This window comes from Anas platyrhynchos, chromosome 11 (assembly GCF_047663525.1).
Source record: "Anas platyrhynchos isolate ZD024472 breed Pekin duck chromosome 11, IASCAAS_PekinDuck_T2T, whole genome shotgun sequence".
NCBI classification, from domain to species: domain Eukaryota; kingdom Metazoa; phylum Chordata; class Aves; order Anseriformes; family Anatidae; genus Anas; species Anas platyrhynchos.
This window is the reverse complement of record NC_092597.1, coordinates 16,594,754-16,863,432: the sequence shown is the minus strand read 5'-3', so window position 1 is coordinate 16,863,432 and position 268,679 is coordinate 16,594,754. Positions and strand designations below refer to the sequence as shown.

At 43.0% G+C, this 268,679-nt stretch overlaps 5 protein-coding genes and 3 long non-coding RNA genes across 17 annotated transcripts; 4 read left to right on the top strand and 4 right to left on the bottom strand.

Annotated features, from left to right (window-relative positions):
• The first annotated feature begins 50,170 nt into the window (after positions 1–50,170).
• LOC106019399 (uncharacterized) lies at positions 50,171–66,325 on the top strand. The gene is made up of 4 exons (XR_003499874.3): positions 50,171–50,211; positions 51,512–51,596; positions 65,854–65,942; positions 66,032–66,325. It is a non-coding gene; the product is annotated as an uncharacterized lncRNA (long non-coding RNA).
• A 10,564-nt stretch (positions 66,326–76,889) lies between these two features.
• LOC140003412 (uncharacterized) lies at positions 76,890–88,444 on the bottom strand. Of its 2 annotated transcripts, XR_011811968.1 has the most exons (4): positions 87,065–88,444; positions 83,820–83,939; positions 80,430–81,144; positions 76,890–78,178 (listed from the first exon to the last, which is right to left on the bottom strand). It is a non-coding gene; the product is annotated as an uncharacterized lncRNA (long non-coding RNA). The 2 variants fall into 2 exon arrangements; XR_011811967.1 differs by lacking the exon at positions 76,890–78,178 and having other exon boundaries at positions 79,497–81,144.
• A 6,693-nt stretch (positions 88,445–95,137) lies between these two features.
• On the bottom strand, positions 95,138–118,943 carry MTHFS (methenyltetrahydrofolate synthetase). Its single transcript, XM_027466238.3, has 3 exons — positions 118,710–118,943; positions 115,050–115,314; positions 95,138–95,940 (listed from the first exon to the last, which is right to left on the bottom strand). The coding sequence occupies exons 1-3, from the start codon at positions 118,860–118,862 to the stop codon at positions 95,717–95,719; spliced, it is 642 nt and encodes a 213-aa protein (XP_027322039.1). The 5' UTR covers positions 118,863–118,943; the 3' UTR covers positions 95,138–95,716.
• Positions 118,944–121,604: 2,661 nt separating this feature from the next.
• BCL2A1 (BCL2 related protein A1) lies at positions 121,605–124,569 on the bottom strand. Its single transcript, XM_005027148.6, has 2 exons — positions 123,976–124,569; positions 121,605–122,501 (listed from the first exon to the last, which is right to left on the bottom strand). The coding sequence occupies exons 1-2, from the start codon at positions 124,393–124,395 to the stop codon at positions 122,403–122,405; spliced, it is 519 nt and encodes a 172-aa protein (XP_005027205.1). The 5' UTR covers positions 124,396–124,569; the 3' UTR covers positions 121,605–122,402.
• A 19,542-nt stretch (positions 124,570–144,111) lies between these two features.
• On the top strand, positions 144,112–187,989 carry ZFAND6 (zinc finger AN1-type containing 6). Of its 4 annotated transcripts, XM_072043568.1 has the most exons (8): positions 150,470–150,610; positions 153,052–153,146; positions 174,219–174,388; positions 175,600–175,711; positions 177,865–177,965; positions 186,319–186,432; positions 186,919–186,965; positions 187,049–187,240. In XM_072043568.1, exons 3-7 carry the CDS (start codon positions 174,238–174,240, stop codon positions 186,951–186,953), a joined length of 513 nt encoding a protein of 170 aa, XP_071899669.1. In that variant the 5' UTR covers positions 150,470–150,610; positions 153,052–153,146; positions 174,219–174,237; the 3' UTR covers positions 186,954–186,965; positions 187,049–187,240. The 4 variants fall into 4 exon arrangements, with proteins under 4 accessions (XP_071899668.1, XP_071899669.1, XP_027322525.1 ...); XM_072043567.1 differs by lacking the exons at positions 150,470–150,610; positions 186,919–186,965 and adding an exon at positions 144,112–144,380 and having other exon boundaries at positions 187,049–187,989; XM_027466724.3 differs by lacking the exon at positions 186,919–186,965 and having other exon boundaries at positions 150,472–150,610; positions 187,049–187,989.
• A 3,084-nt stretch (positions 187,990–191,073) lies between these two features.
• FAH (fumarylacetoacetate hydrolase) lies at positions 191,074–207,128 on the top strand. Its single transcript, XM_005027150.6, has 14 exons — positions 191,074–191,330; positions 193,711–193,821; positions 194,414–194,535; positions 195,064–195,113; positions 196,228–196,318; positions 196,775–196,872; positions 197,131–197,183; positions 198,056–198,155; positions 198,899–199,029; positions 199,706–199,781; positions 200,351–200,397; positions 201,187–201,288; positions 202,290–202,407; positions 206,831–207,128. Exons 1-14 carry the CDS (start codon positions 191,250–191,252, stop codon positions 206,908–206,910), a joined length of 1,260 nt encoding a protein of 419 aa, XP_005027207.2. The 5' UTR covers positions 191,074–191,249; the 3' UTR covers positions 206,911–207,128.
• A 2,039-nt stretch (positions 207,129–209,167) lies between these two features.
• LOC140003435 (uncharacterized) lies at positions 209,168–260,934 on the top strand. 2 transcript variants are annotated; one of them, XR_011812049.1, is made up of 3 exons: positions 209,175–209,747; positions 256,609–256,742; positions 258,334–260,934. It is a non-coding gene; the product is annotated as an uncharacterized lncRNA (long non-coding RNA). The 2 variants fall into 2 exon arrangements; XR_011812048.1 differs by having other exon boundaries at positions 209,168–209,747; positions 256,609–260,934.
• On the bottom strand, positions 213,327–263,439 carry CTXND1 (cortexin domain containing 1). Of its 5 annotated transcripts, none has more exons than XM_038184708.2 (4): positions 263,345–263,439; positions 248,605–248,793; positions 220,018–220,195; positions 213,327–215,410 (listed from the first exon to the last, which is right to left on the bottom strand). In XM_038184708.2, exon 4 carries the CDS (start codon positions 215,354–215,356, stop codon positions 215,177–215,179), a length of 180 nt encoding a protein of 59 aa, XP_038040636.1. In that variant the 5' UTR covers positions 215,357–215,410; positions 220,018–220,195; positions 248,605–248,793; positions 263,345–263,439; the 3' UTR covers positions 213,327–215,176. The 5 variants fall into 5 exon arrangements, with proteins under 5 accessions (XP_038040636.1, XP_038040635.1, XP_038040637.1 ...); XM_038184707.2 differs by lacking the exon at positions 263,345–263,439 and adding an exon at positions 256,428–256,598; XM_038184709.2 differs by lacking the exons at positions 248,605–248,793; positions 263,345–263,439 and adding exons at positions 218,581–218,823; positions 247,748–248,594.
• Positions 263,440–268,679: the final 5,240 nt, after the last annotated feature.

Here is a 268,679-nt window from a genome sequence, read left to right as displayed (position 1 = left end):
TTAATGTACTATGTAATAATTTTATTTTATAAAGTTACTGTACAATGTTGCCTTTTGGTTCATTTAAATATAATACCAAATAAATTTGAAAAATTACAGCGTCCCAAGTTTTAATGAAACAGTTATAATAATTTATTACTCCATTGCTTTTCCTCTTTTTCTTTTCCAGGGACATCAAGATAGCCATGGGATGTGAGTGTCTCAGTGTTAGATAACTAAGCATCCTATCTAGTTCTTGGCAGAATTGCTAATGGATTTCTTACTTGTGAAATAATAAGATTGCAGAAGATAATGAAAAATGAGTTTGTTGGGTTTCTTTTAAAATCTTCTTTGCATTACATTGTATAGGCTTCTGGAAGATTAGCTCTTGACACTAATCATAATATTTCATTTTATAGGTTATTTCATGACTGTGTTATGCCAGATCAACTGTTCTAACAAGGTCATGACTAATATTTTGGTATTTATTTCCCTTTTGTGTTTATGCAACTACAGTCACTTTTAAGTCAGTACTATAGATAACTATTTATAGTCACCTATCAGCAAGCAATTAGTTTGCTCAGGATCTCTATATGGATTTAATTTGCTTTTGACTTGTTAATTGCAAAACCAGGTTGTTTAAAATTCCAGGTGCTGCAACTGCAAGTAATCCAGCATCAGAGGCTGCAAAGAGGAGCTACAGAAAAAAAGACATAAATAATGAACAATGACAGGAAAATATAGTAGTATAAATTCCTGATTTCCTCATCTCTAGTGCACAAACACCTTTAATGCATTGCTTTAGCACTTCTGTTCAGGATGGGGTCTGCTGAAAGTTAGGCATCTGGTGTACTGGGGATGCAAGCTGGTAGAAATGTAGACACTCACCTTTCAAATGCCAGGCTGCAGACAAGGTTCCCTTGGGACCTCCCCAGATCCCCTTGGGATGGGCTCTGACCCACAGTTTAGTGTTGTCATTATTTTGGGGGACTGTAGCATGGGCTCACATCAGTTTCAGGCTTTTGCACTCATCAAATCCAAAAGCAAAAGTACCCCCTGGGTTTTTATGTTGCAGTGTGAATCCAGGAGCAGAAACTTTCATAAAAATGCAAAGTGTGATCACGCTTGTGCCAAAAAATCCAAAGGGCTCTGGCACAGCATTCCTTAGCCAAGAAGCTGTATATATAGGAAATATAGACATCATCTGGGTCATCACTGTGCTGGAAAGCCCAGGCAGCTGCCAGGTTTCTGCAGTAACTGCTGGAAGAGCCACCGAGTCTCGAGGTAGAAGAGGGATCCTATGTGCAACACTGTGTCTGCAACAAAGACACAGCCCCACTCAATCTGTGCTTCTCTGAACGTATTGCTCACAGCAATCAATTGTGCTGGTTGAATAAATTCTTTATTTCAGATATAGCTTTGATGAATGGCTCTGCCTGAAACACAAAAGAGTCACGAGCAAAATATTGGATCTCTGGGCCATACGCTGCCCTCTGAAATGCTCCTGTGACTCCATCCCATTCAATCTGAACACGGAAGAGGAGCGAGTAGCCTGTAGCCTGCCGAATTGTGTGCAGCATGGTCCTATTTAAAAGAAAGGTCAGTCGTGTTGGCATGCACTTTGGGAAAAGGCAAGCATCTGTGGGAGTAATTATAAAGATGAGATATTTCCTTTCATCTAATTTTTACTTTGTTATCTTTTCAGGAAAGAGCAATATATCTTGTAAAGTGCTGTTCTGCTAGTAATTCCTCCAGCAAGCTTCACTTCACATGACTTCAGAGACCACATACCATTCAATCTCTTGCTGTTACATAAATCTTCACAGACCACTTAGAAACTGGAGCAAAATCTTCAAAGGAGGAAGAAGTGAGCTGCCAGCAGCCAGGCTCCTCCCATAAGTAAGTTCCTTTTGGTTTTATTTATTTCTTGTTAATAGCACAAAATATGTCTACAAGAGCCACAAGGCTCTGCCAAAACCAGTACTTAATTTTGTATAGAGTTGAGGAAATGGTGGGAAAAGGGTGTCCAGAGACACGTTTGCTACTGAGGATGGAGGCTTTTAGAAATGAAGAGCAGCTTCTGCCCCATTATCCATCCCCAGGCCTGTTTCTCTCTGCCCTCCTGGATCTGTGGATTTGGGGATGTTCGTCTGATGCACTAAGCAGAAATAGTGTCCCGACACAGACTCAGATCCTATGTTTCCTCAAAGTTAACCAGATTCCCTCAGTAAACATGGGGAATTTTTTGCTGGACAGTTTTCTGGTGCTTTGGCCTCAGTTAAAAAACCCTCTGAGGGCCAAGCTCTCCTTGTCCCACTGGTGGGGCTGGCAGCCAAAGCAGATACAGAACTGCAATTTGGTGCTGCTTCTCACTGATCCCCCAAAAATCCTGAGATTCTGGGAATCCCAAAGTTATGAAGGTGACTCCTGTTCACTTTAATATTGGGCATTGTGGAAGTTGCATTTCTACACCAGTATTGAAAATTGATTTAATGTATTGAAAATACTAACAGATGGGTGAGAACCCTCAGGAAAAATGTATTTCTGATTGCTGACATTAAAAAAAATAAATACAAAACCTTGTTATTCACAATAAAATTACTGTTCTCCGTGCTTATTTTGAGCCCATGCAATGTGTGCTGCCTGCCTGTTGTCCCCATCACACCCCAGGGCTCCATCCCATGTCCACCTTGGCCACATGTAGGTGTGAGTGGAAGGGCAGAAAAGAGGGAATTGCCTATGGTGAAACAGCCCAGCTTGGGAGAGGAACAAGAGAAATGTGTATTATTCTCCCCAGTCCTGGAAATGATGAGGAGTCTGCTTGCTGCTGCATAGCTTTGCTGTAAACTCTGCTTTAGTGACAGACAAATCTCTGCCTGCACTGAAAAATTCCCAATCTGCCATCCTATTGGGCTGACACGCTGCCTGCAATAAAACAAATCTTTGTTGTTCTGAGTGTTTTTGCCCATGTAATGGTGAGGGGAGAGGGGAGGACCAAGGAGGTTGAGTCATTTTTCTTCTTGCTTTGTCTTGGTAATGAAATATTGCTGCTGAACTTTACCCTGCCTTTCCTGCTACTTTTTTTTTTTTTTTTTTTTTTTTTTCAATGGCTACCATTTAAGAGGCTCATAAAATTGCATTACCAAAATTTATGACTGTACAGCAAATGTGTGCAAGTGCATTAATTCTCTTCAAGGCCAGCGTCTTGTAGCTGCAAAATTAATGTTATGGTGTGATTTCTAGTATGGCTAATTGCTGTTCAGTAAAGCAGAACTCATGGTTTTTCTCACCTTATGGCACTGAATTCCTTGGAACAGCCTTTCTCTGAGGAGTTTGTCAGGTAAGTGTTAATGAAGGATTCATGCACAACACCCGAATATGTATTTTTATACATTTTACACGTTTTTTTTTTATACTTTTTTTTTTTTTAATGCAATTAAAGACTTGAAAACCTTGGCCTTGTGAGATTGTTTGGTTGGGTTTGAGCTCCTTTGGATGGCATTTAGTTCAAAGGTTCAAAAGCAGATATCTCTGTATGCAGGAGGATAAAAACAGGCCTCTTAACCTGGTCTGAGCTCTGGTCTGGGGAGGCTGACCTGGGTGCTGCCATCACCCTGCGAATTATACCCCAAGCTAAGGAAGCAAGTGAAAAACAACAGTTCAGTAAAAGGTTGGATTACTTGAAATTATCTACACGTAGCCTTACGTTTTCTTCCTGAGCAGAAAAAGTCACTTCCTGCTAGAAGACTGGAGCCTTACCAATTAAAAAAGGTGTGCTAATCTAGTATTCCAAGTTGAAAACAGATGTAATAAAGCAAATAACCAATGATGAGTGCTTGCTTGTGTTCTGGTCAAAGAGGACTTTGGGGGAACAGTCTCAGAGTACAGAGATGGGAATTCAAAGGGGGTCCAACACTGCTTGCTGTCTTCAAAGCTTTGTCTGACAGCCAGATGAAAGCTCTGTGCTCGTTGTCTTGGTTCAGTGGGCACGTGGGTTAAAGCACATGCAAGATCATTGCTGTTAAAAGCACAACCCTGACCACTTGGGACTCAAGGAGAAAGTACAAAGTGTCGAGCTACTGAGATGCACTGGAGCTCAAGGGCAGGGTGGTGATGTCCAAATTATGCTGTGTATGAGCCTGCTGGTCCCACAAAACGGGCTCCAATTACAATAGACCATGTGCTCATGCTAAATGATTACTGGGCAAAGAGGTCAGTGATGGCAGCCTGCAGAGATCTGATCATGGATAAAAAATATCTGCTTGGGCACTGGAGCATCCATGCTGTCTTAGCCTCCAGAAGCCTTGTCTGGGTCAGTGGCTTTGTGTTCTCTCTACTGGAGGACGCAAGCTGACAAAAGTAAGGCATCCTTGGGACAGAGAGACCAGCGGGGAGGGAAGATAATCTGATGTGAAAGCTCTTGACGCAGTACCGTATGTCTTGCATGTTTTGGAACAAGTTGCTTGATCTCTGCGTGCTTTAGTTTCGTGCCAGTTACTCCCCACGTGTCTCTTCAGGCTCCTTCTTGGAACTGAGATTTTTTTCCTCACCGTGTGTTTGTGAAGTGCCCAGGAAAACAGGGACCAGATAGAAGCTAAAATATCTCACAAGCATTGTCTTAATGCTTATAATGGCATTAGCATTATCATAAATAGTTACAGGCAAATCAGTCATCAGTGGCTCTGGTGGTAAGCAGCAATCCAGCACCTGGGGGATATCAGGCTCTGCTTGTCAAAGTGTTTTGGTAATGAATGTCACAGGGAAAGCTTTTGGGAACGTAGGGGAGAGGAGAGCAGGGGAAGCGCAGTGCTCCGCTGGGATGGCAGCACAGGGACAGCGGGATTAACGCTGCAGGAGCTGGGCAGACAGCGAGCATCTGCTCGGGGCCACCCGGATCAGAGCACAGCGGGAACGAGAAATTCTTGGACTGGTTATCAAGGAATCAGGAAACTCCAGGATACTGTACTCATGGGGGATTTTTACTACCCAGACATCTGCTGGGTAACAAATGCAGCTAATCACGGCGATAATGTACAGCACTAATTCACTATAAATTCTCTCCCATATGTTTAGAATTGTATTTACAGTAGGGAGGGAGTGATAGTTGTTCATGAATCACGGTGAACTGAGTAGCTGGTGCAGAGTTAGCTGTGTATTGTGGAAAATAATGACAGGCTGGAGCAGAAGCCCTCTGAGAGCATTTCAGGTATTTCAGGTATTCTAAGAGAAAAACGTTTCTGTAATTACTGGTTACTTTTAAATGCGCTGATGAAACTTCTAATTTCTCCAAAACCTCTGCTCACCTTGAAGCACGAGTTCACGAGGGGGAGCTGATGACGAATTACCTGTCAGACAAATATGCCTCCTCCAAATCAGTTCTGCTGATCGGGAGGTTGAGAAGGGTTAAAAATAACAAAGGAACAGAGATAATGGCTGCTCAGCTCACCAGCAGCATGTGAGAGGATGTTGTTTTGTTGATATACTTCTATGCCCTTCCTTCAGGTGCAGGCAATAATTTCACCACCTAACTCCCTGTGGCCCCAGAGAAACACGGTGAGCTCAGGTACACCTAAAATTGAGGCAGGGTGGAAGTGTCCCAGCCCTGGAGCTTGGGGTTGAGCACGGCTGGTGACTGGTGAGTTACGGTGCCTTTACTTCCCCATGGACGTTTCCCTGCTCCCTGATTCTGCTTGTCCCTGCTCTGCCTTATTGTTCGTGGGGATGTTTTGGTAAGGATGCTGTATGTGGGGCCCTGGGATTTGCATAATGGCATTACTGCTTATTCCTCAATTACAATTGTGAATATGCAAATCTGCTGACACTGGTTACTGTAATTGCCCCGGCCAAGCTCATCCCCAGCTTGGAGCCATTTGCTACTAACAAGGATTTTTCTTCTGGTTTCTCATTTCCAGCTGTGAGTAAGGGAGAAGACTCCTCAAACAGCTGCCTGAAATGAGGGGAGTGAAAAGCAAATAGAGAGGGCTGCGAAACTCTGAAAGAAGAACATCCTTTTTAAAGGATCTTGCAATACCTTTTCCGCCTGTTATTTTCCTTGCAGGAGCTCATGTTCATGCTGTTGGTGAGAGATGGATGGGTCAGATTGCTCCATCCCACCCACTGCAGCAGCATTTTGTCCTTGCCATGGCTGTCCCCCATTTCTGCCGGCCCTGCCTGCTTCCTGCTGGAAATCTGCCTTCAAAGCAGAAGGGCTGATAACAACCAACAGCTTTGAGCATGGCTGTCTGTTTGCAGGTGGTCTGGTGGGTCATTGAGAGGCAGGCAAGGAATCCAACAGAGGATTATCTCACTGGGAGGATGGGGAAAGCATCCTGAGCATGGGGAGGCTGGGGTCACCTGTCCCAAGTTGGTTGTTGTTTTGGACAAAAGAAGGATTGATGAACCGTGGAGTATTTTAACGTGTGCTGAGCTGTATATAAATGTCTAGAGCAGGAGCTCTTTTCATTAAAACATAAACTGATGAATGTTTTCCACTTCTAGTACCAATATTTTTCTAACAGTATTTTGAGTACTGTTACTTTTTTCCTGTGCCTTTTCAAATAAGTAAGAGAAAATGAGAGCAACTGCTTTATTTTCTGGAAGAAATAGGTAAAACAGAAAAATCAATGCCTTGTAATCCTTCCTGGGCAAGGTTGAAATGCTGGTGTCTGACTTCCCAGGATTTCTAAAGAGACAGTATTTCACTGAAAACACCCTACAGGACTGACATTCAGTAAGAAGAACCATCCTCAGATCCAGCTGCCTTTGAAGGCATCACACACCCCTTGACTCCCAGCAACAGCAGGACCAGGCCCTGTAGACTTGCTCCCAAGGAATTTTCTGGTCCAATTCTCATGCTCACGGTGTGAAAACACCAAAGGCTGCAGTGGGTTAGAGCCGTGTCGTCCCACCAAGACCTTGCTGTCATTTTTGCCAGAGCAGACCAGGCTCTGCAGGAACATTTCTTTCTTCATTTATCCTAATATTAAGTGAAGTATCATTTCAATTAAAACTAACACTAAAGTAGGTTTATAATCAAATGTATTATTTAAAAGCTCTGAAAGGTCATTGTACTATTTCCTTACAGATTTGCCTGCTAATGCTCTGCATTCTCACAGCACCCAGGGGCACCCATATTCTTTTTTTCCCTTCCTCCACAGACCTGCTATCACGGTTATTTTACATCCGAGTTAGTACCAGGGCTGTGAGAATGTCACAGCAATGCAGGTCAAACGTGCAAGGATGGGTATCTTGACAGATTTGAAAGCAATACTTTAGCCTCTGCATGGGGACATGTCCGATGCCATTATGTGTTAATGGATATGATTTATTTCAGAGGGAAGAAAAAAGGAGAACACCCAGGCAAGCGCAGAACCAATGATGTATGGGAAACAACAGTGTTTGGAGTATAAGTACAGACAAGCAGCGTATTTGTTGCTGATGGTGCTATGTTCCCTCAGATAATAAAACCATTTTGTAACTATTTGTCTGTGTCATGAGCTTGCACACATTTTGTCTCAAAGTTTTTCATTTCTAATGAGCCTTTCGATCCTGAATATTTTTTCTCAGATCAACAAAAATGGTTTGACATCTTTTTGTAAAAGCCTTCAGTTTAATGTATTAGTACGTCCTGTTCCCACATCAGTTTCTTCTGTTCTCTGAATCTCCTCTAGTGCTCCTTTATCAGCCAGACATAGGGGAAATACCTGGAAATAAAGATGTATGTTGTTGCTGCAGATAATGTTCCTAGTGTTCCTGAGCTCTGCGTTCATGCCATACCTGGCAAGAGCTTTTCATGTTCTTTTTCCAGAAGATTAACATGAACTGAAACACTTGGAAAGCAATTGTTCCCCACATGGTTTTGACTCTTGCAGTGACTAATCTTGTAAGAGTTGTTCACCTTACTTCCACTGCAAGAATTTTTGCTGTACCATAAAAATAATGAAAAAATAACTGGAGAATTAGATTTTCATCTTATTCTATGAATAAAGCAGTACACAAGAATTATTTTTTATTATGTACCAATGAGCTATGTCTTTTTTTAGGTGAATTGTCATCATGGAAGGGAAAGAACATTCTGGGAACTGAAGCGCAGTGGTCAGGGCAAGTAAAGGACAACAACATTGCTTGTACTATTTTCTCATCGTGTATCTCTATAATCTGTAAGAATCCCTCCAAAAACCTTTATAAATAAGGCTAATCTAGTGTGCAGTTTTATTCAGTGTTTCTTACCTTCTGGGACCAATGTGAAGAGGTGAGGTTATTATGTTGATGCTTCTCAGAAGCTGAGTTGGTATCACTAAGACTCTTCAAGCATATAAAGTGCCACAGCCACAGGAATCAATTTTTATATCTCAGAAATGGTGCAAATAAAATCTAACCACTCAGAAACACTGCAAACAAGTGACATGCTGCTGTTTTTGTGTTGTGGAGCAACACAGCAATGTGGAAGCAAGAGCAAGTCCAGTAAAAGACAGGACTTGGCAGATGTAATTTCATGACCAAAGTGTCCCACCCCGATTCAGACTCCTTGTAGTCAAAAATTATAGTTGCTGTTAGACTTTTAATATGTTCATCAAGAGTGTTTTTTTTTGTTTTTTTTTTTTTTTGTTTTTTTTTGTTTTTTTTTAATGTGAGTTTTCCCCTCATATTATGTCTATGAAGTTGTTTGGATTTCCCATCTTTTTGTTTTATTCATGTTTCCCCCAACAATACTGGGTTATCTGTTCATCCCTTATCAGTTTGCCAGAGGTCGTAACCAGTGGAAGTGAATAAAATTCTTCAGGATTAAATTCTGCTGCACTGCTCTATTTTACTTAAATACGTGATCAAAAGACAATGCGGCTTCTGAGGAACATTTTAAAACAGGAGCAAAATCTGGCAACTTGTTGCATGCCCTCAATGCCTCTAGTCTTACCCAGACACTTTGATTACAGCCTCCTTTGACTCTTTTCATGTTGCTTACAAAGTTACTCTATGTAAAAATGTAGTGTATGATTTACTTTTAGCAAGAAAACACAAATTTATGATGAAGGCGGGAGATGGCCGATCTCTGGGCTTGAGTCATGCACAGATCCTGAACAATCTCTGTGCAGCTGCTGTGGAGGGGATGTGCCAAGTGGCTGACAGCAGGGACACACCACAACACATCGCTGCACCAGTCACCAGCTATAACGAAGTGGAAAGGTGACTTTCTGCAGTCAGGTTTCATTATTTCAGACTAGGAGATGAGCTTTCCTAAAAATTGTATGGTATCCCTGGTGTCTCTGCACTAATCCTCCCACAAACCAAAAAAAAAAAAAAAAACCAAAAAAAACCACAACTGTTTTTTGAGGCACCTGGAAGCTCCTATGGACCAGGAGCCATATCCTGAAATGGGACAGGCTTCTACTGAGAAGCCATGGAGGTTACTGATGTAGTTCTGCTTTCACTGAGATTTAGTCCTAAAGAGACTGTTCCCACCACAACTGAACTGCAGGCAGTGCTGGGTTGCTCTTTTGCAACTGCAGTGTTACACTGCTATATTGCAAGAAGAAAAGTGGAGGATGACTTTTGAATTTGAAGCAGTATTGGGGGCATGAGCCAGACATCATGTAGCTACCCTGGCTGGATCAGGGCCAGGGGACAAGATCTGCATCTCCCCATCTGCACCCTGATATTCAAAGACTGCATGGAATGCACTGAAATTAAAGAAACAAACTTCCTTTCTATCTGGACATCTCCATCATGCCTGCAGCAGCCACAAATAACTCATCAATGTGGTTTACACCATGCTGCCCTTGAAGGCTCAGCTTGCCAGCTCAAAGGAAGGAGCAGCGGGAGGCGAGGAGCCGTTCCCATTCATTCAGGTGAGTTGCGAAGTAGGCCACAAAAATGCTGTTTTTCCAACACAGGCAAAATAGGCTGTTCAGATAAATAATTTCTGCCTGTGACTCTTCCTCTTACAATAGAAACCATGGCCCTAATCCAGTAGAGCACTTTAGTATGTGCTTAACTGGAAATTTGTGAGCGGCCCTGCTGATTTCAGGGGATCAGCTCTCCTGCTTAAAGTTAAATATGAGGGGTGGGAGACAGCAGGTGGGTGGATGAACGGCACGATTGCCTGGGGGCCCTGCCTTATTATCTACGATTATACGGTCTTAGCATTTGGCTGGATCCAGGCCCATTTGAACAAAGAAGCAGGATTAGCTGGCATGCAAATAGGGAGCAAAGCCAGAGGGTTCCAGCAGTGTCGAACACAACTTTGTTACTCTGACAGAATGTATAAAAGTGAATGAAAAGGCTGTATGATTGCTGTTGCCGTCCTGTTAATTAGGCTGAACTCATGGTTCATTAGTGCTATAATATGCTTCCATCTTAACAAAGCCCTGTTGGGTGTATGAAGCCACTTTACTATTAGTAAAGTGAACCCTTATCAGAAAGCCCCGTATTTCACTTCAGAAGACGTCATGACATACATTGTACTGAAATTGCACTGGAGAGACAGATTACTTGCTTAACACTTGCTTTGCCTAATGAACATCCTAAGATGTTTTCAAAACCAAGTTTTTTTATTGTATTGGGAGCTCCTTTGACCTCATGCCTAATTACATCGTATAGTCCTATAGCAGGGTTTCAAGTACTTAATAAATAACCCAAATTGAGCTGAGCTGCTTTTCCTCTTGCACATTCTCTCAGTGGCATTGTGAAAATACAGCCAAGCAATAAAATCCTTGTTTCTTGCTGTCATTGTGGGGAAGGGAGTTTTGCGTATAACCAGTGCGATATCCCTGCAGCAGGAATGCAGCAGAAGCACTGGCACAACCCACATTGCCACGTTACCTTCTTGCAGTGATCAGAAAGCAATACTGATTAAGCAGCATAGCAAAAACTTGGCATAGAAATAAGAAATAAGATGTTCTGGCTCATTCACTGCCCCCAGGGAAACACTATACTCCCCTGACACTACCCTATCATAGGTAGAAGGTGCAGTAGTGGTGGTGTTAGGATAGATGCTGAACTGGCAGTGGTTTTCCTGTGGACTCCCTGTGTAGGGAATACAGTTTGGATTAAATCAGAGCATGGGTCCACACTGACTTCAGCTGGGGAGCTGACTTTAGCCAGCCCTGCCCTACCTGATATCACCACTTCCTCAGCAATGCTGCTGGGTTTCTCTGGCTGCCTTTGAAACTAAATTTGTGCAGACTAGAGTAAGTGAGAACTAAGGTTCCTCCCAAATCCCAATGAGCTTTTGCTGACCTTAATTATTTGACCCATCCATCTAGTGTAGCATATGGTAGCACTTAACAGTGTGGTCAGCACCATAGGAGTGATTGGTTGTGGGTGGAGAGAGAAAGAGCAAATGGGAGAGAGTGTGTGTAGGGAGGAGGGACTGTAACATCTACCACCAAGCACAAAAGAAGGGAAGAAATTAGTGTCCTGCTCAAAAAGGTATGAACTTGAGGTAGAAAAATCTTTCTGAGCTGTGTAACTGATTGCTAGGGGCTGCTAGGGATATGAGGCTGCTTGCGTTTTGTGCCCCAGTGACTGCCAGAACCACAGCCAAGCTCAGCAATTCTCTCTGCTACAGGCTGAAGTTGAATGTCAGATTTTGGCTTTATTTCACTTCAACAGGAGGAGTTTTACGGTGCTTCACCATCTCTCCAGAAGATCCTCATTTGATGGCTCCCTCCCAAGAGCCCCAGTGGCAGCACTGCTGCCTGCTGCTGCCGAAAGCAGCCGTGTCTGGCAGAGTGGGTCCTGCATGGTGGAAAAAGCATCTCTGAGCTGCCCATCACCATAACCATAAGCCATCACCATAAGCCACGGCTGTTGTGTGGCCAGGTCAGTTTAACTCCAGAGCAGATCCCTTGCTGTGTTTTGCCATGCAGCTGTAGAGGTGGTTGAGCTGAAATAAAGTGAAGGGACTGGTGGCAGGACAGGACACGAATGGCTCTTTTAGTGGCAGAGCCAGCTTAATTCAGTTTAAAGCAACCACAGAAATGTGGTACAAGATAGGAAACCGCTGATGTTCTCTGCTGCTTATGCTGAAGGACACACCTACAACTGTTTGGTAATTTACCCATCTGATTTCCTAGGTTCATTTTCATACAGGTTACATATCTAAGTGAAAGGGAATAAAGAAAACTGGTGTGTCAAATAACAAGAACTTGTAACTGCCAATTTATGCTTGTGGTTTTTAGTATATATGAGCTGTAAGAGCACCTAATTCTCCATTCTCTTGTCCAGGCTTGTCAATGTGAATACAAAATAAATGGTCCATTATCAATGCATTCCCACAGAAGTGACTACAAGAGCAGTACAAGATGCAATCTACTTGCAAATGTCTAATCCATTCATACTGGGTTTCTTTGTTGTTGTTTTGTTTTGTTTTGAAGATACCAGTCCTTGTGTGAAATAAACATTTTTTTTGAAGGAGGTGGTCAAAATGTAACATGTTGAGGAGCACAGGGCCCCTTTCCCCCTTCCCTGTATTTGTGAACCATCTACAAGGATGGTGGTTGTCATGCATATATATTTTGCTTCACCTGTCACATGCCTTAATTTACTACAGTGTTTTGCATCTGGGTCAGCTGTATTTTTATCAAGCATTAACATGCATAAGGGTTTGCCAGTACTTCATAAAAATGCTCCTGAAAACTGCATTCTTCCACCTCTTTATTGAAGCGGATTATATTGTGTTTGAACTGTGTTTGAACTGAAGGTACACTCATGTGAAAACTGTTATATTCATAACCCACACCTAAGCAATAACAAAGAGCTCAGTTAATGAAAATCAGTCAAAGGAAATCACTGCCCACCCCTTCCAAGATCAATTAGAGAGATTATTCCAGCATCCCTAATGCTGCCACACCACTGTTGTACTTTACAACTCCGCTTCCCTTCTGAAGGCTGAGCCAGGGAGTCTGACAATAATGTGTGATAAACAGTGCTGGGAAAAAAAAAAAATAAAAAAAATGGTGCTATTACCACCATAAATCCCCACAGCAATGATGACACTTGGGCAGTGTAAATAGATAAGGTCTCCCTGGGAGTCACACATTCACTGGAAGGTCTGGGGCCAAGAGCTGCTGCCCCAAAATGGTTAGGAGCATTTAAATGACATATTCAGGCAAAGGCTGGCAAACTCTTTCTCGGGGGTTGTACTGTCTTTGGAGGACAATTTGGTGTGGCAAGTTGTAATACTCAATAGGTCAAGGATAAGCTGGAAGATCACTGTTCCTCCAAACAGAGAAGAAAACACCCTTTCTGGCAGCACATCAGTAAAATTGGATGCTCTATGACCACAAGAAGTGAAGTAGCCACTGGAGAAGAAATATAATGTATAGAGAGGGAATCAAACATTTTGTTCTGTGGCTATAAGCACAGCAGTGCAAGTGAACCCACAGCTGCTGGGACATGATGATGCTCCACTGGCTTCCCAAGACATACAGCAACTTATGCCAGCTGAGAGTCTGGCTTTGCTGTGGACATCCCAGTTTCCAAATGGGTCATCCTCTTCCCCTTTTTCCTCTCTTCTTACATCTCAACAGCAAGGAGTTTCTACCAGGGGGTTATTTTTCCCACTGTGTCAGAAGGTGGGCTTGAGCTTTGATGAAGCAGAGCTGAACACTGGAGTTTCTTAATAATTGGCAGAGGTCTTCAAATCTGAGACTCTAGTATTTATCGATAATGAGAAACTGTCAGAAACACTTTGAATATTTGTCTACTACTAATTGGCCTGCCAATTTTTTAACAATGTGAAAAATTAGCATTGCCAAAACATTATTTTTTGTTGCAAAAATGCACCAATCCTTGAACCAGCGTTAAAGACTATAATTCATTGACTTGCACAAATGAAAAATGTTCATAATCATTTTGGTAAATATTTCATTTAGTGTAAATACAGATCCATTTTATACTGCAAACATATGCTAAGGCATGTAAGATTTATTTCAAACAGTTCACAGCACAAAGAGCTTCTGCATTTTTCAAGTGAGTCTTCCTTCTGCCAACATCTGGAAGCTAAAGGGGAGGCGGGAGAAGAGGGCTGACCTTTTCCTCCAATGGTCATGACTAATTCACTGAATAACTACTTTTTGCTCATTACAGCCTTGTTTTAATATGCAATGTGATTCACATACAATGCTGCTAAGGGAAAAATGCCCCAACAGAAATAGCTAGGGACAGAGAATGGAAATGCTAATCTAAGTACCCCTGTGTTTAAATAAGAGGATTTGTGGAGCACAGCAGGAAGAAGCGAGGCATCAGTTCCCTTTGAGCTAAAACCTCCCTCCTTGCTCTCTCGAAGTACAATTCATCAGCATAACACATTAAGATGCATTAGTTTGGCCATGTTAATTCCTCCAAAATATGTTTCAACCCATTGTGTTTCCAAAATCACAGAACGGTTGATTTAGCTTTACGTGCTTATGCGTTGTTGGCAAGATATGACATTTCGCATTTGCCTTTGTAACATTCGCTAATCACATACTTCAATTTTCTTGTCTGAGCTGTTAATAAAAGCTTATGAACTTCTGACTTCTGATTACAATCAGGAAATGTCTTTTTTCATACACAGAAGGTGCTTGCTTTTGTCACGCCAGAAGACGGGGAAACTTCCACTAATTCCCTCCATTGATAATTTTTATCTGGGCTTTGCTTGCTGCTTACGGTTGCCTTCATCAAAGGGTGCTTGCAGAACATTAACGAGTGCTCCATGCTTTGCTGGAGTACCTACTGGAAATGGCATTTAACATCTTCATTGCTGTCCACAGCACTGGGGATCATAACTGAGCAGGATGCAGTAGTTATGGGCAGTGGGCAGTGGGACTGCCCTGTGCCAGCAGAGTGTGGCCCTCTTAACATGTTGTAGCTGTCTGCACACACTTTCTTCTCCTTCCCTAAGAGTGTGAATCTTTCTGTTCTTCTTCACAGTTACAAGGAGAGGTGGCTTGTGCTCTAAGTCATTCCTCTGATTGTACCAAGTCAGCCAACTACAGAAATAACCAAAAAAGTGTCATTTCTCATATGATAAATAGTGCATCCTGGAAAGGGGCCGGATGTGAAGACTTGCAGGTAAGGTGACCCAGGCTCACTGCCTATCAAAGTCACACTCCCTGGTAGGCTGCCCACAGATTTCAGAAATAATCTAAAAGAAGAGTGAAAGCTCAGCCTGCACCTGAGATTGTCAGAAGCACTGTTAACAGCAAAGCTGATAACTCACTTTGTCTTGGAAATTCACTGGTGATGGTTTCACATCCTGTTGGAGTCCTTCGGTCTCTCGGAGAAATAAATATAGATGTGCAGAAGAGAGCAGAATTGCTTCAGCAGAGTCTGAAACCACATGGAGCCCTCAGTGTGAGATGGTCCTCTCTGAGGTTTGTGGACTTCTGTGCATGTGATGATGGCTGCAGTGAAAGGAGAGTGCCTGGAAAGCAAGCATTGGATGTGGAGGGGTGGGTAGGGAACCACCATTCAGTGGGAAAATAATGAGCATGTGCAGCAGGAATGTTTCATTCACGGAGGGTGTTGCAGGGTTTGCTAGCCTGTGAATGGATAACTTGCTGCACTTTTATTAATCCTGGGTGTGGAAATGGCAGGGTAAATACATGGTTAATTCTCAGTAACCACTCACAGTGAAAGTCTGATATTCCAGCTGGGTCAGAAGCAGCCAAAACCAGTGAGGGAGCCACTGTGCTGGCAGGCTTCACCCTGTGCCAGGCCAGTTTCTGATGAGCCCAGCTGGACACAGCCTCCTGAAGGACCCAGCAGCATCTCCTGCAAAACTAGATGGGTAATAGGAACTGCCCAAGAGATGCCAAAACACTCAGGGATGTTAAAGACTTTAAGTTGGGGAGTCACAACAATAGATCAAACCTTATCTCTGCAGTGCCAGAAATATTGGGAAACCTGAAACTGCAGGCAACTCCCTTGGGTTTGCTCTCTCTCTTATAAATTCTGACCTTTGACTCAGCTGCCCAGACACTGTTTGGATTTTACGTTGGTTTACCTCGTAATTGGATGAAGCTCAGCAGTTTTGGCTGAGTCTCTGGGTTCAATCAAATCTTCATAGATATATGAACTCAGAAACTTAGCATGAAGCACCTACTGGGAATTCACATCACAGCCCCAAACACAATAAAGCATCTCGGGAGCGGTGTTGAACTGGCACCATGTACAGCTGCCCAGAGGGAACTTAAACATCATCTGGCACTTTGGATGTGATGCAGCTCCTGCATCCCTGTTCCTCTGTGTAGCATTTTGGCAGCCTACATCTCTGCAGCATTTGCTTCCTGCTCTGGCTGCTCTGCAAAGTTTCTTAGATGTGCTGGTGTGCGGATGGGTTATAGAGGCATTCTGCTGCCTCTTGCATCAGAACTTGCTCTCTTCAGAAGAGGTTACATGAGTAGCCTTATATTCGTGTATATAACTTATCTGTTCTCACATACTTATTTTTCTGCTGTGATATGTGCAAGAAACACAGCAGGATGTGTGACCCTCTAAAAGACTCCTGCCTCCAATTTTCTATAGCATACTTTCTGTGTCTCAGGCAAATCTGCCCTAGTTCTGCCCTGTCTTTGATTTCTGTATGGCTTACTTATGGGTGTGGGCCATCTGAAGGCTCATGGTAAAGGAAAAATATGAAAATATCATAAATTGACCAGGTCTGTAATTGAGTTTTTGAGAACCACGCCACATTTGCTGTAGTGTGTCAGTAAGCAATTGCTATAGAAGCTGCACTGTTTGTTATTTGGATGTTCCAATAGAAGCCTTTAGTCATCGCTTTTTTTTTTTTTTTTTTTTTTTTTTTTTTTTAAACAGAAATTGAAAAATATCTCTGGGTCAAATATTGCTTTCACACTTGGACTCTGTTATGGTGATAAAGCGTTTCAATATTTGCATTACTTGCTTGCAGCTAATGCTACGCCCCTGGAGGTTCTCTTGGTAGGAAGAACACTTTCTGTACAGGAGCCATATGTGTGGAAAAGATAAGATTTGCAATTGCATATTAAAAAATAAAAAAAGGGTGGGAAAAAAAACCATCACATAGGTCAACTGAGCATATGGTCTCAGTCCTGTTTCCAGTGAGCTTCCTTGTATCCAGGCTCAGCTCAGAGAGTTTATGGAAGCATGGCACTACTTATGGCACTGGTGACTGAACTGTTATTGAACAACTGTTAGGAAATAGCCTAGGTGAGAGACAGGAGGCACAGGAAAAGCATTGGAAGGTTATTTAGTACAGTGAGATTTTTTTCTGAGTTAACCTTTTCACTTGGTTTCTGTGACCAAAATAAATGATTTTGCAGCTAGTGTTCTTTTTCCTCTTTTTTTTTTTTTTTTTTTTTGGTTTTCCCTGAAGTTTTAGATGAGTCACTGGATTTTATTTTGGCAAAGTACATTAGAAAGTTGCTACGGCTCTGTTCTCATCCTTATTTTTCACGCCTGGGGCCATACAGTTTAGGAGACAAGCAATGGGCAGTGACCCAGGGAGTGCAGCTTCTCCCACGTGAGCACGGGAGGTGTTGCAGGGCTGCGACCTTGGGAAGGTGTAGGTGAGATCTCCTTGTTCTCTGGGTTTGGGATAGCTGTGCCTGCTATTTGGATGACTCTGTCCTGAAATCGCTATTTCACGTGTCATTGGTCAGGCTGCAAAGGCAATAGGGTTAATAGACTTAGTGGGGTTTTCTGTGTAGTAACTTCTGGACTTCTGAATCACCAGAGCATCCCCACGAGCTGAGCTGCAGAGCCGCAGAGGACAGAGGTGGCTGAGCTGCCCATGGATGCTCTGTTTAGCACTGCATTTTGTGATGCAAAAGCCCAATAAATACTTGAGACTGTGCGTGGTGATATGAGTTTGGCTGAAGTTTCCGATTCACCTTGCGAATTGTAATTTTCCAATTACTCATGAAAAAGGAGTGGAAAGCAGAGGTCCAGCTCTCTTAAAGGGTGTCTGAAAATTGTGACATCCAAGGTTGCTGGGGGACAGATTTATGTGTTTTCATCGTATGCCCCATTTCTCTTGTGCTGTTCCTTGGCCAGCTCATTTTCCGAGATCATTCTGATTTAGGATATGGATTGTGTCTTCCCCTCCCAGTCACTCCCCTGCTGACAGTGACATGCTTTTTGAGAGAATACCTGGGAATACAAATCCATCAGGAATTTCAATGAGAGTGGCTTGTTTGAAAACAGCAGCTCTGAGTTTTGTACATCTGCCTCCCTACAGATGCATCCCTACAGATGCAAGTTTCCCTACGGCAAAGCTTCTCTGGAAGGATGGTCCTGAGCTGCCCTGCCAGGATGCTGGCAGCCTTCAGCTTATGCAGGAGCAAAATATGGGGTATGTAAGAAATTTTCTAGCAAAAGAGTGTTTATTGAAGGTAGTTTTGAGGACAGTCACTCTGAATTCAAGCACCTAAACTCTTCCCCACTTGAACTCTCAAGCCCTTTAGTTGGTCTGACCTTCAGAATAAGAAAGGAAGAGGTGTGTGTTGAGACCCCTGCCAGACACTGTGCTCATCCTCCACGCTGACCTGAGAAACCAAGTATCTTATGGAGAACTTCTGCCCTAATTCATTTTTTGGTTAATGGGTAAAAAGAGCTGGCACAGCTTGAAAAGTGCAGTGCGTGTGGTTTAGGAAAGTCTCAAATCGCAGTGGGAAGAGTTAAACTGCGCTTAGTTAGTCTTGTTAATCTGATTTATTATAAGCAAAGACACTCCCAGCAAAACAGCAATCCCTTAGATTTTTGTAAGAGATCTGACAACTGTTTTGCAGAAGCATCTGATAACGTTTAAGAATATTAAAAAGGCATATATAATTACCTCCTAAGAGAGGCATTTGTGCAAGAGAGTAGAAAGTGGCAGATTTGATGAATAACAGTAGAGAAAAGCTGAACTCTCAGAAATGATATTATGAAAGTGATGCCTAAAGAATATTTTCACAGTGGCAAAACTTTACATAAATATTTAGGGAGTACATAACTTGTTTTCCAACTCAAAGACGGCATTTCTGCAGCAATAGATGTACAGATCTCCCCCTTGAGTAGCAAGTATTGGACCCTGACCACAAATTTCTGTGCCTTAGAATTGAATGGGCAGGTAAATAGATCAGATCTTAATATTAAAGATAAGGGAAATAGTTGGACATCGGATTTTTTTTTAAGTCTACTTTCCTGAGATTTGGCAGAAACTTAATTTGACGTTAAATAATGTTCTGCTCAGGGTACCAAAAAATGTAAGTTCTGTGTCCTTGAGGTTTAATACCTAGGAAATTTGTCTGGGATGGGAAGAAACAAAGCCTTATTGAGTATTTCCCTTGGATCCAGCTGCTGTACTCTGGCTTGCTGCAGTCTCATCCTGGGGCACTGAGCAGTGCCAGGCAGGGAGGATTTAGAAATGTTGTTGCAGAGCACTGGAGGATGTACAGCCTGCCCCAGCACAACCAAACCCAGCAAGTCATTGCCAGGTACTTTCATCCCCAAATGTCAAATTCTATTTTGACTCTTTTTTTTTTTTTTTTTTTTTTTTCATAGTTTTTTCTTTTTAAATCATGGCATGGGAGCTCTCACGCTGAGTTGGGGCAGCTGAGCAGGCTGGGGGAGTGGGGTAGCTGCCTGCACGTCAGCACACCAGCTTGTTTGTGGTGTCTCAGCCTTCCTCTCACTTAGCTTTGGCAACAGCATCAGGAAAAAGGAGAAGGAAGACAAGGGAAGCATGAGTGAGTGCCTGCCAGAAAGATATCAAGTAAGAAAGGGCAATTTTTTAATGTCACCGCTTTGCAGAGGAAAGTCACCTTTCCCAGCAGCTTTTGAGGCAGGGAGGAGAATTCATGAACGAGCTTTGGGACACAGTTTCTGGCCTTGCACCTGCTAAGGGCAACCGTGGATAAGAACAAACCTTCCTTCCCCATCTCTTTATTTTTGGAGGCATGCATAGGGTTCACCTGTGAGGTGAAGGCCAGCAGGAGGAGGCAAGGAAGTCACAGGTGGCTCGTGCAAAACATCTGCTGCCTCAGCCCATGGGGAATTTTTGCAAAAAGCCAGCATTGCACCTGTAAGGCAGCCCTGGCCTCAGGAATGCATGTGGAGAATCACAGCCATGCACACTGCATCTAGATAATTGTTTTAACTGGCCAGAGAAAAGCACTTTTAGAATGTAAGACATGTCTGAAGGGAAGCAGATGTGGAGGTCTTCTGCATTGGGTCCTGTCCCGGGATGAAGCAGTGTGAGCAGCATCTGTGGTGTTGTCTAGGTCTGCAGTGAAAGTCCCCTTTTAGCTCTGGATATCAAGGCTGCTGTTCTGGAATAATTGAATTTATAGTCTTTCCTATCATGGGACAGAAATAAATGGATGCTGGAAGGTGTCACTGTGGGCTCGCTTTATCGCTCCTGATGGCAGCAGGAGTCCTTGAGGCACTACTGTGGGGTGAACTTAGCTATTGAGGGGATCAAGCATCACCTGAAATGGGAGATGCCTGAAGCCCTTCCTCCTGTCTGTCTGTCCAAAACGAGGTTTGTGCAATATCTTCCTATACCTGACATCAGATCCTTTATTCTCCCCGACACTTAATATATGCACTTTCGCACCCATTAACTTTCAGAACCTGCTTAATGCTGTGGGTCTGGTGAACGCTAATTCTTCACAGGCCTTGAAGCTAAATAGACTACTCCGTCAGTGCCATGTGAGGCTGTTAGAAAGATGGATGCAGTAAAGCCCCATAGTACCTACACACTGTGGCTGTCGAGTCACTTTTTCAGGAGGCAGCAGGACCATGTAGGCGGAAACCCATGCACATGGAAGCCAAGAGCCCTGTGGGGCCCCTGGGGGCCATGATCATTTCCAACCTGCTCTGAGCCTGAACGACCTGGAGCTGGCTGAGATGAGGCCAGTTGCTCTTGACAGTGCTTTGAATGTCCTAAGTTTAAGAAACAAGTGAAAATAAGATTTAGTTATTGCTTTGAAGACCTATAAGGAGGGAAAAAAAAAAAAAAAAAGATGGTAAAGATAAGTTATCAAATCTTCATCTTCAGAATCCATTCTAATAACACTAACTTCTTCTGCAGCTTCCCTGATGGGTTAATATTTTTATACCAAGTTAAAACTGTGGAGTTCAGACAGTATAATCCAAAAGTCATTACAGAAGAGGATAATTTCAACTTCCAACCTTTTATTATATATTAAAAAAAAAAAAAGTCCTGCAGGGAGTTAATCATACTGAGCTAATAGTTTTCATTATCACTGATACAAGCATAAGACTTTGCAAAGTTCTCTGAAGAGCAACTCAGTGGTACGGTGCCATCAGCTTTTACAGTTCCAGTTTGCTTGTTGTAACCCGTGTGAATACGCTCTGTGTATATCTTGGCTCCTTGGGGATGCAATAGTTGCTTTATCTCTTCCTTCCTCCAGTAGCAGAGCACTCTTCCAGGAATTGCCATAATGAGGAAACCTCAGAAGATCACCCAGAGAGGGAATTTCCAGGATTCTATAAAAATTTAGCGGGGTTCCGCAGAAACGGTTTGAAAAAAACCTAGAGAATTGGGCTCTTTCTGTGGGGAGCTTTAAGCATCCAAAATATTTCTCCTGTGGCAATGTACATCTGTTGAACTCTTCTGAATGATTTCCAGAAAAGCATATTTTTTCCTGTTGAGATCCTGAAATTCTGCACTTTTCCACATAAAAGGAAACAGGAATATTTGTTTCATAATTACCTTGGCCCTTTCCGATTCAAGTTTCTCAGGGTGCTGGACTTGGTTCAGTTGGTGTGTTTTATTTCTGTAAATAGAAAGCTCCAAGAGCCACTGTACCAGAATCACTGCAGAGCACCAGTGACACATAGCACTGCTGCCTCCCAGCACTCACTACCCCAAAATGTGCTCGGAGTACTACTTAAATTATCTTTCCCGCTAAAGCCTGGAGAATTCAGACTTTGGGAAGTGGTTAATATCATGCCACCGGGTCTGCAAATCCCATAGGGGTGAGACTTGTGCAAGGAAACATGGATGCCCAGCAGCAGGAGCTCTTGGGGCTGCAGAACACAGGTGGTCCAACTGCGTCCTCACCAAGACCATCCCTGCCAGATCAGGGTTGATAGCTAAATCAGATTTTGTTTCATAAATTTGCTATAACACGTTATTCGGAACAGCAACACTAGAAATATTTAAAGGTTCTACAAAACCTGAATTTCCATACCGTGATATTGTTCTCTTTTCTTTTTTAAACCCCATTTGGGGCCAAACTCCTCACTGGTGTGCACTGCTCTGACTTTGTATAGCTGTGCTAATTGAGAGGAGCAGAGGATGCATCTCTTGTGTTATGTTTAAAATATTCATACAATTAAAAAGTGCTTTGAAGTGCTCTGGAGCTAGATGCACTCTGCTTTACTTTGGGTGGCCAGGAGATGAAAATGGAAACGTTTTAATTGGATTTGGTCCTAAGAAAGTGTGCCATGTCCTTGTTGGGATTTCCTTGTTAAGCAATACTACATCCTCTCCTTGTAGCTCAGTGCAGCTGGCCCTGTGCAGAGGGGACTGTGATAAATGGTTGATTTTAATCATCTCCACTTTGGAGTGAATTAGGAAGGAGGGGCATGTTTTTATTCACTGAGCTGTTTTACTCCACGGAGAAGGATTTGAACCAAGGAGAGAACTCAAATGCATGTTAGCTGTAGGACAGCTTTGGACTTGTCTATTTGTTTTGCTTTTTACAGTGAAAACCATTTACTCCAGCTTCTTACAGCTGCATAACAAGGTGCCATTTTCTAATAGGCAATATTTAAAGGTCACAAAGAGCCTTGCTGCCATAAATTAATGGCTCACGCTCTTGCCGTGTGCACAAGAATTTCCTCTCCCTCTCCTGCACCAAAGCATCCCAGCTCTAGGTAGGAGCTGCACGCAGAGAACAGGGCCTATGGCATACCCACTTTGTGGAAACACCTTCCAAGAAGCTGCCATCACTTGTGACATAGCGTTGAATTTTCAGATTTGTTGTACTGTTGCTGGATGGTTTTTTGACATGCTTGTCTCATTTCGGATTCATTTACAAATCTTTCAGTCTCTGTTTTTGCGAAGCTTTCACTCAGTCGTCTCATCCTCGAGCTTTGTTGGGTAACATCTTTTTGGTGATATCGCTCTGGCACAGCTAGGAAGTAACAGCAGATGAAATGAATGTTAGTTTTCTCTCTTTGACAACAGCAAACATTGATACCTTCACAACAGCTTTTTTTCCCTCCTGGAGTTGTGGAAAAAACCACGTGTGTATATTTATGTAAATACATTTACATATATTTATATTTGTGTATGCACATATATAGCATATGTGTGCATATATAAGTAAAATTACATATATACACAGAAATAAATGTGTGTGTATATACACACACACACAGAGTCAACGTATTTCTGGAAGGTTAGATGACATTGTAATCATTCAGAAGTTTACTTCCTTGCAAGTTTAAGTTGAAAAAACTGCAGGCAACATTAAATCCACTGATTTTAGTCACCAAAAGATTTTGCCCCTCAAATGTGTATTTTTGTGACACTGTCCTTCCAACGCAGATCAGTTTTCTAATTTTATTTTCCTCTTTCATCTTCCAGCTGCTTATCTGTCCTTCCAGATTCATTACCTCTCCACTCCTTTCCCCTTACTTCCTTTCTTCTCCTGCTGTGTTCCCATTTTTAATGATTTATCTTACGCTTTATTTTGTAATGTTTATATCTGCAGAATGAACTGGTTTTATAACCCCCCCAAATGAGCCCTATAATTAATTTTCCTCACAAAATTAATGCTCACTGCTGCTGAACAACTTCTCGCTGATAGTGATGCATGCCCTGATATTGATGTTGAGTGATTTCACTGCAGCTCAAGCCACAAATTCTGGCTGAGTCAGGGTTGTATCATGATGGGGAGGAGGTGACCAGGCTGGGGTAGGATTTTAAATGCTGCTCTTCTGAGTCAGACCAGTTGTCCCACTGTCCCCAGCCCCTGCTTTAGACAGTAACATGTAACAGATGCTCAAGCTAGAATACAAACTGGAGGAAAACACAAAGAGCTCCTTATGGATAGAAGTCCATAAAGGTGTGAGCATCAGTGACAGGTTGCATAAATGCTATCAAAGGTGCATAAATCAAGAAGGGAATTTTTAATTAATAGCATAACACCGCATTCATTTTCCCTGGGCGTCCTTCCGCCAGTCACCAAGCAGACGGCCAGGACCACTGGGTGTGTGCATGGTGCAGTGGGTCAAAATCACCACCTAGAGGGGCCTGGAAGGGCTCCTGGGGTCATGAAATCCTTCTGTTTGTTGGGATCACACTGGTGGAATGAGAGGGGGGGTGTCACAGGCTGAAGGTGCAATTCAGGTATTGGGAAAGCCCCACAGGAGGCTGTACATGTGGGAAGTCTGAGGGGTGCTGAAGTAGGCCCCATGCTGACTGCCCCTCATCTACCTGCTCCTGGGGGTGAGCGGAGCTGTCAGGAGGGGTTTTGTCCTTCAGTCCTGGTTGTTTTCAATATAAAATGTAAGGTGAGCATGTTAGGTGCTTTAGCAGCTCCTTTCAGGTGTCGATACCTGGCCAGTATGCTGCAACTCCTGTCCCAGACTGAGAGGAGGAATGGACCAGTCTGGAGAAAATGCTGGATGGGGGCGCCTGCCGAGGTCAGGAGGGGAACCCCAACTTCTGCTCCTGCATCCCTGGCTGCTGGCCTGGGATTTCTGGGATTTTGTTCCCAAGTGGCTGAGAATGATTTGATCCTGAAGCTGGATCCAACCACTGCCTTCAGGAACAAGATGTGATTCAGAGTGGTCTTTGTCTGGGTTTTGTCTGAAGTTAGGTGTGCCTGCCTGCCTCCCAGCCACCGTGACATTACCCAACAGCGGGGGCACAACGTGCATCTCCCATTTGATTATCCATCAACATGCAGCTCTGCTGCCAGTCGCATGAAAGAGAGACGGTGGGAAGAGCAGCGGGAGGCAAGCAGTGCACTCGCTTTCAATTTGCCCATAAAGGAGGAACAGAAAGAGAAGGATGATGAGGTGGCCTGCAGTGCTCTGTGGAAGGGAACATCTTTTTCAATTATCTTCGTCTGCATTGTGTAAAATATCAGAAGTCCTAGTACGTTCTCCCCAATATCCCTCTTCTGTCAACACAGATCAGCTTAATGCACAGAAATGATACGTGATATGAACAGCTTATTCAACGCTGTAGGTAATTGCTGGGCACTTCATCCAACCATATGCTGGGAAGCCTTAATACGTTGGCTGTGACCCTTGGGAGTGATTTTTTAAGCTTGCAACCTCTGTTATCTGCTCCTGCAGTTCAGGAATAAGAATTATTTTCAGGAGTGGTTCAGGATAAAGATCCGGCCTCTGCATCTGTGAAAAGAGTCCCAAAGAAAACACCTGAGGTGGGTGACCACCTTGGAAAGCTGGGACGATGCGGAGAAATGCCGTGTGTGACACCACGTAAAAACATTTCCATCAGAATTGCTCACCACCCGCTGCAGTCCTGGTGTGACACAAACCTACAGCTCTGTGTAAGAGAGTTTATCATTTTCCTTCTCACAAACTCCTGTGGAAATAAGCATCCTCAAACCTTTTAATATAGTGATTTTTGGCAAAGGCAAACTACATGGGGCTCTTTTTCATCCCCTCCCTCCCCCCCATGCTGCCTCTTGATTATGCTGGTAAACACTGCAAAATAAGATAGAAAGTCCTTTTAGCATCAAGGACACTATCTCCCTAGCAATCCAGTACTTGCCAGCCTGAGAAGTGAGACCAGATGTGCTTTGTTGCTCTTGAAGCACCAAAAAAAGCACTGACTAAAGGGTTATTAACTTAGGAAAGTTGTCCATCCACTAAGAACCATAAATAATCCACATCAGCCTCTCTGCCTGACTCCGCGTCCAATCCCCCCTGCTTACGCTGATTCACGGCCAGATGAGATTCTCCCCCTCGCAGCTGGCCAGCAGATTATTTTGGGCAAAGATGTGATGAACCGAGCTGGAACCACCTGCTGCCCCTTTGGTTCTCGTTAGCTCTGCGCAGCTCTCGGCGTCGCATTGATGATCCTTTCTGGGAGCAAGGAAGGACAGAGGGTCCTGATTATAGCTGGAGAGCATTGCCATCTTCCTGGGGACAGCAGCCAGAGACACGCTGGCACCAATATTTGTCTGTAGAAGAGCTCAGCACTGCAGCAGTGTGGCTTACAGGCTGGCTGTGGTTTGGGAGCTTACAGCAGAGTAAATAGCTTTAGGCACATGTGCTTTGGTGCTCTGGGAGAATTCCTGTGCCCTGGCGATTCAGATTTTGGTGATTTTGCTGCTGTGAGGTGTGATCAGTCCCTCTGGTGGGCCTGGAGGTGGGCATTGCCCTCCTGGAGCAGGAGTGCTGGTGCCATCACCGTGTCACAGCTCCGGCTCTGGTTTCTGTGTGCTGGTAACAGCTTAGAATCACAGAATCACTTAGGTTGAGATGGATGAATAATCCATACAGGAGGAAAAAAAAAAAAGAAATGAGCTATCATGGCTTGGTAAGATGCACCCACACTTAATTTCTGCTTGTCTCTGGTAAAACTGTTATGTTAGAAATAGCCTGACTCCTTCTGACTAAATTTCAGCTCAGTTTTCATGCCTGATGCTCAAACATGGCTTTGCTTGCTTACATGCTATGCGTCTGTTCAGATGGCACAAAGCCTACTTACATGTCAGCAACATGCCTGTTGCACTGGGGGAAGTGTCTCTTTCCACTTAATTAACCTCTTGGAGGAAAAAATGACAAAATGGGCAGAAAGAGCTTCAGGTCCTCAGCCTTTGCTGTGTCTCCCTAATCTCCGACTTAGCATGAATGACTTGTAAGGATGCTGTGAAGAAAATATTTCCTTTTTTGCAGTATAGAACAATGGCTTAAACTTCAGCAAGGATGATTCAGACTAAAAAGGAGGAGAACCCTTTTAATTGTAAGGATGAGGGATTCCTGGGGAGGCCATAGAGATCCCACAGCTGGAGATCTTCAAGAAGAGGTTGGATAAATATTTATCAGGAGTGCTATCTAGGCTGAGCTATCACAAAAGCTCAGCCACAGTTGAGCTTTTGTGAGGGAAGGGAGTATAGAAAATAAACTGCATTTCCAGCCCCTCAATTCCATAGGTATGAAAATGTTCATTTTAAAAAAGAAAAAGACATCTTCCACTCCTGCTGCTCCTCTAGGGCACAGAGTCACGCTATGAATTAGCTATGCCAGGAAAATGAGCTGAAGAGCACTAGGCAGTGTGCTTCCCAGCCTGTACCAGCCAGCAGCTGTGGCATTGCAAGCTGGATCAGGCACAGCTTCTGAGTTTCTTCACCAAACTCAGCAATAGGGCACTCAATAGAAATTCAGATCTCTGTGCCCATGCATATCTTTGTCTGCTGTTGCTTTAGCTTTCTGGGATGGTTAAAGCATTCTTTAGGAAATACTGTTAATGGTTACTTTCTGAATTTACCTTTTTTGCTTCTTTTTACTTCTGCAAACTCTTTGGTTGTTACAAGCCCTATCCACATTCCCTTGGTCTGCTTGCATCTTGCTTGCTGCTGCATTTTGTGTCCTGCATGCTGCTGTAGTTGCTGTGTTTGGCTAAGCTGAAATACAGACTTTCACACCATTATTTCTGTGCTTTGCCTGGCCAAAAAGCCTGAGACTTACGATGGCACTGATGCTATAATACAACTTTGTCATTACCATGCAGAATTGACTGCTGGCTGGGTAACAGGAGAGGGCAGCCTTTTGGGTTGCCTTAGAAGCAACCAGAGATGTGCTCTGTGGTGGGACATCTCAGTCTGCCTCCCCGTTCTGGGGGAGCAGCTCCTGCACCAGGCTGCAGCTGGCCCCAGCACACGTCCCCCAGCTCTCTGGGGCAGCCAGACTGTCTGCTGCACGTGGGGAAAGGAGCTGAACCTCGCCTTCGTGCAGGGCAAGCAATTACCAGAGCAGAGGGAAGATGGTTATTTCCCTCCTGAACCTGGTAGCTTATGTGTGGGTAGCAAGATAACGACGCACCCCACAGCACAGGCAGCCCAAAGTCACAGAGCACTCTTACCTATAAACACATTAGGTGGTTTATTTGCAGAAAGCCAGCACGAAAGGAGCCTGTGGAAATTCACTTAGCAATCAGCACTTGTTTTTGGCCATGGCTGTTACCGTAGCAGATGAGGTTTATATGACCCCAAGACCATCCATCTTCTTGAACAGAGGAGATGCTGTGAGCACAGGGTGAGGTAGCAGTTTTTTTCCATTACTTTGCCATGGTCCCAGCTGCTTGCCAATGGCTGTCTCTTCTGTCTCAGTTGATTTGGAGCCAACTGCTTTGCATCCAGATCTTCTATTCCCCCCCAGAGTATGGCACTTTCTAGGTAAATCTGTGTTACTGAGGCAAAGAGAGGTGCACCCTGAGGTCAGCAGGGCGCTGGCAACCTGTAGAGTTTTGCAGATTTTCCTTTAAACTGACAAACCACTCATGCAGGCCTTGTCATTGCTGTAGGTCATGAATATACCGTGTGTCTGGGTAGGTAATAGCCTGCCAGAGATACTGACTGGGGACTGAAATAACTGTAGGTTTCTGGCCATTGAGCTTGATTTTGTACCTGTGTCTAAAGAGCCCCTGAGCAGGGAAAAATATATAGCCTAAAATGGCTGGGGGCAATGAAACTGCAGCCTAAGGAGGAGAGACTGGGACTTTCCCATTTGGAGACGAGAGGGCATGGGTGGGGGGAACACAACAGAGTCTTATAAAACCACAGATCCAGTGGCTGAAGTGCACTCGGAACTGTTTTTTTTTTTAACCAAATCCCACCGTATGGGATCTGGTCAGCAGCTGACAAAAGCAGCACGGTTTGTTCTGTGTAGACATGGAAGAAATCCAGAACCCAAACCTCAAGGAGGGGAGCTTCTGAACTGTGCTGTGCTTATGTGAAAGGTGGTCCTGGGGGCCAAATGTTTATAAACAAAACTACTTCACTAGGTCTGTGCCAACATATTCATAAAGCCAGTCTCAAGTCTGCTCTTAATTCTGTGGCAGGGAGACCACTGGTATTGCTTGAGCATTTGTCAGATTAATGTGCCACCAGCATCATGGCATGGCCAGTGGATGAATTCCAAGCAGGCAACAGCACAGCTACTTCAATGGGAAAAAAAATACAGTTTTAGGGTTATGATGTGTCGTATAGTGCTCCTGCTTTAATATTCACTCCCTGAACTGCTCTCTTGGATGTGTTAATTCCACGAGCCTTTGTCTGCTGCTCTGCTTTCCTCTCACAAAGCCAGGAAAGAACAAATAGCAGTGTAATGCAACGTGCCACAGTATAAATGCCCTCCAAAGAACAACTGCTGAGAATGTTGACATGAGAGTTTGTAAGAGAAACAAAAGAAAATATGCTGATTCTGCCGGTTTGCAACCAAACCCGTGCTGTGCCTGACTAAATGTTATGTCAGAGCTCTGTAGCTCATGGTTTTTCTGATGGTTTGCTGAGGAATAAATGTCATTATTTAAGTTATGCTGCTAAATTTCGAGTTGCAGAGTAGGAGGACTCACCTCTCTTCTATCAGCTGCCTGTCTAAACACTTTTATGAAATACAGACATTAGGTGAGAAATCTGACTCTGTTGCACAATATTCCCTAATTATTAAGAGGAAGAGAGCGATACACAGACCACCCCTGACTGCAGCATAAGGGTAACACCTCCCACCTGCCTGTCGGTTCGGCTCAGCATCACCCCGTGGGTGCGAGCAGGGAAACTAAACTGCTGCCTGCTGGAGGCTGCTGGTGAGCACGTCCTCACCTGGGGGGAGCTGGCCTGGGACTGCTGCAGCCTGATTCACAGCTGGGGAAAATCTGAGGGGAGGTCAGTTGCAGAAAGTAATATAAAAGCGCTTGGCATTTCAGTGGGACTGGGCAAGGGAGATCTGTGTCATCCCTGCCACCAGCAGCAAACGTGGAAGAAGTGGAGGTGCGGGAAAGGGTCATGAAGAGGGCTGGTGATGAGGTCAAATGTGGAGCCCAGGCTTGCCAAGACAAAGCAAGGATGCTCCTTAGTTCCCAAAGTACCAAGGAGCCCACGGTCTTACAGTTGCCTCTTCTTGCCTGACCCTGTCCAGGAGTCTCCCTGGAGCCTTGTGTTACTTCATGTGGTGTTGCAGAGGAAAAGCATCAGTGCCGTGAGAGGTAAGCCCTAAGGGACCTTTGTTTAAAAGATGAAGCAGTATAAGAACACGGTATAAGAAAGCAGAAGAAATTCCCTTGCAGTTAATAACAAAGGATTAATAAAGTTGGCTGAGGCAAGGAGCTCAAGGTATTTAAAAGGGAGGAGGAGAAAGTATTTCACGAGGCCTTGCACCCCACTCCTTTCCCCAAGCATTCTCTGCTGATCCACAGGCATTTGATAATATATCTCTCGTGGGTATTTACAGCCCCAGATGGGGACTTTTTACTCCTTGCCCAGAGGGGCGTGGACCGTATTTTCAGCTCTGGTGAGCACTGCTTCTATCTCAGCCATCACACATGGGGGGCTCGGTGGAGACCTGACCCTCGAGGGACTGCAGGGAGCTGCAATGAGCAGGAGAGGTTTTTCAGGCACTGTGCCCATGGGGAAGATGAATCAAGGCCACTCCCAACAACAAAGCTTCATCCCAGGCTGAGATGTGGATCTCTGGAGCCACCTTGCCTTTTTCACCTAAGTGTTTGCTTAGGGCCCTTGGTCATTCATTACATATTTTTTGTCTTTCCAGCTAATTATCTAAGGCTCTAAAATCTGAAGCAAGGCTTAACTCGAGAGATAGTGATAATAATAACTTAGCATTTATCCAGTAGTGTCCCACGGTGGGAAGCGCTGAGCTGATCTTCAGTGCTTATTGATATTGGTTTCCCTCATGTATCAATCTGGGAACTTATCAGGGCGAAAAAGCATTCAGTCAATAATCTCCACTGAAACCGTGGGGTAGCACATTAATTGGATGCAGGCAGTCCAACTGGGAGGGCTTGGCAGAGCTAAACAGAGGGCTTAGGCTCACAACCTGTTTCCGCAGCAAAGCCTCTCTGAAGATTTATTGCAGAAAGGTGCAGAGCACTTGGCACAAGGTAGATCCTGAGCTTCCTTAGCCCAGCTCCTGAGGAAAGTAAATCCAGAAGCATTTTGTATGCCTGGATTCACCTTGACTTGCATGCACGAGGCACGTACTGTGAGCTGATCCCCTAAAGCTCCTTCCCTAGTTGTAGGCACTGCTGAGAGCTCATCACAGCACCGTACCTATGAGCAGGATGTTGCTGCTTGGAGCTGCAGGTCTCCTTGATGGGCTATGAGGCAGTGCAGGAGAAGCTGGCTTGCTTCAGAGGTTTAGTGTTAGGTGAGATGAATCCAAACCAAAATGCTTAATTATGCACTGTAAACTTGAAGCAATCCTGCAGGAAAGGCAGAACTACTGCCTGGGGTGGAATTATCACAGCTTCTGATTAGGAAAGGAAACTATTTACTGAAGTCCTTGGAGTGGCTGCTTTCTTGCCTCGAGCTGGCTGCTCTGGGCATGGTCCTTGGGGAAGAAAAGAAGCAGTCTCTGTGCTTGGAAGTGGGCTGAGATTTAATGCCTATGAGTCCAGCTAGATATTACCTTTGGATAAGAAGGTTTCTTGATCTGTTCTAAACCCGACTGATAATATCTGACCCTACACCAGGCTTCCAAAGTCTCTGTGGCAGCTGAATTAATTGCACAAAGCTACTGACAACAGCAGCACCTGCACAAGTAAAACTGACTGGCAATTCCAGTTAACAGCATCTGGCAGTTTCAATAGAAGTGTCAACAACCCATGCAAAGGTTATTGGAATTAAAGTGAATTACAGAATTGGTTCTAAAAACTTAATAAGCTCATGAACTCAGGAGACTGGATACAGGCTATGGCTTTAAAGCTGTTCTAGTGCATCCTTCTGGTAAAGGTTATCTCTTTGACCATCTGTGAACGTAGAGCACACAGAAATAAGGCTCTTGGCAATCTTTCCATTCACTATTTCTTTCCTAAAGCAATGTTATTCACAAGCTTTCTAAGAAGAGAAGCAAGTCGGCAGAGAGAAAAGGGGAGCATTGGTTATATGATATCTCTCATGCAAATGCTCAGATTGCTTCAAATCATAGGAATTTTGCCATGAATTTCAGGGACTAGACAAAAATTTTCCTTGTGAAGTCTGCATAAAGAAAAGTGCAATGCAACATCAAAAACAGGGACAGCTTTTCAATAGATTTCATTTTTAGATCAGGCACTGGACAATAAGCCTAACAACACTGAAATCAATGGGATTTTTGGATATGGTGTTAGTAGGATTTCATCTACTAACACCATGCTTGCTCTCTACCAGATTCTGCAAACTTTCCAGTAGCCAAGCTGGTTTTAGTCACAAAATTACCCCTTTTCATTCAGAGGGACAACTGACATGAGTAAGGGCTACTCAGGGATGGAGAAACTCTCTGAATCATCCTGTGTGCTTGCAAGCCAGGTTTCATCACTCATACCTCTGACCATTAAACACTCATCACGCGTACTGCAGTACCTGCGGAGAAAGTGTTGATGTTTCTAGGTCAATCAAGCAGCTGGAGATGTGCCAGCAGGGTGAATAGAAACTGTCTTCTTTCTAATGTGATGACGATGGTGAATCCTTGCATCTGAGCATCTCACCTCTAAACCAGCATTCCTGTTCCTACCAAAGGCCCTCCTGACTATCAGAAACACAGACTGAACTACGTGTGGTATTTGTAGGCTTGATGCCTCTGTAAAAAAAAGAACAACATTGTACTCAAAATCCTTAAGACAAACTGCAAACTTAATTAGAAGCTGAAGAGATGCACACTCCTTAGTGAGTTACTCCCTGATAATGGAGTGCATGCTCAGCTGCCTCCCAATAGCTCATCAATCTCCTATCTAAGGCTGGCATCATAAGTTTTTTCTATTTTTTATGTCAACCAAAGAACAGATTTATGAGTAAAGAGGCAAAAATAAGTAAAAGGAATGGAAATGAATTGCCATCCTTCATTAGGCCACTCACCTGGTCCTTTATGCAGACATGAAATACGCCAGTGCATAATCTTTGTTGCTTTATATGCTTGCTTCAGGGCATTCAGGCAACTGCAAACATTCCCTTTAGTGTTTCCCTTTGTAAACTGAATAGCTGAAACTTAAATTAGCATTTCTGACAGATGCTGCATGCAATGAAATGCCAGACTTCCTGGTGGGGGGAAGAAATGCCTCTTTCAACTGGGCAGCAGCGTGTTGGTAATTTGAAGGGAGGAGACCACTGACTGCTGCTTTCTGCCCGTGCTTTGACCCTCCCGTTCTCTGTAGCCTTGGGCATGTCACTGAACCTTCCCCTGCTGGTTTCCCTTTCTGTAAAGGCCCAGGATAAAGAGCTGCTTTCCCTGCTGCCTTCCACTGCCAGGCCCTGTCTCTCTGGGGCCTGCCTGGCTGCCAGGACACGTCCCAGCGCAGGTACCAGCACGGCTCGCTCCATGTCCTGCACCCCTGACATGCACTGCTATTTTTTGCATGCCGTTATGCTCTCTATCACAATGCTGTCACCTGAGGAAGGACCCCAGGATGACAAATAAGTCCAGTCTCTGCTGTGAGATTGATTTAGTCCCTCCTGGCCTGTCACTGCAGGATGTATGGCAAGCACGGCCCAAGCAGACAAGGCCAACCTGGATCACGAGCAGGCTTAGCCTGCCCTCAGAAGCTGTGTGCATGCAGGCTGGCTTCTCATAGTCTTCCAGAGCTCGCCTGTGCCAAAGCTCACACAAAGATGTTGGCTGAGGATGGACTTGGGGGCTCAGGGAGATGGTGGGAGCTTGGACCCAAACATGTCCTCACAGACACTCTGGATGCGATCCTACCAGAACAGACCACTGCAGCTTCAGCTCAGCAGTAATAACTAATACCAAAATGTGTCTTCTTGTACTAGCACTGAGACTGGATATCCTAAATAAATCAGTAAAGAAGCTTGTGTTATAGGGCACTGTTGTAATACAACAGCAGGGGCATTTAGATCTTAGACATAATGGGAAGAAACATGGCACTTTCTGTGTGCATTTATTTACATAACCTCTCTTACACCTCTGGTATTGCTAAAGTAATTCCCAGCTCACAAAGTAATATCTTTTTTTTTTTTTTTTCCCTCCAAATCTTTATTCTTTGGCAGTTCTATATTCTTCTGGCCACTGTCTGCTGCAGTTGGTCATGCTGGACTGTCAGCAAGCAAAGGGATGGCTTACAGAGGAAATGAAGTCGCTTTCACAGTAAAAGCTTCAGAATTTGGCTCAGATGATTTCTGTATTGCATATCATTTCTAATCTTTTCTGCACAACATTTGGAATAATCCCTGTAAGGATTACTTGGATTAACAAGATTTACATTAGTAGTAATTACAGGTTTGTAGTTCTCCCAAAGACATATTTTACATACTAAAATAAGAACATTTCAAGTGTCTGCTTGGAAGAGGCAGCCAAAATAGTGCAAGTGCCTCAGTCTTAATAATATTGCCTAAAAGACGAATACGTGTTTTTCCCAGTAGTACCTGAAACAGGGGCCCCCACTGCATTCAGAAGGTTGGAAGTGGGGAGTTACTCCAGAAGGATGAAGCTGGTCACTTTGTATTTACCTTGTACTGCTAAGAGCAAAACTGATTGCTGATGCAGTCCAGCACCTGGTACAGAAGCCCTAATGAAACCCTGTACAAAAGCCCTAGAGGGTCTACAGGGTATTATACAGCATAATAGAAATGAGTTCAATTTTTCAGAAAAATGGGTAAAAGATCCCAGCAGCATTATTCTCCTCTTAGCACTGAGTTATGTGTCCCATCAAGCGTAGCTTTGGGCAACAAGGTGAATAACGTAGTGATGTCATATTGCTTAGACACCTGATAATCGTACCATTTGTAAAGTTTACCAAGCATTAGCAGAGCCAGAGGAAGAAAAGTAAAAGCATATCCATAACTTGCTCTTTGCTGCTTTCATAGCAAACTCTTCCTAAACAAACTGAAGACCTAACTGGCCTTGCATAATGGAGAAAAAGAGAGAAACCTCCTGTTTCCCTTTGAAAATTCTGCTTCCCTCTGAAAAGTGCACGGAAAAGCCAGACATTGGAAAAATTCCTGTAATCTGCCTGTGTCCTTCCTCTCACCAGCCGGTAGTGTCAGGCAGCTGATAGGAAGAGTAGTCCACCAAGAATAAACTTTATGTGACAGTATTTTCAATGACTTTTAGAATTTTTTGAGAGTTGGGATAAAGTCATTATTGTGTAACGTTGTCAGATTCTCTGATCTCCACAAAAACACAAACTGTATCCATAACACTCGAGAACACTTTCTATTTGCAATAAAAATTTGCATTCCTAAGATGTGCCTTAAAAAAGCAGCAGGCTGCTGTTCAGAGCCAGCTGATGGGAGCGTGCAGGGCTGCCCAATGCAAGTGCATGTTCAGTAATGTTGTATTCCTGAAGAACTGAAGAACAAATAAGTAGAGAAAATAGTTCCCAGAGCTCTTTGGGGAAAGTTTCAAGGACACTGCAAAGCTAACAGCTAGCGCAGCACAGTGCCACTGGGGATGTTAGTGCTGGAGCCGTGGTCAGCAGTGGCTTTTTGCTGGGTGACCTGGAGTTCTGAATCAGCTCGGCTCAGCCCAGCAGTGACACGGGGACCCTCAGGCATCATTGTTGTCTTCTGCCCAAGAACCTCAGAAAGACTATGAGTCCTCTGTCCCCAGACTAGTGGGAGGAGACTGTTATAAGCTTGGCCAGGTGAAGAAGATTTAGGTGCTTTGCTGTGGGAGCTGCTTGTCCCTGCTCCTTTACGTAAGGGTTGAGGAACATCATGGAGAGCTTCTACTGGGTTGGTTCAGTGCATTCCTTCTGTGTTCATGTTTTGAGGCTGCTGTGATATTGGGACACTTATCTGGATTACTGCAGGGCTGCTTAACATACCTCCTGGCAAAGAATAAGATTTTCAGCTGTGCTGCTGAAAAATGTATATATATTTTTTTCTTTTTTAAAGTCAGGGCTAATAAATGCAAAGCAGACGGGGAGGTGTCCTTCTCACCTAGCAGAAGCTATTCCACCATCTGCTGAAATGCACAGTGGGTCGCAGCTTGTACAGGAAAGCCGTTGTCCTCTCACGCTGTCTGGACTTGGTGGGCAAGAAGGACAAACATCTTATTTACTCTGTGGATAGCAATTTAGGGACCAAAAAGTGAAAGGAAGTATCCGAAATGAACTTTGGCTATTTCATTCTCAAGGACAAACAAAACTAATTTTGCTTTCAGGCTCAGACTGCCTGGGTGGCTGTTTCCAGCACAGACAACAATTTTTAAAGAAATTTCTTGAAGCAAAGATTTTAATGACTTCTCAACACCATATCACATCCCTTGGATTTGCATCATTTGAACCATATTTTTGGAGGCAATTTTTCAAAGCGGTGCACAGCACTTTATCTGCATGAATGCCTTCGCTTGAGTGATTCATGCTTCTAAACTTTGGATGTACAAAAGGGGTCCAGGCGTTTGAACAAAAAACGTAACACATTTTTCTTCTGCTTCCAGTGGTTCATCTGGGAAGGGTCAGCGTGTCGTTTGGTCAGGAGAAAATCACACAGCTGCTTTCATCCTTGCTTGGGGCAAAGACCCCTTGGACCATCCCAGCCTGCACGGTGCTGTGCTCTGCAGATTGGGGGGCTGCACCCCAATGAACCCCACATCTCCCATCTGTGTAGGGAGGCTCTGGGACTGTGCAGGATGCAGTGCACTGACCTGATGGACCTACGGCTCATCACATCCTCACCCTGCCCTGGGAGCTGCCTTGGAGGCTTCATTAAATTATTGCTCTGTAGGAGGGTATTGGAGAGCCTGTGGCTGGAGATCTGCTCTTCCTTCTGCCTTCACCCCCCTTCTGGGCTATGCCAACAAACTGGCCTTTGCTCTGACAGCTCCAAACAAAAAGGAAATCTAAGATAGTACAGGGAGGTTTCATTCACCATGTAATCATGTCCTAAAAGAAAATAGCCCTCTTGTCCTGGAGATGGATAAATTAAATAACTCTCCAATGTTCTCAGTTCAGTGTTCAGCCGGAGCATTTAGAACCTTTAAAACAACCAGGGAAGCCATCTGATTTCACTGTGTCAGTAACGATGCCGCAGCTTTGAGAAATTAATTTCTCCCCCACTGCATGCTCTGTTTGAGAAATGATACCACATCGTGAGAGACTGCACCAAGCTTCGCAGATCACATTGCATAACAGGATGCTGGCTAATGATCCAAGATAATAGAAGGCAAAAGCTGAATACATTTTTAAAAATCATCACATGCTACAAACTAATGCCAGTACTTGGTACTGCGCAGGAGAAGGGAAAGTGCTCTAAATGTGCTGCCCAGATATTCCATCAGGAAGAATACATTTTAATAATCTAAATCAGAATGATCTATTCCAGCTTTTCAGTGAGGGGATCAATGAAACACCTTGGGCTGGATGCTCAATGGGTGTAAATCAGCAGTGCTCCATCGGAGGCAACGGGTCGTTATTTCTTGCTGCTGGAAGAGGAAACTCAGAGCAGACACAGTCAGCAGTTAATAAGTCCTCTAGTCCCGAGCAAGTGGGACTTGCAATGCTGGCGTCATTAACATCAAGCAGAAACCTGCCCTCACTGTAGATTAATAGCAATCTTCCCATCAAAGCTCACGAATACCTACAGCAGGGACCCTGGGTGAAATCCAGCCGGCATCAGTTAGCATTAGTTAAATCAAACCGCTGGGGCTTATTACGAAGGTTAAGCTCTGCAAGAAGGACGCCGTGGATTGTGTAAGCACTGACGCACCTCCCCTGACCTTGCTTCGCGGCTGGTGCCGCACGTTTCCGTCTGACACCACCAACCAACTTCACTGCAAATCCGAAATTATGTGGAAACCCTGTGATCTGCTTCCCAGCGTCTGGTGATGATCTCTCTTTTACAAGGCTGAACGTGTGGAAATCAAGAGTAGAGGACAAGGAGAGGAGAACAGAGGGACTGCGCTGCTCGATAAAGCAGCCCAGTCTATTTTTTGCCCTTTTGCAGTTTTGTTACTCGTGGCTTCTTAGGTGAATGGATTTTTTTCCTGTTCAGAATAATTCTCAGATTTCTTACAAAAAAAAAAATCAAACAGGAGTAGATTTGTTCAGTTTTCTCCTGGAAAAATTTCAGAGTCATTAAGAAACAGAAAGAATACATATGGCCAGCCATATAGCAGGCATAATAACCAAGAACAGCAGGGGAAGAAAGTCAGACTGTGCTGCCTGTGAGACACCCAGGCCTGTTTGGAAACCCCGTGTCCAAGCAGCATCTGGTCAATTACAAGAAATGCATCAAATGAAATTCAAACTCATTCAGAAGTGAATTAAAACAGGAGGAAAAGAGAAACATTTGCAAAGAATATCATTGCAGTGAATAATTCAGACAATACTATGGTGAGCCTTTAAAATGCTGCACAAACATTTGCTCTGATTTTACGAACACGGGGCTGCCATGGTACCTGTCCTCTGGGGCCACTGTGGGGCTTTGTGGTGACCTGATCTGAGTGGGGAACACGAGCATTTTGTGCACAGAGCCAGGCGTGTGCAGCAGGAGGTAAGGCTGCCTTGTGGCGTCATGCAGGAAAAACAATAATTCCCGTGGTCATGACCAAGGCCATGGGTGCCATAGTGTCACCTAGAGGTGCCATCGTGTCACCTAGAGGTGCCTGAGCACACACATCCCTCCTGCTCGCCTGGGGAGCTGCTCTCTGTGACAGCCCGCAGGGGTTCATCACCTGCAGTAGCCATTAGATTTGATGGGCAGCATGCAGACAGCAAATGGGGTAATTGGAGTCAGCGGAGAGGGAAAAGCCTGGATGGAAATGCTTTTTAATGAGGTCTCGAGTCATAGAACACAGCTGCTTGTGCCATTCTCCTACCCGCTCCTGCATTCCTGCGTGTCTTTGAACTCCTGCAAAGCCCAGAAGCCCACGCTGAAAACTGAGCATCTCTTTGAGCACCACCCTGCACGTGTCCTGTGCCTGCTCAGCAGGGAACAACGAGAGACCCCATCAGCACAGAGCGGGCAGACAACAGAGGCACTCAGCAAATAGGTGCTTAGTTATAATATTCCCTCCAGTGCCTATTTCTGTGTCTGGGGTCAAGTGCAGAACCACGTCTCCTGCACCGCAAGCTCATTAGCCTTATTTCATCTCTTCAAGGGCTGGACACAGATCCTGACATTTAGCGGGGAGAAGCAGATCTTCGGTCCAAGCCTGAGATTAATTGTTGGCGTTTCTCTCCCCTTCCCCCTTTGATGTGTGTGAAAATACATATATTTGTGTACGTCCATTAGGGGGAGGTGAGCAGGAGAGCAGCCCAGCGGGGGGACAGCCCGGAGCTGCAGAGCACAGACCCCAGTGCTGCCCCTGGGCACCAGCAGCCTGCTGACTGCTCCTAATGAGAGAGCAACAGCACTGGAGAGCAAGGTGAGATCCGCAAAGCCCTTCTGAGAGCAGGAAGTATCAGAAAAATCATTTCTCTCTGCTTCCCTCTGGCATATGGCTGTGACAAGGTCCATCTCGTTGCTGTGTGCATGCAGGGAGCCGACACAAGCAAGCAGCAAGTGCTGTACACAGCCTTCCTGACCTTAGGCTTTATGTTTGTTGCCTTGCTTTTGTTGCCTCTTACTATTTTCGGTGGTGCAAAAGGGAGCACTGGGGGCATTTAGGCTATTTTTGATGTTTGCAGCAGGGTGGATGAATGCTTGCATGGATTTGCAGAAGCAGGCAAGAGCCAATTGCAGCTCAAAAACCCAAAAGCAACTAAAATGGTTTCATCACTTCAGTCACCTGCATCATACTTAGGCAAACAAAGACAAGAGAAATTAATGAGCAAGCACAGCCTGAGAGCCTGGCCCTGCTGAAAGCAGTATGAAAGCAGCCCCGCTTCAATGGGTGCGGGATGTCTGTGGCAGTAAGGCCCATCTGCTTGCTTAAAAGCAGCCCCAGTTTGCAGCCCTGTGCTCGAACCCAATAACCAGTAAGTAAACAAGCCAACACACCAAACCCACCACCCCTGTGGCTCTGCCAGCCCATCCAGAAGGTCCCCCTGCCCCGGCCATCCCCTGGCTGAGTGGTACCGAAATGCCGCTGAGCTATATGCAGTCCGAGCTCTATTAAACCCTTAGCCCCAGGGACGTGGGATGCTCCACCGCCCTGCATAAGTGATGCTCTGCGGGAGGGACTTGGCAGGGATTTCCAGGGCTGAGGAGCAAGCCAGGTAGGAAACAGCACTCTGATTTTCCAAGAGGAGTTGAGAATTATACAACACAGGCTTCCCCTGAGGAGGCAGAAAGAGTAGGACATATTACTCTTTCGTAGGTCTGTAATTAAGATTTTTCCTCCTTACACATCCTGCTGGGTTCCATCCTGCTGACCGTGTCCTCCCATCCCTGATCTGCTCGTGGGTTGCTGCTGCATGGCCCTGACAGCTTGTAAGTCAAATGGTGCCTTCAAACGCAGCATCGCTCCCAGGAAAAATCCGCCTCACACAGCACAATAGTGCCAGGTGTGATCTTTCCCCGATAAAACATGGTTTATAAGGGTTTGATGCTCCCTCAAATGGAAAAATTCAAAATGTTGCTGGAGGAACTGAGCACCTAAATCTTCTAATGAGCAAAAAATTTATCAGTACTGCTACTACAGCAGGCAGGAAGACATCGTCAGACAGTAAATCTGTCGTGGTGGTTATTGCCATTTAATATTGAGTCAATATAAGTAATGTCTTGGAGTCTTTCCACACAAACTGATAAAGCAGCCAGGACATGGGCTGCTCTCCAAGCAGCAAGTAGTTTGAACTTGAGATTTCTGTAATAATTTTTCTCACTCAGCGCTGAGGAGGAAAGGGTAAGTTTCAGGGGGCAGGAATTAGCTGGAGGGCTGGGTTGAAGTCTTGGCTCTGCCTTTGGCTTCCTGTGTGACCTTGGGCGAGTCTTTGGATGGATCTGAGTTGCTTTGAAAGAGAGATTGCACTTCTGCCACCCCCAACTAAGTTATTTCGGGATAGAAATTGTCTGTTACTGTGGTTTGTATGATCTCAGCTTGATCTGAGATCTGGTGCATATCTTGGAGTAGAGCATAGGAAACATTGCGGACAATTATATATTCCATAAAATTTAATTTATGAGAATCATTTAACACAGACCCTAAGTCTTGAATTAATTCAGGAAACTCTGGTGGTGTTGCTGGTAATGCCATAGTTTTGTGCACACAGTCCTGGGAAATTGATTTGAATATTGTGGCACACTGCAACGCACATCCCCACATCCAATCTTCACTCTAGAAAACCTAACCCAGGGGGCCAAATCCCATACTATCATATGGATGGGGGGTAAGATCACCCTCCTTCCACTCTAGTTTCATGTATTCAGCTGATTTTTTCTTCTATTTTCCCAGCTGTGTTTCCCTGGAGAAGTGGAGGGAAGGCATCCAAACTTCCCTCATGCTCCCACGGGGTGCCACTGGGATGCTGTGCTCAGCCCCAGCCTGCTCCTGAAGCTTGGACTGAGCAGTGACAAGGACAGGGCTAGACTAAGATTTTTCTTTGTTTCCTTACAAAATCTTTGCACTTTCTTTTGTTCAACATGTGTTCCAGCTCGGCACAACAAAGAGCTCTAATGGGTTAAACACGGCACCCAGATAAAACTGTCCCAAAAGGAAAACAGCCTGAATTTGGCTGGTCTGAAAAAGCCTCAGTCTAAGGTTTTCACGGAGGTATTGAATTGATGTAGCAGTTTAGAATTTATTTAATATTTATATATTCATGCCTAGCATCCAAATAGGTCACGGCCCTATTGTGCCAGGGGAGACAGATGCATTCGCATGTGCAACATCTCCAGCACATTTTGAAACCATTGATGTTACCTCCAGGCTGGGACTGCAGTCGCCAGCACCCTCCTAATGGGGAAAATGGGTTTTGAGCATATTTCTTAATGCAACAAAAACCCTTGGTGGAAGAGTTTGGATTACACAGACAAATGAGTTTTCTCTGAAAGTCTGTTCTTGAAGGCTTTGTTTCAGGCAGGGAAGTCTTCAGAATTGGTGGCACTTAATTCCTGCCTAAATGTAACCCAATGCTGAATGGACCTTGGACCCAGGCACTCTGGTATTTGGGGCTGAAGCTCAACATTGCTCCGGGAACTGTGCAAAGAAGTTTGGTGAAATCTATATTTCTCCTTTCCCTTCCTCCTGCCTCTCTCTGCCTGTGAACAGAAGTGCTCAGGTTGTATTCTTGCTCCTGTACGTGGCATGTATTACAGACTCCCATGTTTGTGTGTACACCCAGATAATGCTGGGCTCTGAATATTTGGATGCTAGTATGTCTGCAGGTTAATTTAGCAGCCCAGACCTCGGCGGCCCTTGGCTTGCTGGAGGCAGAATATGCCCAAAGGGAGCTGTGAGCACGCAAAAATCCTGGCAGAGGGGAAAGGGAGGAAGAGGGAAGAGAAAACAGCTCCGTCCCCAGCCCCTCTCTGCTTGCGGCACAGCAGATGGTGGAGGGTTACGAGACAGCAGTTCCTTGAGGCTTAGCATAAGCCAAGAAACAATAAAAGAAAGAGGAGGGGGGAGAGAGAAGATAGAAATGAGAATTTAAACAGATTGTCGTGTCACCATTCTATTCCTGCCACCTCAGCGGGAAATTAATCACATAATGTCATGTAAAGCAAAGCTGGCCCTGGAGGGCCCATCCAAAAACGGCTCTGCCTCGAGGGCACGTGTGAGTCAAACCTCAGGGGAGGACAAGGACGGCAGCTGGGGGGGGACCAGGGCAGTGGTGGCTGGGCTGGGAGGTGCGAGCAGCTCATACAGACAAAAATCAGGCTTGGATCTGTCCCATCAATGCATCCGATGGCTCTGAGAAGTGGATGAAAAGAGAAAGAGCTGCAAAGCCAAGCTGGGGAGGTGCAGCTCCCCTGGGAGCTGGGCTGTTGGCTGGGGTTGCAGCGGGGCAGGCAGGGAAAGGGACCAGCCTGACAGAGCCGCGGGTTAGCAGCGCCTCGGCATCACCGAGGAGTAAATGAACCGTTCTCTTAATTGCAAATTTACGGCCAAGATGGGTACAGAGGAGTCCATATTTCTTCATAGGAGTTGGATGGCCGTGGAGAGAAGGCTCCCTGGGGACATATCTGGGATGTGGACGGACGTTACCCATAAATACAGTGAAATAAGTTTCCCATTAGACTTAAATCCAGTGAGGCAGCATGAATCACCTTAAACATGCATAACTCTCCCTTATATATCACCACTGCTGAAGCATTAATTAACCCATAACAACCATCCCCAGACACTCAAAAAGATCTCTTTCTTCATCCTATCCCAGTGTAGCTGATGGAGAAAAAAAAAAAAAAGTAAAGGTTTCTGGGTCAAACCACAGTCTGTGCGCTTGGCTCTGCAAAGAGCTGTGGTGAGGGTGCTCTGCTCTTCATCGGGGAGATAACTGAGGGCATGTGGGACTACATGGCCCGGGTAAAGGGGTGGCTTTAGGGGATCTACTCAGCTCCTTAGGGTACTTGTGCTCAAGCACTTTGCCTGGGTGGTGCTACATCTGATAGCAGAACCTGGTAAGGCAGTAAGACCTGCTTGGAATATGGGGATTTTTCTTTTTCATTGACTGGTTTTATAAAATTCTACCCCCAAAACAAAAACAAAAACAAAAACAAAAACAAACAAAAAAAAAACAACACACACACAAAGCACCTTGGCTTGCATTAGATTGCATGGATTGGTTTGAACTGGGCTTGCAGTCAGAGAGAGGCAGCTGAAAGAGCCAAGAAAAGCAAATAAAAGGTACAAAGCAAATAAAAGGGCTACTTAAGGTGGCTGCATCTCCAGTTGGAGCTCCTAGTATTTGTGTCTGTGCCAGGAGAATGAAAAGCCAAAAACAGAGAGAGAGAGAAAGAAAGAAAGGAAGGGAACAAAGTGGAAAAGAGAAATTAATCCTCAAGTAACTGAGAACAGGTGCTTCATTTGGGCACTTGGATGTGAATGTGCTGCAGTTGGATGCTCTATCGACTGGGGAATTCAATAAGCGAGGCTGGTGCACTTATGACAGAGCTCAAAGAATGAAACCCCATGTAAATTAACTGCCTTCCACCAGCCTGTGCTTTATTAAAAAGCACAAGTTGTCAAGGCACTGCCTTGAAGGTCACTGCTCCAGGAGCTTGGGCAACAGAATTAAAACCTGAAGCTCCTAAATGCCTCGTGCAGCTCAGGGGATTTGAGTTGCAACCCTGTGTTTTTCCTTCTGCTGACAGGAGGCTGGTGCCTGCCTGACTTCTGTGACGGAAACGTGCCTGCTCTGAGCCTTGGGCTGTGACAAGGGAAGGAAGAAAAAAAGAGATGGCCTCACCCAGCTGGGCTTTTTCTCTTGAACTGTGGCCTCTGTGTATTGTCCAGAGGGAGATGGAAAGAGCCTTGGTACCCCTGTGGCATGGCATGGCTGCTGTCTGCTCCTGCACAGCACAATGCTACGGCATCCCGGCTCCATTTGATGCAGGATGATGTTTCACAGAAGAGTTAAAAGCATCATGTCAAATATAATTATGAGACAATAACAGCCTATTAGTTCCAGTGCCTAATTTTAAACCTCAGACTGTCTAAAAACCGTCAGTCTGCTTTTAGAAGAGCTGTCAGTTCCTGAAGGTATAAATAAGAAGCGTAGAGAATGGATAATCTTTGCCTGCCTTAGGGCCAAATATCGTCTTCCAAAAAAGGTAAAATTCCCATTCCATCGTTTACTCATTGAGACTTTTCTTTCTTGCTAAATCTGTGAGACTCCCCCTGGGATGAGCAGCCTAACTTACGGGCTTTATCTGCTTTGCCTCAAATCCATTGTAGTTCCTTGGGAAAGGCAAAAACATCGTGGAGAGGCACCATGCAACAAGCAGCTCAGTTCATTCCTCGGTTATTCTCAATCTGACTGGTTTTTACTTCCTTTGAAGCACCCCCTCTGGCTGCTCATCACCCCGCACACTGCTGCCATTCGGGCTCCTGCACTTACCCTGACTTTTCTCTGGATTCAGGCACGGGTCAGAGCAAAACTCAGAGCAAAACATCCTGGGTAATTTGCAGGTCGAATTATCTACGGAGGAAAAACTAATTGGTCATGTGGGTATGAGCCGATACAAGGAGTTTATTGCTTGAAAATCTTTAGTTAATGTTATACGTATGCAAATAATGCCTTTAAATGTTAGGGCGCTGTTTGGGTTGCCGTTATAAATTGCTACACAAAATATCTCCCCACCCCCACCGCGTGATGCAGAGTTGATTATCGTGTGTATGAATGATGCATCAAAAGCACCTCACATACTGAGTGAGGGTATCTTCCACTAATGAAGTCCCCAAAGAAATGCACCACAGACCTTCTGAGCTGCGATATTCTGATGGCTCGGATATATCAGAGATAGCTAAAATAGCGTTAGATATAAGATCTCCCTAGCAAAATTCTCCAAAGAAGCACACGAACATCAAAGAGTCTTAACTCTTAACTCCTATAAAATATTCTTCTATTTGGATTGATAAGAAATTAGGGTAGTGCCCTAGATACATAGCTAAGAGAACTAATGTGGCTCTTGAATTGTTGTGGCGGCTTGTTTTTATAGAATTATAAACATATTGAAATAATTAATTTTTGCCTTACAAAAATACATCACTTTTTTATTTGCAAGTCTACAGCACATGGTCATAATATACTTGATTTCTCACTGCTGACCAAATACAAACACTAATAATGCTCAAGGGCTGCACATTAAATTGAATTGAAAAGTGCCTACCTTTAGCTCTCTCAAGACTTTCCTGGCTGCTTTCTATGGTTAACTATTGGCTCCACTCACATAAATGAAACAAGCAAATTCTCTATCAGATCAGACCTTATCTGTTGAAAATAGACATTGTCACAGACCATTCCACATGATGAAATAAATTCCTATCTTCACTTCTTATCATGAAATAATTAGAATATTTCAGTTCTGCACCCTGAGTCATAAACAATGATGAAAAGCTAGTAATTCAATTAGAAATCAGATTCTTTTTCTAATGAGCAGCAATATATTGTGATATCAGTATTCAAGCCTGGTGCTAAAAAGGAAATATTTGCAGGCTTGCTAACAACTTCACTGAGCTCTCTTGAAAATATGGACCTCTTGGTGCCCAGCCCTGAGAGTGACTGTAAGTCCCTGAGTTCCTGCTCTGCAAGAGACTGAGGGCTACATATGGAAGTTAAATCTGGGAACTGGAAATTGGTTATGAAAAGATGTTTCAGTAGCAACCCCCTGTCCCTGGGTGCTTTGTAAAAATTGCTCCATGTCGAAGCTGGTGCCTCCATGGGGTGCCTCCATGCCATCTCCTAGTGTGGCCACCAAGTGCCACAAAGTCAAGCCCTGTCTTCTGCTTGCCCCACGCCTTTCCTCCAAGGAACAAGGTAATTTGTGCCCACATATTGCTGCTCTGAGTATCTCCTCTCCCCAGAAACCTGCCCTGCACTGGGGTGGCATGGATGTGCCAGCTGAAACGCTGCAGGGAGTGTTTTGCTGTCTCACTGCCGCAGAGCCCCCATCGCTGTGTTTTAGCACATGGCACTTGAAAACAAAGTTATCAGAATAAACCTTTTAGCTATAAATTGCAGGTATTAAAGATCCATGTGATAATTGTCTTATCTGGCTCCAAATGTGCTTATGATGCTGAGAGAGAGCAAATTGGATTACGCTTGAAACAGGCTCTTCCATTTTCATAAATTACCTGGAAAAGCAGTGAGGGCTCAGAAATGCAGACGCCTTGTTTTTGACAGATTGTGATTTTGTTGAAGGATCTCGTGGAAGGGAACAAGCAAACAAACAAGCTGAGAAAGGTCTTTCTGGGAGGAAAGGATGGAGAGTTAAAAAAAACATGAACCAGCCCTGCAGAAATGCAGCAAAGCAACAGCAGAGGAATGTGGGGAATACTAAGTGACAGTGCACCCAACCCCAGACCTGGATAAAGTCTGGGGTAAGGTTATCAGCGAAGAACCAATATGTGTCCCTCAGCTCATCTCAGCCAGGTTCCATGGGGTCAGATTGTCCATGCTGAAATTCGTGTTTTTCTCTGGCAGTGGCACCTCCTTGCTCTGCCCTCCACAATGGGGGAGCCCACACATTCCTCTGGGTACAGCACCACGGAGACCCAAATGGCAAATTTATAAAATGCTGGTACTCATAGGGACCACGCCAGTTTTCAGCTGCCTGGGACCAGATGGGGCTGTAGCTTTTGCTCCCCATCCTCTGAAAGCCACTAGAAGCCAAATCCTTGGTGGCATAAAGGAGTTGTGCAAACCATACCTTATTTTAATGCTTAATTCTAGCTAGTTAGAGACAAATGGGAACAAAAGTGGCAGAAGATATGAATGGTGTTTTAATGCAGGGAAGCTCTTCCAAAATACAGCAAAGAATACAACATAGCTGTAATAAATATGAAAACTTTCTGGGCTCTGGTGTACATTAAATCTTGAGTGTTTGGTTAGTGATATTTACCATACTCCTGACACAGATGATTTTTTCATTTCCCCATCTTTCTTTCACTCTCACCCCTCTTTTTGGAGGAGAAAGGCTGAAATATGTATTTCAAAGCAGGTTGCTGAATTCGTAAAATATGTTTTAAGATATTTCTCCACTCTTGTCAGCTCTTTGTAAAAACTCCTTCGTAAGCTCTTTGGAGATCCTAAGTGGATTTTCCTCCTGTTGGTTTGCTCAAAATGTTTATTTTTGAAAATTACTGGTATTAAAAATAAAAAAAAAAAAAAATACAAACAAACCAAAAGCTTTTAGAAAGGTGAACTGAGAAAGGAAACTCAGACAAAGCTAGGAAGGGTTTAGCATTAAGGAATATACAGAAAAATGCAGTGAGGCTCCAGTCTCGGTCTTCAGCTGGAAAAGCAGCTCTGGGGAGCCACAGATGGGTCTGTCCTGGAGCCAGATGTTACGAGCCAAGGTCAAGAGAAGCCTTTTGCAGTGGTCTTGGGAAACTTATGACCAAGGCTACATGTTTCCAAGGAACAGTTATTGCAGCAAAATACTCTTTCTTGTGCCATATTTAGAGACATCCCTGGAGAGCCTCACCAGGTCGGGCTGGTCTCCTGGTGTCAAGCCTGCAGCAGACAGAAAGGGTGGGATGAGGGAGGACTGGGCTGATGTTTCTTTCTTCTGCTCACACTCCGACTGTGAGAAGGGGAGCCAGGCTAATATGCAGTACTGAAATTTTACTGTCTTCAAGGCTCATCCTCCTAAAGCCAACTGCCTTCATTTTAGGGCAGTAAATTGCTGGCAGCACAGAATAAAGAGACTGAACTTTCTTTATTACTCTGAATTTTCTTTATGGGTCTGCCAAAGAGCTGTTTTTTTTTTTTCTTCTTTTTTTTTTTTCCCCATTCAGTTCTGGCTCTTTCTTCATGCTCCCTCCCTATTTTCTGCTGTTTTTAATTTGCCTGTGAACACAACCAAAGACTCGCATGTGGCTTGTTTCTCCCTGTCACCTGCACACTTACTCTAGACAAAATCATTGGCACGTGGTAGCAGTGTAACTGCCTTTGAACAGCTGAGCAAATACATGAGTTATTGCTGGCTGTTAGAAGTTGGGAGGAAAGAGAACAGCAGAGCCTCATACCTTTGGTGTAACTCTGTGCATTTATTAAGAATGTATATGAAAAAGGCACATTTCCCAGAGGAAGAAACCAGAGTAAGAAGGGTCTTTTCCCACGCACAGCATCCGAACTGCCCCAGCAGTGGTCTCTGAAAGCTTCTTTCCAGGCTTTTTGGCAGCTATGCTTGGGCGTCATCTCTGTAAAATATCTACTGCTCCTCTTTTTCTCTTTCCCACACACATCTAAAGCAACCCTCCCTCATCATATTCAATAGAATCTTAGGGAAAACTCCTTTTACCACATCATTCAGGTTCACAGGTGTCTTGGTGTGTGTCCTTCTTGGAGCAGCTATTTCTGCCTGCATTTTGGGGAGGGCTCCGCAGTGACCAGTGGCTCCCAATCCAATCCAATCCAATCCAATCCAATCCAATCCAATCCAATCCAATCCAATCCAAAAACCAAAGGGAAGAGGCCAAAGAGCTGACATGAGCTCCTAAAGGAGACAAAACCAGCAAGGAGAGGGTGCACTGGTTAAATCCTTGCACGTTTGCCTCATTCATCCCCCCTAAGGCAACATCCTTATTGTGGTCTTTGCTCCTACACAAGCCCACACATCATTATAGTTGTTTACATACCATCACTAGCAATAATAATAATAGCTAAGTAATAATTCTTCATTTGAATGTGATGAACGGCTGCATCTCTCAGTAAAAATAAATACATGGGGAAAGGGAAAATACATCATTGTTACTAGCAAATGAGGCATAGTGCAAGAAATTAAAATATCTGGCTCATGGAAAAGCAGGGAAAAACAACTTTGCAAGGAAGTCTTAAACCAACAGGCATAAGGATCATTTATCGAATGTAAGAGAAATTAATAGGAAAAAGGGATAATTAAGAGAGATATAAATGTTTGCTGAAGTTCTGTATAACTGAATACCAGCAGGCATAAAATTAGAGCTCAAATAAGAACATAGATTAGAGCTGCATACTTCGGAAGACACAATCAATTTGTACAGTTTATAATTTTATTTTTTAATTTTATTTTATTTCTACATTTTTAAAGGATAAAACACATCCAGGCAAGACAGACCCCATAAGTTCCCCGACACTTAAATGCCTAGCTCAGTAATGGAGCGGATGAAGTTAAATTCCCCCTTTCTGCGCAGCGAGACACCCTGCGGCAGCCATCCACCCCAAGCACTCCTCCCTCTGCAGGCATTTTCTCTACTGCTTGTATAGTAAACGTAGAAAAGGGAGGAAAGCCACCCATCCCAGGGACTGGGACGCTAGCAGCACACTACCTGCCAGCCAGGCTTCCCCATCCCACGCAAGAGTACCCTTAGGCAACCCTGCTGAGCAGGCAAAGCCTGGGATTTCAGGGGCTGGTGCTGCCAAAGTTCAAAGGCAGTTCAGGTGAATGCTGCCAGCTGAGAGCTGTTAGGGCAAAGCCCAGCCTGCTTAAGGTGAAGGCTTTAAAAGGGAAGGAAAGGCAGGTGAGCTGGCTGTTTGCCTGCAGAGGTGATGTGGGGTGGTGAGACGTGAGGCTCAAGGTGGGTCATGCTATGCAGTGCTCCTCTTACACCTTTCAACATTTTGCCTCTGTGCTTCCAGGCTTGTCACCTCCATGCAGTGGGTGCAAGGCCAAGCTGGCAGCTCTCTGCTCTGGGCAAAGACACCTCTGCTAGACCCTGACATAGGAATGGCAGCTGCTGCTCTCACCTCTCAGGGCTTTGCTGGGCTCCTCCTTTTCCTCCTGCAGCAGTGGTTGCGCTGTACTGGGGCAGGGCATGGATGCTTGGAAGGGAAATGTTGAAACTTTGGGGCTCTTTGGTGCTCTAGGCACCTAGGAATCCAAATCATTTTTCCAGGTGGGAAGAGGCTCTTGTTTTCAGTCCTCAAAGGTGTGGATTTGTTTGGTGATGTGTCAGGATTTAGCTTGCTTTCTGAAGCTGGATGTATTGGATTCATGACTTTGATGGAGCTTTCTGTACCAGTGAAGGGAGAAAGCAAATAGATTAGAATTATTAATTTAATAGCACTCTAAAGCAGCTTGTCCACAACCTGCTGCGCATCCAGAATATGTAGCAGTGAGGAGGCATAATGTTTCAACACTTAAAAAAAAAAACCACACAAACAAACAACCAAACTTTCAGACTCATGCTGGAAAAATTATCATGCTTGTGCTCTCTAGTATAAATATGTCAATATTAAAATCATGCTTTTTTATGCTTGTAAGCACTTTTCTGTAAAGAGGCTGCAGCCTAACTCCACCAGCATCAGTCTTGAATAGCTGTGCTTGAGCGTGGCACAAAGCAGGGACCTAAGACCTGTCTCATCAAAGGCAGCCTGTATTTCTGTTCCATGCTTTTCTTCTTCTCCTGACCTGTTTACAGACGGCTGTTTATCCCCGGTCTCTGTCAACATGCTCAGACACAAAGCCTTCAAAGGTGGCCAGAAGCACTTCTTGCCTTTTGCTCTAAGTCCTTTCACCACCCCACTAGAGATGAGCTGTACTGTTTAAAAATAAAAGATCGGGAATGAGTCAGAGGCATGAATGCAAGTGATAACAATTAGGAGCTGCTGCTCAGCGTTGATTGTTTGGCATTTGGGCAGCTGCTCCAAGCCCTGCTGGCTGCAGTGTGGGGCTGGGCTGGTGGCAAGGCAGGGCATGCTGGTCTTGTTCATTCACAGCAAAGCTGGAAACTAATTTCAGGGGCTACTGAGGTGAATTTCACATAAACCTTCCAACCAGCTCACCTGTACAGACCTACATGTTTATGCAAGAAAGCTGGGGAGTTCGCTGCTTCTCGGGAGTTTGTACCACTAATTGCTGTATTATTGCTCTTACAGTGTGTGTGCGTGTATACATGCTGGAAAAAGATCAGATTTCTGTGTTATGGCTGTGTAAAAGGAGCAACATCTATATTTAATGAAGGTACATCATACGCTTATTACTCTTTTTCTGAAGTAAGGTGTTTTAGCTTCTCTTTAATATAAGAGGGTGAGAAGTCACCCGGTATGCCCGTAATTAATCATGGGCCCAGAGTACATTATTTCATTTTTGCAGGGATCCAGACTCTGAATGTTCATTAAAACTTAGTTCACCCTTTACTTTTATTTCCTAATGACTAATGTTGCCACTGGCATAGAGAACTGGGGAAAGGTCTCTTTACCCCTATAGTGATGGAAAGGCTGGGACCAGGCTGCTGTCATCCTGCTCATGTGGCATCCTGTGTTAGGATATGCTGATTTCTGACCACAGGCTTTCTACTAGGAAAATACAGAAGGTGGCCACTGTGATTTCTTGAAGTGTAGGCACTGAAGTAGAAAAGAAGCTCTTTTTGTTTAACAATGAGAAAATATAGGTTACAAGGAGTAACCTATATTTTACCTGCAGTAAAAACCAAGTATAAAGTTTAGCAGTTTTGTTTATATATATATATATATATATATATCATAGACTGACTTTCTTCTTTTATGGACTAGAAAAGACTTGTGTTATGGGGAAATTTGCTACGAGTGTTACAGAAGACAATGGGACACGCTTCCAGGTGGGAAAGCAGCGTGTTGGCTCAGTCTCTCACACACTGAGACACCAGCTGTCCCATATAATGTGGGATTTCCTGCAGTACATTCACAAATCCTGTGCCCCTCGTTAAGTTGGCATTACCTGGACAGTAGCTTCAGCAGAGGTGTTCAGAAGCAGTCCATCTGCTACACCTAGCTGGCAATAGGCACTGTTACTCCCTAAAAGCCTTACTGCTTGCAGGGTGTATAGGGCTCCCCATCATCCTGTGCCTCCTGTTTGGGATCTCTCCACTCCTTCCAGGCTCTGGTGTCCCTCTGGTCCCTCAGTCAGTGGAGATTAAGGTCCGGTGGTGGTTATCAGAGCTGGGGAGGGCAAGTGTCATGCTCATCAGTGGTCTGATCCCCATTGTAAATGCTTTAAACCTGGCAGCCCTGTTCTGACTTCGGTCAGAAAAAAGGAAATGCAGAAATCCATCATTTCTACTGCATCTTCCTTCGATCACTATCTCCAAAACATCTTGTCATTTCGCTCCCTTCCTCTCCAGGTTCACAAGGCAAAAGTTGCACTGAAATTAATGAAGACACTGAGATTCAGCCTTATGAAATAAGAAAGCTGTGCTGTATTAATTTTCTCCAAGGGCTTTATAACCTCAAATTCAAATGTTACTAATTAGCAAAGGTCACAAGGGAGAAAACCTAGGACTGAAAGGGGTTGCAATTAGGAGCATGTAACTGGAATAATTCTTCAATTTCCATGCATGATGAAATGAATCTGTCCTGGCAGAGCTAGTGTGAATAGAGGATGTGTTGTGGTACGTGTTGTGAAGTGTTTGTATTGTCTAGGAGTAAAGAAAAAGCTGTTTGTGTAGCAGCATGTTTGGCAATGCTTCCATGCTTGATCTGTTCCCTAAAAATGGTTGGGTGTGGTCGTGCCGAGCTCCAGATGGTGGATTCACATTAGGTTCAGAGGACAACAAGGTTAATTTTTGAAACAGGTTTAAAACAGCTCAGGGCTAAGCTGTATTCTACATCTGAGGGTCTTGCAGGAATCTAAACTGAGAAGAAAATGCATAGAAACTTCTGTAAAACTGCACCAGAATGGAGAGAAGTAATTCAGCTTGGAAGAAATGCAGCCCATGTCCCTTGGTTTGGATCCTGTTGGAATAACATACAAGGGAAGCATCCCAAAATGTGCAGCATAAAGGTCCTCAGCTTCAGGAATGGTGTAAAACTGTCCCCCCCTCAGGGGTGGGTGAGACCCTGAGATATTCCCATGTTCCCCCATCTTCAGCAGGATTGGAACAATCATTTTTGGGGTTTTTCCTTGTTCTAAGAGAATTGCACAGGACTGTTCTTATTTTTTTCCTTTGAATTTGAACTTTTTAATATAACTTCTGAAATATGAACACTTTCTGTTCATGGAGTCCAGGCTGTGCCTGCTTTTATCACTTCTGAGAGCTCATTCGTACTCTTGTAAGGCATTGTATCCCATTCCTTTCAGCTGAAAGATTATCTCCGGGAACAGCTTACTCTTTGCCAGTGGGTCCTAAGGCGGAGGATCAGTCATGAGCAAGAAACTGTAATAAACGGGGCACTTCTCTCACTGACCTGCTCTGTCCTCTTGATGTAGCACTCTCACGGGTTTGCGAAGGTGCTCAGAGATTAATGTAGACAGAAGGAGAGGCAGTGCAGGGCCTCTGGCTTAACCATTCATTTTGATGTAAAGAGTATGTAGCAACAGTAGTTAGGGTGACAACCTGGGATTTAGGAAAGCTGTGCTCAATTCCCTGCTTCGCCATGTGTGACGTCGCACCTCTGTGCCGCAGCTCCACATCTATATAATGGGACAACTGTATTTTCCCAATTCATGGGGCTCTTGGGAGAATAAATGCCTTTAAAACTGTAAAGTGTTCAGTTAGCCTGACTATGAGATCATATAAGTGTATTACACAGGTACGGCAGAATCCCATGAAGGTGGATTTAAAATAATATTAACATCTATCTTCTTGAGTTTAATTCTATAAGAAGAGACCGTTCTGCACCTGCATTTCAGTCTATTAATCATATTGCTGGTTATCCATCACTCAGGATGTTCCCTGGCCATGAAAACCCAAAAGTGCTTTGTCACAAAGTGCATATTAGAATAAAGATTTCTTCCATTTGATAGAATGCTGGGATATGACATTTTCTTAAGTGCCTTGTATTTTCTTCTAAACTAACAGTAGTTAATAAAACACAGTGATGATTTTTACAAGGTGTCCCGTAACTCAGAGAAATAGCTTGGAGATTTGAACTTTGCTCATCTTTCTAGGTGTCTTGCCTGGGCTCTACAGATAGGCCAATTGCAATGATTAAGGAGTTCTGTTAGCATCAGCACTATTCAGAGTTTTGGCTGCTTTATCTCTGTCTTGCATTCAGTCCCAGATGAAATCAAGAAGTAGAAAGGCAAATTGAGTGAGAGTGATTATTAATTAAAAGAAAGTTTAAAAGTTATCCAAACTTTTTCAGTCTCAAAAATAAATTCAAAAAAAAATCAGGTATGATGTCTTAAGCTCCTCGTACAAGTTGATATCTATTCCTTCTTTATCTGAGTCCATTCAAGCATACCACACAGTTGATATGGGCCCCATGTAGCTTTATCTGAATCAGTTCTCCCAAAGTCTTAAACTATATAATTAAGCTCATTTTAGTGACTGGAAAACTGCCACTAAATTTGAAATCTGTCATGGTAATTTCAAGGCTAAAGGAATTAAATTTAACATGAGATATTATTCCTAATTATTACCCTATCTTCAGCCTTTCTCTCTTGCTTAAATTCTTTTAAAGTTTTGTCTGTTCCGTAGCCACCTGATCACCAGAATTTTAATTAATGCTAATAAGGATGTCTGAACCATGACTGCCCATAGATTACTCTTTGACTTAATAGTAGGTGTTCATCTCAAAGCCTCATTGTATTTGCTACTTGGGGTGACATAGCTGTCATGGCTTCCAGCTTTAATGCAGCTTTTCCTGAAATTGTTTGAACTGAATGGACTGAATGTAATGTGTAATTTCAGAGTAGATTACCACTTTTCTGCATTATGGCAGTCTTGCAACAGGGTAAATCCTTCCTGGAACCATTTGCTGTTGCCACTGATACCATGTTAGATGCAGGCTCTGATTTTTATCCCAGGGAAGTATAGATGAACTGCTTATACAGGCCACATTTTTGTTGGTAATTTAGATTATTGACTGCAGCAAATATCTTCATTGATTCTCTCTAATTATTGGCATCATGTTTTTCAGTGGTATTTAATAAGCTCCTCTAGAGTTCTTAATAGGATGAGTATTACTACAAAAGATGAATTTACTTCCATGGAGGAGAGGAGGATCTGTCCTTCAAGGAGCAAATATCCACTGAAGGACAGTGGTTGTACAACACAGTTCTGTAAATGAAGAGGAAAGAAAAGGTTGGCTGGGAGAGGTTGTTCACCAATGTATTTGAATTTATGAAATTCTCTTTGGTTTTCCTGTGGCCACTGCTTGACTTCAGAAGCACTGATTTCTCTCTATTTTCCTCTTCATTTTCAGTAAATGATGTCATTTACAGAACATGACAATAGCTGGACTGGGTCAGACAGCTGACTGCCCCTGGAAACAGCCATGAGCGGACTCCTGAAGTACAGGACAAAGATATCATGGCAAGCTGTAGGACTTTGCCAATGTGTTCTCCCTGTTCTTGGTAGTCAGAAGGCCTGAGACTGTCTGAGCTTTCCCAGGCACCAATGTGGTGTGAATTTATATGCTGGTGGAGTTGATTCATAATGATTTTTGAAGGTGGATATAAGAAATGTGTGTTTTTTTTCCCCTCAAAATCTGTGCAGCAGGACATGATGGATGGGCCCCGATGTCACATCAGGGGGTGGTGTTCCTGGAGGCTGCAGTCGGGTACTGTGACTGCTCTTTGTTAGTGATACTCAAGCAAGCACAAAACATATTGCCAGTGCAGTAGATGATCTGAATTTGAACAAGAAAGCAATTAAAGCTTTCTTGAAAGCCAGATTTCCATTAACAGGTAGAAAAAAGCAAGCCCAAGGTTTCTTCTGCATCTTGCAACCTGATGTTCAGATAAGATGCAAACACAATATTCAGTGACTGAAGCACTGGAAATAAGGCAGTTGTGTTTGTTCTCAGGTATGGGCTTATGTACTTTCATCTAGGCACATCTTTTTGAATAGCGTGGCCTTCTGCGACACCATGGAGCATTTTTTTATGTGCAGACTTAATTGAAACAGTCTTATTTATAGCAGTGAATATTCATTCTTGTTAAAGTTGGTTCTGAGGGAGGCTAATAAATGTTCTCCTTTTCCTTTGCATCAGCTAATGATCTGGAAAACAAATATACTGCCATTCCCTGGGAAACCTATCTTGCAATGCTGGATTATACTGGATGAGAGTTGTATTTTACCTTCTGTTTATTTATTATTCACCTTTCTCCAGTGCATAAAGCTCCTATGGTGATGCATCAGGCAGACCTGGTGGGCAGCCCGTGTCCCAGAGCTGGAAACGTTAGTCTGAGACAGGAGATGAGAGACGATAGATGGAGCCAGAGAGACAAAGAAGTACAAGGAGATAATTAGACCAAATCCATCAGTGCAACTGGCCATGGTCTAGGTGCATTAACATAATGGCAGAAGAGTGTAAGGAGGCTCTCCTGAGGTGTCTGTGACACAGTGCTGAAATATTACCTTTGATACCCTACAACTAAGGAACATCATTTTAAACAATCTAATTGTAGGAGTAATTTTTGAACACTTTGGTGGTTCTTTGCTCAATTTAGCACTCTGTTAGCTCTCCATGGTTTATCAGCCTGAAGCCTGGCTTACATCTAGCATGCTTCCCCGTGGTAGAAGCAAACATTGACCTTCCAAAAAGTTGTATTGAAGGGAGACATCAGCCCTTCATGCAGCTATAGCACAACACGGAGCTGCAAGTTTTTGTGGGCAGAGGTATCGCAGTGTTGCTGTGTGAACTGTCCAATACTGTATGCTGACTGGCTCTGTCATGTAACTTTTTTCCCCTACAGTGATGATATTTTGTCACTTAAACAACCAGGACACATGGTGGCATCCTTGAATTTGGTTATTTTGCATAGCTGAATGCAGGGCTATACTGCAGTGAGAGATCTGGGGAATATGAGCCTGTCCTGAGCATTTATTCCCTCTTTTCTCAGCCAAGATTTAACCAATGATGCTGTCAGTGGCAGTCGGTGAACACAGCTTATGGGTCAGCACTCCCATGAACTGCCTGAAGCTGGATCAGGTCTGCATGGGGTGACCACTGCTCAGGGGCACTGGCTCCTGCTGGGGAAAGTCTGTAGGTAAAATGAATGACAAAGGGTGAAAAACATTCCTGGTCAGCACTCCCCTCTAATGACTCCTGGCAAGTGATCCTAGGCTGCCTCTGACTCATACTGAATCCAGTCCATTCTCAACAAAAGCCTTTTAGTGATGAACATAATTAAATCAGGAAAACTGGGATGAAATGAGATCTGGATCATAAAGCTGGGAAATGGCTGGCAATTTATAAGCTCTTTTGGGGTCCCCAATCCTGTGTGTTCTCCCATGAAACCAAGAGGGGCTGGGCTTTTACTTGGTGATGCCGACTGTGTCCTGCAGCAAGAGCCAGAGTACTGCTGCATGTATTGATTCACCTAAGCGATTTCTGACTTTTGGAAATTACATTGAGCTCTGAGAGCAGCAACTTTGGCAAGCCATGAACAGACCAACAATGGGATGAAAAGCCTCTGAACTGCAAAAACAACCTCACTCGCACCTTCTCCATTTCTTCTGTTTTTGCAGAAGTGCCTCCCTCTGTGAGCTTTTGCAATTACCTCTCATTAGCCATTGACAATAAAGGAAGAGAAGGCATAAATTAGAAGCATGAATCATGTCCCAATTTAGCCTGTCTCTTCTGCTAATAAAAAGCAAATGCTCCTCAGATACTCCTCTGCTTTAAGGCTGGGAAGGGAGGCAGCAGGAGGAATGAGGCAAAGCTGAACCATGCAGACTTTTGCAATGAAATTATTTAAGGGAAAATTGAAACAAAAGAATTATCAATTAAAATTCTATTCTGTCTCTGGTTTGTATCAGGTATGTGCCTGAACTTGCCTCTCATTCCCAAACATGTGGGAGGAAAGCTTGGTTTCTGGTGACATATCTACATCTCAGTTGACTGTGTGGCTCTGCAGATTGTGGTTAAGCAAATTTTATATAATCTGCATTTTACAGGTGAATGCCCTCATACAGATCATGGGACGGTCTGTATGAGATTATTGCAGTAGCACAAAACTCACCTGTAAAACCTGTGGGTTCCTTCTGGCCCTAACCTCCTGAGTCTGCAGGATTGACAAGAGCATTATTATTTTGGAGGGTTTTGAGCAGCGTAATGATGGAATAAGTAGGCAGAACAAATGGACTCTTAAATATCCAGTGAGAATCTAGAGATCAAAACAACATCAGCTCCATTAATTCTTTTTCTCAGAACAACAGAGGTAATGGGGATTAAGATTAGGCTGTAATGCTCAGTTGATGGTAGAAAGCCAACACTTGTGAGAATACACAGGTGTTTCAAGGAGATCACACTTAAAGAAAAAGTGATGGTATCTTAGCAGAAATAAAGCAAGCACGTGGGCACAAGAAAATAATCCAAATTATTTCCTCTGGAAGAGAGATCAAACCCCACTCTTATTTGATCGCAATCTTTCCTGTAAACTTTCTGTAGTGCTATAATACATTTATGGTGAAATGTTTTTTTCTGGATAAGATGCTTACAAGTAGCATTTGGCTGAGTTATGACAGTGCTTTCAGTTTACATAAAGTTGCAAAATTCAAACAGGTCAAACCTACATCACGGGAAGAAGCAGGGATTAGTGAAAACAAATGTGTACTAACAGAACACAGATTAAATATTGATGACTCCCAAATTTCCACATGGTAGTGAAACAACCTTTGGTACTCAGACAGAATAACAACAAGGCTACTTACTTGGAAACAACTTTGCAAGAACTCAGTGAAGATTTGTTGCAAAAAAGACTTAAAACTTCATCAGCTAGCTGTTGCACCATTATGTTATTACTTTTCAGGAGAGGAAAAAAAGCAAGGCACTACAGAGCGTGCTTGCTAAGCTGTTCTATTTCTCTTATGTTGCTGCTAATGTATCAGAAGAATTTCTCATTTGAGTATGTGCTAAAAATTTAGCCTCTGGAAACATGTCATGGCACAATTCCTTGCTTTCCAACACCCAGCAATCCCAAAGTGTGCTGAGAGATGTGGGCAGTGGTGTGTGGTGAGCAGGTGGGGGGCACAGCAGGGAGGAAAGGTGATGTGTAGAAGACTGTTATCCCCTGTTTTTCCAGCAAAGTCCAACCAAAGCCCCAGCAATGCCCTGCCTGACACGATTGCAACAAAGCAGCAGAATTTGCCCAGAATAAGCAATGAAACTTAAGCAAGAGTTTTGAGGTATAATTAGCAGCATTTTGAGAAAGTGTCCGTACCCTGCCCCCAAAGGCCAAAGCAGTTCCTCTCTTCGAAGAGAGGCAAAAATCAGGCAAACCAAGAAAAGTGGCTTTCAGATAGTGTATCTTTGCCCCCTATCTTCTATGCAGAAAATATACCAAAGCTGAAGTAACCCAAAAAAGGCAGTTTCTGGATACCAAAAGGCCAGCCCTGCCCTGGTGTTCCCCAGCTGTGCAAACACCAGCCACGCAGGCAGCTGCTGCTGAGAGGAAAGGAAGTGAAGTTGTGAAAGCTGGAGTCTTCTCTGGGGACTTTTCTCATCCAAAGACCCTTCTCTTTGCTGGAAACCTTCCCTTTGACTCCATCTGCCTCTGGATCTGGCCTTCCTGGTGTTCTGAAGGCTCCTGAGAGCCTTGGCAGGGAAACCTCACCAGGGATGAGACTTTCCTGCTGCACAGCTGGTGGAAGAGGAGCCCTGTGGTAACTGCAGGGTGATAACAAGCAGAACAATTCAGGTTAAACATCCACAAATCCACATGGCTAACACAGCCCAGGCCAGCAGCACCAGATAATGAAAGTTATTATATGAAATGCAGCCCTTATTTTAGAAGTTAATGCTCGTCTTTATCTACTCTAAGTTCTTTCTGTGAAAACTGTAAATGCTCCGTCCTTTCCAGAGCCACTTCAGGCCTGCTGCACGGAGCACATAATACGCTGATAGTTAAGATTTTGTTCAATTTTATACTTGAAAGGCTGAGTCCTCAGCTCTAATCTGCTGAAGCCTGCCGCTTCTGGGGGTGAGACCATGCAGTGAGCTCTGACGTTAGAAACCAGCAAAAGCTGCCTGGATGCTTGGGGAGCTAAGTGCTGGTGCTGAATGCCCAGGCAGATTTTTAGGAAGGGGCTAGAGAAACGTCTGTGAAGTATTTTTGGTAGCACCAGTTCTGCCATGGGGCAGTTGTTCTCTTAGGAGCCCTGTGCTCCTTTCCCTTGTTCTGCTTTCATTTCTTGTCTGGGTCCTGGGAGCCTGGTGTTTTCTGCTTCCCATCTGTGCCAGTTCTTAGAAACAAGCATCAGATCTCATGGTATCTTTGGGACCCCACATTACTGCATGAGGGCTCCTGCAACCCTTCAGACCTTGCAGACCCGTGGGTTGTCCTGCTGTGGAGAAGAAGCCATCCTTCTCAACCGAGAGGCAACAGCGTCAGCTGGGCTGTAAAACAAGCCACATGTTTCTCCCCATTCAGAAATTGTACAAGAATTCCCAAGCTAGCTTATTAACCAATAAATACTAATATCATCACCTGTCATGGGAAAAGAGGAGGAGGCTGGAAAATGATCTTCTGGGAAATACAAGAGCCTGCGCCACGTGAGTGGAGTCAGATGTGTGGATCCAGCAGGCTAATTTTATTTCCTTTGTTATGATAGTTAAAAAGCATAACAAAATCCCTGCTAAAATCAACCATTTTTGGATCCTTCAAAGTAACAGATTTCAATCTTAAATTGTGCTGGATCTTCTTTTGGAACAGGGATGGTTGTTTCTGGAAGTGCTACAGGAACTCGCCCCAGGCAGGTGCTCTCTCTTCCAGTCCTTAGTCACAGCCATAGAGCACTGCAGCTTGTTCTTGTAAAGTATGCAGGGACAAAATTTGCCAGGCTGGAAAACATCCATCCCACAGAAAAGGGAGTTTAATATTCACTGAGTGCCATTCATCAACTCTGAAGTCCCCACTTTTGGAGATTAATTGATTCATTCCTTCCGTTGCCCAGGACAAGTGCTGCGGACTCCTTGCGCTCTCTAGGCTGCACATCCCACTCAGCAGGCATTAGCATGCCAGCAGGGTTTATCTTCTTACCTTCCCCCAGTAGATAACCTTCAGCCAGTCGGGAAGAGGGCCTGGGAACAGGGGGAGCAGGAACAAGGCAGCCAGAAGCTTCCTATGGACTCTGGATGTGGCAGAGACATGGACGCTTCTCCATCATCCCTAGGAAAAAGATTTCCTATCCTATTTCTATCTATGTTCATATAAAAGAAGGGCACAAACCCCAAATGTCTGCAAATAAGCAAGGTTAAGCTCAATATAAAATTAGGGAGGATTAAAAAAAGAAAAAGTAATAATGACTTGGATACTGGCATCGGCATCCACACACGTACTGAGAGAAGGATGTTTTGTCTGTGCATACCCCTGGGGCTATTCATCTGCTGGGAAACATTTTCTCCTGCAAGCTGGAAATGGTTTGAAATGCCTTCAGGATCGCAGCCAGCTCCCCAGCTTCTGCTCCCCCTCCTTGCTGTCCCTCTGGGCTGTCCTTCCAGAGGAGAAATGCAGAGGGAGGGGAAGCTGCTCCTGCTGCCTCCCATGGCCACGGCCCCCAGGTGTTAGCTCTGGCTCCCTGGGACAGTTGCTGGGTGCACCAGTGGCATCTCCTGCTCGCTGTACCCATTAGCAAGAAGTTCGTGTGGCTGTTAGCACTTCTGGGGGAAAATGTTAATATTTGCATGCTCTACCAGGCTGATCAAGCCTCTAACGCTCAGCAGGTGGGAGAAGAAATGAGAGGAGACAGGAAAAAATGATTCGGAGACCTCAGAACAGTGAATCTTCCCATCAGTGGTCTCTGGACCAGAGATTCTTTGTAGCTGGCCTGGCACAGAGACTTGAAACCAGCCAGCTGGGGATCATAACCATCTCTACAGCACCAGGACGGCAGCTCTGCTCATGTTTTGGAGGGGATGCACACAGAGATGCAGAAAACATGGCACCATAAGGCTCCTTAGCAGCTTTTACAAACTGAGGGCATTTAAAGCAGTCTGAGGTTTGCTTTGTTTTGTACTGGTGGCAGATTTGGCCTTTAGCCTGTGCCAGAATCAGGAAGAGTGGAAAAAAAGTCTCTGGTTTGTCTTTGCCTTCCTACGATACCTCCACCGAACAGCTCTTTACTCCGTTAAATCCAATTTCCTCAGTACTATTTCTGGTATAAAAGTAAAGGGTCATTGAAGTTACACTGATTGCAAAACCAGTGTAAAAGTGAGGAAAATTAAGCCTGTTCATCTCTTAGCCGGTGTGTAATTTTTAGCCGGAGCGAGCATATTGCCACAAACTTGTCAGCAAACAAAATGAACAGCGATCAGAAATACCTGGGGAGAATGTGCTTACTGGCGTGTGAAATGCCTCGGCCGTCACTCAAGCAATCCTTGCAGCTCCAAGGACAAACGAGCAGCGGCTGTGCGGTTGCATTTCAGGACACGAGCCCATGTTGAGCTGTTCCTTCAGCTGCTTTTTCATCTTGCTGATGGCATGTGTGAGCGGTCTGCACCTCCCCAGGGGTGCCGGGGGGATGTTCTCCCCCTTCGCCCAGCACAGCCTCAGGCCAAGTAAATCTCAAGCCACTGGGAACGCGACTGCGGTTGCTGTAAACCAAGGTTAGATGTTTCACGCTGTAATCAGAGCTGGCAACTTCCAGGGAGCCTTTCTACTACTTAAAGGCAAAATTGATTGTATGGTAGCAGAGCTGAGATCATGAAAGAGCAATTTCTCTTGCACAGACTCATCTGGGCTAGTTAGCTGACCTGCTCTGCAAACTCTAATTTTAAAACAGTCGGGTAGACACTTAGGCTTATGGCTAAACCTTGAAGGAATCTCTAGGATCCTCCTGAGCCCCCCCAGCACAGATTAAAAGTCCCACCACTCGTTGACTTCTGGATGTGTGATTCTGGCACTCGGAGCTTTGCCTGTTCAGTTAGCAGATGTTGTCGTCGTTTGCAGTCTGCCTTCATCTGTCTCTACTTCTTTCTGCTCATCCATAATCAAGTTTTTGAGCTACAAATGAGCTCCTCAACAGCCCACAGCCTTATGTTCCTATCATAACCCATTAACTCTGGGCATGCATTGGAGGAAGTTTCTATTTCTAGAAGAGTGGGGAGAGGGTTAATAGAAGTTGCCTGGACACAAACGTCTTGTGTTAAAGCTGGTAGGAATCACATCACTCAAGGTGTTATTGGTAGCAATCAGCCATGGTCACAGGCAGCATATTGACCTGTCGGACTGTATAACAATCCATAACATTTGATTATCCATTTGTTGAATTAACTATTAATTGTTCATTAGCCTGTTATAAACTATTCATATATTCATCTTTCATGTAAGGCATGACTGCAATGCTAAAGTCTAGTATTTGACCTCTAGATTCAAACAACCCAAAAATAAGTAAGAAATGAGTTTTAGGAGCATTCACATCTCTTTGGCTGTAGGACTTGCATATCAGCACCTAGTCCCAGCTTTTGTTGGGTGGGGGGAATTCATCTTCCCTGATTTTCCCTGTGTCTTGCTGAGGTTGTTCATCAGTGTTCACTACCTCTCCTATTAATGGAGAGACCATGGCATTATCAGAGCAAAATAGATTGAACCCACATATTTCAGATCCCAGGTTCAGGATGGGTTGAATCACTCTGACTTTGGAGATGGCCAACCTGGAGAAACCAAAGAACTGAGGTGCAGTGAGACCACTGCCCACCACTCCGTGCTCTGATCCAGCAAAGTCCTTCAGGAAATCCTTCAACCAAAGGGCTGGAGGCTCTAATGAGCTGTAGCGTTTATCTAGGGCAGAGAAAATGAACCATATCATGTAATGGTGTCTTCTTAAGGGAATGGTGTGCTTTACAGGGCACCTAGGCTGGTTGAGAGCATTTAGATGTCCACACAGGGCATGAGGAGCTTACATGCCAGCATAGGACACTCATTTTATCACATCATGAGGTCAAAGAAACCTTGAAATTTCAGCAGGGCATTCAATTCATGGGCACATCTATTGAAAGGCCTTTTATCTTTGGCTGCACAACTTTCTCATTCTCTCCAGCTCTTAAGACTAATAACAGCAAAGCTAGCTGATGCTTATGAAAATATTTTGTCCAGCTTCCAAGCTGGGCACTGCACTCTTTCTGGTGTGTTTAGGCTCCAGTCATCCTCCTTCATCATCTCCATGTCCTACATCATCAGGCAGCAATGTGTCACAAGATTACACACCGCGAATTAAGCCTCACAACAAAGTGTTCTGAGCCAGCAACGTACGAGAAGTAAATTTTGGCAAATTATACGAGGAGCAGAGGAGAACAGCAGATGTTTCCAATAGGCAAATGTTCCCAGTTTGGCCTTCAGTCTGTACTCTGGGCCACTCTCTGGCACAACGCTGGAGGATGTTATCTAAAGGGAACAATAGTGGCTTAGAAATCATTTTTGCTCATCTTTTGATCCCAGTGCTGTGCTGGTATCTGCAAACTCTGGGAGAGCTGACACAAATCCCTTCCAACCTCAGCCTCATCCAAAGACACCAAGAATTTCTTTATTCTCTGTCCCTGACTCTCCATGGCAATCATCCAACACCTGCATTTGAGCCACTAGAGGCAAAGATCCAAAATATTCACCAGGGGAATGGAGCGGCAAGAAGGCAAAAAACATGATACAAGGTGGGTAATTCCCTTTCAGTGTCTGAGCAAACACCCAGGCACCGTGGCAGCGAGCCTGACAGATGGCTAAAGCAGAGCGATGGGCTTGGAGTCACTGAGGCATGGCCACCTTCTATCTTTGAAAGGAAGATGTAGCCTGGATGGTAGTTGTCTGCTCCTTTGGGACCAAGCTGGTGGGATGGATGCTCACCTGGGGTGTGCTAAAACCAGGCAGGCTCCTCACCAGTTCTTTCGCATCCAAAAAACATCAGTCCGTGTGTCCGTCCTGCCTGTTTCTGGCCCACCAGCCCTTTCGGTGTTGGCACATGGAGCTGGGCGCTCGGGCCAAGGGCAGCTCAGGTGCCAAGTCCTCAGCTGCTGCTGCTCAGCACGGCCCCGCTGCGTGACTGCGGCTTGGCACGGGCGGCAACGGATCCGATGTCCCCTCTGGGGATGCCTTCGCTCTCCTTGGATCCTGTCCACAGCTCCTGGTTTGGCAGTGAGAGAGCAGCCAGCAGCGGCGTGGCCTCCAGGCAAGGACCCCTGGAGGGGACACTGCCAGGGATGGGGAAGAGGGCTGAATTTCTCACTGAATTTCTCCCCATTGCTGGGTGCAGCCTGGGGCAGCTACCCAGGGACAGGCTTGTGTGAGGCTGGCAGCTCTGCCGCAGGGAGGGAAAATACTTTAAATGCTCTCTTTCACTTCTTTCCTCTTTTGTTTCATCAAGCTCTCTGCTCGGCAGCCTACCTCCAATGTCGCCTTTCAAGTGATTTCCCTTGCTGCTTTCACTACCACAAGTTTATCCCTCCTGGAGAGGTGAGCTGGGGATGTGTTGAATGCAAAAAGAGAAAGGCGAGGTAATCAAACACCTGCTCCCACTAAAACAAAGCGTTCCCTCTTCACAGGCTATTGAGCACTGATGGGGAGAGGCGAAGGCGAGCACCAGCCCTCACCCAGCGCAAGGTCCAGCCATCAGAGTGGGCAAATCAGGGCCATAAAAGCACAAAAATCAGCCACGCTTTGTGCATGGGTTTCAGCCACTTTGCCCGGTCTGGGAACATTTTGCAGACATTTCAATAGAAAGCTACTGGTGCTTTTATTGCTGCCTGTTCCTATTGCCAGGCATGGAAAGAACAAGTATGGAGTGGATCAAAAAAAAAAAAAAAAGAAAACACAAACTTTTGTCATTCTCATCAGAAGGCAGAGCCACAGAGCTCTCCACAGAGGGACCATTGTGCCTCTGAGCATCCCACCAACGTTGGCTAGATCTGGCCAATACTCTAATACTCTATCAGGTGTCCCAGGCTAGCCTGGCAAAAGGTGGCAGAGCCCTCACAAATGCCAACCTGAACATCCTCAGTCAGAACACGGGTTGCAAGAAATTCCAGAGGGCTTCTCCTTGCCCCTGGTGGCTGACTTGCAATAATTTCAGGGGGAGCGGTGCACGATGCCCATCAGCAGAACCATCCATGTAGGAGGGTCATTTTCCCTTTCATTTCCCTGGGAATGAAAGCCTCTGGTCGGTCCTTTGGCTGTTGCTGCCATCAATCCCACATCTCAAAAGAATTTTCTCCATATCAAGCACTTGTTAGAGCCAGCTTTTTGAGAAATAAGCCTATATATCTTGTGCAGTGCAGTGGCATCAACCCTGAAGATCTCTCTCCCAGATCAGACACCTAAAAAAATCCCATCTGATCCTGACTGCTCTGAAACAATAGAGATGCCGAGGTGTATATTTTAGACAAGCAAGCCCCAAGGCAAATCTGTGCAAGTCTCTACAGACTGTACTAGTGCTTGAATTGTAACCAAAGGGAAATAGTCTGCCAAAACATAGCAGGGCTCAGAGATGTTTTACACATCGCTATTTTATAGACTCACCTGCATGGCGAGCATTTTGCACCACCTATTGTACGCTCTCCTTCGTGCCCATATTTCATTATAGGCTTGCAATTTCTCGACGTGTAAAAATAGGATGTGCTGGCATGGTTTAAATGGTGCTAAGAGCACCGTGGAGAGGCACAGCGATAGCTGTGAGGGAAAGGAGAGAAGAGAAGAATTCTCCTGAGCAAAGAGCAATATCAAGCAAATGCTGAACCGACAACCTCTGCTGCTGGGACCAAAATGCTCTGGCAAAAAGCCACCACCACGTACACCCGTACAGCAACCAGCAGCCCCTCAGAGGAGAGCACATCAGGAATGCATTCAGCACATAAAGTCTCAGCTGAATGAGATAGTGCAGACAAGATAATCCCGCTGTTTTATCTATCCGAGGGAAGTCAGGTTTGGATTTGAAGGGCAATTTTCCAGGACTTTCCACCTTGTAAATTCAAAAGCAAGTGGCTGTACGCGGGTGCCAGTCTCACACCTCCCTCGTGTCAAGGATGATTCAAGATAAGTGAGAGGGAGGTCTCCAGGGCTGGTTTTCTGAACAGGCTGTTTTCACTCCACTGCAGCATGGCGCAGTGCTCGGAGCTATCCAGGTCACTGAATTTTCAGCACTGATACATCCCGTGCGTGCTGTGCTCCTGGTGGGCTTCCATTTGGTGCTGGGGCTGGTCAAACGGACCTCATGGTGGTGGAGTTTGGGGGGCCATCAACTCTCTGTTAGTGCTCTGATGGAATAAAGACTGTGTGTGGCTGGAGGAAAGGAAAATAAGGAGAAAGTGGGCTGGAGGTGATATTGGAGACTTGTTTGCCAGGATTTAATACATTTTGGATAACTGACAGCTGGCTTTCCACAGCCACATTTTTTCTCTCAATTCTTTTTATTTCCTCAGGCAACATTTATTTCTGCTTTTTAAACAAAATACAGGCAGAGCCAAAATATCACAGTGCAGACTGACTGACTGCTTTCAGACAGCTCTCCGAACCTCCTAAACACGATAAACCACCCTTCCGAGCAGCAGGAATAAGGATGTGGCTCTACCAGGAAGCATTAGCGAAAACATTATCATTCATAAGAGCCGCTCAGTATTTCTGGGCTGAAATTATCCACAACAATATTTTTATAATTTTGTTTTTAATTTCTAGTAGTGGGAGGAAGAGTTGCTGTTCCAGCTGCAGAGAGAGCTTTTCTCACCATCTAACATGGTAATGTTTTTTTCCCCAATGTTGAGAAACAGCAAATGAATCAAGGGAGGCTGAGGCCATCACCAGATCTTCGCATCACAAAAAACACATTACTGGGGTGGGGCTGGGACATGGTCAGCGAGTCACTGGCTGTACAGACCTGGAGCTTGGTTTTCAGCAGCTGCACATGCTGGATTTATCAGCCCGTATGAGATATGGCACCGCAGAAATTGGTCTGAGACCGCTGGACTATTTACTACCACTATACCAGAATAATTCATATGCTTATTCCCTGCTCTGAATACATCCAAAACTAAACCTCCCAGGTAAAGTTGCACTGATTTAAAGCTAGCCATAAATCTGTTGACCCTTGCTGAGCCAAGATTTTCTTTTTTTTTTTTTTTATTTTTTGAAGCAGGGTATGAGTCTCTTTTGTGTAGAAAAAAAAAAAAAAGGCAACTGCAAAAAGCAACTGCAAACTCTGCAGTGAGAGAGAAAAATGCTTTTGCATATTTGTCCTTCGTCCATAGGCATCAAGCAAATCTTCCTACCCTTTACACTGCATTGTCCCCTTGTGTTACTCTGTTTGCTGTTTGTTTTTATCTCCCAAAGCTTTCCACAGTCTCTCCTGCAGTCCCCTAAATTTTCTCCCTGGCCTCTTGCAGAGGGATGGAAACAAGCTCAGATTGCTTGTCCCTGCCTAAGCAGGGAGAGCAAACAACCCAAAGCAAAGTCCCTGTGCAGCCCTCTTATCAAAATGTTCCATCAGCTCACTTGGATTCAGCGCCCGCCCCGTGCACAGTCCCTGATCCGCAGCCCACGGGGGGAGGCAGCCCCAGGGGAGCCTGAGACATCTCCCCTTTGCCTGCACCCTGCTGTATGTGGGGGGATGCTTTTCAGCACAGGGGGAGCATGGCTGATGCAGGATCGCTCACCTCTCGTGTCCCTGAGCCGGTGCACTGAGAGCAGATAGCCCATGTTTTTATTACCGAGCAGGTATTTTTCCCCTTTGGGAAACAGAGCTGGTTTTAGGGAGGGAAAATGCTTCACCAGCATGCTGATGGCCAGATTTTGGAAATACTCCTTATTCAGGACAGCATGAGTCATTTTAGGTTTGCTTTCAACTCCCACTGTTTAACCATTAAGCTTTTTTGTAATTCTCTTCCACGAATAGGTGCCTGTGTCATACAGCATCTCGCTTCTCTTTCTTTTTCTTCTTTTCTTAGCCTTTGGACAAGAAAAAGAACAGGTCTTTGGTAATCAGAATATGTAGAAATCTCGAAGTTCATTTGCTGCTTTATTGCAATGGAAAATAGATTTTCTTACTGTAAAGGCATTAATATATTCTGATTAGCCTTGAACAGTGGTAGGAGGAAATAAGATAAGGTCTCAACATACTTCAAAAGTAAACAGCAATGTGTAAAATTGTTTTAACAGCTTTAGGATGAGTTTAAATGAGGCAATTTTTATTTTTTTTAAATGACATCTAGAAAAAAATAGCCCTTCAGTTCTTTAATAGCACATTCACTTATATCACTTAATGTTCCATGCTGTTACTTCAACAGGCATGGCAGTGCGAAGTGCCAGCATTGCTGCAATCCAAATTAGCCAACTACTTCCTTAGCCATTCTGCTGGTTAGCTAATTTTAAGGGTGCAGATTTTCCTCATGAAATTCTCAGCTGGACACCACATCAACAAGGATCTTTGTGCATGGCGGCCCTTGACCACGGCCTCCAACATCAGTTTCTCAAGCTAAACCATTTGGGGATGTTGGAATCCCTTCAAACTCCAAAAGCACTCACCCTGCATATTCTCCAGGGCTTTGGAGAATCCCAGTGGACAGAAGAAAAAGGGATTTTGTCTATTTTGTCCACTTCTTCCAGTTATCATTCTCTCTTCTACTTAATTCTCCCTTACCAGGGCTAGGCGAGCATTTCTGCAAACCTACTGGGAAATTTGGCTCAGAGGGCTAAGGGATGGGATGGGACTTGGGTTTCTCCATGCCTATTGCCTCGCAAGGGTCCTGGGCCTGGCGAAGAGGTGTTGGCAGGGGGCAGCTCCAGCAGCAGCCGGAGCAGGCTGAGCCCCACGCCCAAGGACGCCTCGCCCACGTCCTCCGGGTTCTGCGGTGTGCAATAAACAAAAGGAACCCCCAAAACCACAGACCGACTGGGTTGGAAATGTTGTCCCCAGTGTGAGGGAGTATTTGTAGGGTTCTGAGAATTGCCAAGATTACAAAATCCAGATCTCATTGAGAGATACGTAGTGTGAAGCTTCTCCTCCACCATAGTTGTTGGTATTTTTAAGGAACACTGAAGTCAGGGAAAATGAATGTCTTTATTTATTTATTTGTTTGTTTGTTTACTTTTCTGGCTTATAGATTGATTAAAAAGCAATTGGATAAATAACCACTTTCTACATTTTCCCCTGTTTTCTCTTAAATGCCCATATGAAGATGGGAGTTTTTTTCCATGCCTTTTAGGAGACTATTTCACAGAGATTTTGTCCTGTTACTGAGCTCAGACTTCTGCTTCTGCCTTTTCTATCGTGCTCCCCTTAGCATCACATTTTTGTACACACACAACAATTCTTTTCTGTATGCCTGAACATAGTAACCATAACCCTAGTCATTACTCAGTGAAGCTATATATATTTAGTTCATCATCTTTCCTCATAAATCAATCTTTTCAACTCCAAAATCATTTTAGCTGCTCTTTGAATTGTCTCCGGCTTCTCTATTTTTGCCTGGTAATGATGTGCCCAGGACTGAATGCTGCATTCAAGGTAAGCTGCCACCAAAGTAATGGGCACCAGGATGATTTCCATTATCTGCTGCTTGACACAAAACTTCACGTGAATACATTGCAAGAAGAGGTCTGTTCTCGTAAATGTAATGGCTCTGAAAACAAATCTGTGGCTGATTCTCCTCCGTGTTCCCTCCAGCTGTCCTGAGCTGGTGCTGAGCCCCACCAGGGCTTTTGCTGCAGGGACAGTGGGGCCAGAGGGATGTGGTGTAGTACATCCCATGGGTTTTCCTCAGCACAGACCCTGCTTGCTCCAGGACAGCTCACATGCAAACATTGCTACCAGAGGGGTACCACCCTGATCCTTGATCAAGCATTGAACAGTTACCAATTAGTTAAAAGTGAATGTCTTTTGATCTGGTAGGCCAAATTCAATACTAAGCAGCATCCCACAGAAGGTACCATGGCTTTCTTTTGGTTGATCTAGCCAGCAAACATCCCAGTGAGCACAAATTGGTACAAAAGGCAGCACAGATTTCTCTGTAATTCAGCTTCCCATAGAAGAGAGATTCCAAGGGCCAAATTCAGACCCTGCAGCCATGTGGCAGGGGTGAACCTATCCCTGTTCTGCACTCTGCATTAGCATGGTGTTGTCACTGTTTGCAAAGCTGAAAAAAAGTGTTTGGTACCAGTTAGGGGCAGGACTCAGGGTTGCAACACTTTCCTGGAAAGGTCAAGGTCTGTTTTTGTATTTCTGGCCTGGCTTTCCTCTAGATACACATGCTGGGGTGGCGAGAGCCCATGGGGTGCTGCGTCCTCCTCCTGGCACAGACGGCAGGGGTGGCTGCAATCACAACTTCTGTGATGGTAGCTCTGGTAATGACTGCCAGGGTCTGGCTGTTTATACCCTCTGTACCCCAAATCCCACCTCGTGGCAGGTCACGGCCTCCTTGGCTGCACTGGGACATCCAGGCTGGGAGTGAGCTGCTCCAGCTCAGCAGTTGGGCACAGGTCAGCTCTGTTGCTGAAAAGCTCTGCAGGTACAACTCCACCTTAAGGATGCTCCTTTAGGACTGACTCGCTTCCTGGAAGGATGAAGCCATGCTTGATTTTCTGCAGTGAGTTCTCAGTAAGGCAGAAGAGAAGTTGCAATGTGGAGATGAAAGCCACTGCAACATGTCAAACTCACCTCAGGCCCCTTTGCAGAAGGAAGGCTGAGACTTCCAGGTCCTTATCCAGCAGCCTCCTTCCTCCTCAGCTTCCTGAAAATGCATCTCTCAGGCTCCAAAATCCCTCCTCAGCTCCAGTTCATATCAGGCGATAGGGCTGAGCTCTCTGCTTGAAGCATTTACTGATCCTTTTTTATGGTGCCGCCGTCACATAAATACAGCACCAAGTTCTCCTTATGGCCACCTGGGGACTTGGTAGCCAGTCTAACATCCCTGTTATTTTGATGTTAAATAGAGCAGTAAGAGCAGAGCAAAAACAAAATCAGAATCCGAGCAAAACAAGTTTCCCCCCACCATTAACAGGATTTCTGGGAATTATTTCCTTCCCTCAGCCAGTCGGCTTGCAAAGGGCGCTCCCCCTCCTCGCATCGGTAATGGGAAAAAGCGAAAATCAATAGCAGGGAGGGAGGATCAATGCGAGCAGAAATGGCAAGTTTTGTTTTAAAAGATTTTGGCAGAGGGGTTTTAAAAAACGATGCCATCTGTGGTATTTCTCTACATCGACAGCACGGGCTGTGGATAACGCCGGTCCCACATCAATAACATCTGCTAATGCCGCTTTCTGAGCGGCACAATCAATCCTGCCCAGCGGGCCCCAGGGTAGAGAAGTGAGCTCACAAACTGTGCCTGCCATCTGCAGCCCACTCCCCGCACCCGAAATCTGGCATCCTCACCCAGAGCGCCTGATGGGGCCGTAGCTCGCGGCACGGGCCCTTTTGGTGCTCGACAGAATGAGTCGGAGCAGGGGTTCCCCGCGGCGGTGCCAAAAGCCATCAGATGCTTTGGTTTGTGGCTTTTCGGTCTTGAATGCGAGCAGTTCCCCACTAGCAGCTCTGCGTGTCTGTGCCCAATTGGGGCAATGTCCCTGGTGTGCCACTGCAAGCCCTGTGTGCCACCACGGGGACCCTGATGGGTTCTGGGCACAGATTTGGGCTGTCACTGGTGTTTGGGCTAGCAGCCCCGCAGCCATTGGAGCATCCACAAGCATTTGTCATTGTGCAAAGGAAATAAACCAAAATAAAAAATAATAATAAAAAGGAAAATGAAAAAAAGGGGGTGAAAATATGACAGAATCACAATATATGCAGTATATGGAGGAACTGCTTTCCTTGCTAGTCTCATTTGACATCCTTCTTTTAAAGAAACACCTTGCTGAGGTGCTGGGGAAGGGTGAAGCTGCAAAGCCCTCAGGTGGAAGGGGATGTTTCACCCTGGTTGAAGGAAACATTTTTTTCCCCCAATGCTGAAATGCATTTGACAAAAAGCATAATTTTTTTTAAAGGTTTTACATTTTGTGGATGAAGCAAAATAGGGATTTCACTTTGACATCCATTTTTAGACAGATTGTGATCTCTTATTGCTTTTTCTCTACGTACTGATAAAGCAAATGCTCCCTTCAGAGTTGTTTACCTTCAGCTGCACACAGCCAAGCAGTTGTTTTAATTAGAAGGTTTTCTGTAGACAAGGGCATTTCCCTAATGCTGTTCTTGCTTCAAAACTGAACAGAACAGGAATGCAGTGCAAAAAAATGACTGTGAGTCATCTGTGAAAACAAAACCAGCCCCATATAAACAGAAACCTGGCCGGTACCTGACCCAAGCCCAGTCATCCTACCACTGCTGCTCGTCAGTAGCTGCAAATGGAAACCTCTGTCCTTCCAGCCAGCAAGAAAGTGTTCGCAACCTCGCTGAGCCACTCTGCACAGCTCTGGTTGCAGCACTAGCAACTGGTAAATCAGGTACATGTCCATGTCAGAAAAATATGCATGGCCCTAACAATTCTGCTACCGCAGGCAGCACTGTTTGGGCTCCTGAGGGACTTTGGGAAAGGGGAGAAAAAGTGAGAAGGAGAACGATGTGGTAAAGTCAGTTAGATAAAGTTCCATTTGTCAAAGAAGAGTTGAGGAAAAAAGGCTGATGCATTCCAGCCTGTTGTATAGTGTATTACAAAAGCAATCTATTTTTGTTCCGCTATTATGCCATGGAGAATTCATCTCTCTGCAACAGTAGAAGTGATAAAGGAAAAATTGGCCCTTTTCCTGTAAATCAACTCCAGTGCTTTGGGGGAGGCTGGACTTGCTTTCCTTGGAGCTGAGCGCAGGCTCGTACTTTCCCGAAGGAGCCCAGCAGTGGAAGCCAAGGTGCTCTTGAAGATCAAGTGCAAAACTCAGTGACCTGGGACGAGAGAACAGGTCTCGAAAATAATCAGCCTGAGCTGGCATCTGGACCCCGAAGTAAATCAAGCACTTGGAGCTTTCAAAAGTTCAAAAGGCTTTAAGAAAGATAAAATCACTTGCCACTGAGCTTCTTATTTAGAGCCTTGATTTTTTAGTTTTAATACAAAGCAATATTTCCAGAGAGCTCTTCCCATCAGCTGAGTATGCTGCAATGTCATCACTTGGAGCAAGAGAGGCCAAAACTCTCCACGAGAGGAGGACTCAACCTCCAGATACCGGCAGACACGAAGCCTCTGATGAGAGCCCAGACAAAAGCATCTGATGCATCCCACATCAGCAACATTGCCGTGCACATGGACCTCAGCCCTGGGCATGGGCCTCACTGTTGAATGCAGAGTATCGGGGTGGCCAGGGTGCTTTACCCTGAAAGACACCGTCCTGCTTCACCTTCTGGTGGCCAGCAGCTTCAAGATGCACTACCTGGGCATCAGGGAGACTTAAGGACTGGCTCTTTGCAAGAAGCTCAAGGACAGGCCAGGACTATGCTGGGTTTGCAGAGGTTTCTCGTCCTCACTGCTGGGAATGACTTTTCTGGTGGTCACAAGCAGCTCAGGCCTCGCTCTCCTACGTGCTGCTAGAGAACAAAAACACATCGCCTCTCCCCTGGGAGAAGACAAGTAGCAGCAGGTCAGTGTGGACAGACAGGCGGGGAAACTGAAAGAAATAATAAGGTTTTGGTAAGGGTGCAAACCAGCGATATCAACACCCCGGCTGTTCAACCATCTCAGGCTGCTGTAGGTGTGCAAGGCAGTATCTAAACAACAGAGCCCCAGCAGCCTCCAGAAGGTCAGCCAGAAACCACATTTCTGCTGCCTCTCGGGCTGCCAGCAGCAAGGAGGTGTCTGGGGATGGCCAAGCCAGGCGATGGGCACTGTCCATCCTGGGCTCTCGCTGCCTGGAGGCAGAGGGGCACTGCTCTGATGACACCGGGTTAGATATCACCATGGATTTTCTCGGTGGTTGTTCAGCTCGCTGCAGAGCAGGAGAGCTTGCTTGAGGGGGGAATGTTGATTTCTGCTTGGGAAAGGCTGCAGATGATGGGTGGGGAAGGTGCAGCAGGCTGCAGGGCTGCTCGGAGCAGATGGCACAGCCAGGCCACAAAGCAAAGGAAGAGGCAAGGAAAGGAGCAGGGCTCAGGAGCAGGCAGCAGGCAGACCTGCTGGTCTTACCGGGCCTCTGCTCATCCCTGAGGCACCAAAAAAAGCCACTGCCTTGGTCATGCAGGGGTTACGGTGGTATCTTGTGCAGGGAGCATCCTGTGTGGAAAAGGATGCCTCTGTTTACATGATGTACAGTGAGATAAGATGGTTTATAACAGTGAATAATGAATTCCTACGCATTAACCGGAGCTGCAGCACAAACCTGACACCCTCTAAGAGCAAAGTGTTTCCTTCAACCCCATCTTCCCACATATACCTTTCCCCAGCATTACCCTGTGCACTCTTAATATCTATACTGGGCAGGGCACTGGGGTCCTGAGGCTGGCATGAGCCTCGTGTCCTCCCACTAGCCCCACCATAATGATGGTGATGATGGTGGAGATGGGCAAGGCTGAGATGAAAGTCACGAGTCAGGCGGACAGGGGGAAACTGCCCTCAGACACATGTGGGCTGTTTGTTTATTGATTGCTGATAATTCAGTTCTTGTGGGGATAAAGGGCAAAAACAATGAAGAAGGGTTTGTAAGAGCCCCACGTTCTCAAGTTCTGGTCTGGCAGCCTGGGAGGTGGTTTGGGTGGTAGCTTCTGAAAGCTGAGTCTGTTTCTTAAATCTCAGGATGTATTTTCAGATTTTATTCCCAGATGGCCAGGTTGTAGCATCCCGATTTACACTGCAGACATTTGCACTTCTGCTCTGTTTTCCATTTTTTGCTTACAAACATTGTGAGGAATGAAAAGAGGCATTTTTCGGCCAAACTAATTTTAATCTAATTTCAGACAGCTTGGTAAGGTAAGGTCAGAGTTCTGTCAATGACAAATGTAATGAAAATAAAGGTCCAGACACCAAAATGTTATGGAAGTGGATAAGGCTTTTTGACTGCTGTCATTACAATTGATAGTTCTATTCAGTCACTTTAAATTTTATTGATTTTTTTTTTTCAAGCACTCCACCTTAAACTTATTTTTCATTTCAAGAAATCAATACTATGGATCCTTTGACACAAGGCATGCAGCATTCTGCCACAGTATGTATTTCATGATGGAAGGAGCAACAATTTTTTTTTTTTTTTTTCCCTGCTCAGTTCTTTTGTCTTGAAAATAAACTGAAATTCTCAGTTACTTACAAAAATACAAATCTGGGGATGACTTCCTGCCCTTGATTCTCTGCACTATATCACCTGTGCTGCTGGCTGCTATGGAGATTTTTTTCCTGAAGCCCTGCTGCTGGTGAACAACAGAGTTATGAATGTGCTTTGAGGTTCATCTAATAGCTCTGACAAGTGGATTTTTTTTTTCTTCTCCTTCTTCTGTCTGTTTCCTTCCTTCCTTCCTTCCTTCCTTCCTTCCTTCCTTCCTTCCTTCCTTCCTTCCTTCCTTCCTTCCTTCCTTCCTTCCTTCCTTCCTTCCTTTTTTCTCCACACGGGTGAAGTTGTATTGTTGTATTTCTGGGCAAAACACGAGTGACTGCAGACAGTGCTGCCCTTCACAAGCATCTCTGATGGGCACCTTTGCTCTTCCCATTTGATGTATGAGGAACAGATATCTGGTTCCTAGGTTTCAAATCATGTCTCCATACTGTATTTTTTTCTAGCAAATGCATAATTTTCAAAGCCTGGGCTTGAATAATGCCAAACACTTTCCTCTGTCTGGAAAGCTCAAGGGAGTAGAAAGAGCAAGGTCAAATCCCTGCTCTGCCCAAAGGAGATGACCCTTCTGGGCAGCTCAGGTCTTCAGAAGCACCCTGGCACTATGGCTCCCACAATCTTTCTGGCTGATAAATAATTTAGCTCTGGGTATTATGAATCCCCAGCTTTTTATGAGTATAGAAATTTATTACAAGTACAGAAAGTCTCACCTTTATAAATAATTAAACTTAGTTACACACAATGACTGTAGTGAATGATGTGAAACTGAAGCCGAAGGATGGAGTATTTGTCCCTCATTTTCAAAAAAAAAAAAAAAAGAAGAGAGGCAAGGGAGTGATAATAACGTATGAGTATACAGGAGGGGTGAGTGGACTACATCTTTCTTCCAAGTATCTCCCTGACCCGGTGGGTTTACAACTACAGATCTGTAATTTTGAGGTAAATGAATTCAGCTCAGACAGAAGCAGGAGAGGAGGAGGGAAGCCTGCAGTCAGCATCTGTATGTGTGCAACAGGTACAAAAAGACAATATTCAGCATCCGTATCTCATTACAACCACCACTAAAACAGAATGCTATTAGCAGTCGTGGCACAACAGAGAATGGGAGGGTAGATAAAGAAAGAAAAAAAAAATATCAGGATTGATGTTCTCCTCCTGTATTTGTTATCTTACAGAAAACAGCAGCAGAATACAAATCAACCCATCCCATGTACAGACAAGTGGGATCCTTTGAGACTCTTGTTTTATGGATGAAATAAATTCAGTCATTGGGGGATGAAAGGCTCTATAAGTGTAAAGAAAACCTAACCTTTTGCATATTTTTTTTTCTTCAGTCAAGAGCTTTCAGAACAGAGTCATGCAAAGGGAAATGCTAACAGCAGCTTGCCTGTGGACGGTCACAGTTTTCCCTTTAGCAGAAGAAATGCACAGACAAATTCCTTCCACTCGTGGCAACTCCTTGCTCCTTCCTGGAGATGACAGTAAAATGGCACATAAGAAACTGTTACTCATTTGGAAAAAAAAAATAAAAAAGAAAAGGAAAAGAATGTCTTTTAAAAGGGAAATGAGCTGGCTAGGGAAAAGTATGTGGGCAAAAGTGGAAAAAACATACGTTCTGCAAGTTTCGGCAGAGACAGCAGCAGCAACTGCCAGTGCTCTGCTTTCTAGCCTGCAGTTCTCCTCCTGAAGACACAGGTTTGTATGCGCTGCACACAAAGCCAACATCTGTTACTCTTCTGAAGGAATCTGTGTCTTCATGAGAACGTGAAAACACAGCAAGCACCAGACTGGAGAAGCAGGCTCACGTCCCCATCACCATCTCCTCTTCTGCACTGGAGGCACTGCAAAGTTATTCCTCACTCTATAATGCACCTTGCGAAGAAGAGATTTCACAGCCATCTATAGGCTGGATACAGCAGCAAGAGCTGAAATTTGACTGTAAAGATACCTGAAATATTCCCTTTTTCATGTCTCTTGCAGATTAGCGTATTAGGTGGACAACTTTTCATGCTAGTGCCCTTTGCTAGAATATATTGACTTGCAAGGTGGAGTCAAGAAATCAGTCATTATAACGATATCACCCATAAACCCCCAGTCCTTTAAATTCCCATCATATCAAATATCCCAGAGCAGCTGGGATTCTTGGGGTTTCCAAGTTCATTGTGTCCAGAAGGTGATTTCTTCATGAAATCAAGCCCCAGTACAAACTGAAGGGCACTTTTCAGTCTGGTGATGAAATTCTTAATTATGCAGCATCAAACGCAGCAGTTCTAGGGAGAAGCAAATTCACTTACAAATTATGCACATACATCAAAACCACCCTCTGTTTCGGAGACAAATGCCCAATCAATCCGATCTATTTTGCCATCTACAGCAGACGCTGCATCAGGCTATTTTATAAGTATAAATTTTAATATGTCTCTCCACGCTATATTCAGTCAACTCATGATTATCCAGACCCGGGAGAGGGAGCGGAACTAACTCAAATAAAGTAAAGCACAGTTGAACAAAACCAGAGTTAAATCAGATTGTGAAAATAAGTGTTTTATTTTCTATATTAATCTTAGTATAAACTGGAGTTATGATGTAGAAAAAGGTCAAAGACAGGAATAAAAATGCTTTATTTTTGGTGTAGCACAGTCCATTTGAATCTGGATAATCTGCCTACACTTAATTAAAAGTTGACAGTGTATTGCGCACTAGGTGAGAGATTCAGGGGAAAAGCAAAGCTGATTTTGTCTCAGTGTTTGCTAGGACTCTCCTGCTTGGTCCAGGTGATGGATTAAGACAGAACTGGAATGCAATTTACAGCCCCGTCCCCTGGGCAGCACTTCAGGAGGAAGGAGAGCAGAGACAGAGCAAGCATAATCCTGGTGTGCTGGCAAAAGGCAACTTGCTTCCAAAACACGTGGGGCAGGGCCACAGGCAGGGGGGTTAAACGAGACCAGGCTGGGAGAACAAAACCACTTGCTAAGCTTGAGGCGATGCTGAAGCCCTCTGAGACTGGGCAGGCAGTGCCCAGCTGGCCGGGGAGCACACACCGAAGGCAACGCTCCCATCACCAGCACCGCATCGCCCCGGCTCCTCTGGTGCTCCGAGCATGTGAAGGAGGGGCAGATAACAGCTAGAAGAAATTCTGTGTGTTCAGTAATCATCCTTAAAGGGATTTGATTCTTTATTACATTGTCCTGAATTATATTAGAGGTAGCACGCAGAATAAAGATTGGGCTCCCTCGCCCTTTTATGCCTCCAAACGCAGCTGGAATGCTAGAAAACAATAAAGCTCCTTTTTTTTTTTTTGTTTTTGTTTTTGTTTTTCTCTCTTCACTTAAAGGAAAAGGTGCTTAACAGTAGTTTTAAGATTAGGAAGGAAATGGGTATTTAAAAAAGAAACATATTCCTCTTGGGTCACTGCAAAAAGCTGTTTCGTTATTGCTAGAACCAATGGAAATAAAGCCAGCATGTCATCAGATTCTTAATACAGCACCAGATCTAATTGAATCTTTTGCATCTATTTTTAATGAGCAGCTCGTTTGTTTAATGTGATGGCTACATAATTATGAGTATGAGTTTGTTCTCTGCTTGGGACATATTGGTACTAATGCAGTGATATTTAATTACTGTCTCTCAAGGAATTATGAGAAACAAGCTGCCAAGCCTGAAAACACAGTGATTTATTCCTTGTTGAACAGCCTGCAAAGTGGCACGGGCCCCATTTACCTGGGTGGTGTTGCTGAGAGGATCAAGCCTTTCCTCCCCACTTTCTTCCTCAGCATCTAGCACTGCAGGTCTGTATGGAAACCAGCCCGACACCTCCTCATGCGATGCACTACTGGGTGCGACTGTCTATAAGGAGAATTAAAAACCTTAAATTAAATGTGCAAGAGCTCGGCGCAGCTAATTTCGGAACATTAGTGAGCAGTAAGAATGAGGATGCAATCCAGCTGTTGAGGCAGAAACCATGCAACACCCCAGCCATACACATCTGATTTCAGAGGAGCAGCATCATCTGTCCCCGTCACAGCCTTGTGGCCCTATTTTTGTCTGTTAATAGGTAGGGGAGGCTCCAGCACCCAGCAGTGGCTGTAAGAAGCTGCCGAGGTTCCTGCTGGGAGCTCCCTGTCCCAGTTTCTGTCCCCAGGGCTTGGGACTTGACATGTGTTCGTGCCACATGGCACCGCTCAGCCTCTCCCTGCTCGGCTCCGGTGGCTGGTTGCTGCAGAGGGAGCTGACAGCAGCGGCAGGGAGGGAATTACTGCTGCTAATAACTCTGCAGCACATCCAGCCTCTGCCTTCTTTCCACGCTTTTACCAGGATGAAGGGATCAATCACTGTAAGTTTCCCCCCCACCAGGCTGAAGGGCAGCTCCTGACATCCGCATGCCTTTGTTGTGGGCGCTGGGTTTTTCCCATTAGCAGTCACGTTCATCTGATCCCTGAAAAAAAATATAATAAAACCCCTTAAAGAAGCACATAATAAATCTTCACTTTCTACCCAGCCCTTCTGGTAAGGAACAGCCTATGCACCTTGCCTTCCCTTGTCCATTCTAACATAGGTATTTTTATTTTTTGATAAGACTTGGGAAGACTTCTCCAGCATTTTCAGTGCCTGATTTCTGCAGCCAGGCCTGAGCAAGGAAGGGTGATGGCTGGAGGCCATCCACACACCAGGGCTGGATGCAGATCATTGTTCACCTGGCCAATTTACAGCTCTTTCTCTGTACACCACCACTTCTCCCTTTGGGGTAAGGCTCCCATTCATGCAACCCCATCAATAACACTGAGCTTTGTCCTGAAAAATACTTCTGGATCCTCCCTGCTACCACCTGCTTCATCTCTTCCTTAAGCAGAGAGACTCTTCGGGGGCTGGTGGCCATAAGGAAGACCTTCAGAAGTGCGCTGATTGCTTTAACAACATATCCTACCTGCTCCATTCCTGGGCTGTAGCAGTGGCACAAGCTAACTGCAGAGCAATTGGGGAATAACATCATTTCACTGATGTAAATTACTGGAGAATTACCATTATTTCCAGCAGAGCTACAGTGTAGCCTCCACACAAATAAGTAACTTACATAAACCCTGTTATTGTCCTTCAGCTGTTTTCTAGGTGCCAGGAGCCACGGCTGTTGGGGATTCCATACGTGTGCATTAACAAAATTAGAGATTTATAGTTTAGCCAAAGCCAGAAATCCCCCTGGCATTACTGAATCAAACCTCGCTACTTTGTTTGCACAAGGCAAGCCCAATATAACTCAAAGCAACTTTCTAGGGGGAAACAGGATGAACAAAATCCACTATAATCATTTCCATTCTTTGCTCCAGCTTAGAATGAGACTGGAAGGGAGTATTTTTGTTTTAAAGGTGCATATTCTGTCCTTCCCCTTGCCAGTACAGCGTGTTACAGGAGGAGGAGCAGGGTCAGCGCACACTAAAACACTAGCTTGGGCTGGCAGCAAAATATCACGCTCAGATGCTTGAATAGTGAAGGGAAGATTAGACAAATGAACGATAAAACTGACTGCTCCAGCTTGTCCTCAATGGATAGGAAAGTAATGAAAATCTCATGAAAGATAAATGGTAAAGTTAGTTTAAAATGGATTTAATGAAAGTAAAAGAGGATGAGTGTTCATTCCAGGCTGCTGATTTATATTTTCTATATTTTAGCCCTCATAACCAAGTCCTGTCTCGTTAGCCATTAGAAGTTTAATACAGGGTTACACGTTCCATCAAAACCCAAGCAGCTTTTAATACTTTGAAGGAGCACAATGCTGCATTTTGAAAGATTAGCAAGGGCGTCCTTGGCTGGATTCTTGCATATTAAAAAGTGATCTTCAAACCCAAGTTTTACTTGTGGGATAGGGGGATGGGGAATAATTCAAACCATCTCTCCCTTTCTTTCTATCATTGAACTTGGCATAATGTAAAATGATACCAAACTTGCAACAAAAGGAATAACGGTTTATAAAGAATTAGCTATGAAATGAGAGGATCTTGTGAAGATGAAACGTTCCAAAATTAGCTGAGCTTTTTTTTTTTTTTTTAATTCTATATTCTTTGTCTTTCAGCTGCTCTCAGATTCTAGAAAGAATGAGCTAAGTTTTTCCTACTTCTTCGTCTCAGTGTTTTCCACAGCATAAATAATACATAATAACAATAACAATATTGGTTTTATTTGAAAATAAATAAATAAATAAATAAGTAAATGGAGTCTGCCTTGGAGTCAGATCCAGGCTGGAAGAAGCCCCAATGAGCATGAGGGTGATGTACCGTGACGAAGCCCTCATGTTACCCAGCGAGGACCATGAACCAGCCACCCCATCCTTGGCTGGATGTGCAGGAGAAACATCAGCAAATGGAGGCCTATGGATGCATGACCTTTTAGACGGGCAAAAAATAAGCTAAAGTCCTTTGTCAAACAGGAGGCACAGCACAAACGCAGCCCCAGGCTGCCCACACCGCCTTGCCAGTGACTCAGCACCGAAACTGAGCCTTTGGGACCAGATAGCTCAGTCTCCTGTGACTCATCCCCAAAACAACAGCACGGCTGCCAAAACGCAGCGGGGTGTTGTGACAAAGTTTCTAGGCAGTGGTGTGGAGCGTGAGGCCAACGCACCCGCTCTGTAGGGGGAAAGGCAACGATTTTAGGTCACCACTGCTGACCTGGGCTTCATAGGTAGGGACCTAGGAAGGAGCAGGTTTGGCCAGCCTGGGGCTAATTGCAGCTAGGGAGGAATTTAGAGCACTGGAGCACCTGGCTGTAGTGACAGCGTGTGAATCCAGAGCCCTGCAGTCCTCAATCTTTTTAGCTGTATAAATAAGTAAACAAATAGCATGTAATTTCCTCCAGAATCAAAAAGGCATTTTCAACACATGGTCAAGGAGCAGCTCCCCCTTCCAGGTTCCTTCCCACCCACATCCCCAGGACTCCCAGGCAATGCAGGGCCCTGCTCGTGTCTCTGCTTCTCCTCTCCCAGCGTCCGTTGCCATAAAGCAGCTGGGAGCGCTAAGTGACTTTCTGCACCAGTGCCCATCTCGTTGCCTCCCCTCAGCAGCTGGAGATGTGGGGCCTGACTTCAGTCAATTGATTTTGATGGGGATCGCATCCACTTACCCAGGGCAGAATTGGATGCACCAGGAGCGTCTCAGCCCGTGAATGAACAATTGTACCAGCAGCAAGAACGCAAAGGCAACAGATTTCAGGCTCTCGCAGGCAGCAGTAACAGTCAATCACCTGCATAGAGTGATTGTGTTACAGTAAATCCTCCTGTGCCGTGGAGTGAAACTATCCCATTCCTGGCCTCTTTGGATTCAAAGCAGCAACTTGTTTCCTGATGAAACTCAGCTGCTCTTTATTTTCCCATGGGAACCTGTTGCACGGTAGCTTCGTAATCCGTGATCAAAATAAGGGAATGCAACCTTGGCAAAGGGAGAGCTTTGAGATGCAAATCCCCCCAGAGCCCACTCGCTACCCTGCGCTCTTATGTATGAGCATTTAAAAACCACAGACTGATTTTGGTGGTCAGTAGTGCCTCGAAGTCTCATCCCAGACCTCAGTCCCATTGCAAAATGCCAGCTGAGGAGCTCCCAGAAAACAGCCCCAGAAACGGGTCCCGTGCCATGGAGGTGACCCCTGTCCTGTGATTTTTGTGCCATGCCATGAAGGGGCTGTCTGGGGACAGCTGCATCACAGATGATCAGCAGATGTGGAGAAGTTTTTGTGTGTGTCCTGCTGCCCTGTGATGGGTTTTTTGCCCCTTTTCACCCTAAAAGCTCAGTGGGTGCAACCAGCAGGGTCTCAAACATCATGAGCAGGGCAGGACAGGGCAGATGGGTGCCCTACCACAGCCCCCGAAAGTGCTGGGGGTTGTTGCCCCTGATGCAGGAGAAGCAAATACATTACCCACTGTGGTCAATGCCAGACAAACACAGGCAGTTTTCAGGCCTGGCTGAGTAGGGCACATATCTCCCCAGAGAATAATCTCCCAGAAATCGACACATAACATTGAAAGACAAATGAGAATGAAAAGGCCTCTCAAATTTAATAGCCTCCATGAATTACACTGCCTTTCGTCTACATGGACTGTCACTCTTTCCATTAAAGAGTCACTGTCATCAGTAATCCATTTTAAGATTTATAGATGTGAAGATTTATAGACTTACTGTTCTTATCTACTTTTTTTTTTTTTTTCTATGCATCTCCATAGGCTCCCAAAAGATGGGATTCTATCCTAAATCTCCCCCCTGCATCTGACAAACTAAAACAGTGATGGGGTGGCAGGCCTTTGAGCTGGAGGCCAACAAAACCAATTATGCTGATAAGGATAGCAAGAACGATAGTATGGAGGTGGGGGGAAGAGCTAGAAAGAAAGGGTAAATGATGAGCAGGAGAAAACAAGAGAAGTAGAATCCAGGTTTTCATTTATTTTTCACAGATTCTCACTCTATAAGTTCCATAAGTTCTTAAAAAAACTAATAATTAGGTTATTTTTCTTATTTGGTCATTTTTATCTTAAGATAAAAAGCCCTGCATCCTTGAAGTGAATATATTCAGATCCAGCTCTCGCATATGAGAAGGCCACTTTATTATGCTCACAACAAAAAATATACTCAGGTGGGAGTATACTGACATTACAAAGTCTCTTCAAACAGCTAAAAGAATTGTAGTATAAATGAGCCTCAAGCTACCTGCTTTGCATATTTTTATCTGATTCTAGTGCAGTTGAACAGTTTGCTCTGATAGTAATTGAATGCCCGTATGTGGATTAATACCTCCAGCACAGAAGAATTTTGAGTATGTTCGTGCTGCTTGAAACTCGTCTGTTTGCATGTGCAACTTGATACTGGGTAAAATTGCAAATACTTACATGACTTAGAAATCAAAGTACTATTCAAAAGCTTCAACTCATTCTGAATCTAGTTTTGGAATGTGTGTGTGAGAAACAGATTTACTTATCCTCACTTCATTATTCTGCATATTACGTTGCCAGCAGGTAGCCTTTGAGAGAACTCTGAAAAAGTAGTATTGGACAAAATTCCTTAGGTTACCTCTAAAATCTTTGTTCCTGCTAAATATTGCTTGATATTTTTGTACGTGCTTGTCTATAAGGAGAACTAGGACAAAGCTTTTTCTGAGTTTTGTTGCTGTGCTAAAGAAAGCTGCTATATGTGGTGAGATACTGCAGAGAATGCTTTGGTACAAATGGATCCGGTGTAGCACAATAGACATCTGCAGGCAACACTGTCCATGTATATTAAAAATAAGGCTCTCTTTCCAAATGCAAATTTTCTTAAGGAACAGTGAACTGTAGGGACTGTCTGTGTAATGCATTCTAATTAGCTTCCTCCTAGTAGTAGCTATTACCACAGGCTATCGTCACATTGGAAACTGCGTCTGTGCTGATCCTTTACAACACGCACATGTGATGGCTGTCAAAGTAATTATCAGCACAAATGTGTATTTTCTAGTTTGAGACAGAGAGAAACTTCAGTGGTGTATTAATTTTCCTGTGCTCTTGGGGAAAAGCAGAAGAGTGCTAGGACTCATTTCAAATTGATCCTCCTCAAGCTCTTCAGCAGATAAGGTTATGACCTGTGAATTCAAGAGCTGGCTTCCTGCACTCTCATGTATTACGCAGGAAGGAAGCCATGAATCCAAACCTGTTAGACTCTCCTCCTTGAATAAATAGTTTCCCAAATAAGTGCCCTAGTCTCATTGCCTTTGATAACCCTTTGGTTGAATGTCATTAATGTGCTTGTATTTTTCTCCCAACAGCATTGTGCTCCTGCTAAACAGTTTCTTTTCTGTCTCTTCTGCTGTCTTATGTTTAACACTTTTTGCATGGCAGAACAGCTATTTGAGATATAAAATTCAGCTGGTCAGAACTGTAAATGATGGAAGTTCAGTGCTCTTACACTCATTTTATCCTATGTTTTCTGGAAGCTGATGTTGAACACAGGTTGTTTCATGGAGAAATGGTGTTGGGGAGACCCTCAAAGAGGTGAGGTGCTTGGACACAAACAAATTCTTCCTCTCTGGGAAGTGTATTACAGAATCACAGAATGTTGGGGATTGGAAGGGACCTTGAAAGATCATCTAGTCCACACCCAGTCTAGTGTTACTGCACCTGGAGCGTCTGGGGGATGTTTGTGTTGTCCTGTGGCCTAAGGAGCAGGAAAATGAGAAAATGGTGTAGGCCTCGCCCACATGCACCAACACCCTTCTTGCATCATGAGGGCTGTCTGTGGTCGCCTTCCTCCACCTGAAGGCCGGTGTTTCTGAAAGTGTAAGAGCTGGCAATTAGGGCATCCTGCAAACCTGTGGATCTTGCAGGTCTGTGACAAAAGGAGGCTTCTTACCTGGGAGCAGAGAAGTTGCCTGTAGCTGCTCCTGGGGCTCTTCCAAGCCACCCAGCTCCTGCAGGACCAGCTGTAGCTCGGCACAGGATGGACAGTAGGACACTGCAGTTGTTCACTGTTCAATGACTCCCACCTGGAACCACTGCAGAAGGGGCCAGAGTTTGGCAGATGGCCTCTTTCTTCATCTCCCTTGCTCCAAATGCCCTAAGTCACGGCTAGGGTCAGTTGTGCTGGAGAGCCAGGCCAGAGGGAGGCACGCAGGAGGCAGCAGCCTCTGTGTCTTCATGAGAGCTTGTGGAAGGTGACCAGTTATTAAATATATCTGCAAACAAAGCAGATGATGGAAAACACCATTTCGCAGCCTTCTGGCAGCAGTCGCCACGCTGACAGGGAGCAACACGGTATCAGACGGTGGCAGAGCCCGAAACTCATTTTTTACACACACATCCCCCCTATTTTAGGTAGTGATTTAGAGATCAGAGGAAAGGCTTGACAGTTTAATATTTAAACAATTTGTTTCATGTTTAGACCATCATGTTAATGATCTGTGTGTCACAACAATAATCAAGTGGGGTGGAAACTCACTTGCAATTAGCCATGTCTCCTGTCACAGCCTACACAGAACATCAGGCCCATGGGCGCTAATTTTAGCTAAATGCTTACTTCAAAATTTAATTTGCATTCTATTTCTCACCACAGTCCACAAATGCTTGCATTCTCCAGGGCTCTGCCTGTAAAGTCTCCCTGCTCTTGACTCACAGGGGATGAATCCGGGATAGCCCCAGCTGCAGAGCTGGTCCCCTTCCTGCTCCGCTGCTGTGCACTTTCAGATCCTCATTCCCCATCCTCCATGCCCAGATGGATTCAATCTTCTACCTGAGGTCTAGCGAGAAAAACATTTCAATTTCTAGGTGCCAACATGAGCAAGACACCTGCCGTGCCCCTCAGAGTCTGCCCATGGGCCTCAGAGCATCCTGCACTCACACAGGGAGAACACAGTTATTCCAGAAATTTGGGTAGCCATCAGGGAAAACTACAATGCTCTAAAATTATTTATCTAGGTTGTTTTGAACTATCAAAGCGGTGAGAAAATAGCCTGATTGATCCACAGACCTTACTCAAAACCAGATTTAATCCTCTTGCACTAAAATACCCTCCTCTCACCTCTTTATTCTCCCTCTTTAATAATCTGCATTGTGCTGGCATTAATGCTAGCCAGAGGCCTGTCATGCTGAAGACTGTGTGCACAAAGCCAAGGCCAGTGATCTAAACAGCTGAAAACTTCGCTTCAATTTTGGTGCAAATAATGCAAAACAGTCTTCACAGCACTGTTCAACAAGCTGCGGAATTTTCTGAGGAATTTGCAGTATGTTGAAAAATCAAGCTGGACACTTTTTCTTTTTTTTTTTTTAACATAAAAATGAAACAATAACCTTGCTGCCACCAGCAGCTTTTACCGAGAGCAACCTGGCTCATTTGACGATAGCGGAGAGGTTTTGACTGATTGTCTCGCTGCGTATCAAACCCCAGCTCTGCTGTGGTGGAGACCCGAGTAACAATATCCCCAGCAACACGCTGCTGTGCCTCTCCAACATCTTTATTAACGATGTACAGCAGAGCCCCTGCTGCTCGCTGGCGCTTACCACCAGATTTATGGCTAACTTCCACGGCCTTTCCCACTAGTCTTAATTTATTATAACAACACTGTTCATACATGAGCTTTTCCTGTTAGGGAGACAGCGGCGTGTCCACTGCAGCAGATGAAGTTTATTAAAGCGCCACCAGTTTAAGCAGCAGAAGTCCCAGGGCAAGGCATCTCTCCCAGCTCACAAGCTGCAAAGTCGCCTTTTTAGCCCTTGCAAAGTGGAGAGAATTTATCACGCTCATAAAAAAAAGAGCAGTTTGCATCTGGCCACTTGCTCAGGAGGGGATCTCCAAAACCCTCGTTTGCTAAATCTGAGCTAAGCCCTTTCTCCTCCCAGCGGGCCACCTACCACAGCTCAGCTCACCAAGAGTGACCTGTTTTTCTGTTTTTCCAGCATGACGTGATTTTCCCTAAGCCTCCCCAAATTCCCACCTCCCCTGAGTTACTGAGGACAGACCAGGAGAGAAACCCTGGATGATCTGCCTGCAGAGATGCCTCACGCCAGCAGAATTTCTGCAGAAAGGTGCAGAACTGGAGTGGCAGGAGAATGCAAAGGGGCACCTTCTCCAGGGTGCTGGTGAGCCATCCTGACCTACACATCCAGGGAAAGCAAGCCAGACAGCTGGCTCTGGTGGGACCACTTCAGCATGAAACCCACAGATGACCTGGAGGGTCTCTGGGGCTACCTCACTCCAGACAAGATTTGCATGTGCCTTGTGTTCCAGCTGGGTTGGTCTGGGGCAGCTCCTGGCCCCACTCGAGGCACGCCACGTGTAGGAAGGCAGTGATGGAGAGCTGCCCAGGGGCACTCATTTCAGGCACAGCAACATCAGCCAGGGCCCTTCGAGGTTTATCTGTAACTACATTTTCCAGCTGTATGCAGAAGGAAAAAGTCATACACGCTTTTATATGGTCCAATAATAATCACTCTATGAATCTACACTATTTAATAGCAAATGATCCTTTCCAGTAATTTTTTAGTCATTCTAATGGAATTTCTTTATTAATAAATTTTTATTAAATTTGACACAGCGATAACAAAAAGCTATAGAAAAATATTCAATTTTATTATGGTCTATAGTACCTTTCCGTAAAGGTTAATATGGACTCACCACTCCTAATAATTAAATGGCAATACTCCTGCTGAGGATAGTCAAACCTCACAGTTCTGCCCTTTCAAGAAGAGTCCTTCATTTTACATTTAAACTCCACTTTTCTTCTATGGTTTTCCCCAGGAATAAGCTAGATTTGCAGAAATTTAGTGGTCTTCTCTTTCCTCCCCAGGTACTACTGGATACTATAGTAAAATACAAAATAAAATCTACTGATCAAGACAATTCTAAAGCTGTCAACATATTTTGTTCCCTAACTATACATCCAAATCATCTCGAAGGTATTGTAGTCGTCTCCTGGAGTTGATAAGCCATTTAATGTATTATTCTGGTGACAGGCAAGATGGCATTTGCTACAAGCATTTTATGATTCAGTAGTTTTCAGAGAGACTAGAAAACTAAGCAGCAGATTTACACTATAACAAAATAAAAGCTGAGATCTCATCAGCCTGATGAATGACTAAAGCAGCTTTCATCTACAGATTTTCAGCTAGTTTGCCTGAAGGTGGAGAACTTATTGTTTAGGACATTATAGCAGGACCTCGAGGCTATAACCAAATGGCATGTGGTGAAGGCTCTGCACATGCAGGGGGTAGAAATACTGCTAACTCTGGGGCAGTTTCCATCTAAGCAAGACATGTAAGTGCAATAAATTGAAAGAAAAAGGAAACATGAGGAAAAGAGAAATTCTATATGCATGTACATGTGCTAACGTACCAGAAACCCTGCCTGGCAGGCTGCTCTGCTCAGCCAGTTGGCTGTTTGCGAAGGGTGCCACAGCGGATTATTTATTTATTTATTTATTTATTTATTTATTTATTTATTTATTTATTTTCAGAAAGAGATAAATGCAAGGAGAAAAGCAGCTTAGAAGGGCCATTACATACATAAGGTTTGGCATCGGCAGGCAGGCAGATATAGTATTACTGGCTGCCTTATTCCTTAGCAAACCGATATTAGATAATGCCTCCTTCTCTGCCAAGCAATGAGTCAGGGGCTGAGCTGAGAGGAGAGCTCTGGCCTCTTGACTCCCCCTCTCCACATCTGACCAGAGATCACTCCAGCTGCCTTCCAGCAAGCAAGTCAGATTTCAGCCAGGCCTTTGAAAAGGAGACAGCTGTCAATGGTATGGGTTAATGGTACCGGTGCCTGCGGCTCAGCACCAAGGGCCACATTCAGACCACCTGCCACCAAGGGTTAACCAGGCTGGTTTGAGCTAAAGTGCCACAGGAGGCATGAGAGCAATGGAAAACTCATTATGTCTCAGCACCTTCTGACTGTGCCTCTCCATCACCTCTAATCCTTCATCCCCCTCCGTTTGGACGTCATCTGCACCTTCCCAAAGGCTCACAAATGTCAGGTCCTCCTCTCACAAAGCAAATGGCTGTGAGGACATGAAGCACCGTCAGACCTGAGCTCCTGTAGTACATACAAAGGCCAGTGGAAATCCTGGACAAACCCACCGACTGCATTTCCATGCATGTACATTTTGGTGCTTTCCATCTGACTTTTAAACCACGAACAATGCCGGCTTCTGAAAATTTGTCCTATATTTGAACCTTACTCACAGTCTTCCACTTGCTTAGCCGTGAACATGATTTTAACAAATCCATTTCAACCTCTTAGTTAATTTGTTTCCGAGGCCTTTCTCTTTCAGAGTGTGTAATTAAACTAAAAGAGCCTGGAAAAGCCCCTTACAGTAAATAATTTACAAGTTCCTCCCTGGGGACATTTTTTAATTATAACTCCACTGGTCAGATCTTCCTGAATACTCTGAGATAGCATTCCCTGCTGGGATCCTGAAATATAATTACCTTATTCCTTTGGTAATGGTATTTTTCCTTAAACTACCCATTTCTTATGCAGGGCAGGCAGATTTGTTTATAAACAAAGTAAAGCCTGATAGGCGCTTTGTCATGAGAAGAGCAATAATGACATTCACTGCAACAGACAGGGGCACATCCATTTGGGGAAGGATGATACCGTTTCGAAGCAATTTTTATAAATCCTACCCTGACAATCCAGCATTGATACGAGGGAGCATACAGACAGCCCAGGCTCCTCTCCTTCTTGGCAGCCTGCCTTGCTCCCCAAGTGCCATTTTATGCATAGCAAACGTAAATAATTCTGACGCACCTACCAGCCCCCTAACCTTTGTGCTTCAGAAACACTGTTATATACCATCAAACTGACAGTGATTTCATGTTATGTGGCAAACAGAAAAACCCAGAGCGACAGCGGCGAGTTTTAGGTGTCAAATGAAAGCTGTCACATTTATTTAGCTCTGTGATTCTCGAGACTATATACATAAATATTGGTTTACTGTCCCCACCAGCTAAATGTTAAGGGCTGTCTGGATCAGCTGGGGCCCTGTGGCTCCCCAGGCCTGTGCTGATCTCCTTCTGACCCAGGAGGGGCTGGTAAGGAACACAATGCCTGCTTCTCTCGTTCCTAGTGTCATGGTGCATTAAATGCCTCCCTCACAGCCGTAGCCAAAAGGGCGGTTGGGAGCATGAATGGCAGAGATCGGCTTTGTAGTGCCCAGTGATGTGATCTGTGAGATAAGAAAGCCTTCAAAGTATGCTTTCTTTTTCTGTACCAATTATTTCCAGCTAGCCCACAAAGAAGTGGCTTGGCACCTACCTGCAGCTGTGCTGGACAGGAGCTCCTAGTTTGCAGCCAAATTCTTGCTTTTCCCTTTTGCTCCATTTTAAACTCCCCCACACCAAAATGAATGACCAAGCCTTCAGTTCTCTCTAGTTTCTGTACAGCTGTTAGTGCTGGCCCTGAAGTCTCTGCATCATTTGCTAGCCTTGTTGTACACAGCTGCTCACCTGTTATCACCCGCAGAGAAATATGTGTGTCAAACCAAGGTCTGTTCTGGTGAACACACCAAAGCTCAGCCAGAAGGATTAAAAGCTAATCCAAAAGGCCCATAAAGTGTGACTAACCTCATATCTAACTGGTCAAATAATAGTAAGAATAATAAAATAAAATAAAGTAATAACAGTAATAATAATAATAAAATACCTTCTTATGTAAAGAATGCCTAAGAAAAGCAAAGCCACAAGACAGAGGATTTGGGTAATAAGGAGGCTTTCTTGGTAGCTATCTGATTTATGTAATATAAAGCGTTCTAATAAAATGCAGTCAAAAAAAAATATTCAGCCTCAAAACCACACATCATGGCTTCCCCTCTGCTTGAAATGTAACAGCGAGAGGTCATTAGTGCCTGATTATATTCTGTTATGCTGCCATGGGCTCTCAATTTGTGCCTAAAGTAGGATTGGAGTGGCGTTGACGCAGTCATGCTTAGTGTCACACTAACCAAAAGCACAGAAACACATCTCAGGAGCCCAGCTATGCTGCCAGGGTTAAACTTTGAGGCAGGACGCTCCTATAAGCACCCCAGTTTGGATGGGATGGAAGGACGTAGCTGTTTGAATAGGGCTGGACGTAGTATACACATTTAAAACATTTATCAGGATTGGGATCCAGATTTCCGCTGTGAAAAATACTGGCTTCAGCACAGCTTTGTTGATGTCCATGGCAGGCAGTGCCATCTGGCATAGGTCTCATCCTAATGTGACCAGTGAACTCTAGCAGCCTTGCAGACAAACCTGCTACACACGAAGCCTGCCCTGTCTTTTCCTTTTTGCTCTCCATATGCCAACAGAAGTTCAGAAATGAAGAAGGGATTAAAACACTGCCAGGATATGAAAAAAAAGTCCAATTTTCTCATCACATTTATTCCCTGAAGGTTTTGAATCTTAAGAGTCTGCCTTCGTCCTGTACAGCAGAACAGCTGACAGCACTGCAGAGCTGAGAGAAGCATGAGAATGCTCTGCTGCATGCACCAACACCATCATCTCACCTTCTGCTTGCACAACGCTGTATGACACCTGAACACAACTTATTCTGCATAGTTTGCAACACACCAAGTGAGAAAATGCATCTTTCATTTGGCGGAAGGATTCAGTTTGATAAAGAACTGACAGGCAGCCAAGTCTGAGCACCATCGCTTTACTAAATAGCCCGAGCTGCAAACTGCTTCCAGCTGTCTTGTTCAGGCTGCAGCTTTGCTGTGCACGCTGGTGGGAAGGCCAGCAGGCCAACATCGAAGGTGCATCTTCACCCCAGGCAGACAGACTTTCAGTAGCATGGGGTAAAGAAACACCAGGGTGCACGGGCCAGAGAGACCTGATAATGAAGCTCAGTTAACCCCAGAACAAGAGGGTTTTAATTAATTACTCTATTGGCAAAATGGGAATAAAATTGAATACAAGCTTTCTGAGATGAAAGGTTCATACATTCACAGGTAGGCATGGTTTTGTTCACAAGGACAGTTACCATGGACAAAGTCTTAAGGGCATTCTGGTCTGCATCTGGTCCTTGAGAATTCATGGAATTTTTAATGATGACATGCAGTAGTTTGGTTAAAATAAATGCACTGACTTATTGATTGAGGGATTAAACATGTATAGGAAAAGTGAAGTCATGTTGAAGAAGGCAGGTAGGATTATTAATAGCACAGGAAGGGGAGAAACTGAGCATTTTGCCACCCTTCTTATCACCTATTATTGGCCTTTAATTCCCAAACCTCTAAAACCTAGCATCCTCCCTCTGAGTGGGCACCACACTTCTCCTGGGCACAGACATTTTAGATGCTGTGCAGACCCCAAGACAGAGTCATGCTTTAGTTTGCTCTAGTTCCAGTTCACACGTGCAGCACACACACAGCAATGCACGATTACATGGCAAAAACTCTGTAAGGCTTTTGGACCACTGGGTATGGAAACAGAATTTTGACTGTGATTGATCCAGAGTCAAAAATATCGTGTCCTGTTACCATGAGGACAGCTTGCAGAGGAAGACTGATTGTCCTCCTGATGACTTCCAGGATGGTCTGGAGGATTGATAATCTCTGCCACATCCACCTAACTAATGGGTGTCCATCTTCCTCCAATCTGCCCCTCGACATCATTACACTTAAAGCGTAATTACATACATATTGTTTTTAATCTGCCTGGGGCAAATAATAACCTCCCACCCAAAACCTTAGTCAATCCATAAAAACTGTTCTCTGCAATTCTTGTTGTCTCATACTTCCCATACTTCGTACAACATTTGGGGATATTAAGAATGGCTCATGCACAAAATTTTAGAGGTTGAATTAATTCTGAATGTTATTTTACAAAAAAAGAAAAAAATAAGTTGTTCTCCAGATCAAGAACTCCCTGCCCACATTTGAGACCACATGACATTTTTATATTCAGATAAAAGAAACAAACACGTATGAAAGTCATAGACATGAAACTTGTTCTTAACAGATACTCTTTTTATTATGAGATCACAGAGCCAAATAAACAATCAACATTACTTGCATACACTAAAATCAATTAAAACTTATTTTGAATCACCAGTTTTTACCCAGCTTACTCTACGACTTATCTGGTGGTTTCTTGTTTTGCTCACAGATGCACATAATATTTCAGTACTAAGAACATTTACCATAACAAATATCAGAATGGATAAAGAAATGTCATCAGTAGACAGTTCACTCTGAAACTGGAATAATAAAACTGTTAGGTATCAAGTAGCTTGTTCATCATGAGTATGATGAGAATAAATGATTCTTACTGCAATAAACAGTCACATATTCTTATTTCTACTGATTCTAGAATAAGAATTCACTCCAGATATTTGCTAATTAGAAGCAAATCAATGCAATCTGCATTACTATTACCACATATACATTGTGTTTTTTTTCTTGTTTGAATACAAATAATGTATTTTATTGCTCCCAACATCATATATGACTATTAAAAAGTTGTGGTTAATGGATCTGAAGTCTTTGGTCGGTCACTCTGAAGGCAGGTTGGTATCAAGATGCTTTTAGCAGTCTTCATAAAGAATTTCATCTACTGGGACATCATTTTCTGCCACGGGCACAGCTTCACAAATCTGTTCCTTAAACGCCAAGGCAATCGTGTAAGGCTTTCCACTGGGATGTTTCATACATCTTTCAAGATAGGTATCATAATATCCTTTCCCTCTTCCCAATCTGTTGCCTTTTTTATCAAACCCAAGGCCTGGCATGAAGATAAGGTCAAGACCCCCTGTAGAAAAATGAAATAAACATTAGTGGATGCACTGTGGATTTCCTGATGGCTGGACTACATCCACATAATTTCATACACAGCAAAACTGCTAGCTTTGTGTTTTGCAAAATGCTTCCATCTCTTTGATCAGATGAAAAATACCTTGAATACTAAACCTGCGAATTTACATTTTCATCTTACCAATTGCATACTAGATCAGCTGTAAAATAATTAGACCCTGAAAAGCTAGAAAGAAAAAAAAATCTACCTTATAACAAATTTATTATATCATTTTAGCCTCACACTTCCAAATACTAATGATTATGACTCTAAATCTAGACAGAGATTGAACTCAGAGAAATTAAATGCAGGAAGAATCAGAAAATCAAATGAACTTCTACATCAGGCACAATAATAGAAAGGAAAAAAAGAATGAGAAGAAGATGTGTAAGACAGAGAGTACCTTCTTGACACAACCGTAAGATGCTATGACTCAAAGAGGCTTGAATACAAAGTATTCTGAAAGTGGTTATCTGCCCTCTTACATTGTGAAGAAGTTTTGAAGAGCTGTCTCTTCATGAGGTTCCTCTCCTAAAGGACTGTCCTGCTGGGTCTCCGGCAATTTGTGTTACTCCGGCAGCACACCCAGCTGTTCTGCCTGCCTTCACCAAATCTCTCTCCTTCCAGAGAGATTACAAACAGTATGGATTCTCTGAGACCCTTCTGAGATTGTACAACTGGAACTCAGAATCAGTTAAAAAAATTAAGCAAGCTGCTTAAGTGGCCAGTTATCTGGGCAAAAGAGATCCGAGCAGCTGGGGAAACCCTGCCTACAGATCCCACCCGCCAGCTCCAGACAGAAGAGATGGGATCAGGTAAGCCCTTTACACTCGCTTTGCTCATACTCTGTCACCAGATGTGGAGCAGCATCATGCCAGGCGCATCAATGCTCCAATTTACAGGCTGCTGCCCACTTGTTTCAGGAGCTGATCACACCTCTGCCATCAGGCAAAGGGCACGGGCTGCCCCGCTGAGCACCCACCAGGCGCACAGCAGCCAGCGCGCTGCTTCCATCCGTTATGCGAGGCTTGTTCTGCTGGTGTTAGAAGTCTTGCAAGGACATCCTCTAAACAAATGAGCTTGGCTGGCCTGGTACTGACCGCTGAACCCAGGAACACACCACTTACTAGTTTCACAATGCAAATAAAGTCTTTCATTACTTGCTGCTGTAGCAGACAGACACTTAAGAAGAGGAAAGCAGGAGTGGCAGGGGAAAACTAGCACAGACTAAACACAGATCAGATGAGTTTAGAAAGAAAGCAAATACTGCATCTCAGTCCACTGCTTCCTCCTTATAGCAACAGTACTGCCTTAAGAAGCAGTTTTATAATTACCTTCTGCTCCTTCACCAGAGCTAGCATGCGGCAGTACTTTTCCAAACCAACTCTCTACTGACACTTTGAACTGCACAGCTCTCACCACATCTAGCTGAGGGACAACACTCAGCTTTCAAGGAGATACACGGGAGCATGGACTGAAAGAACCAGAGCTAAGCAGAGTTTTTCAGGTTGCAGGAAACCCTGTGTGAGACCAAGCATCAGCTCTGAACTCAGCTTGGAAGAGCATGCTGAAAGAGCACACAAGACTAACTCATTTGCACATCCTTCTCAGGCTCCAGGAGATCACCTTCCACTGCTCATCCTTCAGGAAGAGTCACTGATGTGAACACCCATCCATCATGACCTGACCGAACTAGAACACGGACATAAAATATGCAAGGCAATGCATATGCGATGCTTGGAAAAGATTAATCTTGTAAATCTGGCATCATACAGTTAAGAAGTATGCTTTTTTAAAAGAGGTCAAGGAAATATGAGGAGGGAATTAGCCAACGGGGAGGCTACAGAATATTACTGGTTGAATTACAAGGGAGCCTCAGTAATTTACCACACTGCAGTCAACTTTTGTTTCCTAAGACAGACAAATGGTGAATAGCAAACAGAAAAAAAGAGGCAAGAAAGCAGAAATATGGTCTCACTTGGATAGGGATGACATTTTTATGGTGTCACTGTGTACACCATGTTGGACATACCTTGTCAAATCTCTTGAGTGTTCAAATAAAAACAGATATTTGCCAATTGTCAGGCCTATAGACTAGGACCTGGAAACCAGTTGGCCTTCTCCCCATTAGCATGGTTGCTAATGGAGATTCTGCAGGTTGAATCCTCTCCTGTTAACCCTGTGCTCATTCTTTGTTCTCTCCATGACTTGCCTCACATTGGCTTTGTACAGGCATACAGGTGGCCCAGGAACCAGTGCAGACCAAGCACCAATCATGTTTAAAAAGAAACACACTCTGGCGTACACATTTTTTAGTTGTTTTCTCTCCGTGTGACTCATGGAAAAAAGCAGAAAACATTTGCTGCCACTACTGTTGGCAGGTAGGAATGTACACAAGGGGCAAATCTGCTGAGGAAAAAGGTGCAATTTCTTTTTACATTTATATTACAGACAGGAAGGAGACAAGCTGGGGAAGCACTAAGGAAAGAGGGAATTGGCAGGAACAGTACAGGGAAGAAATATATTTTCTGTGTCGTTTAACTGATAGCACAGGGCACACTCGAGTGAATTCAGATGTATTAAAGCACTGTGTTTTCTTCTGGGTTCTCTGGAGAAATTGAGTCTGCTTTAATGAGTTAGCTCCGCTATAATCATGGATTTTTTATGCCGAGTAACTCAAACAAGCTTGTGCAAATCTCAATATAAAAAACAATGCTGTAAATACTGTAATAGTTACTGTTATATTTTTTTTTCCACTAGAGCAGTGTGACACCGAATGCCTTTGCTCTGACTCACAACACACTGATAGCCACGCAACTCACGCCGCATAAGATTTAAGTAAAATACCAAGCAAGACTTTCAGTAGAAAAATGACACAGCTACCCTGCAAGGAGCCCGAAGGCAGTTCAAGCTGTATTAGCCCCAAATCCTGCCCTGGGAGCTAGAAGGAATGGCAGAAAGCTGCATGGAGAAAACACTTTCCCTCCACATAACTTGGGGAGCAACAAAACCTCCTGCGGTGCCTGCGGCAGCGCGGGGGAAGAGCTGTTGCTGGATGAGAGTGACACACAGATGAGACCAAGATTGCAGACATATAAGATTACTATCAGCAGTGAGCATACATCAACAGGATGGCAGGTGAGGGGAAGGACGTCTTGCCCCTCCAGGCATGCGACCCTCCTCATGCTCACCAGCCCTTCCAGCCCTGTAGGACCACGAGTTGCCACTCAGGATGCCCTGAAGGCCTGTTCCTTTCCCAAATCCCTGTCCCTGAGAAGAAAGAGGAGGTTCTTGAGCATCAAACACCAGTCAGTTTTTACTGCCTTGTAAAATGGTATCAATGAGGCCTCCTGATGGCCACCAGCTTCTGTCCCTGTCCTTGTAATGCCTTCTGTCCCTCACACGCCTGCAGTCATTAACTGCTGGCTCAGGGATCCCTGAGCCTCCTGTGACAACAGGCCAGGAGCCCAGGACACAAAACCAAGAAAAGCACAGCCACTGTCGAGAGGGCTTTTGCTGTGGTTAATCGGCACTTCTCTCAGAGTACTTCTCTCAGGTGGTCTGCAAAATGCTGAGGGCTGAAAACACACAAGCAGCAATACATTGCACCAGCCCAGGTCTTCTGTGAAGAGAATACCAATGCTTCTTATAAACTTTAATTAAGCTACAGGATATCCATGTAAGGTTGGCAATTATGATGACAGTCACCTAATACTCACTCTACCCATGACATGAGCTCTTGTGGCTACAGCTCCTTCAACTGTGTACCACCATGTGTGAAATAATACACCCTGACTTACCAATGTGGGCATGCAGCCGTGCTGACACGGCCACATAGGTTTCATTTATACAGCTAAATAAAGCAGGACCAGAAAGCAAACTCATTTACAGGATCCCAGGTGGTCCACACTGTTTTTCTGTTAGTACTCTGCCGGGCTCTGCCAGTACCCATGAGCAGCAAAGACAGAAGTGTGCAGGTCTGGCCCCTTTCACCCCGCACGATCCTCCTACACCATCCAAACTGGGGTTGTTCCTCCAGACACAGGCTTTCCTGCCTCATGTCAGTTTATGCCACACAAATCTTTGGATTTTTGCTACAAAAATACTGCCATGATGGTCTGCCACAAGGCCTCATGCTGGGAGGCAAGCCAAGTCCTGTGTGGTGGGGACAGGACCAGTCTGTGCTACTAGGCCTCACTATATTTAGCAGTATCAAGTCACAGCTTCAGAACCTGCCATGTGGGTGTGCAGGCATGCTTTGTCTGCACTGACATGCAACATCTATGTCTACACACCTTATGTCTACACAGAGAAGTGAAATGACTGGCCCGAGGACTCAGGAAATGTGTGGCAAAAGTACATGCAAAAGGCAGGTGTGCATGCTGCGCGTCCCCTGACTTACCCAGCAGACCGAAACATTAGCATCCTCTCTCTGCTGTTTTAAATAGGAATACACAGTTTCGCTTCCTCTAGGCAGCTGCGGTGAATTTCCTCAGTTCGGCAGTGCATTTCTCATTACTCTTTATGATAATATCAAGTTTGATTTGATCCCCAGGGAAGGATTTTCTCCTTGCACCTCATTACCTCTCTTCTCCTTAATCTGATGTTCCTATTTGAAATGCCAACCGGTGTTTTCTGAAGTGTTCTTGACAATAGTTAATTATAGAAGAGTCCAGCATGGTGCACCAGACACAGGTCATGGAAAGACTGCTGGGGCCTTGGCCTGCCCTCAGATGGAGCAGCCGGCGTAGCCTCTCTCCTCCCTGATGTGAAGGGGTCCCAGCCCACTGCCACCCCACTGTGAGGGACATTTATTCCACAGTTTATCTTGGGGGACATATCTCCCCCAAGCCCAGCTGCCTGTGCTTGGCTTGCCGTGTCCCCACAAAATGCCTGGGCTCTCCCAGCACGGTGCCTGCAGCACCAGCGAGCTCTTGAGCAGTTGCTTTTTTTTTCTTTTTTTTTCCAAGCACAGCTCATTCCGCAGTGGTCATTAGGGACTCCCTCTGCTTTGCTCAGATATAAAAGGTTACATAAGGTGCAGGGCCATGAAGAACGGGGCCAAGAACAATTTTCTGTTTAAAGAAAAGGAAAGCCTTTCTGCACAATGCTCACCATAAGCAGTGTTAGATCAGTCTATGCACAGCCTCTGCAGAGCTGACAAGTACTTGAAAGCCGTTCATTTACAAGGAATGAAAGCTGACTTTGGTGCTTTCATGATCTACCAAAGACCACAGTGGAGGAAAAGCAAACCCTTACGCAGGAAAACTTTACTTTTCAGAACTAAAAGGACACGGTAACTGCCTGCTGCCTCTGTATCTACTGCCCCGGCAGAGAAGAAAACATTAACTCAATCCATTTGATCCTAATATTGAAGTATCAGTCTTGGTGACATGCAGGGTATGGGCCAATGAGTTGGAATAACTGAGAAAGTTCTAATTAATGGCAGAATCATTACTATAACTTTAATTACTGTCAGCATCAGCACAGTTAGGCCTCTTGGGTAAGTGTTAGCTTCTTAACATATATTCTGCAGGACTCAGATCGTCATCTTGCTCTTTCCACAGCACCTACCACAGTGTGCTCTCGGTTAATCACCAGACCTTGGGGAAAACAACTCCACAGAAGTAAATATTTCAATTATGCTGCAGATGAACAGTACTCAGCTTTCCCCCTGGAATGCCCTGGGTGCCCCTTGCACCACTACTGAGGTTGCTAACCGCCCAGTACTTCCTTCCAGATGCAAATTTTCTGCCCTCTGGAAAAAACCTGCTCTTGGTTTCAAGCATAGCATCTCTGCTATTACACACCTGCCACGGTAGAAGTTCGGAAGGGGAAGTGACAAATCTGTTCAGTACAGGCCTAATCCTGAACCCACCGGTGTGTGTGCTTCCCAGAGCTGGGATCACTTCCAGAGGAAACCAGCTCATTATCCTAAGCCCAGGAGAGGGTAAGGAACACTATACAGCACCCTGCTCCGACGGCAGGACCTGGAGCCAGCCGTGATCCCGCAGCTCCTGGCCTCTGGGGCTCATGTCCTTCAGGACCCACTCCTGCCACCAGCAAAAGGCTGTGCTCTGGCTGCCCTGTGGCGTTATCATCCCAATCTAATGAGCAAGGAGACAGAAGCATTACCCTTTGCTGCAATTGATAAGCATTTGAAAAAAAAGCCATTCATCCAGAACCAATTATGGCGAGTTTTTCCAGTAGCACAAGTGATCACAGCCATAAACAAGTGCGTTGTTTAACTTTGCCCCAGACAGGCTGCTAAAATGCAAATACAATCCCTGAAAAAGAAATATTGGTAAGAGTTTCATTTCTGATTTGCTCACATGACATAGTCTTTGAAAATCAATATCAGAAGCTCAGCATGAATCTTCATTTCCTTTGAAACCTAAGTTACAACACAAAAGGATCAGATCCTCAGTTACTGTAAATCAGCATTGCCCCACTGAGTCCCCTCTGCACTGACCTTGAGAACTACATAGGAAGTATCATGAATTACTGACACATGTTTGAGGAAAATCAATTCTTTTCTCTTGTAGGTATTTGTTGTTTGCTCATAAACAGCTCTCCTCTAAAGCTTTCCTAGAGTGCTCACTCTGTAGTCTCCTTGTGATCCCAAACACAGTTATCTAACAGGACTAAAAGTTGTGTTTCGTATTAGATTAAAAATACAGCTCATTTTAAAGTGCAGACATGAGCTCTTCCTCCAGGTGTTTCCATTACATGAACAACTTTAATTGTGCAGTACCACAGCACTTTGGCAGGACCTCCTTTCTTCTAACTATTCATGGCCAGTCTTTCCCCTAAGAAGGAAAGCCAGAGAGATGCTTGCACTGGCCAGGCACAGAAATCAAAAAACAGACCATTGCAGAGCGTGACTGCCTGCAGACCCATGCCAAGGGCTAGCTGAGCCCCTCAGCACCCAGAGAGTGGAGGACAGCCTCCACGGGTACCTCTGCACACCAGGTCCCACTGGCTGTGCCCACACTTTAGGTACGGGGTACACCGTGAGGTTCCCAAGGCTCAACTCATCCGGGGGCACTCACTTGCTTCATTTGTATTCCTGTTTGTTTAAGGGCACTGCAGGCACCAGGAAGGTTTTTGTGTCCTTTTGTCTTCTGGCAAACAACATTTTATCCACATCCACACATACACGTAGCCCACCAATCTCTTTTACACACATATATATGTCAAGTAGACTATCTCCTCTGCCATCCATGTGCCACAGGTAATTGGTCCACTATAGAATGACTGAGACAGCTTTGGTTATTGCTTCAATAAAATATTTTGCAGAAAATAGAACCATCAGCAGAATCTACAAACAAGCATGGAGCAACTCAGCACTTATCTGTCTGCTCATCCATGTCTGTGCTTTGTGTCAGCATGAAACATTGGTCTCCACAGTTCACACTTGCCCTCCTGAACTACGGCACAATAAAATATTTATACTTCTCTCTGAGAAGCTACATGATAGCCATCAGTCATACAGGTTTAAAACAACGGAGTGTCAGTCCCTCTCCTGTTATCAAACCTGCAAAACCCACTAATAATGCCTTTTGATCAGCTGCTGTGCTACTGAACTTCAGAAAAGTAAACATCCTCCTCCTAATTTGAATTTACTTAAAACAAAATTTAGTGCCAAAGCATTTGAGAGGTTAAGGGCACTGCACAGCTTCAGATGTGGTACTTCAGCCCTGCACAAACAACCCTGTCCTGCCGCACGAATAAATATCCTTTCATGTGTCATCGGTATAAGGCCAAGACTTGTTCAAATTCTGGCTGGTTTCACCATGTGGGAAGGCTGTGTGAGGTTATAACCATCACACTCATTTCCCCTGAGGTTTAAGTTATTGTCAGCTGAGGTCTAGTGTCTCATTTTCAGAATCTGCCAAATGTCTACCTAAGAGAAAATTTGAACTAGTTCTTTTCTATTTCGCTATTATTCATCGAGTTGGCAAAGGCACAGTAAATAAACCATAATCACTCCATGCCACCTACAAAAACGTCTGCTTTTGCAAATTCAAAGTAAAGGAAATCATTGCTTAGAAATGCTTTAGCAACCCGTCTGTGAAAAATGACTTACCTACTTCTGCTATTCAGACGTTGGAGCAGTTAGAACAATTTGATTGGGAAAACTTGGGCAATGGAAGATTTTTGGTTCTAATGGTTGCACCTGCGTTCTCCTGTGATTTTAAACCACCAAAATACTCTGAAACAAGATGTGCAAAGGAACAACTCCGAAGGGAGAACAAACTGCATTACAACCACTTTAGATCACATCAACACATCCTGTTAAATCAGTAAATGCTGACTGCTGAGTTTCTCCTTCAGAGAAACTAACAAGGCACAGGAGCTTGAGCTGTTGATGCTGGGATTGTCATAACTCTGCTACAACCTAAAACACAAGGATCTTTGTGCATCTTTCTGTGTGCCTGTGTGAGATTCATTAAGATTTTATCAGCTACATTTCCCATAGTGTTTATCTAAGCACTTATTTAAAATACTTCCACTTGATACATGCGTATGTGCACTTCATTTCTCTACTCTTGGTCTTCTTTTGCTTGCTGCTGTCTGGATATTTTTAAATCAAAATATGACACAAGTGAATCATCTGGGGATTTTTTCAACACATCATGTATCGCTATCAGTATTTCCAACACCCCTTGACTCAGTCAGCAGATAGCCTATCATAAAATACAGAGAATCGCTTGTGAAATATCATCAACTTCTTTGTCAGCACATAAACCTGACTCCTGTAAGGAGCTACACCACTTGATAGAAACATTAGGCATCCTTCCAGGCAGGGTTTGCTGAACATGTAGTCAGCTGGTTTGTAGGTGACAGCACCTTACCTGTTAGTGTCAAACATGTTAACATCACAACAGCTGAGTAATCCAGCTTCTTCCATCACAAGGTTTTATATTTAAAACTTGCACAGCTTAAAATAAACAAAACCCAAACCAACCAAAAAAAAAAAAACCAAACAAAAAAACGCCACCATCCCTCCACCTCCCTCCAGCTCTCTGTGTGTTTGACAATGCCTGGATGAGACTTAAATTATAGGAAAACTGCCTAAATGACACCAGTGCTCCATAGCAAATCTATGGAATACTGACACCTGCCGGCAAAGGGCTTCACATCACTCCTGGACAGTAATTTGCCCTCCATCTACACCCAAAAACTGATTCCCGTCCCATACACACAAAAGGCATCACAAGCAAGAACCGCATCCAGTTATGAGCCATCATTACACTGTGGAACAGCAGCATGTGAATCCTGCCCTCTGAAAGCCAGCAGCTCCCTGCCAGTTTCAAGGGATTTCCCACTGTATAGGGGAAACGACAGTATTTTGAATCTCAGCAAAGAGAGCAGGGATTACCTGTGCCAGGAAGACAAATTTTTTGTAGCTGGAAAAGTGCTGACCTGATTTAATAGCCCACTAATCTGGCAGAAAGCCAATCTTAGGAGAAGAAAAAAAAAGTAAAAAAAAAAAAGTAATTTTCTGCCAGATTCTTGAGCTAAATCTGCTCACCAGAGATGACATCAGCATTGTTGTGAGGACAAGGGGAGAACAGAGCTGGAAGCAAAGAAAAGGCAGCAGGACTGCTCCTCCTGGCACCAGCTGCAGGGTTCAGCTGTCTCACCAAACTACATCTTCAATCCACATCACCATACACAGGTGAACACCAGGTAAAGGCGTCCTCTCCTGTCCTCCAGATTATCCAGATTATGTGAGCAAAGGCACAGAGAAAAATTCAGTGCCACCTCTTCCCATCCAAAAAGGAAAATAAAGGGAGACAAAAATCTGTGGATTAGTTAATGCAGCCAAAGATGCATGTTTGCATTTCCCCTGTACTAGTTTGGTATACAGACCCATGCCACACTCCACAGAATAACCTAACCTCTTATTTGGTTTTGAAAAACTCCTGTACCTAGGAAACAGTGTAAAGAAAATGACAATACCACTATTCACACTAGCAAAATAGCTCTCTGAAACAAAACACTTCAGAGTCACTTGCAGTGAATTTAAAGCCTGCGCCTATGTTGTTTTCACTTCTCTTTCAACATTAGTTGATGACAGAAGAAGTAATCTTTTTTGTTGTTTTGCTGAGTGCAGGGAGAATGTTTTCTGCAAGAAGGCAAATATGGATGTTAATCTTAGGATGATTACAAAGAAAAGCACTTTTAAAGCCTTAATGACCTTAACAAAAGCAAAAAACCAGAGTATTCCAGAGCTCTCAGACCTCCAGGTTCACTGCAGGATACCTCTGCATAGATAGTATTAAAATTAAACCACAGTGTTCATGGTTTAGTCTGCACCAAAGAAATTCAGGACTAAAGCATACCAAAAGGACATTACAAAGTGATACCACAGAAACACATCAACTTTCGCATTCAACGTTTTTTTTTTATCCGAAAGTCTTTCAAAGAAGAGATTCTGTGTAATCATAGCAAGAATGTCTCTAAACAGAAGTACTGGGAGAAGCCCACCTAAAAGTATGAGTATTCGCCCAGCAAATTGGGTGCTGATTGTTATTAGGCTGCTCCAGAGCTGTGGAAGGTGGTGCAGACTGCAGGGCAGGCATGGGGACGGAGTCGTGCAACTTGCAACTGAAGGCAGGAATGCAGAAAAACCTTGGGGGAAGCAGCTGCTGCCACAGCTGGGTCCAAAACCTGAACTATTTTATTTCCAAGCAAGTATTTTCCTAGCATTTCATGTTAGGGAACACCCTATACAGAATAATTAAAGATTATCTCGTCTGTTTTATGGATCAGGAATACTGGAACAGACATTTTTGTAATGACTTGTAGCTGTGGGATACCTGTGTGGAACCCAGTAAAAAAAGCCTGCCCAGCAAGCTCGTTTGAAAGCAGTGTTATGGCATATACAGAAAGAATTAACTTGTACACTGTCGTTACATATATTTCACAATATTTCTTCACCTGAGCATAAAACATTTTCTCAGGCATATTTTCTCCAAAATTGCAAAGGCTGACAGGTCAATGGGTGGAACTGCTGCAGATCTAGAAAACTTCCATATGAGAATAAGAAAACAGAAAATGTTTAGTAAAGAAAAAAAGGGTACAATTGATATAATACAGGTTTAACTAAGCAATGAATAATAAAAAGAAAGTAAATCAAACATCCTTATTTACTTCTTATCGTAGAAGAATGAGGTATCACTTGAACTGAAAGCAGCAAATTCAAAATGAATACAAGGAACATAATATTTCACATAGCATAGGAACATAATGTAATATTAATGTAACAAGGAACACAATATTTCACATTACAACTAACTGACTACAACTCACTGCTGTCAGAATGTTGCAGAACCAAGGGCTTAATAGAAATAAAAATAGTTGCTTATAGGAATGACCAGAATGCCCACAGGTAACGAAAAACCAGAACCTGTGTGTAAGGGGATAAGCCAGGAGCTGTATCTGCAGTGGTAGGAAGAAATTTCAGCTATTGCAACATAGCTACAAGTTGTGAGGTCTCCTACATCTTGTAAAACTCACGATGCTGGACTGAATGGCCAGTGCTGTGACCCTGCACTTCGTGGGGGCAGCATCCTCCCTCCACAAGTAGACTCACCACCAGAATGTTAACGCCTCACTTGCACTGAATTTGCTCTCCTCATGCGTATCACAATACTATGGCTCATTGTCTCCAAGCAGAAGTTCATTCCAAACTTCTGATCATATCATTAAAAAATAAATTATATTAAGAGCTAAGCCTCAATTTTCAATTTTGTTTCATCCCATGGTCTCAGATTTTCTTTTTTATGACCAGTGTAAAAAGATTTTAAATTGTAATCTACCCCTTGACATATATTGTACTGTAAGTTTTAATCAAGACTCCCAGAGGAAAAGAAAATCTAATACTACCCTCAATCACTTCACTTTTTTTTTAACTAAGCAGTAATATTTAACGTCTGCTTTCCACAAACCTGTATTTCATTTATTCCAGATACTTTCCAATCTGTGTATATCACTTAAATATGTCACAGTTACCCGCGAGTATTATTTACCACAAGTGTTTTTTCAGAATGATTAACACCATTTTGTATGTTCCCATTATGCCTCCATGTACAACTCTACAACCTCCAATGGGTTTGAAGTAGCTTATTAGACCTTCCCTGTGCTTCAAGACACTGCTTTTCTTTGTACTGCTTTTTATTTCTAAGCTTTCATGAGCCTTATATTTCAAAATCTTCCAATTTCTGGTGCATTTTTGAGGGGGGCAGGAGAGGAAGTGGGTTCTAACCCATTATCTTTTTTTTTACATCCTATTTTACTTTGCAGCTGTAAATTAATCTCTTCCTCTTGAGACTGTGTTGCCACAACCTCAGCCATACTTCTGAAGAACTTTGCTAAAATTTGGAATGACAGAATAGCAATGTCATCAAAAGGCCATCACTCCTGGCAGCACATGCAGACTCTTCGAATGTGCAACAAAATTGTGGGACTTTAATGACAGGTGAAACAGAGCTTTCACAGACTAAAACATTTCTGTAGGGCAGATCCCAATGGCAAAGTCTAAAATGGGGTTAATCGTCATTCTGGAAAAAAGACTACTTGGATTTGCTTGGAATTGTAGTCTAGAAGTAGACAGCATTTTGCTTGCAAGAGGCTCACACTTCCCAGTGTAAATAGCTCTTATAAACCAAATACGATCCACACAGGTAAACTGGCCCTGTCCATTCCTGCTATCAGCATATTGTTGTCATTTATGTCACAGCAAGGCTCAAAGTATTCTGCAGGTTGTAAGGACAGAAAAATATAACTGCTCTAACCTCAAAAGTTAATGTACAAAGGGCTATGTGAAAATGAAGCAGCAGTAAGTCACTGATAGACAGACATATGTTAGCATTTCCTCACTTTGACCTTTGGATTTTTCCTTAATAAATATTCTGGTATTTATATCACGGATTATCTAGTTAGCATCTCACTAATTAATTTGAAGACAACACAAATATTGTGATCAGTAGGCCACTACTGTTTCCAACACTAAAAATTCTGGAAGTCTCCAAATGAAATTACAAAATACGAGTCCAGTTCTTAATGCATTCATTTCTGGAAGCAAAAATACATTATTCTCCAGGAGAGTAGTACCAGATTATTCAGCATTCGCCATTATATATAAGATGCTATATTTCCAAGTGCTTATATTTTTCAGTCTGGGCATTTACGACAAACCAAGCTTTTTATGTTCTTTTTTATTCAAGGCAAAATGGTTCACTGGTTTCTAAGAACAATGCTAGCAAAAAATGACCAGGAAACCTCTATTGCTCCATGTTTTGGGGCAAGTAGAAAACTTGATCAGAGTAGCCTCTGCGTCAACGATCTGGCTTTAGCCACTCGAATCCATTTGAGTTGGTCTTATAAAATATTGTAAATGTTTGAAAATCTGCCATTTGCACATCTTAGGGAAGATTTATTAGGGTTAATGCTGGGCTTCTCTGAGGATGCCACCTTCTCTACCACTGCTGGAGCTGCAAGCACACAGATAGCCCCACAGCTCACGAGCAACTAGTGCCAGTTTATAAGGGACATCGTCTCCATCCTGGCTACTCAATCCCATCCCACCCACCCTGCATCAAGAAGGTCATGTGGCAAACTGGATGTATTCACTTATTTGGGTTACAAAATTCCCAACCAAAACAGGCAGAGAGGAAGAAAATGTTTTTTCATCCATGCTCACTGATCCGGTTTGCCACAGAGAGGCCGGGGTGGGAATACGCTGAAATTGCAAGGAGGGAGAACTCCCTAGGCCAGCAGCGAGGCAAAGAAGGACACATGGAGCTGCAGGCTCAGACTCAGAAGGACTCAGAAGGACTTTTATTGCAGGGGTTGCCCTAGTCCCTCTAACTGGCCGAGACTGGGAACTGAAACATGGAAGGAAATGAGGGCTGGAGTTTCACTGACATTTCTTCTAGTCACCAGTTTATGCAACCCCTCATCACCAGTTTCCTGCCAAGCCTTTAGTTGCACCAGTCCAAATTGGCAGAGGGTTTCCCCGTGCCAGTGGGGCCACACGGATAACAGTACCAGCACCACAGCAGAGGGCTGGGACAAACAGAAGACAAGAAGAGAGGGCAGCAGCTGATTTAATCCAGCAGTGCCCACAAGAAAGGATCACAAAACTCTGCATGAGAATCACAGAATCACAGAATGCTTTGAGTTGGAAGGGATCTCAAAGATCATCTAATTTCAAGCCCCTGCCATGGCAGGGACACCTCACACCAGATCAGGTTGTCCAGGCCCCATCCAACCCAGCCTTGAACACTTCCAGGGGCAGGGCTTCTCTGGACAACCTGTTCCAGTGCCTCACCACCCTCATAGTACAGAATTTCTTCCAAATATCTAATCTAAATCTTCCTTTTTTTGTTTAAAATGAAGTTACTACACTTCTTGACACAGAATCCCTCCCCAGCTCTCCTGTAGGCCTACTTTAGGCACTGGCAGGCCTCTGTGATGTCTCCCTAGAGCCTTCTCCAAATTTCTTCTGTGTCCTTCTCTTGTGCTGGTGGTCCCAGACCTGAACTCCAGAATCAATTTTATGCTGTTTAGTACAAGTGCTGTTTTACAGAAAAGTTTCTTTTTTTTTTTTTTTCTTCTTTTTTTTTTTTTCTAAGGCAATGAGAAAGAAGCCACACCAGTGAGGAAGGAAATGAGAAAACTGGGACAAGGAATCATGTATGTCTGGACTCAGACAAGTGAAAGAAAACACATGATCTCCTTCCTTTGGGCTGTGGCAAGCTATTTATGTTGGCCCAGTTGCCTAGGAAGTGACAGCCTATGACTGGGAGGAAGAGGAAATGGGCAGTCTGGTAAGAAAGGCCAAGAAGGACACAGGGAGGGAGACACAGACGCTGGGCAAAGAGCAGGAGGAATGGAGGCAGGCATTCTGCTGGCAGAGAAATTAAAACTTGGAAAAGGGGGGTCCAGCCCAAGCATGAGACAAGCCTGGGAAGCAATCACTTTGGAGGGAACACAGAAGAAGCCATGTTGTTTGGAAAGACAGGCAAAAGAGTCTGTGTTCACTGGGGGCAACTCTTCCCAACAGCACAGCCTGGAACCCAGCATCCTGAGCCTCTGCTGGTCCTCAGCAACTGCCAGGCAGTATTCTTAAGTCATTGAACATCACAGTGATAAAGAGCCCATACAGAAATTACGACTTGTGTCATACCATAGTTGGAATAATGTACAGCAAAAAAGGCCTGCCGCTCTAACTTGAACAAAAGGGAGAAAACAAATGACTGAATGCATACTTATTAGCAGCATTCATTAACAGCGTTGATCCTTTGCATCTTTTAAAGAGTCTAGATCATTGCATTGGGGTTCATCTTGAATGACCCCAGATCTAATGGGCAAGGACTATGTAATGGCCTACTTGATGACTGAGGCAGAATATACACAGATAAAGAGGCTGAACTAAGTTTGTACATGTAATGCTGCTTCTTGCATTTCTTCAGAGAGTACCTCACAACCCACTAGAGTAAGCAGATTTAGAGCCACAATTTCTAATATCTATTTCAGCCAAAACAAAGTATCTAGGCCAAAAATCCTCTCCCCATCACCCAGGTGAATGTTTTAAAAGTTGACTATAATTTATTGTACATCTTCAACTACCAGTCTACAATTTGCTTATGGACATTTAATTTTAATATGCACTGGATGCAAGATTTCCAGCTAGATCCCTGAGGCCAAAGTTGGTCACGACTCCCTTCAAAAAAGTCACCTCCAAGAATTTTACCACAGGGACATATTCAACCCAATCAATTTTTTCAAGTCCCAGTAAGAATAATTGTTTTTTAGGAGGAACAACTTAGCTGTTCACCCATAGCACTCAGAGTAGATTCAAGTAATAATAAATAACATTATAAATGAGGAAACCCATGTCCAGCCTGCTGAATCACACCGCCTCCCTAAACCACACTGAAATGAGAGCTGCTGGGAAGGTGTCCTTTAAATTTCTGTAGGAGTCGTGATAAGAAGCAAACAGGGAGCATGGTTTTATCTGATTAACTCTTTCCATGGTTGTGTAAGGTGTTTACGCTCGTGTAAACAATTGCTGCAACCTGCCTAAAGTTTCATCAAAAGTATTACCTTGGGCAACAAACTATACCGGTGCATATTTATATTTCTGATGGGAAAGGATATAAGCATGTGAATTCAGACCTATTGAGAAAATGTACCACTGGCTTGTTCCAAAAGTTGTCTAAAACTTTCAGTGAGCATACCTGGAAAGTCATGCACTTACATACACCCCTACTCCAAGTAAAATATCTGAGCTTCTTCCAGCTTTGTTCTTTCTGTTCCTATGTCCACTTAGCCTGAAGAAAGGAGTATTTCATATTAAAATAGTTATCCATGTATGGTAGCGAAGACAACAGACTTTCTACTACAGAAACTACACTGATCTTTGTTTATGACAACAAGGTGCTGTGCTGTCAAGATGAAAACAGGTAAATCCTGATCCAACAGGAAAAGGACCATCTCCCAGAGGAGGGGCTCATGTCTAGTAAACACAGCCTGCATGTACTACCAAAGATTGGGAAACCATGCAAAAATTATACCTAGTTTTACATTTGAGCTGTTCTTCACAGTAACTCTGCCTTAAAAAGAGGAAAGAAGTTTTAAGGACAGTCTGAATTTAAGCTTTTTGTCATGCAAAATGAATACACTCAGTAGTGACATGACTTATTTATGTACCTGCAGGGTATTCCTTGGAAATTACATAGCAACTTATGCAAGCAATGGGAACATTACTAGTATAACACCATGTCATCTCTTTATAACAATGTAAATGCCTCAGATCACCACAGTATTTGATAACATCACAAAGATAAATGTTTCATCCGTGCATAATTCCAACAATGAAGGACAAATGTAGTAGCAAGGCAATTTGCATTCCTGCAAATGTACCAAAGTTCAAAAGATATAAGTGACACAAAAATATTGCTGAAGTATTTTAAAGATGCACTGAGATACGGTGTCTGTTTCTGTGGGGACAAATTGGAGTGTATCTGTCCAATTATGTAATAGTGCAAAAAAAAAACCTAAACTTACTCTCTAATCTTCAAAAGCTTTCCAAGGAAAAAGGACCAGAATCTGACTTCCTATCCACAACAAAGTATTCCTGCATTATAGAGTAAAAACAGACTAAACTAAAGCTTCAGACGGGACAAGACTGACATGGCCTTATATCAATTGTTACAACTGCTGATCAGAGAAACAGAACCATTTCAGAAATTACATCAAAACCCAAGTATGAGTAATTTTGAGCAAATGCACTCTCATCATTCTGTGCTCCTCAAAACACAACACATGAGATCTCCGTGAAATGCCTCTTACAACTCTTCCCCTGACCTCTCACTGCAGTCAGCAGCCTAAATATAGGACTCACAGGACCACTGTAGCTCTCTTGGCGTTGCTCTCTGCCCATAAGCATACCCTGGTGCCGAGAATGAAACAGCAGCTCCAGGGCTAGCCAGGTACCACAGGTCCATCCCAGTGCACTCTGTACCTGGTAGTCCCTGCTCCCATTACACCTAAAATTGTATGTTTCCCTTGTGATCTCTGCAACAGACTTGTTAAATTCAACAGCAGCTCGTTAGTAGTGCAAAAGTTTGTCCCAAGTATCTAACTAGACTTAATCAACAGAACCCTGGACACTTTAAGGGTTACCTTCAAAAGCCACTTGATACCACCGATATATAGAAATTTACAGGGGAAAAAAAAGGATAACAAATAACAGTATTAAATATTAAATGGAAAGAAGACAGATGTATGAAGCAGTTAAATCCCTTGCTGCCTGAATTGTGGACATGGAAAAGATTCTGAATTAAGAGAGAGGTAGTGATCCAAAAAAAACAAAGAGAAACAAACACAGTGAAAATGCTGATAAATGAAGACTACGTACTAGAGCTAATGTTTCCAGCAGAATTGTCTATAGGGCAGTGTTCTGGGAAAGCACATTGGCATCCCAAAACAAACACAAAACCCAGTTCAACCAAACAGATTCATATAAATTTTATGTTCCTGTACTGAGCATTAAAAAGCTGGTGAGTCTGTGAGGTGTGGAAGCTGTCTGCATGGTAAATTTCCATCTAGAGAAAACTTCCCCAGCCTGAGGTTTCAAGCCTGATCCACTAAACATTTCTGCAGATGTTTCAGGAAGACGCTAATGTGTTTACAAAAAGAATGAAAATAATTAATGCAGACACAGAAAAAGTAAGTTTGTTTACAATTCTGTAAAAGCTGAGGAATTTTAGGTTAGGAGAGAGATTCTTCTGGGACCAAACCACATGTCATAGATAGACCTAAATGAACTTGTAACTTTCCAACTCTGTAAAGAATCCAGTGTCTGAGACAGCATTTTAAGATCAAAATGAAAAAGACAATGATCGAAAAGAGTTTGCAATGTTTACCCAAGCCTGCAATAAAGTTCTTTTTTATTTTCAGTCTAAGGTCTCAGTCCAGAAAGCTGTTCTGCATGGGCAGGCTCCACATCAGCACTGTGATTCATCCATGCAATACAATTTGCAGGATCAAAGATTTCAGAAAATCCTCTTGTCAGCCTACAGGCATCACCTGAAAAGTTCTGTACCTCTCAGGCAGTGGAAACTAAAGTTCTCAGAGTGTGTCTGAAAATATCTGCGAATCCCCATGACTTTCAGTGGCAGCCCAAGAATCTTCTAGCAAGCTCCTGCCTCCATGAGGCCCTATGCTGTGCTTGCCAAGATTGCATTGAGCCTGTCCGTGGAAGGGGACCAGGGAGCAAATTTATCTGGGGGGAGGGCTACTTTCAGTTGGATCAACTATGCAATATTTTTCTTGCCAGCTCTTCTGGCATATCACAGGGGTGGCACAGGTTAGAGAAAAACAGGCAAGAGAAAGTAGCACCTGCTGACATCGACTTCAGCATCTCTACCACAACACATTAGACCATAGCATAACATTTCATTTAATTCTCACTATCTGATTACTTCTTACCAGCATCCTGACTACTCCTGATCAACAACCCTGCAATGTAGGAGGAAAATACTCACCACCAGCAAGAGCTTCTTCTCTTGCACTGTCATCGTCACTAGGCTGAAGAATATTCCAGGATGTCAAAGTAAGTGAAGAAATGTCTTCAGCTGATGATAACTTTAGCATGTCCATGTGATTGCTGTCAGGTTTGTAACGTGGGATGAAACACTCCTTGCCTTGCTTAAAAATGTCCTTAATGATTTCTTCTGTCTGGATTTCATCTGGCATGCTCAGAAAGATTGCAATTCTTTTGGATTCTTGGTACCTTGAATGCCCAATCACCTATACAGGAAATTGCTGTAATGAGCTTATGAAAAGTTTACTAAACAACAGACTTTAATAAAAAACACAACTGGAGGAAAATACCCATTGGAAAGAGCAGAGATACAAACTACCATGAATCACAAAGAGAATAAAATAAACTGACTTTGTTTCCTACTCCCTACCATGAGCAAAATGAAAATGGGCAAATTTTTGCTGCAAGTGAACAAAACATTGTAACACAGGTTTGGGCCATCAAAAAACTGTTTTAGAGACAGTCCAGATCCTTTAAATATTTGTGCCATATAGTGCAGGCATCCTCAAACACCAAACATCACTTGAGAAAAATACAGCAGGTCAGAACTGCCAGCTTATACAAGACATGAGGATTTTGCATTCCTTATTTTCCATCCTTTTTACATGCTGCATTTCACAACTGGGCCTAGACAGGATGAGAAGTGCATCAATGAAATTTCTCAAAAGAAAATTAGCATCAAAGCAGTTGACTATAGAGCTCAAAGTCTTGCAAGATCAGGCCCTTTTTTTTTTTTTTTAAATCTGAAATGCCTTACATCCAGCAAATTTAGATATATGACTACAAACATCACCTGCTTCTGATCTTATTACTGCACATTTTTCAGAGCTTGAAGGAAAGATGGCCTTGCCATTTTTTTTTATTTTCATGAGGTCGTCTGTGCTGGACTTATGAAAGATCGAATGTAGGAAGGAAAATAAAAAATGCTTATATGGTGAAAGAGTGCTAACAGATTCATACCTTACTATGTCTCTGCCCAATTCCAGATTAAATTCCACATTAAAATTTGTGAGTTTTTTTTTTAAGGCTTGTCTTCTCTCTTTAGTATCTTATATATTTTGTTACTTACATCAAGACAAGACAAATACAAATGTGTCCCTTCTGACTTAAATGTGATTTATGCTTATTCTACACATTTGCAAAAAGCTGTCAGAAATATCAGACAATTGAGAAACTGTGCTTACACCAAATCCTCTGTTCTGTGTTTGCGTAACTGCAGGGTAACTGCTCTCCTGAGCTTTACCCCTTGCCCTTTCCCTGTTTTGAGAGATATATGCCCGTATCTGAGGGGAGAATTGGTTCTCATTCCTTTTTTTTTTTTCTTTCTAGCACACCAGCTAAAAGCCCAGGTGAAATATTCAAAAGATGGATATATTTTGTAAGGCAAGATATAATGAAACACGCTGGCCCAAATTATGGTAATGTGTTGCTTGGCCATAGAAGTGCCTAACAATTCAAAAGCGTACTTTACTTCTTTTTGTAATTTGTTCAACCTTACACATGGATTTTTCCAACTAAGTGATTAAGCTCTTAAACAACAGAATTTCCATGGCAGCCTTTGTTTGAAAGAACCAACTATTTAGTCAAATTGCAGACTCCAGACAATGCCTGTGATTCATGTTACTGAGGGGCTCCTGAGCTGAACCTTTTCATGGGTTGACAGCATAGAGAAACCGAAACACAAAACTCTCCTCTGTCAAAGAGGTGCTGTGGGCACCACACAGGCCAAATCTGTTCTGACATGTCCAACAACACAAATGATTATGCAGTACAGAAAGAAGTGAGGTTGGAGATGTAAAACCACAAGCTATCAGAAAGGCATGACTTCAAATGTTTTCAGAAATGTGAAGATGAAGCTGCCAAGACTCTGAGCAGTTTCTGAGAAGAGTGAGAAAATTTCCACACTTACAAGTATTGTGTGCCCTTTGTTGATGGCTGTTGCTGCAGAATTAGAGCATGCAAACAGCATGACTTTAATCATGAATAGACATGTTAAAAAAGAACAGTCATCCAGAAGCTAAGCAATTTTGGTTTGAATTTAAAGATAATTTTGAGATGAGATTTTACTACTAAACATGCTGTTCAGGTGCTATAAAAGAACATACTCACTTTTATTAGCTACACTTATTGATATACACTATAGAGCTACACTTTCAGCCTCATATTGTTCCAAGTATTTTCTCATCATGTTCAAGAATTTCATGTCAGCTGCATTCCCTTCCCTTAAGGAAGCTGACTCTCTTCTGTCAGCTGTGCAATGCCATTGTGTCTGAAAAAAGCTCATGATTTTCAACTTGTGTCATAATATTAAAATGGCATGATATCATCAACTTATGTCATATTTCCCAATGCTTTCTTTTAAGGAAAATAAAGCTTTATATTTTGTATGTCCTCACCCACAGAGACAAGTGTCCTGTTGCTGAGTTTTATCGGCTGCAGTTAGACCAAGACTGAGAGCTCCATAAAGTTCTGTATATGGCCCGGGTGCTTATAAAGTTGGCAGAGGACTGTGACAGGATGTTATAAAAACTGTGATTTAAGTCTGTGGTATGAGATTATTAAAATATACTTGCATTGTAGTAGGATGTAATGCATATATATATATTTATATAATATATATTTTATATATATATTTGTATATATATAAAAGCAATGAAAAAAAGTTTATGTGAGTTCCAACTGAACCTATGACCTAAAGTGTCTGTGCTGCCATGTCACATTCATGAAGTGGCTACACATTAGTACTAAGCAAAGTTTATAAAAAGATTTAAGATCCTTTGGCAGGAAAATAACAATGTAAACATAGATCATCTAGAAGTACACTCTGGTGCTGCAAAAAAAAGGATGACTGTTCTATTACATGCAGTGACTGAAAAATAAAATTTTATTGTGTTTATTAAAATGACAAAATACATCTATATAAAAACTTTGCAATCCAAATGCGAACAGGACATTTCAAAAGAACACATTGGTACCACTCTGTGCTACGACACCAGTAAGGTAAAACCCCTCTCGATACCTTTTAAAGTATAAAAATCACATTAGAAATCATATTGCAGGGAAGAAATACCCCGAAGGACACGGAAGGGCAATTACAGCCAGTTAAGTGAAAGGCCAGGATGAGCCAGTCGCTAAGTTTTGACACGGGGCTGGCTGTAAAGCCAGGCCGACGCGAACATTTTAGGATAAGCAGCCACCCCACAGCCACGTGAAGCCCCCCCGCGCCGGGCTGCACCGCAGAGCACGTCCCCACTCCACCATGCCCCTCGCCCGCAGCAGCCACCCCAAAGCCCTGAAATCGCAGCCCCGTCCTCTTCCAGCGCCCTGCTCCGGCCTGATCACGGCCGGGGAGCGCAGCAGCCGCTTTAGGAAGGGGCACGGCAATGGCCAAGCCGCCCCCGCTGCTCCAGGAGGGATCCGAGGAGCTGGCGGCGGCCCCGAGTCCCCTCCTGGGCTCCCGGCGGGGCTCGGAAACCCCCCGGCGGGCTTCCCCGCGGAGAGCCGGGGCCGGGCCCGCTTCCTTCATCCTCCCCGCCCGCCCCCGGTGCTCCGCTCTTCCTGGAAGCCTCCGGGTGACGGCAGGGCCCCGGCTCGCACCCACCTTGCGGCTGAGCAGGCGGGATTGCCGCTGCTTCTCCGCCGTGCCCATTGCCCGCAGCCGCTGCCGCAGCTCGGCTCGCAGCGCCCGCTTGGCGGCCCGCAGCGCCGCCGCCATTTCGGGGACGCCGCCGCCGCCCTCCCGCGGCGGCTCCATGAGCCCCGGGGAACCGGGCAGCAGCGCCTCGGGGTAGCGTTGTGGAGCTGCTGGGCTCGGTTCCCTCGTGGCTTGCAGCCAGCTGAGGTCCCAGCACAGCCCCGCTGTCCGGGGAGGGGATTGTTGGGCACTGTGCCCCAGCCAGGGTCAGGGGAACGTGGGTGCTTCCATCCCTGCTTGGGGCAGCCACCTCCTCTGTCCCTCACAGCCATGGGGTCAGCGTTCCCTGCAGGGTGATCCCCAGCAAAAAGTCGTGGCTCTGAGGCCTGGTGTGCTCTGCCCACGGTCTCCACTCCACACCAAACACCTGTCAGGGTGAGCCCTGTGCCATGCAGAACCATTTTCAAGCTAGCATGGATTGCAAAGAATTTCCCCTTTCCTAATTTTGCTATAGAAAGGGAAATTACACTTCAGCAGGATATTTGACCACTGCCTGACAGATGGTTTCACATCCCTACAAGCTCTGGTGGTGGCTGGTGGGCCTGGAATGCAGGGGAGATTTTGTGCCCTGAGAGGAACTGAAAGCGCTGCGCTGGCACCGGCCCATGGCAGCCTCACGCCCCCTCACACCACGGGTGCTGGCTTGGTGATGGGGGCATCGAAATGGAGATGCTGAAATGTCTTTTGGTTTCTCCCTTGGTAGGAATTCGGGAACAGTCACTTTCATACATCCTCTCTAGGTGTTACTGGGAGACATCTCAATCTAATGGCTGTGTTTATTGACGCTACCAGCTATCCCACATGCGGCTTGTTGGCCACATCTTTTGCTCTGGAAAGAGTATTGTGTTCTCCAACATATTGCCTGGCAGCTGTGAAACAGCACTGCCCCAGAACCTGAGGCAATACATGTCAAACAGTGTCATACATAAACCCATGACGGTTAACAAAGTATATCTATAGTACTTTAGAAGACTTAGCTAGTAGCACTGCTGTTTTAAGACAAACTGTTTAGATTCTAGACAGTATATCGTAGAATCATAGAATCATTAAGGATGGAAAAAACCTTCAAGATCTGGTCCAACCATCCCCCTACCACCAATGTCACCTACTAACCCATGTCCCCAAGCACCATGTCCAACCTTTCCTTGAACACCCCCAGTGACGGTGACTCCACCACCTCCCTGGGCAACCTGTCCCAACGCCTGACTGCTCTTTCTGAGAAGAAATGTCTCATTACTCCAACCTAAACCTCCGCTGGCGCAACTTGAGGCCATTCCTTCTAGTTCTGTTGCTAGTTATCTTCAAGAAGAGGCTGACCACAGCTCCCCACACCTTCCTTTAAGGGAGTTGTAGAGAGCAATAAGGTCTCTCTGAGCCTTCTCTTCTCTAGCCTAAAAAAAAAAACAAGAGTTCCCTCAGCCGCTCCTCACAGGACTTGTGCTCCAGGCCCTTCAACAGCTTCGTAGCCCTTCTCTGGACATGCTCCAGGGCCTCAATGTCCTTCTTGTAGTGAGGAGCCCAAAACTGAACACAGAACTCAAGGTGCGGCCTCTCAGCCCAGCTTTTCTTGCTCTTAAATGCAGAGCAAACACATTATTTATGTCCTAGTGAAGATAATCTAGAGCTTAAGGAACTATCAGTGGTCTAGGTTTCTTTTATTTAAACCCAGGCCTTATCCATGAAAGGCCAGTTATCAAATCATTACAACATCTAGACTTTTTAAAGGGTCAGATAGTCTTTTATATTTAATTCAAAAATTGTACTCCCCAGTATAAAATAAGGTACTATATTAGTATAAAAGGAAGTGAATATAGCGTTAAAAGGCTGGTATTAGCCATAACACAGTAAGAGCTTTAAATGGCATAAGAAAGGGAACTGAATAAGAATTACTGCCCTTATCCTGAAGACTGAGACTATAAATAAATAAATATGACAAAATACATTTAAAATATCACTCCTGACAGAAACTTCCATAGCTGTCCTGAAGGGGATGTTTTCCTTTAGCTGCCATATGCCCTCAGGAAGCTGCCATCTCTTCTTCAACAGCAACAAAATTAATCTCAGAAATCCTGGTATACATGCTAAATCATCTTTATTGCTTTCATTGGAGAGGAAGAGGGAGTGGTACTGTTTCTTGTGAATGTTAACGCATGCATGTGTTCTCTAGTTAAACCCAGCAAGTTGGAGAGAGAGCCCAATACTAGGAGGAAGCTGGTTCATTCTGCTGGTGTCATAAAGCCTTCATGGTATAGAGGATTTGTCTCGGGGAATACTGCTGTTGTGTGCCACAGGCCCACTGGTGACTTGGTTCGGTTCACCTCCCACCATGTCTACAAAAGAAGACTATTTAGACCTAGTCTTAGTCCCCAAATGTAGTGCAGTCACTACAGCTAAAGAAAACCCTTCTAAAATAAATTCTTGAGAAAGAACAGTTTAAAGTTTGAACGCAAATGGAACTTGAGTCAAAACAATAGTTATCCCAGACTATAAAATTCTGGAAGTCTGTTAGGAACTACCTCTGAATTTTCTGACTAGGCCGTGTATCCCAAAACACCAGTTACTGTCATTGAAGCTGATCCAGTTCATTAATTTTGCAAAAAGCTATCCATTTCTTGTATAAACTGCCATATAACACTTAAGAGTACTACAGAAAATTAAAGTATTGACATCCCTGGGCTTCAGCTCAAACCCATGTATTACTTAGATTCTTTAGTAGCTCTGAAACAGCTTTTCTGAGAGTTATCTTACCCCGGTAGATCTTTCCCCTTCCTCCAGTTTTTCTGAAAGAGATGAGGCCAATCATAAGACTTTAAAATATATATTTTAATGTATTTTTCAAAAATATTAGTGTATTTACACAAATTTCTTGCTTTAAAAATAATTTGTATTTCTCTATTTTAAAAAATCTAGTTTAAAAATGTTCAGGTGACTACATTACAAAATTTTGAAGGAACAGTCACTGTAGATATGAGCAATTAAAAATACAACAAAGAAACACATACCATTGCATTAACAGTGAGTGAGTGTACAAGTCTAAGTTGATAGATTCCACAATTTGTTCTATGAAGATTGCTTTGTGTCAGTAATTTGTACCCACTTTTACATTGGAATTTGCGTTTCCTTTTTCTTCAGAGGAATCCCCTCCTTTTACTTATACAAATATTGCAATAAAAATGCATTACAATAGTATTCATTTACAAAACAAATGAGATTAAAGTTTGTTTCCTAACCCATTGGATTGTATTTGAGTAAAACAATGTCCTTTCATGGAGGTGCAACAGAGATTCCAAGAACTGTCTGGATGTAGGGGACGATCTCTCTCTCTCTTGAAGCAGTCCTGCCTGGAAAGGTTGGCTTGCATAGCTGCATGTTGCTGTGTCAATTCCTCTCCAGAGGGGTCTTTTCTTTAGGTTTGTCAATTAGGAGAGCATGTTAAACTTTGCATTTAGTCAAAATAAATACAAATAAATTACAAAAAAAAAAAAAAAAAAAAAAAGAGTAAAATTATTTTCTAGTTGATACTGCTTGGAGGAAAGCTTAGCAATGAAGCTTGTGGCAATATCTAAATTGTGCGTGAATGGCAGGTCCATTATTTCAGTACTACTCTCTGAACAAGGAAAAAACAGCCACGAATAAGTCTGTAATTTTGGAGAAAGACAGTAGTGATCTTCTTTCAAACTTTGTTAGGAAGCCATTTTCCTGTGGAAAAGAATGTGCACAGTTAGGGACAGCTTAGGAGCAACATGTATAGGGAAAATGTACCACATTGTGCTAGTATCAGATTAACAAAGTGCTACACCATTGTGCATAGGGAGGCAGCTCTTTGGAGCTCTACCTGAAAAAGATGAATAGGGCTTTAAAATGAGTAGGTGAAAATAGCTGCACCTTGCTCAATGTTTGTTTTATCTCCAAGTCAAGACCATGCCCTCCCTGTGTAAATAGAAAATGAATGTGAATTATATCATCTGAGCCCACATCTTAAAGGAAGACACAAGTACCGTGTTTCTGATATAATAATATGATTATAAATATCTTCCTTCAAGCCTCCTTCTTCTACTATGATGGGCCACATGTTATGACAGAAAGCTGCCTGGAGTTGATACTTCTCTAAAATAAAAATCACTCTATTTGCAAGAGATGAAGAGAGAAGCCTCTACAATAAATCTGATGCATCAAGGGTCCGTGACTCATTATCACCTTTTTTTAACTGTTACCAGCCAGAGAAGGATTAAAACAGGCAAAAGGAGAATAAAGGAAAAGAAAAGCACTAGAAGAAAACTGAGGGAAAAAAAAAAAAAAAAAAAAAAAAAAAAAAAAAAAAGTAATAGCAAATAGGAAATGTAAGGGAAGTGGGACTAGAAAGGGATGGAAAGAGAAAGTAACATTTACAAATAGGTAAAGAAAAAAAAAGTACCAGGGAAATAACTAACTCTGATGTCACCGTTACTCAGCTTCCCCTAACTGCAATAGAAAAAGGTATTGGTGGGATGAAACTATGCAAAGCAAAAGGGACCTCCCCTCCACTAGCAGAAGGGAAATTCAGCAGCTTGACAAAGTAATCCACATATTGACAAATGCTTTTCTCAGCTTTCGCCATTGATATATGGAACTTCTAGGATTATCTTAGCCCAAGCAAACAGAAGAGATTTGTCTCCAGTTGTTCTTACCTCTAGATGTCTTTAAGTCAACTGATTTGGGGGATTAAATAATGGCTTCGTGAAATCCACAGCAGAAGTACTGACTTAACTGTAAGGATGAGACCCTTACCTTGAACTTCAGTATTGTTGGACCAACTCCTCTGTGAAAGTGTAATTGCTACACTAACTGTAGGATGCATTCAATTTTAGATTTAATAGTGGAAAGCTCTGATGGAACGCTTTGTTTAACCTGCTTGGAGCAGGAGGTTGCACTAGATGATTTCCTAATGTCTCTCTAAACCTGAATTATCGTACAATCCTATGATTAACTGTAGGGTTTTGACTGTTAACAGGAAGTGCCTTTTTCAAAAGAAGGATGTCTTTTAGTATTTTCCCTTTTAAAGCAGAAGCAAAGCTTTCTCTGTAAGTCTCAAGCAGACGTTACAGACATCATAAACTAAGCCACCACTTAATTAAGAAAAATCTCTGACTCTATATTTTGGGGAAAAATTAGAAGATTCTGAACTGCAACTTACCCAGCCACCATTTGCATCTATCCATTCGGCTTTGTTGTTTATGATGTACTCTGTGATGAAATAAGAGATCTGCTCCTTCTTCTCTCCAGTGAGCTGAACTCCATGTTCTTGAAGCTTCTTAGTGAGAAGACCCCCAAAAGTAAATATGGTCGTAATTCTTCCCCAATTAGTATTTCCATCAGCAAATTTTTCATCCATGACACCATTGAAAATTCTCTTGGCAACATCTACAGAACTGATATCAATCCTGTCCAGGAAGGGTCTGAGAGCCTCCTCTGTTTGATCTTGCAGCGAAGATGCAATGTTTCGCAAGACATGAGCAACTCTGGTTTGCGCTGGTCCAAGATGTGATTCCTGAAGCACATATTGCAGATAATCTTGAGCTAAATAATAAACGTAATAGAACTCAGCAGTTTCCATTTAGTATGAAGCTCAGAGAGCAGTGCACCGCTCTTAATCAGGGTCAATAATGAGCAGCCACAAGACATGCACACAGCTTTGTATCTTCGGTTTTAGATGGAATTTTTTTTATTTTACCACGGAAGTTCCTGTAAAAGTGTAGTCAATTATCGTGTGGGTTGTGGAATATGTCAAAGCGGAAGTGAAAGAAAAAAAAGTCTGCTCGGGGGAGGAAACAAATCTTGAGTGATTTATTATTTTTATAAATAGTACGATTCTACAACTAAAAACACCACTTACCACATTTCTTAAGCAGTGTAAATTGTCAATTCCTAGGGACTTTTGCTATGTAACACTTGCAAAGATCTGGCATTTAAGAGAGGTGTTTGCTAGCAAAGGTTAAGCATTTAGCTGGAAAAAAAAAAAAAAAAAAAAGCCTGAAAAGCTGCATGCTGTAGGAACTTGCAGGCTGCTCTAATCCCCAGCTTCCCTCACCTCAATCTTCAGAGCCAGTGGCTAAAGCTGCAATCTGTATTGCAGGTTTATGGGTTACCTCTGCTTCACAAATTTTGGAAGAAACTGGTGGGAGTTTCCAAGAGTATGGAAAAATGGATAGACCTTTTTTCATCATGCAGGGAGATTTATATAACAGCTAGAAGTGGGAACACAACAGTGGTGCATGTATGGATGGGAAAAGGGGAAAGCCAGCTTTGTAGCATTATTCCCTGGTCCGAAGTTTCCCACACTCTCCCTGTGAGTGCTCTTCAAGGTCCTTCTTTGAAGATTTGAGTGAATGGCTTCAAGGATTTGCTTCCCCCACAGGGAGTTCTGGTGTGAAAAACAATATTAGTATAAAAGACAATGCTAATGCAGTCAGCATGTCAGAACACGAGGCTGAAAATATGGGGCCAAGCTAGTGATGTGTAATACCATCTGATCCTTTCGTGACAGATAACAAAAAAGCATCACGATGCCTACAATGGTTGCTCTGCAATCCAAATTTCTGGTCAAGCAGTTGTTTTCGGGGAGAAGAAGCAGAGGTCTCCAGCCCTCCCTTTTCCTGACAAATCCACTTCTCCTGAGGCAACCTGATCTTCCTGGAGCATCAGGCAAATCTCAAACTGCAACACAACCATGCTGTCAGTGTATTGCTAGCCCTACTTAGCCCCCTCAAATTGCGTATGCTGCTGCTCTGACATCAGAGTTTTGCAGAAACCCATTAATTACAAAAGCGTACTTTCCACTTCCTTCGCAGGGTTTTTCTTCCGTATGAGGTGAACCAGGTTCAGAGTGACACAGTCATCTTCCACACACAGCGGGGTTCGAAACCTCAAGGTATCACCAGCGTAGCACAGACATTAGTCCCTTTAGTTAGTGGGAAACTCCATTACCATTTGCCTCGCTTTCTGTTGGAAGCCAAGAAGGAGGTGTCTGGTGCCACATTCACCCTTGGGTGAGAATGAATTTAGGAGGGTGGTATGAGCTGGAAGAGCTCATGTTTTAGATGCTCCCCCCAGGGCAGCATGAAATTCTAGGGCTGGGAATGGGCTGGGGTGGGAAGCTAGCTCTCCCCTCCACATGCACGCCTTCTTACCGAAGCTCATTTTGGAAGTTCAGAGGTGTCCTCTATCCAATACCTGCAGCTGCTGCTCTGGCAGAGCTATTAGGCTGTCTTTGCCTTTGTTATGTTCGGTGATTTCAGCAAACTGCCAACATTTTTATGAGGAATGCAAATGAAAATAAAATGAGAAAAGGAAAAAAAAAAAAAAAAAGAAGAAAAGAAGAGAAGGATGTGACAGCTCTCACCTCTTCCCAACTCAGCTAACTCTGGACAGAAATTTCTGGGAGAAAGGAGTGAAAATGCTGTACCCAGACAGCTTCCCTCCTGTCAAGTGCCTGCTGCAAACAGGGCTAACATCGGTACTCAAGGAAAAATCCCAAGAACCCTTTTTACATAGCACCATCTATTAAGTTATAACTCACTCCTGACTCTCTTAATAATTGATTAATGAAAAGCTGTTTGTATTCATTGTGAATGTAAGTAATAGTTGAATATGGGAACAGTGAACAATACCTACAGAGACAGGTTTTGCTTTCTTCACCACCTGCAGCATCAGAGCAGAGGCAGAGGCAGATATTTCTTCATTAGTGGAGCATTTAGGATTCTGAGGAGGCTGATGAAATAAGGCTATGAATATGTCGCCATTATAGAAAGAAATCAGTGTTAATATCTTGGTGGTTTTGGTACAAACACTGCCACTTCCAGCCCATTGATCTCCTACAGGGCTGAAAGGTGAAGCTCATGCTCAGCTCTCAGGAGCGGGGTGGCAGCTCGGAGCAGACATCTCGAACAGCAGCTGTGACACTGGTGACCAGAACTGGGGATGGAGCTGCTGAAGGTGCCCCTGCTCCATCAGCCTCAGTGTTAGATGTATTTGCAACAGTGTGTGGTGGCGGGTGTGATTCTAAGTGCAGGATGTTTAGTAGCCCTGACAGGTTAAATATATATGTATGTGTATATGTGTGTGTATACATATATATAAGGTGTTTATATATATATACATATATATATATAAAAGGTCAGACCAGAGCAGTCTTCTCCAGCTCTCCTGTTCAGCTCTGAGCAAAACAAGAAGTCAACTTTAGGATCTCTTGCCTGCATCGTGCCACTGTAATGCTCCGATTCTCATTTTGTACATGAGGCTGTGCCTTCCTTTCTCCTGCCAGATTTTATTCACATTTTGTAGTTTTAAGTGAATACCTCAAACTTAATGAATCTCTGCTCTTCTTCCTACCTGCTGTTTCTCCACAGTGCTGCCTGCAGTGAGCTCTCATACAGAGCACTACTTCTTTCTTCTTTTCCTCTTATCTGTATGTACTCTCTCTTTTATATAGGATAATTTTTGATAATAGGTTTGAAATAGAAACCAGCTTGACATGGAAACTCAAATGCAAACCCTCTCCTTGCTACCTGGCATAGGAAGGTGCTTCAAATACTTTAATTTAAATCTGTGCTCTGCAGAGCTAGCTCCACATCCTCCCCTAACCTGAAAAGGCTTATTTTCTAGAACAGATGGGAACTGAGTTGACAGATTTTCATAAAATGGACTCGTATGAGATAATGTTGTCTCATCTTATTTCAGACCAAATTAAGCCAAAATGGCAAAATGGCAATAGCTCAGCTTCACTGAGCTATTTGTGCTGCATCTGCCTTGCCAGAGTTGTTCAAGTCCCAGGTAAATTTGGGAACAGTGAACTCTCTAAGGCAGACAGGCTTTGTCTGGAGGAACAGTTTGAGGCCTTGAGAAAGTCCTTGCAGAATTTTTCAGTTTTTCTTCAGTTTCTCATGTCCAAACCCGGACAATTTTCATGCAGCATTGGATTTCATCGCTCGGTTCACTTGTAACTTTCCAGCTGTCCCGCACAGCCCTGATACAAGAATTCGGGAGGCTTTGATGACTTTTATTTACCCTCCATTCCCCTACAGTTTGGAATATGCAAGCCGGCTTTCTGTGAGCTGCGGTTTGTTGGGATAATCCCTGGGCTGCTTTGCCCAGTGGAGTGCTGCCACCTAGTCGCAGCCGGCTTGGCTGCAGGCACAAGGCTCGGGCACTCGGGTGTCTCCAGCACCAGCTCGCGGTGCTTTAGATCCTGTGTGCAGCAAAGAGCTGAAATACTGCAGCACTGGGACTCATCACGGGTAATGATCTAAATTAATCAATGATGCTAGGTCGCCTGACTCGTTATCAGCCAAGATCTTTAGCCCAGAGCTTGGGAAGCTTATCTCCGTAAGAAGTTTGGGGAGCAGTTCATCGTATAAAGCTCCTTCCCATCTCCTAATGTTTCTGGGATAGAAATGTGATAGGGAATATCTGTAGCAGGATCCTGGCTCTCAAATTCTGTGGCAACTGAAAGAGAGATTTAGAGCCAGCTTATATCCTGTGTGCCTCAGGAGGTGCTGATGTAGCACAGAAGACAAGCTCCAGGAAGGATTGGAGGGGGCAGCTATTTTTTTTTGCATCCTCTGGGCCAACTGAGAGATTCAGAACCAGTTGGAAAGCTAAAACAAGTAGCTCCAACTGCTTTCTGTTGAGCTGTAGTGCAGTCCTGAATGGCAGAGGGCTGAGCAATATGTCACGGGCTCTCTCCTGCTCTCAAAGTACCATGCAGTATATTTGGGAGGATCTTTCAGGTGAAGATGCACACTGCGGCTCTCCATTGACTAAGCATGAGAAGAATTCTCTGAGAGGCCGTCCTGACCCCTGGAGTGATGTGAGGGGAGTACAGCGAGGGGCAGGATGGCTGTGCTATTCGGGGCCAGCCACTGCCTCACCACTTCCTCTGGTAACAGCTCACAACTTGCCTTGATCCAACCTCTCTCAACATCATGAGTCAAGGGGGCAGCCGAGCACGTTGCTCCACGATGCATGTGCCATTTGTCATCATGTGCATGTGTGTGGACACATGTTTTGTTCTCACATGCCTTTCCAAATGTTTATCCAGGATTAGGATAATTTGAACAAGTCATCGGCGCTTGTCAGCAGTGAGCCATGGAAAAGTCAGGCTCCCTAAGCCTCCAGGACAATGGAGCACGAACAACTCTAGGTAGAAACTTAGCAAGATCTTGCAGATCCCAGCAGGAGCACTTCAGGCTGAAGCCAACTTCATTGCTGAAAATACTTGCTCCCAGAAGCTAAATAAAAGGGCTGCTTGGGAATATTCATGAAATAATAAGTCAAAGGTTCATGCCTCAATAGGATAACCAAAACGTTATGTGTCCCACATTCCCACAAGGCAAGAGTGCTCTTGGCTTTTGGTTCACTGTTATAGCAGGTGCAACATGAGCATGTGCAAAGTCCATTTGTGTATTGATCCGCAGCTTTGGTTTAAACCTGTGTCTTGGGACGTAATGGGATCAGGGGAGACAGGCATTCAACATCAGCCGCGTCGATGCTTTAAAGATACTTTAAATCGTGGTGACATTTAAAATGTGGTTGCACAGCACTTCAGTCACATAGCCAAGCCTTACATAGCATACAGAGAGCCCCAGTGGTTGCGGTTTTCAAAACACAAACAAGATTGAAGTAAAAAGTTGTTGCTGGGCGTAAAGAGGATATATGTGCCTGGTTCCTTTAGGTGCCTTCCAAAAAAAATGTAGCTGCTCAAAAAGGTGATTAACAGATTAAAGGAGTCAAGAGTGCTCTTAAATTATTTTCTATGTGGTTTTACAAAAGAAGTTTACGTATCTCATGTTTTTAAAATAAATTGCTTTAAAATTCAAGTTCACTTCACCAGGTGCAAGCTACCTGGATGTCTCAGACCCTTGCAGTCCTCTGCATCAGCTCTCCCAGGAGCACGTTTGCTTCCCCACTTCTCCCTCCTTCAAATCAAGCCTGCATCTGCTCCTGTTAATACCAGAAACCTTTGCACTGGGTCAAGTATTAGTGATTCATAGGTTAAATATCTCTCCTGTAGAAGATAATGTACCCTTCTAATAAATCATTTTAGTCCACCTTTTATGATATCCCCTCTGTTCATGACCCTATAAAAGAAGGCTGTAGCAACACTAGTATTTCAGCTATAAATCATTCTTCATGGAGGTTTGTAACTCGTCCTTATTTTGTTTTATATACAGGGTCCAGTAAGGGAGTGCATTTATTTTTATTCCCTTTGCAAATTGCCTTGAATTATTTCAAGTTATAAAAATGAACTGAAATACATCTTTACAGTATGCAGATATTTTCCTCTTTTATAATCAATCCAGATCTGCTTTGAACGAAATTATGTTTAATGACATGAATGTGTAATGTGATTTTAGCAAGCCTCATATGCTCAAAATAAATATTTATATTAAAATATGTTTCTGAACCCTAATTCAGTATTTCTACCAAAATTTTATTACTTCTTCAAATATGTATTTGCATGAAAACGTTGTGGTGCTAGTGCCTGCTGTTTTCAGCTTTATTTTTTTTAAAAAAAGCCTTTCACCTAACGTACCAGGAAGACAGACTACATTGCAATCTGGTAGGACTTTTCTGGAGTGTGAAAGCATTTGGTATGAAATTCATTCCATCCACCTATAGCGTAAGGAGTTAGACTGTATATAGTAGAATAAAAATGTCCTGCATAAGCCAAGTGCTGGGGAGAACTCACAAACCTAACGTCCCATACAACTATTCTAGGGGGGCTTTTAATCCAAAGTGTCTTTCTCATGCTGATCTGCACCATGTCAGCACACACTCTGCTGTTGGCATTGTGCAGTATTTTCAAACCCACAATGATTACGTGTAAATTGCTGCAAATTGTAGCAAGAAATTAGCTGTAGCTCCCATGGTATATTTTTATCCCCATGTTTGTTATGATTTTGTGATCCTCCAAAAAAGGCCTGCTGAGATGGCATTTTTGTGCTCCTCGGAGGAGACTGTGAGCAGAAATAGCTGGCTAATCTGTCTCTCCAGGTATTTATACCACATTCATTACCGTGCTGTCTGAGCATGTATTACTAGCCCCTCAATCTTTTTAAGTGAAATGACGACCTATTAAATAACTGTGAAGGAAGCTGATGCTACCATGACTAGTTATCCAGACCTGCTGCCATCCTTTGACCACAGCAGAAGGAATTTTGCTTTTGAGCTCATTTTTTAATCATATATCTTCACAGCATTCAGTACTTTGAACCACATTTGTGCATCAGTTCATTGTAATGTCTGTGTATAAAGCCTTTGGTTCACCCAAAGCCTGCACAGAATTAAGCCTACACAGAAACTAGAAGCATGTCAGTAATGATGCTAACACCGATGATTGCTCAGACCCCAAAATGCTCTGCCTTTCAGAAAGCTGAGCTCTTCTACACCCTTTCAAACAATCAATAGTTTGTGCTGATTGTTATAGACGGTAAAGCAACACCTGGATGCCCCAGACAGGACATGGATTGCTTGCTGCTGGCTCTTTCACCTGTTAAACCCACAAGGAGTCTCCTGTCCCTGTTCATGAGCATGGGGAGAAGTGTTGAGCCTGCCCAAAGCTCACTGACTTCATGAAGCAGTGGGAGCAGGACCATGATAGTACTTCATTATGACTGCATTTCGTTGGCAAGGCACTTTAATGGCTATCAGTAGCAACAACAACTAAACTCCGCACCAGCAGTTCAGCATACGTCATTTTGAGTTTTCACAACAAAACCCCAGAGCGCCCATTCATCCTTCGCAGACTTGCCTTTGTATCAATTTGGGACTAGATTCTTGGCGTGCCAGGGAATTATGCATCATAATGACTTAATCAAAGGCTTTCATAGTTTATTCTAGCGCCGAGAAACCTTTTTAAACCCAAATGCAGATGGAAGCTTGGACCCAGCAGCGAGTGCTTTGCTCATGAAGTCAGAGGAGCTCTGCACAGGCTGACCCCCCTGCCTCCGCAAAGCTCTATTGATTTTGGTAACTTCATCTGTGCGGGGACATGAATCTATCTACAGGGAGCTAAATGAAGCCCAAAGTTATTGATTTTCAAGGGAAAAGAACTTTAGTTAAAAGACCTCTTATGTTTTCTTAATGATTCCTGATTTTGAAATATGACATCACAGCAGATGAATGATACTAAGGAGTGACGGTAAATAGCCAGTTTCATGTGATTTAGTGCAGCAAAACTAAAGAGAGAATAGGCTGACTGAGTTAGACAAGGTTTTTATTTGCTCCATGTGCTAGATAACTGTTAATCACCTAATGAGAAATGCATATCCAGTGACCAGTGCTCAAGCAACGTAAATAATAGCAACATCCTTGGCTCTCCTTTGCCCTTAATCTCCTTCTGGAGGCTTGACAATAAGCAGCCATTCCCAATCTATTTTGCAACTTACGACTCAGCTCCAAAAAGGCCCCTTCAGAAGTAATTAGTTTGCTTTACATCCAGCCTTTATATTCTCGAGCTAATAAATGGCCAGTGCAGCTCCAAAAGGAGTTCGTTTCTCTGGCTGCCTACGGGGACTGGGGGAGTTGCTGTCTCCGGGCAGCACAACTCCATCGGCAGCTGAATGTCTTGGCAGGGACCAGGGCTCTCTACAAAAGGTGGCAAGCCACAAAATCTAAAGTCTTTATACCCTGTATAAAAGTCAGCATTCACATGGTCTGGCAGAAACCTTCGGGTCTCCAAGTTTCAGTTTCCCCGTCTGCGGGAAGGGCTTCTCCAAAAGATTTGTTGATTCAGCAAACATTTGCATCTCATGCCAAAGCTTTCCTGCATGACCTTGACAGAGCTTCTGGCCTCTCTGTGACTCACTTCCCCACTTCTAAAATAGAGGAAATTAGAGCATTACAGTCAGGTGTCTGTCTTTTGCCTTCCCAAGGAGGCTTGCCAGGAGAACTGCCACTTACGGTGCCACTCATGGTGCCACTCAGCTGGTTTGGGGCACACTAGGATGCCAAGGCCTGGGCTGTTGGTGGCAATGAGTCCACGGCCACGTGCCCAGCAGAGATGGAGCAGGTAAGAGCTGACTCAGATGAACATCACTTCAGCCATTTGCCAGCTGCATGTGAGTCAGAGCTCTAGTATTTGTTTTCTTCTATTTTTTTTTTTGGTCAGAAGTCAGTGGTGCTGTTTGTTTGTCCTGCACTGGGGCATTGATCTCTGCCAGGCCTATGTGCTATTTTTAATAGGGTAGCCTAATTCAGCTATAGGGTGAGATATTGGTTTGGGCACTTGTGTGTGTTTGTTTATTGGGTCCTGTTTTTCTCCTATACGGCCCTGGGGATCAGAAGGAGATCTGCCCTAGAGATGACAAAGCTGTAGGACTCATGATTCTTCAGACGTGTGTTTTGGTGAAGTCCCCAAAGACTGAGTACTTGTGAGGCAATCTGAAAGACTGTTCTATCAAGTCTGTCTCTTCAAATCACTTCTTTTTCACAGTAAGCCTTGCTGGCTGTAAAATTATTCTATTAAACTGTGTTACTGCACTTTGAGGTGATTCATTTTCCCGTGCATCGATCTTTGCTCCAAGGGGCTTTCTTCTGAAAATATTCTTCCTTTTTAACCATCAGATAGAGGCTACTCTTCATATAATTTGGAAATTGGTGTAGAACTTCTTTAGTTTGTCCTCTGTCATTTCCTAATGACTTCTGGAGAGCCAGCTTGTGAGTGGATTCCTCTTCTGTCGTGGCCAGATTCTTTGCAGCGTTTAGTATACTAAATTAACTTGTGTAGTTCTCCAAAGGAGTTTAAAATGGTAGATTTTATAAAAGGCTAAAATCTTTTTGTAAATGAAGAAATAGTTCTGTCAGTATGTAATGTTTTGCAGATGGAAAATTGGATGTAATTGTAACAGCAATAAACTACCTTTATAGTTAATTAACTTGTAATCTAATAGAAACTAATCTCTCTTAGAAGGTAAAACACAACACACTCGCATGATGTAGTCAGGTTTTCTGTTAGTGGTATCCAGCTGGATGCTCAACAAAGGAAAGACTGGGATTTTATTGTATTAATGCCTTGCCAAATAAGGCTCTACGTTAACCACGGCCTCTGGTGAAATCAGTAGGAGTTTTGGGTACATTAGGGTTCGCTGGCTATTATGTCTCTCTGAGACATTGTTTTCTTCCAAAAACATCCACACAATCACATTTCTTCCTTCCTGCAGATTCAAGACCTGGTCCTGTGGCCCCATGTATGTGTTTCACTGTCAGTGCATCCTCCTGAGTGGAAAAAGGCAGCACCCCGCTGCAGGACCTGGCCTGTAAATGCAGGACCAGGCCTGTAAAGGGGCTTCCTCCACCCTAAGGAGTTGTGAGCACTTCTGTCACCTTCCGAGGGAACGGAGCTGGATGACAAAGTGTGATCTAGAAGCTTGCCCTGTGGCATAGAGCTCAGCGTTAGCAAACCTCTTCCCTGACTCGTGGCAATGTTAACGAGATAGGAGTGCTGAGACAAATGTTTACAGCCCCAATAATACACTGCAAGTGGTGTTCTGCTGTGAAAAGTGACTCAGTAAAAACGCCACTTGCAAGCTGCAGGATTACTGGCTCTCAGTGAGACCAAATGTGCTCACTTTATAAGCAAAAACACTTTTTTTTTTTCCTCCCCCTTAGCAAACAGCCATAAAAAGGGGTTATGCTCCAGCTCTGCTGCCCTATACCATGTGTAGTCATCTTCCCCAGACAGTGTTACAGTCATGGCTTGGTAGTGTTTTGTCTCTATGTCTGTTACCTGGGTCACACCTTAGTGTGAGTAAGATCAAAATAGGTTCCTTCCGATAAATATTTAAATAAAGAAGAGTGCTTATTTGAATCAGATCATCTAGTGTGCCATATTTATTAACACAAACCTTATCATTTCTATTAGGGCATCCTTATGTATAGCTCATAACTCCCGGCTAAGTCAGGCTCTGCTAGCTGGATGAATCCCCCACAGCTTTATCATTTCATTTCTTGTAATGGTTTTGCAGAGATCAACAATTCAGAATGGGGGCTCTCAGTCACCCTTGCTGATGACTGGCCTTGCAACAGCCGCTGTGGCTCCTTCTCCCAGAAATCATTCCCTCCCTTCTTCTGTCCTGCTCCTACTGCAAGGGCAGCTCATGAAGCAGAATCTGAACTGGCCTCAATGGATCAAGGAGGACAAGCAACATTTTAAATCCTCTGCAATACCCCAGGTATAGACAACTTGTGTGCTTTTATTTTTAGCTGTCGGAGTGATGCTGCAATAGGACTCAAGGCAGGAATATTGTAAAGCATCTTTCCACCCCGAGGTACCTGTTTGGCTTTCAGTGAAAGCTTGTCCTCTACCACTGATACCAGGGTATATTTTGCAGCAGGTTCAGTGGTTAAACAATCAAAATGATAGGTGAGGAGTTCTCTGCCAAAGCCAAGTAACTTCACTGGTGTTGTCTTTCTGGCAACGTCTCTGTACCTGTATGAGTCAGGATATGGTGACAAGATAACTGTAATCTCTTACTCTAGCAGTGCTGATATCACTGCCATCTCCGCCCCTTACTGAAGTTTGGGATTTGGGTACCTGTTGACATTTAGGTTAGTAAGAATACTGAATCAGCACAGGCTCACCCTTGTTATCGTGGGTGAATGACTGCATTGGTCACTGACTCTTAAGGAATGTGTAGAAATTTATTTCAAGGAGAGCAGTTGAGTTATCAGCTTACAAAGGACCGATCGATACCAATCAGTCTCAGCTATTACAGTGCTTTTAATTTGGTGCATTCCTCTTCTGTCATACAACATCACAGGGTTTCTTCTCATTTGAGGAACCTGAAGAGAGTATTGACTCTTGACTGATTAAAAAATCTGTGAAGTTTTACCTTCAATTTGTCTACAGCATCTCTGTATAGACAAAGCAAACTATTTAGAAGTTGAAAAGATGAAAGCAATTCTGTGCAGAGATTTAGCCATGGATGTCTGGCTGTATTAATGGGAATCCCACTGCTAAATCCCTGTGCACCCTGCTACATAATTTGCCTAATGATTTTGGTTAAGCACAGAAAACAAGCACCATCTGAAACAGTGTTTGATGTACTATGCCTGATGTGTGGGAGCCAGAGAGAAAAGACAGCACTGCAGTGTGGATGCCTTGTTCTCAGTATTGGGAGTGAGAGGGGGAGACTGGCCTGGAGATAGTGATGTCCCAGGACATCAGTGACCTCTCTGACAAATCCTGAGCCTATAGCATGAATCTTCCCTTTAACCTGCTTTTAGGGATGTGCCTTTCTTACCTCAGGTCTCCGGGCCCAGGCCTTTACCAAGGGGAAGTCTCAAGCTCCTTGCTCAGCAATAGTGTTTGGGGCAGGTCCTCTAGTTTGCAAATTAATTTGGTCTTGATCCAGTTTGGACAGAAAGCTCTCTTCATATAGTGATTCTTTCCTGTGACTTCCCATTACTTAGACCTCAGTGTTGGTGTATACTGCTTTGGTGCTTCCTATCTGCCTCTGGTAACATTTTTTTCTTAAATGATGGTCTGATCAGTGCTCTTCCCTTGCACTACAGCTTTATTCAGACAGTGGTGGGTTATACAGGCAATGTGATATGGACAGTCTGTCAAGAACTATCTGCTATTTCAGACAAATCTTTCCATAACTACATATAGCTACAGAGTGAATGCAGAAAATAACAAAACAGAGGAATTTCTCACTTTCTCTGTATTCAACTCTGATCTTCCCATCCTTCAAGTAAGTGTCAGAGCCAGCCCCGACGCAGAAGTTAGAGCAGGCCGTGGGGATGCATTAATGATGCAGCTCTAAGTCCAGTAGAAAGCTATATATCCTCCTACCACCTTTAGGGAAGATTCACTGTGAATTAAACAGCACGGCATTATCTGCATTACAGCTCAGACATCAGCAAGGCGCCTACACGTCCCTGGCTGAAGGCTGCCTGTCACGCACCTTCCCACACCCCGGCGCGTGTCTGGACTGCGGTGAGTAAAGCTCTTTGTGCAAAAATTCTCCTAAAACAAGGGGAGCTGGGCTTCACAAGTCGCCGGGCTGCTTAGGAAGCTTTCTAGAGAGACTTGTGTGCTGTTAGGAATGAAGTTTTCACTTCTGAAGGCACAGTCGTGTCCCTGAGTTCTCCTGGAAATGGTGTGTAAATTGTGAGGATGGAGAACCTGATGCTGGTGGAGCAGCCATCGCTCTCAGGTGATGAAACCTGGCCCACCAACACTTTGGGGCATATTTCCACCACCAGCGGCATATCAGCTCTCATGTCCTCATCAAATTCCAACTGAAGTAATTAGCTTGTAATTCCAAATGGTAATATCCATTGCTTCGTTACCTCCTGTACTCCTAACGCTGTGCAGGATGGTCACCTCCTCTCCAGCTCAGCAGCAATTATCTTCCAGCAAAGAGAAAAGCAAACAAACAAGCAACACTATCAGCCTCCACAGCACCTTGGTTCTCTTCAGGATGAATGGCGTAATATAAATGTGGAGGATTATTTAAAAACCCATTGTGAACACTTCTGGCACATTAGCCATAATATTAGTCTGAGTGTTTTATTTGGCCATAATCCAGTTCTTTTGTCGAGATACACTACCTGGTGCGTGCGCTCGCAGATGAACCGATTGGCTCATAAAATAGCAGGATGGCAAAATTATCAGGAAAAACAATGTGTTTTTATGTTGCTGTAAGTCATGGATATGTAATAAAAGGGGGACAAGAAGTTCCTGAGCCAGTGAGCATAAAGGTGAGGGTTTTATTGCAGCCGTAAGTTCTGAAGTGTGCATTTAATACAGAGTGATATTTAGCTGCCCAGCCTGATTTTTGTGTACTGGAGTAATGACAATAAATGCGAACTAGGTAATTTAGGAATTAAGAAGTCTAGCAAGGCAATGTTTTCTCTGAGATCACTGAAGAAAGGAAAACAATGTGAAATGTTTCCAATCAGAAATAAAAAAGTAAGGGCCTCCATAAGAGCACTAATGAGACACTGGCCCGAATTCATTCCACATGTAGTTTATTTGAAATCTGAGGAGGTATCAAGAGTTCACTTCTGGTATTTGAACAACATAGCCACGATCCCACAGTTACAATAGAGCTTAGTTTCTATGAAACTTACTTTCTACGTGCAGTCCTTATTAACAGGTCTGCGACCACTCCACACAGGATGCCTCCAAGGTGGAACGGAGGCATGGCACAGTGACGTTGCTGACAAAATCATGTATATTGTACTAATTGCCATCCCTAAACAATGCATATTGATGTTGATAACACTCATCAGTACCAGCCAAACTTCCTGAACAACTGATTTTCAGTGGTCTGTGCAACTGGTTGAATTTTAAAACTGTGTTTTGAATCAAGCACTTGTCTGAACACAAAAAAAAAACTCCCTGGAAGTGTTCAGTGAGTAGTGCTCTCGTACTGTCAGTAACTGCCACCACATCTGGGGATTTGTAAGCTGTGTGCACTCACGGCAGAGCTTCCACAACCAGGGGCTTTATGCTAGGCCTCAAGCTCAGCTTGTGTCTTAGACTCAAGTACAAGGATTTTCAGAAGCATCTCCAGGAAGATATTGTGGGCTCTTCACCTTCTCTGCTGCTTCAGGGTTAAGTACAGAAGAGGAGCTCCGTGATCCTGTCACCTTCCCGCAGCTGCAGTGGGCTCTCGAACTGAGCAAACCTCAACTCCAAAATCTCCCCTGCTCCTGCTCCTTTGCTCCCACCCAAAGGCCTGTAGAGCAGAAGAATAATAACTGATCTCTGTATCTCCATGTGGCTGAGCTAATTAAGAGATGCATTAACCACGGGCCTAACTAGTGAAGCCTCAGAGCATCTCTTGTGCTGCCGGTACATCGTATAATCTCCTCACATCCACAGTGGGCCTCAGTCATTCATGTTCTGGCATCTGTGCAGTTTCTTGCTTCACAAAGAGTGTCACCAGGGAAGAAAGTGTTACTCAACACAAGTAAATGTGACAGCATCTGAGTCTATAGTTAAGTCTAAACTACTCTGAAGTGAGAACTGAAGAAGCCTAACCCTGCCAGATGAGTCACTGGCAGAATCAGGACAAGAACAAGAATCCCTCATTACCAGCTCTGCGATATAAACACATGCCTTCCCTCTCTGTTTCCCCAACCTTTCATTAACACAGCGGTAGCACTTAGAGATTTGGTCTATTTTTCTCAGGATCAACTTTCACCCATTTTCGAGTCAGGAAGGAATTCTTCCTCGCCTCTCCTTGCTCTTCATTAACTTTCCCTGCTCCTGTAAAGCACCATCAACGTAAGGCTCCTCCTGGCTGCCAACTGGCCAGTGTGAACATGAAGCAGAGATTGCTGGCATGGGCAGGATGTTTCATACTTGCTGGGCTGCCCCTAGCCTCTCACCTGGGTAGGCATCCCCCTACAGCTCTTCCCGTTGCTTTTCATTCTTTGTGGGATGCTGCAGCCCAATGCGAACTTATTAAAATGCTGTGAGTCAGGCCTCCTCGAAAAGTCATGCATGACTTAAAATCACAAGGATGATCAAAAACAATAAATTGCATATTTTCTACTTGCCTTTGGGTTTTCTGAAGTTAAGGCACACCCGTTCCAGGTCTGCAAGCTTGTCTTTGCAACCGTGAAGGCTAGAAACTTGGGGCACCCATTTTTCATGAGCTACACACAATATTTTTTTTCTTTTTCTTCCCCCCCCCCCCTTTTTTTATAAAGAAAACTCAGTGAATAATGTAAGACCTGCAGTAAAATGACCAGAATTAGCAACACCGGTGCTACCACTGAATGTACTCGGTGAAACCAAATGAGGGATTTTCCTTTTCCATCTAAAATGAGGGGTCTGATTTTCACAACAACACAATGACTTAGGGTTTGGATATATAAAACTACCGTAGGAAAATACAGGTAGCTTTTGCTGAGATTTTTTTTTTTTTTAATTGTGTCAGTGGATTGGTGTTAGATGACGGGACGGTCACAATGGGGCTGATTGTCCCAAGACTGCACCTTCAACTTATGATTGAGTGCGCCACTGGTTTGGCTTGGGCTTGGCATATGTATTTCTTCTTGTCGCCTTCATGTGGCTTGGTGTGGTTAAGCCAAATCTTCCAAGCTTTCTCTCATTTTTCCTCTTCTCTAAATAAATTTCAAGCCTTAAAGCAAGATGCTGGCAAGGCTGCGCTTGGCATATCCAGCCGCTCAGACTGAGCACCTCGCTGGTAGTCATGCCCCTCAGATAAGTGGGATGCTGAAAAATGACTGTGCAGCCTGTCCAGGCTGGGGATAGCTCCATCCGTGAGTAAGCCCTGCATTTTTGGGGGGCTCACTGCTGTCACAAACATCACCACCTCCTGCTTCCTGTGCTAGCTGCAGTTCCTCGAGCTTAGCGCTCTCCTTGTATCCAGGAACGCGACAGAAACTGCCAAGAGACGCGGTCCTTCCCTCGAAAAGCAAAAAAAGAAAAAAAAAAAAGGCTGAGAAAACAAACTACATATGATGGATGTTAGTCACGTTGCTTATTGCACTGCTGGCACACTCTCCACCCGGGGCGCCTATACTTACATCCAGGATTTGGGGATGAGTCAGGCATCCCGCATATGTACTTCTGGGTGATTTGAGCATATGCAGAACATGGTGGGGACTTCTTGATATACCAACATGTTTTTTTATTTCCCTCTGTGTCTGTAAATCCTAGGCAGAGAGTCCTCTTTCTCTGACATGGGTTTGCTGGGTGGAAAAACCTAGTGTGCCAGTTAGTCTGCTGGAATTGAACAGACGAATTTTGCCAAAACTCACAATTTTACTGCAGGACACAGGGCCTGGCTGTGGTTCTCTCAAATCTCTCTATTCCAGAGTCATGTTATTACTCAAGAATCCTTGTCAAAAAGTAGTTTACAGCCTCCCCGTTTACAAAATGAAGCTGGTTTCATGTGATTTTCCAGCATATCAAGAAGTGAAGACAAATAAGAACAAACTGAACCTGTATTTTGGAAACCAACACTCTATAAGGCAATTGTGTGGCTTTGGGGAGAGGGGGGGAGGCTGACAGTTTATTTCTGAACAGTTTGTGTTGGCAACTCTGTAATTTTCCTTTAATAGCTATGTCTATGCTTGTGCAGTTTGGCTTACAACACCTTCTGCAATAAAGCTATCAATGTTCTTTTGTATATATTAAACTTTGTTTTATTTTTCCTTCTAGTTCCCGAGTCACTAACAGGAGAGATAATGTTATATGTAAGGCAATAATTCAGGCATTTCAAGACTAAAAGATGGAATATATTTCCCTGGGAAGTAAAGTTTTTAGACTTTTCCATTTATTTAAAGGGGGTGGAAGCTTAAACACTGCCTGTTCTGGTTCCTTGTTTGTAGAAAAATAATTTTATTTCTTTCTTCCTGTTGTGAAAGCAGGAAGATTGATTAAAAAAAAAAAAAAAAAAAAAGGATTCAGAATAGGAAAGGCAAAAAAGCCTCTGAGCTCAAGTAACACATCGATGGGAAAATGTTTGCTAGCCCTTTGCTGTAGCATCTTGCTTCCATGAGGCTGCTTTACTGCAGGCAAAACGCAACAACATTGCAATGAATAAAATATTAAATACTGCTGAGGCTTTTATAAGGACATTTTTATAGTTCTGCCAGGTGCAGTGGCATCCTTTTAATTACCTGGACATGACAAAGAGTGCTGCAAAGCTGAAGTGTTGATCCTCTGTGTACATAAGGCTGTAAAAGTAGCAGCCGGGCATGGGATCAACTGCAGGTGAAAGGTTCTCTTCTGTGCACAGCAAAGGTCAGTGTCTGTTTGTTTGGATCTGTCTGTAGTTATTACCCTGCTAATGGTCGGAAATCATTTGTAAGTGTGTAAAACCCATTCATAAGAAAAATCACTTGATTTAGCCAATAAATGAATTCAAAGTATTGGTGTCTTCCCACCAGGTCTTATTGAATCTAATAAATGCAGTGCTGTAAGGAGCAACGTGCCCAGCCACCTGCTAACGCTGCCTGCCTTCTATCTTCATAGCTATGTGCCCAGACCTTCACACCGAGATCCCCTGTCCTTGCACAGCCCCTGCACGTCTGATAACTGCTCTGCTTTGCCAAACAAGTTGGCTTGCGTACTCTTGTTCCTCGTCCTCCCATCTTTCATGGGACCTGACCCCTTAGAAATTTCACTCCGATATTTCCCCAGACGTTAGCAGGAACTCATTCCTCGGGAGCAGAATCGATCCTGACCCCACTGAAATACTTCCTACACGTGGTGCCAATGAGAAATCAATCTTTCTTTTAGCAAACAATCGATTTGCCCACTGAGTATTAAGAGCACAACTACTTACCCCTAAGCTAAACCAGCTCCCAGCATGCTGGTTAGGGAAAGGTTTCCTTATCACGAAGCTGAGTCTGAAAACTGCTGAGCATCTGCCAAGACCCCAGCTCCCACTGACTTGGGGGACTCCTGAAGTCATCCCATTTCTATCCACCTTTTACAGGATTTGATATAATCCTAGCTAAAAAGTATTCTTTGAAATTCAGCAGCTCACAACACAAGCTACAGGGTAGGGAAGCACTACCTAACTCCACAGCAGAGAGAAATTATGCATCTTGCCCAATTTCATGTGGAAAATCTCTTGAAGCACTGGAGAAAAAAAAATCCAGAATGTTTAGATTCTGGCTAAGTGTAAGAAGTTAATTTCCTTATTCCAATGGAAAGGGTCTGATACACACTGCAGGGAGCTTACACCTCTTGTGTCCTGTGGGACCATTTATTCATACGCTGTCTGGAAAGAGGTAACTTTTTGTTAGATATGGACTAATACATCAGTCTTCGATGTTTATGACTTTCTCTATTTTGCTTATTGCTTTGCTTTCTCTGATTTACTTACGGCTCAGTATTGATTTTGGACTTCACTGGGATGTTTTGTTAGCAGACAGCCTTCTGTTTCATGGTCTGTAATTCTCACAATTCCTTTCTTCCAAGAGCAAGGGCCCTGGCAGATCAGCTCCAGCATATTTAGCAGTGGTGTTTGCAACCAGCCGTGCTTCTCCTGGTATTTTCTGCTGGACTTTATTGACACCGGCATAAAAGCAGCACAAGAGGCTGTGTGTCTTATACCGCAGTTCATAGTCCAGCATCCTAGCACCAACTCATCCCCACCAGCACTTTAAGCTGGCTAATTATTACAGGACTGTAATATTTATGGAGTTATTCTGGTTGGTTTTACAGGCCATGTGGCTCAGCAATGGCTAAGCTGGTAGCAGTACCCGAGCTTCATTTAAAGGTAGTTTGGGTAAATCTGTGTTACTTAACAGCCACATCAATGACTGTCAGGTAGACATAACTTAATGCTTGACATATTCAACTGCATAATTAGGTATGTCAGCAAATTAACAGCAGTGTATTAAGCACAATTCTTAGCAAGACCTGGTGAGCTTGGTGTGGTGTCTATAAATATTATTTTGTACTAGTAACGACAAGAAAATAGGTAACACGAATAGTCCCAAGCAGATTCCAGAAAACATTACATAAGAGAGCAAAGCACAACTTGAAATAGATTTTATAAAGCAATATTTCTGAAAATTTTGAATTACTCGCACATTCCAATTCTCTCATGTCGGAGCTTTGTACTGGGGTGCCTTGCTCTCTTTCTGCAGAACTTGTTGTTTATTGTGGCAACTCCGATAATTAACAGTTTCCCAAAGGAGGGAAAAATTTTGCAAGCCTGTAAAATGTCAGAATATTGTCAATTGACCACTACTGCGAAAATAAAATGCTAACATGCATTAATTTTAAAGAGTGAAGGGCTGAGGAAGCACAAAGATATGACACAAAAATGTCACAAGTTTTAGAGATGCTTAAAGGGATAAAATCACACACACATCCTGTATTTTTAAAGAGAAAATTAATAGATGTAGATGAGGCACAACCAATGCAAGAAGCATTATATCACACAAATCTGTGTGTGCAAAGCTGATGTGAGCAAACCAAGTGACTGCCTGCACAGTTCACACCAACATGCAGAGATGCATTTTGTCAGTGTGTGACGTGTATTTTGACCAACACATCCACTGGATGCCGAGGAGAGAATGCAAACGAGGCAGAGGTAATGCCAGAAGAGAAGATAATGCCAGAATGGTAATGCCATTCTTTCTAATGGCCCAATTTTCCTCTGTCTTTTAGGAGAGGAGAAGCAGAAAAGGCAGAAAGAAGCAGAGAGAAGAAAGCTGGAAGGGGTGGGATGGAGTGCTCTGATGTCATAATCTTCTGGATTATCAGATATGTCATAATCCCACTGCTCAGCAGGAACACTTTGTAGGGCAGCAGGAGAGCAGAAAGCGAGCAGCAGAGAGGGAGAAAGATGAAGAGGGGGAAGGATGATGGGGAAGGAAGCAGGAATCACAGGCGGCTGAAGTTCCCCGTTGACTGATGCACATAAAGAAACATTTGCTAAGCAGTTTACAGGCAACGTGAATTTTCCTCCAAGTGTGACGTTAAGACAAAGCCTCTCTTCAACTTTAGACTCATCAGTGATCCAAATCCTCAACCTTGCTCTGTGTGCACTTCTGCCCAGGAAGCCCGTCGGGGCATTTTCTGTGTAACTGGTAAGTTGCTCGTGTGTGTTTTTAATACATTCTGTACAGTGCAGAAGATATTAAAATGTAGTAAAGGGCACCAAGACTTTCTTCAGATCAAAGTAAATTAAACTTCACAGGAGCTGGACCAGATCTAGTTTTATAAAATGTAGCAGGGACAGGATGGGAACGAGGATGGACAGGCCTCTGGTGTTCCTGGGTTCTCTGTCACTGTGGTCCTCACACAGGCAATTTTCTAAGTCTGTTGGCTTCTTTCCTAAATTAGAATACCAGCCATCCCGCTTCAGCTTTGGTGTCCCCCACCAAAGCCTGAGAAAGCTCAAAGCTGATCATGACAAATTACTCGGCTATTATGGGACAAAATGTGTGTTCTAGGTGTATTAAGACTTTCAGCTCCAAATTTCCTAAGGAAAATAGACAAATCCCAAATGCATTCTAAACATCTGTGAGTCTATGGAAATGTCCTGTTTTATTACTCTCTCCAGTAAAACAATGTTATTGTTTTCAAATCCGGCAAAATCTGATGACATTTTGACGGAGAAGATTAATTGTCTCACTTAGGGAAACACTGATCAGATCTGCTCTGCTGTAAAACTTTTTATTGGTTGCAAATTTGAAGTCATTCCAGCTATCCAAGTCTGCTTTAGAAAAAAGACTCGAGACGTTATAATTTTACAAGAAGTGAATAACTTCTCGGAGATCTTTGCAAAACAGCCAATTTCGTTCTGAGCAATCAAAGCAAAGTTTCAGTTTCTCTAACGAGGTGGTTGTATCGAGAAGCTGGAGAACACTGACACTGGATATTCCCTCTGTTGTTGCAGCAGATTCCTCTGGCATTGACAAATAGCCTGTCTGAAATAGCAAGGTCAGATGGACAGTAACAGAACAAACAAGAGTGTCAAACCTGTCGTAGGCTGATGCTCTTGGCATTCCTAAGCAGGCAGGTAGATGGATGAACAGACATTTTTGTCATTTGTACCGTTTGTATCTAGATCCTTGACAGCCACGTCAAGTGTGTTGTTTGCTTTCTAGACGCCGGGATGTGTGGCCAGGCACCAAGATTATTTACACAGAGCAGGCCAGACCTTTCTTTGTCTCTAAATCCCAAAGTCCAGTGACACAAGATTAACTAGGAGCTCCGCTACATGTAACGGAGGCAACCGAAAATTGCAAAAGCAAAAAATTGGCCTCAGGGACGTGCTCAATCCTGCTGGCTTGCAATGCCTCCGCAGGAGCTCTGCTGGGAAGGGATCACCCCACAGTGCTGCACTGGTGGCAGCAACTTTGCTTCCCTCGACTTGCGAGGACCAGAACAGAGCCACATAGGGCCAGATGGTGTGCACAGAGACTTTTGGTTCCTGGTGGCTGAAGGAATTCTGATGTCCTGTTGGAGCATCTCTGGTCCCTTTGTGCTCACAGCCTAGCAGTTAGTAGCCTATGGGCTTTCTGTACAGTGACCTATTTGTGCAAGGGTTTACACAAGCATGGTAGAGGGATATTTTAATGTTGCAGAATATAGGGCTCCAGATTTGGGGTTTAAACAGTAATTAATAATAAACCCCTGTTTCAGCAGCAGGGTGATTGTCAAGCATATACAGAGGCCCTCGTGTTAAGATGCTGCTGTTGAGGGTAGGACTGAGGAGCACAGAGGCTCTCAGTGAGGCTGGCATTCGCTGTGTTAATGACTAAACATGCAGAGCATGAGCCTCTCCCTTCTTCAAAGCCTCCACTATCTACATAGACAAAGCAGATGCAGGAGGAAAAAAAAAAAAAAAAAAAAAAAAAAAGCACAGAGGTACCAAATAATTTCTGCGCCTGAAGTTACTCATTGGCCAAGAATGGCACACTGTTCTCCTGAATACCAGGCCATACTCAATGATCTATTTAACGTGGATATTAAAAGCTTAAGTAGGGAGTTGTTAAGGTTTTAAAATGCCCCAGCCTGGATTTCTAAACAAGGCCTGTCTAGAAGGAGGCTCCCAGATTTGTAATTGTACAGCCAAACAATCTGCTTCATTTTGGACAATGCTGAGCAGACGGGGCTCTGCTGCATGGAGGACCTTCATCATCCACTCCTTCCTACTCAAGAAAGATGCTCAGCAGCTAGATTGCTCCAAGGTCCCTTCCCTAGCTCCAGCGCTATCAAGGAGCTGTGGCTCTGAGAGTGGTGCTGTGACTCTGGGCAGGGCAGCACAGACCTGGCTCTACTGCCTGCCTGGATGCTCTCAGGCAGCAGCAAGCACCATCAGACGTGCTTTGCCTGCCGTCCCACCTACCTGTTTTTGCAGTCAATCTCTACTTTGTTTTTTCCTGTTGTCCCTTGTGATCATTCAGCTTTCCCTAGAGCTCTTTCTCTGCTCCCACCCCTTGAGAGGCAGAAAGAGATGAAGTGTTTTTTCAGGGAGGGACTCTGACTGGGAAACATGTGCATAGAGACGAAAAGCAAAGTATCAACCTTTTTGTGCGTTAATAAATATTTATTATTATTATTATAACTATTTAAAAACAGACTTAATGAGCAAGACTCCAGAATTTCATAAATAAATGCCAAGAAATGGGATTTTTCATTTCTGCATTTTTCTGGTGAGAAAGAGTTTCTGGGTTGTTTTGGAAAATGAATGCTGAAAGCTGGAAATCCTAATGGTAATCAGTGTGTTTTCATTTCCATGTGTGCATCTTTCTTGCAAACTATATAACATCAGCACAGTAGATACCCTTTATATAATTTAAAAGTAAAATGCAGCGTGAAGCATGCTGTTAGTTCTTGATGATAACATCGTATAAACAGACGCATGAGGGATTCTAAAAAGATCTTGTGCCAATTTCTGCTCTTGGCTAAAATCCTACAACCCCCTTGAAGTCAGTGGCATTCTGGGCTTGCAAATACAAGCAGGATTTGGATTCTAATTCTACAATTTTCTGAATGTGGACATTGAAAGAGAGAGCTGGCATTGCTGCTCATTAAGGGGAACTGCCAAAGGACTGCTAGGCCAAATTTCCAGTAGGTCTGGATCACTGAAACTCCAACTCATCTTGCTGTTGTAAGGTGTGGAACAGAGGTCAGAGTGACCGTGGAAAAAAATCCAGAGAGGTTCAGAATGAAATCAATCTCATTGAAGCCTCAGCTGTTGACGAAAATCTTGTGCTTATTTCTTTTGGATTTATACAGGCTGTCTCTCAGGAAGTAGGGGCCAATTCCTCTCTCATTAAAGCCTATGGTGAAATTCTCAGCAGTCTCAGGAGCTGCACGCTGGGCCCCAAACAACTAGGTTATAAGAACTGAAATGATGTTAGCACTAAACACCTGATCCAAAGCCCACTGAAGTGAAGAAGAGACTTTCTATTTATTGCCTCTGAAGATAAATCTACCTCAAAATGAATACATTACTAAGATTCCTCAGGTGATTTCTAAAGCTTTAGCAAAAGAAGAAATAACAACCTTCTATAGCTGAAGGAAGCATAAAAGGAACCAAAGAAAAAAGTCCTCTGTGCAGGCACATTGGTTAAATAGCATTGGGAGAAGGGGGTAAAAATTAGAAGAGGAAACTTGTTTCAGATTTTTTTGCCAATGTTTTCTAAAGAGGCAGATGGCCCTTAAGAATATGAAAATAAATTGTGCTGAGATATCAAGGTGATGGGAAACTTAAAGTACAACAAACATCTAAATAATGCAGGTCAAGGAGATTAAACACTTTCAATTGTGACATTATAAGTTGTGAAGTAGTAATGTTCATGGGTTGTTCCATCTTGCCATACGTCATCAAATCACCAGCATACCTGTGAAATCTTTCACCCCTCTCTGGGGTGTTTCAGCTTGTACCAAGGGTCATCTTCTTAAAAGTCTGGAACTTCTTTTTGACTACTCTGTCAAAGAAAAATCATGCCTGGTAGAATTAAGTTGGGATGTTCATCTCCATGCATTGCCTATCAAGCTGTACATGCTTCTAGTCATCCTATGTCCTGCTCAACACTTGTGTATTCTTAAAAATCAAAACTATTCCTATCCTCTTTAGCTGATTTCTGGCCCTTTCTGAGTCAAGGAGGCCCTTCTTTGGGTGCTAACAGTCATTTCTCTGATTAGACACTTCTCTCTCCCCATGCCCTATGTGAATTAAGCAAGGTTTTTTAGACTGTTGATCTTAAGATCCTCAACTGAGAAAACTGAATGCTATTTCTTTATCTTCCATTCACAGTTGTTGAAGATGTACATTCATTTTTTAACCTCCACACTTCATTCTACACCAAAAATAAACATGGTCATCTTTTTCATGATTTTTTTCTCCCTCAGAGACAGTTTGACTACAGGCTCTTCTTCTACAGATGACATGCGGCTTTGCATTCCCCATTTCCCAGCTGTTTGGGTCTTGAGTTGTGGTGGCTTCTGACCATTCCAAACATGCTGATTTTGAATGCTTCAAGAAATCCACTTACTCCAGCATCACTGTAACTAAGCTTTCTCATTTTGGCACATCAGAAAATTGACGAGCTTCAAACACAATCAAGGAAGATTACATCTGAACGTGCTGCTGTCCCCCCCTTGACATTTGATGCCGTAAGTTAACATTTGTTCCACCATGTGTTGCTGCTCAGTAACTCCTGGCAGGAGGTGTCCATCTTGTTCACTGTCTGAATTTCCCTTTTTATTCCCGCTGCTGTCCTGCCAGCTGTTGTGTTGGTTGCTCACAACTGCAAAAGAATCAGCTGGCCTTTTCCTAAAGAGACACTGTGAATGGTCTACCCTTCTACTAAGCATCTATATTTCTAATGATCACAGAATGAAATGATGAGATGAAACCTGGCACAAATAAAGTAGTCTAAGATGAAACAAAAGGAATTAAGTATTTTTTAAAAGAAAATATATAGAAGAGATGACCATAGACAGGCTTGGAGGAATGTGATCATCACTCCCCACAGCTCCTTGTGATTACTGCCAAGACCATGAAAGCACTCCAAATAATGTTGTGGGGAATGCTGTGATACCCACATGCAATGCAGGTCATCTTCTGTTCGTGCAACCTGGCATTTGGAGGACTTATTGCATCAGCAAAGACAGCCAAGTGTGAATAACCCCTACCAAAATAGCCGTGAAACTATGTTAGCATTTCCACGCTGGTTGCACCAGCATTTTCTGGTGTTGATCCAAGCTGAGATATTCTTAACAAAAATAATGGGGGACTTCTTGCTATTCAGCCCTTTTGCCAGGTTTATGGATTTGTCTGCTGGGTTCACAACGTTGGCATCGGTGAGATCTTCCCAACAGGCCATCTCCACTTGGACTTGATCTTTGCTGAAATCCTTACGTGTCCTCTTGCAATCATGGCCCCCTACCCTGCGCTATCCACAGATAAATTCTGCTCTCATTTGCTTTGTTTCATCTCTCTGGAGTCCCATCCTCCCCCCTGTCTGCTAGGAGCCCCCATCGCCCTTAAATTTCACCTCACACCCTTCCCTGACAGGGAAATTACGCCAGATTGCTGTGCGACATAAAAACATTCTGTGTAAAAATAAGCTGTGGCACACATCTCAGCACCCCTAATTTTAATAAAAGCAGCACAAAGAAGGCCGGGCCAAGTGACATTTTAACATTTTGGGGATCAGGAGGAGAGCTGGAACCCACAGCTGACTCCCCCGGTGGGGGGGGGGGGGCACGAAGCACTGACAGGGCCGGGGGAGGCGCAGGCCCCCCTGGGAGGCCAGCCCCATCAGGGGGGTTTGATTCCAGCGAGCGTTGATCCTTCGCGAATGTAAAACACGGGACAAAACATTTTATTTTATTTATTTTATTTTATTTATGAGGGGGCGGCCTCTCAGCCTCCTCTCAGCCAGGCCGCGGCCCGGCCTGAAGGGAGCAGCCCGGAGCTGGGGGGGCCCCGGCCGTGTCCGTCCCCCCCCCCCCCCACCCCCAGCCCCGAGCTCGCCTCAGGGCCCCGCGGTTTTGGGGGGGTGGGGGGGGTTAACGGGGACCGGTGCCGTGACGCAAGGGGGGGGGGACACCCTGGGTGCCGGGCCGCTGCCCCTTTAAATCCCATCCTGCGTTTCACGTCGCCGCCGTCTCCTCGCCGTACACAACCCGCTGAGGCGCCGCCCCCCCCCCTAAACCCCCCCTTCTACCACCGCCTCCCTTCCGCGGCGCCGCCAATCCGCGCCCGCCCGCGTCACTCCGAGGGAGAGGGCAGGCGGAGAGGAAAAAAAAAAAAAAAAAAGAAAGTTTGGTGAGGAGCGAGCGGGGCCGCGGGCAGGTGAGGGGAGCGCGGCGGGGCGGGGGGCTACTTCGGGACCGTTTTTTTTCCTTATTTTTATCTTTTTTTCCCTCGCGGGGCCGCCGGGCTGCGTGCGCAGGAGCCCTCCCGGGGCAGAGGTGTCCTTGTGAGGGGGCTGCGGGCCCGCCCGGCTGCCTGAGGGCCGGTGCTGGGGGGGTGCTGGGGGGGGGGGGGCGGTGGTCGGGGGGATTTGGGGGGGTCGTGAGGCGTTTGGGAGCCCCCCCGATGGGGTGAGGGCTGCCCCCGGCCGCCAGGGCCTTCCCCGCGGGGCAGGGCGCTGCCAGCCCCTCGGGGAGTCCTCGCCGTTAGAGGCAGGGGCCGTCTCGTCAGCGTTTTTGGTGTTTTTAAGAGGAAAAAAAGTTCGTTTTCGGCGTCCCTGTGGCGCTCGGCGAGGAGCACGGCTGGGTTTAACCGAGCTGAACTCGCTCTGGGCTCTGAAAAAAAAAAAACAATAAATAAAAAGGCTGGAGCGAGAGATAAGGGCTGCGGGCATCCACGGCCCCCGAAGGACTGTGTGTGTGGGGGTGTGTGCGTGTGTGTGTGGGGGGGGGTGTCTTGTGAAATAAAAACCCAATATTTGTCTCCTTGCTGCTACCGGCGAAGCCTCCACCAAATGTGCTGACGTAAGGTGGAGGCGTTCAGCAAAACCAAGGGCAGCTCCTTCGCCCCCTCCGCGGACCGACGTGGAGCTCACAGTTGTGCTCTGAAGTCCATTCCCTGGATGTTTGTTCAGGCTTGCCCTATAATGGGTGTCATTGCATAAGAGTTGCAGGCAGCGTGCTGGCTTTCTTTCCTTCTCCGAAGGGTCCCTGCCCTCCTCTTCGCTGGGCCAGGCTGGCTGTGTGCGTCGCAGAAGGAAGGGTGCAGCTTTGTGAGCTGCCCTATGAACTCCAGGGGAAAAAAAAAAATAAATAAAGCAGCTCCTCTCTTCCTCCTGCTTCTAAGCAAATGATTTTGTCTGATGTCATCGTAAATAATTCCTTTCGCAGAGCGCTAATCCTCTTCTGAACCGTGGATGATGGTAACTCAGCGACTGAGGAAGCAAATATGTCAATTCCTTAGTCTCTTTCCTGTGTCTCCTTTAACTTTTCTAGCATTGCTCTTTGAATTTGGCCTGATTAGTTAGTGCTGGGGTGCCTACACCTGTTCTTCATATTAATTATCCCTTGGCCTAGAACAAGGGGCCTGGCTCTTGCCTCGTATGTATTTGTTCTGGCCAAAATAACAGTGTGTTCTGGGGGAATTTTTGTTCCTCATGATAGTGAGTATCAAATCCTTGACACGTCAGTGGCATAATTCCTTGATTGTACTGCTTTCCAGATAGTGTCTTCAGTAGCGAAGAACTTCTTCTATGTATGTATTTCTGAGGATCCTCTTAAAATAACTTTTGTCTTAGAAAAGTATGAATCATATTAAAATAACAACAGATTAAAATAAACTTACCTCTTGACTAATCATGAGTTGTTGACAAATACAAAAAACTTGCATGTTACAGACCACTTTTGAGAGTGTAAGAATGTAAGTTTACCTTTCAGGTTTTTGTTACTTTAGGATGTCAGATGGCACATACAAAACCTTGTACAAATAGCTTGAAAGAGATAATGGCAAGTTATCAGGAGGGGAGTAGCATTGACACAAACTAGTGAAAAGCTGCTGTGGTTACAGATAAAGGTAATCCTTGTTTCTGCAAAGGTGTGTCCTTCTGTAATAGCTGTATAAATTAGTTTGATTTCTGAGAGAATTGTAAGTGCACAAACTTCCAGCTCTGTTTTCTTGGCAGTTAGTAGTTGTACAGCTACCTTTTTCTTTTAATTAAGTACTGAATAGACTTTGACTTGCGTTCAAGATACTTGATTTAAACTACAAAGAGTATTACAGATTATATATAGATGTTCTTGGAGCATGCTAAATTCAGTGGAAATCAGCATTTTTTTCTACCCAAGAGATACCTGATGACAAGGAAAAGTCTTTCAAAATGTCTGGATCCCTTCTCAAGTGCTCTGAAGAGAGTGATGCGTGGCATCTGGCACTGGAGTCCTCAGCTGTGTAGCTGAACAACATGTCATTCCCTATTCCAATCTTAAAAATACATATATTAAAAAAAAAAAAGTCATAATAGCAATATGGTGACTGCTGAGTGATTAAGACTCATTACGGCTTTGCAGCTTTATAAGCCAGGAGATAAGAGTGGAACAAAAAGGAGGGGGGGGAGGAAATGAAAGTTATTTTCTTAATGGCTTATTCTCTGTGCAGAAGGAAGCAGTTGGAATTTAACATGCTAACCTTTGGGTGATTTGAGATAGTTGCCTGAACTTCCAGGGGAATGTTGGGTGCGTAAATACGGTTATCCAGGCAACTAACCAGCCCTCTCTGATGAAGACCTGATATTTACCACATGTACCTTTTTCTGTTATTTCCAGATTTGATTATCACAGTGCGGTAATACATCTTGGATTCAAAGCAGCAAGAGAAATCTCAGGAAGTTCTTCAAGCTTACTGAAATCTCATCAGTCTGGTATGTTGCACTCTCTAGACTCTTGGAGTAGCAAGCTGAATTCTTTGTATGCAAGGGCCTCCTTAGTTGCTGCTAAGGATACTGAAGTTTCTAGGACTTTGGCTTGCTACCAGCAACTTTATTCTCACGAAGTAATATGCTACCACAAGTATGGAGCTTTGTTTTGCTGGGGTAGTGTAGAAGATTGCTTTTGGTAGTGGTATTTGTACGAGGGCAACAAACCTGTACTTCAGAACCTTCAGTCAACACATACTGAGACCTTGTTTTCATCTTGCCTGTCCTGCCTTGAAATTCCAGGTACTTTTTGCAGACTCTTTAAAGTAAAAGCAGGCTGGAAAGAGGCTACCACTAAGTGACTTTCAAGAAACTGCACACTGATATATTGAAGAATGTGTAAGAATACAAAAGGGAATGTTTATTTTATCATGCAGAGGTTTTCCTTCTGTATGTAGGCAGTTTGTTCAGGTTTGATTAAAAAAAAAAAAAAAAGATTGCCAACTTCTCAGAGCTGTTTCTTAAATGGCAAAGTTATGAAATTCCTATGCTTATGTGCTTCTAAATTTCTATACTTGCAAAAAATCTTATACAGCAAGTTCATGGGAACTGGAGTTTATAAACAGGTATTGCAACATCTGAGGATACAAAAACAATAAGAAGCTAAATATTCAACTTAAAGCTATCTCTAATAATAATAAATAATCTAAAAGACAGAGCTGTAATTGTTTAAAGAAAAATCAGCACGTGCTGTAATGCTGACACAATTGACAAGGAGAGGGTGAAGTCCTTTTCTACAATACAAGTTCAGTGTGTGAAAGCACCAGTTCTGTTACTGTGCTACTTATTAACGTGTACAAAATCCAGAAGTGCTGTTGTATTCAAGACGGTGAAAAACAGGTGCAAATTGTGAGGAAAGCTGGTGTGCTTCACAGTGATCTTTTGGGAACTGGAGAGCCAGTAGCCATCTCTTTATCTAATCCCCGAACAGCCATCACATGTAGCTTTTGATCGCTACTATTCTGGTCTCTGTTTGAACTGGTGACTTAAAGATGAAAGGCTCTGTTCTTGATCTCTTGAGCTGTCAAGTCCTCCAAACTTGCTGTCTGCTGTATATGTAAGATTGCAGAACAAATGGGCTTTTAGCTGCTCCATGATTACAATAGTCAAATGAGAGTCAGGTGCTCTCTCTTGTTGTCGTCCTCAGAGCAAAGTTCAGTGGCAGCAAACCGAATCTTTTTTATGCTGCTGTCAAAGCTTCCCTGTTTAGTGTACTCGCAGCTGCAATCTGCTGTTTCATGTTTTTGTGTGTTACTAAAGATATTGTAAGATATTGGCCTAACTTGAGCCCAGACCTAAAAATGATGCCTCTGCACTTCCTCCCAAATGTGCCTGTGTTTTCAGGGAAAATAGGTTACTTGTGTGCAGAAACTGAGCTTATAAATTGGGCTTTTTAGTGTTCAGTTCCACTAGGTCGTCTTCAGCATGGGATAACAACTTGAGTAGCTTTTTTATATATATTTAGATTTCCAACATGTAAATGTAGATGTGTGTACCCAGGAATTCTGGTTCAATGAGGCAGGGCTAACTGTGAACGTAGTTTTGATCCCCTATTTAACAGATTTTTGGGTTCTATTACTTCTGCGAGGGTAGCAAATTACTCCTGGAGCATTCTTAGTAAGACAGTGGTGTGTGTTTTTTTTTTTAGGAGGGACTAAGAAATCTAGGAGGTCAGTCTTGAACAGAGCAGAATCTGCTTTGCCATTTCCTGGATGCTCTGGGTGAGCCATGCTCTTGCTTATCAGAAGCTGGCCAAGCTCCTGCCAGATCAGTGAGTCAGAGGGGCATGGAAGGGGCTGATGAGCACCAGAGCTGTAGTAAGGCAGTAGGCCAGGCTGTATGGCTGGGAGGGGAAAGATGGGGAGAAAGAGGAATGAAACTTCTCCCTTTTAGTGATAAGGAGCTGCTAGCTGCCTGTTTAACAGAAGTATGAGTTGCGTTGTTCAATGATAAAAGTTATTTTTCATCACTGTTGCAGTTGCCAGGTGGTTAGACTTCTTTAATAGCACACAGAGCCAGACAGTTGCAGGTTAATACATAGTTGTTTTTTTTTTGTTGTTTTTCCTTTTGAAAGTACCCAAACAACAGGGATGACTTTAGGGTTGTCATGTCCTCTGCCATTACTGGGCAGCTCTGGTGATAAGATTGGTGACTTCTGACATTGTTTTTATGGGCCTAAAGTTAATGTGCGCTGCACTGAAGCTTTCCAAGATTGGTCACTGAGATTCTTGGAGGACGCTTTCCTGGTGGGTTTTATTTGCATGAACCATGTGCTTGCATTTGATTGCTTTGATAGCGTTTGGTCAGCAATGTCCTGCAAGCGGCCCCACAGTTCTCCTCAGGGGGCCGGCTGACTTCCTAAAGCACTGTTGAAGTCCTGGCTCACGTACAGCGCAGGATTCAAGTGTAAGGGTTAACGTCTGGTTCTTTCAGCTCGTTTTAGGTTCTGCGGGGGAAGTTATGTAAATCTTGTTAAAGTTAACTCCAGTCTTGCAATGCTTTGTGCTCATTAACCTAACAGCTGTACGAACTGCTGCTTTCCAGTTCTGTTTGGCTCTGCGGGGCGATAGATCGCCCTACAAGAGAAGGCAGCACGGGACAGGTGACGTGCCTGCTCTGGAGGAATCAGCTGTCCTTCTTGATGGTGTTTTTTGTTCTTTTCGGTGGGAACCACTGCGTGCTAAGCTGTTTGAGCTTGACTAACCAGCGTTGGGAAAGCGAGGGGCTGTATGGCAGCACAGCCAGCTGCCCTAGCCAGAGCAGGGGCTGGCATCTCCAGCGTGTCCCTGGAGGCAAGAACTGTCCTGTGAAGGACTTCTCCTCTCCCCCTCGCTCAGCACAAACCCAGCACGTCCCTGCACACCAGCGCCTGTGCTTCACCCTCCTGACCCTCTCCAGCCCCACGGGCGTGCTTTAGAAGCCGACGATCGCTCGGAGCGTGGCGCCGGGAGCCTCGCAGCTCCCCCGCCGCCCCCTCGGGCCTCAGCGACCCCCCCCCAAGTTTCCAGCAGCGCCCGCAGCCGCTGCCCCCGAGGCGCCGCCCGCCTCTGGCCGTGCTGACTCACGCTTCGCAGCGCCGGGAGCCTCCTGCCAGCGGCCGCCGAGCCTATTTTTAGCCGGGCCGGCCCTTCCCAGGCCGGGGGCGGCGGAGGGGCCGCGGAGGTGCCGCTGCTCCCCGGGGAGGGACCCCCGGAATTGGGGGACGCGGCTCCCGGCGCTGCTTCCCGTGCAGGGCGGCGGAGGGGTGCGGCCCCTTTAAGAGCCACCCCCCCACACACAGCACCGGGGGGGGGGGGGGTGCTCGAAGCGCTGCCTCAACCGAACCTGCTAGCGAGGAAAAAGTTCTTTAAGTAACAGACGCGCCGCTCCGCCAATCGCAGCGCGGAGCCGGGCCGGCGGGGCGGTGCCTTCCTTTCATTCCACCAATCACCATGGGGGCGGCGCGCGCAGGCTGGGTTGCGCCGGGAGAGCTCTTCCCCCCCCCCCCCCCTCCTCCTCCCCCCCCGCGGGAGCAAGAAGTGAAGTTGAGCCGGGGTCGGAGCGGGGAGCCGGGCGGCGGTAGGCACCTTCCCCTCGCGGCCGGGTCCTAGCGCCCCCCCGCCGGCCGGCAAGCAGAACAAAAGGGGCTCGGCGGGCAGCAGCCCGGCTGCCGGGGGGGCTCGGCGGGAGCGGGGAGGGGATGGGGGGGTGGGGGGGGGCCTCGGGCACGGCCGGGAGCCCCGGGGGGAGCCGCAGCGGCTCCAGCTCCGGCCCCCGGGGTCGTGCCCGGCTGCGGGGCAGCTCGCCGTGACAGCCGCTGCGGGGCCGGCCCGCGGCAGCGCTTGCTGCGGGCGGTGTTGTCTCAAATGGCCCATTGTTGTGCCGCCGAGCCCCGCTCCGCTGTTGTTGTCTCGGGCTCTGCTCTCTCTCTCTTTGCTCGCAGGAACGCCTGGCAGGTCCTCGGCGTGCAGAACAAAGATCGCTGCGAACTGCGAGCACGGAGCGCGGCTCGCCGCCTCCTTTCTCCTCGGCTTCGGGGCTGTGCTCACGGACACGGGCAGGGGAATTGTGGTGGTGCCCCCAGGGCAGCTGCTGCCCCTCCAGCCGGCTGGGGGGGAGCGGGTTTGGCTCTCGGGAATCCTCTGTTGTCCGACCGTAGCGGGTGTCTGCTCCGAGGGGAGATTATTTTTAGTTTCTGCGCCAGGTGTGTCATCTAAGGCCTTCCCTGCACTATTTTTAGCGATCCTTGGTGCCTCTGGAAGACCTTTGGGAAGAGGACAAGTGTGATTTGCCACGGGTGGCATGGGATGAGGGCGAGAGGGAGGAGAGCAGGAAGTGGCGAGTCAGGAAGTCGGGGCTTTTAACGAGAATGAAGACTTTTTTGTTTTAATCGTCATCCTTTTGGTATCTTTGACAAGTATGTTAGACGAGGCCACATACAGAACAATGCTTTCAGAGCGATGATTATATTTTCTTGCTTCCCTAAATATTTCCTGTTGTTTATTTAAAAAAAATAATAATAATAGAACAAACATTGTGTCTCTACACGGCTGCTCCTGGGAACTGGAAAGAAATACTCGTGGCCCTAATACTTGTTGAGGCTAAGTCAGGAGTTTGACGGGATTTGTATGATTAGTGGAGATGACAGAAGAATGGCTGTGAAAACTGAGCAGCAGTCTTCCAAGCGGCAAAGGAAAGCTATTGTTTAAACCTGTAGCGAACATAAACAAAAGTCTGGCTATTAAAGTATACCCCATGCTTTCAGTTTTGTACTGAGCCGTTTTGCTTACTCTAAAAATGCTGGCTACGGATTACTTCTTAAAAAATATGTCAAAGCACCTTGACATGCTGGCATCTTGCCATACTTCAGTGGTTCATAGGTCTGAATTACTAATTTGCTTTTGCTTTCTGTTTACAGCATTTCTTTTTGTTGTAGATTATATTTAAACCTTGAATATGCTTCTGTAGAACGAGCAGTGACTGTGCACAGTCCTTTAGGCGAGAGGTGAGCCAGATCTCTTGCATAAGGGGATATATACGTTTAAATCCCCAGGGTTTGATTCATTTCTTAACTTTACAACTGATGCTAGGCCGAGACTGAGTGTCTAGGTTTTATGTCTCGGGTGAGGGCAAGAAGAATAGAATAGTTTGCTTTCATTCCTCTAAATGCGTGGTATGAGTACGTGCATTAGACTTGCTCAAACAAACTGGAGCAAACTTAGGTATTTGTGTGCTGTTGAATACTGTGTTTGGCCAAAAGCTGGTTTTGCTTAAAACAGAAGAAAAGCTGCATGCATCAGGCAATTTGAATCGTACTGCTTGGTGTATGCGTAGCAGTTCTTCCCTGGTCCCCTCTGCCCCCCAACTTAGTTAGGAAAGAGCTTATATGGGGCCAATTTTACTGATGTGTTCAATGCAGAATTGAAGTGCTCAACTCTCTCACCACATGTATACAATTCTAACGCAGGCTGTTTGTAGAAAGCAAATCTGCCCTAAAGGATAAACATACCACTTTGCTGGCACAGCTGTACAACTTCTGTATTCAGGCTACAGCAAATGTTTCTTGCCTGCATTGAGAGCCGTCACTGGCAGGACGCGTGTTGTCCCCACGCGCCGATTGGTTGTTCCAGCACTCCTTGTTCAGAAAAACCTCCTGCACATGCTCCATCTGCGAGCCTTAAATGCTGTGAATGTGTTGTGTGCTGTGGGATTTACAGGTCTGCTTCTTGCGCCAGGATGGGATATACATCTCTGATGTGAATAAGAGATTTGTACAGGGATTGTCAGCCTGGGTACAGAGTGCAGGGCCGGACCTTGTCTCCCCTGTTGGTGAGGCGGAGAGGACCTGTGCTCTCTCCTCTGCTGGCACCTCTTCCTGATGCTGTGACGTGGGTGGCTCTCTGCTCGCTGGGATGGTCACCCCACACTCTGCTTCCATTTAATGCTTCCTGGAGAAGGCTGTGCACCTCCCCTGGGGCAGTCGTTGTAGAACGTGCCAGTAGCCTTAGGGAGGGCAGCTGTCCACCCTGCAAACAGCCAGGTGGGCTCCAGGGCCCTGCTTGTTGCCGAGTGCCTTTTGCTCTGTGTGGTGCCTCCTGCTGCTCTCCCAGCGCAGTGGGTCCTGTGGGCGCTGGGGGCGAAGCCAACTAGGCTCGCTTAAATTGTTTTAAATTAGTGGCTCGAGCCAACCCAACTGGCTCTTTTCCCTTACTCTTCCTCCCCGTATTCCCCAAGTGCTTCAGGGATCATTTCTGCTAATTGCTTCATGCCCAAGGCAGAAGGGAGGGAAGTGGGTGAATAATGTCATCTCAGAGACCTTCAGCCCTACCAAAAAGGGACATCTCTCCATGGTTTTAGACGTGGGTTATGCCTGCTAACAGGTTTCATTGCAGTTTCTAGGAGAGACACAGTAAAGGGGTGAGTAGCTGGTGATCGTTGCAGCCGTGCTGGTGCAGAGAAGGTTGGTACTGGAGGTGTGGCCCTGGTGGACAGATACAAGGCTCCTCGAGGAGATGGCTGCTGTCCTCTGGTGTGGAGCCTGGTCTGGGTGGGGCGGATGATCAGGCCAGTGATGTTTACGTTGTAGTAAGGTTTTGTGAAAATAAGCAGTTAATTACACATGACCAACAAAGGAATAAAACCAGCTAAGGCAAGGGACTGTCCTTGCTATAAAATCCATTTAACAGAGGCATGAAAGGTTTAAGTTTTTTTTAAACCTGCCTTTTTTTTTACCTTTAGAAATATCAGGAACATTAAGTCTTTCTTCCCTATTCTTGTTGGATGTCTCAGATGTGTCATAAGCTTCTCAGCCCTTAATTGAAGGGGTGGGGTGATATATTTTTAACAGATCCCTTCCAACTGTGTTTATAGGGCTTTTGAGTTAAATAGAGATTAGCAAAAACAAAGCCTTGACAGTGTAAAAATTGTTTCTCCTCAATCAAGTTGTATTTGCTTGTGCATTCTGCGGTTGTTGACAGAAACTCAGGTTTTGTGCATCAGAAAAGTAACTTTTCTAGCTATTACATTATACATTGAGATAAACCACGTTAAATCCTAACTTCATCCATCTTCTGTTCCATTTAGATCAACTTAAGAAAATGTTTTGAGTATTACTTAAACAAATGAACTCTTGCATTTGAGTATTTCCTAAAAATAGTTCCTTTTTAAGCAACAGTTTCATTAAATGTATGGCTCTTCCTTTAACTTAATGCTTCAGCAATCTTACAGAAGCCGAAACTCTGGTCTCCAAGCTGAAGACCACCCCTGCTCAGCCGTTCTGCCCTGTCAGGATATATTTGTGTCACAGCACTCTAACCTTCAGGGTATGGTATTTGTCAGTCTGAAATGTAATAATCCTGTATCTGTAGAACGAAACTATAAACAGTGCGGCTGACTTGGCAGGCCCTGACAACCACCTGAACGTTTAACTAGCCCAGGGTTTAAGACAACACTGCGCTGGTGCGTCCTGTGATTCACAGGGCTAATGCATTTTTATCCATGTGAAGGATTAGGGAAACAAATATAAACTTCATTATCAAATTAATGTGGAAGCTTAATAGCAGGATTTTTGAGGACAGAAGTGAGGTGCTCTCGGCTTGTTTAAATGTTTTGCGTTGGGCGTGTTTTGTTTTTTTCAAACAATGACTTGACTTCTCACCATTAGCTTGGACAAGGCAGAAGGCTAAACAGCGTATGCCACTGAATATATGCACAAAATCAGGCTGATGGAAATACTGCACGGGGAAGACAGTTGCTTTAGCTGCTGACACTGAAGGCTTCAAATTTAGGGAGGTGAGAGGCAAAAGAGCATCACTGCTTTTACAGGCAAAACTACAGAGCTTCTGTAAGTAAATTGGGCAGTTTCATGCCTTTTTATACACAAGTCTTATCTTTGGGTTAGAGTGTCAGAAGAAAACATTTAAGCAGTTGTTGATCATGCTGTTTCTTGAGGGCAGGACAGATGAGGCTGCAAAGAAGGATGAAATTGTCTCTGCTATCTCCTGTGTGAATTTAAGCTTTTTTTTTTTTTTTTTTAATAATAGGGAATCAGCATCTTTAGTGCAATGTAACTTTACCATGTAGTAGAACACTTTCTGTGCAACAGAATGGTCTTGCATTAGAGCCTTATCAAGGCAGGGGCAAAGGAAGTGCCTGTGTTGTGTCTAGAAACTGAAACACTTGCAGGTTGTTCTTCCTGCCTAGTTAGTTTCCTCAGTGAAATTTACAAGACTTCTGGTGCTGGGCCTCCACCATCCAAATATCATGTTAGTATGGTGTACTGTTGGGTATTGGTGTTCAGTCCTTGAATAAGTGATTTTGTAGGAACTAATTAGAATTAGCTATCAACCAAATGTTATTATCTTGGGAAAAAGTAACCAGAAAAATAATTATTTTAGGGCTTATGATATCAAAACCATTTGATTTCATACCTGAAAAAACAGTGTCAACATGGGTGGACTTACCTAGAAAATTTGTTAGGGAAGAGACTTTAGAATTGCTCAACTGGGTTGTTTTGAATATCAGTATGTTTTCATGGGCTTTGTTTAAAGTATCCTGGAAGAGCAGGAAGGAGGCATTAGTAACGATAGGTCAAGGTAAGTGTGTCATTAGTTACATAATAAACACTGTCAGCTGAGTGTGACAAACTGTGCTGAGGCTGAGACCAATACTCAGATCAAGGAGTATTTGATTTGTTGTGGACTGGCCCAGCAGCAGTGCATGAATATTTTGCCTTCCTAATAAGTCTAGTCAAACTTGGCGTAGGGCTTTGATTTCAATTGAAAATTCTTGAGCATAGCAGTGGAGTAATTGACTAGCTTTTAAACTCTTTTTTTTTTTTTTTTTTTTTTTTGAGGCAGGAGGAGGGTCAACAAACAAACACAACAAAAACAAACTAGCCCAAAACTTAAGTCTAATTTCACACTTCAGTCACTTAGTTGATTGTTGCCGTCTTGCATTTGCTTTTCTCTAACCTAGTGTCTGTGAAACTTTTTGGCTGTTTTGATCTGTCTTTTTGATCCTATTGCAAGAGTTAGCTTGTTGTTCTTCAAAGTCACAATGTGACCCGTGGTCTTAAGTTTATACCTAGTCATTCTGTATCTAAATAAATCCCTGATTAGTTGTTACCTACTTATCCTTCTGTCTTTTACCACAGATCCCCCATGGCACAGGCAAAATGCTTGAAATATCAGTCTGTTCTGTTGAGGAATATTTCTGTCCTTGATGCAGCTATGACACCTTAATTTCTCAAACTGTCAAGGCCTGAGATGAAGAGTTTGCTGAAACTTCGTTGTATGAGCTGATAGCTCTATCTGGTGAACTTGTGCAGGGTGGCACATACAAAGTAAGAGGCATGTTGTGGTATTGCTGGGTTTTCTTAGGCAGCATCTGTGCTATTTATTAAAATAGGAGGAAGTCTTCTCTTAAAATCCAGGGTTATGAGTGAAATTAGTGATTTTTATGCAAGGGATACAAATATTCTTCAACAATGGTAATTTGTGTGTGTGTGTGTTCCCATCAGAAAAGGAGTGTGAGACATGTTTCTGGGAGACAATGCCAGTGCATTGCCACAGCTTGAAAAACAAATGGTACTCACGGAATTAGCCTAATGTAATGTAGCAGCTGAAGCTGCGATGCATGTGAATGTGTCTGTAGGGCTTACTGAAGGGCTCTGGTCTTGCTGATCTCCCATGTATTTCTGACCTTATGCCTTAATAAATGGGGTATATTGTGTCCTGTTTTCCAGTGCTTCGTGATAGAAGTCCTGTTGGCCAGTATTTATGAATGAAAGGGAATGAGTGCTGTGATAGAAAGCCATGCAGTTGCACAAAATGAGGTTTGATGTCTTCTGAGCAGGTTCTGTATCACACATTAGAATAGATGAAGAGGTCTTAGTATGCCAGGCAAAGTAATTGAAGTGAGATCTGGCTTTTGTTTTCTGTGATTTTGTACTTCTCCTTTAGATCATGAATTTTCCTTTCTCTGAAGGTGTTGTTACTCTGTCATGTGTCGATCTGTTCTCTGGCAGAATACAATCACTATGGCAAGAGAAGAAGTTAGATGTATTTAAAGAATTATTGTTCAAAATGCAAATTTCTTCTCATATGGGTGGATGAAAAAGGGGGAATCCCAAAGCACTGCTTAACAGCTCAGTCCTTTGGATACAAGTCCCTCCCTTAAAGCTATTTATGGCTGTATTTTTCTTTGTAGAATTGTAAAAAGAACTCTGTACAAAGGTACCATCATATTAAATGGGAGACAGTGGCATCCAGCCATGCTATTTTTAGGCTATTGTGCTCTTAACTTGCTGATCTGAGTGTTCTGGACAGTGAGCGGGGGAGACCTCGTACTAGAAATGCCTGCTCATGGAGTTGAATCTAGTCTGAAAACAGAACGAATAGCAAACGTGGCTGTCAGAAAAGCAGGTCAGAGTTGTACCTGAAGTGACTATTACTAAGTAAAAAGTGTGAATAAAGCACAATGCCTGCAACATAGACTTTTACTCAAAAGCTGGCAGTTAGCTCTGGCTTTTGTCCTGCTCAGGTTGAGTAACTGAAATCTATGCGGTCTGTTCTGTATGGGCTAAGAAAAGAAGGAGAAAAAAACTGATTGTCTGTTCCGTGATGGCAATGGGAAAAATGCCAGTTGTCCTCAGTTAAGTTTCTTCCAATAGTTCTTAAGCTTTTCCGAAATGCTGTGACAACCCCTCCATCTGAGCAAGTGGTATAGTTTTAGGAACCTTCAGAAAGGAAATTGCCTTATACTTGGTGGATTTTGGATTATTTAACTCATCTATTAATCTGATACTACCTCAGATAGTAAAGGCTGCAATAAGGCATCTCGTATGTAATTTTCACCCTGGCCTCTTTGTGCCATATGCAGCTTTCATCTTTTCTTGGCTTCCACTATGACTGGAGCTGTGGCTAGAGTTGAATTCCAGTACTACTTCAGTACTTCCACCTATCTGCGGCAGAGCAATGCCACCTTGACTCTGCTATCACAGAACTGTAGAGCTGCACCACGAACCAGATGCAGGAACCACTCTAGGCTCTGGAAGAACAAAGTCCTCGAGGTAAATCAGTTCCTGGTGTGCTGACATTAAGCCCAAGTTACCCGTACCATGAAACCACTGCACTGGTTACGTGGAAGTACAAATTGGATGCACGTTTGTTGGTTGCACTTGGTTGCTGGCTTGTTGCAGTGTTTCAGGCAGTGTAAGTGACAGCTGAAAGGAAACTAAGGAAAGGCACACAGCTTCATGGTTAGTGTGACCAGTTAGCTGATACAGCCCTATATTTGGTGCAACGTGGCAGTAAATGTTAGGGGATGGGTAAATATCAGTTGCCCAATGCGGTGACTGCTGCTCAGCTGTGTAATATTTTTGTATGTTTGGTGCAGGGTAGTTGGTTTTACTATTTAGACAATTCAGTAACTTCTTTGGGATCGTGTAAGCTGGCTTCCCTCCTGATTGAAAAGACACAACAACAGAACTGGAATCGCATTGGGGTTAAAACAAAGTAGCACCTTTGAATCCTTGGCTAAATTTAAGTGCATTGCAGAAGACCAGGAATGCAGCTTTGCCACAGGGAACATTATACTTATACCTCTTTTGCCGAAAACTTGTCCCTAAATACCCTGTTTGTTTGGACAGGCTTTAGCTTTAGGTTAAATTCCCCATCAAACCACAGTAAGGGTATTGTGTAATTTTGAACACTTAAATTAGACATGGTGCATCATTCTAAATAGAACAACACATCATCCATGATAATCACAATGTTCTTGGAAGTTAAGTTGAATTCAAGATGCCCTAACCAGAAGTGATGATGATGATCCTTTTATTTATTAACATCTAGGAACCCTAATATTAGAGCAGGACCTCCCTGAGCATTAGGCCTATGCAGAACTGTAGCATTATGAGCTAATTAAAATTCTACATGGTGCTGTTTACAAAAACAAATTATAACGTGTTTTGTGCTTACTGTCAGTTCTCAGCAACAGGTGTTTTGTTAGCAAGAAGCTGTCTATTTTGGGAACTCGTGTTAAAGCGGCTTTTATCTCTTCTGGGTTTGATATGCTTAAAATAAGTGAAACTTATGCTGTATTGTGAGCAGATTACTTATTCACTGAATATCAAAAGAAGCGATTACTGAATCTGTTTCTATTCTTTTAGTAATTATATGGGTAATCTTGTAAGTGTTTGAATCTTTCCTACGTATTATTTTTATCAGTTTGTAAATCCAAACCTGTTTTGAAACGGCATGAAAGAGAGTTTATGGAGTTGCCCTCCACGTAGGGCCCTTAAACTTGGGTCTGGTATCGTAAAGGAATGTAGGGAATTTTAGGATCTTCTAATTTTACCCAACCCCTGATTTCTGAAATGGCTGACTGCGCTGTGTGGTGCCAAGGCAAGCCAAATGTGGCTTTGTCTTGCCTGTTTCAGAGTAGCTGTCTTGTCATTTCTGGAGCACTTTGAGAATTTATTTGAAACCTGACAGATTACTGACATGCCTTCTTTTAATTTATAGAGCTGTGATAGAAATATGGAGAGTAACTTGAGGGTTCCTGCAGGATTCTTTGGCTCCAGGCACCTTAATGCCAAAGCAGAGCTATGAGATAGCACTCTCTAGAGTTTGTGCCGGGGAAGAAGAGGGCTCAGCAAGCAGTGCCTGCAGCTCCTGCAGCTTGACACCGGTTCTGCTATGCATGGTGGAAACTGGTTTGTGCGAGCTGAGGTGGCGGGCTGCTGGAAAGCAATTACTGAGATGGTTTGGTTTTCTAATGGGTGTAACTTCTCAATTGTTGTTCCTCCTGAGCCGGCGCCTGAGCAGCACTGCCCAAAACTTGTGCTCTTTTGTTCATGTTTATGTATTCTATCACCAAAATAACTTCACGTAAGGTTTCTGTGGCAGTCCAGTCACAGAGACAGCCATCTTCCAAAAATGAACCCGCTACGTCTAGTCTCAAATCATAGGTGAACTGGGTAGGCTAAGCTAAGCAAGTGCACCTTCACGTTTTGGGAGAAAGAAGCCTTTGTGTCTCCTTTGGCTTGTGTGCTGACTGAGGGTGGTTTGGGTAGGACAGCGTGACCAGTGGGGTGCTGGCCGGTGTCCTCCCTGCGTTCCTCAGATATGCCTCTTGGACTTCTCCCAGAGATAGCGATACAAAAGCAGCTTCCAGAAACATGACCTGCTCTTTTCTCTTGCTTACTTTTCTTGGTCTGTAATTCATTCAAAAGTTGTCTTTTGCTCTGTACAAAATAACTGTAGTTACTGTGTTGCTCTTGGTGCTTTCAATGTTTAACTAGTTATCTTTATTGAAGGTCCCTGTCCTGTGTTACTGTAAACAAGTGTGTCCTGCTCCAAGGGCTGCTTGCTATTTTTTTCTCTTGAATGGGAGAAGTGATTTTTGTTCTCTGCATTTTTTTAATTTTTTATTTTTAACTTGCATGTAGGTTGACCTCTCCGAAAAGGCAGCTTTGTCGGATTAGATTTTCTAACAGTCATCACTGAAGAGGCCAAAGCTTTGAGCTAGTGGTGGTGCTTCTGAAAGCTGCTAGGTACTTCTCTGCGCTGGAGTTTCCTGTGTTACCTGGGACTGTCTTCAAGGTTATTGTGCTGCTAGGGGATAAGAATTAAAGAAGCAGCTGTTGGGTTTTCTGCCAGACTGGTGTCTCTTTGAATTTCACAAAGTTTGGATCATGCCATATGCAAGGGCCTAAAGCTAATAAAGCTGTGGTGTTAATCTTGACGAAATAAGAAATCTAAACATTATTTTTAGTACATCTAAACATAAACTTGGTATCTTGAGTTGTATTTTGCTGCTTTAGTCTTTGTGTGAAATACATCCAAGATAGGAAGATTCTTGAAGTTTTTAAATGCAGTACTCTGTATAGTCTTGTAAGGTGCTGCTGGGGTAACATCTGGTACCAAAGGCCTGTAGCTCCCTGTGGCAGCTTTCTGGAATTCCAACACTCATGAAACAACTTTTGTCTGTGCTCTACCTCTTAGAAATGCTGTGTAAATGGCATGTGATTCCTTGTACTAGTCAGTAAACCACACCTCTTACCATTCTCATTATTTTTAGGATTGAGCTTTCAGTAGAGTTGTGAACATCACGGGATTGCCACTTTATTTGGTATGGTGAAGGTAGTAAAAGGTTTGGAAACAAGAACAACTTGTTTCTGTTGTCCACTTGTAGACTTACTTAGTGGTCACTGGAAGTAACTTGATGTGTTTGTGTGAGGGGAATGAGTTTCTAAAGTATCTTGTTTTACAGAAGCTAATCTTTGGTTCTCGTAATCCGTACTTTGCAAGGGTTGAACGTGGCCACAAGTAAACAAAGTAACGTCTATTAATAGTGTATGCAGACAAGCATGGAAAGCTGAATCCTTATCAACAATCTTCTTGAGACCAGTATTGAATCTGCACCTTTATTCTTCCCTACTAAGAGCAAAGAGGTGGTCCTGAAATGTTTTCTTGTTCCTCGTGTAACCTTGAGTACGACAGCAGGCAGCTGAAGCTAACAAAGTAAACTCCTTAACACTGGAGGCTTTGTCTATACCCAGTGTTCCTGGGTTGTGCAATGATGTAACGCTGTTAGTAGGGTACTCTGCCTCAGAGCAGTTATGAAAGTTGCTGATGTTCCTTCCCTTCGTAAGACCTGTGCTTTGTGCTTTCTGTCCACCTTCTGTCTCTGAGACTGCACTTTGTTGTGGCTTCTTCTGCCAGTGTGATTCTGAGCTGTGTGAGTAAACAGTCTTGCTCCCGTCTTAAATCTGGGATTTATGCTGTAGGGTGAGCGTAGCTTTCTCGAGGGTCCAGACTTCACTTTTAATTATAATTTTTGTATTGAAAGATCTGAACTAGCTAGCTACTTGGAATTAGAATTGGAGAAAAGACTTCCTGTAACTCTTTCCATTTTTTTGGTAAAGTTTCTGCAGGGAGTGTCTAATATAAGTGCTTGTTTTTATCCTAAAATAAGTCTATGCATGAAACAAAAATAAAAAGCTGTTCAACAGGAATAGACTGGAACACAAGTAGATATTAGATGACTTGTCAAGTGAGTTGCAAGAACACGTTACGCAAGTCTTTGGTCACTAGTTTGAATATTATGTTTTCAATATTAAGCCATTACATAAAATCTGCTTCAGTAGCTCAAGTTGCAATTTAAAGCTGCCTTCAGTTCTGAGCAGAAGGGGGACTCAGGGCCTACTGGAGTCAACTGAAAGCTTTAAAACGCAGGGATTCTCTGGGTGTTGAAGTTAGATAACTCCCGTGTTTTGAAAAATGCAGCAGCTGTGTGTTCTGCTGCTACATGAACAAAGAGGTCACTGCCCTTACAGATCTGCTTGCACAGTTGGTCCTTAACCATATTCACTTTTTTTTAACCCAGAGCGTTCTGATGAAACTGGGTCAGAGTGTAACTCTGTGTGCAGCTACGCTGGCAAATCTGAACCAGCTGGAGTGTTTTAGCCAGGGTGAGCTGTAGATGAAATGACATGTCTGACTGCAACCAGAAAGCTGGGCTGAGCCTTAATGACTGAGGCCCCTATTCAAATCTGCCAGTTCTTCTTGGCTCCCTAGCAAGTTGCTGGGACATGGCAATGCCTTAAAGCAGCTACAAGTATCTGCTCTGTGAATGTAAATTGCAGCCTTTTGGGAGAGAGCAGAAGAGTAAAGAGAACGCAGGACTATTTTGTAACTCTCTATTGATTCACGCTTCTAGGGCTTTATACCCTGAGCAGCTTCCTGCTTTCAGCGTGACACCTGAGCAGCCATTCCCTGTTTCTGTGGGTTCTGCAGGGGACTGGTATCCTCTAACACAGCCCTTTGGAAATTTCTGCAGCAAGATTCGACAGAGCTCTTTGCTTAGGCCTTTATTTGCCATTTGTTTTGATATTCCTGTGGAGGAATGCATTTCCTATTTATTACTTTTCGTACTAACACGCCTTTTTCCTATGGTGATACAGGTGGCATTAGGTAAGCGTGCCAGCATGTGCTATAGAAGTAAATGCATTTTTAGTCTACCCAGCTTCATATCTCACTTTTGTTTGGGCCTGGGATGAAGGTTTGTAGGTTTAAGCAGCACAATTTCCATTTTTATAGTTACATCCTCGCTTCGTTGGAACAAGGGGAAGATGACCATTAGCACTGGTGCTTGTTAAATCAGCGTTGAACCGTTCCATTATCAAGGTGATTATGATAGAGGAGGGAATATTCTAATCACTTGTTTAAGAATTGGACTCATCCTTTAAGTGATTTGAGATGAGTGTCAGTTGAAATCTGTCAGTGCACTGATCCATCGTCCTTGACAGTGAGGAGAGGAGCCTGAACTAAATGCTCTGCTTTCTCTTTGAGGAGTATTTTTGAAGCTGGCATCGAAGTGCTTCAGACTGCGTTTGGGTTTGCTACCGCAGCCAAAGCAGCCGAGTGCTGCTGGGTGGTCTCCTTAGCTTCAGCGTTGGCATTTGGGAGGGATCCTTCTCAGACCAGTAATGGATTTTAGGAGTGTACTTCAGGGGTGGTTGATGGGGCAGGGATGGCAAACACGAGCTCGCAACTTAAAGTGCCAGTGGTGGAGTAGGAATTGCCTGTGCACTGTGCACCTCCTGGAGATTTTCCTCAGTGTAGACAGTGTTGAACAGGACAACAAAAATTGTAATTAGAAAAGGTTTAGAAGGGAAACAGAACAAGTGCCATTCAATTGGACATCCCAGAATGGAAAGGGAGTTTAAGGAGGACTTGAATTTGGGATCTTTTCCTTAGGGGAAGACAGATAAAGAGAGAGCTGACTGCAGAGGTAGGATTTTTTCTCTTCTTGTTGAGAGGAAGGGGGGAAAAAAAGAGAGATTATTTCTAAACCGTGTGTGTTTAATCCTACTAAATGCTGCTCTCTGATCTTACTGATTAACGATTCAAGCCTGTAAAGCTAGAGTATTGGTTATTTGAAACTCGTATCATATAAACATTTTAATTAAAAAAAAAAAAAAAAAGCCGAGTATCATGGTGCTCGCTCCTTGGGGAAAGGACGTGCGTAAGTATTTTATTACTTGCTTTGTGGAGTATTGGAAGAGGCATCTCTCCTCACAGCGAGCCTGACGTCCAGCAGATTTAACCAGCTCTCACGTTTCCACAGCCTCAGCTCTGTATATGTTATATGATTATAATCACTAATGTCCTTTATATGGTTCCTTGTGGTTGCTGCTTGGTATGCAGAGTAATTGACCCTCTGTGGACGTGTGCTGGGGAGGAGGGAATGGTGGGACCTGTGTCAGCAGGCTAGTGTGGGATTTCAGTGAGTCAGGCCTCACAGATACAGGAAGGTATCTGTATATGGCAAGGCTAACAGAAACGGGCAGATTTTAGTCTGAGTTGGTAGGAAGAGAAGGATTTAGGATGGTAGAAGGATGCTAGCACACAGTGCTGCAGACTTACAGCGGCAGCAAAGAGTATTTTTGAATTGAGCAGTAATAAAAATTACCAGCGGTAATCTCAGCTTTAGTTTAGCAATTTCTAGCTAATGCGAAAAGAGGCCGTCTCCTCCATAATCTTCAGCAAAGTGGATGTTCTGGGGTTGTGTTGGGGGAAGATTGTGTAAGGCTCTTGGCCTTCCCTCTAGTACACTTCCCTCGCATTAGTGCTCGTATGACTGGTTATACAGCTATACCATAAAGCACAGCAGGGAACATGTTTAAAATATTGTAAAAGGTGTTGTTTTTTTAAAGATGAATCAATTCTACATTCAGAGTATCAGGGTGACCCTACGAGTATTGTGCTAGCACAGCTTGCAGGGAACAGGCAGAGCCTGGAAACCTCTCCAGCAGTGTTAAAAGCTCCACGCTTGTTCTGTGACACCTCCGAGTGGGACATATACCCGGCCACGTTGGTCCCAAGACCTTACTGTCACTGCAGCTATGGAGTTACTTCCAGTTTTGTACTCAAGCCAAGCTGGGAGACCAGACTTGAAAGTACAGCTAGGGTATGTGCTTGGCATGTGTTGTACAGCAGCTTAATCCCCAGTGATGGCCTGCTGCCACTCGAAGGGGCCGTCCTGTTTTTAACCTTGTCACTTCCTTTGCGCCCTGTGTTGGTTCTCGAGTTGGTCATCTGTCAGATCTGCAGGCTCTCCGGTCCAGCAGCATAAACATTGCTGTTTTTCCATCGGATGAACGAGCTGCTCTGACTCACCTCGTGATTGCCGGCTCCAGTGCAGAGGAAGGGGTGGGAAGGCGCAGCGGGGGCTGGGGTTGTGCAGGCAGGATTACCCCTTTCACAGCCCTGCTAAGGTGCAATTTCCCTGACAGCCCCCCATTACACGTGATGGTTGGGCTCGGCAATGTCGTGGGTCTTCCTGCATGAGGAATTAGAGACAGTTTTGAAGCACATCTTCTGAAGTTGAGCCTGGAGCTGGAGGGGGGAGGTCTTTGCTCCCCCCAAACATCTGTTCAGGGATCAGTTCAGTGGCTGCTCCCAGTGGCTGCTGTCTGACTCTTGCCCTGCCCGAGTTGTGGGGCAGGAATGCCACCGAGGCATGGCACTTGGATCTCAACTCCCTCGTGTTCTGAACGCCTGCTTTTGGCCGATGGTTTTCCTGAGGCTTTCAGCCTGCTCAGTTGCTGGAACAAGTGGTTCCCTGTGTGCCTTCAGCTGCTGTCTCCCACCCTAACCCCTCTCTTATGCCCAGCAAGCATGACAGATACAACTCGTTTGAGTGGCTGGTTTGCTAAGGTTGATCACTTTGATCCGTTTCAGTGCCTGTTTGCACTGAAAGGGAGGGAACAGCATGGGAGAGGAAGTGAGAAGCTCAGCAACAAGAGCTTATTGTGCTGGTTTGGCGTTCTGTGGCTTTAGGGTTTAGGTAGATCAGATCAAGCATCTCACCCAGGAGCTCACAGGCTGCTAAAAGGGGTGGTCCCCGTGTGGCATCCCGCCTGTTTGCATGCCATCCTTCACATCCCTTCCCAAGTTTTTCCCCTGAGCGTGGTGCTTGTTTATGTTGGTTTGTGTGCATGGACTGATTGAGCTCACTGACCTGCCAGAAGACTTGTGATGGCTTTCCTTTTCTTCCTGGCTTGGGGATCTTGTTGGTGGGTCAGTGCGGGCCCTGGTGAGCAGCAGAGCTGGTGGGGGCAGTTTATGTGATGGCCCTCTTCTGAATGCCACAAGCTATTGTAGAAGTTCAACCCCGTTCTCATTCAACTTCCTAACATTGCATCAGTTCAATACTCTTTTCTCCATTTTTATCCCCAAAATATTAGCAACCAATATAGGATCTTCCGTTTCCTGTGGCTTTCCTTAGAACTCTTCAGAAGAATCCCTGGCACTTCCCTTGGAGATCTGAGTGTTCTGGAGCTTCCTGCCATTGGTTTGTGCTTTGCCTGGTGGCTGGATCCACTGCTTAATGAACTCGGGAGCTGGCTGAGCTGGAACTCATTCCAGCTTTTCTTGTTCTTCTTCTGGGCATCCTTGTGCACCTTTCACAATTTGTTTATTGAATTGGGGCAGGCTCTAAGTCCATATTAGAAATTGTTATTGTGTGATTGCTTTAGCACCTGGTCCCTTCAGCAAGAGTTGTGTTGGGGAATAAGAAAATAAGCAGTAACTGGTGCTGTTACTGAGTTCCTGCACGCTGCTTGAAGCTAACTGTTGAGCAGGAACCATGGTAAATTTTGAAAGTCAGTATGGTAGAGTTTTTTAATCTGCTGCTGTCTAAAATTAAAAGGTGTAATACTTGCCTTGTGACACCGAATCTCTATTAGCCGTTGAAATACTCTGTCCAAAATGTTTTTTAATTAGTTGTTCAGTCTTAAATGTACTATGCCAGGAGTGACTTGTGTAAGGTTTCACCTTTAAAGTGGTTTGAGTTACCAAAGCAGAGAAAACCCGTGTTAATTTCAGCTAAGCCATTTGAGTGAAGTGTAATGTTGGGCTCAGCCAGCATAAGAATTGAATTCCCACATGCGTTACTTGCAGCTTTGTTCGAAAGGGTTATCTGGAGAAAGGCAGGCATGAAAGTGCTCTTTTAGCCACAAGTATAATACTTCAGCAAAATCAAATTTAGCTGCAATTTGAGGTCAATGGGGGCTTTGTGTGTCAAAAATCAAATGCTTTTGTATCGGGGTGGGAGAGTGCAGTCAAACAGATGAAATAAGCTTCAACCTGCAATTAAGGTTAATAAAATACCGAGATTTTTTTGTCTTCCTGCCTGTACATCTCCCTTGTCTTATATGTAGTTTATGGTTCTTGGAGCAGAGCACCTTACTGGCTTGGTTCTGTGTTGCTCCTAGCTTTGCAACCCAGAGATTTACTTCTGAGGTATCAATTTCCTATGCTTTTGGGAAATAACAACAAAATGCAATGGTTGTGGGTGTGAGAGGAGCTGAGGATATTTGTCTAAAAACAAAATAATGGGAAACTTGTTAGCATTTGGCTTCAAATGCATCTTATGTAAAAGGAAATGTTTTTACCCTGGTGTACTTCTGACTGTGGTTTAATTTAGTTTTATAACTTGGCAACTGGTAAAATATGCAAATATCTTGAAACCTCTTTCCCTCTGGATTTTCTTATCTCTGCTTTTGATACATATATATACTGATATTACTTGAAGCATTGATTAGCAGTGATACTGGTAATTTATCTTTGTTTTGACTTGCAAGGATTAAAGTCGTCTATGCTTCAATCTAATTTTTAATTGGGAGTGTTAAATGGTAGACCTAAATTGATCTTGAATGGAATAATTAATATGTTGAGATACTTAGTTCCTTAATGAGAAACTTTTTTCTTTCACAACTGGTAAAAAATAAATAAATCTCAGCGAGTGACAGATGTCAATAACTCATCTACAAGTTGGTATTTGAACCTCCTGTTCTCTAATGGTCCATTGAAGAGGGGTGTTTGCGGTAATTCTGTTAAGAAGGTTTAAGGTTATCCGTAAATGTCTTTTCTAGAAGATCTTGATGAGCCTTAGGGAAATCCAGATTTCCAAACACGAACTGTAAAAGTTTTTTTCCTGAGGCCTCTAAACGAAATTTCTCAATTTCAGGTGTGTAGAAGAAGGGAAAATGGCTCAAGAAACCAACCGTAGCCAAGTGCCTATGCTTTGTTCCACTGGTTGCGGATTTTATGGGAACCCTCGTACAAATGGCATGTGTTCAGTGTGCTACAAAGAACATCTTCAAAGGCAGAACAGTAATGGTAGAATTAGTCCTCCTGGTAAGTAATGCTATTGTAGTGCTGTTTGAAATTTGAAATGGAAAGTTAGGCTGTAGCTTGATTTTTGACCATGTCCAGATACTAAATATGCTTGAAAGAATAGGAGCATTAGAGCAAACCACTCTATCCTATTCAAGTATTTTACCTGCTAGATTAAACTTGGGTGAAATGTTCACAGTGCAGTTGTGCTGTGATTAATCTGCTTAGAAGTTGCTAATATACTTTGTTTTAATATATGTATGTTATGTTGTTTCCAATGTCATGATAAAAATGCAGGAAAGCAGTACATCAACACATTTCCTGAAACTACTGACAATAGAGAGAACATCTAGCTTGGGGAATGTTTGTGAAAAACATTTAAAATACAGGCATCTAGGTTTGTAGCCTGATGCTAAAAGATTAACTTCCCCTTCTTTTGAAAAGTTTCTCCTAATGTCATAGTTTGTTATCCTTGTTTGGCCCAATATACTTTGGTACAAAGCAGATTGTGTTTATTTCTGTGGGTTGGGGAACTCTTCCTATACTGCTCTCCAGGAGTAAGCTAGGAGATCTCTTTCCCCCTTAAAATTCATGGCAGTTCTCTCAGAAAGAGGAACCCTGTCTCTATTTTACCTTCACTATGATGTTTCTGCTTGGGGAAGAAGAGAGAGGAAGTGCTTCCCTTTGGAACCTGACATGTCTCTTCTGGCTCGGCTGGATACTGACACCAAGAATCTTATGTTGTGTTCCTCAAGACTTCCTTAACTTTTAATATTGACTTCTAATATTTAACCAATAGATTTCATTGCTTGAAATCTGGGGTTCTAGGTTCTACAACTTCAGAATGGATCCTAAAGTGATGTTAGGATTCAATAATACTGTTTCTCACAGATCCATCTTGTTTTATTTAATAAAACTTATGTCAGAAAAATGGAGTTGATCCTGAGAAGGCTGTTTGTAGACACTTGAGGTAGCAGAAAATAGTAACTATTTTAAAGCTCCAGCTCTACGGTTTTGTGTTGTGGAACTTGTGGGGGCCTGGGGCTTGGAACATGTTCAAAACATGGCCAAGCATAATTACTTCTTGTAAAATTATTTTTCATTATGGTATTGACTGAGATTCAGTCACTTTCCTGGCTCATGTCACAGAGGTCGAAGAATAATTGCACTGTGTAATTTATGTAATCCTGGGAAGTAGTGTACCACATTTTACATTAGTGTCTTCCTTCCAGCAACTTCTGTCAGTAGTATAACTGAGTCCTTACCAGTTCAATGCACAGAAGGCAGTGCCCAAGAAACTCAGTCAACTTTAGATTCTACATCAACTCCATCTATGCAGCCAAGGTAAGTGGTTTCTGTTATTTTTTTGTACATAAAAATGTTTTAATCAGCATGATGAAATTAACTATGCTCTGACTCTGCATAATTAAATGCCAAGACCTGGATTAGAAAAACATGCAAGATTTAACTGAGAAATTTAAAGCATGGGATCTCAGTAAATAGTGGCCGATCTGTTAGCTACATCTTGCATTCAAATGCAAATTTGCCTTTAGAATTTAGCCTCAAATAGGAGTATTGCCAGCTTCATGCTGTTCTACAAAGACTTGTCTGGCTAGTCTTCCGGCTCTGCAATGTGCAGTTGGTTGTATATTTACCAAAGGAGAGCTCTTTCCATCCCAGAAATTTGAGGGTTGTGTAAAATGGCAGAAAGCTATTGACTAGTACTCTCATAAATAAACGTACGATAATGTGTTAAGGAATAGTTGTTTCACAAAAAGTGGAACATACAGAGGAAAAGATGTCTGACTCTTAGTACAAGTGGTACCGCTGAACTGATGTCTTATTAAACAACTAATTTCCAACCTGATTACTCAAGGAGAGGTAACAGCCTGTTGTAAATCCCTCAGACTTAAAGTGCTTTCCATTTGTGAAAGCTAAATATTTATTTGGTAGCTGCATTTCAGTTTAGGAAGACAAAACCAACAGCAACTTTTTTTTAAAGTGCTTTGGAAATTTTTGCAGTGAAAAACATTAGTTACACTATGGAAGCTAAATGAAAGTATGTAATAAGGGACAGGCCAAGGTTAAGCAGGATCTGATTTCGTCTGTTATTGTTGACTGATTCTGTTCAGACTGTTTTCTGCTCCTTAGCTTTTTATAGGAGGTGTTATCTCATGCTTGGGTCCTGAGTATGAACTGAGTGCTAGGTGCCATGCTTGATGCTATATTTGATCTTTCTATTCTGGGATTTCTAATTGAGGTAGAAAGTATATATCTTACCCTGCTATAACACTTAATCTGTATTTAAAAAGACACACCTGTTATATATATATTTATACATAGAGAATTGTATATATACATATATAAAATCATCTAGGTCAACACACAGAGCTGAACCAATTACAGTGCCTTGGGTTTGTTTTCCCACCTAGCCTTTACAGTATTCACTTTTTAAAAAAAGTATTTTTTTGATCACTAGCTCAGTTACAGAAGAAAAGATGGATGGCGGCTCTGAGACTTGCATTTTAAAAAATCAGTATCGCTTGTTCTTTTTTCCAAAGTAAAAGTAGGGGCTCTGGTTGTACTTCAGAGTTATGATACACTGAGGAAATGTCTGCTAAATTGAAAATGGACTTTTGTAGGTGACCTAGTCTGCAGTTCAAGACCTCTACGTAACACTTGGCAATTAAAATTACAGCTCTGGTGCCCTGGTTGCATCATGGACTACTAGTAGGGCTTTGTTGGTTCATAGACTGCTGGGTAATCTGATTTCTTGGATTCAGAGTGAATCCCTGAGAGGAAGGTGAGAAATAAATTGGACAGGTGGATCATTTTACCCCTCACTTGGGCCTTGTCCCACAGCACAAGTGCTGCTGAGCAGTTTGTCTGCAACTGCTAGAATTAAATCTGTCTCCCATAACTGTCCAGGGTATTCACCTCTGAGTTTTCAGACACACTGATTTTAGCAGTGCGGCTGACAGGGTTGAGAAATCTGGCCATCACTACTTTTCACTGCAAAAATATAAGGGTTCTACATACAACTGCGGATTCTTTATTGCTGGAAACATTGACATGCTGCAATTTTCTTGTTCACTGGAATCACTGGAATACCAGAAGTAGCTCCTCTACAATTATCTTGATGGCGTATGTTAGAAATCTTTGCGAATGTTGCATTGTTGCTTCTGTGTGGAAGGATAGCATGCCAAACTACAAAAAAAGGGGGGGGGGGGAGAAGAGAGAAACGTTTTCTGGTAGTGAACTGACTTACTATATTCACTATGAATGCAGTGAATGCAAAAATGTTCAATTTTTCATCAGCTCAGCTTGTCTGGTATTCTTAGCGTAACACTTTTTTTTTTTTTTAGTGGTTACTAAAGCAACTTCAGAGTGAAAAGTTTTGGCATGCTCTCTTGTCAAGTCTTAAAGTATTTCTTTAATGAATGCTCTTAGGGTATGGATGTGCCTTCTTTAAAAATAACTTTTTTTTTCCTCTCTAGCCCTGTGTCAAGTCAGTCACTTTTAACAGAATCTGTAGCATCATCCCAACCGGATAGTACGGCTGTGGACAAAACAGTACCTGAGACAGAAGACTTGCAAGGTTGGTGCCTAGTTTTCAGAGATGGATCTTATGAATAATGTTTTTAAATCTGTGTTCATAATACACTCCTGTTGGAATGATGGCTCATTCTCAAAACCAAATGTTCTGTGAAATCAGATGGCAAAATAAGCATTTTTTAATATATGAGCCTTAAACTGGAAATTTCTAACTTTAATTGTGGATTTCAGTATCTGTTGCAGCAGGTTTATTAATTGGGGTTGGAAATGCACATCATAAATGAACCTATTGTTAGGTCTTTATGCTACAGCTGCTGCATGCAGATAGAGCTCTGACTATATATTACTTCCCAAAATAGTCATTTTCAAGTAGGGCAAATATCACAGAAGTTTAAGCATATTTGTTAAAGAGGATGCTATGTCATAGCTAAGAACAGTGTTATTCTCTAGTATAGACATGAAATGCCTACAAAAGAGCCTTTTACCTAAGAATTTTATTGGCTCTGGTGCAATATTTTAAACCACTGAAATTAATGTTATCAAAGATAAAATTACGGATCTATGCACTCTGGTTGCTTGAAGGAAAATAACTGAGTAGATCACTTCAACTATATAGGCCTAAAATCCTTATTGTTCTTACAACGTAAAGTGTTTTTTTCCTCATTGATTCTTATGTACAGGCTTGCAGAGCTTAAAGCTATAGTGTTTGATAGCATTTATTAGCAAAATGCAAAAATAACAGTATACCAAGTCTGCTCAGGCCTGTAATCTACAGACGTTATAAAAGTTATTTAAAGGTAAGTCAGTAAGTATTCTGCTTTTTCTTTTGCTGACACAGCTGAAGCTTCAGTGAGTAGAGCTCTGTTTCTATGGACTTGTCTTTAAATAGTTGTTTGGGTTTTCCCATAAATAGAACATACAATTACACTTAAAGTTGATAAATATGATTTTTGTTGAACTTCCAGTATTGCAGATATTATACTGAACATGAATTCTCCCTTTTTATAAAGCAAAATAGTAAAGTCATTGTTTGTGACTGTTAGTTACCTCCTCGGTGCTGAGTAAAGGCCACATCACTGGTCACACAAACAGTAGCTGTGAAACTCAGAGAAAAGGTTGTAATGCTAATGCCATTTTGTACTAGCCTTTGAGAAGTCAGTTATTGGACAAATGCTTGTTTAGTCTTGAAGATGTATTCTGGACGTATGTTCTAATAGCTGTTACTTAGTTTTCTGGAGCTGAAAGCTTTTGTTGCCTCAGCTTTCACAATGCACACAAGGCATGCTCTTAATACGTAGATCAATGACATCTGACCCTACCTGGTTTGACAGAAGAGCAAGGGCTGAAAAGGCTTATGCTTCTAAAGTCATATATATTTGCCCAGTGGAGGTAGATTTGCAAGGTAGGCTTTCAGCTGATACAGCACTTAGTAATAAAAATAGTTTTACTTTCAGCTTAGCACTATAGAGAAACTGGGATGTGCTGCGTATCAACTGTAACCTAGCTCCTATGCAGGTATGTCCCTTGCAGGGGACCTCAGAAGTAGAACAAGCACTGCAGATACACAGATCTGCCACTACAGGTTTATTCTGGTATTGACATAACGTGTATCAGGCAATGTAAAGTCAATTTTTGTAAGCTGTTTTTCCTTTGACTGTCATGTTTTTTTCTCCCTCACCACTTCAAAAGTTTCCACAACCTGTTAGTCTCATGATCTTCATTTTCCATCCAGTGCCTGAATTAATGCCTCTGTTTACATATGTATCTTGCTTGCTTGGCTTAGCTGTAAATCAGAACTCTGGGTTTGTAGCATGTACTGCTTTTTCACTTGGAGGCAGAAGGAAGAGTACTTTATTTTAAAATATAGTCTTTGGTTCTGGTACTGTGTGGTGACTTGGGCCAGTGAAAAGACTTTCCCCAGCAAATTTCCAGAAAAATGTCTCTCTTCTTAGCCATTTGGATAAATGTTTGCTCCTTCTAATTCTCTTTAGGAGAAGATGGTTTCATAGCTAGAAGCTTTGATTTCAAGGGTATATTCCTATTTTACAGTATGCATTTCAAGGGTCAACCAATGTCTGGTGTTTAGAGTACTTCAGCTGTGTCCTTTTCTTTGTACCTTAATGATTTCTAAACTAAGAACATCAGCACGTAATTGCAGTTCTAAATTACAATCTCTATTTATAACTCATGGTGGCAGGGTCAGCCCCATTTTCTGAAGAGTGCTTCTGTGCTGTCCCTTAACTGAAAATCATAGGAAATGTAGTGTTTCCAGTTTTAATATTCTACTTTAAAAAGTGTAAGTTTGAAAGAAAGCAACTTATAATGGATGCTAAGTGGACTTAATTGAATTGTCACAATTCTGCATCCTAAAGACTTTTTTTTTCTCACATCGTTCAGAATTTGAATTTTAGGCTGTTGACAAGAATGTAATAGAAATGTGTGAACCAATTATTTAGCATTGTCTAGCTATGTAATATTTAAAAAAAAAGTCTCAGTATTGTGGGAATTGGTCTCAGACAGAAGACCTTATAATTCTACTCATGTTGGTGCGGGGGAGGAACAAAAAATAAAATTGTCTGATTCAATCACTTGTTCAGCATTTATTATTCTGAAAAATATTGCTTCATTAGAATACTTGTCTGAAGCAAATTGTTTTGTACTACTATAATAAGTTAATCTACTGCAGTTGTTTGGTCGAAGTCCCATTACTTAACATTTATTAGAACTTAGTAGTATATAAAATCAATGAAAGATTAGCTGAATGCTTGGTTTCCTAGATCATTTTAAAGCAGACATAAATGGACTTGAGCTGTGTGCACACAGTCCTTGCTGTTTGCAGAGAAACTAAAACCACAAAGCTAAAATCCCAAAGAGCAGTTGAGATTTTTCTCTTCATTAAATTTGTTTCAAAGGAAATAAAGGAAAATTACAGAATACGTTAATAAATCTGGTCTTTACATTTAGTGATTGCCATAATGCTCGTAGGTACTGAACACCACAAAAAACCCAGGTGCTAAATAGTGGCTAATAGATATTTTTATTTTGATTTTAATGTTCTTATGAACATGTCATTAAAGGTGACCTAAAATGAAACGTTATAGTAGGTACAATCGAGCTTCTCTAGCAGCTTTCTTCTGTTTGGAGCATTTCTTGAGTTCAGTTGAAGAAATGTCTCATAGATGCTGTACCTCTCACTCATTACAGCACTGTTATAATTAGCCGGTCAGGATTCCTTATTTGTTAGCCAGTGGGTTAATGGGGCTGCCTCCTGGCAAGCCTGCAAGCGAATAAAGAGGCATTTCACTGCTCTAGGATTAACAGTCTTAAAAACATCCAGGTTAGGATGTGTACTCTGTATTTCAGGGATGCTTTTAAAGGTAAATGAAACTTGTCCTGGGAAGCAGGATTATTCCAACATGTACTTAGTGGAGATCTTGCAGCTCAAGAGCATTGGGATCGAAGTACAAGCTATATTAATGGGTGAGCTCTCAGCCTCTGAGGCTGAAAACTACAGAATGCCAAGAGAAACAATTTGTTTTTTGAGCACGTTGTGAATTAGGAAGGTCCATTTATTAGCACTGCAAAACTCAATCAATAATGTAATATGGCACTATTAGTATTTTGAAAAATCAAGCTTAACCAACTTGAATAACTAGCTAAAAGGTGCATTTTTGTTCTTCTCAGTGAAATCACCTGGCTTGGCATTGCTCTAATTTTTGAGAGGTAAAACATTTTAGTAATTATCATTGCTGACTAAATAAAAAAGCTTAATATTAAAACCAATGAGTAGCTACAGAATTTTATGTAGAGATAACTTGGACTTAATGTGAATTCTAGTGAACTAACGGCATCTACTGCAGTGGGCCTTATCAGGGCTGTTTAAGTAAACAGTACTGGAAAGGAATTGATGGATACTTCAGGTTTTTGTGACAGTACCAGGGATTTATATGTAGAGTATAATTTTGATACAGATGCAGAAAATTATGTAGGATAGCCTGGGATACCAGCTGAATGATCCAGGGAGAGATGAAATGTTTATGATAGAGGTTTCAACTAAGTTCTGTGGGTAAGTGTGCTTTTATTTAAATGTTCTGTTATCTTAAGTAAACTTTTACTTAGTGCTTCCGTACTCAAACTGCATACAAGCTCTCTTATGTACGTAGTAAAATATATTTTTTTAACTTCTGCTTTTCTGCTAAGGCTACTCGTGTAGCTCAGTGATGTGTTTTTTTTCTGGTGAACCTTGCTTTCCAGTTCACATTTGTAAGAAATAGCTCATGTTTGTAGTCCATGATTTTAGTAAATGATTTATTTAAAAAAAAAAAAAAGCAAATAAATACTGTAGCTTTAATACATTTTTTTCCTTTGCATATTTTTTCTTTTCATATACTAGTTTTGTTCTTACCAGTCTTTCATTTTTATCTTCCTCTCCAGGTTTCTATGGGAGTAACTGATCTTTCGTGTTTTACCTCTTGTCACAAAACATTTATCACTTTTAGCCTCACTTTCTATTATTAATAGAGAGTTTCTCCTGTAGAATATCAGTGAAAACTTGGCGTACCCCACATCTTTCAAATGTAAAATTCTACACACAGTTTTATTCCATAAAAAAAAAAAAAAAAAAAAACAACAGGGGAAACCCCAGCCTTATGATGGAATATAAATGTAGCTTTCAGTTTTGGAAGTAAGGTTTGCTTTCCCAGTTTGCATAAGATCTGTAAGATCTGGAGCAGTTCAGAGGCAGTTGGGGGTCAGATAAAGGAAGCTTGGGTTCTCTGATAGTTTCTCAGATGCTTTGACATCTGAAGAGTTTCACCTCAAGGAAAAGCTGGATCTACCAGCTATCAGTCCTTGGCTGAAAGAACTGAATTTGAATCCAGTCTTTTTTCATTTCCATAATATCTGCTGGACTTTATCTTTCTCGTCTTCGCTTGTAGGTTCAAGATGAAAAGTATGGGATGAGGAGGGGAAACTCTTTTCCCTACATTGTAAGTTGTAACAGGTTGTTTGGTAACAGTTTGAGAAGTTAGAGGATGCTGGATGCTTTTTTCAGCTGCTAGTTTTAGTTTAACTGCAATAATGGAAATTTTAAGGGGGAGTGAAGTAGTTCAAAAGAGTGTAGGTGAAAGGTTCCTAAGGAAAACTAGGGGAATGTGCTTGCATTTTTTACACAGCTTTCAAAGAAGTATTTTGTCTGTGCTAGTGAAATGTTGGTCTGATCCAAGTGGATATAATTTAGGAAGCAAGCCTTTCTAAACTGCATAGAAACTTAGCGTGAAGTGCAAGTGGTGTAGAAGTTGATTTCTCCTTTTGTCCCGTCTTTAATCTGAGACTGAAACAATCCCTCTGCACTGTTTAGCTCACGTGGGTGGAAAAATGCAAACAAAAAACCCACCACAAAACTGGAATGCACCAATATCCTACTGTTATCTTTTTGTAGGTGCAGCGTATTTTAGGTTGATTACTTCAGTTTGTTGTCAAAATGTTAGTAGTGATCTTCTGGTTAGGGTTAACCTTAAGTATTGCATTCATTTGGAGGAGACTATGTTCTTCTTTCTAGGTTTGATTAAATGCACTTAAAAGGTAAATATAGCTGTTAGTCCCCTTCCTGTGGGAATGACCTTTTTCTTTCAGAAACTCTGCCTGGTAATAGAGAGGCAACAAACATAAAGCATCCAGAGCAGGGGGAGAGAAGAGAACAGAAGAAATGTCAGGAGCTTTGCAACAAATGTGCTCGGTTCTGTGTTGAGCCTGCAGGGATACAAGGACTGAAGCGTGCTTCATCTCCTAGGTGCTGTTTTCATGGTCAGTCAGAGTATGTTGAAGTTCAAGCAAGCTTGGCACAAGCAAAGCAGTAGCAAAAGCTTCTGCCTCTAGGAGGAAATCCAGGCTCTGGTTGTTTTGATCAGCTAGGAACATGTTCTGTAAAACAAGGAACGTCTAGCAGGCAGGCCAACTTGTCACCTGCAGAAAAATGAGTGTTTCTTCATGCTTTATTCTTTTTCGGTTAGTTGGCAGCTTGTACTGGTACTGCCAGTGCTTCTGTTCTCTAGCTAAAGGCAGAGCTGGGGCTGGGGGAAGGGAGGGAACCGGTTCAAGCAACACAGGCAGCAGCATCCTGGAATCCAGACAAAGTACAGCAGCTGGGAGTGGTTGCAACATATTTCCTGCGAGCTCCAAGCAGGGTGGTATTGCACTTTACCTGGCTTTTTTTTCTATTGTGTTCATCGTGTTTAGTTTATAGATGGAGCACTAAGCACTGGTGCCTTGTTATCTAAAGGTGGTTTAGTAGCCAGGACATCTATAATTATCAAAGAGGATTTTGAGTTAAATCTCTGGCTTCCATGGAAAAGCAAACAGATCTAAAATTTATGGTTACTACAGTAGGTACAAAATGACTCGTGGCAGCAGTAGAAAAATCTTCCCACTCGGTTCCACAGAAAGCAGCAGCCCTTAAATATTTTTAAACCTTTTTTAGTGTGAGATTTCATATGCACAAAGAAGATCTATGTATGTATTAGAGCCTTGTTATGCAGGGAACAGTGCCAGTTTTTCCTAAATCTGGCTAACAGTTAAAGGCTTTCTGTAAAACTTATATTGAAATAACTGGATCTTGCTGCAAGAGGAAATGCAAGCCTGAGAGTTTTAGCTCCTAAATGCCAATTTATGGCATAAAGCTTTCTTAACAAATTAATGAACATAGGAATGTCTGTTCCATATAATATGGCAAGAGTTCATTTCAGTAACTCTTACTTCTTCTGATACTTACCTCACATCTTTTGATCCTTAATGCATTTATACTTATATTGCAAACCTTTTAATGTTATCTGTCCACTCACATATTTGCCCTTTAACAGCCATGTAAAGTCACTTGCAAACTATTATTTTATAAATTTCAGGAAAAGAAAGCTGCTGCTTGCAACATAGATGGTGATTTTAAAATGGTTTGTCTGTCCTTGCCATCTTAACATTTGAAATATGCTACTCACTTGTGCAAAGTCTCTGCTATTCAGATATTTTTCTAGCTGTTGTTGTCTCTACCATGTTTTGGTACAATACAAAAAAGACAAAGTGCTACTTCCTTAACCACCCTCTAACCCGCAAAAAAAAGAAATAGTAGCACGAGGAGAGGGGAGAGCAAAAACCACCTGGATTATGGAGCAGAGTCACTGTCAACTGGCACAGAACTAGCAAGGTCCTCGATGCATCTGACAGCCTGTGTCTAACAAAAGTCCAGCTGCACAGAGATGCCTGCAGCTATTTCCTGACAAATGTCTGGGCTTGCTGCTGTATTTTATTCTTTACCACAGTGGTTCTAGTTCTGCTCCCACTGATGCTCCTCTGAGCTGGAGCTTGCTTTTGTTCTTTCCCTCTTTTGCTGCAAATACTCCTAGCTTGTGTGTACCTTACTAGAAACTTGTCCTGCTGTCATACAGCAATAGCTGCTTGGCAGAGCTCGGATCTTAGCACTTCTTGGAATTAAGTGTTGTTTTTTTTTTTCTGGTTTCTATTTCTGTTTTGTAATGTAAGGAATGTGCAAATACTTGAGGAAAACCAGCCAATATCTATTTTTACCTAGGTAAGGCAAATACTACAATTACTTGTTTATAATCTTCCATGTAAGCTGTCCCTTTCAGACATGGCAAAATATAAAGGTAGTCTGAAGGTTGTCCCAGCAAATCTCTTTAAAATGAGATAGGCGTTTACATACCTCCTGAGTTTCAGGGTAGTGTACTTCCCCTTATATTTCTGTGCATCTTTGGCTATTAGTATTTTATCTGTAGTAAGTGACGAGCCCCTGTGTAGGCTTTCTCCAGGTGTACATGAGCAGCAGCATCACAGTAGTAGAGACTGTTCTGAAACACTGCACATTGTATGGCTTCAGTATTGCAGCCTTCAGCAAAAAATAACGTTGCTTCAGCATTTGGAAGGGAATGTTTTTCTGAACCAATCCTAATAATATGCAAAGCTTCTTATACTTTTTATAAGCAGATCTTAAGAAACAGACCAGTAGCACACATAGGAAACACTTGGTGTTGGATGTTCATTATCTTCCAAAATTTGGTAACACTGAATCTCAAATCTAATTTTTATTTATTCTGATGTATAAAGGGATGGACATCAATTTTTTTCCTTTATGGTATTGTACTGTGGGTTTTGTATGAGTGTTCAGTGAATTCTCTCCATGAATTAGGTTGAAGGTTCAGAGGGAAGGAGTTCCAGTACCAGTGCTGTGAGTACGTTATACTTCAGACATGGAAGTTGCAGCAAAATTGCTAACCCCAGAGCCTAAATTTACAATGTGGGATTTAGTTTTATCATATGACTTAAAGAGGGGGTAGGGAGAGAGAGAGAGAGATGCTTTTCCACTGTTCTCATCAACTTTTTAATATTAGCTTCAGTGTCAGAGAACGCAGAGCCTACACCTGAAGAACAAGACAAGTCACTTGACAAACCAAAACAGAAAAAGAATCGCTGTTTCATGTGCAGGAAGAAGGTTGGACTTACTGGTAAGAAATACCAATTTTACTTCTCTTTCTGAAAAGGAGATGTAGGCTTTGGACCTTTGAAAGGGTCTTCTCCTAGGGTAAAAATGGGGCTTGGACATCTCTTGATGCTGTAAATTTGAAATAAAAATTGGGCAAAGGTGTTTTCAGCTGGCTTGCACTAGGTTTAGTCTTTCATATATGCATTTTGTTTTTCAGCTTCCTTTTTTTTCCCTAGTGAAATTTATAATTCCAAATATTGCCCCTTTGAAGTCTGCATAGCTGAGGAATTGGCTGATGTTTGCTGCCCTTTGCTAACTACCTTTTGCAGTGGTTCAGTGAAAGGGCCCGAGGAGCTTGAGTTCTTTGGGGTGAAGATTAGCAAATTAAATGAGCAGGAGGTCTCCAAAAGTGTTTTGTACTAGTATATCATGATAGGAGGGGATGGTCAAGTCAAATCTTACTGTAATTGCTTAAATATATTGTTTGTGATTCTTATGCTTTCTGCAGCAGAGGCTCTTTGGCTGATTGACACTGGTGACTGAGATTTATTGATAGTGAGTGAACACATTCAGGATTTAAAAACAAGCCAGTCTAATTAAGAATGTTGAAATGTCTAAACTAATATTTGTGTCCACAGGGTTCGAGTGTCGGTGTGGAAACGTTTACTGTGGTATGCACCGCTATTCAGATGTACACAGTTGCTCTTACAATTATAAAGCTGATGCTGCTGAGAAAATCAGAAAAGAGAATCCTGTAGTTGTTGGGGAAAAGATCCAGAAGATCTGAACTGCTGCTTCTGCTGGAATACAAAATCCTTTGACCATCTGCAGATTAAATTGACTTGAGCTTTTTTCCTTAGTCATCAGGAATGTAGAGCAGTGTATCTTGCCTAGACCTTTTAATCATGCATGTCATCAGATGAATAGATTTTGTTTTTGTTTCTGTTTTTTTTTGAAAATGACTGAACATTTATTTTCATTGCAGTTTTCTGTGGCTAAAGACTTAAGTAAAACTTTACAAGTATTATCCTTTAAGATCATTTTAATTTTAGTTGAGTGCAGAGGGCTTTTATAACAAACATGGAGAAAATATTGGAGGGCTGTGCTTTTCCAGGTTAAAACATGCATGCGTTAACTTTGCAGTTTATTTTCTTGTTGTATATAGCTTTTCTCTGCAGCACAATTTCCTTTTTTTGATAATGCCTTGTATGGCACAACTAGTTATCAGTAACTGAATGTATTTTAATCATTATGGCTGCTTCTGTTTTTTTCCCCATTAACGAGAGGTTATACATGTTCGCATATTAGCTTGTTTGCACCCTCTACCTATTTATGTATGAATCATTTGTAATGAGAGCGTGTGCTGAGATTGTCTGTGTGTTTTTTTAAATTGGTTTTTGTTTTTGTGTGTATGGGGGGAAGGCTGTATGCACATCACTGACTGCAGGTTTCATTGGGATTACATCCATCAGTCTGTCTGTACACAAATATGAAGAATGATCTGAAGTACCTGTGCTGTATTTATGTTTATCCACGTCTTAACTTTGATTAAATAAAATTAAAAAAAAAAAAAAATTGAGCCCCTGTGGCTGTCACTAGCATCTGTCATCTGGATTTTTCCTGCTTTATTTTCATGGGACCTTCCACTGGTGTTTCCTTTACTTACAATGCATTGATCCATAGGCTGTACCTAATCCAATGCCAGCTAAGTTCTGGTTTATATATATAGAGAGAACTTTTTACCTATTCACTTGTAACTACAGGTAAGACTCTGATTTCCAGAAGCTTTCTATCTTGTACACTTTGGTATGCAGTGCTATTCAGATGTACGCAGTTGCTTCTACCTTGTATATTGATCCATACTGCACAGGGAGTTCTTTGCGCTTCCTTTGCAGTGTCACTCATGTCTGACAATGAACTTTAGCTGGGGACGTGCCTACAAGAGCAAAAGTCTCCAGCTTTAAGTCAGTGATTAGGCTGTGGATCCATGCATGTGTGACTATCGTCCTAAGTGATATTGCTGTGGGGTTTGTGATCCACTGTCTGACGAAGCACTGCCCAAACTTCCTTGAAGATGAAGATGGGTGAGAGAATGAATGGTTCCTGAGACAGTTTCTCTGGTGAGCTGTTCTTTTGAGGTTTGAAATCTGTAGGTTTCAACACTGAACACTGCACAATCACTGTCCCTACGCTCCTTAGTGGATCTACAGGCTTGTAAGTAATCCTCTTGGGGGGGGGTAGAGGGTATTTTTTTTATGATTTTGTCAGGGGTATTCATTAATTTCCTTTTAGTTACAACTGCCTGTTTTCTCAGATCAGAGTCAGTGCCTCAACTATTCATCCATCCTGGTCATCCATATGACAAAGGTTGAGTGGTTTGTGTAGTAGCACAGTAAATTCAGCCAGGGTTGCTTATCACAGAACATAACAGTACGCTAAAGTAAAACCAATTCCTCTCCAGATGGTACTGATCCCAAGTTGAAACTTCACTTTGGTGACTTGCCTGCTGCTTTTGAGCATTTGTGAAATAAATGAGATTGCATGGCTTTATTTAAAATGTTAAATTTTTAATCAAAGCTGACTGCATCCTTTAAAATTCTGAATGCTCTTTAAAAGCTATGGCTGGCAATTAGTAGATAAAGCACTACATTCAGCATATAAACACTACGCAGCAGAAGGAGCTTTCTCTATCAGATAGCTATGGAAAGTGATTTGCAGGACCCAATAATAATGAACTATCTTGAGCTTGCAAAAATGGTTTAATCACAATTTATGGAACACATGTGTGGGTGTTTTTAATAGTAAAGGAGGGTATAAATAACTCCAGCAAGTTTCAGTAATGGTCTGCTCCTATGGGTCAAAGATCTTACAGTTCCTCACAGCATTTGCTAAATTTTCTCTGACCTAGCACAGACAAGGGAAGAGCAGCAGCATCTTCTTTCATGGCTGTCTCTGCTTTCCTTCTCAGTTTGATTTCTTCTCTATTCACTGTTTCTGGTCTGTCTTCCTAAAAGTGTCTTTTTCATACATGCCCCTCTAGTCTGCCTTTCATCTGACAGTGACACTTCTGGGCTAAGCAGAGAAGATGCTGTAGGTTTAACAGTGGAGGAAAAAGAATTGAGCTTTGTAAGTTCTGCTATCTGAGAGACTAGAAGAAGGAAGGGTAGGAAAGCGGCTGCCCTTGGAATTCACATAATCTCTTTACCACTGCCTGCTGTGAAGCAACAACTCTTCTGGCCCTTGATTGTATGGTAGGAAATGTGACTGTGCCAAGAGGAAACTTGACTTGCTGTGTGGTGGCAGTACTCGGCCTAGGTCAGTATTAGGCAATTCTGTTTCTACACATCATTCTCAAAGCAACCTAAAAACCTTTGTGGCCTGGTTTATGCAGATAGGAGTTAAGAATATATATCAGGACCATATCTTTCAATAAGCTTGCATTTGGACTGGAAATCCTTCTTTCCCTAACAATAAGAGTTGTGTCATCTTTGTTTGCTTTGGCATTAGCTCCACGTTATCATGGTGGTTGATCTGCCTCTCAATCTGGATAACCAGTAATGCTTTATATTTTGTCATCAGCTTGAGGTTAGCAGATGAACACTTTAATTAATACCAGCGTATTCACAGCACCACAAAACACTTGAATAAATCTGTTTTTTTCAAGATGCACGCAGTGTTTGATACATACTTCCAAGGTCTTGTTTGGAGTAAGGTTATATGCACAGTTCCTATAAGCTTGGCACAAAACCTCTTCATTGTGTTAAACATTTTAAACAATCATTGGAATGGAGTTGCACCTAAGATACTGAATTTGCCTACAGGAAATTTTACAGGAGTCGGTGCTAGGAATTGTATTGTTTTAAATAAGACCCCATGCCAGACAGCACCATGTGAGCTTTCTTCTCCACGAGGGAAGAGCTGTCACAGATGGGTGGTTGTCAATGGTGTTGTGTCATCTTACACTGAATATCTGGCTCTACAGCTTGCTGTGTTTCTTCTAATGAGTCTTCTCTGCCAAAAAATAAAAAAAAATTAAAAAGTTGAGCAGCGACTCAGTTCTTTGGTTTGGCAGTCACAAGCCATCTAACTTTTTATTGAAAAGGGGTGGTCTTTGCTATTTAGTTTTAATTCCACAGATATTTCCTCATTGGTTACTACTTTTCCTGAATATGGATGTCCTGTGGGTAGGAAAAAGCTGGGGCTGGGAGCAGAAAAAGGCAAAAATCTCCCTGTTCTTTCTTTGTTGTTTGTACGTGTTTTTAAGCAATTGGGGCTATCTGGGGAAAATAGGGCTTGGGTACTGCATTACAAAACTGCTACGCACGTGAAGTGCGGTTTCAGGTGCAAGTTGTGCAACTTTCTCAGGGTTGCAGTGCTCCTGGGAGAAGACCTGCTCCATCTGACGTGGGCATCATCATCTCGCCGTCGCCCTGGCAGGTACGCAACCCACGGGAAGCAAACCAGCAGCGTGGCCCTGCTCTGACCACGCCGGCTGGAGCCATCTGCTGGGATTCGGCCACCCGCAAGGATGCAGCCAGTAAAAGGCGGCCCTGGTTTCACGGAAGGGTTTATCAAGCAGGAAGAGCCTGTTTCTCGCCAGGAACAGTTACCAGCTGCTGACTCACGCAAACCTCTGGCACTAATTAACTGCGGCGGCTGCCAGCAGGAGCAGGCAGAGGGGTGGGATGGAGACGGGGCTGCGATTGGTTTGGGGCCGAGGACGGAGGGTGGGATTTGGTGCTTCTGTGCTCCCCTTGGCGACATCTGGAGAGGTTCTTCCTTCCAGGTAGGAGCACAGCAGCCTGGCAGGTTCGTAAGCAGGGACTGCTGGCACTCAGCATGTCTTTCATCCAGGTAGACAAGGACTCAGATTTTCCTCTCCAAAATCTCCCTTATGGTGTTTTCTCCACGAAGGAGGAGGTGAGTAACAGCATGCGTTGCACTGGGCTGTTGTAATTGTTCGGAGCCTATGAATAAGAGGAGAAATTCCCAGCAGCGTGGGATAAGGAAAAACTTCACAGGCTGGGACATGGGTGCAGGCTTCCTGGTTTGAGAGCAGTAGCTGGCACGTTGTCTTTTTGCTTAATGTGGTTATTTTTATGACAGCTTCCTTGAAACTATGGAAAAGAAAGGGAAAGTGTTAGTACTCCCGACGAGTATTTTAGCTAATACATCCTAGAGTTTTTATGTGGTTTTGACTGTTGGGGTTTTGTTTGTTTTTGTAAAATCATTAAATCTGATCCTTTCACATCACTGTTTGCACTGACTTTTTTTGAACTCAATTCCTCATTCTCTTTGTGACTGGGTATAATTACACCTTCACCCTCAAGAAGCCACATTAAATACCGATTTCATCTGCCGTTAACTCTGTAGCATCCAGTCCTGTTTGCACAATATGAACTAGCATAGGGGGAAAATGAATTCTGTCCTGAAATAGCTGTATTTTCAAGTGAGTGCCTTGTTCTGTTTTATTTTAAGTGCTTGCTCTTCATCAGTTTGGTAGAGCTGGGTGCAGAAGCATTAAGCAGGGCACAAACTGTGTCATTTCCATCTCTGCAGCTGACCAGTTGTGGTTTATTGGGCGTAAGCACTGCAGCAATGTGTTAAATGTGCTAAAGTCCTAACTGCTATGCCCAAAGGCTACATCTTGAGCCAGATTCAGGCCTTGTATTTTATCCATCACGTAAGAAAACGTGGCTCAGCCTTTTCCAAAGAAGGTGGCTCCCAGTTCCTACGTGCTGAGCCCAGTTAGGCTGACTGCTGACCTCAGACCTGCAGACACCCGACCTGCCAGAGCCACTGAAATGTGCCCTGGAGAAGAGAGTGATTTCTGGGAAGGAAAAGCTAGAGGATTGTGAACTGAAACTTTGTTATTATCTCCTGCTTGCTGCTGTCTCCACTTATCAATACAGGTTCAAAAAGGAATTTAAGCCCAAAGATTGTGTTTTCTGATCTGGTATTTTCCCAAGATAAAACGAGATGGTTCATTTAATCTCTTCCTAGATGCGTGTGTTGTTATCTAACAAGTTTGGATTATTTTTCCACTTTCGCCAGTGACTGTTTGCTGAAGAAAACATCTTTGCCAAGATCTTATTAAAAGGCAGAAATTATTTGGGAAAATAACGTTTTAAAAGTGGCACAATGTTCCAGTGATTTCAAGTTAAAGCAGTCGATGTAATTCCTGTCTATCCCAGTTACAAATTAACCTGATGTGACCTCTAGAGTTTTCTGCAGGAATGTTTGCTGAATAAATACTTATTATCACATTTGGAAACTTGCTTAGAAATTAAAGACTAACAAACAGGTTTAATAGCATGGATTTTCATCGATGATTTTCCCATTTCGTTAATCTACTTTTCATAATGACTGTGACCAGTTAGTCTCTACTTGCTTAAAGGCATGAATAATTGAAATTTTGTCTTTGAACGCAGCAGTGTTTCTATAATTTCCACCCAGCTGTGGCAGAGCTGCAGTGGGACAGTCTGCACTGCTCCGGCACCGCAGGCTCAGCACGCGCCTGGCGCGGGCCCTTCGAGGACTGCAGCAAATGAACGCGGTCTTTGTTTGTCTGCGTGCATCTGGCAGGCAAATGCATCCACAGCAATCTCCCGTATGCACGGGAAGCTCTTCCTACACCAGGATCTACACCAGGGTTTGCCTTCAGGTGGTGGACTGCTGGCGTGCTATGAGGTTGCTCCAGGCAGAGTAACCTCCTTCGACCTTATGCAGGGATAACGTGGCCGAGCAAGATGCACAGCAGTGGAGCACAGAGCACCTTTCCTCAGCTCAGGGGGAGCTGGAGTGTAGAAACACCAATTTCTTTCTAATAATACACACACAGGGATGAGATCAATCCTTTGTGCCCATTGTGCATCTATGCTGCAGGTCCCCACCTGAAGGAGAAATAGCATCTTCCCACCTCACAACCTATTTCAAATACGTGAACTCATTCTGAAACATTTGTCATTAATGGGGAACGGGCAAATACTTCTGGAGCAGGGAAAGAAACCTCTTCATTTTCCTCTCCTTTCCCCAAAAGGCCGGGATGAGGGGAACGTGCTCTTCCATCCCTGTGAGTCTGGGAGGAGTCTGTGAGGATGCTCTGCCTCCAAGTTTTAATGTTTTTCATCAGTCAGCCTTTTCTGCTAGCTGTCAGTAGTAAACGGCTGTGACATTGAGCTCCTGGCCCTGATGGATCCAGCTCCCTGTGACCACTGCATTCCCCCACGCCCTCTTTGGAGGATTTTTGGGTACAAGCATAAATTCTTCTTCTCTTCCCCCTGCTCTCACCGCTTTGTAGCCTCGGCACAGGATTGGGGTAGCGATTGGAGACCAGATTTTGGATCTCAGCGTCATTAAGCATCTGTTCAATGGACCAGCTCTTGCCAAACACCAGCATGTCTTTGAGCAGGTATTTATCAGTTTCTTGTTTGGCTTTTTGCATGTGTTTTAGATATATTCATGAGAGTTGTTAGCAATGAGCGATGAGATGTATGCCATGAACTGGACATGGTGGCTTTTACTCAGCACTGAAGCTCTTGTTGGGCCAGTTTTAGCCTGGTGTAAATGTCAAAGAGCAGCACGATGAAGCAATGCTGCCTAAGTTTTGGGTGACATGGAGGGGTGAGAAAGAAACATCCAAAATTAGCAAAATATTTCAGACCACCTTAAGGCCTTTTCCATCGGGTTGGTTAGCACAGCACATAGTGGCACTAGCAGCTTCCCTTTTGAAACTTTGGATTTGAGTCCAAAGCAGAAACAGGAATCCAAATTTCCCAGGGTTTGGTGCTGGGGGGCATGCCTCTGTGGCAGAGCCCAAATTTCGGGCAAATTTCCCCTCACAGGGAACATGGGCTTGTGCCATCAGTTGTGCTCTGCTCTGAGGGAGAACCCATCGCTGTGGAGGCAGCCAGGGCAGCAGGGGGTTTGGGACCCAAAGGGTGTTTTTATGAAGCGAGGCACAGTCTGCTATCTGCCTCCCCCTCCTCTCTGTCACCCCACAGCCCACCCTCAACGCCTTCATGGGGCTGGGCCCCGCGGCCTGGAGGGAAGCCCGCGCCCTGCTGCAGACGCTGCTGTCGGCCACCGAGCCAACGCTGCGGGACAACGCGGGCCTGAGGAAACGGTGAGCAAGCACCAGGCCCGAGGTGGCCACACACCATCTGAGGGGGATTTAACCCAGTGTTGGGGTCTGCCGAGAGCTGCCCACTCCTCGTTATGTTGCTGGTTAATCCTCTCACCGCCTGCAGATCCGGGGCGTCAACCCCTGTTTGGGAACATGGAGATTACACCCTGGGGTGTGCCTGGATCTGCTGTATCCCTACAGAGGGACGAGCTGGGCTCTGGGGACACCTGGGGCTCCACACACAGCGTGGCAACCATGGCCTCCACGCGGGAGGTAGCCTCGAAGCCTCTGGTCCGTGCCTCCCCCACCTGCCCTGCTTCTGGTCATAACCCTCTCAGCAGCAGCAGCCTGTGCAGTCTAAATTTTCCTGCATACCCCAAACTAGAAAGGAATCACTGCAAGGTTTGGCAAAGCAAATTAAAGATTGCGCTGCTCGAGAGAAACGCTCAGTCCCTTACGTGCTTGTAAACCACTTCAGGGTGAGAGCCTCAACTTGCAGAGAGCTGAAGTCTTTGTCTTTCATTTCAGAGCATTTGTACCTCAGGCTTCTGCTACCATGCACCTGCCAGCACACATTGGTAAGCCTCCCGGAGCCGCCGGCTGCTCGGTGCTGCCCTTTGCCCTTGCCCAGAGGAGCTGCTTTATGTCCATATTGCTCAGACAGATCCTAGCTGCAACAGGGAGTGGGCTTTGTAGGAGCCAGAAGTAGAATATTGTATGCAATGAATGGTAGGTGCTGTCTGCGACACAGGAATAGAAAAGCCCAGAGAAGCTCACCAGCAGCCAGAAAATTCCTGGATTTTCACTAAATCAGGGTTGTCTCGTGCCACAAAACTATTGTCATCAGATTTGCATCACCAAAGGCCTTTATAGGCCTTCAAATTTATATATGTATCAAAACCAGCTCAACCAAAATCACTGGAGAGATGTGACCAGCCCAGGATTGCGTGAACTTGCCCATTCCCCTACCAAGCACTGCTCCACGATCCTTTTGGCTCACGCGGGGCACAGCGGGGCTGTGGGACAGCCAGCCTTCCCCTGCAGGAACCGTGACACCTTCTGCAAAAAGTGCCGGGCTGAATAGGCCCATGTTTCCCCAGCAGACAGCTCGGTGAAGGATTGCAGACCCCATGCATGCTGCTAGTGAGAGCACGACCCTGGCAATATCCCCCTGCCAGCACCTTGCAGCTGCGCGTTATTTAGCTTCCCGCAGCGTTTATGTCCTTGTGCTCCAGTCCTGCTTGTACGGAGAGCAAGCACTGCCTGTATCCCCTGCTGGGGCTGCGAGATAACACACCGAGGCTGCAAAATAATGCAACGAGGCTGCAAATTAACACAGCGAGGCTGCAAACGAGCGCCAGGCCGCCGAGCTGCTCGCAGCGGCGGCAGCAGAGGGCAGCAGCCGCCCGCCCCGCGCCAGCCCCTGGGTTGTCTTCGCCGCGGGGGGCTGGAAACCAAAAAACCAGCCGGTTTTGTCATCGTTTTCCAGGCGAACCACATTAATCACCACCCTTACGCTATTCCTCACAGCCCCGTAGTAATCATGTGAAATGCTGAATGGCTCCGCTTCACTCTCTGCATCCCCTCCTGCTCTTTGGATCATGTATCTTGCGCTTTAGCCCCTGCAGATGATGGGCTTTCCCACTGCTGATCCACATTTGTGTTTGTTTGTTTGTTTGTTTTTCCATTCAGGAGATTACACCGACTTCTACTCCTCACGACAGCACGCCACCAATGTCGGGATCATGTTCCGGGGCAAGGAGAACGCGCTGATGCCCAACTGGTGGGTCACACAGGTGGTTCCCTGGGGCACCTTGTTTTACACAATCTTCTGTCGGTATATGTACATTTTTAAAAGTCTGGGTATTTTAGCAAAATACTGATTTCACAGTGGACAAGAAACTGTGAACTTTGTGAGTGTGTCAAGAGCTCAAAAAGAGAACCAAAAGCCCCGTTTCCCCAGCCTGTGCTGGTGCACCAATAGCAATGCACACCTCTGGTTCAAGGGCAGATTCACCTAAGAAATTGTTTTGCCACACGTCAAGAAACCGGGGTTTAAGCTCTGAGGAATTTAGGGGAGCAGTGGCACAAGAGAAGCACAGCTCCATGGCTGCAGGACGGTATTTTGTTCCCATCTTTACCTCAGAGCAGGGAAGGTGCAATTGTTTGTGCCCATCCATCAGAGCTCAGACCTCAAACTTCACAAACTAACCCATGCTCCATGATGCTCTTTCACAAGGCTGCACTTACCTGTGGGTTATCATGGCCGGGCATCTTCTGTCGTGGTGTCTGGGACACCCATCCGGAGACCTGTGGGACAAATGAAACCTGACAACGGTGAGTCCATGGCAGGCTTTAAATGTGGCTTCTTACTCCTTATTTAACTTTTATTTTCCCCCCACGTCATCCAGTAGTAGGCAGCAAGTGTCTGGGATGCCCAGGCTGGGTGAGGGCAGAGAGCAAAGGAAAGCCCAGAGCTAAATCCATCTTATGTCTGCATGCCAGGCAGCATCAGCTGCTTCGTTTTTTTCTGCATGATGCTTTCATTGCCCTGTCTGCTTCCCTCTCATAAAGCACTCTTCTTTCTGCCCACAGATAAACCTCCAGTGTTTGGTGCTTGCAAGCGTCTGGATATTGAGTTAGAAATGGTAAGACAGGCTATTTGCCTTGCCATTGTAATAGAGAAATATTAAAGAAAGGAAAGAAAAAGTAAATTCAGCTGCTTCTAAAATTAATGTCTTGAGGTCCATTCATTCATTTCATCTGATACCTCTGTGTAGCAGGCAACGAAGAGTTCTGTCATGGAAATCTTCCTGCCTGATGGCTGGAGGGTGTTTTAGCTCATTCAGTGCTTTGCTAATTGAGCTTTCAGGCTGGAAACAGCTTGTCTGGCCAGACCCGAGCAACCTGGAAGCATGCGGCATGTTCTTCATATCAGGCACCACCGCCTGCTATCTGGCCAGCAGTTGCCTTTGCCCTGCAGCCAGGATCCTTTAGCAGACAGGGGGATTTTAGAAGTCCAGACCACCCGTGCTGTGAATCCAGAACTGGAGAAGCCGGGAATTGCTGCGAGTGCCATCCAAGCACCTCGCCCTGGCTAGGAAGAGAAAACCTGTGCTGTGTGTGTTGGAACAAAACATCTGTGGGAGGTGCATTTTGTGGCTTAGCCTGGTCCTAAAGGATTATTTTGTAGTTTTGTAGGATTGTTGTTTGAAATTTATACGATATATATCATCTGGATTGTGATTAGGGAAGACCATTTTACTCCCATGTTTTGGTGCAGTCAGGCACTTGTTTAATGGCTGGCTCTTGGCAACACAACGCTCCCAAGCACTTCAGAGCTGCCAGCCTTAAGGAGGGGGTGAGAGAGGGAGTAGGCCACGTTCCTTGTCTAATTGTGTCTGGGAAATGATGCAGAATCACGTCCTGCCCAGCCTTGGTTGTTCACGCATGTAACCCTCTGTATGGTAAAGATTTCTGACTTCAGAAACTTAATCAACACTTTGCTTTTTAACTTCAGGCATTCTTTGTGGGACCTGGAAACAAGTACGGGGAGCCAATCCCTATCAGCAGAGCCCACGAGCACATCTTTGGGATGGTCCTTATGAACGACTGGAGCGGTAACCAGCACTGCGGGCATCTGCCTGGAGGGGGGGATCACAGCACCGTGGGAAACCCTAGATATGGATAAAGGATGTCTTTTAATAACAGATTAGGGGGCATTGAAATCACTGGGTATAGTTGAAAGGGATCAAAATGAAACACTACCTGCATTTCTCAAGCTCTTTCTAAACCTGTCTTTGATCAATCAGTAGAACCAGTGATTGCTGCCTAATGAAGATTTATTTACTTATGAAGGAGCTAATATCCATCTAGTTTCTTCTGAGCAGGGATGGAGCAGCCCTAAGGACGGCGATTTCATCAGAGGATTGATTTCAGTGTCAGGATTAGGGAAAGGATTTGACAATCACAAATCCCTCTCTCTGTTCAGAGATTTAAGCAGACAAAAGCATTGTTATCAAGGTGAAATTAGCCCTATGACTGGCATGGACCCCTGGCAGGGTGTCAAAGCATTAACTAAACTGGGGAGGAAAATGTGGTTATCTGAGGATGGCCTGGCTTACTTTAATTATCCCTGCCTTTTCTTCCTAATCTAGCCTGTCTGAGAAATTTGGTTTGAGGGTTGGAAAGGGATGGATTTAAATCAGGGTTTGGGCACAATGTCTGGAAATGGGTGGCGGTGACATTTCCAAGTCCATGCAGCTGGTTCAGTAGCTGTGCAGAGGTCTGTGTCTTCAACCAGTGTGAAAGCTCACAACAATTACTGTGTTAAATGGCATTGCTTTCAATTTTTCCTTCCTAGCTCGCGACATCCAGAAATGGGAATATGTTCCTCTGGGCCCATTCCTGAGCAAGAGCTTTGGCACAACCATCTCACCTTGGGTTGTCACCATGGAAGCTCTCATGCCATTTGTGCTGCCCAATCCTGTCCAGGTTAGCAAGGGGAAGACTTGAAACTTCGGAGAGTTTACAAGCATGATCCTGCATCCACACACATGGAGAAACCTTGAGCTCTTTGAGTCAAATGCTGATTGATGTCACTGGCATGGCCACATGGCACCCTGACTGCCTTCCTGCCTACTTGAGCAGGGCATAAAAATTGTCTCCTTCAAAATATCTTGAAAATAAACTGATCAGAGAGCTTCTTGGTAGTGCTTAGCATTCAAGAAGCAGTAGAGAGAGAGTGGACTCATTCCAAAACACTTTGTTCAAGCATTTCCAGTTGTCTGTGTTATGTAGGCGTTTCGTTAAAATGGAAAAAGATAATGAAGGTCTCACAGAGAATTTGCCATCTTCTCTGTGCAGGCAGAGAACAAAGTTGTGCTAGCACCATATTTGTTTTGGATTAACATCCACACCAGAGTGATGGAGAGGGATTTTGGAGCCCAAGTGCAAAAAAAAGGGAATTTGGATCTGTGGATATCACATCAGCTCAGAAAGGTCTTTAAAAACATGTGCATGAGAGCAAGAAAAGCAATAATCTGAACAGTAATAGTGGTAAAGTAAATGGGGCGTGCAGCACAGCCTGCATAAACAAAGTCACCGGGACGGCTCATGGAATTTTTCCTTTCTGCTTGTTTAGACTGACATGCCTTTTATATGTTATTAGGATCCCAAGCCACTGCCCTACCTTCGGGATGAAGAACCCTACAACTTCGACATCAATCTCTTTGTTGCCATTAAAGGTATGGCAAAGCTGAGCAAGTTATAAAGCTGAAATTGCCAATTAACGACTGCAGGACCCACCGGGTACACCAGACAATTTGCTCTTGGCTCTGCAGTGCTCCTTTTTGCCTCTGTCAGGGAAAGAAGGAAGCTCCTCGTGCTCCCTGTTGGCCATGCAGCAATGCACCAAGGAGGGAATGCTGCCCACCCGGGGCTTGCAGATGAGCAGCTCATGAGGAGGAGGGTCCCTGCGGGGGCTGCCTGCAGGGCACGGAATGAGCAGCTGTCCACGACTGTCAGATTTAAGCCCAGCACAGCCCCCAGCTAATGGCCCTGCTGAGCAGGAGGTCCAGTTGCTGCTCCTGTAGTAGAGGAAATGGGTAGCTTGATGTTACCCTGGTGCCAGCCACACGCTTGTTTTCTGTGAAATGCTGGCCTTCATAAGGGAATGGAAAATGTTATTGCTTCTTTGCTGCAAGGGATCGCAATGATAAAAGGAGTCATCCATCTGTAAAATGAAAAGACTCAAGCATCAGTCATCCAACACAAACGAGTTGTTTTCCTGTTTCTTATTTTTTATTTTCCTCAGGAGAAGGAATGAGCACGCCAACTACTATATGCAGATCCAATTTCAAGGTAAGACCTCAGTCTCTTGCCTCTGCTGGAAATCTTGCTGATGCCATCAGCTCCACTTTGGTGCCGGAGCACCGAACAAGGGAGCAGCTCCTCCTGCTGCTCAGCTTAGGATTCAGGCAAAGGCAATTGCCTCTTGCTGTGCCAAGGTGGAAGAGATGTGCCAAGGTGGAAGAGAGCTGTGCAGTCACAGCTGGTAATTTCCACGTGTTCACAGCTGCAAACCCAGGGCTATCCTGGGTGCTGCATGGGCAGGGTGGTGGCTGTGGCAGCATGGGCTGATGGGGACATGGTAAGCCAGGGGGCGTGTGGACCAGCTGCAGCACGTCTCAGGCAATTTTGTATTCACATGTAGTTCTGTGCATCTACAGCAATTACCTTAATCAGTAAATCAGTAGTCAGCAAATCAACAATTAGGAGATTTTTCTGTGAACCTACTGGGCCTGACCGTTGATCCTGTGTTAGCAGTGCTGGCCTTAAAGAGAAAGAAAAGGAGAATTGACATCTAACTGAAAGAGATTTTAAGGGACTAAATTGCAAGTTAAAGTCTGAATTTTATATGCACATAACAGCTCCTTGTCATCATTTAGAAAGCAATCAGCTGGGCCACAGTAACTATTAAAAATATAGCACCGAGTAGCTGTGGATGTTATTTTTAGGCTGCTGAAGGTTAAATAAGGGAATTTCTTTAGTGACAGTCTGACCAGCATCATCCAGAGAATGCAATACCTCGTGCATAGGCATGCAAGAGGTTTGCCTTTCATTGCTTTAGCCTCCTCCTCCCTCTTGCAGCACATGTACTGGACGATGAAGCAGCAGCTGGCTCACCATTCGATCAACGGGTGCAACCTCAGGCCTGGCGACCTCCTGGCATCAGGAACCATCAGTGGGCCCGTGAGTGTTCAAATACTGATAGCCACAGCTACCTGGTCAGTAGCCCAAAACCGACTGAGCAGGGCTTTGGGTCAAAGTCCTATTTGGTTTGAGCAGCCATGAAAATGCCTGCAGTTGCTTCCTAGGCATTTTGTGCTAATGGTTTGGCAACCCCAAAATCACACTGAGAGGTTTTTTAATCATTTGTTGTTGTTTTTAATCTCTCCCGTGTTCCTTTCCCTAAGAACTATTTAACTCTAGATGCAAATTAATTTGTGTATAAGCATCCACACAAGCCTATTTTTGCTTTTTAAATTATTATTATTTATTATTTGTGAAATTATTATTATTATTATTTGTGAAGAAAATATTAAAGGTGCATGAGTATAATTTGTAGATTTTCTAATACAACATATATGGACCTAACTTCACAAGCTATTATTCTCCTTGTACAGACAGTTGTTGCAATATCTGAGTAAGGTATTGGCACTTGCTGAAACATCAAAGATAAATGCTCTTCACACTGTCTGGAAGACAGCTTCAGGGAAAGTGGTTTCCAGACAGGGTTACCTGTACTTCCATTCTGAGCACTTCTGAAGTGTTTTCTGCTTCCTCTAACTCATTGCACTGCAAATTGACATTGAAGATGTACAAACCTTTGCCAGCTTTGCTCTTCTGAAGAACAAAATGTAAATAAAACTGTGAAACACAGGCTACATGAAAGCACTGGATTTGCAGGAGTGCCCTATATTTGTTTCCCTTCTTTCTGTAGTAGGCTCAAACTTAAAGGATTTAGGACTATTTTAAACAGAGCAGATAAAGGCTGGAAGGCATGGCTGCTCACAGTGAGCAAGGAAATAAAATGTGGAGGCAAAACAATAAGACAGTATCAATGAAAAAAATCAACAGCAGCAGCCCATTCTATATTTTTATTTATTTGTGAATCTACCTCCAGTGGCAAGTAGCTTAGCAGTGGGACAGGTGCTAAAGAGCTGTTTATTTGTTGATAACTTTTGCTGCAGGAACCTGAGAGCTTTGGCTCCATGCTGGAGCTGTCTTGGAATGGGACAAAAGAAATCCCCATTGGCAGTGGACAGTCTCGCAAATTCCTGCAGGATGGAGATGAAATCATTTTAACAGGTAATGGCCGAGCTCCTGCTCTTACACTGTACCTAAGAGATGTTTCCAGATGTTGATGTCAGTGGCACAAGCCCCTGACCAGGACACAAGCTGTGCTCCATGTGCCTGCTGTGCAGTCCCAGCTGTTTCCATCCCACCTACCACCAGGTAAAAAGAGGCAGATAGAAATTTCCCTGTAATAAATGCTTTCTGGGTTAGTTTATTTGTTTTGTTAAATGAGTGAATGACCTCGCTATGTCTGTGTGTGAGTGTTAGTGGGATGTTGGGGTAGGTTTGCTTTTATGGGTGAAAATACCCTGGGACTAGCATTAGCTGATGTATTGTTGCCACCATGGTCCAAGTTTACAAGGCTTGGCAAGTCTTGAAAAAAGTCATTTTGCAAATAATATTTCATTGGCGACGTATGCATATCCAATTTAATGGGTTGCAAATTCAGTATGTGGGAAGTAGCATGAAGCCTGCTAGAACAGCTGACCAGGTCCCCTCAGAAAAGGGCTGCACTTGAGAACTCTTTCATACTGGGCCATGGTTTTAATTTTCATTTTGAGAAACTAAGGATTTTATGCATTGAAATCTAACGTGGCCTTTTGTGATCCAAATCCAACTCCCTCCTCTTTTTAATCCACAGTCCAGTGCAAGACAAATCTATTTTTCTTTTCCTCTCATCTTGTCAACCCCGTTACGGCTTCGAGGTGGCAAAGAGTTGACAAGAACAGTCATGTGAAACTTATTCAAACGTCTTGCTATGTTGTCTACTGAATTTTTAGAGAATTTTGGTGGGATTTTGTGCACCAGCAGCTCCCACTCTGAGACCCAGCCAGTAACACGCCTGGCTCTGAAGTGACAAGAAAACATTTACAAATGTGATGTAGGCCAGAGAAAATGTGAGTGAATAACGTCTATGCAGTAACTGGAAGGATGTGAAAGTGTGATGTAGTGTGTGTCCACAGGTCTTCACCTACTTAATCCAGCCCACACGGTAATAAGAAAAGATGGGATTTGTCCATAGAGGCATTGCCATATGCCTGCATCTCCTAGTGCTGGTGTTTGTGAAAGCATGGGCTACTTGTTTTCTTTCTGCACTACGAGGCATTTACTTCACACCCCTTAGGATCTTCATTTAAGCTTTTTAACTCCCCAGGCAGTGATCCAGATGCCAACACTAAGCCTCACAGCAGGATGCAAGTGGCGAAATAAGATTGTGGCATGTGCTGCAAGCTATCATTGCCTGGTCTAGTTAATGCAGGTAAAATCAAAGGTCCTTCACCTAGCTGTGTTTCTACCACAGAGGTGTTTAACTGGAGAAAGCCCAACATGGTAAAGCAGAAGCACATCTAAGCAAAACATGAACCTGAAGTTATGCAGGACACATGTTGGAGCAGCGTTCATGGCAATGCTGAAATGGATGAAGTGACAAAAACCAGCAGCATGCACGTAGGTGCACATCACAGTCAGGTCAGCCCTCCAGACACACCTCTGGATCTGCAGCACTTCCCCTCTTAAGATATTCAGCATGAGGAAAAAGAGGGTTTGCACGCAGGAATTGCCACTGGGCTTGCCCATCTACGTATATATGCTGGATGAATGTCTAGGGTTTTGTTTGTTTGTTTGTTTTAGGGTGAAATATCAGAGTTATGTTGTGCTAAACTTTTGGAAGAGCACTGCCCCACTGTTCTAGCTCTTTGCCAGGGCTTGGCTGGCTCTGATGACCCTCCATTGAGGCAGGAGGTGATAGGAAACAGGAACACTGCAAACCAGCTGGGGGTAAATGGCTGCCAGACACAATCTGGATTTAGCTTTTAGAAACTAGTCAAAATGCACAAAACTTTCCCACACAACTCCTTGCTGGAAAACAGCTTTTTTTTTTGTGCTGTAGTTATCACTCAACATGGATCTGAGTGGTGGTTATGGGCTATTCTTGGCCAAGACTTTCAGGAATTTTGCCAAAGCAGTCTAAAAATTCTTGTTCTTTCAGAAACATTTTTAACAAAAAGCAAGGACCTTTCTGTGGAGAAAAATAAGTAGGGCTGCATTCCAGTCTGCCAGTGATGGCTGTGTGAGCTGTCCCAGTGGGGCTGCAGCCCCAGTGCCTCCTGTTTGGCAGCCCCTATACCGGGTTTGAGTTTCTGTGAGGTGCTGCCAGCTTTGCAAAGCAAGGTGCTGAGACAGCTGGAGACTGAGATGTACTGGAGGGAGATGGAGATGGAGGTACCAGGGAGTCCCTGGTACCTCTGACGTACTTCAGCCCTCAAACAAGCCTTTGTATATTCATGCTGCAGTGTGTAGATGTCTGATGCTGCTGTCCATTGCCCTCTAGAGGTGCAGGTCTCTCTCAAGTAACTATACCAGCAATCCTAAATTAGGGAGCAGGTGTATGAATGTCTCTTTGGAGTTCCATGCTGACATCCTGATCTGCAATGAGCACCTTGCAGTTTGGGAGCTGTGGGCATGTGGTGTCCAGCTGGGGGACAATGAGACTAGACTGTGACCCATGCTGACCTTTGTGCCCAGAGCAAGAATCCCGAATGCCTTTTTGTATGATGACGTTGCTGTTAACCTGGGTGAAGGCACCGCTGCCCCAGGAGGATGGTCTCACGTCAAGCAGCCTGCTGTGCTGTTTCAAACCAGCTGCGGTTTGTGGTGATGGGGGCATCGCGCCATTCACGAGAGCCACGTGCTGCTGGGACTGCCTGCGGGGACAGCTGGGGATGTGCTCCTATTTAGTGATGTATGGCAGATCCAGCACCTTAGGGCACCCCTGAGGCAGGGCTGCTGCTATTGCATCCTCTCCCCAGGCAGCACCACTAGCTCTTGCCAAGTGCCCAGCCCATAATTCCTAGTCTCCCATTTCAACTTAGTGTTTTTGCTCACTTTCATCTCTTCTCCCCTCGTGGGAACCATTTCAGTGCCCTACTGCACAAAATGAGAGAAATACTCTGTTCCAAAAAGTACATCCCGGGGAGGGAGCCCTGTTAGCGGTGGCTCGCTGAGGGTGTGCAGCAGCCGGCTGCACAAACCTCGCCGCAGCTCCTTGGCACGCTGCTCTGGCCGACACTGCCGGCAGCACAGAGCTGGCTTTGTGAAATGTGCCGCTCCTTGGTGCTGCTCTAAATCACAGTCGACAGCAGGGATAACTAAACTGGACTGAAATAATAAGCCAGTGCTCAAAGGAAAGCTGGCAATGGAGCCTGATGAGAAAAATGGAAAGTGAGCTGAGCCTCAAAGCAAGCGTCTTACTCTGGTAATGTTGAGGATTGAGGATGGCCTAGCAGGTACTGGGAGGATGTCTGTGGGATGGATGTTATACAGGTACTTACAGACACTGCTGTCCTAGGGAAAACTTCATCTCTGCCTGGCCGTGACAGCAGCGCTGGTGGGCTGGTGCTGGCAGGGTCTGTCCTGCTGCAGCCTGAGCCCACCCCATTCTCCTCTTCCTCCCCTGACCCCCTTGTGGGTGGGGATCGGGGGTTGAGCTCTGTTGTGTTCACGTCCCTCCCAGCTTCTCAAAGGCATCTGGCTTTTATCACAGGCGGGGAAGCTGATGTATTCCATTATTTTAGGAAACCCATCTCTAACTATGAAATCAGCACAGCATGTGCCACTTGTGTCCTTCCTTTGATCAGCTGTTGCTAGCGGAGAGCTACAGTAGGTCTCCTCGGCTGCTTCTTCCCAAAATAGTCTTCCCAGATGGGCTCGGAGCCCCTCGCTGTGTCCGTGCTCTTCCTTCCCCTGCAGCTGAGCTGTGGATGCTGGGTTGACCCATGGCAGCGAGGGCTGCAGTGGCACCTGTGTCACCGTGTCACCTCTCCCATCGGTCTGCGCCCTCCTGCAGTGGGACATGTCGTCACAGACCAGTAGCTTCAGCAGCAGCCAGCACACTTGCGGTGTCTGTCTGCACAAGAGGATAATCAGATATTTTGTGTTAGTTACTGAGTTTCTTGTGGAATTATGCTGCTTAATTTAGGTCTTGTTGTTTGGGGGCTTTTAATGACTGTCCCTCTGGTTCTAAGCACCCCGATGGCCTAATGCTGGAGAGAGAGAACCCAAGTTTATTTTAGTAATTGCAAGGCTGAGCCAGCCACAAATCAGCTTAGATTGATGATGCTGCAGGTTGGGTTTGAAAACAGGAATATTGCACATCTTGTTTGTTCTTTGATCATATTCACTGAACTTGTATACTGCTGTTTCACTTTTTTTTTTTTTTTTTTTTTTAAACAATCTATTTGAACTTTTTTCCACCATTGCATTTCTGAAAGTTTTTATTTCTCAGTCAAACTTTAAGAATGCTGTACTCTTAACCTCAAATATCCACCTGAGGATACTTACACTCATTTTTGGTCTCTCTGTGTCTTTATACATGTGTATTCTTGGTAAAACCCTGCTGTCCTCACAGCACAACCTCTCCCTTCTTTTCTGGCACCAGGTTACTGCCAGGGCAGTGGCTACCGTGTGGGGTTTGGCCAGTGCTCAGGAAAAATCCTTCCAGCCGTGTCAGGTCCATGATGACTGCAGTAAGGTGGTGTCTGAGGAGGAAGAGAAGAAGGAGGCGAAGGAGGACCAACCCCCCCCACCTCTAACAGACGTGAAGAGAAGAAGGAGGAGAAGGAGGACCAACCCCCCCCACCTCTAACAGACGTGCTGCTTAACTCAGATTTATTATTTTTATATGAGTGATTGGAATCTTACTGTTTTTAATTATCAATAAATATCTTCAAGATGAATGTGGCTCTGTGGTGTGGTAAGAAAAGGTTTTCAATGCTAGCTTAATGTTCTTGGAATGAGAATAGGGTGATTTAAAGAGAAAGTGAGATTTTTATCTCTTCTGTATTAATATTTTTATCGCAGCTATAAAAAGGACTTCAAATAAACTTAAATATTCAGAGCACTGGGTTGATAATACCAGCAGAGATCGAATGCTGACTTCTGGTTTCTCCAGTGTTCATCTTCTGATGAAGGTGAGTTTCAGATGGATGCTAAAAACTTGTGAACCCCCCCGAACAGAAGAGCTACAGGAGCATGCCCTCAACTAACACATAACAAAGCAATTGGGAAATGTGATCATCGATGCAACTGAAAGCACAAGAAGGCAAAACAAAGAGGCACTAAACAACCTTTTAAACAGAGTGAAAAGAAATTGTGCTGTACCAAAGGCTGTGCACCAGCTTCCCTGGTGTTAGGGAGGGAAGCTGGTGCTGTCCCCAGGCACCCAGCAGTGGCTGTCCCACCTTGTCACCCCCCAGGGGCCATGACATGGAGGAGGCTGCCCCCCTCCTTTGTGCCACCCAGTGCCATGGCAGCTCCTTGCAGCAGGCAGCAAACAAAGCCACACAACACTTGTCTCAAGTGTAAAGGGCATCTGCCACGTCCTGCTGGCCTACAAATCAATTTAACTCCGTGGCCGAGTGCCAGATCACATCAATTAGAGGGTATTACTGACTGAAGGAGCTCGGGAGACCAGATAATGAACTCTGGTACGGTGCAAGGGAAACTCGCTAAATATTTGCTTGTTCCTCAAAGTGAAGGGGCTGATGAGGCTGCTGGCTTCATGCAGGGACAATAGGATGAGCTGTTTTCCATGGCTGCCCGGTTGCTCCTATTGAGGCCTGCGGGTAATTTTGGGCAATGTGCCCACACAGCATCGTCACCTATAGCTGCAGCTGCATCCCAAGAGCCAGAAGCCCCTTGTGCTGGAGTTGGTGGGCAGCAGGAGGGTTGCTATATGGAGCTTTTGAGTTCAAAAGTCTTGTTTGTGGAGCTCCCTGTAGGAGAGGGTATGGGCCCATCCGCTTCAAAGCCTAGGCAATATGGCATCAAGCCATGCCGATATTTAATGTCATCCAGGGGGAGCATCCAGTACTCATCAGGAATGTGACCCCTTGGCGAGGCAGGAGAGAAAAGCGAATTTGGAATGAAGATTAATGAAAAAATGTGACAGAGTGGATAAATCATTGCAACGGGGTGTGTTTGCTGAAACGGGCTCTTTTCCAGGCAGCCTCAGTGTGCAATAATAATGGTCCTTTCCAAGCATGATACTGGGAGGATCACCCCTAAATCCACTTAAAATTTTAGCCAAAGACATTCCACTGTTACCAGAAGGGATGGCCTGGCCAGGAAAACAGTGGCTATTTGTTTATCAAGAAAAAGTATTTTTTTTCTTCCAGCTCTTGTGGATTCCCTGAATTGGACTACTAGATAGATATTTAATTTATTGTACTCTGACTCGGTTGTCAGTTGATAGGATGCTTTATGCTCTCTTTTGACCCCAAAGGACAACCACAAATTGACACCTTCCCTCTTGGATGTAGAAATAACTCATGCTGTCCTTGATGCAAAGCTGTGGCTGCCCCACGTTGTGGCTTTGTTATGATGCCACAGTCCCACAGAAGCTAAAAAAGAAGAGAAATGTTTTTTATGCCCAAGGTGACGTTTCACCTTCAGGAGAAAGAGATGAGCCTGGTTTTGGTGCGCACTGTGGGGCCGGGGAGCAGGCCCAGCAAGCCTAGGCCGCCCACAGTACCAATACCCCCCCGTCCCCCCCCCCGCCAGGGCATCCTGCCTGAGGTGAGGGTATATCTGCATGGCAACGTCCCAAAAATTGCATTGTTTTCACTTGCTAAGGAACCAGCAATGCTACAGGCACCATAGTACCACAAAGAAAGCTCTGGAAAACACCCAGGTGCTCTGGGCACCTAGTGAGGACTTGGCCTCATCCAGGGCAGCTGTGTCCACTTTGTGGGCTCAGCCTTTAAAAGCTGAGGGTGCTGGAAGCCTCCTTTCTTTTTAGGGAAGGCATCTGCAGGAGTGGAAGGAAGTTGAGGCTTCAATGTGAGGCCCTTGGAGCATGAGGGTGCTTGGGGACTCTCAGCAAAGTGTGCAGGCCTGGTGCTGAGAGGAGTTTATTTTTTAAAGGGACATTTGAAATGGCTTGTCCCTCTCTGCAGAGAGCTTCCTCTGTGCTTCTGGAAGCTGTTGCTTAGATTAGATTTGAGCATGGCTCTCTTTGCTTCCAGAGTTTATTACTTTTAATTCAATATAAGTCTGTTTTCATTAGGTTTCTTGTATACTGGCTTCTAACAATGAAAGGAAAAAAGTCAAACCCAGAGCTCCTGCTCCTCTGCTGTGTCATAACACCACGTTTATGACCTGGATGTAGGAGAAGAAATTCCTCCTTGTGTCTTCAGAGGCCTGGAGGAAAAGTAGAACCCATCCAGGCAGCCTTGTTTGGAGCTTTACAATATTGCATGAGAAGGGAGCTGCTGCTTCCCTGGGCAGAGGAGAGGGAAAAGCACAGCTGATGGAAACCTCAGCTTCAATGCTTGCCTGGAGCTCCCTCCATGCTGGTGAGTGTTTCGTGGGAGTTCCCCACTGCCATCCTGGGGGTGAGTAGTGGGGACACCTTGGATGGAAGGGCATAGGGGTGCCTTGGGATCATGCTGCCTTATAATGACACAGTGAATCACATTCCTGTACCTTAATCCATCTGGTTTTATTTTGCTGTTAAAAAAAGCTAAGGGCAGCTTCTGGTTGATACTGTTTAAGATGCATCTTTTTCTAGATCAAAGTGTCAGCTGGTTGGTGTGTAATGAAAGAGCTGGGTATAATTTATGATAGCGCTGTGGTATAATTGAGTGCCAAAAGAAAAGAGCAGAATAAAACCCTAAAGCATAGTTCTGAATTTAAACAAAACACTGGATTTCCAGTGTGAAATACTGGCCTTTTTCACCAAAAATATTTTTCTGCAGAGGTTCTAATTAGAAATTGATGCGATATGATGAGAAAAACATCAGTGTTGATGAAAGCAGTTAGGTCAGCAATACTCTTAATTCCTTTATTAACCAGGCAGTAATTATTCAAAGTATAATGCTTTTTCAGTGGCTGTTCAGGGTCAAGGTAGTGACTTTGCTAAAATGGGCACTGCTGATAATGATATTCACATAGGTTTGGCCTTAAGCAGGAATATGGGAGGCCATTTTTCAGGGTTGATTGCAGCTTCTGTCCAGGATGCTCACATGGTCACTGCTTAGTGAGAGAGATGGAGAGTGTTTCTGGAACCTTAAAATTGATTTAAAGCTTTGGAAGTCTTTGGAAGTATGCGAAGAACATGCTGAAGCACTGGCCCCATCTTGCCCTATACAAACTTACTATGAGTAGCATGGCTGCTGCTTGAAAAATCCATTTACTTTTAAATATAAAATAAATTTTAATGAAGTTCTCTTTCATTATGGATTCAGCATGTTTAATGTGTTTTTTAATGTATTTTTACTGTTTTCTGATTTTCTTCTGAGTTGCCTGGCCAAGTCCCAGTCATTAACACAGAGTTTTGCAACTAACATTTCCTAATACTGCTGTGAACTGACTGAGTTGAACCCTCAGCATAAATGCATCTAGGGGTTTTAAGCTGTGCATTGTTTTAAAAATGTATGTGTGATCACTGTTTTTCTCCTGGTTAGCAAAAAAGAATGCTGGCCAGAGGGTATTAACTGTTTTTAAAGAAAATATATTTAAGTGCAAATGCAAAGTAATGTAGATTGAAATCAAGAATTCCCATGGCTGCATTAAGACATGGTTAAAATTCAGGATTTAATATCCTTTATTTAAATCAATTCACCCGAGATGTAAAACCACAGGACAGCTAAGACAAGTGGTTTGAAGGCTGGCAAATCTGGGCTGACAGGGTCAGAGACAGCGATGGGAGGCAGGGGAAAAGAGGAATTTAAATTGTCCAGCCTGCATTAGGCAGCACTTTCACAGCATGAGCAGCTCAGCTGAAGCTGTTGTGATGGTGCTGAATGCACTGAATATGGCCCGAATGTACTAATGGGATTGTGTGCAGATAATGCAAGGGGCCAGCATCAGTCTGGTTCTGGGGAAGTTGAATTTGTGGCTGTCTGGAAAAGGCACTGCCTTCATCTCATGCTCCCCTTTTCTCTTCTGGGGCACCAGTGATGGCTGATAAAGTGAGGCTGGTCAATAGGCAGGGTTTCTGTGCTCACCTCCCCAGGCGTGCTGTGGAGACTGCTGGAGTCTGAGCACGGTGTTTTCTCCCTCCAAGTCCCGCTTCTGAGCTCTAGCTGTGTGGACTGAAGTTACCCTTTGAGACCCTCAAGTGCCCAGTGAGCTGGGGACACCTTTGTATGCTGCAGCAGTGTTTGTGTGGTTCTTGGTTGGCACTGGTCCCTGTTTCTTTCAAAAAAAAAAAAGTTTTATGCTCACTGTTTTCTGGGGTGTCTGCCCAAATTCAGCCACTGTTGGCTTCAGTTCAGGTCTGATCTTTTACTTGCCCTAGTAGCTGCTCTGAAAGCAGCATGGGGGCTCCAGTCTGTTTTTGACTAGGACATGGTTAATGATTTATCAGTGGGTTTATCTCTGTGGCAAGCTGGGTTGTGGGCACAAAGATCCCTCTGCCAGAGAACTTGCTGCAGGGGTCAGCTTTGAGGCAGCTGAGTCCTTTCACGAGGTGAGAGAAATAGCAGTTTCCCTCTCCATCTTTCTCAAGAGGAGTGCCCTGGGTGCCTTTCACTCAGCATGCCCCTTGTTCTGTGCCTTCTTCAGAGAGACCCCACAGATGCTCCGTGCTCTCCATGCATGAGATCCTGGCAAGCAGCACAAACCACAACTGATGCAGTCTTTCAGTGTAGAAGCTGTTTATTGCATTAGGTAAATACATTTGCAGTAAATTTGCATTATTTCCTCTGAGTGCAATTGCTGGTGGTATGGCATAATGATTAAAAATAAAACTAGCAGAGGCACTTGTTACATGCAGCCAAAATTACTGCCAAGCCCAGTGATGCAGCCCCCTGCTAACACAAAGCTTCCTCTGGCTGGGAACACAGCTTTGCCAACCGGGCTCACAGGCTCAGGTTTGGCAGGAGCTGGAGTAATGAACATGTCTTGGGTGGGCAGCTCCCAACTCAAAGGCAAGCAGGATGAAACTTCTGCTTTTGCCATGATGTTCCATATTGCTTTAAGTTAGAGTGGTGAGATTGTGTTTGTAATCATTGGTGGAAGGCAGAAATTAGGATAGGGTTATGTTATCTTTATAAAAACAACCCTGTTGGTGTTTAGACAGTCATGAACAGGACTTGATAGGTGATATCAGAAAGATAAGTGCCTTTTTAGAAAATTGAGCTACCCAGGGGGATCCTTCCTCTAAAATATTTTTTTTTTGGGGGGGGGGGGGGGGGGGGGGAAATTGGCTTGCATTAGCTGGAAATAGAAATAACAGCAAATACTTCTGTGAAGCTAACTTGTTAATTTGCCTCCCTAGCATTTGTCACGGTTTGTTCTCATACAGGCTTTGTTCCTACGAGGGCTGTGCATTACTGTCCCTGCCCAGCCATGGACATGGCGAGTGGCTGATCCTTGTCACTGGGTAGTCAGGTGGCCAGCTCGGGCTTCAACTTAAGTGTGTGTATAAGCCCTTAGCTGAACAGGGGCTTATTGGTGATGCACAGCAAACCATGCGGGTACTCCTCAAGTAGCCAGGTTACCTGAAAAAATGAAAGCGTCTCTAACCTGGAAACAGGTTTCTTTTGTGTTTTGTTTATTCTGTACCCCTACTGGCATCAAAGTGGGATAGTGACAAAAAATGGATTCTAAACTTTAGCCCAGAGGACAGAAACAATCTCCTTTGAACTAGGGCATCAGTTCCTATCCTATAGATAAGCACGCTCATGAATAAGAGGTGACCATATTTTCCCAAATTATGGTGAACGTTAGCATTCACACTTGTGAAAATATTCAATTACTGGTGGTTAATTGGCTATCAGAAACTGAGGCTGAATAACAGCCTGATGAGCAACCTGCAGGGGGTAACTGAAGCAGCGGAGGTCTCTTGTTAGAGAATAGCAGGATAAAAGCTGATCCTCAAATCTCCTGCCTCCTGAATGGGATCTCCTAGAACAGAGATAACCAGAAATTGTGCGATTGAGCCTAGTGCAGAAGATGCATGCAAAATTTTCCACGTACCTCACCACCCGCTATTCTTTAATCATTGCTGAGCACCTTTCCTCCAGTGTCCTCAGAAATCATTGGAATAGGCAATAAAGCCAGGTGCCATTGACATGACCAGGGATATTCCAGTCTCAATGAGAGTGAATGGAGGGCTGGACAAGTTCTGTGCCTGGGGAGAACTTTACTTGCTGTATACTGAGATTTGGACCTTCTCCCCCTTTAGTTTTACAGGGAAGACCTGTAAATCAATATCTTATTTTCATGTCCAAGGCTGTCCAAATGCTTTTTATGGTGGTACGATACAGACAAAAGTGAGACAAGTTACTGTTATTGTACTGATTTTACAAGTGAGAAGACAGAGGCACAGAAAAACTTGTGTATGGTGGCCAAACAAATCTGTCAGAGCTGAGAGCAGTAACCTACGAAGTTTATATCCTAATCCTTTGCTCTGACCTTTGTTTCTGCCTTTCTCAACCACTGTACCTTATCTTATGGCAAAAATCTAGAAGTCATTGAGGATGGTAAAGAAGTGAAATGCCCTTCTTACAAACTTGTGCTTTCAGGTCTTGTCTATGCATGACAATTGTAGTTATAGTACCTGTTCCTTATTGCTTCAGCAACTGTTTACAATCTATTAGGCCCAACATGTACTCAGTAGAGGTGGCTGTTGTCAAACCTTAGAACTTGAGGAATATCCGACACAGGAATCCCTCAAACACCACTCTTCAAAAGGTAAATAATACATTTCCAAAGCTCCCTTGTTTGTTTATGCCTTCTTTCATAATGGCATTCTTAATGAAGTGAGAGAAGGAAATGTACAGATAATCAACCTACAAATTTGTGGAAAAACTCTTTTAAAGGTGCTGAAGTTGTTCGAGGTAGAATGCGTATTATTGTATGCTACTGTACCTGTTATGCTAAAGAATCTGACAAAGCTAGGAGCCATGTCTTTGCTTATTGTCTTTAATCTGTGTGTGATCCCATTGAATTGTGCCTGAAAGGAAAGATCAATGAAGTATCATGTGGAATTGCTCTTTGAAAATCAGGGCACGCTCTATGTAGTTGAAGCCAGTGGTGTCCAAGTTCTGCTCAATGAATTTCTGATGTCTATCAAGATCATTGCAAGTGGTCTAGTACTTCTGGTTAATCCATAGACCTATGGCAGGTGACAAAACATCTAGTGTTTTCCAGGAGCAGGATAGAGCAAGGGGAGGCTGCAGGGTCAACCATACTCCATGACCTCTTAGGAACTGTAGTTTGAGTACTTCTGTACTCTGATCACTGGAAATGTGACTGCTTGTATGGAGTGTATGCCAACAACCAAGTTATCTGAGAATAAATCTGATCATAGCACCCTCCTTAGCTATGGTGTTTTAGTGCTTCTACTCTGGGATACAAAACCTGTCCCTTTTTTGAAACAAATATAATGACTTAGGAAGTTATTTGAAGCAAACATTCAGGGAAGATAAAATATTCTTGTTGCTTTTCCAAATTCTGTTTTCTGAACAAAGCCCTGGATTTGTGGGAGATATTGAGAGGGCAAACTTTGCTACAGCAGAAGTCTGGAGAGTCTTGTGCTACTTGAGATACAATGATCGCTGTTTTCATTAAAATGTGTTGCTGCATAGTATTAACTGTGCTGTGAGAATGGCTTGCCAATATCCTGATCTGTTGAGCAAGAATCATCTGATCTACGTGCTCTTAAAGATACTGCAGTTGCCCTGCATGTCTGAAAATGGCTATTTGTGCTTGCCTTCCAGGTAGGGAAAGGCCTCCTGGATTGCAGCATTTTATGGCTCAGTCTAGTGAAGTCCTTTCAGTCATCCAGATGCTGCTCCTCCCAGGTAGACGTAGGGATGGCGCTGTACGGGTCCATGATGACTTTTGCACAGCGAATGATCATCACAATCAAGAAAAGGCAGAGGAAGACGAAACATGCTAGTGTCAGTCCCTTGTCCACATCAACGTACACGGGTTCTGGGGTTGGTCCTTCCATTGCTTTTGCCGCTCCTCATCTGGGTTTATATTTGCTGCTAACATCATCGACCACCTGCAAAACAGTGTTAGACACTGGTGAGTGCTGCCCTGAGCATGAGGAACCTTGGGTACAACTGGAAACACTATCTAGAATATCTGATGTATTCTTGGAGGGAAATAAACCTGCTGGGGATGTCATGGCTTGGCTAGCATAGCTGTGAGCAGGAGAACCCTAATCTCCATCTTCATCTAGCCCATGAATGTTTCTTGCTAAGATGCTAGACAATAGAAACAGGTGTTAAAAAGGAACATTGGTGAATGAACGCTATCCACTTGAAATATCTCTTAAGAGGTCCAGACACTGTTCTCATCTCAGTTATTTCCTAGTCATAAAAATATTTCCTCTCCTCTGTTAATGTGGAAGACCAGACAAATGGCAGAACAGACTGTTTCTATCCCAATTTTTCCCTCTGTCCAAACACTTCCTGTCTCTCACTGGCACAAAGCAAAGTGAAAATTATGCGTACTTATTTTCCATAATGTTTAATCTCTGCTACTCATAGGTTCTTTTGGCAATCCATTACTTTTAGGAGCAATATCCTTTTAAGAGTGTGTTTTATCACCCAGAGAGCTATGGGTGATTATGTGATTCCTACATGGGTTATTTTATTTAATGCAGATGTGTGCATTGCTGAAGGTCTCTTCTGACCTCATCTGAATCTATAAGCAGAATCGATTCAGCGGAGGCACCTTTCTGCAGGGATGCTGCTGGGTAGTGTGTGAGCTGGTACCCCAGATTGCTTCAGTATGATGATGATGGGGAGAGGAATTGAGCTGACTCACAGAAAGAATGAGTCACTGCCCAGGGATGGGGAAACTCTTCCTGACATCCACCCCTGGTCAAGTTGGGGGGTAGAATTGTTGAGGGTTTCTACTGTAAAAGAGTAAGAACATGGAATGCCTCTTTAAAATAAACCACCATGTCTGTCACATCAAAGCAAATAACCAATCTGAGAACCGATCCATGTTTAATTTAGAGAAGAGAGATGGGAAGAGAAGATATTAAACCACAGGGGGAATTGGGTGGAACTTGGGTATCGGATGGTGTAGTTGCTTTCTATAGCTGCATTAATGCAGTGAGGAAATCCCAGGCACAGGCTCGGTCTACACAGCCAAGTTTGCCCTGCTCCATTTCCAGGGATGTGATGCTGCTGGCAGGGCTGTTCCAGTAGCAACTCACATCTGGCTGTAGCACTGTGTTCTTGTACCATCTTGCTGTGCCAGCTGTGGGTGTCCCAGCAGCTACCGAACTCTTATGCCCTGAGAATTTTTCCCAGGGTGAACTGAGGACCTTCTGTTTAAAAAAAAAATAAATAAAATAAAAATCACAGACTTGCTCTCATAATTTACTTCCTTTCAAGTTGTTTTCCAGTCTCGCCAACTCCCAGCTCCTACAAACAAGTATAATTCAGCTGGGCTCTCTAGTCTATTTAAAGCACAAGGATGGCAGATTTCTATTTCCTGAAAGCACAGAAATTACTGCAACAGCCAGTCCTGCAGCAGGGAGTTGAAAGATGCTGATGAGACAAAAGTGCATGAAACCAAGCAGATATTTTTGTGTATTTAGTGATCCGACCCTTAGGACAGACCAGGTTTAGGCTTACAAAGAAGTTTCTGGGGAGTGGGGTAAGATTTGTGATGCTCACCTGGCCTGACTAGAGGTCTTTAATAACAGAGAGGACTCTTACTGGTGTTGCTGGCATGAGTTGCCATAGGAGAAGATCCTGCTGCTGCTCCAGAAGACCTTGGAAGCCAAATTGGGTTGAAATCTATTGCAGGAGTCACCACCATTGGATATTAGCAGTTATTGTGATTCTGGGCTGTGTTTGAGGAAGAGTGGATTCAAGGAATGGATAAAAAAAATTCACAGATTTTCATTGAGGTTTGGGGGCTTCGAGGAATTTTGGTCACCGGTTGGTTAGGAGACTTCATAGTTTCCAGCAGAGTCTCCAGTGCTGAGAAAATAGCACTGATAATGAGAAAACAATTCTGCAGAGTCTTTTAGACCTATTTTGCTAACCAAGAGACCTTACATTATAACTTAAAACTTAATTAGTTAATTAGTAAAAGTAAAGACTTTTTCAGCAAGGCTGAGTATTAAGTGTGGATGCTTTTTCTTGTGGAGCAGAAGAAAAAATTTGTTAAACTACTAATGCAGTCTTGTCCTTTTCAGTACTCTTGTGAAGGTCCCACAGGAATGGATCTGATTCTTCCCTCTGACTTTCTGCCTGTTGTACCACGTGCTGTTATTTCACACTAAGTTAACTCAGAACTACCCGGAAATTTCCATCAGTAATAATCTTTGAAAAGTTACATTTTCAATTAAATGTACCTTAAAAAAAAAAAACTTGGTGTTCTGAGTTCTCATTGGGAGATCCAACCCTCTGAATACCTTTTCAAAGGGCATCACAGTCTCATGGGAGATGTGGTTCAAGTGCTCCTTTCCTCATAGGACTGTCTGGACGTTTCCTATGAAACACCTGAGCTATCATGCAGCCCCCTCTCCTACTGAAAGGAAAGGACATGCCAGGCAGAAAGCTTTTAGAGATCAGAGTGAAAGCATATGGCATCTGACTTGTAGTTTACGCATGAAATTAGTGACAGCTTGAGTCTGATTTTTTTCAGGCTTAAGTTAATATATTTTGTCAAAATGTCAACATTTTCAGTGTTGTAAACTTGTGGTTAGACAAATTGTACGTCGTCTTTCTGCTCTCCCCGTAAACGTAAGGCTTCTATGATGTGGCTATTGTTCTGCATTAAGTCAATAGAGATGGAAAACATATTTCTTGGGGCTGGCCAGAAGGGCCTGGCTTTGGGTTAATCTCACTCACAGCTTGGCTGCTCACCTGGATCTGTCTGTGCAGCAGCACTGTGGGAGGGGAGGGCTTCCCCTGCAGACCCAGCCTGTCAGAGCAGTGCCAGTGTAATGCCCGTGCTCGAGTCGCATGGCAGATCAGTTGTCAGAAGGCATTTGGTGGTGTTCTGCACTGTTAGTTTCTGCAATCCCATTTCAGCATGCTTGGCAGTGTAGGGACAGCCATTAGCACTGAGCAGGTCTAGGTATTGGCATGAGGTTGTGTCTGGGGCAGTTTGCTGTTTCTAAATTCACTTATTGCTGCTGGAACATAATGCTGCTCTAGATCAGGCCTCTGGGGATCAGACCAGCAAGAGAGGGACACTTACAAAGCAGTTATTTGCTCAGATGTCTTCACACCTTCACCAGGAATGGTTATCTTGAAACTGAGTCAGGCCCTGCCCGCACATCCCACTAGTGCTCTCAGCCACGGGGGATGTGCTGGGTGCATTAGCAGACCAGTTTTGCATGTGAAATCCATCAGGCCAGCATAGTTCTACTGGAAACAGTTCTTTTTCCTGCTGTAGACTAGTAGGCTGGATGCTTTGCTCTTATCAGTACTACTGGTGATGCTGACAGCATATGTGTGGGGAGGGGAAAAGAAAAAAGATTAGCAGAAACAATTATTAATGTTCACACTTGACTGATCAAATTTTCTCTGAAGAGCTGAATTTTAGAAAATGACTTTTTTCCAGGTTGTGAGTACCCAGCTGTAGAATAATATTTTTAATTTCTTCAGATTTGTTGAAAACCATTTGGTTTAATAAAAGCCATCAGATGACGAGCAACCCCAGACTCAAATTTATTAAGCAGGTTAGCAGTCTTTCAAGTGTCTGCACCTCTGTAGATCCCGAGGTGTTTTGATATAATCTCTCTAACAATAGATGGGCATCACAGATAACCACTTACTGAACTACTTTCTTGCATCTAGACAAGACCACCTATAAACTCTGGTGGCCTGATCCCAGCCCAAAGCCTTTGTTTGCAGTGACTCATGTAAGAAATTTCTGTCCCTGCAGCTGAAGCACCCCAGGGATGGAGCTGTGCCAGCTTGTTGCAGTGGTCAGGGTAATTCAGTACCAAAAGTGCCCGTGTGCACCTGGCTCCATGTGGATTTCCTGGCCAGGACCAGGCACCTTTATATCTCTTCAGAGGGGTTGGCATCATCTGGTGTGGTGGCTCTCGCTCCCCCTGCTTCTTGTCTGACCACTGCTGCAGTCAGGAAATCCTGTGGTCCATGAGTTGTGTGGCATAACAGGCAGGGACTGTGGCCTGGGGATGAAGAACTCATGCAACTTAATGGAGAATCTGTCCCAAGCATTTGGTCTTCGCCTTTGTTTCCTAGCACTTTTTACATGGACTGCCACAGATGGGAGGATATATTCATTTATTTTTTTTAATGTTGGCATCCTCTTTTGTATGTCAGCTGTGTTACACCTTCTATATAATGCTTGTGCTGATTGGTGTGGCTGAATTTCATGTTCATTCATACCAAGGTAAAGTACTTTCAAAGATGTGTTCTTTTCCCCAGACCTGAAAATCTTGGCACTGTCACTTTAAACACAAGCTAATAATGTACCATGTAGTGCAGAGCGCTTGTCTAAACCGTACCAGTTTTTACACTGGTTAATTATATTTCCACTCATCTCAACCCATAGAATACATTTCAAAACACTTCTTTAATATCCTCTGCTCTTTTCCCAAAACAATAAATGTGCAGAGGGAAGGGAAGCTATATAATTTCATACATGCAAGCAGATTCTTACCTTCCAGACCTGGGTAGAAAGCCTGTCACATCCCGGCATGGCAGCATTGTGGAGTTAAAATCCTTACTGTAGTCATATTTTAAAAGTTTTGTTAGTCAGTGTGGTTTCAGCTGCATTCAGGCTCCACTCAGGTTCATGTCCATCCAGACCTGGAAGCAGTTCTTGTCACCGGTGTGTTCTGGAAAAAAAAAAAAATCACAGTTGCACATCACGCAGGATGTGGGCGTTAGAGTCATTAAGCAGTAGGGACTCACTTCAGTGACAGCCTGAGGCAATCATACAGTCAGATGCGAGATGGGGCTTTCTGGCAAAAATCACCGAACATTTATGATGTATAGAGAGCAATGTTTGAGCCCAAAGTTACATTATTTCTTAAGCAACACCCATGCTTTTAATCCATAGTGAAAGATGAACCAGATCTGAATTGATGCTGCTAATTGAGTCTGCCTCTTTAGTTGTTTTTCTTTAAAAATGGTCAGAATCTAAGTGAAACATTTCAGTAACTTAATATGGTTGATCTGAGCTGATACAGCAACACTTTAAGAACAATGAATTTGATCTTTCAGTCTGATTGGGGATGGTATTTTTTACACACAATAATTTCAATCAAAAAAAAAAAAGTTGTTGGGTGACAAACACATTTCCCCACCCAGTTTTGCTAACTGAAGTTTCTGGTACTATTTGGAGCAGACAGTTGTAGGACAAGACATCTGTGCATGCTGTAAGAGAGGAGGTAGTGGTAATTAAAACTGAAGCAGTAACAGTGCCTGATTGTCTTCAGGATGCCTACAGAGATGGTGAGACTGAGATGCTGGTGTGGAAAAACTGAGAGTTAGGATGTGAAGGCTGGAGAGAAGAACGAGCCAAAAATGACCCCAAATCCCAGGTGAAGGAAGCTGAAATGCTGTTTCAGGGATGTATTTTGTGTGTGTCAAATGAACTTGCTTTCGGTTTGAAGTTCAAATCCATAAAAGAGGAGTCTGGACACTTAATCATACTCTAATGTTCTTAACAATCTAGTTTCGATTAAAAACTCACTGCCTCTGAGCACAAAGTGAAATGCTGTAGATTGATATAGACAGATGGGCTTCTTTCTATATCCAGAGAGCAATAAGATAACCACTACCTTCATTTAAAAATTAATTGTCCTTTTATGCTTATAGTTCTTTCAGCAGAAAATCAATACTTTATTTCAGTAACTCTGGCTTCTATGAGCATGACTTCTTCAATGTACCTGTAGCACACAGGTTTAAACTATTTTTTAACCCACTATTTGTTGGGTTTAAAACATTTCTTTTTTTTTATTTATTGTTTTAAGTACTGACTTCAAATCTTTACACTCAGCTTAGTTTATGCAAGCTCATTCAATCTAGCCACCTTGGTTATGGTCAGGCAATAAATAATCTTCCCTCAATAAACTTGCTTTTAGCCAGTCATAAATTACTCGATGTCAGTACACCCTCTGAAGACTAAAGACATCATTTACGGGTGCCCAAAAAGTTGAAAACAAATAAACACATAAATCAATCCGAAGAAAGTGTTAAAAATTGCTGTTGCACAAATGTTTCCTCCTGGCATAACCCCGTGGTAAGTGTAACATTAATCTTCATTGAGAAGAAGATGCAACATACACTTAAAATAACTGTGGGCTGCTTATAATTTCAGAGCATCCTAAATCAAATAATGATTTCTCACTCGAGGAGCATGTGGTATTGTTAGCCAAAGAAGAAGAGAAATACTTGGGAGGGAGTTGCTTCTTAGGGCTATCGAGCTAAATGATGGAGAGTTGGCCTCTGGAGAGAAAAGCTTCTCAAGTCTTCTAAAGTTCAGTTGGTGTGGATAATCCTTGATTAAACTTTGCCGAAGTGAGATCCTGAGAACATTTAGGAAGCTTTATAAGACTGGAACTCTTAGTTCAGAGGTAAAAGCAGGGCAGAATCAAGGGTGCACCTTAGGGATTGTTGGCTACTGAGCACATTGGTAGGAAGAGCTAGGACTTGAGCGATGTACACTAGCTAAACTAAGGCAGGTAAGCCATGGCTGATGTTATAAAGTGTTTTTCTATTAGCTGTTATACAATCCATGAGAGAGCACTGGATCCCCAGTTCAGAGGATTGTTTTTTTGTTTTGGTTGTTGTTTTTTTTTTATATCTCACTAGTACTGTCTTCAGCTGGCCAGGCTCTGAGTGATGTGTGAGCCAAGAGTCCAGCTATTTTCTAAAAGGAAAGCAGAAAGTCCTGTGCACAGGATCCTTTCTTTGGTTCCCCATTTGTGTTTCTGCAGTGGGTGTGGGAGAGCTGCTTTGATTTTGCAACACGGTTTGCCACATCCTTGTTCTTGAAGTACTCAGTTCCACCCAGGAGGGCTGTTGGGAGCATTCATCAGGCATTGAAAATCCTTTAGTAGATGATTCGAAGCAATGCCTATGACATGTAAAGTTTAGATGGGCTCAAAAAGCAATGCCTGTCTGCAGCAAGTCCATCCTTCATTCAGCATGTGTTTTGATAAGGAGTCTGAGGCTGCTTTTCTCATCACTCAGTGGTATGATGCACAGTGTGTGCATCCTCTCTAATCATGGTGAGTGGCAAACAGAGGAGTTGTAGAGAAACAAATGGCTTTGGCCTTTAAGCCAAGGCTTGTAAGGTCTGAATAGATATTATGTGAACACAGTTTCATGGACTATATGCTGTTTAAACATCATGCTGTTTAAATCGTATGGACAGAGACAAACGTGCCTGTTGTTCTTGTCAGTTATTTTATAAATTAAACTGTGCTTGTTCCCCAGGAGAATCATAAGAATAGCCATGTGGATATTTTTCATTGCAGCAAAGCTGACAGGGAGGGAAAAGGAGAAGCATTGCTTTTTTCCACTCTTGATCTGATGATATTTTCACAAACACATAAGCTGCACTTTGAGGTGGAATAGCAGCTCCTTTTCTGCTTGAATGTTCATTTACCTTGTGGTGGAGATGTCCAGTGTTCTCTAACTTGCAGAATATTTCTCAGATATCTTTTGACCTTTCATCTTCAGAAGCAACATGCCTGGCTCAGACTGAGGCAGCATAAATATTTTGATATGAGGAAAAGTACTGTGGATGAAAGCTTACAAAAATAACTCGGTTACATATGTATAACTGCCACTGACATTGGCATGAAGGAATCACGTAGCCCTGCTTCTTTGCTGAACAGCTTATTTAATGTGAAAAGCTAAATTCCCACTGATGACAGAAACTCCTGGTTCAGGAAGGCATTCATTTAACAATACACACTCAAAACTGAGTTATAGCTATCTTTGCTATGGGAAAAGATAGAAGTTCTGTGTATGCAAGTACTCATCAGTCCAAATATATGATGTCTGTATTAAAAGGATTCTGAATCAGTTTTCTCAGATACTTAGAAATTTGAGGGGATATGATTAAAAAATAAACATAGGAATGAACAGAGCTTAAAGTCTAGAGTTCTGTGTTCTGGTTGAAAACAAAACAAAATTATAGAGCTTTGCACTGGGCTCCCATGAAAGATACTGCTCTTATCTGTTCCTTTTTAGAACTGCTTAAGTCCACAGAAGACAAATTACTGTGATATTTCTGGTTTTGTGGTGATATCAGAGGCACAATGCCAGCTGAAATACATATTATCTTAAACTGGAGGAAAAAAAAGAAGAAAAAGGTTTTGCGAAGGGAACTTAAAGAGTGAAGGAATAAGCTATGGAACTTAGAGATGCTCCTGATAGTAATACAGATCTGACTGCAAATTAGGAAATGTTGTTATATATTTTTCAGCATGTGTTGCCAGGTCACTGAACAAAAATTGACCTACAGAAGAAACTGTCCAGAAGCCAGTAATTTCTTGAGTAAGGAGAAAATATCTCTAAGGAGAAACCTTGGAAAACATTGGCAAAAACAGCCCTCCTTAAACAGATTTATCTCTTTTCACTGGTATGAGGAATCGGAGAAAACAATCCCAGCATCTGAAACAAGAAGGTAGGGCCCCAGGTGTTCTGAGGAGAGTTTTGGGTTAGGGCTGGTTCAGGAGCAGAGCTCAGTGCTATGGGAGGCATCAGGAAGCTCAGTGCTACTCACCCTCTCCAGCTGGAAAGGCAGACTTGTTGCAGCATGTCAGCCAATTCTTGTTATAATTTGCCAACAGGAAAATTAGTAATATTACTAGTTTTTCCCTGTTTTCTCTTCTCAAGGGAACTTTTTTTAAATACTGGGAGATTGAGTATTGGCCCATTTTTGGAGGTGCTGAGTGCCTGGAGCACCCTCTGGAATCAGTGCGAGCAAACAGTTCAACATCCCAATCTCCCACTTTTCAGCCCCCTTTTTTGTACAGTTCAGTCTGTGAACACTGCACAAAAGCTTTCTGATGAGGATCCAGTTGGCATCCGGATAGATTATTTTTTCAACTGTCTCCCAGTGGGGATGGATTGCCTTTTCCTTCAGAGAGGCCAGATGATTTTTATTACAAATGAACCAAAACCTTGAGGCAGGACATGCATTACATTTCCATGGCAGCGCTGGCAGGAGTGAAAGATCCTGATAAGAGTTTAAGGATAATTGAACTCTAGTCTCCAGCAGGTACATGACAAATATAGCAGCTTCCAAATTCTGTGCGTCACTGAGCGAGGCTGGGTTAGAGGATAAATGGGCTATTGCTTAGGAGAGCGAGGATCAGTCAGGGTCCTGAGCCTGTCCCAGCTGTTTATGGTCTCTGTCTGTTGTCCTTCATGGGACGTGTGGGCTGTATCTGTGCTAGTAAATCAAATGTGCCCAAAACTGTTTTTCAGCATTGAGGCTGGCTGGCAAAGGGCAGATCATGCAAATATTGTTAAAGTTACTTGACTTCTGAGACAGGTCATTATGTTAATGGGGTTACACAGCAAAAGGAAAACAAACTTCTACACTTTCAGTTATCTTTTAGTTGCAGAGCATGTTTGAGTTGTGCCAGGTGGATGGGAATAGCATACAGTTTGTATTAAATCAAAGACAGAGCAGTCAAAAATGATCTCTGAGAATGGTAAAGCAATTAGGCATTTTCTGAATGGCCTTTGGTGGCGTGAGGTGGGCGGAATACTGATTTAGTGCCCACCAGAACAGAACAAATGGACACTGAAGAGTGGCTGGGTGGTGTGAAGCTACACAATGAGTCTGCTGTTCATGCCTGTTTCTGGGACATGCTCCATTGATCACCTCAAAGCCCACAGCCCTCAAGCACTCAAGTCCCTGTGGGCTGCTGCAAGCTAGGCAGGGATGTAGTTTCCCTGAAGCTGTTCTGACCTCTGCTAGTGATGGCTTTGGCCACAGCTTTGTGCTTGGTGTTGTTGGGGATGGTTAATGCCAACTCCCTGCTTCCCTCTCATCCAAACCTATACTGGTGGCATTACCAAGTGCAGCCCATGGCCTGAGTGTTATCCTGTGTTTCTGCTTTCCTTTTCCTGATTACACTCTCTCCAAATACACGTGCAGCCATTTCATCAAATCGAGAAAGATCCTTTCCTCAGCTGGAAGCTCATTGACTATTCTGTAAGACTTGTAGTCAGAGGCACTCTTTAATTAAGATTGTACCAAAGGAGCTTTGATTCGAGCCATGTATTACAGCCTGATGTTGTTTTCTTTGTCACTTCAGTAGGTTATTGGAAATGTAGTCCTTGATTAAAAAGATTGTGTGCAATTACATTCCATCTCCACATCTTCAGCTACATCAGTAGCTTGTCAGTGGGTCATTGGGAATCAGATTGCCAGAACCTTTGTACCTGTTCAATTTATAACAGGCTGGTTTTCTGGCACAGCATCTGACAGTGCTATACAGCCAATACCTTATTAATGCGCCATTAGCCACAAGGAACACTTTCAAAGCGAACCTAATGTACAGCGAGCAACAAGGGCTTGCCTGAACTGACTCAGCAGTTTGAAGGTCTTTTTGCAGGGCTCACACTAACTTCTGAATGTGCTTGAATATCTCAAAACTAATGCTGGTGAAAACTTGCTTCCATCCACCTTCCTTATTTTGGTTTCTGGTGGACTGAGATCATAATTTGAAAGCAAGTTAGTGGGCTAAGGAATAAACACCTTCCATCAAGGACTTCTCTTTAAACACTTAAAATGGTCAAAGGGATTATCAGCTGCTTTGCAAGTCCCTGGAGTTTGCAAGTTGGTTAATTGCAAGTGCAGGCAGTAGGGGCTAGTTGCAGAACATGACTTTTGGACAGAAACAACTGTGTATCTAACTGATAGACATTACATCCCCAAATCAGTACGTCCTGAGAAAGATGCAATTACCTTTCTCTGATTCCCATCTCTCCAGGCATGGAATTCAGTACAGAACATCCAGCCAAGGATCTTTTAAATGCTGCAGGGACCAAGTTTTGATGATACCATTAGGATTAACTAAATTTTCCTGCCTTGTTTGGTGTACTTCCATGCTAAGATCCGTGCTAGGGTAGGAGCCAACTGGACTGCAGTCATTTCTCATTTACAAAACTAGCTTTTTTCTAAGGCAAATTTTAATATACGTGCAAATACAGATCTGAAATTGGTTTTGGATGAGCTGTTCTTTCCTTCCCCTTGGATCGTTTTCCCTGCAAGGTTTTCTAGATGATCCCAGCACTGTGCATTTTGGTAAGGAATGACTCCAGATCTCCCACAGTTTCAATATGCACCAGCTGAGTCCAGGAGCATCTGGAAGGACAGCAAACTGGCCCAAAAACAGTGCCAGCTTTTCAGTTGTTCAGCTGCAGTTCTGCTTGGTGTTATTCTATCAGTGCCGAATTCAGAAGTGACTCCTATTCTTGTGTCAGGCACACTCAGTGTTCCTAAAATGGGGTTTTGACTGAGGAGGGGCAAGAGTCAAGTGCAGGAAAGAGCCTTCATAACTCCATCATAGTTCAACATAAGTCTTCTCTTAGGAGGTGAACAAGGGCAACTGGTTCTTATCAGTTTTGCAGTATTTCTGACAGTACCTGCTTTATAAAAATAATAAAATTCATGATCTTCTCCCGTCACTGCAGATTAATGTTAAGAATTATCAGATCCCAATGTCTGGGGGAAAAAATATTTTATCTTTACTAAAAAGGTGTGATTTTTATCTACTTTTGTTCTGCGTCAATAAAAAATGAGACCCCTGCAAATGATGTTGAAGAACAGGGGTGAGAATAGGCAGACCTCAGACTATCTGTAAGGGGTGAATAGGTGTAATAAGAACACTCTGAGAACGTGTCTATGTTCACAATTACCATCCAAAGGCAACTATTAATAACTAAAGCTAATATATTAAGCAAGATACAAGGAAGCTCCCTGAATATCAGAAACTTCCACCTCTGCACAATGGTTTTTAATTCAATGCTGTGCTTTCTATTTAAGCCTGCTCTGCAAACTGAACTTTGCAAACTGAGATTTAGCCAAACCTTCTCTATTTATGTGACTACCCAAACTGCACCCATGGCTTTTCAGGGACTATGGGGAGACAGCAATGGAAAATAGCCTCAGACTGCCATAAAAATTAGTTTTTGTATACACCAAGCCTCGGAGTAGGAAAGATATATGTTGGCTTCTTGCTCAAGAAGACTGAGCATGCGAAGGAGGGTAGAGAACCTGCTCATAAGCATTCTGATACATGTAAAGTTACCAAGGTCAGTCATCCTGTACTGATATGCTCGGTAAATAATGGGACTCATATGTTAAAGCTGCTCAGGGCATCTTTCCTGGGTTGAATGAACATTGTAACTGCAAACCTTTCAAAAGCAGAGAGACGTACAGCACTAAGCTAGAAAATAAGACTTTATGGGCATGCTAAAATATAATCTGCACATCGCACCCTTCTTTGAATGACTCTTCCCTAGCAGAGAATAATGTTTGGCTTGCATTTACTTGACTGTGAGCACCCTTGAATTATATTAGTTCTGTAAACACTGGCCTAGTAGCGGGCAGGTTGATTTCTAGAGAAATTCTCTTTCTAATAAAATGCCTCATAAAAACTGTATTGAGTTCAGACAGATTGTGGGCAGATAGAAACTTCTTATTGCTTCACTTTAACTTAGTATTTTTGGACTTACCTGTGCTTGACAAATAGCATCTTTCTGTCAAGTGTCACTCACAAGCAGGAAAATTAAGGGCAATTATTTTCTGAGGCATATGGCAGTGATCAGGTATTACTCACATGGACACCTGGTCAGTGAGGTTTGAGGAAAGGGAGGCTCAATGTGATATTCAGCGTGACTAAAGCCCATGTCTCCAAGATGCTTATCTGAAATCAGTGGGCCATAAAGGCTGACAGCCTACACTTGGCATTTCCCATATTATGCAGTGATATGACAAGCACCATTTCCAAAGCCTCCATAAAACCTAAGGTGGGTCTGAAAGCTAAGCAGTTTCAGTAAACACTGCTGAACTTTGTCTTTGAGGAAAGCCTTTCTGCCAGAAAGGATGCTCTAACTGGAACACTGCATTCCCAAAACAAATTCCCCTTGGTATCACCTCCCCTCACCTGCCAACTAATAAAACTCTCTTTTCCTTGAAAATGAAGTCCAAGCGGAGTTTTGACTTTGCAAAAAGAAGTGTCAGTAATCATCTGAGAGCCAGTCCTACTGATATGCAGTTTTTAGTAGGAAGTGTTGGCAGGCTACAGTAACAGCATAAAACCCTAAGGTAGGTAGCAACTTTGACAACAAAGAACGATGTTCAGACTGTCCCCTCAGCATCTACTGGAAGAGTAGTTTGAAGTGACAACTCTTCACAGTGGCCTCAAGTCCCAGTAGGCTGTTTTTTCCCAACTTACAAGCCTAGGGAGTAGCCTACTGAATGCCACTCTCTTTGTTTTTGGTTGTTTTTTTTTTTTTTTTCTTTTTTCTTAGTGACCTACTACAGTGGATAGCAATTAAAGCATTTGCCAAGTTCCTAATGAATATAACCTTGAAGCTATATTAGCAATCTAATGATGAAATATAGCTGGCCTATCTGTATATCTCCATCAAATGACAATACAAGTGTACTGTTCAGGAACAAATACAGATCTGCTTGTAAGAAATCTGGGACATCCTTACTACATACCACTCTGGTACATGTATCAGCCGGCTTATCAGCAGGGAATCCCCTCACCTTTCTGCCTGAGGTCTACTGACATCACTAATTATGATAGCAAGCTCCTTGCATTACTGTCATGTAGTTAGCTTTTGTTTGCTGTTTTGTCCTAAATTTCAGATGTGGCTTGTTGGTTGCTGAAACTATGTACGGAGACATTTCAGTCGCTGAGGTGATCTTAGAGCATAAATTGCTCCTCCTGCAAATTTGCTTCTTGCAGTGAAAGTGTGATCATTTGTTATTTATTTATGTTTAGAAAAATTCCTTCACAGTGCACTTCTATGTTCACCTTTGTAGCTCTCTCCCCAGTCTGTTGGATAGCTCACAATTTCAAGAATCTGCTCTGCTATAGGAAGTGACTCTAAAAGCTGGTTTCCTTCCCCCTCCCTCTCCCCCATTTATTTATTTTTTTTAATGTTAATATATACTTTTTAAGCTTCAGAAGCTTTTTTAGCCCTGCAAAGCTTAGCCTGGGAACTGGAATAGGTTCTTTTCTACCTCATGAATCACCACCCTGAGAATGAACTTGGAACAGGCTGAGAATTCAAGAGCCAGGAGCCATTCCCACTCCCACCACACACCCTGGCCTTACAGACGGCAGTGCTGCACTGCTACGGGATACAAAAAGCTTACTGCTCATCAGTGAGCAGCTGGGACTTTGAATGCAGATGAGAAGTAGGCTCAATCCACTTGAGTATAAAGATAAAGGGGTCAGTAGAGAATGAACATTATTTTCCTGTCCATAATTGAATTTTAAATGCATAATAAGACTACAGTAACTAGACACGAAAGGGTCCAACTGTTCTTAATTGATTAAAATAGATTCTGAAAACAGTTTCTATTAAGGACTTAGCACAATGCTGTAGCATGGAATCAGGATGGGTTTGCAGTTAGCTGGCTCTCTTCACCGGGTCAAGCAGTATGGAACAGAAGTGTTTTTTCACAAGTCAGGTATTGTCACTCAGTACTGACAGTCACCTGCCTCTGCCCTGATAAACTCAACCATGGGGCAACAGCAACATATCCAGGGCCTTTAGAATCAAAACCCAGCTTTTTCCCCTGTGAGCAGAAGGAATGTTTTCCAGTGCTTGTATAAAGTTAAACTGCTAGAAAGAGGTACAGGGTAGAGGTCAGATGTGAGTTGAGAGTACTTGTACCCTGCTGCTTTTCCTTTTTCTTTTCCCTCTACTACAATGTCAAATCTCTGGTACAAAAGTCAGTGTTGTTTCTCCTCAGTCAGAAAGGTTAAAAAACTCCCCCCATAATAGCCCAGGGCAGGTTTGGTAGTGACCACAAGGGCAATTATATTGGCAAACTTCAGGGGGCCTGGTGGAAAGAGAAAAATGACAGATAGTATTAGAAGGACAGGTGGAAAAATCATTTATACTAAGTCAGTAGTATGAGAAAGGCTAAATCCAAATGTATCATCATAAGCAGTTCATTGCATTACAGAAGCACGTAGACAGGAATTGAGATTTTCTTCTGTGAGATCTTCAAACCTGGGACTCCAGCTGTTCTGATAAAAGGTTGGCTTATATGTCATTTGTCAGATATGGCCAAAAAAAGAAGTTAATATCTCACCCGTAAGATGAGACGGTAAAATCAAGACTGTTTTCTCTGCCTACGCATGGAAAATTCTAGGAAAAGTAGTTTTCTGTAGGCTCCTAGAATGAAAATATTATTTATCTTACTCTTGTCTAGAATGAAGGCTTTTGTTCTCTAGCCAAAGAATAAGAAGTGTACTTCTGAAGTACCTTGAAATTGGCTGTAGTACAGGTAGCTCAGCATTAATAAATGAAAAAAATAATATTACAATAATTTCTGCAACACCAGCTTGGTGTTTTATCTCATCACCTTTAAGCAGACTAAATAAAGCATTGCCTTAATAATTTTCCATGAAGTAGCATGGCAACTGCTCCAGTTCACTGGCATTCATGCAGACAACAGAATCCTGGCAAAATTTTAACATACACATTTGAAAGGCAGCAACTCTGGGTTTTGTCTTTTAATTGCAGAGCATTAAATCATACAATCTGTCTAGCTCTAGGCTCTCTGTCTGGGCCATGTCTTATGTTAACCTGTTGTCAAAATAAATTTGATTTGTAACCATACAAAAGTCAGGGTGAGAGTTTAATTTTAGGTGGTTTCTCTGAACTATTTGAAACAATTTTTTCATGTAAGGGCTTCAGTAAATGCATAACAATAATATGCACTTATGGCAGCCCTGAGAAGTGAAGCACAAGGCCAACATACCTAATTGCACTTAGGTTCTTAAATCCTAAATTCTCATTGACTTTAATGAGAACAGAGGTGCTCAGGCACAATTTAGGAGCCAATCTATTCCTGTGCCTTTGACTTTTACCTAAGTCCAAATAATACTGTCAGACTTAAATGCAGCCTCTAAGTATTTGCTTGTTTTACTGGATGACACCTAGACTAGTCTGTACGCTGCAGTCTTTGTACTGGATCCAGTACTTCTCTTTCCAATCTCCACCTCCACCGTTGAATGGCAAAGCAGAAAATTGAAGCATTGCAGGAAACTTCCAACTTTAAAAATTAATACGTTTATCTGAAGTCTTCTCTGGAATTCAAATGACTTCCTCATATCTCAAGAAACAGTAGCTATCTTTCCTGCAGGTCAGTGTGTACACGTTAATTTAAATCCATGTGACAAGGGATATCAGATTGAGCTGAAAATATATAAATCATAAATTCATGCTGACAAGGCACTTTTGAAAAAAAAAACTAGAAATAGATGCTTAGTAAATTTATACAAAGCCTTTGACATCATAAGTGCTTTAGAATAACATTCAAACAGCTGGTAAAATGGAAGTTTGTCATCCTTTGTATTACATGGAAGGAAGGTCAGACTAATTAATTAAGCAAATATAGAGAAAGCCTGATCTAGCAGTCATTAGAAACTAAAATCAATGGGAATTTGTCTTGCAGAACAAAAACATTACTGCTTACAAAACCATTAAAGAACTCTGGACTTGGCCCAAGTAGGTAGAAATCTTTTTGGAAGGCTTTTCTTCCCAGAACAGGAATTTTTCCTAACTCTTTTAAAGAGCATTTCATTTACAAATATTGGACTTTTCCATTTTGTAACTGAAGAGTAAATCCTACCGCACACTTACTGAGACTGCAGCCTCACTTAGCCATTTAAGTAGTATTTGCCCCAAACAACAGCTATTTTTTCAGTGCCTTATCACATGTCTATGAAAGCAAAATTTTATGTATTAAAATGAAACCTCTAACCTGTTCTAACAAGTAGATTCATGTTCCATTTTAAGTTTCTAAGTGTAGTAACATTAATAAATGACAAAAACAGCCTTAGCTCTTAGGATCAGCCTAAATTCTTGAATGGCAGACCTGTCATTGTCAAGACCCGGCAGACAGTATAAGCAGACCCCTGGGAATCATCCTTTAAAAACCTGGAGTTCCATAATCATATTTTGAAGGTATACAGTAAGTAAAAACAATAACAGTGGATTTGCGTATTGATTGTCAGCCTTATTCTGTATCTCTGACATGTAACTTCCAGTTTCAATCTTGTAGGATCTTGTCTATAGTGCCTCTGAACTGCTTTCAAGAATGGTAGCAGTCATCTCCATGCTGCTGTGAGAGTACCGCATCTCTGTTACTGTTCATCGTATTGCATCCTGCTTTTAAATCAGTGAAGGATCCTTCTCATTTTACTTACCAGGACACAATATTGTTAGCTGTTGTTGGATGGTTTGAGTTCTCCTCTTTTAAGAAGAGAAAGTATTTAGTTCTCAAATTCATTTGTTTATACGCTAAAATTTGCGGGACTATTTTTAGATAGTGTGCCAAATGCTGCACAGATAATACAATAACAGATACAGTCTAGGAGTGTTCCAGTGGAAGCACTGGATATTAACTGGAAGTAAAAACATGGTAGATCCTCATGGCTTCCAGTACTGATGTGGTTTGGCCACAGAGAAATTCACCTTCCACAGCACTATGTGTTTTGGTATGTTTCCTATGCATTCTGCTTCAATAGTTCATTTTCTGTTATTCTGATTTTATGCAAGCATAAAACTATGGTAACATGGCATTATACAGACTTCATAACCTCAAGGAATTATTTGGGACACAGTGAACTAGGCATAATTCTGTTCTCATCTATCCCCGTAAACAGCAAGGTCCATAAATCATCTTCCATCTAGTTTGACATACAGTGGCAGTCAGGAAAATGTTATGCAGAGCTCTCCATCTTGCAAATGTAGGCTGTGGTGCCAGTTAATACAGCAATGCTAAGGCTTGCTTCCAGGCAGCAAGCAGGGAAGTCACAAGAGTAAACACTCTTGACTCCTCTTTCCTTTCCTATTTTTTTCTCTATACAAAACAAACAACAACAACAAAACAATGCCAGCACATATCACAAAGAGTATGCATCTATGGATTGACCTTTACTTTAGAAATGTCCTTTTCCACATCTCTCACGCTCTGAGCTTGGTGAATTTTATTAAATCCTGTTTTAAAATATGTTAAAACTGAGCTCTGTAGGACTAAATATTTTCACTTTTAAAAAGAAAGTTCCTCTTTATGGGTTTGACTTTTACCTAACTGATTCTCCATTCTGCCTGGAAATATTTACTGGTGTACAAAGCGTCTAAAAATGTAGTGTTCTGACCTTGTAAGGATTTATGATTACTTTACGCACACGTAGATGGCAAGCTGAGAGCTGGCAAACAGGGACTTTGACGGGCTCTGTAGATAAACCCATAGACTGAAATCTTCAGTGATGTCCTTAAATTTCTTACCTTACACTTAGCAGGTCAGTCTGTGGTGTCTCTGCAGAGAGACGTATCTGCTCTGGTCCTTGGTCCCGTGCTTCAGCAGCACAAGCTTTTGCTCTCCTGCTACCATGAGCTCGCCCATCGTATCTCATTTGCAATGCACAGTGAAACAAATTGCCTCCCCTTCCAACACTCAAACTTTAAACCACAAACTATAATGTTTAGCTGTTAATAAGGCAAATGAGGTGAGAAGTGTTGTGTATCGTTGCAATGTGGATGTCATTCAGAAATGCTGATGCATATTAATGTACACTGATGTCATTTAATGAATAATAGATGTATTTGTTATTGCTATGCCACTCAAGCAGGGAAAACAACATCAGCCTGCAAGGAAATATGTCAGGAACCACTATTGGACAACCAAAAAATGTTTATACATATTTCCTCATGCTGTATAAAAATGCAGATGGTGTAGAAGAGGAGAGGGAAGCTGACAATTTAGTGTGGCCAAGTACACAGGACCTGGCACCAGAGCTATTTCCAGCCCGATTTGCTGAGGGGCACCTTGGCTTCATGTCGGTTTTGTGGGGCCTCGGGTAGGCCAACCTGTTTGCCACAGTGTGCCTGTACCCATGGCCCCCAGCCGGCCAGGAGCTTTTATCTGATCCCTAAAGCCTGGAGAGCCCTGAGGGAGCCCAAATTCCCCAGGGTCCTGCCTTGTCAGGGGGTGGGTGGCCTGATGGCAGCCACAGCCTGCTCAGGCCTGCAAGGCAAAGCCCCGTGTCGCCATGAGGCATGGTGCCAGCAGGCAGGCCTGGCCTTGCTGCAGCCTGCTAAGCCTGATTTAAAACCTCTTTTTTTTTTTTTTTTTTTTTAAATTGGAAACTATTTCTTCTTCCTACTTTTTTTTGTAATCTGGTGAAAAAAAGTGCTTTTATTCCTTCACAAACTCATTTTCTAAACAGTAACCAGCAAGGATTTATGGACCAGTGATTTTCACAGCACCCTCTCAGAGTCATAGCAGTTATTATGCTGTATAAGTACATGCAGCATATTTGAGAATAATTGCAAGAAAAGGACCCCCAGATAATATTTTCTGTTCTGTACTCACACTAATCTCACATTTTTTTAAAATAATAGCTTCTCAGAAAGTTACTGAGAACTAGAAATCTAAAAAAAGAAATTTGTAGAATTATCTTTGCTATTTTGAAGACATGGTAATTATTCAAACATGACGTAGCTTTCTTACTTGCCAAATTTGTTTTTTACAAGACCTTTACTGGTTATTGAATAACTTATGTGCCAATTTTTTCATGTGCTCATTGAATGATACATGATTCAAGTACAAATTTATATTAGGCAGAGTTGTATGGAAAAGAGAAAATGCTAAAACAACCAGAAAAGACTATAAGAAATCAGTTTTGCCCAGGAACTCTGTGCAGACCATTCTTTTTTATTCAGATCATGAAATCCTAGCGGGAGCTCATGAAGATAATCTTACACAGAGGCCAAGTGGAAAAAAGAAGCAATCGTTATCCCACGTATCCTATGAGAAAAGCCAAAAAATTGTACAACTTTGACTATCCAAGCACTACCTTCATTTTCCTCTGACAAAAGTTTGTAGTTAGAGATTTTTATTTAATGATAATACAAATATGGGAAAGAACATCTTGATCCTAATATCACAACGAAGAGAGCCTAATTTTGATTTCATTTCTCCTAGTGAGTATTGGATCATATCTGGTTTTCCTCACCCTTACCTTTTTGGCCTCATAATTTTATTCATTGTTTTAAAATTCTCTTTGATTTGGCTTTCAAGGCGGGAATATGCTTAATAGCAGTGACATGACATTGCACTGGGGAGAACTAGCACAGCCATCTGAAGCCTTGCTTGCAAGTGCTCCTGCTTTCTTATCTCTCACAGAAGCATTTTGCAAAAATCCATTATTGTTGAGAGAAATGCATCAATAATGGAGGAAAACAAAAGTTTACAGTAAAAAGATGTTGTTTGCCACTATCAAGTAAGGGGGGTGATTAAATAATAGATCGTGTGTTTGAAAGATTGAAAATGAGTCTAATAACTCAATAATTTTTGAAGGAACAGGTATTCTTCTTTTTTTTTTTTTTTCCTCTGATGCTATTAGTCTATTTTATGGCTTAAACTGCTCGAAAAATGCTGACTTTCTCTGTGTAGTAGAATCAGATATTTCAGGAAAGTAAAATTGGGCAATTGGATAATAAAATTAATGTCTGCTTGCAATCACATATCCCATTGCTGTTCGAAGATCCTGTTCTCTCAGCAAACCCAGTGAATTTAGTAGAGCTCTTGGATAAACTTTTATTTTCCTGATCAAACTTATATTTTCCAAACGTTTGGTGGGTGAGACACTGTGTTGTATCCTATAATAAAGAGGGGGAAAAGACAGAGATATGGGAGAGCGCAGAGATATGGGAGAGTGGGGTACGTGCAGCTCTAGTTTGCTTCTTCAGAAGAATTCCTTCCACTGCAGCCTCTTCCTCTCTGAGGTCACTTTGGTGGTGCAACCCTAGCTTCTGGTTGAGGCACAATCTCATGAAATTGGGTCAGGTTGAATTTTGCTCTGCTAGAATGAGACTCACTGTACTGGTGGGACAAGAAGTTTTCAAATCTGTTAAAATTTTCAGTACAAAATCTATCTACACTTGCAGATAGAGATAGGACAAGGGGGAAGGGTTTTAAACTAAAAGAGGAGGGATTTAGGTTAGATGTTAGAAAGAAATTCTTTACTCTGAGGGTGGTGAGGCACTGAAACAGATTATCCAGAAGTTGTGGGTTGTTCTTTTAATGGAAAAAAAGGCAAAATAACAAATGTTTTTAACCTTTTTGAAAAAGAGATTGTTTATCACAAGATTATTTTTAGATACAAAGTTTTTTTTCTTTTTTTTTTTTTTTTCCCCAGAAAACAGATTTGAAACACTAATTGTAGCGGTTATTGTCTGTGATCTTTGACCAGGGAAACAGTGATAGCAAAATCCTTTCAGAGGTTTTCAGTTCTCTACATTGCCCAGTTTTTCATGAAGAATCATTGACTGAAATTCCCTGTAGCTGAAACAAATTTCCTGTAGTTATTCCTTCCTCCAATAGCTGTCCAGCTGCCTATGCCGACAGGTGAGCTCATGGCAAGAACTACTCCTTTCTGAGCATCTCCATGTGCCCAGAATATCCCGGCTGGTCAGTGTTTCAGAGAAGCCAGTGCTGATAGTTGCAGTTACATCTGTCTGACTCAATATGGAAATTTCCTACTGTGGTAAATGGTGTCCCTACTTCTGAGGAGTTACCTAGAGCTACCTGTTGTGTGATTTCTCAGATAAGGTTTTGTGACACCATCTGCTGTGCACTGAAAAAGACGCTTTCTGTTGATGCTGAGCCATTTGGAGGAATCCTGCATGCTCTGAAACAGGGCAGGGGCCTCTCTCAGATCTTTCCCTTGGTCCTTCCTGGATGTGCCTGGACTCTGACCATCCTCCAGTCATGCAGTTATGTGCTCACCACTGTAAAGTAACAAGGATCTCTTCAAAACAGAAATGGTTGTTGAGCAAACTGTTTGGCATATCAGCAACTCAGTATAAACAGATGTAACTTGCAAGGGAACAGAGAAAGAAGACATAATAAGAAATAGTGTGTTGTTTTTTGTTTTTTTTTTTTTTAAAGGAATGAGGTAGTAAGTGAGGTAGTACAGATTTGCCATTGTTTATTGTTTTTCTTTGTTTGTGTGGTGGCTTGCTACGCTGCATTCTGTATGGTTTACTTACAGATAACTTAAATTGTCAGTTAAGTGACCTCTCAATTGAGCCCTAGGTTTTAATGTAGGAGCATAAGGAGATCACAGGAATGAATTTTCAGGAGAAAAGCAAGCTGAAGACAGTCATTCTGATCCCTACATAAATAAGGAAACAAGACTTTGTTTATACAGAGCATCCCATTCTTACCAAATCCAATAGATAAAATTTTGCTTAGAGTAGCAGTGTTATTTCCTCCTCTGCTATTAATTTTAAAAAGTGCTGTAGGCATTCATGTTTTGCAGATGCTTGCTTAAGCTGCAAATACATGTCCACAAGTAAATAAGAAAACGTTTAAAGCTGAAGTAACATTTTTCTTGCTGTGGGATGAAAAATCACTTGGAAAATTCTCCTGTGCTGCATCCAAAATATCAGCAAAGCATTTGTGTGCTTCATTGTCCCAAGGCAATGTTCTGAGCATGATGCCAACCACTGTTGATTTCTATTTCCCAAAGATTCCTCTAAAAAGTGTTTCAGTTTGAATAACCTGAAGCAGGCATAATTATTCCCTTTCTCTACATTCCCATGCTAATTCTCTGACAACTGTCCATATAAAAGCTTTATCTTTGGTTGGTGGGTAGTGGGGAGTGCAGAAAAGCATGGGTTCATGGAAAATGATATTTTTTTTTGCACCTGTTTTCTGATGGTCTCTACCACTCAATTACCCACAGAGACCGTGGCCTAAGCTACACAGACCATACATCTGAGGAAGGGGTCCTTCAAGACCACTACAAACTGAGCTGGTTTACAGAGTTGGAAGATCTGGGATTGCCCCTTTCTGATGTAAAATGTCAATAAAATATGCACAAGCCTTGCCAAATCTTTCTCTGTCCCCTGCTTAGAAAGTGTTGACTCTACTCTCTCTATAGATGCCAAATTCATTTCTTTGAATTCTTGAGCTGGAGTCAGCTTCCAAATGGATCCTACAGCAGTTTCCTGTAGGGTCTGTTTCCAGTTGGCCAAGGCTTTGGAGTGCACTAGAAAGACTTTCCTGGACATAGGAAGATTAAAACTTTCAAGCATAAGCTCTTCATTCACCTGAATAAGTAGCTTACAAAGCTGTGTTAGAGCTGTTTCTAGCAAACTTCATGTTGATATCTTTCAGCTGTTACTATCCCATAATACATATCATGGCAATAACTGCAGGTATGGTAGGGAACTTTTTATAGTCTAATACTTGTAATATGGTAGGGTTATGTTTTCAAGGCAGCCAGCAATGGGGGTAATGAATCTTTAGAAGTTACCTTCTGTCAGCTGAGACAAAGTAATGGACTGCCTGGGTGCTCTTAGCCCATATGAGAAAACCAAGTAAGTCTTAACCAGTAAATCAGACTCCCTAAAAAATAAATATATAAATAATTTTTAAAAAGCTCAACCTAGGCTGACTGCACCTGCATTTCCTTTACAAAGTCTTGCAAATTTAGTTTTAAACTGTAACTTCTGTGAATTTTAGCTAAGAAAATTCAGTGAGGTTTTCTGTTATCAAGCTGCCCAGTGATGCCACTGGAGCATATATAAATGGTCTTGAGAGCAGTGTATTTGTACACGCATTTTAATTTTGAATCCATGGGACAAGATTGCTATGACAGCAATGGTGCTATTGTGCACATTTATTGTACGTAAATGGGAAGACAATCCTTCCTATCTGGAAGCAAAGCACAGGCTGATAGGTTTCAGCTACTACATATACAACAAGTCCACATATTTGAAACAGAGGAAAGTATCACAGATGCTTTAAAAGCTGTGTTTTTCATTAATCTGACTGTAAACAGCATGCAAATCTCAGAGAGGAGCAGGTAAGGGAAGAGCTGAGCCAGGAATTTTATGGGAAGGAAGACAGATGATAGCAGGGTTTAACCCTGTGCAGCAGTCCAGTCTCTTCACCTGCCAGGAAATATTCGTTCCTGTCTATGCCTGATCCCTCACTTCGGATGGCCAAAACAGTTATGAGGCCACACACCAAACTGGGTGGATCAGGGTATGGATCTGGGATAAAGCAAACCATATTTTGTCAGCTTAGTTTTAACCCAGATCTGTCCCCCAACCTGGTCACCAGCCCAGTTGTGACCATTTCATGCGGATACAGAGAAGCACCCGTTGCAGGGTGGACTCTGGAGCAGGAATGACTGCTATTTAAATACCGAACTGTCCATGAAACCACAAGTCCTTCCCATGAGGCTGGAGAATGACAAAGGAGCATATTGCTTACAGGAATGACAACTTTCTATATAAATAGCAGCAGAGGGAGGGAAAAGGGAGCCTTGCCAAGGAGGAAAAGCATGAGAGAATTACAATGTCAATGCCATTGTTTTGTGTAGATCTGACAAAAACTGACGGTGCCGTCTGCATCAGTGATCTCTCAGGTGCAAAGGACAAGAGGTAGCAAGAAGATCTGTGCCTGCAGTGATGAAGAAGTCTTTCTCCTCACCTGCTCTGCTGGGGTTTTTTAAAAGTGCTTTGATGAGAGCTCAGTGACTTTAAGTAAGGGGAGCAATTTGCCCTCCTACAACTGGGAGATGAGGCAGTGCAGGTGCGAAGTGTCTGTTCTGTGCTTGGTATGTTTATACTTCACTAGCCAAAAAAGAAAAAGCCTAGCAGACAGTTCAGGTGTTTTCTAATGAACAAGTGACTATTTAAATATCACCTGAAAACACAACATCACTTTTGGAGCAAGACCCTAGCTGTGGGGCAATCAAAAGAAAGCTGTTCTGTTGACTCGAATCATGCTTTGTTCAGTTCAGTCTCTGCTGAATTTAATCTCACCTGTGGCAGGGGTGGGAGCGGTGCCTATAAGGTACTGCTCCTCCAGTCCTACAGCAGCTCAAGGAAAAATGCTCAGAGATGCCACATCTGTAGCCAAGTGTTAAAAAGGGACAATAGAAAAGCTTTGAGTGTTCTTTGGTTCATAAGAAACTTAGTGTATGCCTACCATACTGTGGATAAGAGCTAGAAAAATCATGTTGCTTGTGATCTCCAGTGGTTCTCAAGTCCTTCTTAGCAGTGATTTTAATGGGTGGCTGGTGGAAAGGACCAAGGATGAACCCTAGGGTTTACATTTTTGTTTGTGTGTACATGTGCATACTTAGATATAAAGTGCTCCAGCCGTATGTTACTGACATTTAACCTCTTGCAGTTATGGACAATGAAGTATCTGCGTGGGCTGTGCTTCCTAACAACTAGGCAGCATCCTTTTGAATTGGTCACAGCATCCCCTTAGCTGCTGTTGAAATGGTTAGCTGCTTTCATCAGGAGATGGGTATAGCCAGGTGGGGAACCATTTGGGTGGCACATTAATTTTTTTCTTACAGGTTTGCTTTTTTTCTTACAGATTAAAGATAATAAATGCCTTAGTACTAAATAGTGTTTAAGGAAACTTATGGAATATCTGCTGCTTTCATTTTTTTTTCCAGACCTTGATTTATTGCTTTTTTTATGTGTGTTGTTTCTTTTAAAGACTGCTTCATTTTTATGCACTTACTGTTTCTTAAAAAATACCAGTTTTATGAAGATTATATGAAATAAATGCTAGAAAAAAAAGAGATCCCTTTGCTGGCTTGTTCCAGCAGCCTACATTCTGAGAACCAAGGGTGTCTAAAGGGCAGCTGATATCAAGTCCCAGGCTGGGGAGTACTGATACAAAGCATTATTGAGGCATGGTATTTCTTCATGAGAAAAGCTATTCCATCTACTTAAATTCCAGGTGTAACCAAAGTTTTTGTGGTTGCATTATGTTTTCATTTCTCTTTTAATATATTATTTCCTTAGTTTCCCACAATTTAAATCAAACCACTATTAGAAAACACCAGGGTGACACATAACTTCATTGTCTGTAATGGCTGTTATAAATTTTTAATACATGTGCAAGGACTTAGGCAAATAAAACCACTGATGAAAGCCTGGCTATTTACGAAAGAGAGAACTGCTCACAAAGGTGAGTGTTTGCAAGGTCAGGATCTTTTTGTACTATTTTTTTTCCTCATTTTTTAACTTTTTCTGTGCTACGACCAGGATTTTGCAAATGTGAGTAGCTGTTGGTTATTAAAATATTCTCAAGCTACCTTTATTAGAAGTCTGTTATGTTCTGATCCAAATGAGTCTCCTCATTGCTGCCTGCTGATTTGGGATCAAAACCCAAAGCAAAAGACTGGTGAAGGAAAACTCCTTTACAGGTGCAATTATGGGTTCATTTTTTTTTTTTTCCACTTGCTCGAATGTGATTACCAACCTGTTCCTGTTCTTCAGGCAACTCTTAAAAGAGATTGCTACTTATGTATGGCAGCAGGAAAATGTTATGAAGTGAGAGCAGGTGTTTTCTGAACAGGAGAGTTTGCTTCTTTCCAGAATATACCCATGGTGAATGCGAAGATGAGAATTGTAAATGCTGTAGTGGTGTGACAGTCTGAATGGTGAGAGAATATAATGCTAGTCATCTTCAATGTGCTGATCAAATACAGCATGTGAGAAGAGAATGGAGAGGTTTGTTGGAATAGAGGTTTGTTGCAACTGAACAAGAGCTGCATCAGTATGTGTTAATGAATATTTCCTTTCTTGCTGCCTTTTGCTTACAACTTGCAAAATTCAGTGATGATAGAGTGAACTCAGTAGCAGAATGTGATCAAGAAAACAGCATTTTCTGGTGATTTGCAGACGCAGGCATTAGAAAATCCTTCACTTTCTTTCCCTAGGAAACTTCCATTGGCTGCAAGACACAAAGATGGGGATGTAAAATGGTAAGGACAGAAATAAAAGAAAATGTTTTGTGAATTTGTGCTGCTAAATGTAGAGATTACCTAACTTTGAAGTTGTATGATTTTTATTTGAGATGATGCTTTTGAAGCTGTGATCTTCTTGTGTGAAAATCTCTCATGTGCTTGTAGGTGAACATTTTGAAGCATGAATCGTAAAATATTCCAGAAAATGGAAGACAAAAAGAATGCAGTTTTTTTTTTTTTTTTCAGAGTTCAGTCTTTTTATTTTGGATTACTCAAAGTCATGAAACTTGGATAATTATGTTTTGTCTTTATTTGGACTTCTTATAATTGGCAATACTTTCCTGACAAGTTGTCAGCTGGGAATGACCTCCCTTCCCAACCTAGTTCCAGTTCTTCCTGAACTTCTCTGGAAATCAAACAGGAAATGGGTCACTTGGTACATGTGTATAAGCTCACCTTTGCTCTAATTCCATGGCACCTCTCCATTATAGACAATTCCTTCTGTTACAGTCATTGTGTTATTTTGATATTCCACATTGATATAAGATGTTGTTTTCCCTGATTTTCCATATTAAAAAAAAAGTCACAAAATGACTTGGGCAGAGCAACTGACAACAAACATGCTCCATTTTTAGAGTGGAGGTCAAGGAATCAATATGGCAAAGCTAAGTATGACAAATACTTAGTGCCTCCACAGAAGGTAGGAAAAAAAAAAAAGGGTCTATTATTATATCTCTTAGTTGGATTATGCTCAGACTGAGGGCTGAATTTTAAACTAGGCTGATGAAAATCCAGAATAGTTCTGCAATGTACGGTGTGATATGGTTATCTGGTAAGAAGTTGTAGGTAGGTTGGTGATGTTGGCAAAGGCCATGGGAGCTTGAATATGAACACAGGAAAAAAATAATACTGAATGGGTGACATCAGCTTACTTTGGACCAGATACAGGCTAAAGGTATAAGGCAGCAAATGCTTCCAAAAATCATGAAATCAATTAGAAGGGGCAGGAGCAGAAAGGGGAAGAAAGGCTTTTCCACCAGATAGTTTATATTTACTTGAGCATGTGCTTCTTTATTGCCGTTGGCCCTGACTGAAAGTCTAAAGCATAACATTAAGAGAGAACCTGTGATTTATCATAAAATGAAATAAATTTTTGTTCTGTTTCTAGCGGAAGAAATGTGAGCATCTGTGTTTTCAGCAGCCTTCTGTCTTGTTTCCTCATCTTTCCCTCTGAACAAAGTACTGACTGACACACTGGGAATATGATGTTTTTCCTGTCTAGGAATCTTTCCCCCGCTGACTGCTGTGGATTCGGAGTATCTGTGGATAGGACCCCCAGAGGCTTAGTCTTGCCAGGGCTAGGTGAAATGGTTTTGAAATTTAAATGCTTAAATAATGTTGGGAAAGTGTACTTATCTCTGTGGCTATTGTTCAAGCAAACCCTTGTCCAGTTGACGTGCTCTTTCCTTTCTGTTTATGTTCAAAAGGGATGAAAAGATCGTTAAAGATTCCATGAACTAACTCATAAAGATTCAAAACTGAGCATACAGCATTTAATTTTCCTCCAGATGTTTCTGTGCAAATCAGATGTCTGATTTGCAGCCTGTCACTGATCATCTAGTTTATTAGGATATGCACTTTCACAGCCTTGTTTTAAAGTTCATTCTCTTGAACTATCCTCCAAAAAGACAGATGCCAGAATTCTTTCCTAAAGCTCTAGCGAACATGTGCAAGAGGTGGAGGAATCGTTGTACCAGTTCTTCTGTATCTTCTGAAGGTCAAACTGCCTTCTAGGTACGCTTTGAAGGTACTTTGCAAAATGTAGAGCATGGTCTTTCTAATTTCGGGTGTATTTTGGATGAATATCTGTTTCTTTTGCACAGCATTTGGACGAGGCAGGTACATTATTTTTGCTCTTGCTTAAAACAACAGCTCAGGCAGCAGAATTTAGGAGGTACTTGATCTTAGTCCTTTAATCCTCCTTGAACACTACTGCACTGCTGCTTTATGCACAGGAGCTTCTGTGGACTTGTGTGGGTGTGGAAAGTACAGATAGTCACCCTGGCAAGGAAAGTATTCTGAATTGTAACTATTGCAGAGCATTAAACAATTGCCTTTGGTAAGAAATGCCAGCAAGTAATACTTAGCATATTAGTTTTGTTGTTGAAAATGGATTGTCTATGCATATATCTGAAAATCCCAATTAAATTCAATCTTGATGCTCGCAGCAGATAAGTATAACAAAGATTCTAAGTAATTTGCTTTCATACATATGAATAAAATAATTATTATGCAGCATATCTAAGTAGTTAGACACCATCAGAAAGTCTACCCTTGAATAACAGAAAGGGAAGAAAGTGTCCTTTCTTTTGTAGTCAGAAACAAAGTATTGACTATATATGGCACATTTTGGATTTTACTAGCTGTAAGATATTTTTCTTTATAAACATGACAGCTCTACTAAGCATGGTAGAAAAATTCACTGCTCTTGCTCAAATATCTTTAAGTTTTTCTTTATGAGAATGTGCTGAATGTTGTGTCTTTTAATTTAACATTGTCTGCACCATTGGTTCCTGTTGCAACTGACTCATTTTCACTGTGTGTTGAAATTAAGGAGCGTGTTCATCTGCCTATGGTATATTCTTCATTGCAGCTTTGTACTGGAAGCTTTGTCTCTGATGCTTAGATGTCAAGATGGTGCAGTCATATTTCATACTGTAAAGAATTGTCGGTGCTTCTACAAGTGAAAAAGTGGTAGCAATATAGTGACATGAATTACTCTGAACGTTAATTAAATTGGGTTGCAATTGATTACTGACAGTGTAAGTTAAAATTAGTAAACTTTTCTTTGTGTGCGCCTCTCTAAGGTTTCAGTGCAATGAAGTGAACTTGACTTATGAGGCAAGGCTCTTGCCAGGATAACTTAAAAGGCAGGATGAAGAAGTGAAAGCATTTGTTTACTAATATACTTATTCTAGACGGCTGAGATATTAGATTACATGCTTAATGTTTTCCCATTTTAATTTTGACATGAACAATAATATCTGGGAAATAACTGTAAGTTTCCAGTTCAGGGAACACATTTTGATTAGGGACTCAGAATTGCATGAAGGCATAAAAACAGCTATAATCTTTCTTTTCCTCTTGTGATTATTATTATGAATCCAACATCAACTCCTATTTGCATTTTCTTTCCTCCTCATTTGTATATTTTTTCCTGTGAGAAAATCATTTGAAAACAGTGACTTGTTAAATTATCAGGATTAGTTTACCTGAAAATGTCTGATGATAATATCATCTAAACCACATGTTCTGCGTACATCCTGATTACAGGTAAAATCCCTGCTATTTCCTTATGATAATCAACACCAGGTTTATACATCTCATTCAGAACTATCTTATAATAAATCCTCATATGTTCCAAATTCCTTATTGGCTTAGCTAGATATCTGGATGAAGAAAGACAGAGGTAGATGACACGCTGATCATGGACCTGCTACTGGAAAAAAAGCACAGATCATGGGTTAAGGTCCTGAATTGTAAGCAGCTCTAACACCTACCAAATGCTTGCATGCAGAAAGGAAATGGGAAAAGTTGAGATAGGAGAAAGGGAAGAGGCGAGCAGATCAGAGTCAGACACAATTCACCTTCCTTGTAGATTTGTCCATCTCCAAAATTGTACAAATAGGGCAGAATATTTATCACTTACTAACTGTTCATTATTTTAATGATTACAACTTAATAGCACCATAAGTCACAAAGGTTGTCTTAGGCAGAAAGGAGAAAATTCTTGACTGCATTGTCAGGGGAAATAGCCATGATCAGCACCTGTGTCCCTCTCTCTTCAGGAGTAAAGTCTTTAAGACATGCATGTTGCATATGAGTAGAAAGGTGTAGTAACTCGTAGCTGTAATTCCTGGGTATTAATTCCTCAGTGTCTTTAGCTGTGCCTGGGACTAAATATTACACGTCTTTAGCAGCATCCCTGCAAAAACTCTGTTAGCAGAAACTGAGCTTCAGTTGTCTTATTTAGGAGAAGTATCCCTTCTAATAACATGACACACCAAATTTTGTGCAAAACTTAATTGACAAGGATATATCAAGATGGATTTTCTTCAAAATGTGAGCGCTTCCTGTATATTTCCTAGTAGTTTACAGTAACTAAATGAGCTTCAATTTTTAGACAAAAACTGAGTTGCAGAATTAAAGACTGCTTTCATGAGCGCCCTTTTCAAGAGATCGATAACTATTTAATATTGACATTTGACTTAACAGTGAAAAAGAATACCTAATTTTTGGGACTTGCATGTACTGCCCTTTGAAATAGTAGAGAATGCTTTACCTAAAGGAGTTAAATGTGTCTGAAGCTGAAAATGGCACTTAATCTCAAAACAGGCAGTTCGTCTAAACAAGTCTTGTAAGTCACTGAAAGAGCTGTATTAAGAAACCAGATGAGCATAGCTTAATGTTCATCTGGTTTCTTTTCTTGCTCTGTCCCAAAATTAACAGAGTGAAAACTGCACAGTCAAATTTGATTTAAATGTTCTATGTTTTCTTCCAAAGGCCTGCAATTATTTCCCAAACTCTTATTTTACAAACACTTTCAAGCTATGTAAAAACCGTTCTTCTAATAAACCAAACTTTAAATCATGCCTTCTCTTTACTACACGTTACAAAGACAAAGCTGTGCTACTGCAGGGTACAGAAACACAACGCTTGAATCTGTAGAAACCCACAGCTATGCTATGATAAAGTACTGCTTATAAACATTTATCTAAAAAAAAAAAAAAGCATCTGCAGTTTCAAACCACACTGAAGTATTTACCTCAAACTAGAAGTTAGCTGTATCTGATGAAGTAAAATTAAAGTATTTTCACCAAGGCACTCACTCACATAGTTGCAATCTCTGATTTTTCATTATTCGGTGACAGTCTCTGCAAATCTAGCATAATAGTACAGAAAATAGTTTGCACCCAAGCACAGGAATCATGCTGTATAGTTAAAGAACACAGAAACACACACTGACAATAAGTTATTAAGCAGCATCCCTGTTTAAATGCTGTCAAACATGACTATAGAAAAAGCCACGAACCTAGCAGTGCTACTTCGGCACAGGACCGTACAGCAAGCACTCCCCTGCAATACACACACATGCACACAATGCAAAATTATTCGCTTAGTGTCACTGCACATCGGCTCGATTTCTTTACTCAATTTAGAAACAACAGCAACAAAAACCGTGCGGCTCTGACACTGGTCCTGGACCGGAGGTTGTCTCTCGCACAGCAAAAGCTGCAAGGCTTCGGCTCCTTATTAACCTCGGGAACCAGTGCCTGCTGCAATATCAGAGTCACTTACTGCATTGCTTCTCAGCGGAGCGAAAGTGGCTGCTCTTCCCAGCCACACATGGCTCTGCCAGCTGGAGGGGTTCTCTATTCAGCACGATTCAGCTCCACGGTCTCTGCGTGCGGAGGGTAATTGCCTCTGCTCCGTGCTGGGGTTTTCTGGCTGCAGTGACTGCTCACCCTATCCATTGCCTCTGGTGTATGCTAAGTAAGCAATCCCCTGGGTCTTCATAACGAAAGGATGAAGAGTCACAGCTCTCGAGAGCAGATAAGGTGTTCTGCCGAAAGCCACTGCTTCCAGGGCATTTTAAAGGCAAAGGGGCTGGGGATGCCTTCATCTCGTGCTGTAGTTGGTTATAGTGCAAGTTCTTCTGTTCAGTAACTTGCAGTTGAATTCGCAGCTGAGCGCTATTTTTATGTTTCAGAGAGATATGAATTTCTGTTACGAATTCAAGCTAATGCATTTTTCAATGTTGAGGAACGAACTCTTTCAGCCGAGCTTAATCTTCTGGTTTTCAGAAGTAGAAGTGAAAGGGGGGCAGGGGGTGTCCCAGCTCTGAAATGGAGTTTACCAGCTGTGCTTACAGAAAGGATACGGTCAGAAAGTAGCTCCCTAAAGCTTCATGGATTAACATTTCAGATTTAACACACCCCAAGAACTGTTCTACTCACCCATGGCAGTTGTCTGTAGGGTGTCTGTTAGGGGGAAAAATGTAGGGACTGGCCCTACAGCGTGCTGATGTGGCAGAAATAACAAACAGTAATAATAAAGAGCCAGAGAGAGGAAGAGCTGCAGCAAGAAATTCCTCATCAGAGATCCTACAGTAACATATTTGGCCATTGGGGAAGCTACGGGAGAATTGCACTCACTTTCCTCGTATCCAGCTCGAGGGAGGTGTACGGATGGGCAGTTTTGTGAGGCCTCTCTGCTGCCCACTCCAACGCTGACCTTCAGAGGGACTCTCAGGAGAAAAGACCCATTTCGGTGCTGTGCTTGCTTGTTACCCAGGCCTCCTGTGACCTGCTGGTGCTAATTGTGCCTAACCATGTGTGGCGAATCTGTGAAAAGAAACACATAACAGCCCTGAAGGTAAAAATGTGATGTTTTCTCCACCTAGGTGCCCTAATATGTAACACGGCAATCATTAATTAAGATTTCCTAAAATGAGACATTGTGTAAGATGTTGATTTAATCATCCCACTAAGACTCTTGGGCAGGGGAGATTTTGTGTACATAATAAACTTTGTAGGAAGATTAACTGGACCGTTTAGGAAAAGGGCAGGCAAGGACAGGCATCTGGAAAGTGCATGTCACATTTTTTTCCTACAGAAAGTGTTTTATTAGCTGGACTTCATTTTTTTTTTTTTTTTTTTTTTTTTTTTTTTTTCTGGTGTTACTGTATTAATGCAACTTTCTACAATACCCCTCAGCATCATTAATGCTGTTGGTATATCATTTTCAGGGCAGTACATTTCTGCTTGTAAAAATGCCAAAGATGCTCAGTCTTTCTAGCCCACAGATGTTGCTGGAAGGGTGGTGGTTTGCACTTTCACAAAAATAGCATCTTGGAGGAGAGGGGAAACCTACACACAGTATATTGGTGTCAGCATCAGTGGGTTCCTACAAAATGGGAAGACAGTCCTATAACAGAAAAACTGACCTTTTTTTTTTTTTTTTTTCTTTTTCTCTTGTGCTCATAGCTGTGTTCAGCACCTCAAATTTGTTGAGTCATAGAAAAGGCACCAACAAAGGTGCCTTGAATGTTAAGTTTATTGTACATAGTATTTATGTACTGGGTGCTTCTGGTTTAACTCTTAAAATGTAGAGAAGTATCAGTCTGTGTCCCAAGCACTTACGCAGTTAAAATCAGACAAAAGTATTCAGACCTCTAACAAACAGGATTGCCAGATGACAGCCTTGTTGCAAGAAGATCAGGAAAACCTGACTGGGTTTGTGAGCTGCAGCATTGGTAGCAGAAATAATTAACTCATCGTCGGGCCTCTCAGCTTTTATAAGACCCTATAGAAAGGCCCTCAATTTCTCCTCTTTATTTCTCTCTCACACTTTTGGAGCATATTCATCCTTCCAATAAGTCCATTTACTTCCCTTGGTTGGGGGATAAGTTATAATGAATTTCTTTGAAGTTGGAGTTGGACAAAAAGAATTGAGTCAGCACAGTAATTAGGAGTGAACCTTTTTAACATTCCAGTAGACACCAGAACTGGCCATGGGTAGATAAGTGGTTATTCTAACAAGCAGAATAATCTCATGCTATGGAGCTGTGGTGAGGGCAGAAGGAAGGATTATAGATTTCAGTGGATCATTTTCATCTGGTTTTCTGGGCTCCTTGCCTCAGCTCAATAACACAGCAAGCTCTGCTGTGCTAACACATCACTTTACTTTCTGTTAGTAGCAGTATTTTAAGCCCTGAAAACAAAAAGAATCAAGCAACTGATTTACTGGGGAGAGGCACAAAGGACAGCATTTACCATCTTTAAGAGACATTTTAAATCTAAAAGCACGGTTGCATGCTTTCCCTCCACCCTCCTCCCAGTTAAAAAAAAAAAAAAAAAAAAAAAAAAGTTGTAAAATAACTATTATATTTAAGGAACAGACCAATAAATACCCTGGAAGTGCAGGGCTGTCAGTTTGTTGTTGAATAGGAAAGTACCAGCACCTAAGAAGCAGTGTTGCACAAGATGATTTAACTAAAAAGCTTTTCCAAGCCAGCTGGAAAGTATATTATATTTGCAAACTGCAATAAAAGAGAATTGAATTTTAACCTTCCTGCTAGGGAAACATAAAAGGTTTATAATTGACTCTGGCTATACAATGGTGAAGAGAGCCAGAGAGTGCCTGTCTATGAGGAAAGTAAACTAGTTCACGTATGGATTTGTTTATCGTACCCATCACTCTCTCTCTCTCTAAATATATATATCTCATAAATACATCAGGATTTATATAGTAGCAACATAGTTGTGTCAAAAAAAGACTCCATAAGCTTAAAAGAATTTGGGAGCAGACTGGATATCCCTTCATTCAATTCCTCAGCGTGACAGTACAGGGCACGTTTGTTGTGGCTGCATTTAACAGCCCTACCAGTAGTTGGAGATAACTTGTGCTAGGTATTGTAGGGCAGAGAGAAGGTCATGGGCAGCTGAACTGGAGGCCAGTGTTTGCAGGAAGGTAATCTTGTCCCTCCCATTTCAGGTAGGGAATAGAAAAATGGGGAGGAAGAGACAGAAAAGCCTGTTCAAGTCACTTTGAACCTTCAGAGGATGAGGCTCTTCTGTGCCTTCTTCCAAACAGTAAAGCAAAACATCATCCATTTTCCTTTTTTAAGTAAATGATGTATATCCAATTTGAAATCTTCGCTCTCTTCATTATCTTTCAGCTGGCTTGGCAGTCAGCTGCTAACTGTGACCCAGAGAAATGGAGCACTCTACAAAGACTTCCTTACTACACATCATCTTCTGATAGTAACTGGGGGAAAATCAGCCTTGTATTATGTCCCAGAAGAAAAGTGGTTATAAAAAATAGATATTTGCATATTAAGAGTGAGGACATTAATACTTTGATGCGTGAGATCAGATTTGCATACATGCTAATGAAACAGTTATCATAACTAAACTGTGTTTAAAATTGCGGGGTGCACGCCCATGTGTAACTATAATGCTGATAATCAGTTTGCTATTATTCTGAAATTGTTTAAACTGAATAAAGAACACCTTAATTTTCAACAATAGTGTATAACTACAAGCTAAACAGGAATGCAATTTTTAGGAATCTGCTTTAAGTATGCAGCTTTAGTATTTTCAGATGAATTTCTAGAATACATCTTCATAGGAAGACCCTTTAAAAGTGAATGCACATGAGTCGTTGCTGTCACATCTAGAAGGACATTCTCAAGTCTTTCTCAAATTGATTTAATCCTGTTCCATTGGAGATACTACAGCTTGTGGAGATGAGCAAATGGAACCAAATACTCCATCACTGAAGAATCGTATTTGAATTAGGGACATGTTTTCTAATTTCATGGGAAAATTAACTGTAGGGATCATTATCTTAATTAGCTTGTATTTTTTTCTTAAATTAGCAGATTGTGTAGTGTACTATATTCTGTTTCTGCTTTTTTTTTTCTTTTGTTCTCTCAGAGCTGATACTCTTATTGACTTGCTACAAAACATATACATATTTAGTCTACAAATTTTTGTCCAGAACATTTTCTTTGTAAAGCCCTGAGTTCAGCTTTTACTTTACTTTGTCACTCTTCATGAATAATCATCTCTTTCAAGTCAAGAATGAGGGGGAAATCTTCCTGGAAAAATCTAGTTATGTCCCCAGTAAAACTGAGATAGGGATCATAGAACTTGAATTGGGTCTAGCTTAAAATGTTTAAGACCATTTTACAAAAATTGTAGTTCTTGTGACCAAAAATATATTTGGCACTTTGCAGGTGACGAAAAGGCAGCACTAGTCCTAATGAGCCTTTAGTTTGGCAAAGGCATGCATAGAGAGGATATACTACAGAGATGTGGGAAGCTATGGTTTTATATTTCAGCATGGGAGAAAGAAAAGCACAGAGTGTTACTGAGGAAAGAAGATGATGTGAACAGAAAGGTATGCAGACAGCCCTGATTGTCTATGAGATCAGAGAATGTCTTTTCTCCAAACACATTTTGGATTTGGATCTTGCTGTTTGTTTTTTGGGGGCAAGTGGTTGACTTCAAGCTCTGAAGGCTTATGTATTCAGTTTGAAGGTATTTTTGACTTGAGGACCAGAGCTAATCATAGCCTGAATGATAATTTAAGTAGAGTTGTTTGGATTTTGGCAGCATGGGGATGAGAACTTGAGGTGGTCAAGTTCAGCAAGAGATAGGAGCTACTTGGAGGCCTGAAGAAGAACAGAGGAGAGTGGCATTTGAGAATAGTGTTTTAGCTGCATCTTGGATTGGTTGAAGGAAGAAGGGAAGTGATACCTGGAGGCTGCGAATGAACCATAGCCACAGCTATCACATACTGGACACATACCATCACATACTCTTTCCAGCCTGGACAGGTTGTGGGATGACGCTAGAACAAGTGTCCAGTCCCTTACTGGGCTTCTGTTACAGTTATTTATTGCACAGTAGTGGGAGATAATAAAGTTCATTTCCCATGTGAATAGAGTTAATTTTACCTATCGGGTTTCCTTTGGTATGGAAAATTCAAAAGTGTAAGACAATTTATTTTTATGTAGCCAGTTCCCAAAAGCATCCAGGGGAACAAAAATGGCATGATCTTTTCTGAGAAATATTTCCTTCTCTTTCTCCTGTGTCTTTGGGAAAATGTACAATCTGATGAGCTCCTTATCTGTGCATCATTACTCTTATTCTCTTTAGAGTTGATGTCACACACTCAACAGTCTGGGTCAAAAGAAGTGCAATAGCAGAGAAAGCAATCTGGCTGCAAATGCAGCCAGAAGAAAGACAAATGCAGTGCTGCTGCGCTCGTGCTGTCCCATTAGCATTCTTCTGACCTAATCTAGAACAGTAGGGATGAGAGAGGATTCAGTTCTGAGGGTTCATAATTTTCTTCAAGGCTGGCTGGCACTGGTAGTGGTGGTTTCATGCAAGCAATTTGTTAAAGAATCTAGTATCAAATGATAAAAAGGAACACCTGCGAGTTATCTTGGTAGCTCAGTCTTTCTCCTCAAAAAGAATTGGATTGCTCCTTTCAATATCTCAGAGCTGAGAGCATTGAGCAGAGAGCTAAGTGAGCACTCGTGTAAGCAAATACATCTTGCTGCTTTGCGGAAACTGATGTTCTCATTTTTTTTAGTGGAAGTGAGACTAAATGGCTGTGGTTCATTTTGTGGTTGCTCTGGGAAGGTTGGTGAGCCCAGGATTTACTTCAAGTAACAGTGAGGGGAAAGAGTCTTCCGTTCATTTCAGCTGGCCTCTGAGGGCAGCCACAGACTACTATAACTTGTTGCAACACATGAATTTTGGCTTATTAGCTAATGTCTGGATACATCAAGTGGTTAATATTGGGTGCAAATCTGTTCTTAACACTTTATGTTAAGCAGCACCTAAAATATATGTATTAATATGCCTAGAAAACAAAATTTAATCAAGAAACAATTATAAGAAATTAGATTTTCTTAAGATATGGAGAACAACTCAAACCAAAAATAGGTCATTACAGGATAGATCATAAGACTTGCGGGTAGTAGGATCATACGTTACCCCAGGGTCCCTTCAAAAACTTGCCCACATGTGTATCCCTTGGAACAGTATGCAGGTAAAAAATGCATAATATGTGGAATGTGTAAGTCATAGATTGAGGAATAACAGCTATGAGCGAGCTCATTCATCTGTGCATAATTTTCAGATTATGTTGTTGTTACTCAGTATCACAAGATGTTTCTGACTGCAAGAACCAAAAAGCAAATATGGACTTGGAACATGAATTGGTTCGTCATGCCAAGTGGAAGGTTTTTCTTCTAGAGGTCAAATCATGTCTTTCTGCCATATATGCTTTGGGGTTTCTGTGCATGAGGCAGACATCTTGCTGTAGTTCAGAGAATTGCAGGAAAAATGTCTTAAAAGAACATAAACCTTCCACTCTTTGCCATTGTCAAAAGGAATAGATACAGGCTGTTGGGTTGAAGAGTAGTCTGAATGCATTTCCAAAAGTGAACTAAAAGTCAGGCTGTTGTTCTGTTTAGCTGAGCATAAAGAAAGGTAGAAAAGATGATTGGTTGGATATGAGTTAAGAAAAGATAGAAATGTCTGAGGGAAGTTATGATTCTCTTTTGTACAAAGACAACTTCATATTGCACGAGTAGTGATGGGAATAGGAAATCAGTCATATTAACTGATGTCTACTGGAGAATACTCTTATTCTGTCTCCATTCAAACTTACTTTGAAAAAAAAGAATTATTTTCAGTGGGAAAATGGCATGGTTTTTACATACTTTGCCTTTAGCAGAAACAGGAGAAGGAGGTTCCACCTGCACACCGTTTCCTGCTGAGCTTTTGATTTGTGCTTAGAAGCAAACCACTGTATAAATGATAATCAGGCCTCAAGTCCCTAGATTTCCTTTGCTGTTGTAAAAAGCACAGCTGGGATTCAAAAAAAATCATATATCCCAATCATGGAAAAAATCATATACCCCAAACTCACGGGTTGTTTTGCAGTGCACTTCAGTGGGGCTGATGCTCCTCTGGAAGTGAGGTTAAGCTAAGAACTGGCCTTTGGTTAGTGAGCCAGTAGGTGATGGGCTTTGGGAGGTTCACGTCTTTAGCTGCCGCGGTGCTTTTCTTTCAACAGAGCATTTTTTGGTTGTATAAAAAGCAGCACTTCTATGCCATGTTTTTTTCATTAGACAAAGTCATTTTCCAGGCTTATCCTCTGTGATTTCCAATGGGTGCTGTAAAACAGCATGCCAAGCCCAATTTAGACAAGAACGATTATCTCTGAGGTTTTCTATCTGATGTACTGGGTAAGATGGTATTTAAATTGCACCTGTGGGCTGATTATCCAGCCACACCACAAACCTCACTATGGTCCCGAGATCAAGCTGCGTAAATAAGACTTTTATTCTGCCTCTGTATCTGTAATGTATTGGTCTGTGCTGTAAGTGGGTTCTTGATTTGGTAAAATGAGCAGCTCTGATGAGAAAGATAGTTGTAAAGGTTAAGAGCAGAGATGTCTGTATCTTGATTTACCTGCTACCTGTAGTTCCTAATAAAACATTATAGTCCCAAAAATTAACAGGCATGGGAGGGAAAGACTGCATTCAGATGGGGAGTTTTCTGAGATAGAACAGTGCATTAGGATTTCTTTCATTGCACTGCCATAGCAAAAGATGCAAGATAAGTTTCAGTTACTAGTTCCAATAAAATCAGCTCAGTTTGGAGAGAAAATAAATCAACCTCGGGCACAACTAACGACAATTTCACCTGAGACCTCCATTTCTTTATGATGAAACTGTCAGACATTCTGAGCAGATCATGAGCACAATTTTTCTGTAAACAAAGAAGGCTTCATTATAATATCCACCATCTGATCTTCTCTGCCCGGTATATATTAACAATGAAAATAAAATGCCTTTCCTTGAAAGAGAAACTATAAAATAAAAGCAACAGAATTTCATTTTTCATTTTCCAAAGAGAAGGACATGGTTATACCACATGCATGTTTATTCTGCTGCAAGCATAGTTTTAAATCAGAATATCTCAATTTCTCAGCTGCTTAAGAAAAAAGCTCTGCTCCAATAAAGTTGAGCTCAATTATAAAACTTTATTACAGCAAACAAAACTCTCAGCTCCCTAGAGAGGAATAACATTAAGAATGACGAGTTGTTTGTTGTTTTATGACCAAGTGTCTGTGAAAGGTCCAGTGCTGAACTAATTTCTCTTAATTTTTTCTCATATGAGGATTATTTTTCCTTTACTAAAATAGTTTTAAAATCTCTGCCACAAATTGAAAGCCCAGAAAAAAAATTCCCCCTAGACTTCAGCCTTGTTATTGTAATATAATGGGTTTTAGGGTTTTGAGCTTTCAATATTTTTAGTAACCTGCAATTTCTTTTCTCATTTTAAAAAATAAATGAGGTTTGCTATTTATTTAACACTGCTAGACATTTTAGTATAATGAAAACGCAGAAAAAAATCTAGATAAGATAAGAATGAGGGAGTAACCATACCAGTGTGACTGATGGAAATCTTCCATTTCATGGGAATCCCTTTGCAGACTTTCTTATTAATGGCTCAACTAAGAAGGGAGGTTGTCCTGTTCTTTTATAAGAAGCCTTATGCATGGATAACAACTCTTACTTCTTTTTGCTACTCAGACCATGCTGATGGATCTTTTCCTTTCTTGCTAAGGAGAAGATCATGGCTTCCTACAAGGAGTCCCCTTGTCTAGAAGAATCTGAAGACTAGGACAGACTTCTCAAGGCCATCTCACAATCTGTTTCCACATCCTACTCCAAGAGCAGCTCAACAGAAAGCCTTCAAAGGTGGGAAAAGCGCTTTCTTCCTGCCATAGTGTCAGTGCACAGATACGGTCCATGATGCAACGGAAGCTACTCCTGATGTGCTACATTCCCATCTCTCTCTTTCTTATCTTCATCTCTCAAGATAGTGCAGCTTGTGAAATGCACAAGGCTTAAGACCATGCTGGTGCCAGGAGGCTGGAGGACCCAGCTGGGGCAGGAGGTGAGCAAGCCCTGGCAGCTGGCTGAGGCAAGAGCCGCACTTCATTTCTTCTAGCACGGCTCCTGCCAGGCACCCTGCGCGGCTGTGCTCACACGTTCACACTGTCTCTCGCACTCACCCACTCACTCTTCAGTGGATTAACATTGACATTCTTCTTGGAAAGAATGTGTTCTTCAGAAGCTCATGACTGCAATACGTGGCTATTTATAAATACCAGCAAGTTGAATAGTTTTCCTGCATTGCAAAGGAACATTTCCTAATTCTGCAGTGAGATAGTGCATTTTATAGAACAGTTGGATGTTTTGTCTGGGTGGATTTGGCAATGGCTCCAACAGTTTCTTATAAAGTACCATAAAAATCCTGCATTTGCTATTCCAGCTGTTTCAGTTCTACCTTGGTGCTGAATTAGGAGAAAATGGTTGAGATTGGCACTGAGTGAAAAGAGAGTGCTGGGCATTAACAAAATAAGTTTATTCTAGTTCATACAAGGATCCAGTTGACTTTAGGAAGGCTTTTATGCTTTCCCCTCACTGCTTCTGTTGAAGTGTGCCACCTTCTTAGCAGTGACTGAGGACAGAGCCATATTTGTGTCATCAAAAGACACAAAAGATTTTAATATAGTATTACATAGACCCAATCAGGATAAAGTTAATAACAGCAGTTGTTGCAGCCCTATCTTCTCTTTCATTCTCATGATTTTAATTTAAAGAAATTATAAAAAAAAAAAAAAGTAAGAAACCTCAGAATTTCTTGGGAAAATATTCTTGGTATAAAATGGTTTGTAAAAAGAAACATTATGAGAATATTATCTGTTTGGGAGGGGTGTGGGAAGAAAGACGGAGAAACAAGTGCTGGAAAACTAGAAAATGCTGAACAAAGGGGAAATCTGGCAGGTGAATTTCCAAAGTATGAAGGCTCTGAGTGCTATGATTTTTTTTAAAGAAGTTATCCACCTAGGCAATACCCCAGGTGATGACTTGCCTACCCCTCACTCCTTTTTTCATACGAATAACAGAGAGCAGAGAAGACCGACAAAGGAAAGCAAATTCAAGAGTCAGAGAGCCTGCAGGACAAAAGTCTTTTCCACCAGTGATCTAACCTATAAATCTGGGAATCGTTAGCATAGTGTTCTAGATAGCTAATCTTAATTGCTGTGGTTTGGAGAACCGGGGGAATTAAGTATACCGCTTTCATGAAGAGCCTATATGCATCAGTCTGTGCGTGTGAAGATTATTTATAGAATTAAGTACAAGAAAGCTGTTTAGTCTGGGTGAAGATGGAAACCAATGGGCAACAAAAGAGCAGCTGAGACATGATACCTGGGGTAAACAACTTCAAGGGAGTTAAAATAACAAAAACTCAATAATCAGTTGGGAAAATGCTATTTTTCAGGCCCAAGGCAGTTGCACAGCTGGCTTGCCAAGTCTAAGAGCCCAGAGATCAAAAAGAATATGAATCTTAAAAGGACCTCGTTGGAACAAGAAAGGAAGGAGTGGGTTGTGAGCAGCTGTCTGGGGATGAGTGGAAGAGCCTGAAAAAGGAAGGGAATGCAGCTGAGCCCGAAGATGGAGAAAACTGAACAGACTGCAGAAATGTAGGCTGAAGCTCACTGCTGCACAGTGCTTATTTCAGCAGCAGGTGGAAGTAAATCCTAGTGCACCTGGGAATATGGTAACTTGAAATATCTGATTACTGTAAAGACTTGCACTGATACCCAGGCTTTTGACAGGGCTTAATTTTTAGTGATCAAGGAAGAAGGCAAAATCTGAAACTGGATTTTGGTGCTGAAATTCCCTTACAGTTTGAGATTCAGCTTTGTTGTTGTTGTTCTAATATTTCCCTGAATTAGTCCCACTGTATTTTCTATGCAGTAGAAAAATTTGTTGTCAGCTTTACTCAGAAGGATCAGTAAAGTGCTAATGCCTTTGTCCAGTAATGTCCATGCTATTAATTATGGTGCAGTGCAGTTGTAGGGCAAGGAATGGTTGTTTTTAAGCAGGAATTGGTTCTTGGTGATGCCTATTCAAGAAAGCAAAGCTGACTGTTACTCACTTGGAAGGAACTAAAACCTATAGTGAACTAAGCTAAGCGACCAGTCATTTTGCAGGTGATGCACTGTTTGTATACCTAATAAAGAAACAACTTAATGTCAGTTGTAGGAAGCTTCTGATTTCCTCCTCTGAATGAAAATTAAATGTTTGGAAACTAATGAACATCCACTTATGCGCTCTGAGTCAATGCCTTAGTCTCATGAATATAAGGCATTTAGGATTTAACAGTATTCTTTTAGCTTATTTTTTCCAGAATTAAGATAAGATATCAAAGCAACAAATGTTTGAATAACTGACAAGGAACTCTGCTCACGGCAGTGTGCACAATTTCTTAAATTTTCATTTGCTGTAGGTTTGGCTCACTCAGACATCAGTGTAATACCATAACATGCTTGTGCTTTAACACCATCTGACTTAACATTCCCAATAGCGACTACTGGCTCTAATTCCTCATCTGTTCTTTGCTCCTTTTATTTATTTTCTGTTGTTACAGCTATAAACTCAAATTTTGACAAGGGCTTAAAAACCACAGAATTTGGGAATTGGTCATCCCTTCTGTCTTCATTGCAAAATGTTTTCTGTTTCTCTCATTGCCTTTACATTGTAGACCTGGTAGGTGTGGTTTAGGTCTCCCATCTACCAGAAACTAGAAATGGATGTGAAAGTACAAAATATGCACTTGTCTTTCTCAGGAGACCTTTAGCACCATGGAAAATGGAGTACCTGCGTTTTCTGTCTCCATTAATATTTTTCCTTAATAAAAGATAAAACATAATAATAATAAAAAAGACAAGCAAAAAGCTTTGGCAATTGTGTTGTAATTTTCCCCTTGTGAAGTTAATCGAAGTACAACAAAACCTCTTAATGAGCCTGCTGCTATTATTAGTAATGATCAGTAGGATCTGGGCTTTGAACCAGTGAGCCAGGAGGCTCTGAAGCTTAGATTTCAGGATGGATATAAACTACATTTTAGCAGGTAATTGGGATATTAGGGAAGAATTGCTCCTTGTGTTGGAAGCTCATGATTATTTTTTTTCAGCTTAACAGAAATAAAAGCACTAACAGCATCCCTGTAGTGATAAATTTGTGTGAATAGACAGAGAAATAATTAGCAAAGCCAGCTGAGCAAATATCATGGATTTGCATAAAGAAAAACTTGGTCTTTTACAGTTAGCGATATAAAAGCCACACACAACTGTGAGTTAAGGATAGAGAAACTTGTAGGGAGTGTTTGGATCCTACATAGATGAATAATTCAAACAGTACAAACAGTGTAACTGGAAAGGGAAAAAATATGCTAAATAGAAATAAAAAAAAATATCACATAAAGCTATTTCTTTAGAGTCCAAGAAGTTTAGGAATACATTACAAATGCAAAAAAAAAAAAAAAAAAAGTGAAACTGAAGGCTCAGGTTTCCAAAGAGAGTTATCAGAGGTAACAAGCTCCTGTTGGCTGATCTGCACTATCTGCTGGTGTTTCTGTCAATTATTGGCGAGTGGAAAAATCCTTCAAGGTTTGCTTAAAATCTCTGTAAAAGAAAGTATTGTATTGAAATTGTCTGGAAAGTATGTCTCTTAAGGTCGAACTCCTCTCAAAAATACCTTGATGGTGAACATAACGGTGAAGTTATTTTTCCTTTTTTCTTTGACTCTGACCCTAAGCCATACAGGCTAGGACAAGCCATACTCAGCCTTTTGGTAAATTAATTATGATCTTCTACGTGCATCCCTTCTCTGCTGTCAACATCATGTCTGCTAACTCAACTCCTGGCAACTACATTCAAATGCAATAAGGTTTTCTGCTGGAAACAAAAGCTCGCTGAGACAACAGCATGTAAGTGCAAGTATTGTCTGTGTGGGACGAGAGTTTAGGTTTGGAATGATTCTTTTATCTTTGAAGCTTTGAAAACCATAATAAATATTTGGGAAGCAGATTCCCTGACTGGGGTTTCTTTGAGATTTTTTGGAGTCCCATCGTGCCTGCCTCCCACCTCATCCCACAGATTTGTCTCATCTCTGTGCTGTGGCTTGTCAGTGGAGCTTCAGGCTCCATGGAGCAAGGACCGTTGTTTCCCTCACATCTCAGTGAGCTGGCTGCTGTGTGCTGTAAACATTTGCTGCAAAATAATAACAGCCTTACCAAGTGGGATTTGGTTAAACATCCAGTTATTGCTTTTGCATTTGGAATTTCTTCTTCAAATCTTCAGGAAAATATTGGGTTTTCTGAGAGGAAATCCCTCTGCAGCCTAAAAGCCAAAGCCCACAGCAGAAATGGGATCATTTAGCAGTGACCTCCACGCTGGAGTCTGTGCAGTTGGAACACAAAGCTCTAAATGTGCTGCCAACCTGTGGCAAAAGATCACCATTTTGGATTCAATCTTTGGTAGATATTGAGATAAATACTGTATTTTATGGGTGCTTAGAATTCTCCCAGTGGACCTGAACAGCAAATCAGTTTGCTGAGCAGTTGCTAACAGACCCTTCTCGTGTAGCTGAGTCCATTCCCTCACTTTTTCAGTAAAATGAATGTATGCCAATTTTATTATAGGCACACATCTGCCCCAGCTCATGTCAGCGTGGGCTCAGATGTCCAGGTCCACCCACAGATTAATGTTAGCAGGGAGTAGCAAGCAATGCAACAGCTCATTTTTTTTCCATCTCTGTAGAGAACTGGCCTGATGTTTCCACTGGACATAAAACTATGCTACCTCATGCAGCAGAGGATTATAAAGTCGATCAGAAATACCGTGCCACGGAGTTTTCAGAGTGACGTATATCCTCGTTCATCTGCCTCTCCAAAATTATTGTCCACCTAAGCAACTTTTCTGCATCTTGGTTAAGCGCCAAGCATGTTCTCAGCACCAGGCAGGAAAAAGGAAGGCTCAGTCCTGCTCCTCAGAAACCACCATCACAAATCAGGCATTGGCAGCCTTGTGAAACCCATGGGAGAGCCAGGTCTTAAATCGTCACACATTTGCAGTTCTGAATCGTTACTCAGTAGCATCCTTGCTGGCAATGGTCTGTGGACACGGAAAAAGTGAAGCCTGAAGGGCGATTTGAAAAAAGATAAGACATCGATGGCTCTGGCTCTGCACAAAACTCACTGGGCCTGCTTTGACATCCTGCTGGGTATGTTTGGTGACTAGGTAGGGCTGCAGAGTTAGTTGTGATGGCATTTTGCTCCTCAGATGCTCTGAACCAGTGGTTGTTCCCATCAGCAGGGTGAGAACTAGGAACAGCCCATGCTGTTTCAGGGAAATTCATTGTATTCCATCAGTGGTGATTTCCACGATTCCTGCTGCATTTTTGCCTTGGCTCCATCTGCAGCTCTTGACCCTTTCCCATGAATTCTCCTGCTTCTTTCCACTCCCATTCAGCATAACAGCACCAAGCATTCTGTTTGGTTTTGAAATGTAACAAGTTGTTTGAACTCACCACCAACAAAAACCTTTTCCTTGGGAAAAAAAATGCTTACAAATAAATAATGAAAAGTTTAAGGATCAAAAGCACTGAGCATCTCTGACTGATGTCAGCTGAAGTCTTCTCATTGACACTAACATCATTTATAGCTACATAAAGGCCAGGAAGATATGCACAGGAATTACACACACACACACACACACACACACACACACACACACACACACACACACACATATATTAAAGCTGTTCTTTGTTGAAAAATGACAAAGCATCTGGGAAATTGAGATGAGGGTTAAATAAATAGCAGATTAGATAGATTAATGATGATATACTTAAATAGGTAGGATAGGTTATCAATAACTTCATAACAGCTTTCTGGAGGTATTTAAGGCTGTCTGTTCACTCCACATAAATTTCATTTTCTGTTTGACAACAGGAACAGCGTATTGTCTATTGCCAGGAAAAAGTGCATGGGCAGGGCTGGGAGGGCTAGGTTTCATGTTTCTTCCACAGTACCTCATTGAACATAGCACCTTGATTTGTATGGAAAAAAAATCTTAATTTTGATTTATGATTTTTACTGTTTGATAGAGGGATGTCTGTCTTAGCTCTAATAAAATTGCAAAATATCTTTTTAAGCATTTATCCAATACTACTAATACTCACTGAACAGTGCAATAAAAATGTATTTGCAAAAAAAATGTATTTGCTGTCTTCCAACACCCATTCTCACAGAATGTACTCCACAAAAGGAAGTCCCTTTCATGCTCTTACAGCTCCTATTTATTCTTCCAATTTGTTCTAAGGTGATCCAAAATGTAGAACTGCAATGTCTTTGTATGCCCATGCATTTTCTCCTTCCAGCATGTATTCCAGCAGTAATCTTGTGTCATAAGTAAGTAAATAAAACCAACAACATATATTATTACCTCTTGCTGCTCTGTGTCTGCTGTCCAACATTACTTCATAACCCACTGAGTTTATTAGGGGGATTTTTGTAGGACGTTTCTGGAAATGCTGGTCAGATGTAATTCCACTGGAGTGAAAGAAATATTTTTTGACTTTGTGCTTTTGTATGTCGAAGCCAAGTTTATGTCTGGGTAGATGTTTTCTGTTGTTTTTTTTTTTGTTTTTGTTTTTTTTTTCCAGATAAGGCAGTAATACAACAAGACCACTGTCTCTGCATTCCTCATATTTAGGGTTTATCAAGCTTTTATTAAAAAGCTGTTTTTTTTTTTTTTTTTTTTTTTCTCTCAGAAATGTACCAGAGATGACATAACTGATGCCAGAATTTAGTTCTGTAGACCCTAAACTCATTTTCATTACATATTTAAGTTAGGGAGATAGTGATTAGCCAGAAATCTTTGCACCCATACTGTATTTACCTTTGCATCTTAGATCTTTTATTTATTTTGCACTCGTTCTTTGCACCAGTGCTGTGTTTGCCTCAACATCTCAGATCTTTTCTGTCCATACAACTGATGGCTTTCCTTGAATGAATTGTCTTTGCGCTCTTCTGTAGATCCATAGCTAAACTTATTTATGTAGGTGGAAATTAATTATGCCTCATCTTCTTAGGGAAACTGGATTCATGAATTGAATCTATTGAAGTATTATTGCTGATAAAATGATCTGTGTTTCATTTCTGGCCATATATTAAACTGCTGAAAGAGTTTAATAGATAGAAAAGAGAACAAGACAATCTTTTACTCATCAATGGAGCAGACTTAGAATAAAATGAATTATATTGTGCTGCATGTACCTGCTATAAACAGGCGTGATGTTCCCTGATTAACTTAGAGGCAAGGTGGGCAAATCACTCCATCCCTCTCTCCTGTTTCTGCCTCTGGGATCTTTGTTCAGGAGCCTGGCCAAGAGCTGAGCCATGAATTAGAGCTCCCTTTTCCCACATGTCCCCCTGTGCCCCAGCTGTCTGACCTTGCTGCCTCCTACACGTGGATGTAAAATAATATTCAGTGGAGGAGGCCAGCTGTGTAATTCATATTAATGCAAGAAATCGCACTGAGACAGACGGGATTCTTTGTGAAACTAAGGGTTACTTGTGTGACTCAGAGACCGAATGTTTTTCTAGGTGCAAGCAGTGTCATTAACGGAAACGAGGAATTCAACTAAGTAAGTCTTGATAGCTGGAATACCTCAATGCCACACAGTCAACAGCCAAATATACTGTGTGCTAAGAGTGTGGGAACAGAGAAACAAAAATATGGAAGTGAATAAGGAAGAGATCCTAATAGTTTAGTAAAGTTATTATTTTTTTAATTTTTTTTTGGTACAGCTTTAGTGCTTTTTTTCTGTGTCTCGCAAGTCTGTTGCACTAGCTAGTGTTGCTGTCTTTGTGATTTAAATTAAATTCAGTACCTCAGTCTCATTTACTGTTCATTTTACTCATTCTTTACAATGAGAAGGTCTTGCATCAGTATATGGCTTTAAACCACACACTAATGAGCACTTGCTCATTAGGCAAGGATTGCAGAATTTCACGTAATACTAGTGTGAAGCAGAGAAGATACTTTAAGAAATGCAATCTGAAATTCTCAGCATTGTAAACCTATCTTTTTTATAAGGCAAATTCAAATGACGTTTGTTTTGTTCAATTGGTTTGTTTTTTAGATTGTGCAATTGGTTATCCCCTCTATGCTGGACATGTATCTGTCCTTTTAACATCCACATATTGAAAATCCTGGAAATCCTGAAACAAAGAAAGCGGAACTTCAATTTTCTGGAAAAGTTTTCATCTTGCTGTGATCTACTTGGCCACTGGGCAATGTGCAGACAATTTAATACATTTGCTACTGTCTGGGTACTTAGGCTCATTCTATTCGTATTCTATGCATCATGTAATTCTGTGTTTCCACGTTATTTATCCAAGACATCAACCTAAATTATCTTTCATGTTTGCCAAGCATTGGCCTTACCTGCTGAGAGGCAAGGGTAGATCAAACCTCTGTCAGCACAAAACCTCACTGAAAGGGGTGAGATGAACAAACTCTTGGCCTCATTGAAGACGATGGAATTTTGCCATTGACTTTGTTGGATTCAAATTCTTTCATATGAACTCCAGCACTTTGCTTCAGGAGCAATGAACTACTGGCTTTGTGAACAGGCAGAGCACCATTCAGTGCGGTGTATGCAGCTCTCCGAGCCCTGTAAAGCTCTGCTGAGCTGTGTCATGGGCTGGCCTTTGCAATAAACTCCTACTTTCTATGAAAGTGAAAAAGGAAATTATTTGTTTTTGCCCCAAATTGTTTATTCATGAGAACAATCCCACGCAATCAAAAGAATTACTCAGATCAAACCGTTGTATAGCTGCAAGTCTCATGGAAAGTGACAGCCATACAATATTTACTTCTTTATGATGTTGCCAGAAGATCGTATCCAGGCAGAAATGTTAAGATGCCTGTTTTCCTTGTAGTTCTCTTTCCAGCCTTAAAACTCTAAGCATGAGAAGTAAGCAAAAAAGTTCCCTTACCTTGACTGTTGTTTCTTTTTTGTTTTAAAGCTTTGCAAGTAATAGAGCATGGTGTTGGCAGTAAGGAATTTCTGTCCTATGATTTGTGAGACAATTTGATTTTCTCAAAGCTGCTGGAGGTCCAAAGGAACAGCCTTGTAGACCTGCTTGTTCATATGAGTGAGGGACTTGGATTCCAGCACTTGTGGCTATTAACTCTGTTTCCAGCGTGATACAGCTTACACTGTGAACTCTGGGAGAGATATAGCCCAAGCTGGAATGCTACAGCTTGGCATTTTGTCCTTACCTTTTCTTTTTAATGAAAGTGTTTCATGGCATGTTACCCTATAAGCACTTGCATCATCCTGCCATAAAACTGCTCTATGAGTCTTCTTACTTAGCCCCTTAGCATGAAATACCCTAGAGAATTTCTGGGACCTGACACTTCTACTGATGAAGTTAAACCTTGTGTTTGGAGTAATGTCCTTGATTCCAGCAGCTCAGCTGACAGATTAATGCACGGTACAACCTGTGCAATGAAATCAGAATCTGGGCATCCATTTACATCGGGCATGACATTTGTGTAATTTAAATAACCTCCCATGGCCCTTGTGTGAATGTTATTGGTCGTGTAATTACAGACAGAAATGATCGTGCCCATAAATCAGGTGAACTGTGTATAAGTCCTTGATATTAGGGAGTAGGATCTTGAAATGTAAGTTATAGGCAGAAGGAGTGTAACATGCAGAAGAAATTGCTCTTGCCAGAAAAAAAAAATAATAAAATAAAGTTGATTCACAGAGCTCTATATAATTTTTAATTTATAATAAACTTCCTTTATCTTAGTTTTTGTACCTTCTGTTAAAATATTAAATAACTTTATATCAAATGTATCCCCTGTGGGATTGGAAAGGAAATGGAAAGCTTAGCCACACATTAATTACATTCCAGGATGTGGTATATAGCTTAATAAGTTTAATTTAAAGAACCTTAGAACAGAGACATTTACGTTTTAACTAGAGCAAACAAAAGTTGTGCTGCACACTTTTAGACAAACTATTGTTCCTGTCAAGCTAGGCTTTTCTGACAAGGTGCGCTTCCCTGCAGCGTGTCAGTCTTGTTACACAGGCTAAATTGACTTTCTGGAGTTGGCTGTTGGGGAAAGGAAAGGACAGAACCGGACCAGACCAGACCCAACAACCACCAATAACAACAACAACAAAAAACACCAATAAAAAGCATTATGAGAACCAAGCTGAGAGTGTAGGCAGCTTTAAAGCAAAACTTTGTAAAAAACAGATTGGACTTTCCCAGGAAAATGAAGTCATTTATTTCTGTTTGAGGAGAAGATATTAAAAGGACCAGATATCTTCCAAAACCAACAATAAGTGTTTAAGATGATAAATGTTATTTTAATGATCCCTTTCTACTCTGGTATCCTAATATCAGCACATATGTCTGAAACAGGAAACATCAAAATTTGCAAAGAAACAATTGACATGAGACAAAGATCCCATGCAAAATCAGAGACAGATTAATAGATCTAATTTACTTAAAAGATATTCACAAACTGTTATAAAAAAACAGATTGGTCATAAGACTTAAAGTTGCTACCATATGCATCTCACAGATTCTGTTATGTTCCTTATGCTGGCAAACTGACTAATGATTTCAAGATTGCTCTCCAGACAAGAACACGACAATTCTTGTGTTGTGCATTAAAGCTCTTCATGCTCTGCAGCAGAGTGAAACATAAATTTTGCAGAATTTAGATGTTCTTTCACAATCTGGTCTGGGAAAAAGGAAATTGTATAGCAGCTCAATATATATTTAAAACAGAGACACTTAGGGTAGTTGAATGAGGTAGTAGGTATACTGCCTTTATATTTAATTTTACTTTTTCTTTTTCTTTCTTTTTTTTTAATATATATTTTTGTCCACAATTTCAGTATTTCATTATTTGGTGGATTTTTATATTGATAACTTCTGCAGACTATTTTGTTGTTTTCTTAGGTGTGTCTGTTTTTCTTGTGAATAGACAGTTTGGAGGCATGTGGAACTGTAGGACAAGCAGCACAGACAGGCAGTACTGAAAAGCACAGCAATTCAACTGTGTACTCTGAAACCTAATGGTGCAATTAAAAATGTCAATACTGTCAGTAATCCAATAACATTATCAATGCTAAGCACAGGTATTTGGAAACATATCCAATATATGTCATTAAAAAATCTGATTATAAAATAAAAATACCATTTCTTAGGGAACTCTGGGGGGACTGAAGTCTCAAAAATGCATTCAAGTCAAGAAAGGTTCAGATTCTGGAAAAAAATGGTTCCATTCAGAAAACGTCAACAGCCTCTTTATTGGGGTTCATTTGGGCAGTTTAGAGAATATGAAAACTAACACTTTTTTTTTTTTTTTTTTTTTTTTTTTTTTTTTCTCTCCTTATAATCTTTGAAGGACTAGCACTACTTTTTTAAAAGGGAATTTCATTTTGGAAAACACTTGGACTGTGGAACCGTAGGATGTATGTGGGTCAGCCCAAGTGCTTGGTGTTAGCTGTTAATTGGAACTCAAACTCTTACTCCTTTTTGCAGGCATGTATGCCTGGAAGGTGATAAAACCAGAGCAGTTCTATGCAGCATCGTATGCTACAGAAGTTCCTTAAAACCGTTCCTACAAACTGCCCCATCTCACTAGCAATAGGTCTATTTACAAATCCTGGTAGACCAGGAACTTAGACTTCATTTATCTTAGACAGTTAAAGTCCTAAATATTAAGAGAAAGCCCAGCT

Bases quoted from the DNA above. Each gene is read 5' to 3' on its own strand.
- BCL2A1 (XM_005027148.6), bottom strand. From the start codon at position 124,395: ATGGAAACTGCTGAGTTCTATTACGTTTATTATTTAGCTCAAGATTAT. The intron at 122,502-123,975 runs GTAAGTTGCAGT...TCTTTTCCACAG, and splicing joins TAGATGCAAATGGTGGCTGG to GAAAATGGCTTCCTAACAAA.
- CTXND1 (XM_038184708.2), bottom strand. From the start codon at position 215,356: ATGGAAGGACCAACCCCAGAACCCGTGTACGTTGATGTGGACAAGGGA.
- ZFAND6 (XM_072043567.1), top strand. From the start codon at position 174,238: ATGGCTCAAGAAACCAACCGTAGCCAAGTGCCTATGCTTTGTTCCACT. The intron at 177,966-186,318 runs GTTGGTGCCTAG...TTTTAATATTAG, and splicing joins TGAGACAGAAGACTTGCAAG to CTTCAGTGTCAGAGAACGCA. The intron at 186,433-187,048 runs GTAAGAAATACC...TTGTGTCCACAG, and splicing joins GAAGAAGGTTGGACTTACTG to GGTTCGAGTGTCGGTGTGGA.
- MTHFS (XM_027466238.3), bottom strand. From the start codon at position 118,862: ATGGAGCCGCCGCGGGAGGGCGGCGGCGGCGTCCCCGAAATGGCGGCG. The intron at 115,315-118,709 runs GTGGGTGCGAGC...TTTCCTGTATAG, and splicing joins CCCGCCTGCTCAGCCGCAAG to GTGATTGGGCATTCAAGGTA. The intron at 95,941-115,049 runs GTGAGTATTTTC...ATTTTTCTACAG, and splicing joins AGAAGAAGCTCTTGCTGGTG to GGGGTCTTGACCTTATCTTC.
- FAH (XM_005027150.6), top strand. From the start codon at position 191,250: ATGTCTTTCATCCAGGTAGACAAGGACTCAGATTTTCCTCTCCAAAAT. The intron at 199,030-199,705 runs GTTAGCAAGGGG...ATATGTTATTAG, and splicing joins TGCTGCCCAATCCTGTCCAG to GATCCCAAGCCACTGCCCTA. The intron at 200,398-201,186 runs GTAAGACCTCAG...TCCCTCTTGCAG, and splicing joins TATGCAGATCCAATTTCAAG to CACATGTACTGGACGATGAA.